The sequence below is a fragment of the Fusarium vanettenii genome, assembly GCF_000151355.1.
Source record: "Fusarium vanettenii 77-13-4 chromosome 4 genomic scaffold NECHAsca_3_chr4_2_0, whole genome shotgun sequence".
NCBI lineage: Eukaryota > Fungi > Ascomycota > Sordariomycetes > Hypocreales > Nectriaceae > Fusarium > Fusarium vanettenii.
The window spans coordinates 68-218,926 of record NW_003315879.1 but is presented as its reverse complement, the minus strand read 5'-3'; the positions used below and the strand labels follow the sequence as shown (position 1 = coordinate 218,926).

Here is a 218,859-nt window from a genome sequence, read left to right as displayed (position 1 = left end):
CGTGGCAGCTAAACAAAAATCAACAGCCTTAGACGGACGCATGGGACAGGCACCTCGTCAGATACGACAGGGCTTCTCGAACCAGCAGAGACGGATGTCGTCTCGGTTCCGGGAGGCGGCCGAGCCTGGTTGGGGGGACTCATACTGATCATTAATCATTGCTGGCTCGCCGGGCAGTCCGACAAGTTTCGGATGCTTGCTTTTTCAGTGTGCTTCGGGGGAGACATGCCTGTGCTGTGCTGTGCTGTGCTGTGCTGGAGACGCACAACATCTCACCTTAGCCAGCAATGGTAGGTGTTGGAGCTGGAATTGTCTGACTTTTTAACCTCCTTGAAGAGTCCGTTTCCCCGAAGAGGACGTTTCCGAGACAAAAATGTTCCGAATTGTGATAAAACCTTTGAATACCAGACAGACAGTTCCCGCTATGGCTGCTGTACGAGGCCGGCCCAGCGTGCCGACAGAGCAACGGCTGATGGTCTCAGGTCAAGTCATGATTGCGTGGTCTGGCATCGAATCCGCCCTCTGTTGTTTCTTTGTTTCCTTTGTTTTTCCCTATCACATGTCTCACTCGTAGATTTTTGTCTCCCTGGCGATCCTTGGGTTGTGACTGGCAGCTAAAGTTCAAGCTGGAGTTCCAGGGCACTCTGGACTCTGGAGGAGGGACAGCAGTCCATTGACCCCGTAATTTTGAAGGGACCAGTTCAGAATGTCTTTTACAATCATTGAATGTGTTGTCCTGATGCCGGCTTTGGACTCATTGCCGCAATTTGCTGCTCAAAGTCTTGACTGTGTACCTATTCGGCGGCCTGCTCGGTACAGTGCGCAAATACAGTTTGCGCCAGGGCTGCCCCATCCGAGCTGCACTGTATTTCCGCCCTTAGGTCCTTCCAAACCTGCACCTGACCAACGGACAGGGCCAGGGCCACGGTCCCGTGAAGCTCCATCTAGCTCGCTTGTCTCTTCTTCTTCAACATCCGCTTATCTCTTCACGACAAGAAGGCTTCTAAACATGTTCCAAAAGTCCTCTATGCGAGGTCCTCCGACACGCCATCCGTCCCAGCAACCACTCAGAGAACCCAGCTAAGCGAGTTATGCCCCGCCCGTCAGGCGGCATGTGAGGAGAAGATCTTGCCCGAAGACCTGGGCTAGCAAACCACAAAGCCACACCCCTTGCCTAGCCCGCTCCCGCGCACCAAATTGCCCTCCAAGGATGTTCTCTCACCTTTGGTCGATCACTCCTCCCGGTTAGATCCGCTGAATGAGATCTGAGAGCCTGCTCCCTCGCCTACTCTCCCAGTCACAGCGTCCATTCCAGGCGAACGGAGACTACGGCGGATGCTACCATGGAACCAGCCAGCCTGGGTTGGTGGACAGACAGATGACCGAGTCGGATCGTTGGTTGTACTCGGCCATCATGACTCCTGCTTCAATATTGACTACTACAAGCGTAGTCAATTACTGACAGCCGCCCCGTTTTCTCAACAAGCTCCTAGTCCAGACGGCCGTTGTCTTCGTATTTTCTTCTAGCGCCGAGCCAATGGAAGGCCCATTGTCATCAAAGGGAATCGGTCCCTTGTGCTAGGTCTGATATGGTCCCCTTTCCTGCATTCTGGGGCTCTCTCCTCTCGGTACTTGGATCCCTTCAATCTCTCCCGCTTTTTCTCACCTTTGGATGTTTGTGTGGATGCACTATCGACTCTGGGTCAAATCAACAAGCCGCATTCTGGAAACGGACCCTTGATTTGGTCCTGATATCTGGGAGTCTCACGACTGCGTTAGCTCCCTCAAACTCAGACCGAAGCCATGGCCCGATAAAAAGCAAGAGGATACCTCCTTTATGGCAGCATCTGAGGAACAGCGCGACGGATCTGGGAGATGAGCAAGAGTCAAGACCGATGCAACATCACGCTGGGTTCTTGACTCTAGTGACTCGAGTTAACGTCTATAGCGGACCAATGACCCAAACAACCGGGTCTGGAACTCAATCGTGGGTTGCGACATGCATCCCGCATCGATCGAAGAGGGAAATTGGCTAGCATTCCTCGGGATGAAAGGAATCACGGCCAGGAACGTGGCTCCACGAGCTGGGCGGTCCAAGGGCACAGCTCGACAGCCTTCGTATCAACCGTCACCCCGGCCTGGGTGGGCGTTTTCCAGGTTTTGAGCAGCAGGCGTTGAAGGGTCCGCGACAACCCACACATGTCTCCCTGCATCGAGCAGCATGGCATGGTATCTGCTCTCCGCCCGCTTTGGACGCGGGAGAACGACTCGACTTGAGAGCCAAAGAGGGTCTGCATCATGTGTCACTGCGCGCCCGTCCTTGAGGGTGCGGCGGTTGGATGAGCGACACTGGAGTGGGTGAAACCAGCCAGACAAAATTGTCTGCTCTCGGGACAAATGTGATGCCGGAAACGATCGGGGTCCAAGCCGAGGGACATGATAGGACAGGACAGAGAGGGCAATTCGACGCACGCGTTACTTGACGGGCACGCCGTGGGCTCCGAGGCTTGGAGCTGAAGACGATGGAAATAGCGGCCTCGCTGTTCTTTTTGCGCAATAACGATCAGCGTGGCACCGAGACCACGACGGTAGCGGATGGATATGCTTCCAGGGCTTCCCATCTCAACAACTGAAAGTCTTCACAAACTAATAATGTCTAAGCAGCTACGGTGGGCAATGGTGGACGCCACCCAGTTGAGTCCGGGGCGATCTTCAGTGCAACCAGCCAACCAGAGACAATGGTCAGCGCGCGATGGACCAAAACTATGGATTTTGGCCCCGTCAAGGCGACACCCCAGCGACGGCCGCCAAACTTGTTCGCGCAATAAGGCTCCATTCCCACAGAGATGCTTGCTCGACGCTAGCCGTCCTCGGAAGGGCCACCTCCGACTCAAGCTTTTCCCTCCTTCGCTGCCGCTCCGCTGGGCGTCCTATGCGCCTCGCCTTGCTCACAGCAAAGGCCCCAGGGGGCCCCCAGCGACCCCTGGTCAAGCCGAAGTGGGAATGGGAAGTGCTAAATCTGCTCTACTCTCGAGGTCTTGCCTGAGCTTGGGCATGGGCTGGCTGGCTCATGCTGGGGCTGCTGAGTGAGTGAGCGAGTGTCCACGAGAGTCACCGTCCACTTGGAAGAGAGGGGGGCTGTACGAAGCACTGTGCCATGTCCACTCGACAGGGCGATGAGATAGGTCACAACGACCCCCCAGCTGCCCAGCCCGGCGCATCCCATCCCATCCCATCCCATCCCATCCCATCCTGGGACAGCCAGCCAAGCTCAGGCTGTTCTGTTCCACTCACGCCTGTGCCCACACGCACGCCCAACTTTGATGCTGCTGAGATACAACTCAGGCCCTGTCCCCGTTCCCCATTCTCCATCCCCATCTCCATCCTCCGTTTCCTGTCCTTGATCCTGCCATTGCGACGGCCTTCCTGCATCGCAGCTTCAACCTCTCGGCGACGAGACCCCCAGCAGGCGCCTCACCTTTGCAGCGCTTTGCCACAGCTTCTCTGCACTGCACTGCCCTGCCCCGTCCTTTCGCCTTCGCAGCCAGCGCGTCGAGACTGTCGATCTTGAACCCCCTCGATCCTCGTCACCAGTCCTTGCTGCGGTCATCACCGCTCGCCCTCTAGCGTGTTCCAATTTATCGCCTTCGCCAACAGACAACCACCGACCTTTCTCGACCTCTTTTCTACTCTCGATTGGATAGCGACGGACGGCGATTCGGCTCTTTGTCAACGGCTCTTTGTCAACGGGTACCTCGACTGGCGACTCGACTCTCAACCGAAGTATCTGGCCAAGAACCACCATCTATATTGAGAGCATAACATCGCGCACGATCATCAACAACCTCATCGCATCGAAACCATGTCCGGCGGAGATGTAACCCCAACCCCTGGGGTTGGTGGCAGCAATGCCAGCGAATTTGTGAGTGAACGGGACTGCGATGGGACTGTTGAACGGCAACTGATACTCCTTTTCTAGGTTCGCAAGCTGTATCGGTATGGCTACAATGACAACGTCCTACTATGAATAATACTGACCAGGTCAAGAATGCTTGAGGACCCAGCACACCAAGATGTTGCTCGATGGGGCAAGGACGGCGATACATTTGTGGTTGTCGAGGTATGCCATGCCGTCCATATATATGCACGCCATCTTGGTGACGAAATGCTAACAGAGTCAGAATGAAAAATTCACTCGTTCCATTCTTCCGAAGCATTTCAAGCACAGCAACATGGCGAGCTTTGTCCGCCAGCTGAACAAGTACGATTTTCACAAAGTCCGGCAGACGAATGACAGCGGATCCGCCTCAAATGGCGCCAACGTGAGTGCTAGCTGTTCGGTGAAGGATTCATCCCTCGCGCTAACCATGCGTGCAGACGCTCGAGTTTAAGCATCCCAACTTTAGAGTCGGCAGCAAAGATGATCTGGATAACATCCGCCGAAAAGCGCCAGCTCCTCGTAGAACCCAGGCCACGGAGGATTTCACAACTAGCCACCACATCAGTGTTATGAATGAGCAGCTCACGGCCACACAGCAACAGGTGCAGCAGCTCCAGGAACTCTTTACCGAGGTCTCCCAGACCAACCGACTGCTTGTAAACGAGGTCTTGACGCTGCAAAAGATGTTGAACGCGCAGAAGCAGTCTCAGTATGAGATGCTCAACTTCCTCTCCACCTCTGGCAATCGCCACCAGCAGCAGTCGATGCACCTCAACGTCGGCACCTCGCCTCTGGATGGCTCAGATGAGTCGGCGCCTGAGCTGCGACGAGCCCGCGAGCTCCTGTCCAGCGTCACACCGGATCAGATTGCTGACCGAGAGCTTGAGCGTCTCCAGGGCGTGTATGGATCTCCGGCTGACTCTGCGGTTGTGATTCCACAGGCGTCGATGCCCATGATGCACGATCCCATGAACGACATCAACCGATATCCCGTGTACCCTGTCGGCCAGACGGTCGGCATTGACCCCTTCCACTCGGACCACATCCACAAGATCCCCTATGCCATCCCCAATGATTCGAGCGGCAATGCCATGCAGGAAGTGCCAGCCCCCCAACCCATCAGCGCTCAGTCCCAAACGAGCTCCAGCTCTTCTAACAACTCTGCCTTGATGTGGGCGTCGAGGAAGCCACGGATTCTCCTCGTCGAGGACGACCCGACCTGCGCCAAGATTGGTATCAAGTTCCTCAAGTCGATGGGATGTGAAGTCGAGCATGCTGTATGTGATTCTGATACTCGATATTGCCTTTTGGTTGAACCCGACTGACTGTTGAAATAGCAAAACGGCGCCGAGGCGTATAGCAGGGTTACGAGTGTTGGCCGCGACCATTTCGACATGATCTTTATGGATATCATCATGCCCAGACTGGATGGTGTGTCGACAACCATGTACATTCGACAGGACTGCCCAGCGATTCCCATCGTGGCTATGACTTCCAACATTCGATCAGACGAAGTCCACTGCTATTTCGAGCACGGTAAGCATAGATCGGAATGGGGCTTTCGGCAGACATGGGCTAATAAGAGTTGCGAACAGGTATGAACGGAGTTTTGGCCAAGCCATTCACCAAGAGTGGGATGCAGAAGATTGTCGAGAATCACTTGAGCTATCTCCTCAAGAATTACGACCCTGCAACCCAACAAGAGTCCGGCTCGGGATACGTGGTTGGTGGTGCAGGATACATGAACCCTCCCAACAACCTGACGACACCCGGTGGAACGACGTTCAAGTTCGAGACAACTCCCACGCCCCCTGCGACCGGCTCGACGTGGTCGCCCGGACAGATGCCTCAAGCCTCGCCCATGACAACAGGAATGGACCAGGGATACGGCATGGTGAACGGAGCCAACTACGGCCTGACACCAGCCAGCGCAACCCGAGCCAACTTTCCTGGAGGCATCTCGCAAGGCGCGCCGAGCCAGGGGCGCATTGATGGCCAAAGTCCACCAGAAAAGCGACAGCGCACCTACGTGTAAGCGTTTGTTTCGGATGGGTTGCGTCGTTTGATCTTTGTCAAAGTGACATGATGAGGAGTATGGCGTTTGAGGCGCGAATGGCATGAACCATGACCGTCGTGGGCCGATGTGTCTGGTCGGGTCTGATCTCTGTGGAGAAGGAGTTTGTCGTAGTTGGCGTGATTCAGAGAAGAGTATCTTGCTTCGTTCGGGTCATGACGATGGCATTTAGCAAAGAGGAGGAATATGAATTTGGGATTATTTGACTGTCAGCAGCGGGTCGGCGAGTCGCCCGTCTGCGAGCAAGTGACGGACGGCGCGTATATGGATCGATTTTCGGGGTATATGCCTGATGACACTTGTTTGATACCTGCGCTTATAATATCATTATACTACCATTGGAGGGGCTGTTTGCCAGCCCTGATGGATTCAAAGATGGATTGACATTGAGATGAGCAAAATATGAGCTGTGAAAGGTGAAGCAAGATTGCCATGAGGCTCTAAATGCCGAATTCCTCGAATAGTCGGGTAGGCCAATACCTAGGTTGCTTGGTTTTGGTTGACGGATATACACAAGAGTTGACAGAACAGGAGGAGGGGGTTGACAAGGAACGGACGGGACGGGACGGTCGCAACGATATATACCTGCCACTCGTCACAGTACGCAGCAACGGTCCCTTTGCCTTTTTTTTTTTCCCCCTCAGGGATTGTCCAGGTGTGGCACAGGGAGGTGCAGGTCCATCGAGTTCTGGACCGTCGCGACGGGTGGGGTTGGCGATGGGATGTTTCGACAATGCGGATTTCCGTGGCACCCGCTTCGCTGTTTGCCAAGAAAGAGGGAATTTTAACTGATTGCGTAGGCAAGTTGCTAACTAAGCGGTTAGCTACTTGTCCTTCTCCACCGGTAGTTTGTAGTTCCGCCGTTGGACGACGGGTGGTATCAACGGCTCTGCTCTCGCTTGGCTGGACCGTTGCATAATGGGTCTTGAACTGTAATCTTTTTCTTCTGGGTCCCCGGTTCTCGGTTGTCGACTTTTGCCCATGCTGACAATTGTATGGATGAACCCTGTTTTTTGATCCATCTCTTTCTCCGTAAAATCCATGTCTTGTTGCTGAACCTCAGAGTGAAATACAGGCTGTCGACACATCCCAGGTGGCTTTTTTGTATCACCCCGAAACCACCCAAGCCAACACAACCAAAGCTCCAAAGAGGAAATATGCATTAAATCAGGTGGTGGCAGTGTAGACAAACAAATCAACAACGCGACCCTCCATCATGTCGATCCCCCTGGATCCTCCTAGGTTGGGGTGTCGTCGAGTCTCGTCTGGTTTCGAAGCTAGAAGTTCTAGACACAGCACTACCCAGAGGCCAGGACGTGCGGAAATGGGGAAATGACGTCGACTGCGTCATCATAATCGTCCGAGGACCCTGCTAGCATGAGCTCTAGATGCTTCCTCCTGCCAGGCTGGGGTCTTTTTTCCTTGTACAACTCTGGCGTCCAGTTGGTGATTCGCAAAGCGGAAAGGGTCGGGTGCTTTTGCTTTGGTGCTACACACACACACGCATAAGCCCAACATGGCGTTTGGTCTAAAGCTAGTCGAGACCCTGGACCTGAGGGTAGCACAAGTGTATCCCCAGGGAGGGGAGGGTGATATGTCACCCCGATCTGAGGATTTGACCGCGACGCCATGGCAGCATGGCCTAGAACAACTGCTCAGTACAGTATGCGCGGCAAGCGTTGCAGGGATGGGCCAATTCCATTCTCCTTTAGGCTTTGTATAACCTCAGCCGGTTTCCAGCTCAGGACCTGACGCTCGTGAACTGCTCTCTCCACAAATGTAAGGGGGTCGGAGCTCATGGTCCTGCAGAAAACGGTCTGGCCCTTTCCTTTGGGATTCTAGAAGAATTGGCCGTTGCCCACACGTCATCAACGCCCAAGATCAGAGACATTTCGATCTGCGGATCGGGATTCAGATATGCCTGGGCTGGTCCAGCCCGGCCGTACCGAGAGTGCCAGACGTCGAATCTCGGCTCCCTCCTTTCGAAAAGCCATCGTGGCTTCGGACAAGTACCAAGACGACATTCAGTTCATCCCTCGTTAGCCCAGCACTTGCAATGGGAGCGCAGCTCGACAAGTCCTTGCTCTTCGTTGCGAGAGGTCAAGTCCAAGTGGAGATTCATCATGCGGCTGAGAAGCTGACAAGCATAAATCACCTTATCCTAGCCCTCTGCACAGCCAAACACTCTCTTCCAGCAACAACACGCAGAAGATCGAAAGACAGCCCACGCCATCAACGAGTCAATGCGGCTGTAGGGCTGAATGCCCCCGGTTGTCAGTGGACGTGCCCAGCTTCCAACTTGACCAGACAAGGGCATGGGACGCTCGAGTTTGCACCAATATATCAACTGCCGGATCCGTCAGCACTTATGAGTTGTCGAATAGGAACCTCGCCATACATTCTGGTCGCAGCACAATGCCTCTTTTGGATGTGTTCCGTTGCTGCAGCTCCTCCAGCTGCTTACTTCGTGCAGGGAAGACGTTGCATCTGCGCGGAGACATCTATCCAGATTAGGTTGCAAGCTGCGCTGGGCTGAAGGATATTTTTAGTTGCAGTGTCATAGGGCTGGTTGTGAGCTGACGTCCTGGTGTTGATTCTTTAAAGGTTTCATGCGTCGGTTCGTGCTTTCTGCAAGTCAATCATTCTCTACCCGCCGTCGAAGCAAGCCACCAACTTGAGCAGCCGTCATCTCCATGGCTGGCCACAGCAATCTCGTCCAGGTCATGGCCTTTCTGGCCCTGGGCCTTTTGATGCTCGTCACCCCAGTCTCTGCCTCGTGGAATAACCCGATGGAGCGCTTCTACTCCACCAACTACAACCGCGGTCTGCAAGCAATCATCCACAACAACTGCTCCGAGACGTACTCCCTATATCTTCACGACCGCGGCAATGCGTCCAACATCAGTCCGGAGCTCCGTATCTTTAACCAGAACGGCGTAACCATGACCAGAGAGATGATTGAGTGCATCTTCGATCACACCCCCGAGTTCATCAAGTCCAAGATGGCTGCCGCTGCCATCGTCCTCGGTCTTTCACCGACAATCATCGCGACTCTCGGCGTCAGGCCGCAGGAGACTGCTGTATTGTCGGTTGTCGGTCGCCGCCATTTGCTTGCCTTTGCCCTCGCCGTCGGCTCGCCAGCCCTCAACGCATACCGATCGTCCGAGTATAATTCCATCATCGACAGTCTCAGGGAGAGATCACGCCAGCGGCCAAACGCCATGCGAAGACTTGACCCGTTCGTCACGGCCATATCCTACTGCCTCGCCGGTGCTTCCATCGCAAATATCGGAGAACTGACTTATCAACTCGGAGCCAGAACCATCTTCATAGTCCTCCCTGATTCTGCATATCTGGCTCTTCTCTGGGCCTTTATCGGCGTCTTCATCCACTTTATGGCTGCCATAGCGCTGCGATGTCGAGTGTCTTCTGAGGTCAAGTCGGTCGATGAGGAGATGACGCAGGGCTCTTGGCCAGTGAGTGTGGCGAAGGGTCAGATCGACCTCATGGCTCGACGTTCCAGGATCATCTTCACCGTTCATCCCGAGTCGCTGAGCTTCTTCTCCATGTCCTTCATCACCACCATATCAACAGCCTGCCACATCATCTTTGGTACCATGGTCTTCTCCAGCATCTTGTTCGTGTCAATCAACGACAGCTTGTCCATTGTGGCACGCCTAATGGCTAGTGCCATCGTGTGCCGCATTATCGTGACATATGAGCTGCTCGTTCTTCGAGAGTCGGTAGAGGAAGCTGCTCCGACAATGACTGCAACAACGAAGCACGTTTTTAGCTTCAAGTAAGGGTGTCCTGGAGTTCTTTGCCCAGTTGTGGTGCAAGATCGAGACCGGGAAAAGATCATGAGAGGAAGCCAGGCGGTGGCCAGTACCTGGAAAAGGGATCACGCAATTATGAATGAAAATGAATTAATGGTGGAGGAGAGAAGTTGGAACGAACTTGACGTTGTCTCCAGGGATTATGTAAGAGGCAGAATCCGGGTGCAGGTGCTGCGCCCCTTCCCTTCCCTATTTGTGTTGATGCGAAATGTAAGGCAGACTTGTATCTACATACCTACCTACCTAGAGGTAGGCACCTAATCTTCTCTACCAACCTCAGGTATATCTCTGTAGCTTTAGAGCCTAAACCTAGTTATGCTTGTCGTATAGATAGTATTGTGTGGTATCAACAAGATACCCATGCAAAGACAACACCTACAATCAATCTATCATGAGATTGAACAATGGCCTCAAGAGCACTCATCTTAAGAAATTGTACTATTCAACATAATCTGTCCCTAATCAAACGCCATGCCATGGTATAGATGCATATATACAACTCATTGTTCCCCCCTCGTCGTTACCTATCCCTTCCCTGGCAGCGCAAGTTACAGTCGAGCAACCAACCCATTGATTTTCAAACTATTTCTGGCCCATACAAATAATCCATTACTTCGTTCGTTTACCTCTTCTCACTCTTCTCTACCTGCAGCGTCGAGAACGAGCAGTACTTGTCCTTGATGGCCACAACCTCGTACGTACCCTCCTGGCTCGCCTTGACCACCTTGCTGTGCTCGTACGAAACATCGTGTCTCGTCTCGAGGACAGAGCTGCGCTGGCCCTTCTTGGCGTTGGTGCTACGCGTGTACGTGAATTCGAAAGGAGGTGTGCCCCAGAACTCGAACAGAATGTCCACCTCATTGCCCTCGTGGATGTCCACGCGAGACTGCTTGCCACGACTGATCTGGACGCTGGGCATAGGGTGAATTGTCTTGGGGATGTTGACGGCGGCGCGGCATTCGCTGGCCTTGTCCGAGATGCTAGTGATCGTAAACTCGCCGGGCTTCTCAGCGATACGGCGGAAGTTGGTTGTCTGGGACTTGGCGTTCCATCTACCGTTGAAGTCGTAGGTGATATCGAAAGGAGGAGTTCCAGAGAGTGTGTAAGCGATACGCTCACCGACACAGTAGTCGCGTCGGGACTCGAGGGGATAGATCGATGGCGCCTCAAAGAGCTGAATCTGAACCGAAGGCCCGCCAATCTCGTACTTGCGTTGGCAGCCACGGGCGTCGCGGACTGTACGAACGCGGACCTGCTGTGTGCCAAGACGGAGGTGCTGTCGGGGAATTCTCATGCCATACGAGTTTGAGTCGATAGAAGGGATGCGGTAGGTTTCGGGAGGAGAACCAGCCTGGTGCTTGATCTCAACTTCGACGTAGAAGGGGGCAACACCGCTGAGGGTGAGGGGAATCTTGTCTTCCTGATCCTGCTCCTCCATGCAGTACTTGAACGACTGCCCGGGCTTCGTGAAGACGGCTGAGGGCTTGGCATTGACCCGCTGCTGGATGATGAGAGGGTGAAAGTTCTTGTCACTGTTGTAGAGATTATCCGCAAGAGCCGAGAACTCGTACGTGTAGTCGCCGGCTTTGAGAGTGTCCATTGAGATGGCTGCCTTTGAGAGGGCAGCATCGAATTCCTTCCTGCTGATGGCGCGGGAACCTTGGAATGACTTGTGCCTGACCTCATATTGCACATGATAGGGAGGCGATCCTGCAATGAGTTAGAAGAATGAGCCACAACATGAACAAAGTATGCTTACCTTTGAGGTTGACCTCGAAACCGTCGATATCTCCTTCGCAGACATCCTGCTTGACAAATAGACCTTCACTGGGGCTGATGCTCGCCGACTCGACGAGGGAAATCTCCGGTCGCGGGAACCAATCCACTTCGAACTTGGATGCAGAGGGCTCAACGGTTCCAGGACACTGGTTATCACGAACCTCAATCAGCTCGTAGGTACCTCGAGTCCTGACGAGCAGGAAGTCGTTGGCACTCTTTGCCTGCTTGGTAATCACCTCGCCCGAGCCGTCGAGGTTCCTGTACTGGATGTTGAAGGGGGGCTCTCCCTGGAGACGCAGAGGCAGGCGCAGCGGTGTGTCTTCGACAGCCATGATCTTTTGCTTGTGATCGACAAAGCCAAAGGCAGCCCTGGGCTGTTGTCGTCGGACGGCGATCTTGACCTGGTCCTGAAGGAAGGTTCGGCAACCACGTGTGTCTTGAACGCTGCTCAAGGCAAGGATGTACTCTCCTCCCTTGCTCAGTGTTGCCGTCTTGATCTTGAACGTGTCCTTCTCAATACCTGTAACTCGTTCCGACTTTCGCTTGCCATCATGGACAATCTCCCATTCCAGGTTGAAGGGGGGGTCACCGTAAAGAACCACGTCAAGCTCAACCTCAGAGTCCAAGCAGGCGCCGATGGTCTTACTAGAGCTAACAATCATGGCCGAGGCTGCGGGCTTGACAACCTGCTCCAAGACCTTGTCATCGCCACTGAGAGGCAGATTTTGATAGATAGCATCGTCGATAGACTTGAAGACATACTTGTGGCGACCCGCCATCTTAGGTACCAGCTCCAGTTGAGATCGAAGGCCCGAGACGCGATGGACCTGTCTGTCAACGTGCCCATCGGTAACGACATCGTACCGGACAACAAAGGGAGGTGTACCAACGAGATCCAGATCCACTCGGAGTCCGATAGAGTTGCCAGCACATTTGTCGGGAATGTCCTCTGAGCGGATAGAGAGAGAGGGCTCCAGGGGGTTCAGAAGGAGGCAGGAAGAGGGCTCATGAACCTCACCCTTGCAAGCTCCGCTGGACACAGACTTTAAAGTGTACAGACCAGGCTCTGAGACCAAGGGCTTATCTTTGCCACCTCTAGCTGAGTAGCTTCCAACAGACACCTCGTCTCCATGCTCTCCGCTGTTAGTGAGGGAATCAATGGGAGAAAATTCCCAAGTTATCTCATACGAGGTGTCATCGTTGGGGCCGGCCATGGAGAAGCTAACAGGAAGCCTGGCGGTGTTTCCTTTAGCAACCTTGATGGGATTGCGCAAGTCACAGTCAATCAGACGGGCCTTAGGACGCTCCTTGACCTTGAACTGACGGGTCAGGACCTTTGACTTGGATTTCTCGCCTTGATCATTAGTCTCGGCATACTTGACCACGTTGTTAAAGGCGTCGTGGACCTCGTCAACCGAATATTCCCAATCGCCCGAGGATGTCATTGATTCGTTGAGGCCGACAGTGACCTTGCGTGGGCTGACCCACGAGATGTCGTCTGGATCCTCTGGAACAAGGCCTGAGGAGGCACCAAGAAGCGGCGAAGAGAAGCCATCAGGTTGGAGATGCTGAAAGTGGAAGCTGTGATCCTTGCCATTGATTGTACGGCTGTACAGAATCTTCAGAGGAGGCGTGCCGTATACGTCTAGTGCGAGGTTGGAAAGGTCCTGTATACAACGCTCGTTGTCCTCAGAAGCTCTAATTCTGGCCTGGGGACAGGGCACGACGTATGTGTCCTTGATGGTCCGCTGAACTTCAAGCTTGTATTCATCCAAAACCTTTCCAAGCCGGTAGACGCCTGGCTTCTTAACCGGGTAGTCCCACTGGAAGCCAGCCGTGGACTGGTCAGCGGTGTGCTCTCGGATTTGCTTGGCCACCTTGCCGACTTCACGATGCGAAATCTTAATCGTCTCTTCCTTGTTTGTCTCGAGGTCGATTCGGATCAGCTCGATTTCGGCAGGGATGGTGGCATTGAAATAAATCGGCAAAGACGCAACGTTCCTGGGTTTGGTAGTCAAGCAGAATGGCTTTCCCTCGGGATTGAGAACAGCGGAACCCTCAGGCAGGATGTTGATGATTTGCTTTCCCATAATGAGGGAGTGATTGTTGAGGATGCTTGACACCTTGACACCGCGCTCGGAGATGGAGATTTCACGGTCGTAGAGGACTTTGACGAAACCGAGGAGCCACGATTGCCATGGGATCTAGACACACGGATTAGCCTTGAGACAATCAGGCCGTGACCTAGGCAACTTACCGGAATATTAAACATGAGCATATAGTTGAGTACAAGATGCACAGAGAAGACGGTGGTGACAACGGGCTGCGAGAGCTCGAGCCATGGTATCCTGAGCTCTGGAACACCGAAAAGAAATGCAAAGTCGATAAAGATCCATTTTAGGAATAGGAACCAAGAAGTATCGCCATCTTCGAGCACCTGAAGCCAGTCGTAGAGCTTCCACGCCCACAGAAGGACGTAAACACCAAAGGCGTAGAGTCGTTGCTGGGGGGCATCGAGAACGGTCAAAGGGATGACAGGCTGGCTCGCTGCGGCGTGCGCTTGAACATTTTCGGGTGCGAGAGGCAGAGTGGGAGACCTCGGTGCCTTTGCAGAAGATGTCGAGCCGGTCGAAGTAGGTGTTTTCTGTTGATCGTGGTATCGTCGAGCGGTGGTAGCTGGGGTAGCTGGAAACCCAGACCGCAGGCGGGGAGTCGATGCGCTCATGGCATTCGCATTCCGGGGAGTAAAAGAAGCAGCGACTAAAAGTAAAGCATGGAAAGGCAAGCAGAGTCGCAGCCTTGGCGATCGGGGCGCAAGAGGACGACGGATTTGTTGCGCGTCGTGGAGGTTGAAGAAGCGCGGGTGCGTCGTTGGCGGTCGATGTTTTGAATGTAGTTTTCACGGGCGGACAATGGAAATTCCTTTGAGAGCCTATGGGACCTCCAGCTAATGCGTCACGTCGAGACGCGCCTAGCTAAGGTACCTCTGAGCTAAGGCACCAGCAGTGCCTGGCAGGGGTACCCAGGTCGAGCTTCAGGACCTGCACCTTATGAGATGGCAGCCAAGGAAACATTATCAAATTAAAAATAATGAGAAATATTTATGGTATAGAGTAGGTCATATTTCAATCTTTCACTATTATTTCTTCTGGATACTGTCTCCGAAGCTCATGGTGAAATCACAGGCACCCATTCCTCACCTTGGGTACCTACCTAGGTACAGTGAAGGTGCTGGCGATCAGATGTACCTACGAATTGACCCTTTAGGCACATGTTACTCCTGGGATAGATAAGATGAAAGCCTCATAAAGAACTCATAAATACTTGCCATTGAAGCCTTTTCAGGTGAGATACCGAGTATCCCGTCGGTAAATCAGGTACCGGCCGTGTTTGCTGCAGCTCTTGTCTCCCAATTGATTGGTCGACCGCCTGCAAGCTCACGCTCGAAACAACAAATATTCTCATGTGATTGGACCAGGACATGGGGGCGTCCACCCTCAGGCCAAGCAAACGGACAAGCTCCCTTCAACGTCCAGGAGGTGCCGCTCATTCTTTTAATCATGATCGCGTGCCACGGCAGAGCTTCAAGTACATGATATCTCCTAACTAACACTGCCGTTTGTATCATCTTTCATGCTGCGACGTCGTTGCAATCTCATTCGCTCCTCGTCCCTATGCAGATCACACATCCTTATCAACGCAAAGGAGCTGAAGCTCAGCTGAGCTATACACGAGCTGGAACTATAAGACCGAGGTCAAACGGAGCCAGACTGAGACTGTCATAAACATAACAATTGTAAGTTCAAATTCCCACTTTCTCATTTCATGATGATTCGAGGTGGATGCCGTCATCATCTGTGTCGTGTGTGACACCTGCCATATCATTGTGAGAGCCTTGCAGGTGTTTGATTGAATGCCTGGGGGTTCGGGCTGCGACTTGACCACCCCAACATGCAAACGAATGGATAACGGCGGGAGCTGCCTCGATATGAATTATTCGAAAAAGTACGGCGTACAAGCATCAAACAATGAACCTGAAGTCGCCCGCGCTGGGTACCAAAGCACCCCCCATGTGCTACTTCACGACGGAGCCAGCTTCCAGTCCGCTACCAACCTCTTCTCATCACTCTTCCAGCGAGCAGCCACTGTGCGAAATGGACATGGATCACGACACACAAACTGACAAGCCGTCGCAGTGCAAAGACGGTCAACCAAGTCCCCCTCCTGTGCGTCGGTCTCGGCGTCTTGCCGCGAAGCCTCTAAAGACTGCCGACGCGCCAGGGACGATGGGCGAGCCAAGGCGAAATCCAAAGCGCAAGGCTAGCGAGGCCGCCAACGAGGCGAATCACGCCGTCAGCAAGGAATCTGGTCAATTACTCCTCAATGAGGCGCTGGCGCCGCTATCTCAGGAGGATATTCAAGAGTGGGAGGGGTGGATAGCCCTCGAGTCGGAGCCGGTACGTGCCTGGTGTCTTTTGAGTACTCAAAATCTGACCTTGTAGGCTTTTTTCAACATTATTCTACGAGATCTCGGTGTCAAGGACGTCAAGGCACAAGAGATTTTCACAATTGATCAAGATTCTCTGGCGCTTCTACCGCAAGTTTTACCCGTCATCGCTACCCTTCCCAACTCTCGCTCATCGTCTGCAGGCAGCCAGTATACGGCTTAATCTTTCTCTTTCAATATGTCCCTGGATACGATCAGGTAAACGAAGAGGAGGATATAAGCGACGTGTGGTTCGCAAACCAAGTAAGTCGATGCCTGTCTCCTGCCTCAGCCGTGGTCTCACACTCGACAGACAACAGACAATGCGTGTGCAACCGTCGCCATGCTAAACATCGTCATGAACGCCGACGGTCTTGACCTCGGCGACAAGCTACAAGATTTCAAGGAATCAACCAGAAACCTGAATACCGCCCTCCGTGGCCGGCAGCTCAGCAAGAATACCTTCATCCGCACCATCCACAACTCGTTTACCCGTCGCATGGATCACCTTAACGCCGATCTATGCTTGGAAAATGAGGTTTCTGAGGCCAAGACCACAAAGACAAGAAAGCGTGCGGCGCCACGGAAAGGGAAGAGAGCGCCCACCAGGAAGAAAAAGGTCAAGTCAGACTATGGGTTCCATTTCATCGCCTATGTCCCTGCGGGCGGATATGTCTGGGAACTTGACGGACTCCAAAGTAAACCGAACAGGCTGAGTAAGTATCTACAAGCCCGATTCATTACAGCAACCATTCGCTTACGATTCTTGCCTAGATCCTGTACCTGAAGACGGTGATTGGACCACTGTCGCAAGGCCCCAAATCGAAGGTCGAATGCTGCAGTACGAAGAGAACCAGCTCTCCTTTAACCTCCTCGCGCTTTGCCGAAGCCCCCTTTCCGCTCACACACAAACCATTGCACGCGCCGCTTCGTCTCTTCACCATCTTCACACCCAAATGCAATCAGATCCTACCTTTTCAGACCTCACCTCTGCCGAGTCAAACCCTCTCGACATCAGGGATGAAAGCCGCCTTGCCGAGTTCAATCTCAAGCCCAAAGACATTACCAACTTGGACATTCCCGAGGACTTGCGGGCGAAGATTAAACAGCCAGACTTTGACACCCGTGCTGCTTATGAACTGCATCAGGAGCTTGTCATAGAAGTCAAGGCCGCGATGGGCGAGTACCGCGCAGAACTGATATCCAAAGCGGATGACGAACAACGCGTCAAGGGCCGCAAGAAGGATTTCGGTCCTGCTCTGCACAAGTGGATGACCAAGCTTGCCGAGAAGGGCGTATTGGAGGACGTCATCAAGGCATCATGAGGTTATTGTATTGGAACTCACTGTATTGGACTCTTTGGAAGAGAATTTTGGCCATGGCTTCGACGGACACGAGATTGTCCAGTAACGAATAAATCCATGTCGAATGGCCTAATCACGTTTCAAGCTTGAAGAAAACATGCCAATTTCAATCATTATATACCATGAAATAAACCCCCCAGCCTCGCTTTTGTGAGTTGAATCAAACGCCAAACCATCCCTTTTTTCCCCAACGCCAGCCAAGCTCCCTCGATGCGTCTAAGTTGAAACCCCCTTGTCGCTAGACACCATACAGACATGCTGAAGAAGAAAAATGAGGAAATGGAACAAGCAAACGGGGACGCGAAAGGGGGAGAACCTGGTCTTCTCAGTCGTCGGGGTACTGCTCCGTGATGTTGGACACGAAGCTGCATGTCTCGGCGTCAAATCTCTTGAAGAACTTGCCAGCCTGCGGGAAGAGGCTCTTGGGGACCTCGCTGGGGTCTCGGATGAGGACAATGTTGTCTTCAGCGACAACATGCCTCTCGGGTCCTGATGTGCGGCTATTGTCAAGTCAGTCAAGCACGCCACAGCAGGAGAACATCAGGGTCATGACTTACACGCACGTGTAAAACGTCCGGTTGCGAGGACGCACCAGGTTCGGTAGTTCTGTATCGCTGTTATCGTCGAGCGTCTCGTCAATGGCCACGGTGTGTGGCATGGGCAGTCTTCGCGTACCCTGGTCGGTCCAACCGTTGACAGCACCGATCCAGCCGTACCGCCGGTGTTTGAAGACTTGCCCAATCTTGTAGAGCACCGGCTGCTTCCTTTCTCCATTCCTGCGCAGGACCGGGGGCGCCAGCTCGTCCAGCTCGTCGATGAGACCAAGCACCTCACGTGGGTTGTCCCATCTGCGGGGATTATTCCTCATAAACCTCTCGCGGAAGGGACCAAAGCGATCGTACCGGGGGAAGATGTACTTCTCAACCAGCCAGGCGTCTTCGCACCAACTCTTGGCGAACCGGTTCAGGAAGGGCTCCAAAGCTTCGTCCCACTCAAAGGCGTCAGCCGGCGTAAGAAGGAGCGACGCCCATAGCGCCGAGTAGAGAGCAGCGTCGATGTTTGTGCTGTCGTTGCCCGTGATGAGTTGTGTGAGCCCTGGATCGGCCTGGTCTCGCGCTTCCATCACCCGGGCAGCCGTAGCTCTGATATTTCGCGCCGTCCGCGTCGCGATGGCAATAGGACTCACGGGAGCCAGGAAGACATCGGTGCTTGTCTGCCATCCCAGCCGAGCAATCATGGCCTGCAGCTCGGCCATTGGAACTTCCTCGCTTGAGCCATAAGGGTCAAGATACATCCTTTCCAGAGGAACATTGGGTTGAGAAATAGGGGCGCCTTCCAGAGTTTTGCCCTGCTCCGCAAAGACTATAGCGTGAACGTGAGTTGGGAACGCGCAGCATTCGGCATGCAGCCCCACCCTTCGAGCAATACAGCAGAAGATGGCGCTGGAGATGATGGGGATGGAGTCATGATCTTCATGGCGCAGTGCCTGACCGATGAGACAGTTTCTCAGGTTTCGATAACGCTCGGGGTGCTCCAAACCTGTGAGGTTGTTGATACGAAGCCACCGGTTCAACGCCAATGCTTTTTGCCGCGTTGTCAGGACATCGATATCTGGCCTACTATTGCGAAATTCGGCGGCCTTTGTGTCAAGCATTCGGCCAATCTGATACATCTCATTAACACAGAAGCTGGAAAAAAGAAAAAGCAACCACATACATCGTCAATATCGCCTGGCTGGTCATGCAATACAAATAAATCAAAGGCACCTAGTACTCGTTCGAGATCGAAGCCCGAAGGATGGGCACCAGGATCTACACTTGCCATTTGTATTTTGTGCCATTCCTCAACAGCGATGCTTCTATGAACGCTATCCAAGAGCGCTCCGCTATAGTATCTGTTATACGAATGTCAGCGTCATGTGGAGCTTCAGTTGTAATCCATCAGGCTCTCACCGTCGCGCCAGATGATCATCGATGGAATCATCCGCGTCACACTGCTCTAGCAGAAAGTCCTTGGCGTCATAGCCAAGTCTGCAGACTTCCTCGAATCTCCTTAGCCGGCCAACTTTGGTGGCGAGGATCTCATCCAAGAGGCGGTCAATCTGAGCATTTCGACACTTGCGAATGATGAACAGCTTCTTCCACGGGGTCGCGGGCGCCCTATCCCTCAGCCGCCGATGGAAGCGATGCTCTGGGTGCCAGAATTTAAAGTTGCTCTGGCAATGATATCTCCATAGTAGAGGTTCATTAGCCAACCGCCTCAGACGACGCGAGACGAGCTGAAAACTGGAGAGGGTGTCTTCTGGAGAAATGTAATAGAGCAGATGCTGTATTATTTCATCCGGGACTTGTGAAAAAGACATGGCGGCGCTGTCGATGAGGCAATCCCCAGGGGGTATATGGAGCGGCAGGCGGTGAAGTGGTAGTGGTGCGATGGAACACGAAAAAAAAAGCAAGACCCTTGTAGGGGAAAGAAGCCTGGGTTCGGGGGCAGGTGAGAGTGAGATTGCTGACTTAGGGGGGACCTCTCTGATATCGAGTCCAAAGAAAACAATGAGCCGGCCTGTCGATCAACAGCACGAATATGTCATTGTGCCTCCCCTGGCCCTCAAAAACGCCCTCTCACCTCATCCGGTTGCACGATGTTATCATTCTTTGTTGGCTCGGGTGGGGCGGAAGCAATATATTTACCGGGGGTATGACGATATCGGAGCCTGCTTCCTCTGTGCGGGGATCTGAGATTCAGCACGACGAAGATGGGGTTGAATGAGCCGGTAAGACAGGATGATTGGCTTGAATGAATTGTAGGTTGTTTACGAATTCAAGCCAATCAAGAGTCGTAGGCACGATTAGAGTGTTCAAGCACCAACTTCAGTCCTGGCTAAGACCTCACTGAACACTCGATGGCTGCTTTCAAGGCTTGGAATGAAAAGCAAGGCCATATGATACTAAATTACTTTTCAAGTAATTTAACCTCATAGCATACCCAGAGGGTAGATCAAGGCAACCCAGTCAAATAAATACAGTTATACACAGTCAAGCCATCATGCCCAATGCATGATACTATATTACAGCCAATGCCAGCAGTCTCTCAGTTAGATTGTCACCGTGCTTGTGTTATTCCATGCCAAAAAGGTCTCGGTGAAACATATTCTTGTCTAAAACTCGTGCTCTTTTTAAAGAAAATGCTATAAAGTTTTACTAAGGACCCAGGAAAGGCTTCATACACTGACAGGCATTACGCAGCAGTGACACAGGAGCAAGACAAGCTAAACTGTATATCCAAGCTTCAGGTATATAATAGCGACCATGTCAATAAGGTTTGCAGTTGCAGAAAACTAAGCCGCGATAGCATCAGCAAAGTCTCTTTAAGATCAACTACCTCTCACAAGAGATGAAAAATAAAATTCTCCTCCAATTGTCAAGTAACTCGAGCTCTTACAACTTCACCGTCCTCAGGCTGGGACGAGAAACAAGACCCACATATCGAACTGTATCCAATCAGACACCAATTAACCTTTCTGCAAACCCCACTCCCGGATTTGTTTTCGTTCTAGTCCGAAAAGGGATACAAAGTAAACAACAACGCGCCTGGTCTAAAGAGGTCGGCTCGAAACCAGCGCGTTCTCCACATCTTCTTTGCTTGCACCAGCCCAGCCCACGAGCGTATCTTGATCCTTCTTTACCACCAACAATAAATCCAGCTGCGAAACGAGGCGAAGCGATACTGTTTACGCTCTAAACAGAGCGACCGCTTATCATCTCTGGCATGATCTGCCTCAATCCTACGCAGCATTTCTAGAGCTCAACCGCAGTCCACAAACTACCGCCATCATGCCCGACTTTGGCGGCGGCGCGCTCGACACCCCACGAACAAACATTGGGGATGCCACCTACCTCAGTCGACAGCCCGACTTTGCCGACATTTCACAAGAGGCGTCTTTCCAGTCACCAGTCAAGGAGGGCAACCTCCTCCAACAACTTCGCAATGGCCGCTCCAACGGCATCAACCTTCGCACCCCACGTCAGAGAGGTCCCTTGGCCGACCGCAGAAATCTTCCTCCCAGTGTCGGAGGCGCCGAGTTTACACCTTTGCTTAAGTCGGCCACGAGAAACAGCGTGCGACGATTCGGAAAAGAGAATGGCAACAACGTGCCGAACACGCCTTCATTAGACAGAATCGATGAGGGCGACCTCACTGCTGTCCCACGCGGGGACACGTCCATGTACACAGGGTCGCGCAATCAGTCCTATATGGAAAACACAATCCCCGAGATCGACACCACCAGCGCTGCCTCAACACCAATGGCGATTCCTCGGAGGAGAGGAGGCGATAAGGGCCCTCTCCAAGACGGCAACCAGCTGTCGCTTCGGGAACAAGAGAATGTCATTGACAGGATCGAGAAGGAAAACTTTGGTCTGAAGCTCAAGATTCACTTCCTCGAGGAGGCGCTACGGAAAGCAGGGCCTGGCTTTAGCGAAGCCGCCCTCAAGGAGAACACCGAACTCAAGGTCGACAAGGTCACGATGCAGAGAGAACTCCACAAGTACAAGAAGCATTTGACGACTGCCGAGAAGGACCTCGAGAGTTACCGCCAGCAGATGCTGGAGCTTCAAGACAAGACCAAACGAAAATACAGCGATCAGAGCCAGCAAGCAGAGATGGACAAGCTACGACAACTAATAGATGATCGTGAAGCAGACATTGAAGATCTTCAGCGTCAGCTTGACCAACAACAAGGAAACAACGACCAGGTCGAGAAGTTGCAGGACGACATCGGAGACCTAGAAGCCGACCTCCAGGAAAAGGACCGATTACTTACCGAAAGAGAGGACGAAGTCGAAGACCTCAAGGAAAAGATAGAGAACCTCAAGGACCAGGTGGATGAAGCGGAGCAAAAGGCCAAGGATACCCAGCGCAAGATGCTTGCACTAGAGGAAAAGTCTCAGCACAGTGACCAGGTCGAAAAGTTGCAGGATGACATCGGTGATTTGGAAGCCGATATCCAGGAGAAGGACCGACTACTTACCGAACGAGAAGATGAAGTGGAGGATCTCAAGGAAAAGATGGAGGGTCTCAGGGATCAGGTGGCCGAAGCAGAGAAGAAGGTCAAGGATACTCAGCGCAAGATGCTAGCGCTAGAGAGCAAGGCTGATCATAGCGATGAGCTGAAGGACGCTCAGCGCAAACTGATGGCGCTAGAGGAAAAGGCTCATGACAACGATCAGCTAAAGGATGAGCTCAAGGACGCCAAGGAGACGATTCAGGGTCTAAAGCAGAGCATGAAAGAAAACCTGGACCGGTCGAATCGGGAGACGCAGCATCTTCAGAGACAACTTGAGGATGTTCAAGAACAGAAGACTACGCTCGAAACAAAGCTGAAGGATTTCAGGAAGCAGGCTGAGGACATGGTGGAGCAACACGAGATGGATCTCGACGAACTACGACACCAGCTTGCAGATGCTGAGAAGCAAAAGTCTATGCTCAAGAAGGTCCTCGAGGAGGCTACCGGCCCAGAGTCTCAGCGTCTTCAGAGGCAACTTGAGGACCTCCAAGAGCAGAAGTCGACGCTCGAAGCAACGATCAGGGAGTCCAAGAAGCAGGCCAAGGATGTGGTGGCGCAACGCGACTTGGAGATCGATGAACTCAGACATCAACTCGCAGATACCGAGGACCAAAAGTTGGAGCTCGAGGCAGCGCTGAAGGAATCGAGGAAGCAAGTCAAGGAGATGGCGGCACAACACGACATGGATCTTGATGAACTGGAACATGAGCTTGCAGAGTACAAGGATCAGAAGTTGGAGCTTGAAGCAGCGTTGTCGGACTCCAGGAAGCGGGTCGATGAGTTGATAACGCAACACGAACTGGATCTTGAAGAACTGAAGCATCAGCTTGCCGGTACCGAGGACCAGATGCTCGAGGCAGCGATGAAGGACTCAAGGAAGCAAACCAAGGAGATGCTAGCGCGACACGAGCTGGAACTCGAGAAACTCAAACATCAGCTCGCAGATGCTGAGGACCAGAAATCGATGCTGGAGAAGTTCCTCGAGGATACCAGGCAGCAGGCCCGAGAGGCTCGAGATACCTCGGCGCAAGACAAGCGAACCCTCCTTGAGTTGAAGCATCAGCTTGCAGATATCGAAGATGAGAAGTTGGAGCTTGAAAGGCTCCTCAAGGATGCTGGGAAGCAGCAGACTCAAGAGATGTCAACACAGCACAAGCGGACTCTCGACCAAGTAAGGCGTCAGCTTGCTGATGCTGAAGAGCAGAAGTCGGAGCTTGAGGAGCAGAAGTTGGAGCTCGAGAAGCTCCTCAGAGACGCTGGGCAACAACGGTCTCAGGAGGCGACAACACAACACAAGCGGGCTCTCGATCAACTAAGGCGTCAACTTGCCGATGCTGAGGAGGAGAAGTTGGAGCTTGAGAGGCTCCTCAAAGACGCTGGGCAACAACGATCTCAAGAGATGACAGTGCAACACAAGCGAGCTCTCGATGATTTGAAGCGCCAGCTTGCAGATAGCGAGGAGCAGAAGCTCGAGCTCGAAGGGCTTCTCAAGGATGCCGGAAAGCAGCAAGCTCAGGAGATAGCGACACAGCACCGACGAACTATGGATGAACTGAAACGCCAGCTTATGGATACCGAGGACCAGAGGTTAGAGCTCGAAAAGCTTCTTGAGAATGCTGGAAAGCAACAAGCTCAAGAGATGGCGACGCAACACAAGCGGGCTCTCGACCTACTAAAACGTCAACTTGCCGATGCCGAGGAGCAGAAGTTGGAACTTGAAAAGCTTCTCAAGGATGCCGGACAACAACAGGCTCAAGAGATCGCGACCCAGCACAAGCGAGCTCTCCTTGAACTAAAGCACCAGCTTGCAGACAGCGAGGAGCAGAAGTCGGAGCTTGAGAAGTTCCTCGAGGACGCTGAGCATCAGGCCCAAGAGGCAGCAACACAACACCGCCGGGCTCTCAATGAGCTAAAACATCAACTTGCGGACACAGTGGCACAACACGAAATAGATCTCGACGAGGCCGGACACCAGGCTCGAGAGATAGCGACGCAACGCGAGCGAGCTCTCAACCAACTGAAACGCCAGCTTTCCGATACGGTGGCACAACACGAACGGGATCTCGAGGAGCTAAAGCTTCAGCTTGCAGATGCTGAGGACCAGAAGATGGTGCTCGAAGAGTTCCTTGAAGATGCTGAGCAGCAAGCTCAAGAAGTGGCAACACAACATGAGAGAGCTCTCCTTGAGCTGAAGCATCAAATCAGCAAGGTGGAGCGAGAACGCAATACCGCGGCGGTACAACAGACGGACACCATGTTGAACAAGCAAGATCGACAGGTACGAAAGATCAAGGCGGAAATGGAGAACCTGGAGCACGACGTCCTCCAACAACAGGAGCTCATCGACAGCCTCAGCGCCTCAGAGGCCTCACTCCGCCGCAAGCTTGAACGAGCGCGCAGCGAACGAGCCGCCTTCCGCATGAGCGCCGAGAAGCTGCAGAAGGACCTCGAGCGCATCAAGGCCACAGCCGTCGCCGCCAAGGCTGAGGCTTCGGAGCGACGACGCTCGGCGGACCTCAAGACTCAGGAGACTATCGACGGGGCAGACCATGCTCTGGAGACGGTGATCCGAGCGGCCGAGAGCGCAGAGGAGCGTCACAAGAAGGAGCTGCGAGGCGTCGTGATGCAGATGGAGTGGATGCAGGCCCGTTTCAAGCGAGAGGCTTCTCTACGAGCTGATGCTGCGTATGCGAAGAAGTTCATCCAATTACAGCTAGACATTGCCAACGCTTGGTACGTTTTTCTTTTACCCTTCCCCTTTAACTCTGTACTTTTGCTAACTCTCTCCCAGCAACAAAGCTCAACTTCGAGAACTCGAGGATATCCGGGTCAACCTCCTCGGCAACAAGAAGGCTCTCTCCCTGCCGAGCCACGCCACTTCTTCTACATCAACCACCAAACCAACTCTCAAAACATTCCTCGTCATGGCACGCTTCATTGCTCGCGCCCGGTTGGCAGCGAAGGATTGGGCCAAGCAGGAGACTGTCCGAAAGAAGCTCGTAGCCGCCAAGGAGGAGCAGCGCAAGGTGAAGCGATCCCGTCAACTCAAGGTTGTCAGGGCCGAGGCGTAAAGACACGATTACATATATCCTGTCATAAAATGGCAGGAGGAAAAGCGAAACTGTATTGCATTGCATGGTTGAGGGTGTTTCAAGGTGGAATAGGAGGGATTCTTGTCTTATTAGTTTGTTTCTTTCTTTCTTTCGAGCGAGTCCTTGATAGGGAATGGAATGGATTTTGGGCGGTTTGGGTACGGGTGTTGTTATGGATACCAACCTGGGACTGTTTGGAGACAAAGCGAGTTAAAGCATCAAGAGACACAGACACAGACACAAGATGAATGAATTATCAATTTTTATTCATTCATTCAAAAAATGTTGGAGTCTTTTTTTCTTTTCATCCATCGCTGTACGAGAACCGAACCATATAAACATGAGCCCACAAGACGACACCCATCTTGAGAAACACATCAAAACAAGTCATCAAAAAAAAAACACAACTAACAAAAAACACCCAAGCTTTACAAACAGCCGCCCATCGTTATAAAAACCCCGCCGGCCTCATATTCCAAGACGTCGCTCAGTCAGCCTTTGTCCAACCAGTCAATCAATCCCCTCCATTGTTAAAAACACCATGCATTGATAAGGATGATGAACCCTTAGGCTCTTTTTAGCCCCTCGGAATTAGGAAAAAAAGAGTCAGGTAAGAGTATATAGGATTCTTATGGCTCATGGTTACTCCTAGCTTAGGGCTGCGATACATTGAGATGCTCCTAGGTAGGGAAACTCCCTACTCATTACATGACGAACAGCAGGTTCGTGTCTGGGTCAAGTTAGCACATGAACTGAGGAGAATTTTGAGTCAGACATACCGAGAGGGTGACTGCAAGACAGCTGAGGCTTCTGAGTGTAGCGTGTTGAGAGCTCGTCGCGGATGCTGTTGAGAAGCTGAACGTAGCTCTGCTGAGGGTTCTTCTTAAGCGCCGTAACAAAGGCCCACGACATGGCTCCGGTGGCCTGAGAAGCGATAGTAGCATCGGCACTGTAAGTATGGTTAGCAATTTGCTGCTGCTGGCATGAAATGAGGGTAAAAAGAAATCCCCAAGATCCTGCCGACCCAACGTAGCCCATCGCCCCAGATGCCAAATTACAGACTCGCAAGGAGGCTGTACTTGACATCTGGGGCGTGCCCGAGAATAAGAATATGAAAATCATTAAAAGCTAAGTACATCAAAGTCCAGTCTGAAAACGCCTTGCGCCATCGCTGACATGAATAACCGGGAAACCTGTCCCAGAAACAACAAGAGTGAAAATAAAACCATCAACATAGGACAGATGATCAAGCCGGGATCATCTGGTAAGTAGGGTATGATTGAGGAAAAGGGAGCACCCACGAAGTCTGATCGTCCTTGCTGCCAGACCACATGACAACGTCTGCCGGAGACGTCTTTGTCCGGAGGGCGCGGTCTCGGGCATCGTCGCCGTTGGCGGCCTTCTTGATGAAGCCAAAAATGTTGCTGGCGACGCCGCCCAAGTCGCCTTGGCTGTACGAGGAGATGACACCCAGGAGGCCCTGACCGGCTTCCTTGGCCAGGTTGGGCTCCTTGAGGATGCCCTGTGTCGAGTAAATGTAGGGAAGGTCGAGGGCGGTACCGGAGTGGCACGAGTCGAAGATGGCTGTCAAGCGAACACCGGACTGGAGGGGACGAACCATGATGCGGTGCATCTCGTCGTCGGTAATGTGGCCCGTCTGTCGGAAGTCGACGGGGTAAATGACCTCATCGTAACCATCGTCTTCGTCGCCGTCGAGATCCTTTGTCTGTCCACCATGACCTGCGATTGACTGTCAGCAAGTGTGGAGGGCCTCAGCCGCCATAGAGAGACATACCTGAGTAGTGGAAGAACAAGGAATCGTTAGGTCGGGCGTCCTTGACTAGCCAGTGCATGGCGCGCAAGATGTTTTGTTTGGTTGGCTGGCTCATGGGGTTCTGCTGATCATCTGTAAGGATCACCATGTCCTCCCGCTTGTAGCCAAAATGCTCGGAAAGGTAAGCAGTCATGTTGCGGACGTCATTGATACAGCCACGCAGCTGGCCGCGCTGGCCAAAGTAGTTGATTCCGATCAACAGGGCTTTTCTCCTGCCGGTGCAGTTGGAATATCTGAAGGCATAGCTGTTGGGGGCGCCGTGGCCGAACTGCTGAGGTGCTGAGGGAGGAGGAGGAGGGCCGCCGCTACCGCCTAAAGACTTGTTAACAATCTAATCGAGTCGTAGTCGGACATTGGGGGAATGAAAGACGTACCAGGTCGTGTTTGGTAGTTGGGCTGAGGTGGGTGCTGCTGATACTGGCCATACTGAGGCTGCTGAGGAGGGGGTTGCTGGTAGTATTGTTGCTGGGGAGGCGGTTGTTGGTGATAGCCGTAGGGCGGCTGGGGAGAAGGCTGGCCTTGAGGATATCCGCCGTAGGATGGTTGCTGTCTATCGAGGAAGCTTAGTTAGCGGGCAATGTTTGCAACAGAGACGGGAAGAAGCATCATGATCGGCAGGTGAGAATGCGGGGGATGGGGGCATTTTTTGGGCAGCGTCAGAGATGGGAAATGGAGAGTCGCACGGGTAATAATTGCCCTGGTATTGAGGCTGCGGCGGGCCGTATCGGCCAGAGTTGTAGCCCGGGTATCCCGACATGTCGGGGCTGTAGATTGCTTAAGCTGGAGGAGAAATGCGATTGAGGGTTAAAGCTGTCGAGGGCGGTTATCACGGCGCGGTTTGTCGGTCGGTCGATTGTCAGGCTCAGACTCGGTCGGGTTCGGGTTTGGTGGAGGTTGAGAAAAGAGTGCCGTGCCGTCGAGGACGAAGGACGGGGTCCTGGCAAGCTCAGCCTACCGTGCTGTACCTAGACAGGACAGGACAGGCGCCAAGAGGACGGGAAACGGCAAAAGGCGTGGTACTTGGCCTGGGACCGGATCTTGGCGTGGTGGTGAGGTACCCTTGGCTGGTTCTGGGCTGGGCTTTGGCTGGGGGGGTGGGCACGCGCGTGGAACCCCGTGAGCAGCGGGTGCGTGCGTGCGTACGTGATGCGACTTGACGCTGCTGATGGATGCTTGCGGGGCAGTTGCAGTTGCAGTTGCAGCAGCCAGAGAAGACGAGCCGAGGCGTGTCAAGAAGGGTCCAAAGACCAAGGGTTCGGCGTAGGTATGGAGACTTTGCTCGAGGCAGCTAGAGCTATCGAAGACACTGGCTGCTAGGTGTGGTGCACGGCCGTCCTTTGAAGCTGAAGGCGGGGGAGACGAGACGGTTTGATGGATGGATGAGAAAAGACGAGGAAGAGATCGAGGAGGGTCCAGAATGTTTAAGAGCAGAAGCAGTGTCCAAAGCCAAGAAGTGAGTTGTAGTAAACAGAGAGTAGAAAAGTGAATAAGCCAGGGGGGATGGGATATGAGGATAGGTGGATGAGTGATGAGGGGAGACGGGGAAGGGGGGGTGTGTGGTTGCAGATTAGGCGTCGACCTGATTATCCGGCCAAAGTCTGACGGGCGTCTAAGAGGTAGGTAAGGTTTATCTCAGGCTGGCCTCGGTTTTGTAAGAGATGCTGTAACTCTGGCAGAAGATATCTTGTGAAAGACTGAGACGAAACAATGTTCAGTTCTTGATGCTGAGAAATGCCGTATCCCGAGAGATGGAACTTTCTGGTGGATTTTTTTGCTGTTTCGGTCTCTTTTTTGGGTGTGTGTGTAATGATGACCAGAGGCGAATTGCTTGATTATGTGAGGAGAGAGACCCTGCAACCAGTGCGTCGAGTCTTGTAAAGTGAAGCTGTGAGAAGCTGCTGAAGAATGACAAGAAAGAAAGAAAAAAGAGAAGGATCTCGATGCCCTTTTTAGATCCAATATATTCCACAATCAAACAACATACATGAAGTCCTCTCTTTCTCTTTCCCTGCCCTGCCCTCCGCCGGGTTTGACAGCTTGGCAATGGAGGCACAGTTCAAGCGCCAGCCGAGACCCAAAGGGGAAATACGGCCGGCTCCCCATCGCTGGGAAGCGCCCCCCTCCCCGCCAGCTGATGGAGCACAGCAGCAGCAGTAAAAAGAACGGTGACGGTGGCGGTGGACAATACCTACAAGCAGCTAAACTACAGCACGTAACTTGGGCGATAAACCTACTCGTTCTCGTCTCGTCTCGTCCCGAGCAACCCCATCTAATCTGGGAAACCGGCACAGCCCTAAACGGTCTCCGTTACGGTTCAGCGCTCGTCTCCAGGCTGTGCAGGGATAGGCCTCCATCTAAAGAGTTCCAACTCTTATTGACGCAAGACCATCCGACCCGACCGACTGGGCCCCGGCCGTGATGCTCAAGTCTGTTCGCTGTCGTCGGCCAAGCGCGGATGAGACGGTTGCGTGACGTGATTCTAGTTCTTGGCCCATGTAATCCAATCCAATCCGTATTCTTCTCTTGCAGACAAGCAAGACTCGTGCACACATTCACTCACTCACATGCACTCGACTCGTGTTCTTTGTCGTGCCTGTTATTGTTGCTTTTTACACGTCAAATTCAGGTACAACGTCAAATCTCGTCTCAATCTGAATGGTTCCTTATTTGGCTGCCGTTATAGACAGGGTCGGTCTCAGCTCTACCGATCTACAACTACGAGATTCCCATTTCAGGACATATACACGCTCCTCCCCCAACGTAGCATCCGTTGAGATGAGATTGCGGCTCTTGCTTGCTTTTTGTTAAACCCAATTGCCGGTGTTGCGACCGTCGTCTCAAACCTCCGTGTCCGTCTGGTACATGGCGCCAAGTTCTCAAAACTCCACACAGCCGAGACCGCCCTAGGGAGAGAAATCTTGATCTCTTGACAGTGGCAGAGACAATGCCCCCCGTAGTGGCTTTGTCCTCGCCGTTGGAACCTCAACACCCCCATTTTCACCGACTCGCAGAGATTTTATTCTGCTGCCTTACTTCAATTGCTCGCGAATGTTGCAGAATGTAATCCCAGCAGCAGCGGACGACATTCCCAATTCATCTACAGCACGGGAGACCCGAACGGCACTGCCAACAGTTGCCATAGAGCTGCATCTGCATCGTGATCCCGGGGGGCAACTCATTCGTATCATGATGCTTCAGGAAGAAGATTTGCATCACCGTCCTATTGCCCTACACCCCCTTCACGACCCGCACACCCACCCGGTACGCCGGTAACTCGAAGGGAAGGGGCCTGGGGGCCTGTCTGGAAATGACCGTCATCTCATGACGACCTATGAAGATGCAGTGCAACATGGAAAAGCCATCTCGGTTGACAGACATCTGCTTCCCCCCCTGTTCACCTGGATAAGACGTCAACTTCACCCATCCCTGCCCCTAGTATGTCGTAGCCCTCAAGCATGCAGATCCAATCCGTAACCGCTGAATTACTACGTAGTATGTCTTCTTCGTGCCTGAGACGGACTCTTTTCTTGTCTTGCGCGTCTACAACATTCAAACCCCTGTCAGGCTGAGTCTGCAAGCTTCCGGCGCCGCTGCCCTAGCCGGCGCAACGGCGATCCCGATGCAGCTTGTGGACCAGGGTAGGTTTTTTTGCTGGAGTAGTGATGCAAGCGTGCTTGATGAGCAACAACACCAGACAGTAAACACGTATGTAGCTAATATCGCATCTTCCTCTGGGGCGCAAGCTTCTGCCAGGACGGAGATGTATTCTAAATTTGCAAATTGCGAATTCCGCAGCAACTCTTGGCTTCTTGACAAGCATTAACACGTGGATAGATCAAGAACGTTCGGTCATCTTGCGCCATCTCCGAAGCCCTCGCTTCTCTAGCCAACGATGACAGACCCGAGGACGGAAGGAAAAAAGTCTGAAGCGAAAAGCACGGCCGGAATTGCGCGCCCAGCAGGGGATACGTATCAAAAACCTCCAGGTCAAGGGTAGCGGCGTTGGCGTTCACGTTTGACTGTTACGACTCTGAAAGATAAAAAAGATGCAGAAGATGGCTGAAATTTTCCGATAGCCTCCCCGCTCACGGCACGAAGATCACCCCGAATAGGTTAGCACGACGGGCAAGCCGAGAGCTGAATAGGGCTCTACGACATGGTCTTCAGCCAATGGGGAGCTCTAGAGTGAGACTCAGCCGCCGGCGAAAAGCGGGGTGGTGGAGGAGCTAGGGCCATGCGTGGGGCTTTCCCGTGGCTTGATCCAGCGGAAGGAAGCTCGGGCCATGTCCCAAAGCAAGTGTGGCTGTGTGGCTTGTGACCGTTTTCGATATTCTGGGGCCGAACTTGGAGGGAGCGCTTTTCCCATTGTTGATGAGGTTGGGTTACTCGGAACCGTGCCCTTGGGACCTTGAGGGCCGAAAATGGATGAAGCAGTCGACTGTCATCCAGGATGCTGGGAACAGAGTTGGACATGTAAGTGCCTTCCCCAGATAATACTGAGCCACGTATACACACACTCACTCACTGTCTCTCTCTATCTAAGTCACATATCCCAAATCTCCACCAACATCTTCACATATCATATCAAACTCAGATACTCACCCTTCATCTCTTACTTCCCCGTCTCATCTCCGGGCTCCCTCAAAGCCAAGACTCTCAAGCACATACCAACGCGTCCTCGAATCTAGCACCAAACTAGAAACCTCCTCCGTACCCAATGCCACGCGGGCCTCCATCCTGAATAAGGTAGCCCTGCACCGGCACCAATGCAGCCACGCGTGCCCACCAACAGAACAACACCAACACCAGCACCAGCCGCAACCACCCCCAGATTCGCGACCTGACCTCAGCTTTGAGGCCATGCACACACCCTATGAGGCGGGCTGTTCTCATGTACATGTAGGTCCTCGACCACCCCCCCTGTGGCCCGCCTTACCCGCCAATCTGGCACGCTGCGGGAGCCAAGTTCTCAACGCATCGTGTCATCCCTGAGGCTCTTTATCTCCTCCACGTCCCCATCTGAGTCAAGATCCGCCCCCGTGGCATGCTGAACCGGACCTGACCGGCATTGCGTCAAATATCTTGTCCTCCTCTCAGCGTCTCCGAGTGTCTCATCTCTCTGCAGTCTCCCTGCAGAATCGTCACATCATGCCATCCAATCCTCGTGGCCAGAGTGGCTGTCCAGTTTGACCGCCAATCCCACGCCTTGCATCGTCTTCTGTTCCCAAGTCCCCGTTTCCCTTAGTTCCCGGCTTCCTGATGACCCGCGGCTGTGGTCCCCGGAACCCGTGCTGCGGTGTCATGTACTTGGACCCAACTTGATCAACACTAAGACACGCATCTAGAAGCACACATGCCCCCTTTTGTCCAAGTGTCTGATGACGTGCCGAACGCTGCAAGGGACACACGGCTCAGTCCCGTCCGGTCTGGGGATGATATGCTACTTCGTCATTATTGGTCCAGTGTGCTGACTCCATCATAACTCGTCTTGTCATCACGATTCTTAGATAGTGTATCAATTCTGACATGGACTTGCTGATCTTGATTCGTATCGATAATAAGTAGTTTCGTACAGGTAGACTAAATATACCCCAAGAGTCTTTTTCGCCGTGCTGTGTTTTCTCGTCTTCTCATGCTGGGCTTCAAGTAGTAAACAGACGCCCTCCAAAATGGTGTAGAACAAATGGCTCACATCCAACTCGAAATGTAGCCTGACAGGTTTCAAGCATTCGTCATACTGACATCCTCATCAGATCCGGTTTCCTTTCTCATCTGATAAGCCATCATCCCCCACACTAGCTTCAGAGCTTCCAGCCGTTGCTTGATATCAAACAGGTCGTACCAAGGGCTCCTCCACGCCTCCACCTTACCCCAGCTGCGCTTGGACGGGTCTAGCTCGCGAGCTCCCTCCAGAGCCTCAAGCAGGCGGTTGGGTACCCTCACTCGAAGGATAGAGACGTGGTGAAACAGTGAGCTGACCACAAAGATGTCGTCGTAGTCTGCGCCCTGTCGTCGACCAATAGCCTCGTACTGGGCCTTCTTATCCCAGGTCGAAGATGGAGGTCGCACCATGCGATAGTTGTCATAGATACTCATGTTCTTGCGGGGCTTCTTGGACACGGGCAAGCCATTCTCATCACTGGGTTTGACGTCTTTGTCACCCTGAACCGAGTCCTTCTCGATCTCACGTCCAATGGGTCCTCCGGGACCACCTCCCCAGCGCTTTTCAGTCGTCCACCATTGTCCATCTCCAAACCGCTTCTCCGTTTTGCCCTCGCGTGCGCGGTGTTGCGCCGTGATGAGCGCCGCCACGATTTCTCGCGCAAGGTCCAGAGACTGTGCGGTTTCGGGGTCCGGCACGGTAAAGTCGGTGGTCCCTCTAGCACTGACACTGGCTACTGGTCCATGAACAACACCTGCACGGGCAGCTTCACGAGTGGTTGGGCTCTGGAACACAAAGAGACAGCCAGAGGGGCAGTAGGTCTTGCGAGAAGGTGTTCCTTCAGGCGAGCTCAGGTGAAGACGTGGCTCGGTGCGCGATGGCGACACATTGCAGCCAAAGTCATAGGCGACAAGCTTGATGAATGCCGTCATAAGGTTGTTGCGGTAGTCAGGGGGCATACTAGAGCCAGAACTGGTCCGGTAATAGGAGGGCCCGGCATCCTCCTTGGGGGTCACTTGTTTCGCATCATCCGAGCTCGCCGCTCCGTCAGTGACTTCTGGGGAGGCTTCAGGAGATGGGGGCAGTGCCGGAGGCTGGGTAGGGTCATCCCAAAAGGAGGTGAAGGCTTCAAGACAGCGGAAGAACTCGTATGCATTTCCTAGGCGAGCCTGCTGCTTTCCCTTGGGTGTAGGTAGTCTTCGCACAGTTCGAAAAGCATCTTCGTTGATGCTCGACAGCTCCTTTTTGCGCTCAAGATAAACCTGACACCCAGGAGAGAGGTTGCCGTTCCTGATGGGCCTGCGAGTAGATGCATTCTTGTCTCGAGCCCCATCGAGAGAGAGTCTATCCCACTCATCAAAATCGGGGATATATGAAGGGTCAGGGACCAGGTCGGCAGGTTTCGCATCGAGGTTCAGGTTAAGACCAATGGCAGAAAAACCATGGGCGCCGAGAGCGGCAGTTGTTCGACTCGTGTTCTGAATCAGGGAAGAGAGAGCCGAGGCGGCATCGATGGGGTCGTCATCGTGGGCGAAGGGCTGGAAGCGAGGAAGAGTGACGGGCGTAGGAGGTGGAACGTCCTTTGGATCTATCTTATTCTTTGACGGGATACCGGCTGACACGAGTTTAGCCAGGGTCTATCAAGGTGGAGGCACAAGGTAAAGAAAGTGTGGGGGAGGGGCAGCCGACAAAACAGGGCGAAGCTTGGTGGAGGTGAAGTGAGGGGGGAATGCGGTGTTTTGGGGGCATGGTGAGTTCAAAAGAATCGTGGCGAGGTGAAAATCGCAAGAATTGGGCAAATGTCAAAGGAGAAAAGGTCAATGAGCAAGAGGAAGCTATTCAATGCTTACCAAAGGAGGCGAAGTTGCCAAACATGGCTGCGGATGGAAGTAGTGGCGCTGCTAACGATGTAAGGTACCGCAGCAGCAGATGCTAAGCAAGCACAATGAACGACGTTGGCGTGAGTGAGGGACGGGGCCACGGCCAAGCCAAGGTACCACGAGACACAGCGAGACACACAGTGGTCGGAGAATACTCGTCAGGAGCTGGAGCTATGGGGAGGGAGGCTTGGACGTGTAGAGGGCCTCAAGGTGCGCCAGACAGAGCTCGTTCGTTGATTGATGCGTGGGAGGGAGAGAGTCAAGCGGGGGAAGAGGTCAGGTTGGAGCACGCCGTGCAGCAGCCCGTGAAGTGATGGGGCAGCGATAAGACGGTGTAGATAGCAGTATTCGACAGGTAAAGATACAGAGACTATGTCTGCAGAAAGGACAAGGGAAACGGCCGTCCAACGACTCCAAACAGACTCAAAGTGATGCCAGAAGCTCAATCGAACAACAGCATTGAGTGGATGGATGAGATGGGAGGGAGGGGGGAGCTCTCAAGTTCGCTCGGTCGTTCTGTGGCGGTCGGTCAAGTCGGTCCACGCGGGAGCAGCCGCGGGGTTGGGTTGGGAGGAGACAGCAAAGGTAAGGCAAGCGAGCAACCAACAGAGTCGCAGCGGAGACGAGCGAGTCAAGGATGGAGCTCTTGATTGATTGATGGTTGATGAGTGGATGGATCGAGGTGATGGAGTGATGGAGTGGAGGCCATGATGTGCAAGGTACCTGAAGCCACGCCGCTTTTAGGTAGCGGACCTCCACTATCACAGACAAGCGTCGCTGTTTGGTGAGTTCTAATTGGGTGAGTCTGTTGCATAAATCCAGGGTTCACAAGTCGACATGGATAGCTTCACGTTTGCAACACCTGTGCCTATGTGCACATCAAGTCTTTTCTGGTTTGCAACTTCAATTGAGCTGTCAATTATAGTCATAGATAGAAGCCGTTTGAAGGTGGCTGCATCTTGGTAGGGGAATATGCGGACACCCGATTGTGTCACGTGAATCTAGCTCAGGTGTTCAATTGAACGGCCTGGCATAGAAATGGAGAGAAGACCAAGACCACACCAGGTTCTCACGTCAAGATTATCTCTTCTCAACTTTACTTCAAGAATCGTTCACCCTCGTCCCAGCATTCTCTCGCCGTCCTGCCCAAAACCTCTCGTCCTCCCACAGGCCTAACCAGAAGCCATGGGTCAACAGTTCTCGGTCCATCGTTACCGCTTTCTCTCCTATGACAAAGGCCCCGTCTCTACTCTTGATGAGAATCTTCCGCCCTTTCCAAGATATACCCGCAGGCGCCGTCCTCCTGAAGCTACGGTCGGCTTGCTGGAGCGCCTTCCAACCGAGCTTATCCATCTGACCCTCACGCATCTCGACATCCGAAGCTTGATCGACTTTAGACTCACCAACAGAAGAGCCACCGAGTTGGTCGACCACCTCCCCCAATTCAGGGCCGTGTCCGCACATGCGCGAAATGCATTGAGAGGCATCCTTGCTATTGGAACTGGCCGCTGGATAACATGCGCGACTCTTTACGAGAAACTCTGCACATCCAAGTGCGACTGCTGTAGTGGCCAGGGCGGCTACCTCTACCTCGTCACTTGCAAGCGAGTCTGTTTCAAGTGCTTGTCGTTGAATAGATTCTATCACCCGCTGCCACTCAACACGGCCGCCTCTACTTTCAACTTGGACATCTCTACACTGCGCACACTTCCCCATATGACGGCTCTTCCAGGCATCTATGCACCATACGAGACGATTACTGAACCCCTCGTACTGGTTGACTTCGACGCTGCCAGAGTTGCCGGCATCCGAGTTCATGGAAGCTACAAAGACATGGTTTATCATGAGTTCCTTCGTTGCCGGAACCGACTCGTGCTATTGGGTCTCGATCGCGGCTTCGTTGCCGAGGGCGCCAGGTCAGCGGCATTTGCGGCTGCCTCTCGAGTTCCGTGGTTCAACAAGAAGACCCGGAGATTCGAAAACCTGTCATTCTGCGACAGTTGCCTGCATCACCCCGAGCGGCCTGACGGGAAAATACGGTCCAGGTGGCGATTACAATACACAGAGGAGTCTCTTGCGGACCATCAGAAGATCTGCAGATTCCAAGGACTCAGGCTTCGATCTGGAACTCTCATACAAAGACGCTAGGTCAAGGACGTAAGTAGGTATCTCAAGAGAGCTGTGAACAGGCGTACTGATGGTCGGAGAAGCGTAGCCGCCTACTTGACTTTAATATGGTCCTTTGGAGTTTGTGATGGTTGGGTTGACATTGCGATATGCGAGAGACATGGGGATGGGTGTTCAAAGCAGGGCGTTAAGGTGGTCTACCTAGGCAGATCTCTCCTGGCCGTAGGGAAAATGGAATTGGTTTCCAACTTGTGGATTTTAAATCGTGCTCCTTTGTTTTCGTGCCTGATTTGAAGTGATTTTGTCCAAGTTTGAACACCTTTGCGAGAATTGCTTCATCGCTGGAGGTATGAATACTTGTACGCTACTAACGAGTAGCAAGTGTCTTACACTCCACCTACAAGTCGTAATAGGGCTATGGGCTATAAAACTTCTAGAACCTTGACTTTTATCCCCGCTCCAGTTACACGTCTAGTCTATAGTCATTTACTTCGCAACATGTTTCGATATGATTCATGATGGCATTGCTCCGAATACACTCGCGCTCGCCTACCCTAAACCTCCTGTGATGCCGTCATGTGCGGTTGTCACCAAGCTCATGGATGGGAACCTGTTGAGTAACAGGGCTAATTAAATGACTAAATAGTTGATTCAATGGCGTATATCGGCGATCAGGTGTTATGGGATTCATCGGCACTACTTGGTTGCTTGATCAGGGGTGGATCACGACTTGCTTCGGATATAGCAAACACCTACTCATGCTCGGCAAAGAAGTGGGTGATGATTTAGAAAAATCGTTGCAATTGTGGCTTAGGAAAACTCATGGAATCATCAAAGTCACAGGTGCCAAAAGCAAGAAATGCCAGATGCTAGAGCTTGAAAGGAGGGAATGGGTAGAGCCTGGGTAGAAGAAAGGGGGAACATCCCAAATAGCCTGCAGGGCAGATAGAGCCCACGCACCTCAAAGGGGCTAGAAACACTCCGACTGAGGCCCACAGAGGAAGAAAGTGTGACACGAGACAAGCGGTGGTGTTGATGCTGCATGCTGCAAAGTTGGGCCAACGCAGCTGGGGAGGAGGAGACGGATGGAACCAGGTGAGAGAAAGCTGGAGAGAGAGACAACGAATGGTCTCTTTTCTCTCGTCGCAATCGGCCGGGCGTAGATGGCAGCTGGAGTTGTCGGCTCGAGTGCTATACTGTACGGGCCGTGGAGAAGGATCTCCCAGTTCCTTGGCTTGATGTTGAGCCTGAGCACAACCCCCGTGATTTCAAGTCTACAAAAATGTTTTACAGATCTGGCCGTGATGTTTAAATGTCTCTACTCTGCGATTAAAGTATGCCTCTAGGTACGGGTTCGGAAACGCGAAGTGTCAGGAGGACATCCTGTTCATTAGATTCCGCGTTGATCTGCATCACAATGGATACAGGGACAGAATAGGGGCACTAGTTGCGTACAGGACGGAAAAATTATGGTGATCAGCGAAGATTCGGTATTCCGAGAATGTGATAGATTGACCAATGCCAGGTTGAACAGCTTCATGTGTGCCCCGTGTATTGCTCACTCAACTTACACTCGGCTCTCAGTCATTACCACACACTTCGGGAAACGGGGCCAAAGTGCTCACCCCAAATGTTAAATCACTCATCTTACGCCATCCTCTATGAGATGGAAACACTGATGACGTACTCAAACAACATGTTTTAGAGAAACTTGTCACAGGTGTTGGATAATTCGTCAACTTGGCTGACATGGGCTTGGCCCACCCTACAACACCAATTGCGTTTGCCAAGTCAGTTTCAGTGCCATCTCGAATTCATGCGCTCCCATGCCTCATCACGTGGAGTTAAGACCGAGGCGAGAAGACCAGAATTTTGTGTTTCGTTAATCGTACGCAGGATGGCCATAGTTAACAAGAGATTTAAGTTTAGCTGGTGAGTTGTGGCGACATGTGGACCGTGATGGCAGGGGGACCAGGCTTGGAACAAGGGTGAAGCCTGAGGGGGACGCTCGAGCGGATGAACTGATGTGAGCCAGGATGCAGGGAGGAGCATGATGGAGAGGGGAGGGGCAGTGGCATAAGGATTCAATGCAAAATGGGCGAAGTCTTGTGAAGGTTAATCAATCTGGCGGGAGTGAGGCAGAAGTGAGGATCTTGATGGCTGTTCATAATAGGCTGAGCCGATATGGTCCAAGAGGAGGATTTCTTGGTACATCAAGATGAATCACGAGTAATTTCGGGCAAGGACGGAAGTAAGTGAATGTCTTGAAAGACGATAAAGAAGCACAACTGTTTATGTTGTTGATGCTAATGCCGGCCAAGGTCCCAAAGAGGAGTGTTTTTCAGGTACGATATGCAGGTACGCGACAAGCGAAATGGAAGACGAGGATTTTTTCCACCTGAACTGAACTGCCCGTCATCCCTCTGTTCTAGTGCCGCGGGAGAAAAGAAGGTACGTGTTTTGTTTCGTGGGATATTTTTCCGTCTGTCGTTCTAGCGGGTCTATCTTTGGTGTTTCTCAGGACCACCAACCATTAAGCCCAAGGGTTAATAAGCCTCCATCCCCAGCCTGGCAGGTACGTACCTCGTTCCTACCGTGAGCGCGCAGCTAGAGCGTGTCAGTCGTCTCAGGTGGCTGACGGCAGCGCCTCCCAAGAAGGAAAAGGCAGGCACAAACAGAGAAGGCACCAATAACGGTTGCCCCACCCTCCAGGTGCCTGCGCTACGGTAGGCGCTGGGTCTCTCCCTCAGGTTCTGGTCGGGTCTTGATTCTCTCTTTTTTCCATCAACAACTTTGGGCGTATAAGGGGCCAACCATCATGACCGTAACCGTTCCCGGTCGCATCACCGAGACCATGCGTACATATTCAGCTGTGGCGCTTAGAAAGAAGAAACGAGAGACAGAGAGATTCGATCCGACAGAGAGCGGACTCTGATATCGTCCACCGTCGCAGATATCGACATGGTCGTCATACATGTTTCCCCTCAGCAGCAGCAGCTACAGCTTCGCCTCGCCTCCTCCGTGACAAACATGACCACGTTCTGGCTTCCCGTCCCAGGAGTCTGGGATCGCTAACCTAGCTCTTCGAGGCATGGCCCCTCGGCTACTAGTCCCAACCAAGCATGGGCGACAACGTGGGGACGGCATCGTGCTTCAGATCTGTCGCAGGACAGGGAACTACCCCTTGCCTCTCACCAAAGCTCCCCTTGCTTGTCGACCCCTGCTCCACGCCACCCGGAGAGCTTTTCTGTGGTAGCTCCCGTCCGGCTTGTCGCCCGATGCCGCCTCTCGTTCTACTTGGAGTCAGGTAAAACGCTGGAATGGCATAGCCCCCCCTTTGGGTTGCGTTGCTCGTTGTTTAGGGTGCCATCCCCCCCTCAAGTCAACCTCAGCGACGTTTCACTCTCTCATTCTCTCTCTTTGTCTGTCTCTCCCTCTGTTTGTGTTTCTTCTCCGTGTCTCTGTCTCTGTCTCTCCTTGTATCTTTGTTTTGCGTTTTCTCTCTACAATTTCTCTTGCTGTCTCTCACTCAACCAAGTCTTTCCTTGTTACGGCTCTTTCACTCTCTCGTCGAGCCGTCATCATACCTATTCTCATTCGCATCGAAACTCGACAGGTGACAGGATCATCCACCTATATGAAGATCTAAAGAGCGAGGTGGCCATCGAGGCCCTATGTCAATTTCTGCTCATCCTGCAACTGTCCAACTTCGTTTCGTGCTAGACTAGGCTTCTGGCACTTTCTCACAATCCGCGACTGGCATCGCGAATATTCTTTCTGGTCGATAATGTTAGGCCTCCGGGCTGGGACTGTGTTGAACTTCATCCTGGGAAGGCAGTATGCCGGCATACCACAACATATCGACGTTACCGAAACCGCTTCACTTGTCGAAAGAGCCCCGGTGGTCATCACTGAGACCGTCATGGAGTCCCTGACCGTTGTTGTCCCAAAGACAACAACCGTACAGGTGACTTACCATGTTCCAATTAATGCATCGACGAGCGCCACGGCCGACCCGAGCGCCACCCTGCCCTTTGCTTCAACAGCGATACTCAACGCCACATCCTCCACTTACGATCCCGCGCAGGATACCCCTCTCTTCGCCATCAACCCATCGTTGATCCTCTCCGAGAGTCAGGAGAGTGTGCCGGTTCCCACTACTGCGGTTGAAGGAGATTTGCCCGGGACGAGTGACGCACACGAGACAGCGGCCCCTATTGAGACCGCAACTACTGAGGAGGCTTCTGCTGAACCCACTGCTGAGCCGACCTCTGAGCCAACTTCTGAACAAGCTTCTGAACCGATCCCTGAAGTGACTTCCGAAGCGGCACCCACCGAGACACCGGAAGAGGCTCGGCTGGTGAGCGGGCAGGACTCTACCTCATCCGAGGTTCTCCTCTTCGACACCGCGTCGTTGACTTTCACTTTCACGGGCCCTCCTGGCCGATCCACAACTCTTCAGACTAGATCGGGGACTACGACTGCCGCCTCTGCTCCCGGATCGACTCAATCTTCTGATGGGGTTACCCCTGATGACAGCGAGACGGGCATCACTGACCCCCGACCATCGTACACTACGGCAACTCTGCCTGGTGGTCTCATTACAACCATTGGACTCGACGCGACGGCTGGCAATGACCAAGCCTCAGAGACCGACGGTGCTGGCATTATCAGCAAGGAGTCCAATGACACTGCTGCGACGCCCGTCGTTGTGGGCAGTGTTGTCGGATCTGTGATGGGATTGTCCATGCTGGTGTTCCTCTTCTGGTTCTTGCGACGACGTACAACGAGGCGCCGCAGGAGCACACTTTTGACTCCCCTCGGCATCCCTCCAGGTGCGCCTGGTGGCATGGGTAGTGAGAAGTACGAGATTGACAACAACTCCTTGGGTCCTACCCCTCGATCCACCAAGCTTGCGGCCGCTGTGACGGCCAACGCAAAGAAGTTTGGACATAAAATCAGACTCTCAGTGAACGGCTCTCCTGGTGTCAACATGAACCGAGGAAACTCGCAGTTCCTCGACTCTAACCCGTCCCACAGCCGAAGCGCATCCGTGGGACCCTACCCCAGCAGCCGAGGAGATTCGTCCCAGGGCCAGCAAGGATGGTGGTCGCGACTTATCCTGGAGTCTAGCGCCGAGAACCTTGAGGCCCAGGAGATCTCAGAGAAGGAGCGTGGGATGACACGAACGCCGAGCCCGAACCCCTTTTCGGATGCCCACACCATGGCTGCCGTGCCTCCAGCCAACCCCTTTGCCTCTACTCGAGACTCTCTGATGCCCTCTCCTTTGGCTCCTGGACGTTCGCCACCTCAACGACCACCTCGCCCGGATGATCCATTCTCGGATTCGAACTCGGTTGCGCCTCTTGCTCCTACCCACCTACCACCGGCCAACTATGTGTCGGATGTGCGGAAATCCAGGGGCCCTTCGATGGCGCGCAACCTTACACCTCCTGGGCCGAATGGATCGCCCAACCTTCAACTTCCCACGGCCCGCGAGGGGCGCGACAACATCCACTCCAACCCCTTCGACTTGGAGCTTGATGGACGACATGTCCCCAGCGTCAGCAACATTCACCCCATGCCGCCGAGGTACACAGCTGCCAGCTCCTTCTACGGCACGCAAAAACGGGCTACAACACACTCTCGTGCCGAGAGCTTTACCTCGCGATATACCAGCGGAGTGAGCATGCTCGACGAGTGGCCCGTTCCGCCTACCGACTCGAGATATAGCGGAGCAGGCTACCCGCCCTACCGACACTCTCGAAGCGAGAGCGACAGCGTCCTGGGCCGTCAAAGCGTGGGCCAGGCAATGTAAGCGTTGGCTGAGCATACCAAATCACACGATGCGGGGCGAGTTTTCATTTCGTTGTTGTCTCGACGTGGGGATAAGCGTGACGGTTCTGGGAGGGTGTCACTCGCCCGCTGCATAGAAAAGAAAAAGTTGAGGAAGATACCTATTTAGATGGATACCAAAACAGGGTTGATATTTGGCATGGCATTGGATGTCAGCGTTTGTGCTTACGATACCACAGAACTATGTTTTCTTTTTTGTATAGACCAAGGCGCATTTACATTTCTTTGTACATGTTGCTATGGAAGGAAGTGACGAAGTCCATTAGAAGAACTTTGTGCATTGCTATGCCCCGTCGAGAATTTAATGATAGAGCGTATTAATGCAGATGTTTTGCCCCGAACTGGGTCTGTGCATACTTTGGTGATTTAAGTGTTTCAAATTGATTGGCTTGGTATTGATCAAGATCTGACAGTGTCGTATTGTTTCCAGGTAAGCTGTTCCAATCATAGGAAGCCAGCTCTTGTATTCATCTATGGATGTTTGTCTAAGTCGTGATTCCATCTCTCACTGGTCGACACATGGACAGGATAGCGAAGACGGGTACGTGGCCTTCTCCTGAGATATGTCCTATCCGGCAATAAACAACCATGGGGAGGGGAAGACAATAACATCAACATGGGTTATCATAATTGCTCCATCTATAGGGATTCTTAACCAAGTGTCTTAAGAATCTAGACCAGTCGAATCCAGGGGTGAGAACCATCAATACCTATAGTCGTTATTGCCAAGTCATAAATGGAGAGTCAAGTTAGAATTGAGAAAGTCTAATCATAAAGTGGACAGGTTTCTTGTCATGGAATGAAGAGGATTCTCGCCAAATGCTTAGACAATGGCAAACAAAGTTGCCAACGGCCCCCAGTTCTTTGACTTTAATTATCCTTGACTCACCTTTACGTCGTCGACTGTCCCTCTGACTCTCACCGGAAGTTTGTTTCTACCCCAGTAGTTGAAACCGTTCGTCATGTCCACCACTCTTGGCTCTCCTTTGCGACGGGTTACCCGTTACTTTCGGTAAGGAGGCATCACACAAAGTAAAACGATCTCTGAGGGGAACTACTGACAATCCATATGAAAATACATCAAGAACTTGCCGATTGACTCATGGCCGAAGAACACTCTGGGAGAAAGGTTAAAACACCACTTCAGCGTGAGAATAGAGTTACGGACAGCCATTGGAGAAGCAACATGTACCGAAGAAGGATGCCTATAATAAGTCCCTTTCTGTTCCATCAGATTTATCACCATCTGTGTCTGCTTCAAAGACTCACCCCCCTATGTTGAGCCTTCAACTACTGATTCTACAAAGGCAAAGAACCAGTGTAAGCCAGGTGCCTGTTTTCTTTCAGCAAAAGAGACTAAAGACCATAGCTCTCCTTGTTCATCATGGGGTCCCAACCACAGCGACCGCCAGTCTACACCTCCAGATACCGAGCCGCGTCTCCTGTTCTCCGCCATCTAGAGTTGGAGTCTGCTCATTACCCCCTACGCGATATCCTCCAAGCTAATAAAGAGTCGTTCATTAACAAAGCCAAACAAGTACTGGAGCACTACGGTATCGTGGAAGGGGACGATACAAAGGTGGACCTCCTGCACCGCCAAATGCGCCCTTATCAGAGGGAACCCATCGCCACGCTGTACATCACTACGCCGTAGAAGAAGGACAGTGCTGAGTTGTAGCCACGTGCCGTCGAGGACATCAAAACTCATGTAGATAGCGTCATTCAAGGCCGTGACGGGATTGACCTGCACGTCGAGATGATAGCACCAGAGCGTTTCCAACTCAAGAACCTAGGCCCCGTCACCGGTGAACCACGGCTAGCTGGAGGAGTGTGGGATTCTGTCAGAAACATGGTCATGGAGAAGCTCAACTCGTGCGAGGTAACCCGCCGCAAGTGGGTAAGCATTGGTCTGTTCAGACTTGGATTTTCAGATAGGATGGAGGAGAACCCCATAACCATCTACATCTTTCTCTCGTACGACTCTGACGAGTCGCGATGGGAGGAAGTCATGGTCATGATTGAGAATGAGCTCCGTGAGAGGAATCTGGACTTTATCGAGGTTCTTCTTGAGCATAATGTTGGATGGGGACTGGGATGGGGCGAGGGGTTTGGTAATGCTTACCTCCAAGACGAGGATTGAGATAGGGACTAACATTGAGCAGACTAATAATTCGCTGGCATAGACGCACAATGCCATTGCCATCATATGGTCTACAAACCGAGGACCTTTGGCCCTAGGAAACTCGCAAAGGCTACGGATTTACCTATACTATACGCGCGTTTGAAGGGACGAAGAAGTGAATTATCTAATGTGGTCTAGGATCAGATGGGAAACCTATGTGCTCAGAAGCACCTAGGCAAGCCGTCATTTTGACATGCATCTATTCATTGTCTACCGGGCATTGCAAATCGGATAGTGTGAGCGCTCCTTGACAGAAATGGCAACTTTATTCAAGTCTCATTACATCTTGTGCTTATCCCACAGCCTACGAGTGATCTAAACCCTTCTCCAACCTTTGTTTGCACCAACCCGATCATTACCTTTCCCACCCCCCATTCTTAGTACAAACATGGGTCTTATTAGAGTGCTCTGGTTCGCTTTGCTATTGGTCACCCTTCTTCTCAGAGGATAGATGTCGACAGGCGGCCCGTAGTGTCGAGTCGGAATGCCTCGTCAGGCTCGGAGCAAGTGAAGATGACCGATAGAACACAGCCTTGCCTCCCAAACTGTATGATCAAGGGAAGACGGCCATATTGCAGCATTTCTGCCTTGCGGGCGGGGTAGTTGCCTCGGCGCTTGATCGGAACGAATCAGGACGAGTATGCCATGACCAAATCAGGCTGTCGGTTTGTTGAGGCAAGAAGGACATGAAGGAAGTCGATATTCAGCTGCGCCCGGATTCAGAGCCTGGCACTGCCACGTAGCTCTGCATCAGTCGGCGCTTATGGTGGCTTGAAATATTCTCATCTCGTACAAATCCAACTCTTTTCCTTCAACCGTCGTTATCGTTTGAACTTCTTTGCATTGGGCAACCTCCACAACACTTTCATGATTGCCACAGTCTCCATCTCACCATCATGCGTCTTTTGAATACAACTTCACTAAAACTTGAATACTTTGTGGAAGACGAAACACCCATGTACGCCATACTATCTCACAGATGGGAAGCCGAGGAGATCCTATTTGAAGATGTCCAGACCAAGGAGTGGCCTCAAAAGAGAGGTGCTAAGAAGGTCAAGAAAGCCTGTCGTCGGGCTAAGAGGGATGGTTTCGGGTACATCTGGATCGACACCTGCTGTATAGACAAAAGCAGCAGCGCTGAACTTTCCGAGGCCATTAACTCCATGTTTAATTGGTACCATGATTCTCAAGTATGTTATGCATACTTGTTTGATGTTCCCAGGAAGGATTTCAACGAAAGTGAATGGTTTACTCGAGGATGGACACTACAAGAACTTATCGCCCCCCAGCAAGTCCATTTCTTTGACCGTCAGTGGGAAAAGATCGGGGACCGCCTATCCCTGCTCGACTCTATCGTCGACATAACAGCGATTGATCGACGAGTCCTTGGGCGAGGACAACACCATCGACATTGCAGAGGCCACGAAGAAGACGAGGTCTACGAAGAGGGGTGTCCATGCGTAAGGGACAACGGTTCCCGGGCGTTTCGTCGGCTACTTTCGTCATTCAACGTGGCCACGCGCATGTCATGGGCAAGCAGACGAGTTACGAAACGTGTGGAAGACCAAGCATATGCCCTCCTGGGGTTATTCAACGTGAATATGCCCCTTCTATACGGCGAGGGAACAAAGGCATTTCGGCGCCTTCAGCAAGAGATTATCCGAAATTCCAACGATCAATCTATCCTCGCTGGCGAACACAAACTTTGCGTCAACTTGGATGATCACATCGGAGAGAAAGACCTGGATAACATGGCCGACGCATTCGGCCATCTGTTTCCATCTCAGCCATGTGCATTCATGTTTGGTGCTGATCTGGAAGGTCCAGGTGCATCAACGAAATACCTGTCCATGACGCTCACGAACCACTGTCTAAACATCGACTTGCATGTGTGTCCTTGCTGGTGTCAATACGAACACAGCGGTCAGGTGCAGCAGTGGCTAGGAATCCTAGGCTGTGTCTATTCGGACGACTACTTGTCCCGGCCCGCGATCCTCCTAAGCAGGCTGAGCTCCACAGAAGACGCCCAGCCAGCCTTCATGAGGGCACTGATGCATGACAAGACTTCGATCAGAATATCTCCGGTCACGCCGCTGGGCGGCAATGAACATGTCGAAATTTCCGAAGGGGGACTGAAAGTATGGTTCAATCCAAACAGCATCAAGATGACGAATATCGATCTGTTTTTACAAGCCCCCTCGCAAGCACAATTAATACGGACACCCGCCATAAAGATCAACCCAACTATAGGAGGACACGACGACATGACATATGCGATCCAGATACGGCTTCCAGACCTGGAACGAACACCAGAAGGCCACATCCAGGACGTGACATTCTTGATCCGCGATCAACGGGACCTACGGGAAGGCATGCGTGGGCTTCTTGCGATTGGTGACGGCTCCAGCCACAGATTCTTCGTCGCATACGGATTTTCAGCCAAGAACACGAGTTCCGAGGCACCTCCCAAGTTTGATCCCTGGTGTCGACTACTGGCGTGGCATCAAGTCATCCCTCATCGAGAGTTTATGCAGGAGGAAAATTACGAGTCGGCCGATATCTTTGAAGACATGGTTCGCTTCAACTCTTCGCATAACCATCCACCAGAACCAATCGACAAGATCTGGATTCGTGACGCTATGGGCTTTCCCGAAAGACCTGGTCTACAAGCCCAGGTAGCGATGACGCCGAGCACGTTCCTAGAACAAACGGTGTATAATATGTATATTTCTGTTTGGAGAATTGACGGATCGTTTGGATCGCGAGACTTAGGTTATGGTGGGAGAGGTTCTCGGAAAGAGTTACCATGGCGTTGACAAATCGGTTCAATATCAAGCAAGAACTGCCAGAATCAAAACTCCAAATTCGTCTATTTCCCAAGGCATCCCTTAGGTCGGCATAAACCTCTACGGCGGTCACAGTGGAGGCCTCAATCAGCTAGATGCCATTCTTTTAGAGATACCTCACTTAGCACCTGATCCTGCCTGAGCAATAAGTCCTCAAGGCATTGGGTTACAACAGATGTGGTCATACCAGCAACCCACATAATCGAGCACCATCTGTGACAAAAGGGTAGGGCGAGGGATACCACTCGATCATGTAGCGCGGGCACCATCTGCGGCCTGTAGTTCCGCTTTGAACCCAAAGGGCTTGAAAGCGTTGCCATTGAACTTTAGAAAACCACCGGATTTTCCAACTTGGTTCCTTGAGTGACCACCTTGCCTTTGTTGTAATTCGTCCAACCATCTAACACGATGCCATCCCCAGAGTGGCCTGACACGACCATGACATCATGCCATTGGCCTACACTCTCCTCAACCTGATTGGACGTTTTAAATGGCCTGCAGGGTCTTCCCGTCCCTCCCTCTGGCGCGAGAAAATCGCGTTCTACGCGCTGGAGCAGCTGCGACCTGCGCGCGTAAATTGCTCGTCGCACGCGCGCATAACCCGTCCCTGACGCGGACTGGTCCCGTCAACTTCATGCGTGGCCCCCTTTCACAGGGTGAGTTCCATTGTGTGATGCGCGTCGTTTCACGAGGTGGTCAATTGCACGAGTATACGTATTACACAGACTGTACTGAAAAAAGTATCAACATGTTCTTCATTTTTGGTCGAATGAAAAAAGTGAACAAGTAATAAAAAGTAGTAGTCACATTGTCCATGAGCCGTCCGAGTTACCATCTAATCTGCCTTGGGCCTTTTTTTACTCTCCCGAACCAACCACAACCAGAACCGAATTTCATCTTTGTGTAGTAAAATTACAGGCTTGAGCCTGTCACGTAGTCCCTCCATCAACATCTCGATCGAGGGTGAAACAAAGAAACCAACCTCTTGGCCTCGAAAATGGGCCGGGGGCCACCTGACCATCTTTCATGCCGTTTGAGTCTATAACGCCGTCGCAGAGGGAAAAGAAAAAGAAATAGTTACAGAACCTTGTACACCTCAACTGCCAGTAGTAAAACAATCCAGACAATAGTTAAAAAAGGAAAAATGTGCGTGCGCGCGTGCTGCTGTAATATGTGCCGTCATGGTATCATGTACGAGAGGGAAATCAGATGTCGATGTCGACGTCCAGACCCTCCAAGCTCTCAAAGGGCAAGACGTCGTCAAAGGGGTTGCCGATTGGTGACTAGTCAAACGTCAATCGCCTTTGGGTCACGCTGACGGGTGTCCTAGTCGCCGTGAGGGTGACGGGCGTCTTCCAGGGCTTTTGTGCTGGACTGGGTGTGATGTTGACAAAGTCGGCAAAGTCAAACGCTTGGCTCGGGGTGGTTGGGAACAGGTTACCCCCACCGGGCGTCATCATCATCGACGAGGGCAGATCCATCTTACTGTTCTTCTGCGGGGGAGTCGAAGGAGGATCCATCCTTGTCCTGGTGGACGTCTTTACGGCTGGTGATGGCGAGGCTGCCAGGTAGAGAAGTAGATCTGCGCCCTCCTCGCCCGTCTTGCCACCGTTGGCGCCTGTCCCGGCGTTGCCGTTGCCCTTGGCCCGTCTGCTGCCGAGGGTTCGGGACCTCATGGGTGGCGTGCGAGGAGGAGAGGACCGGATGCTGGCATGGTTGAACGAGTGAACCGGCAGGAGGTCGTCATCGTCATCGGAGGGGGCAGCAAAGTTGGGTGATGTCAGCTCACGGCTCATGAGACGCTGCTGGAAAAAGGAGACGTCTGGACCAGCCGACGTGGTAAAGTGCTGCTGCCGGCGAGGCTTGATGGGAGAAGAATGGGCCAGCTGGTGCGAGTTCTTCCACGAGGCGTGAGCGCCAAACGACTTGTGAGCGGTTGGAGAGGCCCGGAATCGCTTGCTCGGGCTCGAAGAGACGTCGGCAAAGGTGGCATAGTATGTGCGCTTGCGGTGTCCGGTGCTGCCGTTGCTGGAGCCTACTGCATCCGAAAACAGGGGCGCCTTGAGGGGGGAGCTCATGAGGGCTCGGGAGGGATACGGGAGGTCGGATGCGCTGGAGGATGAGTCGGAGAGAAGGTCACCAGGCTCGGCGAGTCGCTTCCGTCGCATCTCCTCCTCGACTTTGGGCTCGATGGAGTCGAGGGTGAGGTCCTCCCAGCCATGCTTGGTCTTGAACTGGGCGAGGGCGAGTCGGTTCTGGAGTCGGCGTGCGATCTAGAAGTGGGGGAAGAGAGTGTCAGTCCAGCGACTCACTTCATGGCAACAGTATGACTGATTGCGTCTGCGCAAGATGCGAAATGAAAGAAAAAACTCACCTTGCTCACTTCTGCACGCTTGAGCACACAGTCGACAACATCTTCAGGCTGCTTCTTCCAAGGCGACGACATGGCGGACGCTCGCACTGCTCTTTGCACTCTTGCTGCTAGGGGCAACCGCCGTTTGAAATCTGCACTGCACCTCTCTCTGATCCTCCAAAAAATTGCTGGCGTTGTTTCGATTTAAATTCCGATCTTGAGTTATATATAATGAAAAAATTTGTTCTTCTTGCTGGTCAGTTTCCGAGAGTGAATGCGCAGTCGATGTTGGTGGTGAATGAGTGAAGGAAAGTTGAGGCCCAAGTTCTGGTGGTGGTATGGAGCGTTCAAAAGGTTGAGATGGAGATGGAGGGTGCGTGAAAGAATCCAAGTTCAAGGAGACGGCAGGGGAACCTAACCTGAAGGTCGAGTACAGCTGTGCAAGCCCGCTAAAGTGACCAGAGGTGGGCTGCAGCCGTAGGCACCCTGCCCTGTAAGCTCACAATGGATTGGGTGAGAGAGGAAGAGGGGCTCGTGCCGCCGCGGCCGGGTAACCAGTTGCAGGGGGGGATGGACGAGAGGAGACTGTTCGTTTCTTTGTTCGTTCGTTTGCTGTTAGTGAGTTGAGCTGGAATCTTGATCTCGGGAACCGACAGGGACGGGAGAATGCATAGAGCCGAATAAGATATGAGCAGAGATTGGACTCATTGGACAACGTCCACGTGTAAATAAACTTGAGGTGTTGGTTGAGAAAGGGGAACCTCCCTCACTCAACGATGAACTATGGATTTACTCGACAACTGGAAAGAAGAAAAACCCATCACGATAGTATCGATGTCAGTCAGATCCGGCCATTCAACTGGCTACTCTGTGTCTGTCTCCATTCACTCGCTCGTCACTGGGGCACCAAAAAAATTCACGGTATCCATTCCTCATTCCTCTGGAAACGACACTCAACACCGTTGGCCTGCTAGGCGCTGTAGGCTCCCGATCTGCCCTGGGAGACTTTTAATTAAAAGAGGCCCATGCCTAAAAAAAAACAGTACTTATGCACGCACTTTGCACAGCAACCAAATCCAGTCCAATCGCTTAACAGGGCCGCCGCTGCCGGGCCAGCAGCAGCCCCAGCTGGCGTTTTGTCATAGGGCTCTGAGGTTCCCAGGTGCTTCACACTGAGCACATCTCTGCTCGTTTGATAGGTCGTCGTGGGCTGTGGACGAACTGCAGAACCTCCTCCTTTCTTGAGGCCACCTAAACTGTGGCCCGACAGAGCCTTATTCTTGCATCTGAGACTTGGGGGAGAAAAGTGTTGGTGGATGCTTTCAGGGCTTTGACAATGACAATGACAATTGATACCACCTTGGTCAGCGTTGAGTTTGATTGGCCTACAGCTGTTCAAGGGTTGACCAAACTCGGTGCTGACGCTTCAGCTGGCTGGCTGAAGTTGGTAAAAATGCACCATCACTGGTTCATTGTGTAGAGCTGAATAAACTCGTCTCCTTATTGTTCTCCACCAGTTCGCCAAGGGAGATTGATACTTGACAACCATCTCGGCTCCCCTCTCTCTTGGACTCAGGATCGAGCTCAATTGATCCATGAATGCAGAAACAATAGCTTCCCCCGGCAGCTCTCTCGTCAATCAGGGCAGAGTTGCACTATCGCGACGAGCTACCCCAAAAGAGACAAGGTGGCCGTGACCAAGGTCTGGACCTTGTCGTGCCTGTAAATTACCTGGACAATAGCTCTCGGCACTTTATCAGTACTAAATTGCCCAGGATCTGTCTGTTTCATAACTTGTTCTCTGAGTGAGTGAGGCTAGATAATATCGTGATTGCGAACTGCTAAAGGGGAGAGTCGGCGGTGAAGATCCAGACACAATCAATTGCTACAAAGACCCTGAGAGTTTCCAGAGCATCACAAGCCCTGAGCCAAAAAACCTAAAATCACACTTTCACTCATTTCAATTGGAAGATGATTCGCACAATTGAGAAAACAGACTTCAAGGGGGAACCGAAACGTGACTTTCCAACACCACGAGAAACGGATGCGGTAGCTCAACTTGATCGGAGACGGAGTTGACGTCGATGATGGTCAATCCTGGCCTGATTTTAAAAGCACTGCTGAGCTGGCAGTTTAGCTGTCTCCAAAGATGTATGACGTCTCTCAAAGCTACACCCTTGTCGTGGTACTCCGTAGTTGCATCGCCGTTGCTCCTCAGGATGGAGGACAAGATAAGTCTCAAACAACGACTTGGAGTTCACCAAGCAACCAGAGAGTGAGTCTCGGAGTGAGACAAGTCAAATCGTCTTGTTTCAAAACCTGACCCAGGCGTCTGGCAAATCCCAAGACCTTAAACATCCCACGTTATTCCCACCAAACACGAGCCCTGATCGTCGTCAGTCCGTCATCATTTATCCACACCCAAGCCAACATGCTTAACTCGGTAACTATTTACGATACAGCGGACATGCCGCTGGGAAAATCCCCATCTCCCAATGGATGCGGAAGCAAGGTTGGGATGGGCGCTTGCTGTCGCACCTTGACGATCTGCCCCTGGCAAATCGGGATGTGGGTTGGGTCGGGAACGTGTCTGCGTTGTCTGCATGTTGCGCGCGCAAATATAGAAACAAGGAAGTTGTTGATATCTGATTGGTGTCACCATGAATTCCCCCTTCATCTACAAGATGGAGTCTTGATCCATCAAGAACAGGGAAATATGAAACGGGAAAAGACAAGGTGCTTCGAGAAGACATCATCTAACCAACACTCTCGGTAAATCCCATCTCATGGACATGCCGACCGCCATTCTCGGACCTCTCAGATAAAAAAACACGGAATCTTGTTGGATGGACGTCGGCGCCGGCGCGGGCTATTCCCGCCTGGGAGGAGACGGAGGGCGACGTCATGGACCATGGCGGTCGCATACCAGACCAGCTGGCGGCGGGCGACGACTTTCAAGATGCGACAGTAGTAGTCTTTTGGTGGACTCTCCGGGATCACTCTAGACCTTCTTCTCCCGCTGGATGCGTGCGGCCGGGTCGACTATCGAGCTCCACCCGTTGTCCACTGTAGCGCATCGTGTGCCTGGTTCCAGCCTGGCTTGATCGTGATCCCTCCTGTAGGAGTTGCTCCATGAATGTCTGCCCGAGCAAGGATTAGCTATCAGTGCCAGTGTCAGTCGCTGTCGGCGTATCTTGTCAGTGCCGTGCCAGCTGGTGAGTTATTCGAGTAGCCGTGTCCCAGTTCTTGATGATCCGTTTCACCTGTTCCTGACATCTCTTCTCTCTCTCCCTCTATTTATCTCGTACGGACGTAAACATCCAATCCATACCTGTCCCCCTCCACGCGGCCACCACCCCTCCATCCTCCATCCTCCTGCCCCAAGCGGCCTCCACCGAAGAAGCCTCCACAATCTCCAACTTTGCTTGAGCCTCCCCTGCTACTGTTCCATCCATCCACCACCCATCATTGCTCGCAGCGCTGCACCTAACATTAGCAGGCACCGCGGCCCTGCAACCCACCTCTTCCCAGCGGACCCCCCGGGCGAAGCTCCAACGCACTCTCGGCGATTTAGCCTGGTCCCGTCGCCGTGCTGTCGTGTCGTCCGGCCCTTCACCCGCCATCCGTCATCCGTCATCACATTATTTCTCCATATCGATCCAGGATATCCATCCAGGGGGTGGTCGGGGAGACAGGTTAGGTAGGTTGAGTGAGGGTTATCTTTCCAAGGCAGAGCGAAGAGTGGATTTTGTTTAATAAATCTCTTCTCCTCTCGAGTCCCTTTTTAATTCCCCTTCCTCCATCTTTTGGGTCTTTCCTTTTTTATTTTTTTGGTCCCTTTCTTGTCATATCCTAGAATTGGCAGGAGCAACAACCTCCGACCGTCAACATTCGACGACAGCTTCTATCCCACGCACCCCCCGCGAGACCTCACTCCACTTGCGTCTGTGTCAACCACACACCCCCCCGTTCGTTCATCTAAGCCGGACTACAACCTACAATACGAGCTCCTACTTCCGTCCGTCGTCTTCCACCTACCACTAGGTCTCGGTAATACAACCTTCATTCCCTCGTTTCTCCGTCTTTTGTCCTCCCTCGATTACTCGGCTCGACTTGGTTTCATCATCATACCGAATCCTCACCTCGAAGGCCATCGAATTCCTGCCTCGCTGAGGATAGGTCCAAGTCGCCGGCGACCATGGCTCCGTCTTTCCTCAGCAATCTACGCCGCCGCTCAAGGGCCAGTTTCCGCACCGATCGTTCTACGGATACGTCAAGCGATGGCGCTGGGAGCCAGGGAACGTCACCTTCGAGCGGTTCCCTCACGCCGCCCTCTCTAGACCACCAGTCAGATCCCGCTCTGCACCTGCAAGTCAAAGATCAGCAGCAGCAGCAGGTGGTCCAGCGCCGAAAGTCCCAGATCACCCAGAGCCAAAGCATGCAAATTGTCCCACCGCGACCTCCCCTGTCGGCGCATTCGAACCGCGGCAGCGTCTCGGGCATGTCCGGGCTCGGTGCGCCTGTCAACGGAAAACAGAACTTGCCAGTGTCGCCGTATGCTCCGAGGTTGACCAACATTGCTGAAAACGCATGGGTATGTCTTTGACCATCTTTCATTCTCGTCCTCGTGTCCAATTGGCTTCTCCGTGCGCTCAGAGGCGCAAGCCATAGCTTCAGGGGTCCAAGTAGTACAAGGATGATGCTGCCAAGACCTCCAAGAAGCCTCGCTGCAAGTCATTGTTGACAGCTGCTAATTCGACACAGGTTTACCAAAAATGTCTTCTAGTATACGGCACCATTGGCGATCCTGCCCATCATGCGCTCGACGGAACCCTCAATGTCTGCCGTCTCGACGACAATTTCCCCGCCATCAGCTGGCCCGTCTGCAGCTCACATTTCAAGGCTCTGGTCTACCTCCAACCAGGCGCAAACAAACTACGATTCGAGTTCTCAAGCCCCAAGCTCGCAAACAGCAACAGCTCCAACCCGATCCACGCCTCATACGTGACCGTCCACATGCTCCCGACAACTAACTCTCCGCCATTGCAACTTGCCATTGTGCTCGCCAAGGACTCCCCGGGAACCTTTGACGCTTCGCCCGCTCGCGCTGAGAGGGAAGGCAATGGGCTGGAAACGGCTATCAAGAAGTTCAGGATGGCGGCGTATCTGTGGCAGGCATTCACGTCTGAGCAGATGTGGCGGAATAAGCTTGGGCGACGAGCTTTCCGGTTCGATGAAGAGTGGACGACAGGCACCGCCAACTATCGAGACCGGGAGAATGGTGTTATGCGATCCGAGGCGAGAGTTCATGTTATCCGATGCGACAAGACTGTTGCCGAGCTCAGAGATCTCAACAAGGCCCAGCAGAACGAAAAGGCTACCCAGAAGGACGCGCTGTTTGGAATCGCCTCGGAGGCCGTAAAGAAGCACTTCAACCCGCTCCCAGGCCAAAAGCTCTATGTTTCAGCCCTACTTCTGGACGCACACTGGGACAAAGACGCAAAAACCGTGACGGGCCATGCCGCCCTCGGAGGCGGAGATGGCGATCTACAACTGGCAATTTTTGGGTCTCACTGTCTGCAGAGCTATCCCACAAGTTTCGAGGAGGTTGTTCCAGCCTTCACTGACTGCACACCCACCGACACCAACCATGTGGCCAACGACTGCAACGAGGCCGGCAGCTCCTGGGAGGCTGCCAACATTGGAATCGGTGCGCATCTCCATGAGACGGGTCATCTCTTTGGGTGCCCCCACCAAGAGAGTGGTGTCATGTTACGAGATTACGTTGTTCTCAACCGCACCTTTGTTGCCCGCGAAGCCTACTGTACCAGAACCAAGTCCAAGGGGGGCCTGGCAATGCAAGCTGACGAGTGTGGGTGGCACCGCCTCGATTGCCTGCGCTTCCGGGCTCATCCAGCTTTCCGTCTTCCGAACGATGCCCCGATGAACCCCGACGGTAGCGTCCAGGCATTCCCAGTCGAAAATGGCAACGTTCTTGTCATGGCGGCTACCGGAATCTACTTTGTAGAGATCTTTGCTGAAGGCGACGACGTCTGCCACTCCTGGATCGAGTATCCGGCCGACCAAGGAGCACCTTCGCGACAGGTGACACTGAGCGAACAGGAGCTTCGTGCAAGAATGCCCGAGAATAAGAGAAAGGGCCGCTTCAGAATCTCGATCAAATCGTACGGAGGCGGGTCGTTGGATATTGATGACTTTAAGGCGTTTGCGTCAAAAGAATCGTCCGTCAAGCTGTCGAATGGAAAGACTGCATTCCGAAGCAAGAAGCTCGGATCCTCAAAGATGGATGGAAGTCAGCCTACTGAGGCCATCTTCACCAGTGCTGTGAAGCAGGATCGTATCCTTTCGCGGGTGATTGTCTACCACGGAATGGCGCTAGATGGGATGGAGTTTGTCTATGATGATGAGTCGACTCAGGTGTTTGGAAAGAAGGGTGGTAAGAAGGGAGGTGATGTTTTTGAATTCGGTAAGACCCCCTTTTGCATGGCATTATTCGAAACGAACTAACCGTATCCCTTAGATGTCCGCCGTGGCGAGTACATTAGCGGTTTCGTCGTGCGGTCCGGCTTCTGGATTGACGGCATCCAAATTCTGACAAGTCTGGGCCGGAAGTCGCCCGTGTATGGCAATGCAAATGGCGGAGATTCGTAAGTGCCCTGCTGCCATTGGTCTTTCCAGGCTAACACATGATGCAGACACACTTTGATACCCCCTCGAGGATACACCATCTGCGGCGTTTCAGGCTCATGTGGCCAGTGGCTTGATGGTTTCTCGGTTCTTATCACACGATGAACGAAGCATCAAACGCTCTCTTTTGTAAAATCACACACGGAACAACATGGAGAAGAGCCCGAAAGCCGATGGAAAGGCACTAATTGGGCGTTGACTTGAGTAGCATGATGAAGAACTTGGCGGCCATGGCCTTTGGGCTGGTCCATGCTTGGGTGCCGACACACGTATATTCATTTTTCGGCGACTAAAAACACGCCGCAGGCACTAGGGAGGGCATTGGTCTTGACCCGGAGTTTGGAGTACGCATCTTGTCTATTGCCTCTCACGAGGCGGCACACGCCACGGTAGGATATACATAACCAGGTATGGAGGGATGGGCACACATTATACCAGGGAGGTCATCCTGAATTCATACATATGAAATGAATTGTTGTGTTTGCGATTAAAGCAGCTCTATTTTGTTTATATTCCTGTTGTAATGATGGTGAACTTACATGCCGCGATGCTTGTGGAGATGCTATTTGCATCACTGACTTGCTGTAGCCACAACAAGATACTGCAGCAACACATCGACTTTACGGTGAGACCAAACGTCTGTGCGAGTGTGAGCATGAGCTTTACATCTGATCAACTCCCGTTATCAAGTGTCGGTAAGGGCCCTTTAAAGGCCAAAGTTCCCCTCAAAACACCCATGCCAAGATACGCACGCCCCGATGGAGACGCAAATGTGACGCTGAATTGCCGCCTTTGTCGATGCATGTGACGACTGTGGCCGATGACTTGCAGCCGGGGATGACCAGCTCCAAAACGTTGAGCCGTCCAAGCTGCGGAATCACGTGAAAAGGGCATTGGGACACTAAGCAGAACTGGGAGTAGCGCCCACATTGATGACGGCATCCCCACCCAAGCAAGGAAAGAAGTTGGCTGTGCCGAGTAGCAAACCCGCAACGGCAACCGCGACCAGAAGGCCTCCTCAACGTCAACCATCTCCATCCGTTCTCGTATCCCCGTTGGGAAAGCCTCTTTTTTTTTTTTCTTCCCTCTCTCTACCACAGCCTCCCAACGCCACAGAAATTACCAGACTATTGCATTACGCGGCCGTATCCATACCGACATTACTTTCGATTGCTCTGGAAACCTCTTTGCTTTTTTTCTTTTCCCGTTGACACCGCTGCTTTCGAGACAGAGCTTGACCTCAGTTGCGATTGCATTGCCATACTCGACGCCAAGAACTCGACATCTCGACAGTTCTCACCCCGAACCGTCGGTTCTACTCTACTTCTCAAAACCCCGCTCCCATCTACAGCTGTGGCCATAGGTCGCCGCAGAATGTCTAGGCGGAGCAGCACGATGGCGTCGAACTCGAACGGAAACATCCCCAAGGACATCCAGTCCTCCAACCCAGGTGAGTTCCAGTCTGCCATGGTCTCGTGCGAAGGCAAAGGAGTGAATAATGAGCTTCGCGAAGCTGACAATGCCTTAATCTATAGCAATGGACAAGCAAAAGATGCTTCTGTCTGCCGATGTTGGACACTTCTCCCTTGTGCGCGCCATGCACCTTGCCGACTTGATCACCCTTCTGAACGGTATGCGCTCCCTCGATGCTACACGGCACAATTGATATTCCCAGATATTCTGGGCGGGGAAGCATATAGCTAACTGAGCGATTTATAGGTGGCTGCGGTGTCATGTCCATCTTCACGTCGCTACGATACTGCCTCGGTGACCCCAACGTACACGACAGCATCTGGCTTGCGCTCGCCTTCCTTCCGTTCGGCCTGTTCTTTGACTTTCTCGATGGAAAGGTGGCTCGCTGGAGGAAGAAGAGCAGCTTGATGGGCCAGGAGTTGGACTCTCTCGCTGATTTGGTATGTCTGCCTCCTTGTGTGACTCGTGACGTCAAGTTCTGACGCGACGCTCTTGGTTAGATCTCCTTCGGTGTCGCCCCAGCTATGGTGGCCTTTACTCTTGGCTTCCGTACTGTTGCCGACACGGTCGGCCTCACCTTTTTCGTTCTGTGCGGTCTCACCCGTCTTGCGCGCTTCAACGTGACCGTCGCTGTCCTGCCCAAGGACGCCTCGGGCAAGAGCCAATATTTTGAGGGAACCCCCATCCCTACCTCGCTTGGCATGGATGCCATCATGGGGTACTGGCTCTCGCAGGGCTGGATCCATGACAACCTGCCTTTCGGCACCTGGTTCCAGGGCTCTGCTCTTGAGTTCCATCCTGCCGTCATTCTGTTCATGATCCATGGCTGCCTCATGACCAGCAAGACGATCCGCATACCCAAGCCCTAAAGGATGGTCAAAGAGACCGTTCAACACGGGATAACAGCGATGACATCATTACGAGATAGGAATAAGCGGGAAGGGTGGGAATGGGTGGAGCAACGGGGTGAACATTTTCATTTCTGGCTTTGGGAATCCTATCATGACTATGGTCCATGATTAGGGAGAAACAGAGGCAAATCGGATACGGAAAGGATAAAAACAGAAAAGCGGAGGAAACAAGGGGGAACAAACATGATATCTCATGAGACTGAGCGATATACTTGGACAGGGCATGACTAACGCTTCTCATTGAACAAAGGTAGTTAAAGATACCCATACATTCCTTGATCTGTGGCTATCGTCTTGTTCAATGCGACATGTGGCTTTTATTGTTCTGTCTGTGCCAAGATTGCGAAATTACAGCTCTACTGTAGAAACAGGGATATATGTATGTCAGCAAGCTGAAGAGCTGCTGGCGTTGCCAAGCAGACTTGAAGATGACAGCCTCATGCAGGTGAGTCGTCTGGACCCGGAGAAGAAGAATATTGCTGTTCTTGGTCATCTGACAGGAGGCCTTGCTCCAAGTTGCCGGTACCTGGTGATGGTGCAAGATGAGAGATGATGGGAGTCTGAGATCTACGTCTTACGACACACTCATGGCATAACACAGAGTTTGTTGTTTCCTATTTTGTGAGTCTCACCCGGGGAGCTGAGAGAATTAAATATGAGAGCCTGATTGGTTTCCAATATGCAACAAGCCAACAACATCTCTGGCGTGAAGCCTACGTCTGAAACACGCGGCATGAGGTGCAGAGACCATTCGTCAGATCCGTCTTGAATGTGTGCCAGAGCTTGGAGCTAGGGATTTTTTTGACTCCTCCCTTCCGTAATGGTCCTTCCGCAGACCGGGTCATGGGTAGTGACTGATAGAGGATGAGGCTGTGTTGGAGATGGGATGGTGTGCGAGGGTTGGCGTGCGGCTGTGTGAGGGTGGATGTGGGGTTGACAGACTGGGGGGCCTTGAGGAGCGATGCTTACGCTTATTATGAGCGGGAAATGAGGTAGTAATCGTAAATGTCGGCCAATGGAGCCTTTATTGGGGGGAATATCTGAGAAGAGGTGGTGATGCTGTGAATTGTTGTTGTTTGAGGATCGGGAAGGGAGTATCGTCGGACCTTCCTTCCCGTTTGTGGCTGTAGGCGATCTCAACGATTGTTGGTCGCAGCCGCCCGCGCCTTCTTGTCCTCCTCCACCATCACCACACACCTTTTCACTCATCACCAACAAGCCATTGAGGGACGAGCCAACCAGATGCGAGAATTGTGCAGCGGTAGTACCCTCACAACCGCCGGGAGCAGCTGCAGCGCGAGCATGAGCGCGCAGCATGATGGCGCATCTTTGCAGCAGGAAGCAGTAGCAGGAATTCCACACTCGAGATTTCGATGCGCCTCGGGGCTAAGTAAGCCTAGATCCTGGAAGAAGTCCTACAAGCGGGGAGAAATGGAGAAAAAAGAGAGTGACCAACAAGAGAAGTGGAGAGAGTCATGATCCTCCTGCTCGACAAACCCCGGCATTTGGGGTCTGGGTGAACTATTTCTGGCTCGCTCACAGTGAGAGCCCCCATCCTTCATCTCGGTTCATCGCAACTAGGCCCTGGGCCTAGCAGCGGAGGTGAGGAGCCAAGAGTCAGCCCTGGCGGCTCAGACGCGGCGGCGCCTCAGTCCCGGATGGGTGGATGGTCTGGTCTGGGCATTTGATCGTTTTCGCCTTGCAAGCGCAGGATTCTTAATACCCATGGCGTCCGCCGCAGTCCTTGCTTGTCCTTTGACGAGTCGATTCCATCTTCTAGAACCTTTTTCACGCTCGCTCTATGGTCTCTGATTCAGTCATGATGCTTCTGCTGTGGCTTCCCTTCTCTTGTTAATGCACCCTCCTCATTGATCCTCTTTCAGCTCATCCAACCAAAAGCTCACTGACCTGAGGCTATGAATGTCGATCGGTGCTGACGCTCGTCCTTTGTTGCTGACGCTCGTCCTTTGTTGCTGACTGCTGCTCCCCCCTCATTCACCCTCCCTCACGATGGAGCCTCTTAGGAGTCTGGAGAGGCAGGACTCAGAGAAGTCAGAGGCTCGCCGCGAGCACCTCCGCGTCAATGCCGCTGTTCAGAATGTCACTGACACAATGATCGCCGTGACCGAGTCCTTTCGTCACCACTACCAACAGCAGTATGGTGGCTACGCTCCCCCGGCGCCGGCGCCGACTTATACACACTCTCGAAGCTCTTCCAACACCAGCGAATCAACCGAGCGCCTGCTAGATGTAGATCCCATGAGGCACATGAGCGTGTCTGACATGTCCCCGTCTTCGATATCTCCCTATCAAACCAGCCCTGTGCCCAACGTGCTTGCCCCAGGACGTTCACCAGACGCCGAGTCGGATTCTCTCCTCGAGACAGACATGTACACGGAGATGACTGAAACCACAGGGCCAGGTCCCGAAGACTTGATCCGCCTTGCAACACCGAATCTACCTGCTCGACTGGATACACCTCACACTCCTCCTCCTCGCTTCAGTATCCCAGTTAACCTCTCAGAACGTCAACCTCACGTCTCCCCACCTCAGCTTGCAACGGACTTTTCAGTCAACCATGGAGGACTAGTCAACGCTGCTAGACGCTTCGAGGCGTTTAGATCGACTACTCAGCATCATCAGTACATGGCTCTTAGACCCGATATCGGTACCGAAACGCAACCTCTCGGCACAACCACCCTCATTCGCGCAGGCACCGATGTCGAATCTCCAGTATCTAAAGGTGGCGTACGGAGGAAACCCCTGACCCGAGGCGCCAAGCCGATCGAGTTCAACTACGCCACCAACGAAACCCTCTTTGTTGCCGTCATCTGCATGGCCCAGGTGCTGGGGTTTGCTGGTCTTGCTCAGACCTTGGTGCCGGCTCGAAAAATTAGCGAGTCTTTCTCAGAGTCGGAGCGAACGACGGGACACCTCGCGTGGTACTCGGCAGCATATGCCCTTGGCTTTGGGGCAACGACTCTTCTCGGTAATCGACTTGGAAGTGTTTGTGGTCAGAGGCAGACATTTATCCTGGGCTATCTCTGGTTCGCCCTGTGGAGTCTCCTCGCTGGACTGAGTGTATACGTTGAAAGGAACGGCGATTCGGGGACCGTCTACTTTTGTGTCTGCCGTGGTATGCAAGGAATTGGACCTGCATTGATCATTCCCAACGGCCAGGCCATGCTTCAGCGTGCTTATCCGCCTGGTCCTCGAAAGACGCTCGCCATGGGCTTGTTCGACGCTGCTGTACCTTTGGGCTTGGTCCTTGGTTCTGTCATGACAGGACTCTTTGCCGGGTTTGGCTCTTGGTCGTGGGCATTCTACTCACTGGCAGCTGTGTGTTTAGCGCTGGGGGTTTCTAGCGCTCTCCTTATTCCGTCCAAGAGGGTTTTGGTCCACGACTTCGAGGGCAATCTCTGGAAACGACTCGACATTCTAGGTCTGGTGTTTGGCGTTGCTGCTCTGGTTCTTTTCTGCGTCGGCTGGAACCAGGCGCCTATTGTAACCTTTGAAAGCCCGGAGCCATATATCCTTATATTTGCCGGCCTCATCCTCATCCCACTATTCACGTTTTTCGAAACGCAAGCGAGTCATCCTCTGGTTCCCGTCAAATCGATGCATATACCGGCCTGCTTCACTCTTGGTTTTGTGGCGGCGAGCTGGGCAGCCTTTGGAGTCTGGATTTGGTATTTCACCCAGTTCATGGAAGTTTTGGGAGACTGGAAACCTTTGCTTGTTGGAGCAGGGCTGGTTCCCGTGCTTGTTGTCGGTGTCGTTGTTGGGTTCATGTGTTCCCCCTTTGTGGCCCACGACTTGACGGCTCACCTGGCCATGGCGGTGGCGGCAATTTTCTCGTTGATTGGTTCTGCCCTGATGGCTACGGCTTCAGAAAAGCAGTCTTACTGGGTCAATCCCTTTATCAGCACCATCTTTATGGGCGCTGGGATTGTCTTGGTGATTCCGTCCTCTGTTACTGCCCTGACTCGAAGCGTTCCTCAAGGACAACCCGGACTCGCAAGTAGTCTCAGTACGACGTGGGCAGCATTCAGCTTTGCTGTGAGTTTGGGCATGGCGGGTGCTGTAGAGATGGGGAACAGCAATAGAGGTACATATCCTCGGGAAGGGTACAGAGACGCGCAGTATTTTGGGTTGGGGATGAGCGGGTTGAGCCTTGTATTGGCCTTGGGCCTTCTCTGTGCTGCTTGTTTAAGGCGTTGAATTGGATAATTGATTGGCATGTCAATGTACTTGGGAGGAATTGCTGTTAGTTTTTATACCCCGGCGAGCGTCGATAGTTGTAGTCGTCATACACAGCACTTGAAAGGCAACAGACAAGAAACGAGTGAGCGTAAAAGTTGCCCGTCTTTGTTTTCTCTCTCCTCTTCCTTCTTGAATCCTCTGCGTCTGTACAGAATCCCAATGCTGCGCCATGAGCGCGCATTTATAGGATCGGATATAAAGAGCCAGCGGGGGAAAAACCAGAACCAAGCAAAAACGACAACAGTAATTGGAAATAAGACCGTATAACGCCAAAAAAAAGAATACACATTTCCCTTTCTTTCTTCCCCTCCTTTCCAACAACACCTTCGTGGGTCGCGTTTTTGTGTCGGGGCTCGAAACTCTCAAGGAGGTCATGTCGTTTATCGGCCACCTCGGCTGAAACCACCACGTCCTCGACCACCACCGAAGCCGCTGCCACCCCGAGAGAAACCACCGCTGCCACCGCGACCACCTCCTCGGCCACCGAAGCCACCTCGAGAACCACCCCGAGGACCACCACGGCCACCGCCAAAGCCACCACGACCACCTCCACGAGCACCAAAACCACCACGGCCGCCACCACGAGGACCGCCACGACCACCACCAGCACGCTTCACCTTGGGAGCGCCAGGCGGGGGCTTGGGCTTGGGGAGGAACTTGTCGAGGGGCAGGAGCTTCTCGGAGCCGATGTAGAACTTGTCGCCCTCCTTGAAAGAGGTGGCCTGGATGCCCTCGGTGGGCTTGATGGTGAAGAAGACCTGGTTGATGGGGCCGAGGACCTCGTCGACCTTGCCGACGGCCGTCTTGTTCTCGAGAAAGATTTGCGCGTTGAAGTGAGGCACCTTGGGGTTGATGGACTCGCAGACCATTTCGCCTTCGCACGCGTGCATAAACTTGCCCATCTCTGAACATACAGGTCAGTGAATTCGAATACTCAAGAGCAGGAGTAGGGGGTTACACACCGAGGATCTGAGCAGGAGGACCCATGTCTCGCTGTCCGAAACCTCCACGGCCTGAGAACATTACACGTTAGCAACTTGTCATCTCAACTTCAACACCAACTCCTAGACTCCAATTCATTCTCTCAACGTTTTCCCCTCTTGTAACTTCCCTCCCAAGTACCCTCAACCTATCCAACATCTTATAAAAAGGAACAAGGGGACATACCGCCTCCGCGACCGCCAAAGCCGCTACCGCCCCGACCTCGCGAACCGCCTCGGAAAGACATGATGGCGCGTTGTTTTTTTTGTGTATTGGATTGAAAATCCGGGTCGCCAATTGAAGCTGCTTGATTCGCGCACGACTCGATCGTCCTCGCTCGCTTGGTGTTGCTGGAAAAACCTTCGTTAGGAAGTTGGTTTCGCGATGGGGATCGTTTGCTTCCAACTTTTTTTTCCAAGTGTGAAATTTTCAGAAAGGAAAATCGCCTTGTTCCCACCAAAGGTCTGGCGGGAAGCTAGCTTGGAGCACGCCGATTGGTGGGTGGACGCATTTTCGGATTATGAGTTTTACCGGGTGGCTGGTGGAATGAGGTACGTACCTACACCAGCCCCAACTTGATGCTCAAGGTCACTCACTCTCAACACTCACAACTTCATGATAATGTCATCATTTTCACTGATTCATTTCAATTTACGAAACTCGCTAAATAGCTTCCAAACAAACACTCAAAATTCATTGCCTAACGAGGGATATACAAAGCACACGTCTCGTAGCGAACGCCTCCTGACCCTCAACGAGACTACTCGCTCCATCCATGACCATTGTTTTGAAACTGCACCCCTTCCTTGCCATATACACACTCCAACCAAAAGGAAATCGAGTAACGAAATGCCCACACTAAAGAGAAGCCCAGTGGCGCCAGTCCACCTCACGCAAAAGTGCTCTTAGGATAGCCACCAGGAATGTGCAGGTTGGAAATAGTGTTGTGGCTCTCAGTGCGGTTGTTGCCACCAGGTCGCACAGGGGGAATATCATCCTCGTCGTCTGTTCGGAGAAGAACCGAGTCGGGCTCCGTAAACACAGATTCCGGCTTGTTAGTAGAAGGCTGAGACTCGCCAGCAGCGCCGCCATCCAGTCTGGGGAATCCTTCTCCAACTGTCATCATGCGGTAGTTGGTTGCTTTGGCACCACTGTTGGTATGATCATCCCAGCCTGGCTGCTGGCTAGAAGACGCCTCCCGGTCATATGACGCAGAGTCGTTGTAGGATGTCTGGTTGTAAGTTGAGGTCTGAGGACCAAGGACGTATCCGTTGTTGTCTTGCTCCCGCTCTTCATGCGTGTTGCCCTGCATGTCATACGGTGGCTTGTTGTCGCGATCCTCCTTACCCTGAGGAATCACGATGGGAACAAAACGGGTATCGTCTCGGTTCTCCTCGACGTATTCCGACAGCCCAACGGGATACTGTGGATAAGGCGGCTGGGGCTGGGGCTGATGAATCGTCATCTGTTCAACCGGGGCCTGCTGGACGGGCTCGCTCGTGTAAGGGTTGACACCATCATAGTGTGCCTTTTGGCTGGCAATGGCAGCATTCGAGGGCATCTCGTCCAGAGGTGTCTGGTGCACAGCTCCATAGCCCAGACCATTCTCCCGGTTCTGTTTAGAGTTTCCAGCTGCCGATCCAACCAGGGCCCCCGTCACAATCGGCGGCAAGGAGTCCTTGTGGTTGTCCTGGAACCCGGAGCTTACACTAGAAGGCGAATGAGAGGCCTGTAAGCCACGTTGCGCATTGACTTGGATATCAGATGGGAACCGCCCACCTGCTTGAGATCGCCGGGGGGTCGTATCGTGTTGCCTCGGTCCCGGGTTGGTGAAGGATTCGGTGTCGGCCGTGAAGGGCTCCTCGTCTTCCTCGTCGACCAGTCCATCGCTACTAACTGACCGTCGGGATGATCGGCTAAGGCTCCTAGAATGGCTGCGCACAAACTGGCTGCGCTCCTCAGGCGTCTTCTCTGTGAGCACCTTGATATCCTCGTACCAAGCCATCATGGTATCGTGGCTCTCGGCGCGGAAGACCCAGGTGTGTCCACGGTGCATACCACCCGTCTGACGGCCCTTGAGAATAAACTTGTTGGAAGAGCCCTCTCCGTTCGAATGAGATCCTAGTTTCTGTTCTGGAAGGTATAGAGACATGACGGGGGCTTGCGCCTTGTCCGCCGATTTGAACTCGTGGAGGTGAGTCGCAGAAAGTACATACCTGGGATATATTAGCAGAGCCCTCATTCGCAAGACAATAGACTTACCAGCCGGCTGTATAGCTCTTGAGATATTTGCTCTTTCGCTCCAGCAATCCGGCCCGGATCTCCTGCGCCGCCTCGTGGTCCTGTCCGGGATAGTGAATCTGGTCCGCCGTCCTGAGGGGGATTGTCGGGTCGACGAATTTCTCGTCGTGGGTAACAAAGTGCATCCATTCGTGGTCCTTGGGCATGGAAATTGGGCCGTCTCGAAGCTCGCCAATGACGCTGTACGAGTTGTCGGCCTCACGCTTAAGGATGCCAGCGTAGGCATTATAGGCCTTCTGGATCTCTCCAACAACGATCGACTCTAGCTCTCGGCCCGAGTTCTCCAGGTTGAGATATGCCTGGTGCAGATAATTCTCTTCATCAATCTGCCGTTCCACCTGACGGTCGACAGCCAAGCGGAGCAAGTATGGGTCTTGTTTGCCGGTTGTCAACGACTCATCAAGCTCATTCCGCCCCAAGGTATCACCAAGAGTCTTGACTGCCTTGCGAGTGTGGTCCATCTCTTTCTCAACCGAATTCTTGAAGTCACCCGAGAGGTTCTTAATTTCCTTGATCTTCTGCTGAAGATCGCTTCGCAATCCAGTCAGGGCGAGAATCACGTCATCTTCAATCTCCTTAGCCTTGTTGGCTTCGAGAACAGCGTTCTTGTTGTAGACTCGCAGAGATTGAAGCGCATCATCAATACCCGCCGATTGAAGGAAGCCGGGCGGTGCTGAAATGTTGTTGGAAACATTGGCCAGCTTGATGAGAGATTTGGAGCGGTGCTCATAGTGTGTCTGAATCTCACGAAAGTATGCGATGAGATCCTTGAGCACCTTTCGCCAGTTCTGAAACCGGTTTGCGAGCGCATCGGTCGGGTTGCCAGATGTGGGAACCGGGCAGTGGAAAGCACTGTGCGCCTCATCGGGATCGGAGGTAGATTGCAAGGCGAGACTCTTGACGCTGCCAGCCCTCATGCTACGATGGCTGCTGCTACGCTTGAGGCTCCCATTGCGGCGCAGCGAGTTCTTTTTCTTGAGAGTGTTGGAGCGCACAGGGAGCGCTGAGTCGTCGCCAGCATTGAAGCTGTGCACCGAGTTGGCGCGCTGCATGCTTGCGCCGTTGTGAGGATAATCAAGAAGGACAGAAGGTCCACGCTGTGCGGCTCCCCATTCCTCGGTGAAACGACCCTGTTGCTGCGACAGCTGCTGCGGCGCGTGTGTAGAATTCGAGACGTGGTAGTCGTCGTCGTATTGTGGATGAGGTTGCGTATTTGCGTTGGCGGCCGTGTTGAGGGCGGTTGCGCGTTGGTATGAGGCCGAGGAGGATTCAGGAGGAGAATCTTGACCGTAAGAGTATGAATAATAAGGACTCTGAGCGGAGGCCGGATGATGTGGAAGAGATGAAGGTTGACCTTGGGATTGGGAGTGTGGTAGATCCATGGCGGAGGTGGCGCTGTTATCCCTCCTGCTCCCAAGTAGCTAACAGGACAGGACTAGTGATGGTGTAGAAAAAGGACGGACGGGATGGACCACGAGGAGACCGAGATGGAAGGGCGAGGAACCTAGACAGTCAGTATATGCGCGGTGTGGAGGGGAGTACTTTGCACTGCAGCGGAGCATGCAGCTGGGCTTGGCTGGTTGCTGGGCGAAGAGGACGGGATGGACGCAACCAAAATCAGGGTGTAAACTTCCAGGTTACGTTACGGGCGGCAGGATGATGGTGTTGACGCAATGGGCGCACAATGGCCGCTGACGGCGCACGTCGACACCCAGCGAGCTAGCACCAGAAGGGACGTCGCTCGAGTCCAGAAGTGAGACTAGTGGCTCCCGGAAGCCCACCTCACCGTCGTCTGTTCCAGTGTGGAGGGGGCCTGAGACAGCGATGATGATGATGGAGATGCGACGTACAGTATCTTGATTAATTATCTGAGAGCTCAGCCTAAGACGCAGCTCGAGTGGAGACGAGGTATGAGATTCGAGTCAGCGGGTAATGGACTGAAGATCAGGGTCTGTTCGTGAACGTGGAGGACAGGTCGACACAAGATGCAGTGAATCTAGACCTCGGTGTAGGTTTCGAGAGCTGGATGTCTGTTTATGGATCCAGCCGAGGACGATATAACTAGCAGACGCCAAGGATAGGACGGTACAAAAAACGACCGAGCTGAGGAAAGGTACTGGAGGTGTGCCGGTGACAGCTTGGGGCGGCAATGTATGATGTTAGTGATGGTCGTTGCGATGGTTTGTTTAGGGCAGGACAGGACGATGATGCAGATGTTCAGACAAAGCCAGCAAGGGTAAAGGAGCCGGTTCCCTGAGTGAAGTTGCCCGCCAAGAACCCGTCACTTACACCAAATGGGCTCATCTAGCGGCGATACTTGCAAGGTACATCCTCTGACAGCACCCAGACCCCCTAATTCTTGGCACACAGGCAGCAAAAGACCCCTACACGCCTGTCAGGACTAGCACTCCAAAGGTACTTTCTTGTGCCTCTCCCACCCGCAAACACCTGCTGCTTGCAGCCAGTTTCTTCCCTTCCCCCACCTCCACTTCCCACCATGACGTCGCCGACGCCACTCCAAGAACGTTTCCCTCTTTGGTGATGCCCTCGACCTGCAAGAAACCAAACGACGATCGTCATCTTCCCCCAGAGTCTTACGGTCCCCCGGTTTCGACTGTTTCTGCTATTGCTGCTCAGCCACGCGCCGGACGCACACGGCTCCGTCTGGGCCCGCGTCACGTTCCTGCGTTGATGTTCATTATCCCTCGGCATCACCGTCTCCCAGATCTGCAGCTTGTTGTTTCATCGACTCGTTAATCACCTGGATGTCTCCGGCATGTGGGTTCTCCCTGGGCTTAGCGTTCTGTCGTCCTTACAGCACAGCCGGATCCGGCTCGGCACTCTTCTGGGCTGAGTACCCGTATCTTTGAGTTCCTGGGCAAGACGCTGTGCAAACCTTGGGCTAGTTACATCCGAGTGTCTTTGAGCTGTCCATCTGGTATCACGGAGTCGTACAATCCCCTCAATGATGCCTTCGTCACATGTCATTGTGAGACGTGAATTCTTCTGAATTCTTCTGTTAACTCCTTTGTTACCAAGGAGCTTCTTCTCACGGACCTATCCATTCACCAACTCAGTATAGATAGTCTCTACACGCTATAGTAATGAGGCCGCCGGCGTTTATACTTGGCAATCTCCCCGAATAATCCCAAAACGCCATGCCTGATGCTTTGTGCCCAACAAAGTGAAAGCTCCACAACGCCGTCGTCAAACCAACAGTTCCCTAGCGTCATGACCTTGATCGGTGCTCTCCACTATCCACAGATCTTTCCCCAATAGTCTTCTGTAACTCTTGTGTTCCTGGTCATAAGTTGTGTTTGCAAGAACGGGTTCACGCCACCTACTCTGGAACGGCCTCTTTGGCCGGCTCTGCGGGAGGGTTTTCAACCGTCTTCATCTTCCCTCGTCGTCTCGGAGGCGGCGCTTTAGGAGGAGTCTTCTTCTGGCCCCCGTTGACAAACTTTTGTGCAAACGGGACTCCATGTCGATGCTTTGGTACTGCTGGTAGAGGCTTCTTGGGCCTGGATGCCATCGTGACGCCCTCCTCTGAGCCGTCGGCGTCTGCTTCTTCGCCCGCACGGCTCGGCGTCTGCACACCAGGCTTCTCCTTAACTGCTGCCACGTCGCTTACGCTGATACTACTCGCGGTGTCGGAGCGCGACAAGCTGATGCCCAAAAACCTGCGAGCCACCTCTGCCTCACCGGACCCTTGTGTGGGCGATTCCACCTCTTCAATCCATTTGACCTTTGAAACACGATCGACCAGGCGCAATGTAGTCTCGTCAGCTGGCGCAAAATGCACATTATGCGAGCCTCGAAGGATGTTTAACACCCGAAGGATCTCGTCCTGTTTGTAGTGTGGCGGCTGGCTCAGTTGGGTGTGCGCCAACAACGGATACAAGACTCGTAGGTAGGTATGCCTCAAAGACATCTTCTCGTCCGGAAGGTCCATGAGGTTCCGAATGATGACGTCGAGGAGCACCCTCAGGTCGTTTGTGTAAAAGTATTCGTATGTCGCCTTGTTTGTGAACAGGAGATACAGCAGCTTCAAGATAAGCAACTGTAACGAAGTCTCCGTTTCACGGTTTAGAAGCAGGATAATATTCTCTCCAAAAGTCCTGAAAAACGGTCCATGTAGACTCAGGCATTTGACAATTCGGTTGGTCAAGGGTGAGGACGGATCGTTGGCGGCATCGGTCGACGCGAGCATATACTGTTCATTCAAGACAAGCTGTTTTCATGTTAGTCGCCACTGCACGCTAGCATTATGTTCTGCTACTCACCAAAACTCTTATCGTAGGATAGTGGTAGGGGTCATGAACATCGTCAGACACCTCCTCAATCAAGCGGAACAAGTAGTGGACAAAGCTATCGTCGACCACCTGTAAATCATCGACTCGAAGCCGCTCCATACGCGACATCTCGTACATGAGCTGCAGCAAAAGTCGATGCAAACGCGGATCTGCGTCTCGACGGCCATTGATGAGCTCAAGGAGGCGGGGGAAGCAGGACTCGCCCACCATGCGGGGAAACATGGTCTCGTCCTGGCAACCATCGAGCAGGAGGAAACAGGCGATGGCGTGGAGCGGTCCGATCTCGTCCTCCTGGAGGAGGCTGTAGATGATCTGGTTGCGGACGTATTCCTTGTTGGCCTGGAACAGGTCGCTGGCGAGGAGCATCTGGGCACAGGTGATGATTTCATCCTGGGACTCGCAGAAGTGGTCGCGGAGGCGGGTGGTCAGTTCTACCCAGGTGCGCAGGGCATCGTCGATCGTTTCGTGGCTTTCGCACTTGCTCGAGACGCATTTTCCAAGTTCTGCAAACACATGGTGTCAGTCTGCTTCGATGCAGGCCAGTTTTCTCGGCGGCAGACGCGCGCCGCCATCCAAACTCACCAGTCCAGAGCTGTTCTTCATCCTCAGGAGAGAGAGGAGCGTCTTCGAAATCTGCCATAATCCTCGATTTTCTGTGGGCACAACCGCCAATGCATCGGGTCCTGCTGCCGAGGCTGGATCCGCAGTTGCTGCTATCGACGGGACGGGCGAGTTTACGCTGGATAGACGACGAGTCGACGGGCCAACTGACAATGGCTTCTTGGGGCAGTCGCAGGCGCAGGCGCAACGGTCATCTCCTGACACAGATGGGATAGATCGAGCTGCGAAAGGAAGTTCGTGTTCCAGAATCAAGGTGGCGGGGTCGGGATGGATTACTGTGGCCGACTGTCACTACAGCAGCCGTTGTGCCGTGACCTCATCTGGGGCCTGCTGAACGTTGGCTTGGCGGAACCACCTAACATCCATTCAGAGAATGATACACTGTCTGCGTGCGCTGAAATTCTTATTGGTGTGGCTAGTGAAGCTGCCGCACCGCCACACTTCTCTAGGCGCCGAATTCGGCATCACCAACACCACAGTGAATCAATCCAAGGACGATACAAATACTCATGAATCTCCCCGGGCTTCGTCCCCTAATGGTGCATTCAGCGCATGCGAGGGTATCAGACTGTCAATCAAATGTTCTATACCCTTCTTGGTGACCAAGAATACTCCCAAACGCCAAACCAAAAGACCGCACATGGCTACTCTCGTGTAAACCAACATGGTGTCGAGTAGCTCACTCTATGAACCTGGCCCCTTGTCCTTATCCATCTCTTCATCGTCGTCGTAGATCTTGACCTTGGCTGCATACTCGTTGATGTTGCTGATGACATTGTTTGTGATTGTGTCACCCTTCCCACCAGCCACCCGCAGCACCAGCTCGTTCAAGTTGTGTCGCCCCAGAATGTCGACGTGGTCAGCTGTCCGAGGCCCTCCTCGTGGGTTGAAACGTTCTGGTTCGTGAGGCATCTCGACTACCGTGACCTTGACCCCTGCTGGGTTGTAGCGCTTCATGTGCCAACCACGATTGCACATGTAGCCTGCGCTGATGAGATTTACTGTGCCGTCTCCCTCTCCCAAAATCACACCGTGGTCTACTTCACCATCAGTGTAGCCTGTGTCGATTGTGATGTTGAGATTTGTCATCAGAGGCAGGTCGGGGGATCGGTAGTAATACGCTCGCTCGGTGGGTTTGCCAACACCATAGAAGCAGTAGATCTTCAAGCTTGGTGCAAGAGGCAGCCGTGTTTCGAGAGGGTTGATCCATTTCTTGGGGTCCAACTCGTTGGCTTCAACCTCAGCGATGGTGTGAGCGACACCATGTGAATAGCTTCCCTTGATCTGGTCCTGATACCAGTCCTCAGTCGTGTTGAGCAGGTACGATAAGGAATCCTCAACTGTGAAGTTACGGTCAGGGGTTGTCCAGTTTGAGCCAGCCCTGAAGTTCAACAATGATCCATATGAAAAGTTCTGGCCAGGCAAGTCATCGGGCGCCCAGGTCAGGTTGCCCCAGATGGCTTCGCCGCCAAGGGGCAACATAGACGAGAGTCCCGGCATAGCGCGGAAGATCTCGGTTCTCTCCTCCTTGCTGAGGAACTTTTCCAGCCCATACATGGCAAATGGATTCAGCTGGGCTGTGTCTCGCATCTCACCAGAGAGGACGGCAGTCAGATCCTTGACTGCGCCGAGCATGCATCCACTGATGTTGATCCAGGAGTCGACGTGATGCTCAACCCAATCTTGACCACCACGGCCGCCTTGCTCTGACTGCACCCAATGGAAGAAGTAGTAGAGGACCTGACTCCCCATGCTGTGTGATGCGAGCACAACCTTTCTGTTATCAACGGCGACAGCGATTTCAATGTACGACTTGAGTCGGGTAAAGTATCGATCCCGAACTTCGAGATTAGGATAAGATAACCGCCAATCATAAGAGGCTGTGAAAGAGTTTGTTGGATCGTAACCGATAGAAGCAAGATTCTCAAAAATCTTGTTCCAGATCCAGTAACCGGTAATGAAGAAGTCAGTTGCATCAAATCCCTGGGCGGCGCGTAACTTGACCAAGGGTGGATCAAGACCAGTCCTCTTGTCGAGCATAACGTGCTTCTTCCAGACCTCCTTGTCCATGACAAGAGCCTTCATCATGGTCCAGCTGCCCCAGAGTCGCTTCCTGAAGTAGGGCCTCGAGATGTTGGCGGTTCCCCACGACTCGAGTCCAGTAGAAATGACACCCGGGATCATGATCATGGGGTGGTGCGCTTCCAGCCCCTCGGCGCGAGCCTTTGTGCCAACAGAAAAGGACTCATACGTCTCGGCAAACTCGCGCTCGCCTTGGATAAGATCGCGCATGTCCTTGACCAAGCCGGCGGGGAGCGCATCCAGCAGGCTGTCCATGGACAAGTCGGTGAACTCGGGAAACTCGATAAGGTCATTGCTTGAAGCGAAGAAGCCGGCAGCTATGATGCCGAACAAGCTACCAAGCAGGAAAATGAAGGTATTACGGCGCTTGCGGGTCTTCTGGACGACGTGCTCGACGACATGAACGTGGGTGGCTGGGTTAGGTGTAGGGCTATCATCCCTTGAGTTGTCGTCGCTCTCGGTGGCCTTGGTTTCTTGGACATTGCGACGTCGCAAAGTAGTCGCCATGTTGTCGAGTAGGGAGCGGGCCTCTTGAGAGGCACCGTCTGGTTCAATCTCTTGTGGATGAGCGAAATGAAGAGAAGAGAGCCTGGGAGAGCTGGTGTTTTAAGAATCGCACGTAGCTATGACGCCCATGTGGGCGCGTGCTTTAAAACAAAAACCGGGGGCCGCGAGGTCCGAAGGTACAATATTATCAGCAGCAGCTGTAAGGGAGCTTCGGATGAGACGATCGACACCAATAAAATACTCTGAAAGATATGGCCCCTGAATGATAAACGGACAAAGTCAATGGCAACGTGGTAACATTTGCGCCTCGTCGAGATTCGCTCTGGTCTTTCACATGAAAGGTCCGGGCAAAGAGACGAAAGACATGCTAGTCGTGCCTGATAGGCAGGCACCTGACGTCAAAGTCAAGGCATGAGGCAGGAGGCACGAGACTTCAAAGTCTTAAATTACAGGGGTTCCTGACGAGTCAAAGCTCTTCGGAAGCTCCCTTGCTCTGAGATGCGATGCTCCCTCCACCATCCATCACAGCCTGAAGCTTGGACAGCCTCCCTTCGCTTGGGGTTGTACTGCATCCAGAGTCGAGCCCAGACCCGGCCCGGTAGCTGTGGTCTTGGAGCAATCGGCCCTAAACGACCCCCGAAACCTCCGAATCGCCATTGGTTCCAGCGCTTACTGAGCGGATCGCCCACGCCGCCCCCACCCGCCATCCGCGCCGGACTCCGGTGCCATCAGCTGTGCCCGTGGCTTCAGGTCGGGTTGCATTCTGGGCTTGCCCCGCCCCCTCCACACTGTTGAGAGCTGAGAGAGCTCTTTTAGAGGGCCCAAAGAGGAGAAGCTAGGTGTTCTGTCCGCTGCAGAGTCCCCTGCCGTCTGCCAACTGCCCTGCGCGCCTTGCCCTCGTGGTCATGCACCAGAGGAATGCGGCTTGCTGCTGGCCGGCAACGTAGCCCACGCACGATGACATCCATCCACAATTGCCCTGCCTGCTGAGTCTGGGATGTCCACCAATGCCTTGTTTGTAAGAAATCGCCACCTCAGCCTGAACCCCCAAACCCTCAAATCTCGACCACCCTCCCACATGCTGTGACTCTTGCCGGCCTCTCAAGACTCACTCTTATTTACCCCTCCTCCGCAAGCACAGACCGATACCGGCTAAGCTCCATCCTTCTGCCCCTCACTAAAGACTTTGGATCTGGTCTCATTTCGACATCCGAGATCTCAACAACCTCAAGACAAGGACATCAACAAATTCCCGCTGCAGACTCACCGACCAAACAAGCACCGGTCTAATACCTCTTCTCCACCCAGAGACCCTTCTTTCCCATGGACCTTACCCAAATTGACAACCTTCCTGGCGAACTGCGCTACGTCCAATACGAACATGCTCTTGAGGCCCAATATCTACCCGCCATCCGCGCTCTCATCTCCAAGGACTTGAGTGAGCCCTACAGCATCTATGTCTACCGCTATTTTCTGTGCCAATGGGCACACCTCTGCTTCATGGTCAGACCTCTCTCCGCCCACGTTAATGGCTAGCTCTCTAACAATATTCTACAGGCGCTGAACCCCGTTGATTCATCTCTCATCGGCGTCATTATCTGCAAGCTGGAAATTCATGCTTCTCACTCCAACCCTACACGGCGGGGCTACATCGCCATGCTGGCTGTGGCCTCCGACTTCCGCGGCCATGGCATCGCCACGACTCTCGTCAAAAAGGCCATTGACGCCATGACCAAGCGCAACGCTGACGAGATTGTCCTCGAGACCGAGGAGACTAACGTCCCAGCCATGCGTCTGTATGAGCAGCTTGGCTTCCTGCGGTCTAAGAAATTGCACCGCTACTATCTCAACGGAAACAGCGCGTATCGACTTGTCTTGCCGCTCAAGTATATCGATCCTGACGCCAACCCGAATGATCTCGATATTCTCGACATGCACGCGTAGCATTTTACGAACTTATGAGTGCGATCTGTTTGCTTGTATTTGTACCATGCACTTTGTATGGCTCTTTGGCTCTGCTTGACACGGGCTCACACGGAAGCATTGGGGATCAGGTTGGCGCAGAATCAAGGATGGCATATCAGCGAAGCATAGGATCAGCTTCAGCGTCGTGACAGCTGGCGTTTGGTCTTTCTTGTTGGTTTTCACGATATTATGATTTTATGGATGTCTTTACGCAATGTACCCCGATTTTCAGAAAGTCCTGCCCTGGGTTTCATATCTCTGCTCCTCCTTCGCTCCCATATGAACCATCTGCTCAGCTCCTGAATATGTCATTTGAGCTATAGATGGTCGCTTTCAGGCCCCAAATGTTCCCAGAAGATATTCCGATGTAGGTGTACACATCTATGCATATGAGTAAGCTTCAACCTTGCAGCAGGCAACAGTGACTCACCTGGCTTGTAGTAGATTGGTCGCCCTCGAGCCTCTACCAGTCTGAGCTCCCTCAGCTTTTGGAGAACCCGGCCAACATCTGCCTTGTCTGCGAAATCGGTCGTGTACACGCAGATGAGTCGATCCCTGCGAGAATCCTCGTCGACAGGCTTGGGAGCAACCTTTGCGGCAATGCCGAGTTCGTTGTTGGCCGTTGCCTTGGCCACAATGTCCCATACATCGTTGACCTCTGCTGGAGGGCAAAAGAGCATCCACTAGATGTGTTAGAAAGGCCTAGGTGAGTGTTTCCCTGTCGACGTACCTTGCCTGCGCGGACTTTAGCGGCGTGTGCCAGACGCAGTATGTCCTCTGCCGCACTGTTCCTTTCCTTGTTGACCTCTCGCTCCTGTACCGATATGGGTATATTCCTTGGGATGCCTTGTATATACCTGGAGGCAATTTGGAGTCTCTCGTGCCCGCCCTCTATGACAAGGGCTGTTCTGCTTCCTTCTTCCTCGGGGGCCTCGTCCTCATTACCCTTGCTAAGCTGGTTCTGGGCCATGGCCTTTTCCATTCGCGGGATGTAGGGGTTGCAGATGAAGATCCAGGGGGTTTGTTCTGAGAGTTCTGTTGTCTTGGGAGGTAGTCGAACAAGAAACTCATCCACGGTTTCTGTGAGCTGCCATGCGTAGGGAACACCAGCATAAGGGTTGTGAAGATGGGAGGTGTCGCCGATGAGAGTGCTGCGAGGGACAGCCCGCCCGGGATTCTCTTGCTGCTGAAACATCCAGGCGTCGACGTCGAAGTCCTGGACACGTTGTTGGAGATTCATGACTGTTTCCTCGTCACCTAGATCAGGTAAGTTGATGTCTGATGGCTGAGAAGAGATGAGGTTACCATAGAAATCAGAATCATCCGAGATGTCCATCATGTCGGATTTATAGGAGTGGCCGGATAGGCAGACACGATGCTGCCTAAAGACTGCAGGGTCCAATAGCAGGTGAATAAAGATGCCCAGAGGCAGCCTAGTGTTTTCCCCTAGGAAGTGCCGGAAAGTGTGGAGTTGGCTTGAAAGGACCCTGAAAAATAGAGAGCAAAGAGAAGCAAGAGGATATCAGCGCTGAATGATGTTTAATGAGGCTGGCGGTGTTGATTGCGTGTTGACGTAGGTAAAGGAGGAGGCGCCTCTTGACAAGGAAGTCGCAGAAGCAAGTTCGCGTTTACTTATGACGGGGATAGAGACGCTAGGGAACCAGCAGTTGAAGGAGCTGTTTGAGGCTGGCAGCAAAGCACCAGCAAACAAACAAATTTTTGGAAGAAATGATCAATTGATAAGCTTGAGACGATAACAGTTTGATAGAGTCGATTTGAGCTTTACAAACCCCCCATGTCTTCGTACCGCGTCCCTTCAAACGCGAACCGGAGGAGCTTGACCAGCTCCGACCCCGGCAGACGGCAAGCCACCCGTTTGCCCCGCCGCGGATAGACTCCATCCGTTCGCCGTTGATTTGCTTTGCTCTGCTTTGACGAAAAACCTTGTCTCTTTTTTCGACATACCAAAGTACCAGCCTTTCGCTTACTCAAGGGAGGAGGGAATGGGAATAATGGACAACCTGAACCTTGTTTCCTCAAAGGTCTCGCTGACTTTGGACCTCCCACCCAGCTGTATTCAGTTCTGCCCCGCGCATCCAGAGTTCTTTGTCGTGGGCACATATAATCTTCAAAAGGACGATACGCAAGAGGCTCAAGAGGAAGATGATGAGTCTGTAGCTGCAGCCAAGACTCCTCAGAGTCGGAATGGCAGTTTGCTCGTTTTTAAGCTAAATGGTACGGAGCTGTAAGTGCTGCTCTGCCCCTGTCGACAAACAAGCTTACAATGGTCTAGTGACCTAGTTCAAACCGTCTCACAACCATCGGCCATATTGGATCTTCGATTTCACCCTTCTAAAGAATCTGGGAATATCTTAGCCGTGGTATCAAGCACAGGGACACTTGCAGTCTTCAAGTTGGACCCCACTCAGAATGCTTCATTGCCTCTGGAACACATTGCGACCAGCCGATGTGACGACATTGGAGAGGATGTCTTGTTCCTGCAATGCAACTGGCATCCTGTCATACCGAGATTGATAGGAGTCACTACCTCTACTAGTTCTGCGAGATTATTACGTCTGGACGACAAGTTTTGCACCACTGAGCAGTATACCGACCTGAATATCCCCAACTCTCTTGAGGCGTGGTGCATCGCCTTTTCTCCAGGGACAGCCGAGTCGGATCACGAAAAGGCCCAGGTGACGGCATACTGTGGCGGAGATGACTCCATGCTTCGCTATACATCATGCATCTGGGACACAAAGGACCCGGATTCACCTTGCGAGGAGCCTTATCTTCCCATGACGATCAAAGGAACTCATACTGCAGGCGTCACAGCGATCCTACCGCTTCCCCTGTTTGTGAAAGACCATGGAAGAGTGGTTGTGACGGGAAGTTATGACGACCACTTGCGCGTCTCCATCATCCACGATCTTCACGATACCTTTGGAATGAAGAGAGTTGAGCTAGTGCTGGAGGAGAACCTTGGAGGTGGAGTCTGGCGACTTGACTTGGTGAGTATCAAAGAAGGCCCAGGATCTATCAAAGTGCGGATCCTCGCATCATGCATGCACGCCGGTGCCAGATTGATAGATCTGGAGGTCAAAGAAGAGAAGGACTGGACTTGCACTGTGCTTGCAAGATTTCAAGAGCACAAGAGCATGAACTATGGGAGCGACTTTGTGCGGGAGGAGGGCGCTAGTGATGGGCTGCGGTGCGTGTCAACCAGCTTCTATGACAAGTTGCTTTGTCTATGGGAATATGTGCCGCAGTCATGAGGTTTATAAGATTAAGGATTGGCAAAAGCTCGTTCGCATATTCATTGGTGGTTGAGTGAGTGTGATAACAGACTGTTCTGCCACGTGCAAGAACAAGCTGTCAACCAGTCAGGTTTCAGTAGTGCATGAATTACCTCAGAATCAGCATCCTTGCATGCCAACCAATGCAATCACTGATTATCATATCTTGATTGTTCTAGATTCCTTTCAACCGTGTTTCACGGCGATGGATGAAATGCACGCCTAACAACCACAAGCCGGTGGACAAAATCAGTCATATGCGTGACGATCAAAAATGCCCCCTCACGGGGCGACGCGGGGTTGAAAATGGAGCCTGTTGGAGTCCAAGTCCCGTCTTGGATCGGGCTCGTCGTCCCATCGCTCTCAGCCTTGCAGCCTCTGAATCGCCCCCCCTGCAAGACAAACCTGAACCTGGAAACTGCCTGGAAGAAGGGGCGAAGGGGGCCCCAGGGAGCTGGGCCACAGGGACATGCATCTAGAAGCCGGCTGAGGGGCGGAAGAAAAAGACGATCACTCGTTGCTGAGGCTGGATGCACCACGTTGCAGGCAAGGCGGTGATGAGGACGCAAGGGGCGGAGATTAAAGATGAGGCAAACGATTGTGACACAGCTTTAATCTTTCTCTTGCATCCTTCATTCACTTCTCTCCCACTCATTCACGTTTCTTTGTTGCGCTGACCTTTGACCGTCATTCGCTCAGCTGTCCCTTGTATTTTGTCCAACCCCCCCTGCCGTGCCCCGCCGCCATTTTTAGGTCCAGCGCTGGACGGCCTGTCGCTTTCGGCTCTCTCACTCAACCTGAGCTTTTGAATTTTAGCCCAACACTTCTTCCTCTCTCCGGCAAAGCACCATCTATCGTGAAAGACATCTTTGGTCAGCAACTTTGATCACAGCCTCTTTCTCTCTCTTTTTACTACACATCGCCCTCGCTCTACGAGTTTGCTTCGAATCTGCATTGGCTTCTGTCATTTCTTGCGTCATTCACTCTGCTTTTGCTTGATTGCTTGCTTTTAATCATCTTGGTACCCCGTCCGTCTACATCCACTTCACTTCGGTTACCGTCGCAAACAGCCTCGAGCGGCGAGCAGCAAACAGCAAACAATCTCCTTCGACTGCCTCATGATCTCGGCCCGAATCAACCCGTGAATCTCCTTTAAAGGCCCTTTGCGTAGATCGCGCGCGCTCCCTCCTCTGCGCCTCGCTGCTTCCGTGTAGTGCATCGCAACCCGCCCATCCCATCGAGCGATCGACCGCCCGCCCGCGTATCGGCGACAAACGATAACGAGATGGAGGCCAACGGTAGCTCTCTGCCGTCGGCCGGAGCTGGCGGTGACTCTGAGGTTCTCACCAAGATACACCAGGCTCTCGAGGTCGTCCACAGCCCGTACTCGACCAACGATGCCCGTCGCCAGGCCCAGTCCTTCCTCGAGGAGGTCAAGGACATCCCCGAAGCCCCCATGCAAGGCTACAACCTCGCCTCGGACAAATCGCAGTCCCCCGTCGTCCGACACTACGCCCTCTCCCTTCTCGAGCATGCTATAAGATATCGCTGGACATCATACAACCAGGAGCAGGCAGACGCCGTGCGGCAATGGGTCCTGAACCTGGGTCAGGCTGTGTCAAGAGAGGACCCATCATACCTAAGGAACAAGACTGCCCAGCTCTGGGTTGAGATCGCCAAGCGATGCTGGGGCGCCGAGTGGATGGATATGGACGCCATGCTTTACCAGCTGTGGGAGATTCCTGACTCGTCGGTGCACAAAGAGCTCGTCATGTTTGTCCTCGAGAACCTCTCTGACGAGGTCTTTACGGGCGATGACTCAGTAGTTGCTCTCCGAGAAGGAGTACTCAGCAAGGCGTGCGTCGAGATCTTCACCCCCACCGCGGTACTGGTCGAAGCGTTTCCCAATCGACAACCTGGGCCACCCGTGCGACATGGTGATGATGGTTGGCTCACTCGCCTGTCCAGCTTCCTGGACTGGTGCCTCAATGCGGCGCCAAAGGAAAACGATGAAGTCAAGTCGTGCATACTCAAGGGATTTTCCGTGTTCTTGTCCCTGATGCCGTGGGCCATCCCGAAAGCAGTGTCTGCTGCTCGATGCGTTGAGGTTATGTGCGCTGGTCTCGCCTCGAGCCAGGTAGCTATCCAAAAGGTACAACAACACCACATGTTATCTAGAATGATGGGTGCTAACTGAGTCGCAGGCTGCCCTTGAAGCCCTGCACGCATTGTACTGCAGAACAAACTTCTCAGACAGCGAGTTCCGAGACTTGGTTGCCCCCATGTACAGTCGCGCATCCATCGAACTGTGTCAGCGCCTCTTTGAATGGTCGGCTGTAGACCCAGAAGATATTGATGAGGACAAATACCAAACCCTCAAGAAGCTATCCGAGGTATGTAAGATGGATATTAGCCTGGGCGCCCACTAACAGTCATTATAGATGCTCTCCTGCCTTGGAGACTACTTTCACCGAAAGTTCCCGAGCCTCCCCCCTGACGCTGCGAAGCCAGAATTCCTACAGCTCCTCGTCCAGGTGGTACAGCACCAGAGTTTGATGGTCTCGATCCCAGTCCTCGTAACTTGGACACGACTTCTCAGCATGCGCTCAATCGGTCCCAGTGAGCTTGTCTCTCCATTGATCGGACAACTTCTAGAGATCTGCAGCTCAAGACTGGTCCGATATGAGAACTTGCCTGAGGACACCCAAGAGCCGACATTCCTCTTCCTCATGGAGGATACCGATACGATCCCAGAACGACACGCTTTCCTTGGAAACTACCGCAGATACAGTTCCCAGGTCATCGAGGCCATCGTGCAGTTGAAGCTTGTCGACGCCATCTCACATATCCTCGGCCGCACAGAGGAACTGCTACAACATCTCTATGACGGACAGCCTCCTTTAGACAAACAGACGTACTTCAAGCATTCAATGCCGGTTCTGCGAGTTGATTCTCAATTTACGGTTATCGAGGCAACCCTCAAGGGTTATGCCAAGTGGCGCAAGAACCGCCCAGCAGAGCATCAACAACAGGGGCCAGAGCTGGAGGCGAATTTGGAGACCTGGTGCAACAAGCTACTGGAGATGAGCTTTGAGGACCCCATGATCCGGAAACGCACCTTGCAATTGCTCGTCTACTTTTCTACGACTGCGCTGAACAAGAACGCTACTTTTATGCTCAAGGTTTTGGAGCATATCTTGCTTACATGGCCCGCTCTTCAGCCAGAGTACCGTGCTTTCAATGACGCTATCAAAGATTTGCAAGGAGAGAGCATGGTAGAGTTGCAGAGGCTGGCGTCAGAAATGCCAGACCATCTTTTGGTGAGACACTCTCACAATCCTCCAGATGCGTGCTAACCTCTATCCCAGGGTGTTTATGATCAAATTGAGAACAGAGTGAACGAAATGATGTCATCAGGATCACTTGATGAGAAGCGCTCTATAGCGTACAAGAGCTTTCTCTTCATCATCATGTAAGTCGTCATGGAAACTGGGCGACCACTCCATGGCAAGACTGACAATGTTGCAGACACCGAGCCACGAGTGTGGATACTCAGGCCAAGATCCAAAAACTTCGCGAGTTCATTGATCCTGTCAAGGCACAGTGGCAAACCGAAAACGTGCGAACAGCTCTTAAATCGTACAGCAACTTTTGTGAGCTGCTTGGGTTGGACAAGGCTCAGAACTACCTGGCCAGCCGACGTGCCCATGAGATTTCTGACTGGGGTTCACGTGAGCTCGATGCAGAGGGTCTGGCACTTCAGGCCGAGCTTGAGGAGCGTTTGAAGCTTCTCCCACTTCGATCGACCAAGTCTTTCCTCGCATTTTCAGTCGAGCGGCTCGACAAGTCATCAGCCGCCTTCAAGGCGTCTTATGCCCTTTGGCAGGAAGGCTTCTCCAACATCCTGGCAGACCTCCTCGAGTTCCTGAGCTTTGCGCATGCCTCGCACAACCCGGATAACTGGGCAGGCTTGCCTCTCGAGATGCGACCCATGGTCAACCGAGTTCTGAGCGATCGATTTTGGCAGGCTGGCATCTCAGAAGGAAGCAAAGATGACTTTTACGCGCGAGTTATGGACAAGAAGAATACCATCGAGGGTCTTGCCTCGACGATCCGCGGGTCGGTTCGATTCGTCCGAGAAACTGCTTATGCCATCATCTACTGCATGAGCCGGCTGGAGAGGCAGTTCTACGGATTCGAGGGACTCTCGGCACCGCTATCCAAGGCTCTCTTTGCTGATTCGGTCTGGCTGTCTACGCACCAGCAGAGTAATCTTCTGAACCTGGTGCGGTACCTGGTTGACGATTGCCCTGTCGACTACCGGGAGCATTTCCTCCCACAACTCCTGGCGGCGTGCTTCCAGCAGATGGATGCCAAGATCAACGGCGAGTGGGACAAGATGGAGCGCCAGCAGCAGGTGGCTGCAGATGGCGAGGCGGGCTTGAAGGAAGAGATGAAGGCAGAGAGCATCCTACGCCAGGTGACATATACGGCAGTGCTTATGGTGGCTGACTTTTTGGACCCAACCAAGCTCAGTAAGTTGTCGTCTCGATGGGCCGCGGTCAACCAAACTAACTGTTTCTCAGACGGGCCCCTAATGGGATATTCAGAGACGGCAGGCGATGATGCAGAGCCTGAGCCTGAGTCTAACTATCCAACTCTTCGACGATTCTGCCTCACCCGCCAGCAGGTAGTGGAGCCGCTGCTCGTCTTTTGCACTCATGGCATTCGGATGCGAGATACACGCTGCTGCAGTATGATTCTGCGACTGTTCATCTCGCTAGTTCCCGAGTTCCATCTGGTGGATGGCCAAGTGCCCAAGTCGGTGGTGCAGAGCCCCCTTGACGGACAGCTAGCCGGGGATAAGTTCCCCATCCCTCCTTCGATCTCTAACGCTATCCGTGAATACATCTCACTGGATGTGCTCAAGGCGTGCATCACATCATTCCACGAGCCGTACTTTGTCGAGCTTCAGAAGGAGCTTGCCGCGCTGATCGCAGCCATCGTGGTCTTCTACAGCCCTATCACGACAACACCTAGAGATGTGCTACTATCGTTGCCTAATGTCGACCCGGCAGACCTAGATCGACTCTCGGCTTACATGGCCAAGCCTGCATCACACGCACGACAACAACGAGCGTTGGTGCTTGACCTTCTGAAGGACCTCAAGGGGGTTAGTGTTTCGGAGATGGGCAAGCTGCCCAAGAGCAGCGGGTTTGGAGGATCAAGTCGCAAGCGAAGCGGTCGAAGCAAGATGGCACAACAGTTCATGGTTGAGCCGCAGTCGGGGCCCGGGGCGACCAGAGCAGGAATGGAGGTGGCACGTAAGACGACGCCGGATGGACTGGAGGGGGTCTCCAATCTGTTTGAGGGATAGAGCCTGGATGATGAGCAGTAATTGGGGCCCCCAAGAGGACAGGGAGAAGTTACAAGGTGAGGAGGTTCGTAAAGGAGGAGAGAAACAGGGGCAGCCAGGTCGATTGCTTTTCCCGCCAGTCACTGACACTGTACGGCCGCGCGATTGGGAGTACTAACTAGAGGCGTCGAGGAGGACAGAACCATGAATTGGGATGGGTCATTGGGAGTACTTAGAGCGAGCATAGGTTAGGTTAGGGAATAGGACTTGGGGATGTTTCTTGATGAGATGGCGGTCAAACTTGATTCACATTTTCAGAAGTGATTATGACAGCTCAGGTTCATGTCCGGTCGATGAGGGCATCATGGGCTGGTTCATCTCAGCCATGAGTGTGCCGGGCCGGCCGGTGACAGGTACAACATGCCATGACGATCCCTCCTGCAAGACCCGCCGGCAACCTCTGGCCGTTCCGTTTCCGGGATAGCTAGGCAGGGTCCAGGTGCATCCAAGCCAAGCATTTAAGCCCCAAACTACATGTGACGTCGCCGTTCGTGGAGGGTGTCTCCGGGGAAGCAAGCCGGAGTGACCAGGGCCAACAACCTACAGATCAAGGGAGAAGGACTTGCATGCAAGTGGCGATGGGTAATAAAGCCCCGAGAGACAAAAGGAGGCTGTGAAAGGTCTAGCTCGATGGTGGCAACTGACAGAATGCAAGACGCTGGAATCAGGCAATTTTGTCAGGGTCAGGTGTTTTTTTTACTTGTTCTTATGCGAAACGAAAAAACCCGGGGACCGGAGCTTGGTGAGGCCAGCGACCGGGCCGTGAGTGGCACACCGGCACATATATTCCATTCATTCTCCGACCTTCTTTCTCCCGTTTGATCCTCTTTTTTCTCGATTCTGGACATGTAATTCCGGCATTTATACTAGACCGGCACATTGATATTGGTGACTTTTGTCCATTTTGTTCTGTCAGCTGCATACGCATCACTTCCATCATGCAGGGTCGAAATATGACGGCTCATGACCGGCATCCTTCGGCGTCACAGGCAAAGCCGCAGCCAAGAGTCAACAAAAGCCCCAGAAGAGCAACAAGAGCGTATGTACATCATTTAAATACTCTAGATCTACTCAAAACTCACATGTTTAGATGCGACGACTGCCGCCGTCTCAAGGAAAAATGCATCGGCACCGTCCCCTGCGACAGATGCAAGAAATCAGGCCGCTCATGTCAATTCAGCAACAGCTTCAGGAGAACCCGCGTTTCTCGTGCTGCATCCACAAGCAAGACTTGTCCTAGAAACCGCGCTGCTGCTGCTGATTCTTCTGCCTTTTTCGAGATTGAGAGGATTCAGGCGCTTGAGCAGATTGCTCGGTACTATACAGGGTTAGAGCAGTGCAGTTTGGAGAGTTTGAAAGAGGTTATTGGGAACTTTGCCCAAGATGAGGGAGGTTTGGATGTTGAGGTTGATGATGGGAGTAGTGATGGGAGGGAGGATGCTATGGATGCTCTGACACCGACTTCGAGCGGTAAGTGGTCATGATACGACTTTACTCTGGAGCATAAGCTGATATCATGCAAGTACATGCAGAATTCTCACATTCTGACTTTTCTCGGAGAGTACAGCAAAAAGTCAGGGATGAACTCGACGATCCCAACTACGAGGTACGTCCACGCAACTCCACCAAGGAACGAATATTAACATATCGATGATTCAGTGTCCAAGTCCAGAAACCGCAGTAGAAGAATTAAACCCTTCTACCCATCTTCTCTCTAGGGACGCCGTCGTTCTAGAAGCCGTGTCTCTCTTCCCACCTGCGCACTCGGCCCTCATCCTCCTCAACGTGTTTTTTGAATTTGCTCAGACAAACTACTTTTACGTCGACGAAGAAACACTTCGGCAGAGGTTGGATGAGTTTTACTCTTCATCTACACGGGTGGGTATCAATGATGCTCCTTGGGTCTGCACTGCTCTCATGGTGTTTGCCCTCGGGATGCAGTTTGCACACCTGTATCAGCCATCGTCGAGGAGCTCTTGTGGGGGTCTCATGAGGGAGGCTTACAGTGTCTGTCAGACAATGGACGATGCACTCGCGTTGACGTTTTACCGCAAGGCGTCTAACATGATTCCCGACATTCTTGCCATGGCTTCACTTGAAAGTATTCAGGCTTTTCTTCTTTTGGGTATCTATGTACTGCCTGTCGATCCTGCTGGCTTGTCCTGCACATACTTTGGAATCGCTATCAAAGTTGCTACGCAGAGCAATATGCATCATAAGAGCGGTGATGAACTGTCTGCGCGTGAAGCTGAGTTGAGAAAGAGGGTTTGGTGGACAGCATACACGCTGGAAAGGTACGTTATGTGTTGATTTATACTGCGACAGTAACTGATATTCAACAGACGGATCTGTATTCTTCACGGAAAACCAGTCTCGATCTCACGGCTAGACATTGACGCCAACCTACCGACTGATTTGATTGAGCTGCAGCCCAAGGAGAGGGTCAATCCTTTTCAAAACAATCTTGCCATGTTGAAGTTGACGATTTTCATGGAGGATGCGCGAGATGGAATGTGAGTTTCTTTCTTTTGAATATGGGCATTCAGGGACTAATCAACAGCAGACTGGCTTTGAAAAACAGCGACAAGACACAAAGAGTCAAAGCCTTCCAAAACATCATCAAGGTTAAGGAGAGGCTGCAGACCTACTGGCATAGTCTCCCCGACGAAACCTACTGCCGCGACCTCACCTCTGGAAGTCCCCTATTCCGGTCCAACATACACCTCGCCCTATCTTATCACCTCGTCCACATCTCTATCGGCCGGTCCTTTATCTTTGACGAGTCGAATATCAAAACAAAGGACGCAGAGTGGCTTGGGCTGCGCAAGGAGCTGGTCGATGATTGTGTTGCTAGCGCTGTTGCTGTCATTGACCTTTGTCAGATTCTCCAAGACAAGGGAAGTCTATCCAAGTCGTCATACACAGAGTTTAGCTCGTGTTGTGCCGCTGTCCTGGCTCTCGTAGCCAAGGCAGTATCCGACAAGAGCGGCCAGCTACAAGACGTCAGCAAAAGGGGCATGGAACTTCTACGAAACATGTCCACGGGCGTCTTTTCAACAAGTTGCGAGAAACGTGCCGTCGAGGGTCTCGAGGCAGCGTTTAACAGACTGAACCACAAAGAGGACGAGTCTGCCAAGTGCGACGAGGCTGGATACATGCAGTTCCGGAACTGGGTTGCCATGCAACAGATTCTCCCCGGAGAATCACTTCAACTGCCGAAGCAGGATAATCCCATGATGAATTTGTTTGGAGGGTCATCGGTTGGTAGTCAATATTCAGCCAAGACGAATGGATGTGTGTTGCCTGGGTATGCAGAGTTGAGTTCTCTGCCGGATCTTGGGGAATGGTTTGATCATGGGTTTGGGCAGGGCGTTTAATAAAGATGGTATGGGCTTCACGACTTTTATCACGACATTTATATGACGGCAGGCGTATTCTTATTTTTGGGGCGTTTTCTATCATTTAGGGTATCCTTATTATCGTCTCCTGGGTAGACTGTGAATCAGTGTCGCTCCTTCTCTTACTCTTAGCCTCGCGCTCCTCTTCTTCACTCTCGTTCCTCTTCTCTCTTTCATCTACTCTCTCTTTCTTTCATCCTCACCCCTTGCTCTCCCTCTTTCTTCTGCCAACACAGCTCACTTGCCGACACGATGGAGAGGATCCCAACAGAAGTCCTCGGGATGGTGGCTGAGCAGGTCCGAGTACCACAAACATGTCTATGAATGCATCATCTAACCAGGGATCATAGTTGCTCAATGATGACCTCAAGTCGTTTTCGCTAGTTTCCAAGCGTATTCATGCGGTCTCCGTCTGGTATCTACAGAACTTCGTCACCATCCGGTCTCCAGACGAGAACAAGCTCTATGAGGTTGACAGCAGCGAGTTAGTAGACTCGCGCATCCACCGCATATCCGAGCTTCGCTTTGCTGCGCCTTTTCAGATCGTTCAATACTTCCGGTGTCCAGATCGCGTTGGCGAAAATGAGAAAGAGATCGATTTTGCCAACGATAATGACGAATCAGAAGACAACTCTGCTGACGAAAATACGGAAGAGAACGGTTTTGACAACACCAATGAAGAACAAGAAGACGACTCTGCCGGCGAAATGCAAGGGCATGACTTGACAGGACCACTCGCCTTCGAACGTCTTAGCCAACGGGCAAGTTCCTACATGGGCAAGTTTGAACAGGACAGACTACAAAGTTTTCGGTGATGCCTCATACACCCCGAATCCTTTAGACAACTAGCTGACTATGAAAGTAGTTGGGATATGGGATGCTGTGTCCCTGAAACGATCCTTGGAAGAAATGGACTTCTCCCACGCATGCACCCGTCGCTCAAGTCTCTCAGGCTTATCACCGACCCTAACTGCGATTGCCATCAACCAGACCTTTCCACCTTCCGGAACCTCAAGAGTATCTGCTGGAAAGGGCCACAGAACAAGAGCCATCGCCTATTGGAGAAGGTCATCAAAAACAACGCCCATCATCTCGACAGCCTGGAGCTAGAGTTGCCGCAGGTGTGGAAGAAGCATCCTCCTTCATCTGTCTACGTTCGAAGACCACCAGGTGATGGCAACTCAGGCTACTTTGGTAACACTCTGAAGCTGCATCAACACATCACCCAGCCAGTATTTCAACAACTCACCTCACTTGTGCTCGTGCATGCACCTCTCGGGCCAGCTATGGTGGACATGATCAACTTTGAAGTCCTCCGATCACTAACTCTCAGACTGTGCCCGGGTTGGGAACCCTTCACCCAACGCATCGTGAAGATGGGATTCCCGGTAAAGTTGAAGACATTCGAGCTGCACCATGACTCCTCCGCCTCATTTGAATATAGACAGATTGAAGTTGACGAGCAGAATCCCAATATCAGCCGCATCACCGGCGAACCTAAACCTGGGCAATCTGAAGTGGAAGAGTTCATTGATGCTTGCCAAGGGCTTGAGGGGCTTTTTCTGAATCTCCCGAAGCCGGATCACGCCCGGTCACTCTGGGAACACATTGCTCGTCATGAAGCATCACTGAAACGCCTTGTGCTTCACCACAGGACACGCTATTTCAACCGGTCGGTTGATTACTGGAAGAAGGTTGACCTGCCGAGTCTAGGGCTGACCGAACACGGGAATGAGAACAGACAGTATCACCCACCCCCACAAAATCCCCTTGGGGAGCTCAAGCTCGAGTGTCTCAGCCTGTGTTGTTTTCCAGAGCTAGCAGTAAGAGGAATCCAGCACTTCAGTGAGTCAAACACTAATATGTTTAATAGAAATTCATGCTGGAAAGTTCGTTGAGCCTCCCTGCACTGAGTCTCCCTTCATTGAGCCTCTCTTCGTTGAAGCTCATCCACATCCGACAGACAGGCACCGACCTCCAGGTATTTGGCAGCATGGCTGTTGAGCTTGGCTTTCGCCTCGACACGTACGAATCGAACAACCGGGGCGAAGACTATGAGTATGACTTTGACATTCCCAACGTCAGAGACCTTACCAGGATCGAGGAGGCTCCCGATCCTAGAGATCTGCAGGATACCTTTCAGTCACTTGTGAAGTGGGCATTCGGACCAAGGGGACCTCCGATGCTCGAGGCGGTTGCCTATGGAGACTTTGCTCATGAGGGTCGAGCCAATCCGGAGAATCTTATCGTCTGCTCCAGCCCAGGAGGGTTTCGAGTAGTACCCAGAGACGGCTACGAGTGGATGAGCGTAGTTGAAAAGTACCGTAATGTGCTGGAGGCTTGTCCATCGAAGCCGCTGCTCAGGCCAGGCTACGAGTGGATGTGGGACGACGATGAGTGATGGGTTATGTTCTCAGTTGATTTTCTACTCGGGAGACCTATGGCTCAACAACTAACCGGTGGTTGTCATCAGGGGTTTCATCACAGAGATCTACAAGAGATCTACGCGCAGCGGCTCGAGGAGAGCGATTCACATGGAGGTCACGACCCCGCTTGTGCCGGTGTCATTGGGAGGGCGTCGGAGGTGAAGGACCGGCACAAAGTCACCGGCAACGCTAGTTGACCGGCATCGTCAACTCGGAAATGGAATTTGGACTTTATTTGGAAGTATATTTGCTGAATTCATTGCTGAAATTGGAATTGATTCAACGTTTTGACTTGTGGTGCTTGAGTGACTGACAATGGAACCCCAACAAGCTGATCACCTCCCAACTCTCAGACCCCTTGGTGAGCAACTCACAGCCTTGCGGCACACCATACCATCATCTAACATGAATCTGGGATTTAGGGCTTGCAGAGCAGTACTCGACTGCGCGTAGCCATCTTGGCATCTACGCCAACGTCTGCGTGACGGTGACCTATTCTAACCGCCATGGGAAAAACCTACAAGATGCGCTTTATCGCAGTGTGGCTGCTATCATAGCGAAGCATCCCATCCTGTCTGCGGTGCCTGTAGACACGACGACTATACCACGATTCGTCCGTTTACCTCTTCTCAATCTCAAGGAAGTTGTTACATTCATCGAGAAGCCGGGTTATACACCTGGCGCAACTTCAGATCTTACCCTAGACGAATTGGTCCAAAACCAACACAACCACCCTTTCCGGCAGGACAACTTGTCGGTTCCTTTCTGGAGAATCACTATTCTCAGAAATCCTGACGATTCTTCTTGGTTCTCACTGTGTTTCTGCTTTCATCATTCGTTGCTGGATACACAGAGCGCAGTCATCATCCACCAAGACCTCGAGTTCGCTCTAGCCTCCAATGACAAGGGCGCGACTACAGAGACGGTAGAAGGACCTCGGCAGATATTGCTCCCTCCTGTGGAGTCAATGATTGATCTTCCAACTTCTCCTGACTTTGTCCATGCCCAGCAAAGCCTCGGCGAGCCACCCAAGGATTGGTGGAGCGGAAAACCGCAAACTCTCCCTGTCCAAACGAGATTCTCTTCCGTTTGGATCCCCTCAGCTTCATTTACTTCTCTTAGACGAAAATGCAAGGAGCAAGGCGTCACGTTGACAGCAGCCCTCATGTCGCTGATCGCCGGCGCCTTCTTCCGCATCCTCCCACCAGAATACAGCATTGTCCAAGGAGACTGTGCCGTCTCGCTCCGGCGCTTTTTACCGGATTACATAGACCAACGCTCGGCTGGATGCTACGTCGGGTCCCTGAGCGAGGTCTATAGCAGAGAATCCCAGTCTATATGGAAGGACGCCAAGCGCACGAAGAAGACCATCGACGAAACCCTGCAATTAAGAGGCGCCGATATGCCGGTAGGATACCTAAAGCATATACCGGATATATTTGGGTGGCTATCTGGCAAGATTGGGAAGAGACGATGGGCTGCGTGGGAGTTGAGCAACGTTGGAGGGTTTGACGATGCGCCTGGCTTGAAGGTTGAGGATCGTCAGATTCAGAGCGTCATGTTTAGTCAGAGTGCGAGTGCCTGCTCAGGAGCTGTTAAAGTCAGTGCGGCATCGGGGAGGGATGGGAAACTTGGGTTGGGGTTTACGTGGCAGGAGGGGATTGTGGGCGATGAAGTGGTGAAGGGGCTGATTGAGAGCCTCGTTGATCTAATCCAGGAGATTACTTCTTAAAGCCACTGTTAATAGGTAGAAATGGACGGTGTGGCTAGTAGGTTACTGAGTATCAAGTAGCAAAGAGGAAATTGAAGTAATAGAATGAACTTGACTAGAGTATCATCAATGAGGCCCAGATACACAAAGAGTGGCGTGAAAGGAGGGGAATGCGAGCGATAAATGTGAGCTCTGGGCTACGTAAAGAAGGATATGGCTATAAGATGAGATATAGAACACTATGTCTACGCATCTTAGGTCAATAGCCTGTCAATAGCAGAGTTATCGGGCAATGTTATCAAAGTCTCAGTCACGCGCGTTACCAAGGGCAGTATACAGTCAACATGTATGAATTGATCCCTTATCATCTATTTACCAGCAAGCTCCTTGTCTAGCGCATCTGCCATATCCCCAAGCGTATCAAACCTCCAGTTATACACAGGATTCTCTCGGTTACCCATGACGGCCCCAGGTCTCTCAATCCAGCTCGACTTGATGTCCATCTTCTTGGCTGGTTGGTGGTCGTGGAACTGGCTCTGCGCCGTCTGCAGCACCTGTGCCTTGGGAATGCCGAACTTGGCCTCGGCCTCGCGCAGCATGTACTCAAAGTTGCGCAGATCGGGCTTGTAGCTGCCCACATCCTGCGCCGTGATGATCAGGTCAAAGGGGACGCCTTGGAGGGGACCCGAGTTGCTGCCCGAGAAGGACTCGCGGTCGACGTTGGACAACACCACGAGCTTATAGTGCTTCCCGAGTCGTCGAAGCGCCTCGACCGTGTCCGGGAACGCGGGCCAGGTACCGATAGAGTCGCCAAAGGCCTTGTCCTGCTCAGCGCTGGGCTTGGGGAGGCTGAGACGCTCGGCGATCTGCGGGTGAATCGTGGTGAGAAGCTCCGAGTACTTCATGTCGGGCGTCTTCACCTGCTGGGCGACCTCCAGCTCGTGGTGGATGGTGAGGAGGTGCTCCCGCGAAAAGGAGGCATTGTTGGCTTCGAGCAGAGGCTTGAGACCATTGAGAACACCGGTCTCCCAGTCGATGAGGGTGCCATAGACATCAAAGGAGAGAAGGCGGAAGTCTGATAGACGGCTCATTGTGACGACTTTGCGGGGTCGATTGGAGTGTGCAATTAAGTGATAATGAGATGATTTGAGATCAAGTTATGGTCCGACAAAAGCAATCTATGTAGATGCAATATATACTGAGAGCACGCCCTGCAGTTGACAAGAGTCCGGAGAGGAGAAGTTCACGTGCAGAGCCCGGAGGTGAGACATTCCGGTGCCGGTCGACATGTCCGAATGGGGAACCGGCCGGCACGCACCGAATGTGGGGTAACAGGTGCCGGGATCAGATACGGGGAGCCGGTTGGTGATGCCGGCAGCGTCAAATTCAACACCACCGGAACACGATCTGGATATTAGATTTTGATTCTGGTATATTCCATGGTCTGGGAATACTCCGAGGGGCTGTCTTTGGAGCTGGCAGTAGACGGCCAGAAAATAAGTTGGCTATAGTCTTGCACCCTCAGTGTCGAGCCGGCTGTGCTTCAAGTTGTATCAATCTTCGATATGGAACCATCTCAACACAGAGATTGGGTACCGATACCACGAGAATTAGTGAGTGTGTTTAGGGAAAAATGAAACAGTCGTTAGGCTTGGGACACTTCTCTACGCCAAAGGGTCAGGACGGAACACACCAACTTACATGCTTTATCAATTTCCAACTGTTACTTCAACAGGGGTGGAAATCTGCTTATCTCCTCACATGAGATTCTCGTCGCTCTGCCGTCATGTCCTAGCTGCCTCCTCCATAGCTTCAAGATTTAGCAACTGGAGCAAGCAACAGCTAGATCCTCGATACGATAGCGAATACCACTGTGTACGAGCTTGCGGTTGGTATACGCGGTTGTGAGCAGCGCCATCGCAGGCAGAGCAAAGGTCTATTCGTTTCTCAAACGCGACGCGGTCTGGAGAGAAATCTGGGAAACGCTGCAGCCCAACTCGACAGGGCATTGTCGAGCCCGACTGGTGAGCTCGAAAGGGGCTGAGTATTTGAGAAGCTCTCAGGAGGTATCATTTCGTCTGTTGCTACCTCAGCGTGGAGGCTACTGTATTACCTGGCCAGCGCCAGCCCCGTACGGAAACCTCAAGAGATCGAGATCATCTTAGGTAGCTCCACAAGGGTGCTCAACCAGGAGATGCAACTCCTGACGGCAGTTTAGCTCGTAGGAAATATCGTAAATATCCGTTACCGTGATGTTACCTGAGGCAACCTTCAAGTGCAAAATGCTCTGAATGAAGGATGCATAAGGAGGGTGACAGTGCAGACCAGGAGCTGAGATGACCATCCCCTGCGAGGCCAACCATTTCCCACTCGGCACGAATAGACCTCACCTTGATCGCGTCAGCACCCTCAACAAAAGACTGCTCGCGCTCGGCATCGATAGCACTGCCGAGTAGATAGCCCCCCACGGCCCTGGCACCGAGGGATCCGAGGACGGAGCCACAGACGCCGTTGCCGCCATCGAGCAGCCTCTTGTGTCGAATAGGACCCTGGCCGAGTCGATCATCAGGTGATTTTGGCGTCCGGGTACGAGTAACCCAAAAGAGGCCATCCACGATCTGCAAGGTCTCTGGACTTCTGCATCTCGACGCTTCCTCCTGACTTGATAAGCATAAAGAACCAGATATTGTCAGGGTTCCTATGACTCGTAACAGCCTTAGCACCGTCACAAAGGTGCAGAAAGAGTCTCGTAAAGGTGGGTACAGAATTAGGAAGCCCCCTTGGGGCGGTAGCTTGGAAGCCAAGATCAAGAGCTCGGCCCTTTGGCGTTGTATTGTAAACACGCCGTCTTGTCGGAACGGGCCTCGAGGCATTAGCAGCTCAGTCAGATCCATCTGTGACCAAAGCAACATGTCTGTGATATATCATCAAGATCCATTGCTTGTCAGTTGTGACATTGGTTCCGTCAAACTGGCTGGCTGGGTCCGGATTTACGGATAAGTGACGCTGGGGGATCTTCAAGCAGCGCCTCATCAAAGGCAGTGAGTGCATGGATTAGCTTGGAATTGCAAGGTGGTGTTGGGATGTCAGCGAAGAGTGTCACCGTTGAGACCCAGTGAACAAAGCTCTGCTGGTCGACAAATCGGCTCGTGCCCATTTCAACGGCGCAGACCCAATCTGTCGCTTGTGGGTTTGGTTATCAAATCACAAAACCTTTGCCGTTTGCTCAAAGGCTCGGTGGTTGGGGAGCAATTTTCAATGCCAAGGGCTGAGGCATGACCAGCAAGTACTAGCACTTGGAAGCATTGACTTGCCCACTGATAACCACCAATCCTTCTACTGGAACCAGTTGCTTCTTGTTGCTGCCTCTAGTTGACGATTATCACGAGGCGCACGAGTTTGGCGGGTGAGAAATGCGTCGTCTCGATATTGAAGCAAAATATCGATAGTGCCCTCCCTCAGCCAGTGACCTGCAAGCGGGCGGTCACACACCGGGCCAGCCTGTCAGCGGCCTAACTCCGCGCCATTGGGCCTCGGCAGGGAATACTGTGCGGTTGAGATTGCTCGACTCATGCGACTGAGCATGACAAGAGCAGCAGGGTTCAGAGGGAAGTCATGACAGAGCCAGGATCTTTACAGAAACGCCAGAGCTGCATCAGCTGGCGTCAAATCTTGACCCAGAACAGTTGAGCAACGCGCAACTCGGAGAATATGCGGGGATGCTAATTTCCCTTCCGGCGGATCCTGTGGAGACCAGAGAGGCGCTCGAAACGAGGGCGGCGATCATCAGGCACAAATGTTTCTAAAATAGTGCGCCTTCTGGTTGTCCATGTCCGTGGGAAGCATGTTGGCGGAAGATGCCGTGGATGGAGGCTTACAAACCTTCCAAGCCTGCGTTTCTGGAGTGCAGATGGGAATCGCGGGCGCGGGAATGCCAGGGGCAACAAGCAGTTGGACGCATGTCTTGAACTGAGACGCCAGACTGCCTGGGGAGACACGCTTTGAATATGGACGCACGCCACCGCCCCAGCTATGTGCTTGCGAGCGCATGCGGGCGTGGCGGAAACCAGGCATTTGTATGGCTGGCCCGGCTGTTGTTGGTTTGCATAGTCCATCGTCCGGTGTTGAAGGAATGTGGGCTTGGGGTTTGTTGGTCTGAGATAGATGGGACATGGGAAAGCTTGTGCCCTCTGCGCTGATTTACAGATGAGGAGCAGAGGGGAAGCCTGGAAAGGTGTCATAGGGTCGGCAGATGGACCTCTCGAGCCCTGAAAGGTTTAGAGGGTCGATAAATGTCTAAGACTGAGAAACGGAACAGAGCGGATCGATGATGTGAAACCTTCAACGGCGACGAGGCGTCGACGACCGAGACAGTTGGACCCCTGGATATCTCAACTCAGTTAGCCGCAATTACCAAAACAAGCAGCCATCAGGCGACTTTGGCAGACCCTAACAAAGAGGCGTCGCGTACTAGGCCAGATGGATGCTCGCTCGGATGCTGCGTTCGGGATGTCCTCACGTCAAGGAGGGAACAAAGAAAGCCCCCGGTCCACCATCCGAGAGACCCCGGAAAGCGGGCCAGCCCTATCGGTCCTGAGTTATTCGTCTGGTGCCTTTTGTTTCCTGTCAGGTCTGCCTGGCTACCGGGTTCAGGGACGACTGCCGGAGATCAATCAATCTTTTTTGTCGATGCAGCATGTACCGTACCGTACACACCGTAGTCATGCGGATTCGGGACCGCAGCCGCGAAAGGCACGTTCCCCGGGAGTCTCTCGTCCCTTGTTCCTTGGAGGATGGGGATAAGGGTCGCAGAATAGAGAAGTCTGGCCGAGGGAAGCGCCTCGCACTGTGTCGATACGGTGGCCTATCGGTGTTTGAAAAAGGTAGGAGACCTGGTCGGCCAAGCTAATGCAAAGGAAGCTTGATAGAGGAGTCCCGTGACCTGGAGTATGATACCCATCCGTATCTTGGGAAGGTGCGTATCATCAGTCGGAAGTCATAGAGGCCGAGTTATGAATTGTGCAAAAAGCACTGATCTTTTGTGAGGCTGCCGTACTTCCTATTTGGGACTCTGGGTCGACAGGGAAGTCGACTAGTGCAGTTGTCTCTTACGACTAACTTTCTCCTGTCAACAACCCAACACTTGACTCCGATATAGCAACTGCAGATGCCAATGCGAGCAATCACTTGCATCTCGTCCGAGCTGTTTTAGCCTCACGTTTCAAGGCGTCGTCACCCGACATGCAGCCGAGCCGTCCGTCTTCGGCCGGCAGTCTCTCGCCTCCTTTCAAGTCCGTCCATCCATCGTCTCCATCATCCCCAGAGCTCAAGCTTCTGTCGTCTATCCTTGTCATGGACCCAAACAATCCTGGCGGCCCATCAGTGGCCCATGCGCCTGGCCATACCTACATCAGTCGTGCCAAGGTCTCATCGCCGAGGCCGCGACGACTCAGGCACAGGCTAAACACGGTGCACTAGACCCTTGGCATACCGTGTCGAGACCGGGACAGGACCTCCTCGGAACTAGCAGCTGGGCACTAGACCTCGATGCTGGACGGACATGGTTCCAAGCTTCCCTCCACCAGGGGACCCCCGGGCACCCAAAACGGTCTGCCAGGCCCTGTAACGCCCCTGCAAGCCCGCCCAAGCCCCAGCCTCCCATGGATGGAGCCCGGGCCAGGCCAGGATGGGCAAGACGAGACACCTTCGACAGCGGACGCCTCGTGGCTTGCTCGTTGCATCACGACGACGGGGACGGTTTCCCGCGTCCCGCTTCCCGTTCTCTCGCTTCAACCACGAACCAACTCTCTGCTTCTCCTGCTGCTCACCAAGACCTACATCTATTACTTCTCGTCGCCCCCCCTCTGTCGGAGAGTTGGTTCATCCTGGAAACCGCTGACATCCATCCATCCATCGTCGACCGTTGAGAGCGGGGCCTCACCTAGCTGCATCGCATCGCATATCCTTCGCCTCGCCTAGCATCCTTCAAGACGTGACAAGAAGGAAAAAGCAATTCTTGATCCTCTCGGTCACTCGCTCTCGGCATTCGCTCGCACACCACACGGCACAGCACGACACAGAGAGGCACACGACGACTGCCATTGACGGATCAGCAAACTCAACTTTCACAAGCTTGGCCTGTCTCATCACTGTCATCACCTCCGCCCCCTTGTCCTCCCCTCCATCTCCCACTCTAGGTTCCACCACGAACCCGCTGTCGTCTGTCTAGCCCCCAGTCCGTGTAAGGCGAAGCAAACATATCCATCATCGTCACTCCTCTTGTGTTAAAGTGCCTGGACATCTCTGCTTCCCATCTTCCCCTTCCTCTTCTCTACTCTCGTTATCAGGGCCGCTCTCCCACTTATATACTGAGACAACTCTTTGATACCATCGCAACAAACTCCCCTCTGGGCTTCTGAAGCCACTTGCGAGTCAGCGCTTGTGTCAAGTTGTTATCCTTCGTCTCTGATAGCCGAAGCTCCCGCTCTTTTCCTAGACTGATTCGACTTCTTCCTCAGCCTCTTTGGCGCTGACGACGACGACGATCAGTCGGCTCGTGCTTCAACTATCGGCCGCCATCGCAGTATCAATCAATCTCGCTACTTGAACCAACTCACGGCTGGCCGTCTTTCCTGTTAGGGACCTCGCTCTCTCTGACCCCGTATGCAACCTCGCGTCTTCGTGCGCCCATCCCCGTGGTTCTCGTCTACTCTGTCCTCCCAGGAGGCCGTTGGACAGCCAGTCCTTTCACAGTAACCGACTTCAATCCCGCCCCTTCTCTGTCGCCAGCTTTGCACCTTTCAGCACCTCTGCCAACTGTGCCGTGATCTCTTTTTGAACCACGCCTTGGTCCTCATCACCAACTCTTGCCATGGTTTATTGTGGCAAGCCCTCGAGGGGCTGCCAGATGTGCAGGGCCCGCAGAATCAAGGTATGTTTGGTCCTTGCCGTTTCTCTGCAGACAATGTTTGCTTGAGCCAACCCTCGCCATCCTCCTGGAGGCTCTTCTGATGCACCGACTCACCCCTCACAGTGCGATGAGACGAAACCGACCTGCAACCAATGCGCCAAATCGAGGAGACAATGCCCGGGCTACAAAGATGAGTTCGATCTCGTCTTCCGCAACGAGACCCAAGCCACCGAGAGGCGGGCTCGAAAGGCCAACAAGAAGGCCATGGCTCAGAAGCAGGGCAAGGCCACTAGTTCTCGGGATGCCCCCAAAACCTCGACCACCACCAAGCCGAGTCCTGACCAGTCCATCATAACCACACTCCAGCTCCCCGTGGACCAGCAGGCTACGTGTCACTTCTTGTCCAACTTTGTTCTTCTCCCTTCCCACGACAGCACCCGAGGATGGATGGAGTTTGTCGTCCCGCTACTCAAGTCCGAGAAGCCCGCTCCTCATTTCAAACTAGCATTTGACGCCTGCGCCGTCGCCTCTCTCGGAAACCGCGTGGGACCTGGGAGCAATTTCGAGAGCGAAGCTCTCGGTTATTACACTAAAGCCCTCGCCGCTACATTCACCGCCCTGAAGGACCCCGAGGCACGCAAGGAGGATTCTACACTGGCTGCCGTTCTCTTGCTGGGGTTGTTTGAGAATATTACCGCGAAGCAGTTGGGCATGCTGGCATGGGGCTCTCACATCGAAGGAGCCATTCAGCTGGTCAAGGCCAGAGACAAGAAGCAGTCCCGAACCAAGACAGGGTTGGCACTTTTTGTAGCCACAAGGACGCAAATGGTAACTTGGATGCTTATCGCCCCCTCTTTGAAAGGTTGTTAACCAGCCCCTTAGATTATCCACACGTTGAGCACAGGCAAGGCTCCTATCATGGGCGTCGAGTGGTGGATCACAGACGGCATCAAGAACCGATACGGAGCCGAGTGTCAGCGACTCAACATCCGGACAGCAGAGCTCAGGGCTGAGGTCAACCGCTTGATGACAACCCTGTCTCGGAGCCCCGAGAACGTGGAGCTGCTGCTGGACATGATCCGGCGCTGCCAGACTCTGGATCAGCACCATGTCACCTGGATCAACGAACTTCCCGAGTACTTCAGATTCAAGGCTGTTGCTTGGGAGGATCATGTCCCTAATGGCAACTATGCCCTGGCGGAGGTGTTCCCGGGACGAGTGGACGCATACCAAGACCTGTGGGTCGTCAGCGTTTGGAATCTTATGCGATGCTCCCGGATCATCCTGGCATCGCTGATCGTGCGCTGTGCCGCGTGGGTATGCGCGCCCGTGGATTATCGAACGACGCCCGAGTACGCGACAGCGGCCAGGGCCTGTGTCGACATGATCACGGACATCATCGCTTCGGTCCCCTACCAGCTCGGTTGGTTCTCCAAGCGCAAGGAGCTCCTCGAGCGGGCCAACCTGTCTGCGTTTGGCTGCGGAGAGGAGGATGCCCTCAAGGGACTGCCGGGATACTTCCTTACATGGCCCCTGACATGCGTCCAGGGTCAGGACTACACGACCGACGCTCAGAGGGCATGGGTCAAGGGTCGACTACAGTTCATTGGCAACCAGCTCGGGGTGAGATATGCCAATATTCTCAATCAGGTAAGAGACCCTCGTCGATCCTTTTTTAACCTCAGAACTTTGTTTTTTCCTTTCCATATTTCTTCTTTCCGCCCTATCTTCGGCGTATTTTCTTTTTTGTCTTTACTTTTTTGTTTGAACTTCAGGCTGACAAGTTCGGCAACTCTCTAGCTCAACCTCCGAGTCCCATCCATGCTCATCCGCCGGGATGGTCTCATGGCTAACCCCTACCCGATGGCGCATAACTTTGAGAAGCTGCTATCGGCGAGGTCGGCCCCGCCCTCGGCTGGGTATTCCATGAACCCCATCCAGCAGCGGGAGGCGATGCACAAGGAGCAGGTGGAGCGGGAGAAGACTGAGCTGCTTACAAAGGCCATGGGGAGCTTGGATAAGCTCGACGAGACGGTGGCTGACGGGTTCCTGCATCTGAAGAGTGGTGCAGCACTGAAGGGTGGTTCATCCGCGCCGCGTAAACAGTAATCTGGGTTCTGCTGGCTGGTCCTGGCTCTTCCACAACAGTATCATGTGGCCCATATCATATTAGGCCTTCTAGTTGCTGTTGCTGATTATTCACGATCTTAGCAGTCATGTACAGTTATTGGCATTTGGTCTCAAGACACGACTTTGAAGGAAGCTTTGGGCTGGAGCCAGCAAGGACTTGGTGGGGAAAGTAAGGGAGTTTTCGCACGGCATTCTGGCCATGTTGCGTTTGGGTATTGGCGTTCAAAAATGACCCCCCTTCTTCATACCGATCTGTCTTGCACATTGATGCTGTGATACCCCATGACCGTTAGAGAGGCATGACGTAGGTAGCTCGAGACACTCGGCTGGGGTGTGTAAATCGTGCACATGAATCGTCAAATTGGTCGTCAAATGTACTGTTGTCGATTCTCGGCCGGCCATGATTGTACATGTGAAAAAAGCATATCGAACAAAAACCCGCGGGACGAAGCCCAGCCCAGCACCCGATGTGTTGAAAAGCATTTGCAGTTATTCCCAAACGACTCCACCGTCCGTCGTATTAGTCCCGTACTCGGATATCTGACAGATTAGATTGCCGGAACTGTTCCTTGACATCCATTGAATCCCCGTCGTTACTGTGTTGGATCGAGATGCCGTGATTTTCGTATGGAATATTCGCATCGTGGGTGGAAATGGTATAAGTGGTATAAAACGATCGATCCTCACTTTTGCTTCTTACTGTTCATGATGTCAGCCAAAAACTCAAAAAAGTAGACCACCCTCCGCATGCGGACAGGTCTCGGTCCCAGCAGCCCGGTTCGGCGCACCTCTGATCGTCTTTGCCCCCGGTGGTGCCCAGGTTCCAGGCCTTGACGACCCAGCTCTGGGTGGCGTCGACGTAGTTCTCCGTCTTGATCTGCTTGACTCCGACCTTGACGCCGTCCTTTGTGAAGACGACGTTCTTCTTGCCCATGCGCTCCGACGCGGCGTCCTGTATCTTGGTGACGCTGATGTAGACCTGGTAGCCGACCCAACCACCGACGCCTAGAAGGGCGAAGACAATGAGGAGAGGGAGGACCTGGCTGCGAAATGGGGTCAGCGCGATCGCGACTGGGAAGACAGTAGGACAGAGTGGCGTACCTGAGGGTTGAAGGTTGCTTGGCCATGATTGCGAATTCTTTGGGTGGAGAGTGTAGCTTTCTTTTTTTCGCGCTTCGTGATCGTTGCAAAGTCTAAGCTTCGTCAAGGAGAGAAATCGAAACCGTGCGATTAAAAGCCGTCGAGAGGGGGGGAGAGGAAGAAGAGTAGTCGTCGCAGCGATCAACGCGGTGAAGAGACGAGGTTTATTGTTTGCAAGAAGAAAAGAGGCCGCCGAAAGGGGTCGCGCAGAAGATGGGGGGGAGGAGAAGAAAAAAGAGGGCTTGAGGGGAGGGGAGCTGAAGGGGAAGGGATGGAGAAGCATGTGGTAGCTGTATGTACAGCCACTGCCTCCCTTGGCCGTTCGTGATGAAAAAAGGGTCCAGTTCTGGCCAAGTCCTGCAGAGGACAAGGGGCGGCTCCAGCTCTTGTGGAGGGGGGCTACCCACCTGTAACCTTAGTGGGCGATGCGCTAGAACGTAGGGGGTTAATGGCCCTGTTGATGTTACGATCCGTCGGATGGAACCTTGGAATTTGAGATGATTGACAGAATACTCGAGGACTGGGAGAAGCCATCATGAGATCAGAAATAGGTGAATAGATAGTGCAATTGAGCCCGTTCAAAGACGAGACATGATTCTTAATCACAATGTGAAGCTCCATGTTAAGTGGCTTCATGTCACCGTCGATGTTCATTAAACCACCTGCAGATTTAATGCGAAACCGCGGTGTAAGGTGTTTTCCTTCAGCCCTCCTGGATGGATTTGCCGGCTGAGCCACTCGGCCCGCAGCGACGGGTGCCGTGCGATCCATCCATGGATGGAGGGGGGCTGTGCCTCGCCTAGAAAGATGGGATGGAAATTCGTCTGGACGGATACGGAAATGGATGTCTTGTCTTTGCTTACCTCTCTCGCTTGTCATCCAACCTCGTGGCACCCTGGGGAGAAGCATCACGGGGAACTTAAAGAGATTTGGTGGCTGTTGACTCTTTCAGCCAAAGTTTCACCATGGCCGAGATCTCGAACACTCGCTGTTCGCTTTGGTTGGTGTACAGGTGGCTGTGCTGTGCTGCGTTGCGCTTGTGCAGCTTGCATGTTATGCAGCTGTCGGTCATGGGCCTGGAGTGTTTAGCTCATGTCTGTCATGTTCAACATGGATACTTTTCAATTGAACACATGACATATTGAACTCGGGTTGAGAGGAGACAAGGTTCGTTTCCACACTCAACACGGCTCAGCTTGAGCTGAGGCAGTACTGAGTATAGGCTCTATCGTCTAGATATCAACCTCGAATAGGGTGAGTTGAGTCTGGTTAGCACTACGGCATGTCTCAACGTAGGGATCCTCTCTACAGTCCGATACAGTATTGCGAATGCCCTCATATGGGTGTCTCTAGGAATTCTCGACTCGGGACTCTTTCACCTGCTTCGCTTTTTGTTGAGAGCCTTCCTCGATAAAGTGTCGTCTGCATGAGACGCGTGATCACTCTTCTGCAGTAGGAAGAAAGGCTATATTCATCTCCCGAATGGAATTACGTATTTATTTGAGGCTCTTCCCCTTCTTGATCACTATGCTGTCTCTACCGCATTGCTCTAACCTTCAGACTGAGCCGCCTTACCTCTACCAATCCACTCGTATATCTACATCTCCAATCTGCCCAGGTATGAAGAGCCTATCTAAGCTATGATTCGATCAATCATTTATTCTTTCAAGGTTGGCCATTATCACAGAACTCTTAACGAAATCTACGCTCCGATCAGGAACAAGACGTCAGATGGGCAACCGTTCCTCCAAGCCCCGAAAGTCCAAGAGTAGGCTCCCTGGAGTCAAAAAGAGGCACTGGAGTCTTTTAGATCTCTCAGACGATGTGCTCCTCAGGATCTACAATTTCCTCGGACCGGCCGATGGCGTATCCTTTGCACTTTCATCCCGCCGTCTATATGCAACTCTGTCAAAGCCAGGGGAGAGATTCATGGTGCAGGGAACCGATCGACTCAAACTCCTGCAGCGCCTTGAACGAGACGCCGTCTCCCCCATGAGTATTCTCTGCGCGGTTTGCGAGAGCTTCCACCGCCCTCGACTGACCAACGAGTGGAATGCAAAAGAGGCGACCCGGGCTTGTGTTCAGTCTGGAGACGGTGAGGTGTATGGAAAGACTACGCTCAATCTGTTTCCCACATATGTACACTTTGACCTCGTCACCGCCATCACTCGCAGCCGGCGGCACCATCTGGCGTCTTACAGCCCACAGCTTCTCGAGTCAACTATCAAATTCACACATGTAAGTGCTCAGATCATTTGCAAGATACATGCAAAAGTCATCGACGGCTGCTTGATTGTCAAGATTGAAAAGATCCTCTACACTGGATATCGGCGCAATGCATGCCAAGGCCTCCCAAACCTCGTCGAGCTACTGACGAGAGAGGATGACCTGGGGAGTTGTTGTCCTTACATCCGATGGGCCGAGCTTCATCCAGTCGTGTTTAGGCCAAATGAGGAAGACCGTGCAGAGCGAGAAAAGTGCGCCTGCTTGTGGGAACACCCAGGAAGTTGCTGGAGAAACCAGAAACTCAAACCCCAACCTACGAAATGCCGCGGAGAGGTGACGCCAGAATTGTCCAAGATCTGGGGCTACCACTACTGCCACACTGATATGACCATAAGCTACCGCTATTTTGATGAGCCTAGCGACGTCAAGATGGTCACTCTCACGGCATGGAAAGATCTCGGCCGCGGGATAAGCATCGACGATCCTACTTGGAAGACCCATAGTGTCAACCCTGGAGTTCCGAGCCGCCATCGCGATGTGGGGAGTTTATACCATCTATTCGAAGGAAAAGAGGGGAGCAAGGCTTCGATCCCATATATGCCCGAGTTCAAGGAAAAATTGTTTGAGGAGTCATATGGGTCACACGAGCAGCTTCCCGCCAGCTTCACAACTTGATTGTCATAACGAAGGACAGTCTGGTGAGACTCCCCATCAAGCTATCTAGAGCTTTCACAGTTTTTGAGGACACGATTGAAACAAGAAGCCGGCCTTTCCACGAAGACACGGCCTAGAATGGAACAGAAATTGATCCAGTAAATTGAATACTAGAACATCAAGGCCTTGTCACCCTGCCATCTATGCATAGCTCTGTTGAGTTTGACCAATGTTCCCCCAGAATAGTATTTAATTTTGCGTCTCAAAGTCAGGCGGTTAAGGAATGCGAAACCCACATTATCCCATCCGGATAGCATCTCAAAGCCAACCTCAGATCCATTGCCACGTACTGCCCGAGACCCAAGCTCCCTGTGCACGTAGGCGTTGCAGCCAGAGCAGACCCCACCAAGAAGAACTCCCATGAGATGAGAAAGTCTTTTCCGTTCCTGTCATAGGTATAGAAGGACACAAAACTTATAGGTAGCTCTTCTAATGACGGAGACATATCCGGAAGTTAGGTATAGCAAGTACAATGATTACCCAAGTATGGAGATCAGGTCTTGATATATGAGAGACCTCTCTTAGATGAACCTGAAGCTACTGCAACATAACCAAACCATCATCTCAGGCCGTCATGTCTGCCTCCGGCCTGGTCGATCCCCGCCTCCGCCGTCGTAACCGCGCCGACCCAATTCCGCGTAGGAGTCTAATAGTTGTAAGACAAACACCGATACTCAATGTAAATGATGGCTCGAGTGCCCGAGAATCGGATGGGAAAGGGCCATGTTATGCAGATGGCCGATTGACCCTGAGTCGTGTTCGAAATGAAAAGATGATGACCCAGCGAGAGCACTGGAGTTAAAAATGATCGCTCATCAGATGGCGGAGCATCAGCATGCGTGATGCCGTGCTTCTGCTACACATCAGGCTGGAATAACTCTCATCCATTATATCTCGCTCTCCTCTTCCATCTTTTCCTGGTTCGAGTTCAGTCCCACGACTTTCTCTTGTCGTGCTCTCATGTCGGCTCCCGACACCTACTATAGGACCCGTTGAAAGATGTCTTCCTCATCACCTTCTTCAATTTACAATCTCTATGAATTTTTTGCGCTCTCATAAGCGAAGGGAAACAGTAGTTATATATCACTGTCGTTTAAACACCCTCCGATCTGTGGGGGTGTTTATGAGACCAAGAGTCGAGATTCGGGTTGCCATCTGAAAATAAGCAAGATAAGATGCCCTCACTACCTCGCCCAAGTAAGCTGAGTTTTGTATAGGTACCGAGCCAGGTGCATGATAAACCCGTCCATGGCCAGTTTTCCCCAGCTCGCTGGTGGTGTAGGAGTGAGCTGGGACTGGGTGTGAAGTGTTCACACATATATGCCTTGACTTTGATGTACACGATGAAACCAAGGTCGAGATTAAAACACGCCTCGAGACTCTGGTACTCCATGCTACACACCATCTAATCGTGAAAACTACGCCAACAAGGACAGGCCCCATTGTCATCCCGATCCAGGTACTTGAGGCAATAGGCAAGTGGAGGGCACTAGCATTTGATCAGCTAAATGAATTACAGCTGCAGACAAAACATACTAAGAATTTAGAATAATGAATCAATCCTGTCACCAGTTAGTGATGTTTAACATTATCAGATCATGTTTGCTTCGCGAATGCATCAAATGTTGACTCGAGAACAATGCACCCCACACGGCTGGCAGATGATTACGACAAATTAGATAAGGAACTAGTAAGAAGCTGAAGAATTAAACTCAAATCTTCATAAAATATAGTCATAAGTTTGGCAAAATTGAGGTCAAGCTTAGACTATGTTTTGATAAATGATTGAAGGTGCAAGTACAATGTAGACAGAAGTTGGTGTTTTTCCTGTGTCCTCGAACTCGTCCAAGTCCCGCTTGGGTTCACTGTTTTGTGGCTGGTACCTCTCAAAGCTGGGACCCAGCCACACCACCGCTCAATAGCCTCTCCAAGCTTCAATCAAATAGCTCCATGATCAGGACAGACGTGTATAGATCTCATATGCTGCTGCCTGCAATAATGACTCCAAAGATCTAGATACTAAAATGTCTTTAAAAATGAGTCACTTCGTCACATGGAATCTGTCCTTTTGGCCTCGTCTTCTGTGGCATCTGATAGCGTGGCTCAGGCACCAACCGCAAACCGCCCCTCCTCTTGGCAGGTTCCTTGGCGTTCTGTGGCGGTGTCCAATCCGCACCTGGAAGAGGCCAGACTATCCCAGCTCTGAGCTCATCAACCGTCTTCATCTCCATCCTTCCCAGTCCAACATCACCCTCGACTGGGACATTTGGCTCTGGAGTCCTATCGCCTTGATCTCCCATCCTCGTATTTATATCTGCTGCAGAGTCCACAGCAGCTCCTTCCCAACCGACCTCGCACCGATTGACCGATCCCTTCATACCTCGGGTGCGCCGCAGCTCCCTTCGCCGCTCAATCATGTCGATGCCTCCTCCTGGCGATGGCTTCGGCGGCTACACAGGCCAGCAGTATGGCCAATACGCCGCCGAAGACCAGCAGCCTCAACAGGGCTATGAAGATCAAGCCGCCGCCCAGCAGCCGCAGCAGCACGAAGCCGCCCACCACAAGAAGAAGAAGCGAGGATATGCGGCCCAGGCATTCGAGGTTGGCACTGGCGCCAACGCCGTCGCCGGTAGCCAGACTCAGGGCGCTCCTCAACAATACGGCGCTCCTGCTGCTCAGGCCGCTCCTGGTTATGGAGGTTACCAAGCCGAGCCTCAAGCTGCTGCTCCCCAGGGCTACCCAAGCTATGGAGCACAGCAACCCGCCGCACAGGCTCCTCAGTACGGTTATCAAGCTCCCGATCAAGGCTATCCAGCACCCGGCGCTGGTCAGCCTGCGCCTGGTATCGGTGGTATCACCCAGGGTATGGCCAACATGAACGTTGGAGGACAGCCTCAACAACAACAGTCCGCTCAGCAGGCTCGCCCTGCTGTTCTCAACCAGCTCTACCCTACCGATCTCCTCAGCCAGCCCTTCAATGTCTCGGAGCTCGACCTTCCTCCGCCCCCGATCGTTCTCCCCCCTAACGTAAGTGGGCAAACTATTGCGGCGGGATAATGAACCTAGCGGCTAACCTACGTGCACTAGACGAGCGTGACCCCATCTCCAAACGCCAACTGCTCCCCGCGATACTTCCGATCTACGCTCAACGCTGTTCCCACCACCCACTCTCTCCTCAAGAAGTCTAAGCTGCCCCTCGCTCTCGTTATCCAGCCTTATGGGTCTCTTCATGACGACGAGGACCCCGTACCCATTGTTCAGGACCAGGTCATCTCGCGCTGCCGACGATGCAGAACATACATCAATCCTTATGTCACCTTTTTGGACCAAGGTCACCGCTGGAGGTGCAACATGTGTAACCTCACCAACGACGTCCCCCAGGCTTTCGATTGGGATGCTGCTGCCCAGCAGGCCGTTGACCGATGGCAGCGACCCGAACTGAACCACGCTGTTGTTGAGTTCGTTGCGCCTCAGGAGTACATGGTTCGGCCACCCCAGCCTCTCATCTACCTGTTCTGCTTTGATGTCAGCTACGCTGCCGTTTCAACCGGCCTCCTGGCCACTGCGGCTCGAACCATCTTGGACAGCCTCAACAGGATACCAAATGCCGATCGCCGCACGCGCCTGGGTTTCTTGGCTGTCGATTCTAGCCTCCACTACTTCTCGGTTCCCAAGGACTCTGACGAGAATGCCGAGCCCAGCATGCTGGTCGTCAGCGACCTCGATGAGCCCTTCCTCCCTATCCCCACCGACCTCCTGGTTCCTCTGACAGAGAGCCGCCAAAGCGTTGAGAAGTTCCTGCAGAAGTTGCCCGATATGTTCCAGAACAACCAGAGCAACGGCTCTTGCATGGGATCCGCTCTCCGCGCCGCTCACAAGCTCATCTCGACCCTTGGTGGTAAGATTGTCGTTCTGAGCGCATCTCTGCCCAACATGGGCGTCGGCAAGCTTGAGATGCGAGAGGACAAGAAGTTGCTTGGTACATCCAAGGAGGGCGGTCTCTTGCAGACTGCTAACAGTTTCTACAAGAGCTTTGCTGTGGAGTGTTCGAAGAGCCAGGTGTCCATCGACATGTTCCTCTTCTCCTCCCAGTACCAGGATGTTGCTTCACTGAGCAACCTTCCCCGATACACTGGTGGTCAGACCTGGTTCTACCCTGGCTGGCACGGCTCACGACCTGAGGATGCTCTCAAGTTTGCCTCAGAGTTCAGTGACTACCTGTCATCCGAGATTGGTCTGGAGGCTGTTCTCCGAGTCCGTGCTACCAGCGGTCTGCGGATGAACACCTTCTACGGCAACTTTTTCAACCGAAGCTCTGATCTCTGCGCTTTCCCTGCCTTCCCTCGTGACCAGTGCTACGTGGTTGAGGTGGCGATTGATGAGAACCTCACTAAGAACGTCATCTGTCTCCAAGCTGCCGTCCTGCATACGACATGCAATGGCGAGCGCCGCATTCGTGTCATGACTCTGGCTCTCCCTACAACAACAAACCTCTCGGACATGTATGCCTCTGCTGATCAGTGTGCCATCACCACCTACTTCAGCCATAAGGCGGTTGAGCGAGCACTCTCGAGTGGTCTTGATGCTGCCCGAGATGCTCTGCAGAGCAAGGTCACAGAGCTTCTGCAAACGTTCAAGAAGGAGCTCGCAGGAGGCAGCATGGGCGGCGGTCTGCAGTTCCCTGCTAACCTGCGTGGCCTTCCTCTTCTGTTCCTTGGTCTGATCAAGAACGTGGGTCTTCGCAAGTCATCTCAGATCCCCTCTGACATCAGGTCGGCTGCCCTCTGCCTCCTGTCAACACTTCCTGTGCCTCTTCTGATGCGAAGCATTTACCCTCGGCTGTATTCTCTACACGACATGCCAGAGAATGCAGGAACACCTGACGAACAGACTGGCCAGATTGCGCTGCCCCCTGCGCAGAATCTGTCGTCAGAACGACTTGTTCCTTACGGTCTGTATCTGATCGACGATGGGCAGACCCAGTTCCTGTGGGTGGGCCGAGACGCGGTGCCACAGCTGGTTCAGGATGTGTTTGGAGTGGAAGATCGAAGCCAGCTCCAGGTCGGCAAGGGTCGCGTGCCAGAGCTGGACAGCGATTTCAACGAGCGCGTGCGGGCTGTGATCCAGAAGAGCCGGGATCACAAGTCACTGGGTGTCGGCAGCATCATCCTGCCCCACCTCTACATTGTGCGGGAGGATGGAGAACCCAGTCTGAAGATATGGGCCCAGACGCTGCTTGTGGAGGACCGAGCCGACCAGGGCGTGAGCGCAGCGCAGTGGCTGGGCATGTTGAGAGAAAAGGTGAGTTGGTGACAACAACTACGAGATGGGCAGACCGATAGCTAACCATGATGCGTGCAGGTTGTTCAGTAAATCAACCGGGTCAAAGTCATACCCCTGTAGACGGACAGATGGATTGGAGCAGTCCTTGTAATACCGAGATGAGGAGGGATTCATGTTGGGAAGTTGGGAGTCGGGATGGCAGGCTGCTTGAGCAACGGAGAGAAGGGGGAATGAATGATGGAGGTCTATTAGAGAATGGATTCTTTTGTGCGCAACGTATGCGATGACTGTGAATTACTGGAGATGAAGTTGAAGCTAGTTGCAGAGTCATGTCATGAAACTGGCGTATGATGATGGAGCGTGGCAGTTGGTTCAGAGATGGAATACGACGACATGGGACAGCAACAATCAAGCTCACCCAGTCAATGCACGTGTGCCAGACTACCTAACCTTGTACGGGCAAGCCAAGAAAGCCCAGAGCCATTCAAGGCTTGAAGCTGGAATGCGCGATTGATGCAGAGTATTTTTAGAAGCCCAGCATTCCAAGAAAGAAAGACAGACTGAGAGGCCAGAGGGCCACCCGGATTCTTGGGGCAAACCATGGCCAGGGAGATGGCGGCCCGCAGATGGGCAGCTCCCGTGAATTCTGATACAGGCACCAGACACCACCACGCCTGTCGCATGCAGGCAGTGGGAAAGGGTACAGCAAGATACAAGGGGCTCGCGATCCAATGATGAAACGCGGCAGCGGTGGTGGGTGTGAAACACACGCGGCTGGCAGCTGAGGCAGCCAATAGGGGGAAGGATTAGGCGCCGGGGCTTCTGAGAGGTTATTTTAGGACGAGTTGAGAGGTGGTAGCAATCTTGCGAGTGTCTTGTGCCTTGATGGTCGAACCACTCGAGGTTATCATGAGCGTCGTTGATGGGTGAATGGGCAGAGTAAGGTTCGGAAACGGCTCAAAACAGCCGCGAGAGAGGCTGGATATTGACCGTGACTGGAGGGCCTCGATACCCTTGTGGCATGTTTCGCTTCCCAGTCAGATGGTGAAACGCATGAAGAATAGCTGTCGGCGTATGTGTAGGTATGTGGTAACCAGGGACTCTTTGTGCGACCAGGATTGCTTACCGTCGGCGCTCCACCGAAAACCGGGCAGTGCAAAAAAGGAACCAGGAATGGATTCTGGATGCCCCATATCAAGCCAAGATTAGGTGCTTTGGCAATGTTTCGACGTCCATGTTGCTATAGCTCAACCCCAGGAAGAGAGAAAAAGGCCAGCCGGCCAGCCATGCGCAAGGGCCCGGCGGCCGCCCTTGCTCGCAGTTTTGACAGGAGTCTTGGCGTCAATGGGAAAGTGGAATTTGATGTCATCTTGCATGCCTTGTCGGGTGTCGTCTCAGAAGAGACGTGGTGGTGTTGATGCTATCTTTGTTTCCGGGCAGCTGGGGGGGCTTCCATCCATCCTTCGGTAGGGCAGTCAGAGGACCAGTTTGAAACGGTGAGCGGACGCCACACCTTTTAGCTACAACCAACTTGAGCCCCCCTGGAGGTGAGTGAATGGGTACAGTGGTGTACATGATAGTTAGCCTCTACCTACATTCTACCTGGGTCAATGCACCACTGCGGGCGAGCTGCAAGTATAGAAAAGTACCTGCAGCCCACACCTGTCTTGCTGTCCGTCCCGCCCGCTGCCGTCGGGAGCTTCAAAGTCCATCCATCCACCCATTCTATCCCCCCCTCTCTTCCCCTTCCTCCTCCCTACATCCACTTAAAGCTTGCAAAGGGCCGCCGCATTTACCATTGTTCGCTTCTGGCCCTGCAATATCCGACGCTGACGCCGACGATAGCATCTTGTTCTGTTTTTACCACATTCCTTTTCCTGTGCTGTCCTGTCCTGTCTTGTCTTGCCTTTATCGTTCCAGGTTGGAACTGCTTCGCTTCATCCCGGCGGGGCTCTAAAGAGGTGCGTGCCTGTTTCTTATTACCCCTCCTGACGATCATTACACCCAGTCAGTAAGGTATCCGGCGGCCGGTCTAGGCGGCCAGAGGCAGGAACCAAGATGGCGACCCCAGCAAGCTTCTCCAAGCCAGAGAGAGGGTTCGTTTCGTCTTGAGATCCGAGCTCTCCTTGTCTCAACCTCTTGGCGTCCGCATTCCTCTCTCCAGGGCAGAGCCATCTAGAGCGGCGCAAGACGGCCTCTTACTTTCCCTCAGGTGTTGCCTCTGTCGAAGCCACCGCGCGATCGGCTTGGGATGGCCATCTGCGACTGACCCCGCTGTGAGCGAGCATGTGGTGCTCAATTCCTAGCCGCCCAGCGCGGACTTCATCACATCTGGCAGGCAATCAATCACTCATTGTATCGTTCAGTCAGCAGCCTGACAGGACGTCCACTGGAAAGTGGACAGATCAGATGACGGGAAGCCCCGTTTACTACCTTAATTGTCCTGGCCTCTTCCTCTTCTGCCGCAGGCTTGTTCCGCCTTTTCAACTCCTTGCCCCGTCACGTCTTGATTCAGTCTGACTCGTCTCGACTCGTCTCGTTCTGCCCTTGGAATATCACTAGTCGCTTACATTGACTTTCCTTGCCTACCCGACTCTGAACTTGCCGAAATACCTTGTCCGTTCCTTGACACTGACATTTCTGGGCGCCCGCTCACAGACCATCTCTGGCGACCAGATTCGGAGCCATTCTCCGTAGCAACTAAAGCCCGTGTCGCGATCCCCCCTACCTATACTCACCGTTCGCGACGGCGAGCCGACTGAAACCTGGGCCATCGCCACGACGCTAGCTGTCTACGGTCCTCGACCGCCCCCGTTTGTGCCCCGCGCCGCCGCGGCCTATTTGAAGAAGCACGGCCCGAGCGGAGCTGAATCCCACGTTTGCTACCTCGCTTGACTAGAGCGCCGTTGCGACCCTACTGCGAACGAGAACATCTTGGACCCTTTTTCTCTTCTTCATCCGCCTTTCCCCTCACCACGCCAGCGAGATATAAACCGACAACTTCCAGCCCAACAGATTCGTGCGTCGGACGTTTCTCATCAATCAACAAGCTTGCGAGTGTACTGGGTGGATCTCAGTGCCCAACCCCTCAATCCTCCTCATTGACCAGAGCGCGAACAAAGGAGACTTGGCTGGTCCCTTTCTTTGGCCTTCGCAGTACCTAATATCTCGACACCTCCGACGACCGCGCAACTCCAACGCGACGTCCTCTACAAAGACTCTTCATTCCTCACTTTCTCTTCCACAACATCCAACGCAACCATGTCCCGATCGAACCCCCCTAACCCCACGGGGTCACGCAAGATCTCTTTCAACGTCAGTGAGCAGTACGACATCCAGGATGTGGTAGGCGAGGGTGCATATGGTGTGGTTTGGTATGTTTCTTCCGGCTCTTGCGCCAAATATTGCCGGGCATGTTGCTAACGACTCAACCAGCTCCGCCATTCACAAGCCTTCCGGCCAAAAGGTCGCTATCAAGAAGATCACCCCCTTCGATCACTCCATGTTCTGTCTAAGAACCCTGCGCGAGATGAAGCTGCTGCGATACTTCAACCATGAGAACATCATCTCCATCCTCGATATCCAGAAGCCCCGAAATTACGAGTCATTTAACGAAGTCTACCTCATCCAGGTACGAATACCCGCACTTTGTCGCAAAAGGAGTGGAAACGGCTAACAAAGCAATACAGGAGCTCATGGAGACGGATATGCATAGAGTGATCCGCACCCAGGACCTGTCGGACGACCACTGCCAGTACTTCATCTACCAGACGCTCCGCGCGCTCAAGGCCATGCACTCGGCCAACGTGCTGCACCGTGATCTCAAGCCCTCGAACCTGCTGCTCAACGCCAACTGCGATTTGAAGGTGTGCGATTTCGGTCTTGCGCGATCTGCGGCTTCGCAAGAGGACAACTCGGGATTCATGACCGAATATGTCGCGACTCGATGGTACCGCGCACCCGAGATTATGTTGACTTTCAAGGAGTACACCAAGGCCATTGACGTGTGGTCCGTTGGCTGCATTCTGGCTGAGATGCTCAGCGGCAAGCCTCTTTTCCCTGGCAAGGACTGTAAGTGATTCTTGGAAGTGAATCTTTTGGAGTGTCATCTAACCCTTTGCCAGATCACCACCAGTTGACGCTGATCCTGGACGTGCTGGGCACGCCCACGATGGAGGACTACTACGGAATCAAGTCGCGCCGTGCTCGAGAATACATTCGATCTCTGCCTTTCAAGAAGAAGGTGCCTTTCCGAACGCTATTCCCCAAGACTTCGGACCTCGCTCTCGACCTGCTCGAGAAGCTCCTCGCATTCAACCCGGTTAAGCGCATCACAGTGGAGGAGGCTCTGAAGCACCCATACCTCGAGCCCTACCATGACCCCGAGGACGAGCCCACAGCGCCCCCGATCCCCGAGGAGTTCTTTGACTTTGACAAGCACAAGGACAACCTCAGCAAGGAGCAGCTGAAGCAGCTCATCTACCAGGAGATTATGAGGTAAATGTACCTACCTATGGCGAGGATATGTTTGCGTAGCTGGGATCTGGGATCCAACTGGCCTCGAAGGGAGGAACTTGATATCATGGCTGTTGGGCAGACATTGTGGCAATCATGACACTGCAGTGACTGGGACATATGGATGAATAGCATGGCGGCAGGTTTGGAGATGGTAGATAGACATACCCAAACACAGGTGCGCACACAATGACCTCTCTGGTATTATCCTGCATGGCATGGGCTTGGCGTGTGCCGGCTGAGGCGCTGGTGGTGGCAACATGGAGGGAGGATAGAGAGAGGGACGGAGGCGAGAAGGGCTGGAGAAGTTTATGATAAAGTGCATACTGAAACAGTTTTCCTTTTATTAGTCATGTTTAGTTATATCCAAAACAAGAAGTTCCATCATGACGATTGATAATGAGTTGAGGGGAGTACAGCACGTGTCGCATGCTGGGCTGTGAAGGGGCAACGGTCTAGACCACGGTTGTGGCACGCTTGAATAGGCGTTGATGCAGGGCGGATTACTGATGATGATGGCAACCAGCGCCATTGGCCAAATGAAGCTAGCACGTTAGGTAATGAGGCTCCCATGTTCATGACCATCAGCATGTTTGGCCTTGCCAACGTGTACAAGGACGAGGCGTCAGCTGGTGGCCAAGGCGATGTGAGAGTCGAGACTTGAAGATTTGGTGTTGATGGCATCAAGAATTCCTACCCAGCTAAAGAAAAGGAGGTATTCAGTGTCTACGTCAGACGCATAAACAGACTGTCAGGCGGTCTTCGTCCTTCTTGTTGGTCTTGTTTGGCGCCTGGGGCTGACCCCGCTATATCAAGCTCCACTAGCTCCCCCAAAGTAGGTGCGTCACGGCCACCTAACTTATCGTCCATACCTTCTGTCTAGGTATCGTTGACTCTTGGATCTTTCTTCTCGAGCCCGCCAGTTCCCTCGAATGTCTCAGATCCAAACAGATCCATTCTGTTCATCAGCCAACTCTTCCCGTCGACCCTCGACATCCAACCTTTTTCTGCTTTATTCAATGTTTCGACCAACTCTTCAAACCTTGATCTAGGTTCACTCTTTCTCCACACATTATCTATACCTACCCACCCACCTTACCTTTGTCCTGCTTCTACCCCAAACATCATGAGCTCTTCGGACCGCAACGACTCCCCCGAGACTCCCGACTCTTCTGGCGCAGGCACACCCTCCAACTCGAACCGAGCATCTGCCTCGTACATCTCCAACATGTGGACCGGCCTCATCCGTCGTTTCTCCAGCGAGGGCTCTTATTTTCCCAGCCAGGCCGACACCGCCTACGATGAGGACCCCAAGCACCAACAGAACGGCAAGGACGGCATCAACGGTGTCTTTGCCCCCGTGCGCCGCACCGCTAGTCCTCTGCGCCCACCACCCCTCGACCCTCTGATTCTCCACGGCTACCGCGAGAGCACGCCCGTCTCGGCCAAGCTGCTGACGGGTGCTGTCGCTGAGGAGATCCGCACCATGATCCCCGAACGGCTGCGCATCGTCGACGACTGGCACCTCATCTACAGTCTCGAGCAGGACGGCGCGAGCCTGGCGACGCTGTACCAGCGGTGCCGGCAGTACGAGGGCAAGCGAGCGGGCTTTGTCCTGGTTGTCAAGGATCTTGAAGGCGGGGTGAGTATACTTGAAACCAAACAATGGCATGACATGACGTTGTTCTTCTAAACACGGTGCAGATCTTTGGCGCATACCTATCCGAATATCCTCACCCGGCGCACTCGTACTTTGGGAACGGCGAGTGCTTCCTCTGGCGCGCCTCAACTCTTGCGCCTCTCCCTCTCCCTCCATCGGCCGACACGACAGACGTCAACACGCGGAACACTACGCTCGCCCCGCCATCTTCGTCAGAGGGTGCCACGCCCACGGGCTCACGCGCGCCGTCTCCCGCGCCGAGTGAGGCAGTTCGGTTCAAGGCGTTCCCCTATAGCGGGTTAAACGACTTTTGCATGAACTGCGAGACGGGCTTCCTGAGTGTCGGGTCCGGCGGTGGACACTACGGGCTCTGGTTGGACAACGGGCTCGACGTTGGACACAGCTCCCGGTGCGAGACGTTTGGCAACGAGCCGCTGAGCGATGAAGGGACCAAGTTTGGCGTCATTGGCGTCGAGCTCTGGGTCATGGGCATGTAAGTGCATGATCCCATGCTGTTTTTTCTTACTGGTTTGCACGGCGCTTGGTGTTGTTTTTCCTGGGTGATGAATGGATGGATGGTTGTCTCTCCTTAAAAGAAAAAGATGGATGTGTTGCACAACAGGTGGGAAATATCGAGGCTTGGGAGCCGCGCAACGACTTGTTGGGTATATACGGAGGGAGGCTTGGGCAACAAACAAAAAAGACACGGGGTGGATGAGTAGACTTAATGATACCCGGAGCTGACACTCCCGACCCTTTCTGCTGATCTTGCTGTTGTCATGATGTGACGTGACTTGTTGAGTTTCTCACGGGTACTCAAGGCATGAGGAGGAGGGTTTATGCTTTGATATTTGCCCAGTATCAACTTTGATTCCTAGTCATAAACTCTTGGATCCCGTCTAATACGCCCTGCGGCGTCGGTGACTCGGCACACACGTCGGGCTCAAAGCCAAACGACTTGAGGTGATCTCTTGTTGTAGGCCCAATCGTCGCGACATACGTCTTGCCATCCCGCACGCTCCCCTCACGCACCTTGCCCGTCTCCGGGTCCAGCACGCCCATAACTTGGAGTAGGCTATCGCACCCCGTCGGCGAGAATACTACCACCCAACGTGCAGGCGCATCCTGTGTCTCAGAAAGCACGCGATCCAGGTCGATGGGGAAGCTCTCCATGACGCCCGTTCCGTAAACGACCGTCTCGTCAACTGCGATGCGCTCGCCGTCCGGCAGCCCAGGGTCCTGCAACGTCTTGGGAATAATGTCCCGTCGAGTCTCGCCAACGAGAAACAGCACGGGAGGCAACGACGGCCGGCCGGCGTGCCATTCGCGGTAGTGAGAGAGGATATAAGGGGCGAGGGTCGCGCCGTTGCCCGTGTGGCTACCGAAGACGCTCAGGGGAGGATCCTGCGGGACGGCGGCGAGGGCGCGGGTCGTCGCGGGGCCGACGCTGTAGACGGGAATGTGCTGGAGGTGAGGCCACGACGTCGGGGGGTCATTTTTGATGCTGTCATTCTCTGAATATCAATCAGCTTGTGCGATTTACTCGGTGAAAGTCAATTGACTTGTTCTCAAGACTCACCATCCTTGCCGTCCTGCACCAACTTCACAAACGCCTCAACCGCGCGCTGTGAAGTAAAGATCAAGCCGCCATACTCATGATGCTCCTTGTTTCCAATCCGTCCCTCGCGGAGCACCTCTGCAACCTTTTTCATGCCCTCATCTTGGAATTGGTGCAACAGCACGGGAACAAACTGCGGCGCAAAGGAAGCTCCAGCGGCGCTCGTCTCGGAGAAAAGGTCCTCGTATGAATCACCGGGACTCGACCTCGTCTTGAGCAGGAGGACCGGCACCTTGCTGGAAGATGTCATGGTGATGTAGGTAACCAGAGGAGGGAGTGTCAATGGCAAGGCTGAGGGATCATGAATCGGAACTCGGCGATCAGCAACTTTTTGGAGGGACGGGGGAGGAGGGGCACAATGGAAGGGGAAAAGGTGGGCATGGCGTCACTGGCGGGCATTTTTGATAGTGGATGCCGGGAGTGAGGACGGGCGCTAGTGATGAATTAGGGCTAGTGTCTTGCTGCTTCAACCGTTGTTGTGCAGACATGGGATGAACAGATGAAAGCAAGTTTAAACCACTTGACAGTATTATGAGGATGTTTCTATTTCTTTATGAGATTTTGCTGCAATTTCAGAGCTACATCGTTCATAGCAGTTAGTCCCCTGGCAGTGTAAAGGGTGGCCTCGGTAAGAAACAAATAATGCTATCACCAAAGTCAAACATCTGTCCCGCAAGGCAGCACGGGGAGTGGACATTCAATACCAGCTGGGTGATTCAACCAACGCTTGTGATTAATGTCTGCACAAGAAAAATACAAGAACCCAGGTGACTCTTTAGAAGATGCTTGCTAAACTCTTAGGATAAAGATTTGATTAGCTTAGAAGAGACTCTATAAGAACTCTCCTTAGCTTTAGATCGCTTTTTACCTCTTTATGATTGCTGTTATAGAAAAGGGGGGAAATAAACTGATGAGCATCTACTAAGAATATTCAGGTACTTGCATTTAGTGGTACACCAATTAGTCAAGTTGGTATGTCAAACATCCGCTCTCATCGACATCCTCCAATCCGGTCACAAAGTAAGGTCGCCCGGCATACTTCCAAACGCCCCAAAGAGAGATGGATCCAAAGCCATGTCCTCAAAGGGGTCGAGATAACTCGGTGCGATCACCCCTGGCATCTGTTTGAAAAGGTCTGCCCAAGCATTAGCATGCTGATCAGATATCAAGAAGGGCAACAGACTTACCATCCAACGATGCTGTGGTGGGAGACTCTCCATGCTTCAGCACGACTGAGATGGTCTTGACCGCTCTTTGAGCCTCCGTAGATTGGCCAGCGTTCATCTCCCAGAGACCCCTCGCAGTAGCCAAAGCTTCCATAATATCATCTCGCCGAGGCATGAAGTTGGTAGAGCTGGGTTCTGCGTCCTCGTCGGACCTGCTCAGAGCAAAGCATAGCATCATAGTAGCCTGCAGAAATTCGTGATTGAGCGACGTGGCCACCTTCCAACGAATGGCATACATGAGGCCCCCAGGCTGAGTCTCCTCGCTCATCCTTCGCTGGTGGTCTAGTATTGCCAGGGCAGCATCGATACACGCCTTGCTAGATTTGGCATTTTCTTCTCCAGAAGAGCCTTTTACAAAAGCTCGACGGTGCAGGAGATAGACAGCCTTGTGAATCAGAATGTCCAAGAACATACGATACAGTATCGTTACGGGGTTGTCGGCAATCGATGCCTCGAGCGGTTTGTGCTTTAGCCATGCCGGTATAGATTGGACAGTTTCTTCAAGCTTGGTACTTAGTGCAGAAATCGTGGCGGCTAAGGGCGGTCCTCCTTCTGTTGCATCGTATATCTCGGCCGCCAGTGTGATGATGCGGTGCCTTTGGATGATGTACAGCAGAGAGCTGGGTTCAGTAAGTGGTCGCTCGACTGGAGTTTCGTCATGCTCGAGGCTTATATCTCCATCAACCAAGTGTGCAGGAGGTTGTGTATCACACTGGGAGTCCTTGATGATGCGTGGTAGTCCAACTTGTGTACTCGTGAAGAAGTCCATATCGTAGAGGGTCATCCATATTCGCCGTCTGAGCTCTGCTTGTAATGGTCGAATAGTTGGCCAGTGAGCTGGATCTCGGTGTAGTCCCATGCGCATGGCAACTCGGATGACGACGCCCATCAATACCCAAGTGCCGGCATGTGTATCGACGTTAACATTCTGGTCAAGGGCGAAGTGCAAGGTCAGTGTTTCTATCGTGTATCTGCCCGATCGTAGATAATCCCCAGCAACCAAGCAGTGGATGGTGAGGGTTCGGTAAGTGTCCAACGTATCCTGCGATTCGGTCGCGGACAAGCCAGATGCTCCGATATCTTGTTGCTGTAGGAGTATTGAGATGCTCATGATGCTAAATAAGAGGCCTATCCACATGATCGGCGCAGTTGAGAGATTGGCCCAAAATTTTGTGTACTGAACAAGGTAAGTGAGTATACTTCAGGGAATGGCACTTGGACTTCACCTCAGCGAGGAATGTGTTTCGATGCAGAAGGACTGATGGCGCTGGTTAATCAATGAGCACATAGATGTATATAGAAACTCACCTGGGGCAAAGTCGAACGCGTTGAAGAAGTGGGAAACGTGTCTATCGACCACCTTACGGGGTGGCATCATGGCTAGAATATCCTCTTTCGGGAGACAGGCGACACTCGTCAGGAGGGACATTCTCGTGGTCGGCAGTCCCATATTGGCACCTTGCAAAGTCGATTCCGGGCTCGTTGCACTGTCCGAAAAGTCGTCAGATAGTTCGTCTTTGAGCTGTCGGATCTGCCAACCATCAGTACCAGGCTCGTCAACTCTACTTCGCCGCAACTGCACACACATCGTCTAAAATCGTAGCCCAATGAGAACTACCGGTGTACACGGCATTCCCCTCTTCAAGGCTCAATTTCCCTATGTTTTCTGCTGCATGACTATCAGAAAACGCTCCTCGCGTCTCAATGTCATCATTGAGAGCCTCGCTTGGTGACGCTACGGGCTGATGTGAGCTCTGTGCCATCTCAGTAACGAGGCTCTCGATGCGGGCAACCCTCTGACGAGCATTTCGGCTCCGTTTGTGAGGTCTATAATCAATGGCATCTTTTCGTTCTTGCTCTGAAGAGCTGTAAATGCACTCCGCGCCGTGGCGAAGGCATGCGCTGCAGGGAGACTGCCTATTGCATCGAAGTCTAGGTTACGTCGTCAGTCGTCCGTCAGTTACTAGTTGACGGGCTTGTCATCTTTCAGCTTACTTGCGGCCGCGGCAGAAATTGCAGCTCAGTATAGGCTTATCCCGTCTCCTGCCTAGATGTGCCGATTGGGAAATCATCGCTGTGATGGTGCTTGTAGACGGATGGATGCGGGGAGTGATGGAACCAAGGGTGATCACTGTGCCAGGTATGGAAATCAGGTGCTTCGCACGGTGGGATGCAAGAATTTGGAATGACGGGCATGGTCGAATACACATCTTAGCTAAGAATTCAGCAAGAATTGGATGAACCCTTAGAACATATTATATCAGAACTCTATTTTGGCTTAGATCATTTCCTCTTACTTTAAGGTTATCAGTGATTCAAGATATGAGGAGGTAGTGATGAGGATGTATTAAGGATAGATAGCCATTTGAAGAGGATCATCAACAACGTAGGATTGTCTCCTTGGAGAACTCGCTGAGGATGACCGCCACCGAGACATTCTCCGTGCTCAATATGTAAAGGCCCGTGACAAAGTCCAGTGTGATGATGTGGTCCGGATGGGTCAGCCCCGGAGAGACGGAGAGTGAGTGGGTCCAATCGCCGGAGCGTCACGGCGGAGCGTCCGAGACGGACGGTCGGACAGTCATCGTGTAAGCTCATTGGTCAATGTTGTTGCAATCAAATCATTGCGACGACTGTCCGCGATGGAATCATGACTTTAATGCCCGCCCATGAACATTTATAAACCAAGTCGGTAAACCCATAGACACATTATGCTCACCAATCTAAGATTACTTTCATCCTTTGCTTTAGTGCCCAAAATGATGCCAACAGAGAAAGTCGATGTGGTCTACCCTTCGGGTATCAGGCTTGGGCTACTCATGACATCCGTCTTTATTGGCATGTTTCTAGTAGCACTAGTACGTCAAACATAACGGAGCTCGTTTACATTGGCGTCTATCCACTAACCTCACTTGCTTGCAGGACAAACTTATCATCTCGACTGCCATCCCCGCCATCACCGACGAGTTCCATTCGGCCAACGATATTGGCTGGTATGGAACAGCCTATCTTCTCACCAACTGCGCCTTCTTGCTTGTGTTTGGCAAGATGTATGTAGTTCTGGACGTCAAGACCACATTCATGGTAGCCGCCGTGCTGTTCGAGGTGGGCTCCGCCATCTGTGGCGCGGCACCCAACTCGATCGCCTTCATCATCGGTAGGGCGATTGCGGGCCTAGGTGCCGGGGGTATACAGTCCGGGGTTGTAAGTCTTCACCCTTCTCGCTTATCATGCTTACTTACTCACATATCATTAACTAGCTCGTCATAATCGTCTATGCCGTCCCACTCCAGAAACGGCCCATGTATCAAGGTCTCTTTGGAGCCGTGTATGGGATCTCCTCCATAATCGGCCCACTGGTCGGCGGTGCCTTCGCCACAAACGTTACTTGGAGATGGTGTTTCTATCTCAATCTTCCCTTGGGGGCTGTGGTGCTAGTGTGTGTCTTCTTTCTGCTTCACATCCCTGAGCGTTCCACCACGGTGAACACCTTGCGCCAAAAGCTACAACAGCTCAACATCGAGGGACTATTGGCTCTTCTTCCTGGTGTTATTTGTCTCTGCCTAGCACTCCAATGGGGAGGGTTCACCTTAAGTGTAAGTCCAAGTCCCAGGCAAAGCCAACCGAGCTGACTATTGATACCAGTGGAGCAACAGCAAGATCATCGCGTTGCTTATCGTTTCTTTTGCCTTGTTGATCACATTTGTCTTGATCCAAATATGGAAACCAGCACAGGGAACGGTGCCACCACACATATTCACCCAGCGAAGCATCGCTGGTGGGTTCTGGGTGAGCTGCTGCGTCGGAGCACACCAGACACTGCTCATTTATTTCCTACCCATCTGGTTCCAGGCAATCAAAGGTGATTCAGCCGTCGAAAGCGGCATCCACCTCTTGCCCATGGTGCTCTCGCTTGTCGTTGCGTCGATCCTCACGGGAGTGCTAACGACTCGTGTCGGGTATTACATGCCATTCTTGATCCTGGGCATCTGCATCGCAGCGATTGGTGCCGGAGTCCTTACTTGCCTTCACGTCGACGCATCTGCGGGTCAATGGATCGGATACCAGGTTTTGTACGGCTTCGGTCTGGGCGCTTGTTTCCAGGCGCCTAACATGGCTGCGCAAACGGTGCTACCTCGGGATGAGGTCTCCATCGGGGCTTCACTCATGCTGTTTGCCCAGACGCTCTTTGGCGCCATCTTTGTGTCTGTCGGTCAGAACGTGCTCAATAGCGAGCTAGCTAACCGCCTTGCCAAGTTCTCGAGCATCGCTCCTCAGCAGATCGAATCTGCTGGGGTGACTGGTCTCTTTAAGATGATCCCGGACAAGTATCATGGGGCAGCTCTGCAGGCCTACAATAGCTCGTTGATTGTCTGTTTCCGAGTCGCGCTCATTATGGCCTGTCTTGCCATTCTTGGTGGTGTTGTTATGGAATGGCGTAGCGTCAAGAAAGAAGTGAGGGAAGAGATTGGTGATGGCGTCGAAATGAGGACTGTTGAAGCATAAACTGCCGGGTAGATGAGATATCTCGGATGGGTTTTGGATGTAAATATAAAGGAGGAACTTGATGGTTGTTATTTCATACATACGAGAATATTAGTGTATTATTAGACAATTTTAGGCAGAGCATGTAAAAACTAGTAGACCATCATTCCAATATTTACCCTTTTCTTCAAAGAAGCATCCATTGAGGTGAAATTCATCAACACACAAAGGTCGTCAAGGAGTGAAACAATCGACATCTTCCAATACATAATTTTATGCTAATGCATATCCACATGTCACCCCACGTTCAAAAGCAACAGGCGGGAGCACCCTATTTCTTATCGATAAGGTCTTGGCGATGGAGCCATGGCGATTGACGTCTTCCGATGGCCTATTTTGGTTCCTGGACCGGCTTCTCGGGAGGGCTGACAAATTGGCGTCACACCACGACAAGGCCAGGACCCGCGGCCTTTAAGCTCTTTTGCTTTAAAGTCCCTCTTTTTCTCTTTCCTCCTGTGGTTTATCTGTTTTACCTGTGCGAGCGGCTATCGATACGTCCCCTCGCTCTGATTGCACCGAAGCTCCGGCCTTTTTCGGTCCCTTTAATCTTGGTCCTTGGTTGCACCACTCGCCACACCCGGCCACATTCTCGCGACAGGAACTCCGTGGCGCCATGGCAGAGGAGCCTAGAGATACTCGGGACGACAAGTCCTCGGCGGTTACGTCCGCTGCCCCTGGCGCGCTGGCCCCTGCGCAGGGAGGAGGCTCTGCTGAGCCGCCCAAGAGGATCCCCAGGGGAGTGGTCCTGGGCCCGGATGGCAAACCGTGAGTCAACGACGCCCGCTATATCCCCGGCACCAGGACTCCCCTCTCGTGTCATATCTTTGTGTCTCTGGAATCGATCTATTCGCTAACCGTGCTATCTCTCTCACCCCATGTAGATGTCGGAATTGCACGTCTTTCGCCGCGTGGGCCGCCCAGACAAAGGACACTCTCAAGCACGAATCTGCACGGACACCAACGGCGACACAAGGGCCTCCGGCCGACTGCCCTCCGGACGTCGAGACACTTGGCCGGAGCACGTGGACTCTGCTGCACTCGATCGCGGCTCAGTACCCGGAGCAGCCGTCCAGGGGCCAGCAGTCGGACCTCCTCAGCTTCGTGGGCCTGTTCTCCAAGCTGTATCCGTGCTGGGTGTGCGCCGAGGATTTTCAGGGCTATCTACATCGCGATGCGCCCAAGGTTGGTAGCAGGGACGAGTTTGGCAAGTGGCTGTGCGGTGCACACAATGAGGTGAACCGCAAGCTTGGCAAGGCCGAGTTTGACTGCTCCAAGTGGGAAGAGAGATGGCGGACTGGCTGGAAGGATGGCCGCTGCGATTGAGCTGAGGCTACGAAACTTCGGAGCTCGACCCGAGAGAAGCTCGGACAGTGTGAGCTGAGGCTACGAGGCTGGATCGCCGGCCGGGCCGGTGGATTCAGGGTCCAGGACAGTGATGTGATTTTTTGAGGAGCCTCGGTGTGCGGTGTACGATATTGGTCTGAGATCAAGGGAAGGGTGGCCCTTCGGGAATGCACACCGGGTGGTTTACTTTGTATGATGACTCTTCGGGGAAGACGTGGCCGAGGGTGGATACAGCCAATGCCTTGAGAAAAAGAGTGGGATATTCTAGAGAGGAGGATAAAAGAGGCCAGCATCGGGAATCAGGACATGGCAAGGACATGCATGGCCGATGTTGGCATTGACGACATGAAGGGACAAGATGGTTGCGCAGCAGGGGCGTCGAATGGATAGAATCTCTTCTCACGATATGTATGATATCAGATACAAACAGCTCCCTTGTATAATACACAATGTACATTGCCGATGGACGTACCTATAGAAAGGGATCCTGGACAGAACTTCTAGAAGGGAACTAGAACAGGGTCTATATCTAAGCATGTATCGAGGTCCTGTCTTGTAGACCGTAGCAGCACGTCTCCCTCGTTCGCCGCACCTAAAAGGAACCGTATCAAATCTCCGTGCTGTTCGGCTCGCAGCTCCGGTGGAAGCATTGACGAGAAATACCCAGCCCTGCCAGACCGTAGCGAAGAACCCAGAAAGAAACGTCTAAAGAACCGTGTGTGCCTGCCCCCTCTCACGTGTGTGTCTATCCCTGCTCCATTCGGTGTTCCCCCTTTGGCTGGTGACGAGGCCACACCGCGATAAGGATGATCTGACAAGGCCTTGTGTAAACACACACGGTACCCGTCTACTGAACTACCGGGCCGCCTTACTGCTGGCCCCCCCCCTGGTGTAACGAGCGGGCGCTGCAGCTTTCAATCTCTGGTTACCTTACCCTGCAAACCGGTCCCCCATCTCGCAGCGCATGCCCGTCAGTGTCTTCTTGTCTCGGGACCCCCCCATCCCTGCGATGACGGGTTCCTGTAACGCGATGTCTAGTCGACCCTCGTAACCTCATACCGACGGCAAGAAGCGGCAAGGAGAGGAAAGAAGAGGTTTTGAGAGTTGGGAGGTTGACCTTGTTTTTTTTAATTGCTTTCGCTGTTCAATGTCCGTTTTCTCGAGACACAATATGTCACCACCAAAGGGCCTTTTACGGATACGATATCCCTGCCTCAGCCCGCAAGTCCCCTCTCTTTTTGCTACGCAGCTGCGAATAGGTGCTCTTTTTGCTCTTTTTTGTTACATACAGTAAGTAGTATGCGTTGTTGTTGTCGTCTCTTGTCCCATCAATGGTCGGGACGATATGCCGCCACCATCTGTTGAGTCAATGCTCACGGGAAGGGTGAATGCTACGCTCCCATGCAAGATGTGCCCTGCTGCTCACTGCCGGAGAGCCATCGGCCGCGCGCATCGTATTCTGCCATAAACCAACTGGACCGCAGATGACGGTCTCGCCATGGTCGTCATAGCCGTTGGCAAAGAGCGCACTTGGACCCCCGTTCCCCAATTGCCGCATCTTGCTTTGGTTGTTTGGGCCTCGACTGGCTTCTAGGCTGCTGCTGCATCTCGTTCGTTCGCTGTTCTGTTCCGTACCGGCAAAAACAACGCCATGGGTTCGTAAATATCCATCCAGTGAGACCCATCGCCGTCCCGTCGGATATAATCATTTATGGCATGGTCCCGGCCCGCGCTCGGCCACACAGAGAACGTGGTCCGGCCTAGCCGAGAAAAGAGTCGACAGCATCGTCAGGGATCTCACATCACATCGGAGCTGGCCCTGTATACCGCAAGATGGGATCGTGGCTGGTTTGCCTCTTGTTTGCTTCGACTCTAGGCCCTTGTTCCTTGCCCTGCCCTGTCCGGCATCCCACCTCTCATGGATGGAATGGATGCTGCCACATCTATCCGTATACTCGAGAGCACAACTTGCGACACCTACAAACGTGCCATGGCATTTCTGGTTTAGAGTACCTGCATCGAGAAAGAAAAAGAAAGAAAAAAAAAGATATGGAGACCTGAGCTGTCTCGATCCCCTACAGCATGGCCCTAGTCTAGTCTGCCCGATTGAGGGACCCGTCAAAGGGAAAGCTTGCATCATATGATTATTGTCACTGTAGAGAGGGAGAAAAAAAATGTGAGAGGCGTCGGTCGCATTACATCACCATGGCTGAAACGCTCACCACTGGCTCGAGGGGGTTCACCTCGCTCTTTCGGGGGCCCGCGCCTGCGCCCGGGAGCGAGCGATGGATCGATCACTCGAGAACAGCGGTAAATGTCATGTCGGACCTGGACCTGATCCCTATCCTATCCTATCCTATCCCTCATTCATGCCCGTTGATGCGTCCCCTGCTGGGTCGGGTCCGATTGCGCTCATATCATGATGGTCTTATTTTTGGCAGCCAAATCAGATTCAAGGATCGATTGCGTATACGCCCGCTCTTTCGAGGTGTGGACGGATTGGATGGATTGGATGGGATGTCCTCACTCAACCTTCTAGAGTAGTTGGCTGCTGCTTTCATCCGTCAGAGTATAAACATCTCACCTCCCCTCCTCCCGGATCCAGCTTCTTTCCCATCTCCATTCTTATCAACCTGCATTCCATCCATCACAATTGTCTTGGTTTCAATCACCCAGACACCCACATCTTCCCTATAAAGCTTGGCTAGCTTCACTTACCTACCCCTCCAAGCTTATCAGCTATCGCCTCCATCATCAATTCCTCTAGATCTTCAACAACCACCATCCAATCTACCCCATCATGAGTACAAGTCAGGGCCAGGGCCTCCAGCAGCCCATCGACGTCGCCGAGTACCTCTTCAAGCGACTCCACGAAGTCGGTGTCCGCTCCGTCCACGGTGTTCCAGGCGATTACAACCTGGTTGCCCTCGATTATCTTCCCGATTGTGGTCTCAAGTGGGTCGGCAGCGTCAACGAGCTCAATGCTGGTGAGTCCTCATCATGACTTCATCCCAACCTCCCCTCAATCACTAACATCTCTTTCCAGCCTATGCCGCCGATGGCTACGCCCGAGTCTCCAAGATTGCTGCTCTCATCACCACCTTTGGTGTTGGTGAGCTTTCTGCCATCAATGGCCTCGCCGGTTCCTTCTCCGAGCATATCCCCGTCGTCCACATCGTTGGCTGCCCCTCCACCATCTCCCAGCGCGACCAGATGCTTCTCCACCACACTCTCGGCAATGGCGATTTCGATGTCTTCGCCAACATGAGCTCTCAGATCTCCTGCAACATGGCCAAGCTCAACAAGCCTTCCGAGATTGCTGAGCAGATTGATAACGCCCTCCGCGCTTGCTGGCTCCAGTCCCGCCCCGTCTACATCATGCTCCCCACCGACATGGTTCAGGAAAAGGTCGAGGGTGCTCGCCTCGAGACCCCCATCGACATGTCAGAGCCTGAGAACGATCCCGAGAGCGAGGACTTTGTCGTCGAGGAGGTCCTCAAGGCCATGTACGCCGCTACCCGCCCTGTCATCCTGATTGATGCTTGTGCCATCCGTCATCGTGTCGTCGACGAGGTGCATGAGCTCATCGACAAGCTCGAGCTCCCCGTCTTTGTCACCCCCATGGGCAAGGGCGCTGTGAACGAAGACCACCCCAACTATGGTGGTGTCTTTGCTGGTGAGGGATCTCATCCTCCCCGAGTCAAGCAGATCATCGAGGATTCGGATCTGCTCATCACCGTTGGCGCTATGAAGAGTGATTTCAACACTGCCGGTTTCTCCTACAGAACCTCCCAGCTCAACTCTGTCGACTTCCACAGCACTTACTGCAAGATCCGATATTCCACCTATCCAGGTGTTGCCATGAGGGGCGTCCTGCGCAAGGTCATCGACAAGGTTGACCCTGCTTCCATGCCTGCGCCTTCCATCCCCGAGGTTGTCAACGAGGTCGAGGAGAACTTTGACAGCTCCGAGACCATCACCCAGGCTTGGTTCTGGCCTCGCATTGGCGAGTTCCTCATCCCCAAGGATATCATCGTGACCGAGACCGGAACTTCCAACTTTGGTATCTGGGATACCAGATTCCCTCCCAACGTCACTGCTCTCAGCCAGGTTCTCTGGGGCAGCATCGGCTGGTCCGTTGGTGCTTGCCAGGGTGCTGCACTTGCAGCCAAGGATCTTGGAAACGGCCGACGAACAATTCTCTTTGTCGGTGATGGATCCTTCCAGCTGACTGCTCAGGAACTGAGCACCATGATCCGACATGGCCTCAAGCCCACAATGTAAGTTGACATTCACATCCTCTCATAAGTATTGAAACCTGACGCTAACTCTTCCAATAGCTTCGTCATCTGCAACGATGGTTTCACGATTGAGCGTTTCATCCACGGCATGAATGCCGAGTACAACGACATCAACGAGTGGAAGTACAAGGAGTTGGTCAGAGTGTTTGGCGGTGAGAAGACCTGCAAGACATTCACCATCAAGACCAAGGACGAGCTCAACGACCTCCTGGTCGATGAGGAGTTCAAGGCCGCCAACTGCCTCCAGTTCGTCGAGCTCTACATGCCCCGAGAGGATGCTCCTCGTGCCCTGATCATGACGGCAGAGGCCAGCGCCAAGAACAACGCCAAGAAATAAATGTGACGGATAGAATGGTTTTTGGAAAATGTTCCTGGTGAACAGAACCAATGGGTTGGAGGAAGATAGACAGTGCCCGGTCACTTGGTCAGGCCCTGGTCTGGGTTAATGGTAATGGCTGATTGGTGCGGGTGCGCATTATAGAATGGCGGTTTGATGAACAGGTCTTTGCCTGAAATTGTAAAAGCGAATATTATTATGAGAATTGATCCACTTTCATTTTTTGAGTGTTTATGATCAAGTTGTGAGTTGAGCTGAAAGATCGTGTGATGAGCAGAGCTGAGGTAGGACGCGGATACACGTGATACGCTGGCACGTCGCGTTGAAAATCTCCATGTATCCACGTACCTTTCAACTTACCAACACCAAAGCTTGCTTCAACATCCTCGTTCCAACACAACTTGATAAGTTTCAAGGCCAATTGCTTTACTGTTATCAAATCCATTTCACAGCATTATGAGTGACGGGGCAAACAAGCGGAAGCAAGGTCCTGGGGGGAGTGGTCAAGCCAACAAGAAGAGCAAGGTAGGCCAGATGAACCGATCCATCCCACATCAAAACCCCTTTCTCCCACTTCTAGGATCCAAATCCCGTTTAGATTACGAATCATTTGTCAGAGAACGAGTGCTGATCATCTTGATAGGGAGGCAGCGCTGGCAAGTGGCAGACGCCACACCAAAAGGCCAAACAGACTGAAAAGGTGGAGTTGGGAAGAACTTTGGAGATCAACGATGCCGGGATCTGGGTCACCTACGCCAGGGGCATGAAGGGCAAAGCTGTGCGGGAATTCAGGGCCCTTTGTGACGAGGTATGTGACTCGTGCTCGTGCATGTTCCATACTGCAATCTCTATTAGAGCTCGGCACATTCAACTGACTTGGGTTAATGCAGTATGGCGAGTCACTGTTTGGGATAAAGCCTCCGGCTGAAGATGGTGAGGGCGAGGATGAAGACGAGGAGCCCAAGGACATTGAAGCTTCTATCCAGCAGGAATTGGCCGACATGAGTGCCAAGAAGCCCAAGACGAAGCAGTTCTTTACACCCATATCAACTAACCTCGACTGCGTCTTCTTCATGAAGCTCCAGAAGCCCGCTGAGCCTCTCGAGATGGTCAAGCGGATTTGCCAGGATGCCAAAGATTGCCCGGACCCAAGACAGCGCAAGGTCAAGTACATCAACCGCCTCACACCCGTCTTTGATACAGACAGGGCAACCGACAAAGGCATCGAGCGCGTGGCGCGGACGGTCATGGCTCCATTCTTTGAGCTCAAGAGCGAGTCAGGAGAGGATACAGCCGAGAAGGCGGCCGCTTCGCAGGATGATGGTGAGGGGCCTGCATCCTGCACGGTAAGGAACAGCCATGATTCGCGGGAATGCTTTGCGTGAAGCTGATCAGGTTCTGCCTCCAGTACGCCATCAGACATACCATCCGGAACCACACCGCTTTCAAGTCGAGCGTCGTCATCAAGATGATTGCGGATATGGTGAGCCCCAAGCACAAGGTCAACCTGACCAGCCCGGACAAGGTGGTATTGGTCGAGATTTTCCAGGTAAGCGGCCCTCGCGTATTGGACCTATGGCGGCATCAAGAAAGCTGACTAGCGTTGAGACGTTCTGCGGAGTCTCGGTTGTCGATGGTAAGCAGTGGGAGGACCTCAGACGTTACAATATAAACGAACTGTACAAGTTGGTCCCTCAGAAGGAGGAAGAGCCCGCAGGAGCCGAAGGAGCCGCCCCCGCCGAGTCGACGTAGGCTCCAGATGGGTCTCGTTGGCAGGCATGTAACTCTGCGAGCCGAGTGCGAGCGATCAACGTGCAAGATGAGTAGAACCCTTTAATTACGGCAACACAACAAGAACCGACCGGGCGTAGCGGTCAGACGGGGTTAGTTGAAAGCCAGCATGGCATTGGCCCATCAAATATTCCATGGCTGTCCACAATGGCATCCCAAAAAGCCATGCTGGCCCGGCCGCGCTTCTGCAGGAGTGTTCTGTTCGTTGGGGTTCACGGCAGCCTCCAGCAGGGAACACCGGTGCCCCCGACGACAGGGTTCCGTTCCCGAGGGAAATAAAGGTCATACGCTGTCACACAAAGGATCGATACCGGTTGGCCCCTCTGGGGCGGGAACGGACATTGGTGAATAGATTGGCAGGCTATTGCCGCCAGAGTTTGTCAAAGACAAAGACACGACAGAAAAGACAATGTGTTTTTCAGCACTCAATATCAACGCCGACCAATCTGCAGAATATGAGGTTCATGGGGACACGCCCCTAGCTACCAAGCTTCGTGCGGCTCGGGTAAAGGCTTGACCGAGATGCAGCTCTAAGAGTATCCCTAGGAGCTTGGCCAGATTGACTTTTCGAAGACTCCCGACTCGGCTACTGAGGAGTGGGACACGGGACGTGTCACTGACGGAACCAAAGATGTGAGATTACTCTGGTTGAAATGAATGAGGGAGGGGATGGTTTGAATGCATCCAACAGAGGCATCGGATCTAGAAAGGCTGTTATACGTGCATTGCATCCAACACCAACACCAACACACGACGCCTTCCAACGAGAAACATGTGAGACTCGGCAGCTAAAACCCGGAGCAATTCCGTGCGGCCCGCATACGGGACGGGTGGTGTTGTTCGGGCCCGAAGACACGGGGGCTTGAAGGCTTTTGACTGGGATGATTTGCTCCGTTGGTCTTGGGGAGGATGCCATTCAGAGACCTTTTGATCAAGCTTGACTTGAAGCGGTAGCCATATCCGCCGTGGCTGGGGCGCCACGACTACTACGTAGTAGAGACCAGGGGGTGACTCCACGTCTGACTGCGAGAAAGAAACCTGCGGTGACGAAAGAGGCGACGTTTCGAAATCGTTCCAGGGTTGAAAGACGGACGGGGTCTCGAGGAGAAAGAGAAGGCGAAAGAAGAAGAAGAAGAAGAAAAGCCACACGAGCAAGAGAGGTTGGCTGGGATGCAGGGTTTCGCGGAATGCGCGCTCAAGTCAGCTTCGCTTGCGGCAGCCAATCATAAATTTCCCGACTCGCTTCTCGATGCACGCCAGAGGCCATCCGTCCCCCATTGTGGGATGGTCAAGGTCCATCAGGCATCCAGCTCTTGTTCTCCAGTTGCAGGGGGCAAGGAAGCAGATCAGGAAGCGTTTTGGTTGTGGCGCATGAGACGATGTGACGCTTCTCGAATGCTCTTCCTCTTCCCCCGTTTCTTCCAAGATGGAAAGATTTGTTTGATGAGAAGGGATTCTCAATTGACGTCGGGCTGAGCCAGACCAGAATGGGAATTGGCCTTTATGAGCGGAGCCGGATCAGTTCCCGGTCCGTGACCCTGCCGTCGATCACGCCTAAAGAGACTACGCTACGTAACGTAACCATGGAAGTTGGTTCGATTGTTGTTGGTTGACCAAGCGAAAGCGAAGCGATAGGTTCTAGTTCTGCAACAGAAGACGGATACAGCACAGAGCCGCTCGGTTGGGTTCAAGGCTGAAGGGGAGGGGGGGCGTGAGGCCAGGTCCCGTCTTCTATCCTGTTAGATCAGGCCAGGCCATGGCCTTGACCACAAGCATCCGCATCTGCATCTGCATTTGCAGTTCGCCCGTTGTATGCTGTGCCCTTTTCTCTTCGGCCGTGTTCCGCTTCCTCCTCTCCGACCCCCATGGAGAGAGGCGTTCCTGGGGGCCTCTTTTTTCCCCAATATTTTTTCAATAACAGCAACTCTCGCTAGCCCGGTTCAGGTTCTAGCCCGCTCCCCCCTTGAGTCGACGACCCTTTGTAAACGCCTCTTCTCGCCTCGGCTTGACTGTTCCGAGGATAGCAGGCGATTCGTCGTGTCCTGTCTGTCTGTCTTTCTCTGACCCCCGGGCCCCTACAGGTCATTCATCATCTCTCGTGCGCCTCTGCAAACGAGACTACCCGCCGCTATATCGTCGTCTATTGACGCCCCCCCTTGGAGACAGCCAGCGACCGGTGAGCTCAGCCATGCATTCTGGGCCCCAGATTTTTCTTAATGGATGGGATGCTTTTACTACACTACTCTCCGTTCCTGAACAGGCACGCCGTCACGTTCTACTGTAGTTGGCGCTTTCGCCTATATCGACCATTTGCATGTCCCGTTGCGCCCCCCCCCCGCCAGCTCAGCCCAGTCTTCGGTTCTCCATTCCGCCCTTCTTCTTGATCGGTCTGTCTGTCTGCTGGCCTGGACTGGACCAACCCAACACAAGCCAACCAGCCCAGCCAGCCCTGTCATAGTCTCGAGGGCTCATGCGTCGTCTCGCTTCTGTCTCGCCCGTCATGGGCGAGTTTCCTTTCTCTTACCGGCGGTGACATTTGCCCCCCCCCCCCCTGTCCCCGTGATAACTTTACTTTGCCTTCCCTCTCCCCGTATAGCAAATCCTCATTTCGCTGTTGGTTCCAAACATCAAACCCATCTACTATATACCCACCCGTCTACTGACAGTACACCCACCCGATATGCGTCTTGCCCCATCTCGACAACTCCTCCTCGTCTAGTCTATACCTCCCTACGCACGAGGCGTTCCCAAGAACCGAAGCGAACTTGCATCGCGGGAGCTAACACGTCGTTCAATCGACCCACCGCCTCGCATCTTGGAGTGTGTGGGCGGCATTGTCGTCATATCCCTTTCCGCGTCCCTGTTGTATCCATCCCATCCCATTCTCGCTCACTCTCGGGTTCCCATGGGTGACTAGTACTTATCTCTCTATTTATCATCACTGTTTTCCTCGGTCTCCTTCCTCTTGGGTCGTAATCGAATACTTGGCGCAGCAAGAAGACAAGGGCTCTTCTCTTCCAAGCGTTCGAGGCCCCCAACACCACGACGGCCGCTTCTCTCGACCAGAACACCTCTTTTTTGTCTCATCCCAGTGTTGCAAGCCAATCCTTGTCAGGCATGCACCGAAGACATAGTCCATCCTCGAATCTCCCCACACCAGACTGTTGAATCGGTCAAGGGGTCAAGCATCCATTCCCCCAGGACAACCCCATCTCTCTCTTGCTGCTGCAGCTGGCGTTTGAGTAGCTCTCAGCCATTCCCCATTAATATCACTAATCATACCCAAACCATCTCGTTCTTATATATCCTCTTCCCCATGACTCGACCGTCGTACCAATGCACCGTTCGGGACGACGGCAGTCTGACCCCCTCGTCCCAGTACGTCGCGCAAACCTGCAACCTTGTGCGCGACAATATCCCCCGTTCGGCCCGAGACTTCTTTTCTGTTGATTCCTCTACCGCTTCTTCCTCTGCTCCGAAATCCATGGCGGCTGCTCCGCCCGAGAGGTCAGTCCTCTCACTCCTCAACGGCATCAGCCCTCGCCTGTCGGTCCAGGAGCTGGAGGTTGTTCCCTCAGCTCGACTACAACGCTTGTACAATGTCAAGGTCACCGAGGGACCTAGCCTCTTGCTGGCTCTACCTCCCCCTACTGTCATGCGACTACTGCGTTCAGAAAAGTCATCTATCGGTTCGGAGGCTGCCGTGTTAAAGTGGCTTTCTGCTGTCGCCAGGGAGAAGAGGACAAGTCCAGCATCAGGCTCTAAGGAGACACTAGGCAGGACCACGGGGGACTCATCAACCAGTGAACGGACGACCCATTCTCTCTCAGGATATCTACCCATATTAGTCCGGCACGAATCAACAGGTGGCGGTCTAGCAACCGAGTACAACCTCAGTCGACCATCACGGGGTGTAGCAGTGTCTGCCCTCTCAAGACCCCTAACTCACCGCGAACGGAGGATTGTGGACTTTCAAGTTGGTCAACTACTCCGTCGGATATCAACACAGGTCTCACCAACGAGGAGATTTGGCATCGCCGCCGATGTGCTGTCGGTACCGCCTTCGGTCGTTCACAACCCAGCGAGACGCCTTGAGGGCGGGTTACACGAGTCGAGGGGTGCTGAATCCTGGAGGGTGGCATTTCACAACCTGATGGAGGCCATCCTACGAGACGGGGAGGACTTGACTATTATGCTCAATTATAGTACTATCCGACGACACTTTTACCGTTTCGAACACCTACTTGACGCAGTGACGGAGCCGAGGCTGGTTGTCTTGGATGCTGGAGAGGACTCGAATACGCTGGTGATACGGCCAGGTGATGGGATCAACAGGAGCCAAGCAAAACTAATATCGGTACGGAAAACCTCAGGAAGTCCGGAACGGGTGGGGATACGATCGGAAGACGAAAGGGCAGTCGAGTCGGATGATGAAGACGAAGGGGAGGAGGAGTATACAATCAGCAAGGGGCAGATCGAGGTAACAGGCTTACGACAATGGAGCAATTGTATATTTGGAGACCCTCTTCTCGCCTCAGTCTTTAGCAAACGGCCACGACCTTCGCAGGACTTTTGGCGTGGATTCGACAAACCAATCCCAGGAGATGAGAGAGAGCCAACCCTCATCGAGGACACCCCCAACGCCCACATCCGTCTCCTACTATACGAGTGCTACCACGCCGTCGTCTCGCTCGTGGGCGAGTTCTACCGTCCTCAAAACGACGGCGGGAAGCGCGAGCTGGCTGCGCGGAAGCACCTCGGCGGAGTGTTGGCCCGGCTGGAGGAGCTGGACGATTCAGGGGGTCAGCGACGCAGGCGCATGAGCGGCGAGATGTCGCCCGCCAAGAGGCCGCGGTCTGGAGAGGATGAAGATGATAGTGATGACTAACGCTAGTGGTTTTGGGACATTGGAAATATTGAGGCGTTTGTGGTGGGTGGGAAATACATATACGACAGATTCCGGTTCATGATACAGCGATTCCAGGTAGAACTCTCGCCTCAGAGCGGAGGGGCCAGTATAGAAGACTAAATGAGTTAAATTCACTTTTTAATACCTTATCCTCACGCCTTTCCCTTTCCTTTTACGGTTCGGCTACCAGCATCTTTATCCACATCTTGACCATTCTCATCATCTTCATCTCGTGGAAGCTGGAATCCCATCATGCCCAGGAGATTGCCCGTCGGACCAGCCATGCCTGCCTGGCTCTTGAAGCTCTCGAGTAGGTTCTTTGCCAGGTTGTAATCGATGTCGACGTCTTGCTCGCTATCCTCGTCCTCCTCAGCCACGTCTGGCAAGGGGGTCGATTGACTGCTTTCACCAGCCTTTGGGCTCTTGTCCTTCAGCCGAGGGCGCTTCTCCTTGGCTGGGTCGAGTTTCAGGGCGCCGTGTGAGTTGAGCTCGGCTTCAAACTCAGTGGTGAGTTTTCGAATCTCTTCGTCTTCTACTTCGTCGTCGCCAGAGCTCTTGGGTGCGGGCTTGGGAGATTCCTTCTTGCCTGGGGTTGGGGTTGAAGATGGCAACCCCATCATTTCCCTCATCATCCGGGCAAATTCCTCCTCATCGAAGCTGACCTCTTTATCCTCTGCATCACTGTCTTCATCCGAAAATTCATCGTCTTCATCGTCGTCAAAGTCCATCTCGTCGAGTTCCGCTCCTTCCACCCCCGCCGAGTCATCATTGAGGAATGCTTCGAAGCGAGAGACGATCTTGCGTAGGTCAGACTGTGTGTTCGCGTCACCAAAGCCCGATTTTTCGCCCTCTTTGGGTGCTCCTCGCTTTCCATCAAGTTCCTTTTCAAAATCTTCGTAGTTGATGTCCATCCAGGCTTCGCTGTCATCACGAGTGGCGTCTCCCCAGGACTTGATATCCTGATCCGTAGGAAGAACATCGTCACCGTCCTCTTCGAGGTCTTCAAGAACGATTGCCAGTTCTCTCACGACCCTACTCTTGCTCTTTTCCGCTTTGGCAGCCAGCATTTCGAATCCACATGTGAGCTTCATTCCGATATCGAGTCTGGCTGTGATTTTATCCGCCTCTCCTGAAGGGGCCTCCTTCTGGGCTTTTTGAATGATATCTTGCCATGTCGGTGGCGCATCAAAGCGCTGGGAACGCAGTTGCGCGAAGAGCACTTTACTAAATCGCACCGAGACTGTTATGATATCCTGAAGCGGGAACACTGGTGGTTCAGTAGGTGAGATGATACGCTTGAGTGCGATGGGATCTCGGAGGTAAAAGGCCTCCACGGCAGGGGCCACGGATTTTGGAAGTGAGTGTAGAACGTATGCCAGCTTCCTGGGTATTGTGACGAGGGAGTGATGAATCGATTCTGTGATATGTGCTGGGTACTTCTCCAGCCTGTAGAAAGCCTCAGCCTCGACGAATGCCGAGTGAACGAGAGCATCTGGTTTCGTCTTGAGAGCCTCAACCGCGTCAGACAGCGTGAGGTTTCGGGGCTTGAGGTTTGCTTCATCCTTGACTGGGATGATCAACAACTTTCCGTCGTGAATCCATGTTCGATTGTTGTCGATTTCTGGGTTGAGCCACCTGGGCAGCACATTGGCTGCTTCGACGAGGAGGAACTCGCCGTCTGTGTCAAATACTCTAATCCAGAGTTTCGGATGAGATTTGGTGAGTTCTCTCAAGATGTAGACAATGAGCCACTCGTCTTCGACAGCGTCACCGTAGTCTGTGATGCCATGAAGATACACCAACCCTAGCAAGGATTAGCTAGTCTATCCAGTGACTTCAGGTGCGGCGCATGCCCTTGCCTTGTTCGTTCTTGAGGGTGAGGTTAAATTCGTCCTTTTGCCAGATGTAATTCCCTGTGAGTGAGGTGGCGAGGTCTATGGCCGACTTTCTCACAGCCTCGATTTGTGAGAGTTGTCTTCGAGCCTCTAGTTGAGGGTCCAACACGAAGAGGAGATACTCTACACAGTTGTCGGGAAGTTGATTAATGGGACCTCCCTGATCTGCCTCCTTGGAGGTAGTCCCTCCCTCAAAGACCGCAGTTTTCGAAGACATATCGAGTCAAACTTGAATTGTCAAGATTACGCCCACCTTCAGCTGTTGACTACAGGGTAAGGTATGCTTCTCGAGAGCTTGGTGTGTCACTCAGCTCAAAGTACGCTAGTCCAAATCAGGAACAAAGAAAAGAAAGCCCCCCACCTTCACGACACGTCCAGGCTCAACGCGTAGAGTGTAACTTCGCTCCCCAGATTCTGGAAGGTACCTCCTGCTTTGCTCATTCACCTCTGGGAAGTGGACAACGACTCCCCTCCTTAATAGTTAATCAAGGTCGCGCATGCACACAAACGATATTTTTCCCACAACAAATTTCTTCAGCTAGCGATCAATCCAATTCATCAATCTCCCGGTGCCCCGGGAATCGCAAGGCCGTGCGCATCGCATCGCATCGCATCGCATCGCATCGCAGCTATGGCACCCACCAAACGACCGCGGCCCCTTGCTGAGCAGGATGAGGACGATATCGTCGACGTTCGGCAGGCGCGCTCACATCTCCGACCAGAGGAAGCCGTAAGATTTTATCCCAAACATCTAGTACATCCGTCTGACCAGGACTACCGCACAGAGGAAGCGCGCACGAGTTTCCATCGACGACCGAAGAAGAACGGAACCGACGCCCCAGCTCGACGATGTATCGAGCTCCGAAAGCGACGAGGAAGAGGCCCGAGGACTTCCAGACTCCCCACCACAGACTCAGTATGAACTCATGCGAGATGCCGGCTTCAGGCATCTACAGCACACCGATTGGGATGATCAGCAGGCGACACAGAAACTGGCAAAGAGAGGCACCACACTCGGCAACAATATGGTATCCGAGAGCGGCATCGTCGAGAGCATCACTTGTTACAACTTCATGTGCCACGAGAGACTGCATGTCGAGCTTGGGCCGCTTATCAACTTCATCGTCGGCGAAAACGGCAGCGGCAAGAGTGCCGTCCTTACTGCTCTGACGCTGTGCCTCGGTGGCAAGGCCAGTGATACCAACCGAGGAGGCAGCCTAAAGTCATTCGTGAAGGAGGGCCGTGAACAAGGTAGCTTGGTTGTCAAGATCAAGAACGCGGGATCGGACGCCTACCAACCTGACATCTATGGCGAGAGCATCATCATCGAGCGTCATTTTTCGAAAGCCGGTAGTAGTGGATTCAAGATCAAGAGCGCCACTGGCCGAATCATCTCCACCAAGAAGCAAGAAGTCGAGGAGATCTCCGAATGGTACGCACTACAGATTGGCAACCCTTTGACGGTCCTATCCCAAGACAACGCACGGCAGTTCCTCAACGCAGCATCTCCTGCCCAAAAATACAAGTATTTCGTCTCCGGCGTTCAGCTAGAACAGCTCGATAACGACTACAAGATGTCACAGGATACCCTCGACAAGACTTTGATTCTCAGAGAGGACTTGACTTCTAAGATTGAGTATGTCAAGAAAGAGATGGAGGAGGCTGAGCGACTTGCCGAAACAGCTCGAAAGAACGAAAGCCTACGCGAGAAAGGACGACACTACAGAAACCAGCTCGTTTGGTCCCAAGTTGTGGAGCAGGAGAGACTGCTTGAGCAGCGTGAAGCCGAGATTGTGAAACGAGATGAACAAATCGAGGAGGCAAAAAATTACTGTGAAGAGATGACTGCGGCCCTCGAAACAGTAGACGAGAAACTCGAGCGAGTCAAGCAGGCTAAGGAGGTGCTTGAGCAAGACCGAGACACCTTTGAAGGACGAATCACTAGAGCTGAGGCTGCATTCCAACAAGCCTCGAAGGACGAGTCCGAGTTGCTTCGAGAGGAGCGCGATGCTCATCAACGCCTCAAAACAGTCAACGAAGACATCAAGGCCGTCAACCGAAAAATAGTGGAGGAGGAACGTCGTCTGGGTCAGTCAACAGGGACTGCTCGTGCACAGAAGGATGCCGAGCTTGCGGAGAAGACAAAGAAGGAGAAGCTTGTCAAAGAACAGTTGGAGGAGGCTCATGAAAAAGTGCCTTTCCTCCAAAACAGGCTCAACGAAATCGAAAGCAGCTTGAAGAAGCTGGCACACACCAAAGATCTGAAGCGAAAAGAGATCGTTTCAGTTGAGCACCAGGTCCGAGAACTCCAAACAACATCCGGTGGGCGGTATAGTGGCTTCGATAGGGACATCACCAACCTCGTGAAATCGATTGCGAATGACAGTGGCTTCGAGCAGAAACCTATTGGGCCTATTGGTGCCCATATCCGATTGTCCAAGCCTGAATGGTCTGGCATTCTTGAGAGAACTCTGGGAGATGGCCTCAATGCATTTGTTGTGAGGAGCAAACCCGACCAGACGAGACTCTCTGGCATCATGCGCCAACTCAAAATGAGGAAGCAACCCCCAATCTGGATTGCATATGGAGGCAGGATTGACACAGGCAGTCAAGAGCCAGACCCCCAGTTTGATACCATCCTGAGAGTGCTCCAGTTTGAGGATGACATTATTAGATCGCAACTCATCATCAACAACCAGATCGAGAAGATTATCCTTGTCCGAGAGCGCGTGGAGGCCGAAAGGGTTATGGTTGAAAATACCCCTCCGCGTAATGTGGCAGCTTGTATCTGCTTCCACGACGGAAAGGGCAAGCGAGGATGGGGATTGAGAATGACGAACCGAAACGGCTCTATCGGCACGAGCCCAGTCCAGCCAAGTAACATGCGTCCCAGGATGCAGTCAGACTCGGCTCAACAGGTCGAAATGCAACAAGAGAATCTGAAGCAGCTGGGCTTGGAACTTGCCGAGATTGGTCGCGATGATCGCCAAACCCAACAGGCGGCTCAGCGATGTAAGACCGACCTCCAAACTCAACGGAGTGAGATCCGGAAGCTGGAGAACGATCTCCGCTACGCACAGGCTGCCATTGAACGCATCTCTATGGAACTCGACGCGTTTGAGGGTGTCGATGATCGACTAAACGTCCTCCGTGAGGAGCTTGATAAGAAAACCACGGAAAAGGACGAAATCGGAAACCAGTATGGCACCATGAGACTGGCAAGAAGTGATCTGAACGCGAAGAAAGAGAAGGCCAGATTGAAGCTCGAAGAGGAGAAGAATGAACAAGACGACTTCCAGAGCCGGGTCAACAAAGCGCAAGAGAAGATCAACTCGGCCGAGGGCATGAGGCGTGTAGCCGTTGCGAACAAGAATGATGCCTTTGAGCGAGTCGACATTGCAAAGAACGAGCGACGGCGTGCCGAGGAGAGGCGAGACGCCAAGGCCGAAGAAGTTGCAGACTTTACTCGACAGGCTTCCGCGATAGCAGAGCGTGTGCACATCCCCGATGGCGAGACACATAACAGTATCGAGATCAAGTATAAGAAGGTTCGTGAGCAGCTCAAGGAGCGTGAGAAGCGTCTCGGAGCCTCAGACGCTGAGATCTACGAGCGTGCTGCGGAAGCTCGCACGCGATATGAAGATGTCATGAGACAGACCCGGGACGTGGACGACACCATCTCATCCCTCAAGCGAGCCATCGAGCACCGACTCCATCTCTGGCGCCAGTTCCAGCGCCAGATCAGTGCTCGCATTCGCATTCAGTTCAACTATCTCCTCAGCGAGCGAGGCTTCCGTGGTAAGATTGATCTGGATCACCGCGCCCGCAAGGTCCTTATCCAGGTTGAGCCCGACGAGACACGAAAGAGCTCCGCTGGAAGAAACACCAAGACTTTGTCCGGCGGTGAAAAGTCCTTTTCATCCATCTGCATGCTTCTCTCAGTGTGGGAGGCCATTGGTTCCCCTATTCGCTGCTTGGATGAGTTTGACGTCTTCATGGATAATGTGAACCGTGCCATTAGCACAAACATGCTGGTAAGTGTACATGTGCAGAGAGAACGCATAAAGAAGACTGGTAGCTAATCTGATTGTTATTCAGGTGGATGCCGCTCGTCGTTCAGTCTCACGACAGTATATCCTCATTACGCCCAATGCCATTGAGGGCCGGGCTCGCCTGGACAAGGACGTCAAGATCATTCGGTATGCAGTCTATCTCTATAGACAAGACATCTGCTAACAATATCCCTCCTATAGACTGACAGATCCTCGCCAACGAACACTTGACGAGTATGCATAGAATATCTAACGAGGGGTGCTTTTGGGAGTTAGGGGTCATTTCGAGGCGCTTAGAAAGGGCATTAAAAAGGACGGCTCAGGCAATGGGGTGCTTTATAGTGATACCAGACGCAGGCGGGATGGGTATTTCACGGATTGGACTTGAAGGCATAGCGGGCTCTCGTCAAGACGTCAATGTTTGATGATGAATGCGGTTGTACATGGCTCATACACTATCATACAGGCGATTTTACGGTTTCTCTCTTTTTACACAATGGACCAATATTGATCCTAGATGCGGACTCCCTTGCTCCTTAGCACGTTGACGCCCGCATTGAATGTGAAGCCAGCCCATTGACCAAAGGACCCGACGACGCTACCGAGTGACTTGACCTCGCCTAGCCTTCGCTGGAGGAATTGCCTCGTCTCGATGAAGTCGGGGGATCGGTCGTTGGTCATGAATAGCTCGCTCGTGCTGTAAATCATGGAGAGGCTCGCGCGCTTCGAGTACCAGGAGGGGTCGACGGCCTTGTCTCCAGACAGGAACCAGATCTCGTCCGAGAGCTTAGCAAGCTCCTTGAGGGAGGCGGGGACGTAGCTTGGCTGAGCCATGATGGCCAGGGCCTGCGAGACAGTTGTAAGTATACGTCATGTACAATTGCATGGTGTATATTTCCAGATCGACCTACCTCTTGCCAACGATCCAAAACCTCCTTGTTACCCATGAGTCGCTCCCATGTCAATGCTTCCACCTTTGTCGCAATTCCAGATTGATCATTCTCTGGGAAAAGCTCCTTGCTGCGGGCTGCCAGAGCCTCGCGCTGTGTAGCAAGGTGATATCGGATCAGGCCAAAGGCACCGTCGGGAATGACACTGGCACTGATGTCGAGATAGCCCGCGTCTCGAGCGCCGAGGCCGAGCGTCTTTTGGGAGAAGCCATGTTCGGGAATGTGCTTGTACGCAGCGGAGAGAATTGCCTTTTCAGCATCACCAAAAGTACCGGGAGGCGGCGGGTGGTCGTATGAGTGGAAGGGTCGCTGGGCGAGGCGCTGAGGCAGTCTCGAGGCCCGCAGGACCGAGGCCCTGGGGACGATTCGAGCGGACGCCGACATGGTGGTTACGGCCAGAGTCGACTACGGACACGGATCAATGGCTCCGGGGGAGCAATGGCGGCGCGGGCGAGAGATCGGGCGAGGTTCGGCGAGGCTGTGGATCGTCCGTTTTGGAGATTCTGCGAGTTTGATGCTGCCATTGTCTCGATGCGGTTTTCTCCAATGGCAGCGGCGGAAGGCTCGGGGTGGGGCGAGGCCGAGGAGCTCGGGCCAGACCCGGCTCTGCGGTGCTTCCATTCTCGGGGTCCGCATTTACTTCCCGGACTCCGTAGATACCTGGCAAATGTACCTCCCACTTCAGACCCGGCGGCCGATTCCAGGCACCGCATACAGTGCGCGTCTCGCTCCATGTAACCTAGCTAGCACATGGTCTGTTGAGCGATGGATGGATGAAAAAGCCCCTCTGCTCAACATTTGCATGATCCAGGCCTGCTTGCTCCAGGAATCGCATGATGAGTCGAGGACCAGGAAAAACGTCGCGCTAACAGATAACTCCCCGAGGACTGCTGACGTTCTCTCGCTCAACAAAGCCCGTGGCCCACGGATTGCGCTCTAAAATCGACGGCGCCCGCAGGCGTCATGGTGATGGCGGGGTCCATGTTGGTGTCGTGCTTACGGGCAAACTGTTGCGTTTCCATTCCCGCATTCCCAATGGTCGAGGAACCGTATGTACGGAGCCGGCTCTGTCTGGTCTGGTCTGGTCTGGTCTGGTCTGATATTCTTGTACGCGGAACACCATCGAGGCCCTCGTGTCCTCGGGCCGTATCTTGCTGATATGCGAAGGTGCATGTACCAGGGCCGTGGTCGATGAACCATGCCAGGTCCGCAACAGTCACGCCCACGGACCTGCGAAACTCTCTGACCTGCCCATCCTGCTCCTCCAGACGAAGGTCGCGGCATGACTATAAGTAGTTGCTCCACATCAACTGCTGCCAGAGGTCTGAGCGTCGTTAGACGCATCGTCCAGGATCCGCCGGCAACCTTGATGATCGGATTTGATTGAAGCGGGAGATGCGAAAATCACTGTGCTATCACAGCAGTTGACAGAAATACTGACGCGGTCTCATTGCAAGAAACCCGATAAGCTGGGCTAGCGTTTATATTGCCTAGTCTTGGTGAGTAGTTTATATCTGCAATTCTCAAGGTCTGGTGCCATTTGTTAGTGGGATTTCGTGGTGCCAAGACCCAATATCGAGAACCTTGATTGCCAAACGATATCTCGAGTCCGGACATTGATCCGTGGTCCGGCCCAGTACGGAGCAGGCTTGGAATCAGCGTTTATCCCCCCCGGCAGGGCAAGTTTCTGGCGTGCTAGCTGCAGTACCTGGCAATTCCGGTGCGCTCTGTTCCGGTAATGGAGGTCACATCGACGTGCATACGTACTGTGAGGTGCCCTGGCGTAGCCAGCAGAATTTGCCTTGCAAGGAGCAGCCTGTCTTGAAACCTGTCAATCCTCTTCCCCTCAACCTGCAGTGGCTTGAGCGTAGTCTATCTGCCCCTCAATATCAAATCTTGTACAGGAACATGTTGACAGGTTCTCATCCGCCATGCCATGTTTCCTACCTGCACCCCGTCCATACCTGGCTTAGAGCCTGTGATGAGACATGGGAACCTGTTCCGTGATCCGTTAAAGAGGGGTTAGACATGACCAAGCGGCGGGCCATTGGTTGGCTTCTTCCGCAGTGTCGAGCGATGGCTGTCGTGTAACGGCGAGGTTTTTGTAACGGAATCAAGGTGAAGGGAACACAGGCCAATCATGCTTCTTGAACGGGAGCCCTTTCAGCTGTGCAGGCCGTGTCCAATTCGAGGCAAACGCAGACACAGTTTGAAAGTGCCTGGTGGACTGTCCGGCCAGGCTCTTCCCTGGCCATGGTCTCTTCTCCCCTGCAGTGTTCCAGTGCGGGCTTGATGCCAGTGATACCGAGGAAGCATGGGACATGGGACGCATGGGGGTGAGTGCCTGGCAGGGATCCACTAGGTTAGCTGCCACCGCGGTAAAGTCGGGTCGGGGAGATGGATGGCAGAGGCTGAGTGCTAAAGAGACGATCTTTACTTGGTAATGTCGTCTGCAACGCGCCCGGTAAACGCATGGCTGGATTGACAATGCCATGCGAGCAGCTGGGCGATCCAAAAGTGCCGTCTTGTGTGTGCGTGTGCGAGTGTGTGTACACGGACCTGCTATGGGATGCAGAGGGTGGGTTGCAAAGGAAGCATGCCAATGTATGAGGTGCGGGATGTGGATTCGAGCTGCAGATCCGGAGAGAATCAGAGTCGTCCAAGTTGAGGCGCCTCGACTCTTTGTTCCTGGCGCTTGTCAAAGCTGATCCGTGTTGGGTTGTCACCGTTGCAGGACATGAGCCGCTGCCACAGAGTTAATCGCCATCTAATAGCCATCTAAGGCAAAGGCTTGCCGAATGATGAAACTCAGATGTTGTGTCAACCACAGATACTGAACTCGATGCGTTCAATGGCTTTGACTCTGGTACGTAGCACAAACATGTGTGTGAACCCTGAGCAGATGCGGACAAGGGGGTTTGGCTGCACTAATATCTGCCCGCTTTGAGCGCCTTGCAGTCATGGTCCACCGGGAAAGCCAAGGACCATTCCCTGGCTTGCGCAGTTGGTGTTGACGGTGTCCCGCGATCCAAGAGACAACCAACTGCCGTGTTCGTTCGGACGACATAGACTTGTATTGCCTGAAGTAGATGCTGAAGTAAATGAATGGGTGTCAGTGGGAGAACATGTTCATGCCAAAGTGACATGTCCCGAGAAGGAAATAGAGGTCTTCCTTGACTGGGGGAAGTGAGCTGGTTACCCGTCCAGCTTATTGTGTAAGCGGCGTGAGAGGACTATTTAGTCGCCAGCCTCACCTCATCATGAAAGCGGGCTTGCCAGGAATCATCACGGCTGGTCCATGTCGTTTGAGGTCGAGCCCGAGCGAAGAATTGTGCAGTGTGATATTCAATGGATGGATGATGGGGATGGGATACGAAAGCAGGGCTGTTGGATGAGACTCAAGAAGGAAGCCAGCAGCTCTAGTGCAAGGCAAGTAACCAGGGTATGTACCTTCCTTGCTGTCAAGTGGAAGTCACAGTCTGATGGGACTCAGCCTGAGGCCTAAACTTTATTGTAACGGGACTGTCAACCTTGATATTGGACATCCGAGTGAGATCTGTCAGTAAGAGCATGTGGCAATGGTGTTTCTACGTTGATGACCGCAGTCTCACGATCCAATGCCGGCCGTGGTGGTACATCCGAGATACATGGATACCTCCTGCTCTATGATATGAGTGTCTGAGTGCTAATAATGTCCGGCTATCATGCTTCCTGCCCGGTAAGCTCACAGTGGATCCCATCGCGTCCTTTCCCCCTGGCTCTATCCCTGCGCCGCCTTCCCATTCGTCGCCTGGTTTCTTCCCATCTCATCAACGCGTTCTTTTCTTTTTTACGACCGCAGAGCCTGGGAAGTCAGCACCAAGCACACGGCCACCAGAGCCACGTTCGCCATCCCTCCACCGTCCTCGCCGTCCGTCTTACCGTTCCTCTCCCATCCATCCATCGCTCGGTTTAGCTGTCTGGATCTCGCCGACCCCCAAAAGGACGCTGTACCAACACCCCAGAGGTTGCGGGAGCCCGACAAAAAAAAACCAACCCCATACCATCCATCCATCCCAGCGAGCGACCCGCGTGTTGCACGCCCAGCCCAGGTTTTTCAGCCAGCCAGCCTGGTCCCAAGCAAGCCAACGCGTGCCGTGAATCACTCAGTGCTGCAGGCTGCTGCTTGCGTTTTATGCGACTGCTGCTGCTGCTGCTGCCATCCTTTGGTTGACCGTGGACCCGTGGCTTGTTTTTGGTCTCGCCCGAGTTTTCTGCTGCCCCCATAGCTACCTAACCTGCCCGTCCGTCCCTCGCTGTCCTTACCACGACGTGGACACTGTCGACCCTCCGTCTCCGCTTACCTCCACCGCAACCTACCTCTCTCAGAACCGGTCGCGCCCGTCGTTCGTCACCCGAACTCGCACCCGTCACTCACCCATAACGCGACAAGGAGACCACCCACCCCCAACCAAGTAGGAGGTTTCTGTTCTGTACGTCTGGACGTACACACACGCACGCACGCACGCAATAGAACACACAGTCACAATGGGTATGTTCGTTGGCTTTTCTTGATCCCCCCCTTCTGCGCCTGCCTTGTCTGCCTTTCCATCCATCCCGGCTCGCGACGCTGCTGCCACAAACGCGCGTCTGTCTGCGCCTGTCTAGCAACGTGTGTCGTCGTCGACGGCTTGATGCGCATCTGCACTTCTCCTCGGCCACGGCCTCTCGAGGCTGGGCGGCTTGAGCCTGCTGCGGTCGCCTTGCCTCAGCCTATCTCCCGAGCCTGAATTGAGCCCAATTCACCCCATGCCTGAGCTTCCTTACTCCCAAGCCTGAACACGACAGAGCTTACGCCTGACTTCGGGCCTGGCTGGACTGGTTGCTGTTGTGCTGTGTCTGTCTTGCTGCTTGCTGTATCTGCGCCTGCACCCGCACTCCTCGGAGTGTCTTCATCAATCAATGTGATACCACCTCTTGCTTGATGCAGCCTCGGAGCGTCCCCATTCCACTCCGACAAGCTCTTCGTGCCGCCTCTTCTTTTTCGCGTCGCCTTTCCTCATCCACTGCATTATCAAACCCCCCTTACGTGCATCAATCCGCCAAGGTCCACACCACGCTGCCACCACCCCTCCACTACAGCCCGAGTGCTCTGCCTTCTTCGACCAAGCTACCCTCACTCCCTGTTATTTCAACCATTCTCTCCTCTTCCTCGCCCTTTTCGCCGTTTGCGCGTCTTTCACAGAGGTTCTATCCTTTCTTCGGATTCTTCAATTCTAACGCTCACCTTTCAACAGCTGACACAGGAGATACCTACCGGCCCGTGAGTAAACCTACTATTCCTTAAGCTCCCCTTCTGCTACCTTATCTTCCCGCTTTGCACCTGTCTCTTCCCGCTGAAGCTGCGCGCAAACGCCGTCTTCCCGTTGCCGAGCAAGTGCGGTCCCCCGCGCGATTGCACCACGGCCTCTCGCTGCTTCTGGTCTGGGGCTGCCTGGGCTGGGCTCCCCGCTTCGCACGGGAACCCAGATCGCTGCTCTTGATAGCTGAGGCAAGCTCTCGGTCGGCTCCGCTCATCCGAGATCGGCCTTCGCGCGACGCGCTTCTCTTGTGCTGTCATTATTGCGTGCGCAAATCATCTCGTCTCCAAGAGTTCTGCTGCCGCTGTTGCTCTTTCCCCCCGCGTTCGCAGACGGTGATTCACAGGCGTTTTGCGCGCGCAGCCTTGTTTTACCCGAGACAACCATACCCCTCTTCTTTCAATGTTCCAATACAGCCAACCTGCCTCAACGCAATCCAGCTTTGGCATGGAATCGCCTCATTTTGTTCCTGCTCCTACTGACACTCATCAGCGCGAGAGGTCACGATCTCCTCGCAGACGTTCCAGAAGCCCCGAACGGACACACCGACGCCGGTCCTACTCCCCCCGCAGCCGATCAGCCAGCCGGGACGATTATCGACGAAACCGTGATCGCTCGCCCATGACTAGCACAGGCGCCCCAGGCGGAGGACCAAGTGCAGGATACAGTGGACAGGCTCCCCATCGATCTTACGAGGAACGAGCCGCAGCTCGAGAACAAATGATGAACAACATTCGCGAATCCTCCCAGCAGGACCGCCGAGTCTACGTCGGCAACCTTTCGTACGATGTCAAGTGGCACCATCTGAAGGACTTCATGAGACAGGGTGAGGCTTTCAATGCCGCGGATCGCCGGTGGAAAACGTGGGACTGACGAGATGGTAATCTAGCTGGAGAGGTGCTCTTTGCCGACGTGCTATTGCTTCCAAACGGAATGTCGAAGGTGGGCTTCATCGCGTAGTCTTTTTTTTTGGTTGGCTTTCCTTTGTGGTTTTCTCCCTCTTAGCCTTTGTGGATGGTTGGGTTGACGGGTTGGGACGCTGTCCTGGGTTGATTGTAGGGATGCGGGTAAGTCTCATCGTTCCCCGGCGGCTCCGGACTGTGCTAACAATTGGCAGAATTGTGGAATATGCTACACGGGAGCAAGCCCAACAGGCTGTTGCCCAACTGAGCAACCAGAACCTCATGGGTCGCCTAGTCTACGTGCGTGAAGTAAGTGTCGACAGTCTAGATGCGAGGATGATAGGAAGCTGACGATGAGACTCTAGGACCGTGAGGCTGAGCCTCGGTTTATCGGAGCAACTGGCGGCAACCGCGGCGGCTTCGGCGGCGGCATGCCTGGCGGTGGTGGCGGCGGCGGCGGATTCAACCCCGGATACGGCGGCGGTGCGCCTGGCGGCGGCGGTCGTCAGATCTACGTGGCCAACGTTTGTTCCTCCCCAACTCTAGCGCGGCTCGTGAATGATTGTTGACTCCCTATAGCTTCCCTTCAATGTAGGCTGGCAAGATCTCAAGGACCTCTTCCGACAAGCTGGTATGTGTCCCGTTGCTCCCACTTTTGAGTCCATTACGTGCTGGGCTCGTCTAACCTTTGTCTAGCCCGAAATGGTGCCGTGATTCGCGCCGACGTCCACATTGGACCCGACGGCCGTCCCAAGGGATCCGGCATTGTTGTTTTCGAGAGCCCCGATGATGCTCGCAACGCTATTCAGCAATTCAACGGCTACGACTGGCAGGGCCGAGTCCTTGAGGTTCGCGAGGACCGATATGCCGGCAGTGGTCCTGGCATGGGCTTCGGCGGCCGCGGCGGCTATGGCGGAATGCGAGGTGGATTCGGCGGAGGCTTTGGTGGTCGTGGAGGATTTGGCGGAGGCCGTGGAGGCTTCGGCGGCGGCTTCGGTGGCCGAGGTGGCTTCGGTGGTGGCGGCGCAGGCGGTCCCGGCTTTGAGCCCCCTGCCAGCTCCGTCCCTCCTAACCCCTTCACTGACTTCGCTACTACTGGCACTGAGCGCAGCGAGACCATCTATGTCCGCAACGTAAGGCTGACATCTGATCATCACCTGGTTTGGTCACATGGCTAACTTGGCATAGCTACCCTGGTCGACCAGCAACGACGATTTGGTTGAGCTCTTCACCACCATCGGCAAGGTGGAGCAGGCCGAGATCCAGTATGAGCCCAGTGGCCGTTCCCGCGGCACTGGTGTTGTCCGCTTCGACTCTGCCGAGACGGCCGAGACAGCCATCGCCAAGTTCCAGGGCTACCAGTATGGTGGTCGTCCCCTGAACCTCAGCTTCGTCAAGTACCTGAACCAGGGCGGTAACGATGTCATGGACACGGACCCGCATGGAGGCTTGACCCAGGATCAGATCATGTAAGAGGGCGGTGGTGCATGTCCACCGGAACTGGGCGTCTGGCGGCTTTGACGCTCCCAAGCGATGACGGTTGAACATTTCTTTTCCGGCAGAGGTGACAGTCGTCTCCCTTTGCTTCGTTGCTTCTCTACTGGAATCGTTCTTTCTTTTGGTCTCATTTCTTTTTTCACGCTGGCAACAAAAGTTGGAGGTTCTCGACGCCAGGGTCTTTGCGTATGGATACGCGGTCGAACTCTACCTCGAGGATGGATCGACGCTTTTAATATGTTGAGGGACAACTGGCGAGGAGGTTTAAGGGATTCACTCACTGAACAGCACGACCGATTTGACCCCTCCTCGAAACGTTGACGACGGCGCCAGCGGCATCCAGGAAGCCGGGGTTGTTCTGTCGGCTGAGTGAATCGAAGGGGCGACACCTCGGGGCGCAGCCCTCACAGATGGTCCTACCCTACCTAGAATGTAACTCGAGTAACTATCTGATGGTATTCAAGAATGATGGCAGGTGGTTTTGGTGAAAGGGGAGAGCGTAGGATATGTGCGGACGTGCGTAGCATCTCGGGGCGCATGGCAGTTTGTCGGGCCGGGTGAGCGATTCTAGTGAAGGTTGTGCATGTCCATCATGACTGGACGATGATTGCCGGCGTTGAGGAGTAATCTGGCCTTGTCTTATGCACTATAAGTAACGAGGACAAGGAAGGTGACTGGTGAAGGTCATGGCCTCGGCGTTGATAGTAATGACGACGTTGAACATTTTCATCTTTTGAATGAAAGGTTGATGCTCCATGCAGCGTGCCATGAAGTGCTTTTGGGGGCATGTGCAAAAAGGTAGATGCATTCAGTATGTCGCAGCCAGTTCCTTTCATGAGGCGCTGTCTGTAGGCTTGCGCAAGTGCGCCTTTCTGCACCTGGTGACTTTGTGAAGGTTGATGATATCTAGTCGAATAGGAGGAGGATGCTATAGAAGCTTACTTGTTCTCAGAACCAAACTCAATTCCGCCAAATGGCTGTCAAGCATATGCCAGTGAAAGTTGATATCTTGATGACATGGCTGTTAGAACTGCATCTGAGATGCGAGGTGGTCACTCGTCGGGCATCAACGAGCAGAACATCTGGGAGCCATGAGAACTCCCATCATCAGACAGGACGCTTTGGGAAACGGGGTCTCGAGATCGACAAGTGAATCAGCCAAGATGGGCGGGAAGGAACATGACCACTAAGGCCAACAGTTCAGAGGAGGCCGAAGAGGTTCGGAGCAGTGATCAAGCTCAACGACCATGTATGAACGCTTGGTAAGCGGTAATGAGTGTTTGTTTCGCACGGCAACTCTGTCTGGCATATCTACCGTGCAGAGCCCCTCGAGTACCAAGCCGGATGCAAGAGTTGCCGTCCCCCTCATGGCCGTCGATCGACATCTGCCAAGAACGATGGCTTGCCCGATTTCATTCCTCCACTTGGACGACAAGACACTAATAAGGTAATCCCACACGTCCTTGTTTGACAAGCGGGCCACGCGGCACCAAGGTAAAACGTCCAATGGCAAACTGCCGTGGTCTCGATCAAGACCCCCCAATTAAGCTTCGAAATAAGCTTGTCTTGAGGTGGCTGTCCCGCCTCGGGACCTCGCACATCCGCTGCATCTCCCCCTACCGACGCCAAGACAAAGATCGACTTGCAAAAATGTTTTAGTGCTTTCCTTTGACCTCGTACCCAAGAGCCAGTCTTGCGGAAGTATGCGCCGCCGTGCAAGGGCGTTGGCTGGGCTGACGGAGGTGGTTGATGCCAAGGTTAGCCTTGTCTTGTCCTACGTCGGGGAGCTGTGTCCTTCTCGGCATCAACATTCTTCCTCTTTCGTGGGCAGTCTTGAGGAGAAATTAAGCAAGATCCTCGGGATATGGACGCTAGCGGTGGCTGTGAGCATCTGTTAGCTCCAATACCAAGGCGCTTGCGAAAGTCAGAGAGGTGCCCGTGATGGTGTTTTTTGGTGAGAGTGTCTCTTTTCTGCAAAGGGGCGGTACAGCAAATACTGTTTCCGACGATGCATAGAAATGAATGCCTACGTGAGAGAGACGATGATAGTAGCGCGGGCTTGCGCAGGTGGATTATCGGTCTTGGCGTTGCTCGCAGTTCGGAATCTCTTCCTCTGGCTCTGTATGGTTGGAGATGTGGATTGAAGGCTTGCTTTTGGTGGTTCAGTATAGTCCTGGACTAAGATTGCGATGACGTTTGTTGAACGGTTGCTTTGATGCCGTTCGTATACTTCAGAGGTGTTGTTCATATCTATATAAGAGGTGTGAACTAGCTTCCATTGCTCTCTCATCCTCATCAAGCATCAGCTCTCAGCCTAAGATCACTACAACAACACAACCTTTTACTCAAGCCAAACACTCCTCCAAGACAAGATGAAGTTCTGCCTCCTCACCGTCGCCCTCGCCACTCTGGCAACTGCTTCGCCCATGCCAGAGAATGAGCAGCACGAGAAGCGAATCCTCGGCCTCTTCAAGCCCAAGCCCGCTGTCCCATTCACCTTCACCTCTACGTGGGAGGTCAAGGCCACTCCTGGCGAGGTCGTCGACAGCGAGAACAAGTTCACCGGCGGCCTGGCCAACAGCTGGGGTCTCTTCAAGTTCGGCATCAACTCTCAGGAGGACGTCATCTGCTACAACATCACCCTCTATGGATTCCGCGGAGAGTACCAGTCTCCTGCCAACACGGCCACTCACATCCACGAGGCCGCCAGGGGCAAGTCCGGCCCTCCTCGGTAAGTCTACATGGCACCCTTCACAGCACCGAGAGAAACTAACATGGTGTGCGTTCTAGCATTGCCTTCCCCAACCCCGTTGGCGACGGCCCCTCCCGCACCTCGATCGGCTGCCTCAAGGGCCCGTTCCGCACTGGAGTCATCCAGAACGGCAAGGACACTGGTGAGGGATTCACCCTCAAGCAGATTGAGAAGAACCCTGCCATGTTCTTTGCCGACACGCACTCTAGCCTTGCTGTTCCTGGAGCTTTCCGAGGACAGCTCGACACTGGCCGTTGCTCCTAGAGCTCTACTCTCTGGCATACACTTGTAATTTCTAATGAGGGAATGGGGTCACAGACGATTTGTTCTGTTGTGCTGCTGTAGCCTTTACCTGTTACATTATCTTAATCCGTTTCAACCTTATGCATACATCCACTTCCAATGTGCGCTATCTCGTAGTCGTGAATAACTGTTGAGAGATGGTAACTAGATGTTACCATGGTGATTGTTCCAAGTCAGGGTTCCCAGCCTAAGGGGAAATATGAGGAATTTTGTCTCTAGTAGCGGGAAAGGCGAGCGATCTTGGTAGAGCATCTATTGGCAAAGTAATTGAGTGCACTCCTATTATGCCTGCTCCGTGATGCATGCTTAGGCAAGCCTTCCGCGCGCTAACAGTGCTGCCATACCCCTAGAGGGCTGCCCTTGCCTTCCAGTGAGGTTAATTCACTCAAGCATTGTAGACTGCATATGAAGTGATTTGGTGGTTGAGGGGGTATCGCACATGATTTCATTAGTCCATGGCATATCATTTAACCCTTCTTCTCTTGATCCCATGATTTCTCCTTCAAAAACCCTCATTTTTAAGCAGCAGCCTTCTTCTTCTTTGCCTTTGCCTTCTTCTTGCTGCGGTCCCTGGGTTTCAGGGCTGTCATGCCTGCCTTGCACACGTCGGCGTACCGCACGTAAAATGCCTCCAGGTCCTCGGGGTTCACGACAGTCGTGAGCTTGATCTTCTTGGCGCGTTCCTTCTTCCCCTTGGCGTTGGTTGCCCGGATGATGAGAGGGAGAGGCTTGCCGGGGTGCAGGTCTGGTGAGGGCTCCTCCTCCGAGGGAGCGGGGATGTCTTGACCGTAGGTCACTGGCCAAATGTTCAGCAGGCATCTCTGGAGTTCGTCTTTGAAAGTCACTTACGGCGTTTCTGGCTCAGGACGACGGTGCCATGATCGCTCCCCTTGCGGTGATCAAAGAGCTCAGCCAACTTGGCGAAGAACTGTCATGTGTTGTCAGAACCAAGTCCTCACTAGAGCGCTGCGCAGCTAGCCTGAGCGAGTCTGCGACTATGGAAAAGAATTTCATACCTCATCATGGCTAATACGAGGGTCGGCCATGGTAAAGAAAAGTGAGCCGTGGCCAACAAATGATAGTGAAGGGTGAACGTTGAACGACGTTGATGAGTTTCGGCCTTTGCCCCACCATACACTCACCACGCATCTGAGGTTGTGTGGTGCACTGTGTCAAACATGGAAAATACGCACCGCAGTCGCCACCAAACATGGTCCCAAGACCCACTGATTCCCTCTTCTCGGTACCACTTCGGCAAAGTCCTAATGCTCCTCCTCATAGATGTCTCTCACACGATGTTATTGTGCTACTGAAGTTTGGAATTGAGTCTTGGCTACCTAACTTACCGCTGTGTTGTTACTATTCTCCTACTCCGAAGACTCTCATTGTAGAGCCTTTTGACGAAGCACCCTTGAGAAAAGAAGGACTCATGAACTTAACTGTGCGGGGAGGACAAGACCGAGAATAGACAATCTTTGTACGTAAAATAATGTTCTTACTATAGAACATACTACATTATTCTGCGATTTTGATGTAAAACGTCTGATCATACAACAATATCTAACGAGAGGTAGACATACTGCGCTATTCTGATATCTATTCTATTCCTTGACCCGGCTGCCAATATTGGTGTTGAAGTTGGTCCTGCGTCGCGCGCCCCACCTCATGCATTGAGTGGGGGGCAGCTTCTGAGCTCCGTCAGTGCTTCTCGACTTTATTTTTTTTTACAGAGAAAAAGTTGCGCCTCTCTTTGCATCATGACTACTTTCTCTATGCTCCCACCTTCTCTCAACATCACCATAAAAATTTCCTTTAGCCTCCTCCTTGTATTGGCTCATAATAATCACCACCGTTTCTTCGACCTCCTCTCATTCTTCCCTTAGCATCATCATAACAACTACCTTCCTCACCTGAATCGCCGTCTTCACCATCGGTCATCACCTCGCCGTTGACGGAACACACCATGGAGCGCCTTTCAAAGTCCGCCCGTGAGCGGCTCGCCCAAGATGACGCCGAGATCAAGATGTATGAGCGGAAACTGGGCATCAAGGGGCGCAAATCCTCTCGCAAGGATGATGACGGTCTCGAGGGGTTGCTGGGCGAGGAGGGCATGGATATGGACCAGAGTGACGAAGACTCAAAACGGAAGAGGGACGAATACGATACGTGGCTGGCGTCAAAGAGAAGAAAGTCAACACATCAATCTGGTAAGCTGAAGGGAGTTACGACGTGCAGAGACAGACGCTGACTGGGAGCAGCCTACGCGGACGACGATCTTGACCTGGTGGATGAGGACGATGATGATGACGAGGACGACGAAGATGGCGAAGACGATGAGGGCGACGAGGACGAAGATGGTGCGGACTTTGACAATGATTCTTTCGGGGGGTTCAGTGACGATGAAGGCGATGAAGGCGATGAGGGAGACGAAGACGACGAAGACGATGAAGACGAGACCCCAGCTCAACCGCGCCAACGCGAAAACCCCTACGTCGCACCGACGACCGGAGTCACAGTCGCAAAATACGTTCCCCCTTCGCTTCGGAGGGCTGCGGGCTCCGAAGAAGAGAACAGAAACCGACTACGAAAACAGGTTCAAGGTTTGATTAACCGACTGACAGACGACAACATCCTCTCTATCGTGCAGTCTGTCGAGGATCTGTACCAAAAGAATGCCCGCGGCGACGTGACCGACATTATCACCGACGTTGTCATGTCGCAAATCTGTAATCCGCAGAGCTTGACAGACCAGTTTTTGGTCACCACAGGTGGATTTTTGGCCGCTGTTTATCGGATCATTGGATCAAGCTTTGGTGGACATCTGGTACGTCGGATGGTGGTTGACTTTAACGCCCATTACGAACAGGCCAGCAAGGACGTCAACCCCGAGTCACCGATCCAGAAGGAACCTTCGAATATCCTATCCCTCCTCGCTCAGCTATACTTTTTCGAGGTGGTCAGCTGCAAAATCATGTTCGACTTCATGGAGAGACTTCTGGGTGACCTCACAGAAATCAACGTCGAGTTGCTTCTGCGCATTTGTCGTATGGCGGGCCAACTTCTGAGGCGAGACGATCCGCAAGCGCTTAAGCACGTCTCTGCCGTCCTCAACCAGTCTATTTCCAAGTCGGGCTACGACAATGTGTCGGTTCGCACAAAGATCATGGCTGATACTATCAGCGATCTGAACAAGCACAAAAAGAAAGCACGAGGCTTGGACTCCTCTGTCGTCTCGGAACGCGTGCAGCGTGTAAAGAAACGCTTGGGTGAGCTCAAGTCTCAATCCCGAAGACTTGATGGCCTTGCGCCCATGGGTATGGGCCTCGTGGATATCGAGGGTGCAGATACAAGGGGTGAATGGTGGCTGGTTGGAGCCAGTGTTCCTGAAACCCTCCTCGATAAGAGCCGGAAGGGATCTGCAGCAGCAGATGCCGACTACGAATCGAGTGATTCCGAGGACATGGATATTGTCCTTCCAGACTTTCCCAAAAAGGCTCGGGAACAGGGTCTCAGGGGCAATGCGCAAATTGCCATCTTCACAGCTCTCATGACGGCATCAAACTTTGAGCATGGCTACAAGCAGTTCGTCAACCTACGACTTAAGAAGAACGACCAACTAGAGATTGCAAAGGTGCTGGTGCAATGCGTCGGCAGCGAGATGGAGTACAACCCTTACTATGCGCTTGTGGGAAGGCAAGCATGTTCAAGCAACAGCCGAATTAGATTCGCGATCCAGGACCGTCTTTGGAAGATATTCAGAAGCCTCGGCGAGTCCCTTTTCGGAGAGGGCGCAGAAGAAGACGAGACGGCGGATGGTGAGCAGATGAAGGACGAGAGACGCCTTGGCAACATTGCGAATTTCTACGCGTCCCTCGTTGATGATGGAGTGTTGAGCATTGCTATCCTCAAACCTGTGGAGTTGCCTGAGGCGAACCACTGGACCTCAGTGTTTGCGCAATTATTCATGATTGCGCTCCTCAAGACATGTCGAAGTCGAGGCAACAGCGCCAAGGAGGATGCCAAGGTGGAAAAGATCTTTGGCAGTGCCCGAGAGCTGCCGGGCTTAGCAGCCGGAATCCATTGGATGCTACGGAAGAAGGTCCGGAAGACGAAGTTGGTCAGCGCCAAGGAGTTGAAGAAGCTGGAGGGCGTTCGAGAGAAGGCGCAGGTTATTGTGCAAGCTGTAACAGTAGAGGGATGATTTGTCGAACAACCAAGGCTGTTGTGTCGACCTCAACGGATAGATATGATACCATTGCCTCGATATCGGACTGGCTGTCCAATTGCGATAAGGACGTTTCACTACTCGGCAGAGCCCCCGGTACCAAGCGGCTCCATCCTCCGTAAACCGTCTATCGACGACGGCGGTGACGTCGATATCCCGAGGGCAATCAACCTCCGAAACCGGGTAGTAACGGGATACGCCGGGTTGTCGGTGATCGAAGGTTGTCCTTCTATGATGGCGGGCCAGTCGTTGGGGGGGCAATTAACAAGTTTTGGGGGGGCGTTTCGGGGTTCGTTGGGACGAAATGCCCGAAATCCCAGGCATTGATTAGCCGACTTGATAACTCCAGAGTTTGAAGGCGCACGGGACGTGCTGAGACGCTACAATCAGCAATGAACGGTCTCTCGGCCGGAGATACATGTCCAGGGGGCGGTGTTTTTTTTTTACAGAGCACGCGCAGCAGGTGAAGGGTACTGTAAGTGGCCCCCTCACCGAGAAGCCAGCCAGTAAAGTGTACGTACCTGGCCACCCTCTCGGCTGGTCTGGGAAAAAAATTACCTGATGGGCGGGCTTCCCTTTGCCGAAGCTCCCTGTGTCTGTCCAGTGTCTGTGCCTGTGCGCCCGGCCGCCAAACTTGGACAGCGGGCGAGCTTTGTTGCGGCAACGATCCTCTCCCTCAACCTCAACTTCGCCCTCGCCTCTTGTCGACTTTTTCCTCCTCCTCCTCCACAACCTATCCCCCCATTGTCTCTCCACACAACCTCCTCCAAGATGCTTTCCAGTCGCTTAATATCACGAGCCGTTGCTCGTCCTGCCTTCCAAAAGTCTACGTGAGTTTGCTGCGTCTTCTGGTGTCCTTGTAGAAGCTTCCTAAAAACTGGCTTCTGTTGGGTCACCGACGAGGGAAAAAATGGCTCGTTGACTAACACTCGCTCTTCTTGCCTGACAGCCTCCCCGCCGTCGTCTCCTCGTCCTCCCTGTCGCGATGGAGCCGTGGATATGCCTCTGCATCTGGTGTGTTACCTCCGAGCTCGTCGGAGCTGGACCCGAATAGCGGTCGCTAACTGGAATTTCGCAGAGGAGAAGGATCTCGTCATCATCGGTGGCGGCGTGGCCGGCTACGTCGCTGCTATCAAGGCTGGCCAAGAGGGCATGAAGGTCGGTCGATTATCCTAGACCCGAACTCCCAGCTCGGTACTCGGGCGAATGGGCAAGCGAAAGGAACGGAATGGGCTGACAAGATCTCTTCCCCCCGGTGTAGGTGACATGCATTGAGAAGCGCGGCACCCTTGGCGGTACCTGCTTGAACGTCGGCTGCATCCCCTCAAAATCACTCCTCAACAACTCGCACCTCTACCACCAGATCCTCCACGACACCAAGAACCGCGGTATCGAGGTCGGCGATGTTAAGCTTAACTTGGCCAACTTCATGAAGGCCAAGGAGACCTCCGTCAACGGCCTCACCAAGGGTATCGAGTTCCTCTTCAAGAAGAACGGCGTCGAGTACATCAAGGGCACCGGCTCTTTCGTCACCGAGAACGAGATCAAGGTCGACCTCAATGAGGGCGGCGAGACCAGCGTTCGCGGCAAGAACATCCTCATCGCCACCGGTTCCGAGGCTACCCCCTTCCCCGGCCTAGAGATTGACGAGAAGCGCGTCATCACCAGCACCGGTGCCATCGCCCTCGAGGAGATCCCCAAGACCATGACCGTCATTGGTGGTGGTATCATTGGTCTTGAGATGGCCTCCGTCTGGTCGCGACTTGGCACCAAGGTCACCATTGTCGAGTTCCTCGGCCAGATCGGTGGCCCCGGCATGGACACTGAGATCGCCAAGGCCGCCCAGAAGCTTCTCAAGAAGCAGGGCATGGAGTTCAAGCTCAACACCAAGGTCGTCAGCGGTGACAAGTCTGGTGAGCTGGTGAAGCTCGAGGTTGATGCCGCCAAGGGTGGCAAGCCCGAGACTGTACGTATCAATAATACCCCTGACATAGGTCTGATACTAACAAGTTGATAGATTGAGTCTGATGTCGTCCTCGTTGCTATCGGCCGACGACCTTACGTTGGTGGCCTCGGCCTCGAGAACATTGGCCTTGACACCGATGAGCGCGGCCGTGTCATCATCGACTCCGAGTACCGAACCAAGATCCCCCACATCCGATGTGTCGGTGATGTCACCTTCGGCCCCATGCTTGCCCACAAGGCCGAGGAGGAGGCTGTTGCCGTCGTCGAGTACATCAAGAAGGGCTACGGCCACGTTAACTACGGTGCCATCCCCTCCGTCATGTACACCCACCCCGAGGTCGCCTGGGTCGGCCAGAGCGAGCAGGACCTTAAGAGCCAGAACATCCCCTACCGAGTCGGCACCTTCCCCTTCTCCGCCAACTCCCGAGCCAAGACCAACCTCGACACTGACGGCCTGGTCAAGATGCTTGCTGACCCCGAGACTGACCGTCTCCTCGGTGTTCACATCATCGGCCCCAACGCCGGTGAGATGATTGCTGAGGGTACCCTGGCTCTGGAGTACGGCGCGTCCACTGAGGACATTGCCCGAACCTGCCACGCCCACCCCACGCTCGCCGAGGCTTTCAAGGAGGCCGCCATGAACACTCACTCCCAGGCTATCCACTTCTAAACTCGGGCATGATGGATGGGGGTTGGTCGTATAGGTAGCTGACTGCCAATGGCAGCATCAGCAGGTCTCCTTCGCGTCCCTTGCGGCGGGAGACGGACACTCTTGAAATGCATAGACAGCATAGGGCGTCTGTAGTCGCCGATAGCATGAACAAAAAATAACAAAGGGCCAAAGAGGCGGGACTGCGTGAGCGGGATAGAGCCGAGGCGTCTCGGACTCTGGATTGTGTAAACTAGTAATATTTTCGCTTTATCCAAGCATGATGAATGGAAACCACGAGACAGAACCAGTGGGCTGTGCTTAGAGAACCTGACCCTCGACTGCAAGTTGGAAAATATCTGTGCAATGTGAAGGGAGCAAGCTTTCACTCCTACAACGCGTCTGATAGGCAACCAGGGGCTGCCGTTCTGAAGGAACAGCTTTGATCGCATTCCACTCCCGAGGTTCCCTCACAAGGTTCCTCAAATGTAGTGTTGATATCGAATCAAAGACAGTTGGTTTACCGCCAGTTCCTCATCGTATGTTACAAGCAGACTTATAAACCCGGAATACAACCTCGACGGCAATCAACCTCTGTATTTGATACTCTGTCCCGAACCAGGGAGTCTTCTCTTTAACAGATTGCACCGGATCCAAGAGATTCCGGAGGGGCTCATGTCGGCCCGCATATCAGCCAGATCAGCCCATCTCGAGGGTAAAGCCGTGGGTTTGACTGGCAGCACCCCACAGAACGGCAGATCCAGCAGTTGGGTTGGCCAATTGGAGCAATGTGAGTTGAAGTTTCATCAGAGGATGGAAACATTGCTACCAGCTGAATTGGCCAGGTATGCAATTGTCGACTGCATGCTTCTCCATATCACTCTCACAACCTCCAATTGATTCTCAGAAGTTCTGTATATGCGTACTTCCATATCCGTAACGGACTTTTAGACGGAGTCCGAGGCGCTTACCTGCCCGCTCCGCGGCACTCACCGGGGAAGCTTGGGTTGCGTTCCAATCCAATTGGGACAACGATTTGCTTTTGCATCTCGTCAGGGTTCAGCTCAAGAAAACAGCAGCCTGGCGGTGATTGCGCGTCTCAATCAAACATCGACTTCCCTGAAACAGCTGCCCATCCAATTGACATGGAACGAATCTGGGTGCCTGGCCTGGGAGATTGGAGATGTGTGTAAGATGGAGGCTCGTGTTCGTAGTTTAAGGGCGCTGTCACATGGATCCAAACGGGAGAGGCTCTTTCAGGGACCCGGAACTTTAGTGCCCCACGCGCTGTGGCGGGGTGTGTGTGCCCCCTGCGCCCCGCCGTTGCAGGTGCCAGCTTGCCGTGCTTGCCCAGTTTTCCAGCATTTCGTAGGGGAAGGAGCGAGGGGGATCGGGCCATCCTGCGCCACCCGCCCCTCTCCACCACTGCCGGCGCTGGAACTCGACACGCAGCTCAACGAAAATGGGAAAGATGCGGTGAATTGAGTTGCTGCTGATTTGCAGTGGCCTCGATTTTCCATCTACCCCGGGAGCCCCCCCTTCTTTTTAAACTTGCGATCTCCTCCCACCTCTCCCTTCTTTAGACGGTCGTTAGTCTTGGATAGGCTATAAATTTTTTTGGACTGGGAACCAATTGTTGGAATCAATTCCTTCTTGCGTGCTTCTCTGCTTTTTGTCCTTTTGTTGTTAGCTATCTGGCTTCCTCTCTGTTGCTTTCATCCATCTTATCGCGATGGCTCCCAGCACCATCGTTACGGGCCTGCCCCCGCCGGCTGGCAAGGGACCCAGCAGGGAGCTGAAGCTTATGAGTCGAGACGAGATCGAAGCCTTGATCGCAGAAGATCGCAAGATCGTCATCTTTCACCAGCAGGTTCTCAAGGTTGATCCATGGCTGCCGTATCATCCTGGTGGTGATAAGTCCATGCTTCACATGGTTGGAAGGGATGCTTCCGATGAGATGGATTCGTACGTCGACCTCCCCATCGCTAATTGATGATTGGTTCACAGTATTGATCCTGAGACTGACTGCCTTGTGTCCTGTAGCCTTCACTCCTTTGAAGCCCGTCAGCAGATGTTGCGCTACCGCATCGGTCGCATTGAAGGTCCCTGGACCAACTTTGTGCCCCCCATCCAGGGCGGCGTCTTCCGCACGCGCGAAGAGATTCAGCAAGCCGCCGAGAACCACGAAGCTCACAAGGATACTTCATCAAGCGCACCCTCTTCCCGAGTACCCTCCCCGGTCTTCGATGACGACGACACTCAAGGTCTCCGACAGCGACCCAGTAGCAAGGAGAAGAAGGGGGCTAGGGCGCCCTCGGTATCGTCAGCTTCAACAGTGGACGAAACGGAGATGGATGGCATGTCGTACCTGGATACCATCACTCGGGAGCACATCTCCCTCGACCTCGACAAGTACCCGAACCCCGACGAGGAAACTCAGGCTCATATCAACGTCAAGTATCGCGAACTTCACCAACGGATCTACGATGAGGGGCTTTATGATTGCAACTATTGGGCATACGGAAGGGAATGTTGTCGCTATGTTGGCTTGTTCACTGGGTCAATGCTTTGCATTCACTATGGATGGTACACTCTCAGCGCCTTCATGATGGGCGCCATGTGGCATCAGCTCGTGTTTACGGCCCACGACGCTGGCCACATGGGCATCACTCACAACTTTCACGTCGATACCTGCATTGGTATCATGATTGCCGACTTTATCGGAGGTCTGTCTATGGGTTGGTGGAAGCGCAACCACAACGTCCACCACATCGTCACCAACGCCCCTGAGCACGACCCTGATATCGAGCATATGCCTCTCTTTGCTGTCTCTCACCGTTTCCTCGGAAGCTTGACATCTACCTACTATGAGCGAGTCATGAGCTACGATGCTGTGGCAAAGGTCCTCCTGCGAATCCAGTCCTGGACTTACTATCCCTTCCTTGCATTTGGTCGCTTCAACCTCTACCGTCTGTCTTGGGACTTTCTCATCATGCGCCGCGGCCCAACCAAGGGTCCCGCGTGGTGGCATTGGTGGCTCGAGGTTGCTGGCCAGATCTTCTTCTGGATCTGGTTCGGCTACGGCCTTATCTACAAATCGCTGCCCGACAACTGGACTCGCTTTGTCTATATCATGGTCAGTCACATTACGCAGTCGCCGCTCCACCTTCAGATCGTGCTGTCTCACTTTGCCATGAGCACCGCCGATCTGGGACCTCAGGAGTCGTTTGCCCAGAAGATGCTGCGAACAACCATGGATGTTGACTGCCCTGAGTGGCTCGACTTCTTCCATGGTGGTCTTCAGTTCCAGGTCATCCACCATCTCTTCCCCCGTGTGCCTCGACACAACCTGCGTGCCACGCAGAAGCTGGTGCAGGAGTTCTGCAACGAGGTCAATATCCCGTATGCGCTGTACGGATTCGCCAACAGCAACAAGCAGGTCATTGGAAGGCTGTCTGAGGTGTCGAGGCAGGCTGCGATCCTGGCAAAGTGCCAACAGACCATCACTCGCAGCGGTGACTTTTCCGGTCATGGACATGGACATGGCCATCACCACTAAGTGAATCAAGACATAGACTGGACTTTGGCTGTATATATTATCCAGTCTATGCTTCCTTGTGAAAGGCTTTGACCAAAAGTTTAGATTTCTAGCCCAACTACCTTGTCGATGTTGGACTTTGCTAGATAGATGAATTGATGAGGATATGATGAGATAAATCGACAGTGACCTACTGTGAAGACAATCGTGATAAACCAGCTGTTAATCGACTTGATCGACATTGTACCACAATTTCAAAGCCTAGGTCGGAAGTAACCCTCCTTTTGTGCGATTCAAAGGCGGCCACCGGTTCCTTGGAGTAGTTCTTAAGAGTGAGACAAGACCGGACTTTAAGACGTTCTGGACTTGCTTGTGCAATCAACAGTAAGACTCATCTGAACGACGACGTCGGTGATTGCATCGGCATCGGCATATGCATAAAGGAAGCACTATGATTAGCACCATCGGGATGGACGCCGCATCGATGGTCGACTGTCAGATAGCCGGCCCTCCATGAACCCCCCTTGATGATCCCCGTGACGGCTCCCGCGCCTTTTCGTTCGTCGGGTGGTGGGCTGGCTGCGGGAGATGGGCGATTTTGAGGCTCCAACGGTCCGCGCATGAGACCGGGCTTGCCGCCCATCACATGGGCGCGTCGTGGTAGCCCGAGTGACGTCGATGTGTCGCACGCAAGGCGATGGGGGGTGGGCTCGGAGGTCGTGTGTGGGTGGACGCATGCGGGTTTTCGGGTGCGGCATGTGGTTTCTTTCACTGTGTTTTCTCGTAGTTGTATTTGTATTTGTTGCTGCCCTGGGCATCATGGATGGGAGACAGGCCGGAAGCGGGAGGTCTTGAATCTGGACTTTGAGTAGAGAAGAGGGGTTGTGATGGATGATGAAAGAGGTTGGTGTCATCAGAAACGGGTCTATAGATGGAGCTGTCTGTTTGAGTTACCAAGTAAATTTTCGCTTGCTTACAACTACAGCTGTCTACATATTCTAATATCAAGCTTCATCATCCAGTTCTGACGTCGTGCAACTGAAGCCCGGAAGTTGGAAGCGTTCGTGCGTCACAGGCACAAGTCTAGAGGTGGGCACCTAAAGTCGAGAGTGCCCGTGGCTCGTGGGGCATCAGTGGGGTTTGGACTCCCTGACGGCTCCTGCCTTACAGTGCGTGTCGCCCCAAGCGGTGGCTCACCTACTCTCATCCGAAACGAACCAACCAACCTGGAACCTAATCTTTTCGACTACAGCCCTCTCTTTCAACTTGAACCATCTATCCTTCAGCCGCTGCCCGTCCTCCAAACGCTCTTTCATCGGAAGGTCACGTACGGGCACGTTCTCTTAGACCCCAGGTCGCAGGTCACCGTCGTCGCGTTTGAGCAGACGATGTGAAAGAGCTGCAGCTATGGATGCCAACATACAGCGGGCCCTGAATGATAAGCTCTACGACAAGCGCAAGATTGGCGCCCTCGAGTATGTGCCGCCCCCTTTGAACCCCGGTTCTCACCCCGAGCTTTGGATATCTCGTGGTTCAGTTTGGCCAGCTTGTCTTGTCAAGCTCCGCTTCTCTTTTCCTGTGGGAGAATACACCATAGCCCAACTCGCTACCTACCCCCTGTCATAGTACTTGACCGTTGACCACTGCCTTACAGCCTTGAGCGCGTCATCCGGGAGCTTGTGAGCGTAAAAGACTATCAGCGCGTTCACGATATTCTGGAGCAGCTCTGCAATGACTACGCCTACGCGGTACACCAGCCGCATGCGAGGAACGGTGGTTTGATCGGCTTGGCAGCCGCTGCCATTGCACTAGGTCCAGTATGTTTCAAACCCCCGCGATGCTCACCACTATATACCTGCCGTCCATTTTGGCAGGCTTAAAAGAATATTCATCACTCTGTCTTATTTATTTTCGTCCGTCTAACCTCAACTCCAGGAGCTTCCTCGGTATCTGGCCAAGATCGTCCCCCCTGTGTTAGCTTGCTTCACCGACCAGGATGCTAGGGTGCGGTACTATGCCTGTGAGGCTATGTATAATATCGCCAAGGTTGCAAAGGGTGAGATCCTGGTGTATTTTAATAGCATCTTTGATCAGCTCTGCAAGGTACGCGCCCTCTTTGCAAAGTGGTCAATAGGTTCACGACAAGCTTACATGATTCCTCTCTCTTCTAGCTCGGCGCGGATTCAGAGTTGTCTGTCAAGAATGGTGCAGAGTTGCTGGACCGCCTCATTAAAGACATTGTATCCGAGTCTGCTTCTTCCTATGTGTCGATTTTAGAGGCACCCCCCAGCTTTGACGGCGATGACAAGGTGTCATTGACCGACGACACTCACTTACCAACAGCCTTCTCCCTCAAACGGTTTATTCCTCTACTCAAAGAACGAATTTGGGTCCTCAACCCCTTCACCCGCCAATTCCTTGTCGGCTGGATCACTCTGCTTGATTCGATTCCTGATCTCGAGCTCGTCACATTTTTGCCCGACTTTCTTGGAGGCCTCCTCAAGTTCTTGTCAGACCAAAACGGAGATGTGCGGGCTGCCACACAGACTTGTCTGGATAAGTTCCTCAATGAGATCAAGCGCATCTCTCGCATCAAGAAGGGAATTCTGGAGAGCAAGAGGTCCAAGGAAGGTGCCAAGCGGAAAAGGCAGGATTCCTTCGACAGCGAGTCTATCAACCCAGAGCTCGAGGAAGGGGATGAGATTGACTCGGAAGCTGCCAATGATGACGACGAAGACAGCAGCGGGGAGGACTGGATCCCGGGCCAAGACGTCGAGATCAATTATAAGGAAATCCTAGAGATCCTGACAGCTACACTGGATTCCCCCTTAGGTTGGTTGATTCTTCTCTTCTTGTGTACCAGAATGTCCCTTTTCGTCATTGCTAACACCCCAACAGAAGAGGATTGTCTCCTAGAATCCCTGCGATGGGTTGTGCAGTTTCTCGACATCTGTCCCGAGGAGGTTCTACCTTTCACTCCCAAGATCCTTGCCCATATGCTTCCGGCGATGGCCAGTACCAAAGAAACAATCCATCAAGCAGCGACAAGAGTCAACACCTGCTTGATGGACTATGTTGTCTCACTCTCAGACGACTCTGAGTTGAGTCGCCCGAACCCGGCCCAGGTTCATCACTTCTCAACCTCAAGACTCCCTATTCCCGGAGAGAAGGTCGATGGAAGCAATAGCAACCGAGTGTCCCTGTCGAGCTCCCGAGATCTTGACCTTCGAAGCCCAACTCCAGGCCAAGGCCGCTCAATATCAACTCCAGCCAACATCAACGCGACCCAGACGCAAGCTGACCTAGATTACGCCGCGGCCGTCAACTCGCTGACCCTCCTTTTCCTCAACGATCATGAAGCAACTCGAGTGGCTGCCCTGACATGGCTTATCATGCTACACAGGAAAGCTCCCAGAAAGGTCTTAGCCTTCAACGATGGCACGTTTCCTGCGTTGCTCAAGACACTGTCTGATCCTTCGGATGCCGTAGTCACCAAGGACTTGCAACTCCTGTCACAGATCTCCCGGAATACAGAAGACGACTACTTTGCCAATTTCATGGTCAATCTTCTGCAGCTCTTCTCCACGGACCGCAAGCTTCTCGAGACCAGGGGCAACCTCATTATTCGTCAACTATGTTTAAGCCTGAGCCCAGAGAGGATATACAGGACTCTGGCAGACTGCATTGAGAAGGAGGAAGATGTCGAGTTTGCAAGCATAATGGTGCAGAACCTCAACAACAATCTCATCACAGCTCCTCAATTGGCCGATGTTCGAAAGAGACTACGGAATTTGGAGACAAAGGTGCGTGAATATTGTAGATGATGTTACTGGTAACAAGACTAACAAAGTTCTTAGGACGGCCAGACACTTTTCGTGGCATTATTCAGATCATGGTGTTACAACGCTGTAGCTACCTTTTCTCTATGCTTGCTAGCCCAGGCATACGAACAAGCATACAATTTGCTACAGATTTTGTGCGTCAAAGGCCGTTGTCCCGAAAATCTGGATGATACTAACGACTCGTCTACAGTGGTGAATTGGATATGACTGTCAATATGCTTATTCAGGTTGACAAGCTAGTCCAGTTGATCGAGTCACCAGTCTTTACATGTAAGTTTGCACATTGTGCATATGGTAATCGACAACTAACTAGTTATCTAGATCTTCGCCTGCAGTTGTTAGAGCCAGAGAAGTTTCCGTACTTGTACAAGTGCATGTACGGCATCTTGATGCTTCTTCCGCAATCCTCGGCTTTTGCCGCTCTGAAGAACCGTCTCAACAGCGTCAGCTCTATTGGCTATCTACACGTGGCGCCTCGAACGTGAGTTACATGTTGATTTCCTCTACCTTACTGGTGGATGCCAATGTCATGGCATCCGCGAGTCCCCTATCTTACCCCAACTATCTCCTCTATTGTACTAACCAGTATCTAGATCGACAAGTTCGAGTACGTCTAATTTCGACAGGGCGAACCGGCTCAAGAGCAGGGAAGATGGCAACATCCGATGGGTTGAACTATTGGAAAAGTTCCGTAGCGTCCAGGAACGAGCTAGGCGCGCGCAGAGGCAAAACATGGACGGAGAAGAGATACCATCCATGGGGGTGAGTGAACTTCGCATCGGTGACGGCTCAATGGACCCTAAAGGCAAGGAGGCGCGCGCCGCGGCACCTCAGAAGGAGCCGACGCCTGCTCCACCGGTGCCAGTCAAGAGGACGACGTTGGGTAGACAGTTTGGGCGACTGGGCGGCGCGGTGGCAGGGAAAGGCCGACGAAACCAATAGCGGCCGGTTTGATTTTGGAGGCGTAGCGCATCTGCTTGGGTTTTCATCATGTCGGGACCAGAACGATCCACCGCGCGGCGTTTCGAGGCTCGTTAATGTATAGTATCTAAGGAGCAATGGCAACAAACTTCAGCGTCGTCTCTTTACAGGACTCTCGCGTTCCACCAGGCCCTCAAAGACAGCATCACGTTGGGATGTGATGGAACGAAGCTGGCCTCGAAGGTCTTCAAGCTCGGATCTTGCCATGTCAGGGTTGCTGGGTAGGCCCTGGAAGGAAGCCAATTGTAGATCAAGCTCCTTCTTACGAGCTAGCACAGCAAGATATTCTTGCTCGTCACGGGCAAGGTCAGCGATGGTTGGATGGGAAGAATCAGTGTTGGCGGCAAGGGCAGCGACACGATCCTGCAGCTCAGGTAGCTTGGTAGACAACGCCTTGACCTTGCGCTGGATTTCTAGGTTCTGCTTGGCCAGTTGGATTGGGGGTTGATAGTCGTCGTTTTGAAGTTCGCGCAAGAGGTCATTTATAAGGGCCGCCTCGGCATCAATGTGTTGATGGAGAATCTCGACACGAGCCTTCATCTGCTCCGTGTCATATATGGTCGACTGCAGCTCGCACATGCGACGGCCCAACGTCTCTGGCTCTGGAAAGGCGACGCCGAGTTGAAGGGCCATATGTGCCATGGCGTCAAGGGCGGTATGTCCGTCGGGTGGTAGGTTGTGCTGCACGGCGTCGAGCAAGCCTTCTCTCAGGGGTCGCGTGCCATTGCTGACTTTGGATTCGGATTCTTTAAGCTCCTGCAAAGCAGCAGCTTCAGATTTGGCAAGCAGGTTACGCTCCTCGTCGGCGGCTTCGTTGGTAGATGCGAGGGCTAGAAGAGCCTTGAGTGTGTCGTTGTTGCGCTCGAAGGGCGGCACGGGACGCGGATGAAACTTGGAGGAGAGCCAGGCGTCGACATAGGACCAGTCGCGGGCGGTGGAGGCGGCGATACGAGCGACGGAGGGAGAGAAGATGGCTGAATCCTGACCGAGGAGGTGATGGTGGGCCATCGTTTCGGTGACCTTTCGGAAGGCAGGGCAAGGTGGTTTCTTTGTTTGAATTTAGAATTGTTGCGCGTTGACGAGAGGGGCTGTTGCGGTGTATCGTATCACCAAGTTTGTTAATCGGGCAACCCTTTGGTGTTGAGATGAAAGAGCGGCTGCAGTTGCAGTGCAGGTGCAGAGAGTGTAACGCCACAAGCGACCTCGCTGCAGGCGCTGACTGGCCTGTCAGTCAGCGACAACCCTTGCACCTGGCGGCCCCTAAACGCAGGCAAAGGACACGGTCCCTGGGGCCCTGTCTCGGCCCCGCCAAATGGGTAGCGCCCGCCGCTAATTCCAGCAGGAAACTCGGAGGCTGCGCCGCATTCCCATGTTGAGCCTGCTAGGGTGGTACTTGTGGCCACGTGTAGGTGTCGGTGGGTGGCCGGGTATCTGATTGACAGAGGAACCCCGGAATGCCAAAAAGGACAGCGTGGGCCCTTTCAGCCTCGAACGTCGCCCATGCCCGGCCGGGCTGATGCAGTTTCTATTTACTTGGCCTTGTTGGTGAGTCGACCAACTTGTCCTCTTTCTTTCTTTGTCTTTTTGTCGTTGGCGTCGTCTGCCTCACCTCTTTTATATCCTTTAGAGAAGCTCGCCTACCCGCAGCCTACGCAATCGTTGCCGTCGTATTAATTTATCGCCGGCCACTGCCTCAACTACTTAGATGCACCACCATCGCTAACATCATCGTCTCGATTTGCCCCTCGATTCCTGCACCTACACTTCGCCTCGACAACAGCAACCGACATGTATCTCAATCTCGCGGTAGTGGCCTTGGCCGCTACGACTCTGCTCGCTCCCGCAGCCGCTCTCTCGCCTCAGGATGTCCCGGCCGATGTCCCTGTTTCGCATCTGCTCTCCTCGGCCCAGGAGCATCTGTCCCGTGGCGAGACGAGCGAGGCTCTGATCTACTACGACGCCGCCATCGCTCGCGACCCCACAAACTACCTGACCGTCTTCAAGAGGGCCACGGCCTACCTCTCCATTGGCAGGACCACGCAGGCGACCGACGACTTCAACAAGGTGCTGGCCCTCAAGCCTGGATTTGAGGGCGCCCATCTGCAGCTTGCCCGGCTCCGGGGAAGGTCTGGGGATTGGGATCTCGCAAAGAACGAGTACCGCTCTGCAGGCCTGGCACCCGACTCCGCGGAGGTGAAGGAGCTCGAGGAGGCGAAGCTGGCTGCCGCATTGGCGACCATGGCTGAGAAAGCCCAGAAGTGGGAAGAGTGTGTCAAAGCCTCTAGTAATGCCATTACGGTTGCCAGTCGCTCCGCTCACCTTCGTGAGCTCCGAGCCCACTGCCGCTTCGAGCACGGCGATGTTGAGGAGGGTCTGAGCGATCTGCGACATGTGCTGCACCTGAGGCCCGGAGACATCTCTCCCCATGTCGTCATCTCGGCGACCTCGTTTTACGGCCTGGGCGATATGGAGAGTGGTATCGGACAGATCAAGAAGTGTCTCCAGTCCGACCCAGACTCCAAGGTCTGCAAGAAGCTGCACAAGCAAGAGAAGAAGGTTGAGAAGGCGTACAAGAAGATTCAGGGTCAACTGAGCCGGGGACAGCCTACTACGGCAGGAAGATCGCTGGTCGGCACCGCTGACGAGCCCGGCCTGCTTCCTGAAGTCCGCAAGCAGATGGAGGCGCTGGTTGAGAATAAGAGCATCCCCAAGACGGCTCGATCACCACTAGTGGAGGAGTTGGTAGAACTGACTTGTCAAGCGTATACCGAGGTGAGCACCTAACCCCCCTCTATCTGTTAACGTTGCTAACCAGCCATTTCAGTCGGGTCACAGAGATGCCGCTAAGTACTGCGAGGAATCACTCAAACTGAATGCCGACTCCTTCTGGGGTATGCTTCACCACGCCAAGGTCCAGCTCAAGAAGGAACTGTACGAGGCTGCCATCGAGACCCTCCAGAAGGCCTCCGAGCTACGCCCCGATCGTCGAGACAAAGTCAACCCCATCCTCGAAAAGGCACAGATTGCCCTCAAGCGCAGCAAGTCCAAGGACTACTACAAGGTCCTCGGCGTGGCCAACGACGCCGACGAGCGCCAGATCAAGTCGGCCTACCGCAAGCAGTCCAAGATCTTCCACCCGGACAAGGCGGCCAAGCAGGGCATTCCCAAGGAGGAGGCCGAGAAGAAGATGGCGAGCATCAACGAGGCGTACGAGGTGCTCAGCGACCCGGAGCTGCGCGCGCGCTTCGACCGGGGCGACGACCCCAACTCGCAGGAGAGGCCTGGGGGTTTTGGACAAGGCAACCCCTTTGGAAACGGCCACCAGTTCATGTTCCAGCAGGGTGGAGGTCCCAACATCAAGTTCCAGTACGGAGGTTTTGGTTTTTAGAGCAACTGCACATGTCCAGTAGGACGGGCGTTTTCACCAAGGAGAAAAAGATGCGAGCCAAGACGGGGGAGAATCGAATCGACGGGATGAATTCTTACGCAGGTTCGCTCTGCCCAAGATCAAGAGTGGGAGACGCTCTGCTGGCGCATCTGGTGTTTATGGTGTCGGAGTTTTTTTCCTTCTTCTTTTTCATCGTTCATAGGACTGCAGATACAGGGCCATACAGAGCTATACGCAACAGCGGAATCAATCCCAAAAAGTTGACAAATCTTGCCTCTTACCATCCACCCGGAGATCTGTGAATCGGACATCAACGGCCTAGCGTTGAATCCTGGGATAGTGGCGTTTTGCCTCCCGGACGTAGGTACCACCGAAGTCGGCGCCGAAGCGACATCGCTGCCGATGATCGCTACATGTGACGACGGTGTATTCCAAATTGAATCACAATGCTGGACAACATTCATTCACTGAACCAGAAAGATTTGAGGGCATATTCAAAAAGGCCAGTGCCGACCAAAGCGCCTTGCAAGGCGAGTGCGCACTGCTGTATCTTGACATCAAATATTACCAGTAACATATCATGACACTCCCTCCACCATCTCTCATCTAGCCTCCAAGAGCAAAGACATGCCTCTTTTCCTTCCCTCCCATGCCCCTCCTTTTCCGTAATGCCGTCAATGCCCCTGTTTGTCGTGTAAGATTTGGAGATTTTTTTTTATATACACGTCCGACGCTGATGACCAGATGTGCCCTTGGCAGCTTCTCTGAGAAGGGCTTCTGGTGGTCCGTCTGCGCTGATGCTCATAAGATGGCAGAGCATTGCCCAGTTTTGGCAGGCGTCGGATAGAAAACAATGTGTGTGTCCAAGGGTATATCGGGTTGTTGTCGTTGCCGTCTCCGTCTCCGTGGTTCGTCGGCCGTTTTTTTCTTTCACTCTATTCCCCCGGCAATGGATGTGATAGCCGTGAGGCTTCGGCTCCGATTCGACTTCCGCACGCCGCCTTGTTCCGGTCGCTCCCCGGTTGACTTTTATATGTTGAGAGGGGAAAGGACTTCTCAAGAAGCATCGTTTCGCTTGATGAAGTAGGCCCTGTTGCCAAGATGATTAGTATATATCCAAAGCATATCCAGGTCGTTGCAACTCACTTGGAAAACTCGTATGCCGACCAACAGATAGCAGTACTGGGCATAGTGGTAACGATACGCGGCCGCACACCCTTGAAGAAACCCAGGAAACCCGCCCGCTTATACAATAATCGGCAACCACCCACGAAACTGTTTACACTCCTCACTTCGGGATCGACAGAGGTACCACGGGTCTGAAGCATGGTCTTGATAACGTCCATAGGAGTCGTAAGACCAGCAGCGAAACCACCAGCAACGGCACCAGCCAAGCAGTGGGTCAAGGGATCGTATGTCTTTTCGGGGTTCATGGCGGTAGAAATAGACTCGTAGGCGAGGAATTGGAGGGCGGTGAAGGGCACGGTCATGGACAGGGTGGTCGGGTAGGAGATGTAGAAGGCGCCCAAGCCCTCAGTCTTGTAGACGTACTTGGCGCAGTCGACCATGGATCGGTACATCTTGCTCGAGTTCTGAATCTGCATACGCTGCTTGATGACTGCAAGAAACGTTAATCATTGAACGGGGGGTTCTACAGCAATATAGCATACCATCAAAAGGGTTCATGAAGGCATCGCTAGCAATTGTAGCGGCAGCACCGCTAGTGGCTGCGGGGAACTGGAGTCAGAAATGGACACATCTAATCAATCGGGCATGAGAGCAACTTACCGGCAGCAAGAGGATGGTGAACACCAGCTTGGTTTCCGCCCATAGCATGCTTAACGGCCTCGTATGTTGCAAAGTAAACGGCGTGTGCGGGACCTGGAAGTTTTTAGCCATTGCCGGCTACGAAAGTATGTGTCGGATATAGACTCACCAGCGCCGACTATAACACTGGACATGCCGCGCCATAGGCTGAAGAAACCCTCGGTCCGGGCAATTTGGAAGGTATTGCGAATGACGCCCGAGTAGGCCGGTGTGGTGCTAGGGTTGAGGATTTGCATTCGTGTCTGTGGGTGGTCGTGTCAGGATAATGATCTGCAGGGTCGGCAGCTTGTAAGAACGTACCTTGATCGCATCAATGGGGTACATGACAGTGTGCTCCTGAACAAAGCATCGTTAGCTCGGTCGTGGATGTTCTACTCGGCCAAGGGAGGACATACGGCTATGCCGGCGAAGGCACCTGCTGCCATGTTCTGCAGCAGGGAGAAATTGGGCGGAAGGGATTCATAGCTGTGCGGAGGAGGGACGGTCAGCTTCAGGGATCTCGGAATGACCTCAGCGAAGCATTGGGAGCTCACTCGTAATCCTCGACTGGCTCTGCACTTGGCTGGGCCATGGCGGCCACAGCTTCCGATGCTCCGCCGAAGGGCTTGGTCTCGAGGGCCGCCAGGTTGGCGACTGGGAGGGGTATCGGGGCAATTGCGCTTGGGGAGAGGCCGCGATCAGGTCTTGCCGGAGGGTGAGCCGGCAACGAGACGCTGGAGAGGACGGCAGCAAAATTCGAGGTCGCGCTGCGGGCGGTCGCGGTAGTAGTCGACGGCGATGACGAAGTCTACCTAGATAAGGCGCAGGGGCAAAAATGCGGCTCCAACTCGCTTGGACCGACGGGGCCGAGGGAAGACGACGTCGTTATATCTCGGTCTTTTCGCGGAAAAGGGATCTCGTATCAATCGTCGAAAAGTCACTTCGAAGTGACGGTCGTATGCCAGAAAGAAGCAAACCAAAGCCAAGCGGAGGCGATGGAGTAAAAGAATCGGCAGAGGATGGTCTGGTCTGTGGTCCGGGCTGAACGACGGGAGGCGGGAAAAAAAGTCCAAGTTAGTGACAGCAACGTCCTCTAAAGCTGTTATCTAGAAAAATTTCCTGGGGGTGGGCGGCTCCGTTTACGGCCTCGGAGTCCGGGCAGGAGCTATGTACGCAGTACCTACCTTGGCACAACTGGGCGGCGGCGGCAGGTGCTACTGGACCTGTGGTGTCCTTGCCCGTCCTTTGTGTGGATGTGGAGGCGGGCTACAGAGGTACCTACCTAGGCAGGCAGCTAAGGCAGCTCGGCGGGCCGGGTCAGATGCGACGGGGGCACGGGGGTAGGGGAGGTACCCTCCCGCCAGCATTGTATGGCAAGATACTTTAGGTGCTCGTTTCTCCGTGAGATCTCCATGGACTCAACTGGCTGGTGGCCCCGCGGAAGTGCTCCGTACATGCAGTAGAGTCATTCTCTCAAAGATACCCTGCGTCGAGAGAAGGGTTTGAGTTTCGCACCAGCGCCGAGGCACATTTCACCGTTGAGATCTATCTCAAATACCTATGTTAGGTATTCGCTTCCTCTTCAACTGGCCACGAGGCGTCACCGGATGCTAGAGTCCGTTTGCTTCATCGTCCCAACGACAAGGATCAACAACACCCACGTTATCCACCCGCCTTCTTCATCAGGTGCCAACCCAGCCTCCCGGAGACCCTGCCAGTTTAGCAGGCCCTATATCGATCCTAGCTGCAGTGGCCTTCTCAGGGCTCTTCTAGCTGGAGCTCTACCCTCTCAGCGCGCGCACGCGCGCCTTGGCCGCACAATGGCCACACTAGACAGACCTGTAGCCACTCAAAGACCTGTCTTGGGCATCTCGGTACTCATGGCTGTACGTAAACTCGGTCAATTTGCTTGTTCGATGTGGGCCAGACGGCCGACAGTCTCATATCTTGAGGCGGGTTGCCAGCCGCCTGCCGTCCGTCCGGTGGGCATTGATATCTCGAGACAAAGAGAGGGCTTGACAAAACAAGCAGATGTCGATCAGTTTCTTAAATCCAAGCACAATCATAAATAATACGAAGAAGAAGCTTGAGACTATGGACAACGGCGGCCGCCCCCACAACCCTGCCTTTTTCACTTGTGGCCCAAGTAACTCCACCAACAAACAAGAATGATATCGCGATGTTCCTGGATTGGAGAAACACGAGACAATGCAGGCCATGTGCAGGCAACCTCTTCTAACACGTCGACAATCATGCTTTGCTGAAAAAACAGCTTAGCCATCCAGGAAGTAACTCGTACTCGAGGCCTAAAAAATAGGTCCCTGAATGTCCAAAAACATGCCCATCGTAACCATCAGTTGTCTCTTTGACCGTCTCCGCCCTACAGACGAGGCGACCTCTCACAGGCCAAAAACCGAGACGCAAAAAAAGTTCAAAGAAAAAAAAAACGAAAACTCGCGCAAACATCAAGGTGTCGGTCCCCATCCGAAGCCACATGTAGCCCCGGAGAGCTGAAAGCCTCCCCTCACAAGGATTGGACAGTGAGGGGGGAAATGCACAGCCCGGCTGCCAAGGGCGGAGGCCATCTGAACAGGGGTCGTGCTCCGTGAAATTAGGTTATCAATCAGTACGGGATCACAATCAATCTCTCTCCATCCCACCCAAGCAAGGGAATAATCCAACCACTGACTGCCATCCCCGAGGGGCCGGCTACTTATCTGCCGCACGCCACACACGGGTATTCATCAGTGACTGAGCGCATGGGTCTGGTCTGGAATCTTTGTTCTTTTTTCCACGTCGATTCCACGAAATCCAAGCTTTTCCTTCCCTTGCGCGGTTTGACCCGACATGCTGGTTCCGTTCTCATGATCAAACCTACAGAAAGTAGCGTCGTGTCCGTCAGATCTGCCCCCTTTCTCATCTGACCTAAGTTTCCACCACACCATCGCTTTGTTTTTACCCTTTCAATCGACGGTTCTGCTCTACGTAATCCTCACTTGATTTCCACCGTCTCGGCCTCGGCGTTGCAACATTCAAGTCGCCGACCTCGGTCTCAAAAGGCCGAGCTCCTTCGCTTCGCCGCTCAAGGCCGGGCTCTGTTGTTGCCCACACCTCAATGACACTCCCGGATTTGCGACTCGGAGCCGAACCCGCAGTCTGGATTATTCTCGGTGTATGTATGTATGTAGGTACTTGGGCGGATTTGTCACATATGCGCGTGGACATCTTCAACCCTGCTTCGAGACTCCTTGGTCAGACAAGCCAACCATCAGATGATATAATCTTCATCACCAATGCAGACTCAATTCAACGTGTACCTTACCAGTCTTCCTCGCCCATTGGATATCATATTCCTGTCTCCAGAAAAACGCCATCTGCAACCCCAGTAAGCCAGTGTAGCCCTGGCCAGAGTGGAAACATTATCAAGGTCCCACGGCCCCATGTAAGAAGCAAGTATGCAATCAAAAAAGCGCATCTAGGCAAAAAGGAAAAGAAAGAATCGACAGCGACTTGCATACCCTTCTCCTCAAGAAGCAGGATACTTGGGAGAGGAGATCTTTCAGCAAGTGACTTGATACGCCGGCCCGTCCCACATCAAGAATAACAGTAATATGACTCCCTAACCAAACATTATCGACTGAATGTTGACACCCAGATTCAAACCATGCCGCCTCCTCTGCGAGGCCTCTGTGGTTGGTGTAGTTGATAGATCAGACCCAGAACTCCGGCCTCAGCCTCGTCTGTGTTGGCTGCGCTGTTCTCCCGGCTCACCCCTTTCGCTGGGGACGTCTCCCATGTTGACTCGCCCAACATACCACCTGGCTCGTACAATTCGTCATCTTCTCCAGGACGTCTCATACTGCTGCCTTCTGTTTCCTCGAGAATCTGGCTCTCCCCGCGGTATCCGCCCCGTGGATGCCTTGACCAGTACAAGCTACGCGCAGCGGTGTTGGCCCCCCCAGGCTGGTGATGCTGATCTAGGAGCACGGACGCCATCGGCGAGGGTTGAGGCATCGCGGGCCCAGCTCGTGGTCCTCGCCCGGCAGGAGCCCGACTTCGAGCCCGTCCCGTTTCCGCCCGACCCATGTGCGAGCCCTGCATATCTGCCGCCAGCGTCGGAGAATTGAGCCCTGGGAACGCTGGAGGAGGATGGAATGGTGGCCGAGAACCAGGTGGCAGGTGTCCTGGAATTCCCGTCTTGGGGTTTATGACGTAGTTGTCGATGAAACCGTAGTATGATGCGGCCATCTTGCCGTGCTTCGTGGAGTAATAGTCCTCGCGGACGTCCTGATGAGCTGCTTGTTGTCCAGTATTGCCAGGGCCTTTCTGAAAATCGAACACCGCAAACGAGCACACATAGCCCAATCCATCGACATGAATGGTAAACTCGCGGAAGAAATCGACAATCTGGTCGCTGCACTTGGGCAACGAGAAGAGGAGCAGCATGGGTGTTGTAATGATACCCATCACTTCTTCCAGGAAGATGACCACTTTCATCTTGTAGAGTTCCGAAAACTCTTGCTTCACCTCGAAGCTGTGAAGTCTCCCCTGCCAGTGGTCTGGCATGTAATGTGTGTACTCAATGACATTTCGCAGAGCATACTCAGGATTAAAGACCAAGGTTTCCTCAGATACCATACCGCGCGTTATCGCCCAAACCGCTGCAAATACACCCAAGTAGAAGAGCACGGGTCGGTCCTTGGTAATCTCAAAGTTAAGGAAAAGCTCGGAATCCAGAATAGATCCAAGTGCTAGAATGGCGGTAATTGCTCCTGACATGAAAGCTATGCTTCTGGCGATATCTTCCGTCATCCGCTTGGGGAACTGGTCGATGTATCGAGTCGCGAAGGGATACGACATGTGCAATCTCTCGTAGAAGATGTGTGGAAGCTCGTTGAACTCGCGAAACTTCCACTCTGCGAGAGATGTGTACTTGCGCGCGGCCGCTTGCTTGGGGTCCTTTTGATATTCCTGCAAATGGGGTTAGCTCTGCCGAGATGCGATTCCGAAGAGGCAACTTACATAGTAATAAGTGAAGAAGTAGACAACCATGACATAGGCCAAGACAACTGGCGCAAACACAAGGTTAAGAACACCAGCAAAAAGAAGCCGCTGCTTCAGTTTCTGGCTCAGCAAACGCCTTCGGTCTGAACGTAAAAAGTCTTGCTGGACTTGGCCCAGCTCGTTAAAGGCCATGTCGAGGATGCAGTAATGCAGGTACCACTCCATTGTCTTGGAAAACATTTGCCGACCGCGAAGGAATGGAACTGGCAAGGACAAATTCAGTATGTCCTTGTTGATCATGGCGATGAGATAGTTTTCCTTTCGCATCAGACGGTTGGCAATGTCGTGCGCGTCCAACCTCTCCTTGGACTGGCTGCCAATAAACTGCTGTAATCTTGCAGGGACATTCCTCGCCGTCTTCGGGTTCTGGTCGCGCAAAGCCATTATCCGAGCGACAACATCTTGCCAGGATACTGTCTGCATATCCTGCTCCGGAATCTCCAGTAGGTGAAGATAGAACTCCCTGATGTGGATGAGACGGGGTATCTCTGCGCAGTACTGCACACACTTCCAGATAAAGAAGAAGGCATAGAGCCAAATCCCAAAACTCCAGAGTCCAGATATTTTCCGTGTACATTGCGGAACGACAACCTCACCCAACGATTTACTCTTGGGGATCTTAGAATAGTCGACACACTGGCCCAGAAATGTCAGCAACACCGCAACGAACAGTGTCTCCCTGTACCACCTCGTCAGCCTCAGCATTTTCATCAGTGCGAGACAATTGACTTACAGAATCCACAACGCGTTACCACACAATATGCACCACAGCCCGCCTCCTTCGTAGTAGTCATAAACGTCCCGCATAAAGCTGTCCAGATTTGAGGTGTTAACCCATCGCCAGAGTGCCTTCTCTTTTGGGTTATTCATTATCGTTCCTCTGGCCACGGGGAGTGGCTGCGGCCCCGTGGGTGTTCCATAACGGTCGTCGGGGTGTAGGGGCTGCTGCGCGGTTGCCGCCTCCCACTGAGCTCTTGACCTTGCTGACGACGGCCCTGCCGTTGATGGGATCCGATTATTGGCTGGCCGACCTGAACGCCTTGGTGTTGTTGGTGGTATGTTGTCGGTTTCGTTCGGCTCTACCAAGAGGGACGCAGGAACGTCATTGTCGACTTCATCGTCATTCAAATGCCATCTCGGAGTCGGCCCGCTGGGACTTCGCATAGGTTGAGATACAGCTCTGCCTTTGCCCTTCGGGTCCACGGCCGTGCTTTCCACTGTCATGCGACTATCGCTAATACCAAGCTCTTCGGCCGGGAAGCCATCAAACCGGTGTCCGAGATTCTCTTCATCAAGACCAGGGTCGTATTCGTCATCGTCTCGGGAACGCAGCTGTTCGTAAAATGATCGGCTCTCCCTCGTAGGGGACTTAAGACGGGAGAACATATTGGAAGTCATGGTGGCCCTAGGGGCAATAAATCACCGATGATATTCGGTGGGCATGTCGCCCTAGTATCGTGATAGAGGTCGGCACAAGGCAAGTCGAGGCACGATTTCAATGAAATCAGAGGTGGGAAGGAAGAAGTTATCAGGGTCGATAATCTCGGCGGTGATGCGTAAACAGAGTCGAAGATAAAGCAGTTTCGAAGGTAAAAAGCTAGATTTCTCGCCCTGAAAACCGTCAGCGTTGTTATCGAAACGAATGGTCACGAGCCAGGTGACCCGGATAAGCGTGACCGGGAGCACATGCCTATACCGAACACCAGACGAAACAGAGAATCCTGTAAAAGCAGGCTCAGAGCAGACCTGACAAAGTATTAACTGTGAGATCTTGAAACAAAATACCAGGCGACCGCTCCTCACGCAGTCTAATGAATGAATTGGGACTTCGAACACCTCCAGGCATCACAGTCGCAGGTATGACGCTACAAAGCGGTGAGGGGGTTCTGCCGGACAATCACCGATAAGACCCCACAGCTTGCGCCACACCGCCTGCCCATTCCAGGCCTCACTCACACTCACGACACCGTTGCACTCAGGATGTCTCTTACATGCGAAGCCCATGTTATTCATTTGTTCTCCATCCCTAACGGGTCCGGGTCACTATCCTTGACGTTAATTTGTTTTCAGTGAAATCATTTGGTTCGTCCTAATCAAGGCCCCGAAATGAGGTAGCATCTGTCGAACATTCACTCGTTCAGCTCAGGTGACTAGAAGGATCCCGAACACCATCTGGCAGGATGTCGTCAGATCGCCCCTTGTCTCTAAAGACTCTTCCTTTAAGGGACGCCTCTAGTGCAGGACTTCTCTCTCTAGACAGTTATCCCCAAACTCCATCAACCCCAAAAAGTTTAACTCCTCTTGCATCGAAAGTTACAAGTGTCTTATCGACGACACACTCCGATACTGAGTTCAGGGACGCTCTCTCTCTTCTTGACCAACGAGGAATCCAAAATGACGCCGAGACTCGCCGACGAGTGCGGCTGGACCTGCAAAAAGAAGTTATTGACAGCAACGGAGAAGTCATCGCTGAATTTGGTCGTGTCGCTGAGGTGGGTTTATTCCATCCCTAGGAAGATTAATACTAACCTATTTATAGCAACTCCGGCGCATCAAGACAACTATCGACAAACTAAACAGCGGTTATGAGGACATGAAGAGTCATGTTGTTGCAGCTCATGAGCAAACGACACCAGCGCTCTCCGAAGCATCATCGCTTCTAGAGCAAAGGAGACAGATCGAAGTCAAGCAAGACCTTCTAGGCGCTTTCAGGAAGCACTTCATCATGTCTGAGAGTGAGATCGCGGCCTTGACCATGACCGCCGAACCGGTCGATGACCGTTTCTTTGAAGCATTGGGTAAAGCGAAGAAGATCAGCAAGGACTGCGAGATCTTGCTTGGCTTCGAAAAACAAACCTTGGGGTTGGAATTGATGGAGCAAACGTCAAAGAACATCAACCTTGGCTTCCAGAAACTCTACAAGTGGATACAGCGAGAGTTCAAGACGCTGAACCTTGAGAATCCACAAATGAACTCGTCAATTCGACGGGCCCTCAGAGTGCTTGCTGAAAGGCCTTCCCTATTCCAGAACTGCTTAGATTTCTTTTCTGAAGCACGAGAACGAATCCTTTCAGACTCATTCTATGTCGCCCTGACAGGAAGCTCCCCGTCAGGGACTGAGGATCCTTCAGTCAAGCCCATCGACATGACTGCGCATGACCCTCTGCGGTACGTGGGTGACATGCTGGCCTGGATCCATTCAGCAACAGTCAGTGAACGTGAGGCACTGGAGGTTCTGTTCGTCGCCGAGGGTGAGGAGCTTGCAAAGGGCTTGAAATCCGGTCGAGATGCTGAGATTTGGCGCCTTATCGCGGAAGATGATGAGGTTGAGGCCGACTTCAACGCTTTAAAGGCATTGAACGATTTGGTGGACCGCGATATTTCTGGCGCAGCTCGTGTGCTTCGCCAACGGATGGAACAAGTCATCCAGTCGAACGAAGAGACAATCCCAGCCTACAAGCTCGCAAACCTCATCAACTTTTACCGCATCACATTCCAGAAGACTCTTGGTCCAAACACCAACTTGGTGGAGCTGGTCGAGGGTCTTGAGACGGAGGCTCTTCGCCAGTTCCGGGCATTGGTTAGGGATCACATTGCCACTCTGCAAGGAGAATTTCAGCATGCTCCTTCAGACCTTGGACCCCCTGCTTTCCTGCAAGACTCATTGAAGCAACTCAAGTCTATCAGCAAGACATATGACTCCTCTCTATCTGCTTCGGAGGACCGTGAGAGCGAGTTTGAGAATGTGTTGGCAGAAGCGTTTGAGCCTTTTATGGCAGGGTGTGAGAATATGGCCAAGGTTATGAAGGATCAAAAAGGTGCAATCTTTCTCATCAACTGCATCTCATCTGCAACAGCATGTTTAGAGCCGTTCGACTTCACCCAACGAAGGACCCAACAGCTTCAAGGTAAATCAGAGGAGGAGGCCAAAAAGCTAGTCGTCAGCCAGTACAACTTCTTCCGGAAAGGGTCGGGTCTTGACCCCATCTTCTCATTTCTTGAAGAGAACAAGGACAAAGATGCTGGACCGCTGGACGAGAAACTGCTTGGCCAGGCGAGCCAAACCCTGGATGACTTCCTACCATCCGCGCTCATGGATGCTATGGAGAACTTGAAGCATCTTCAGGACTCGAAACTGGCTCGACAAGTCACTGAAGAAGCTGCGGAACAATTCTGTAATGACTTTGAGGAGCTTGAAGAGGTGATTCTGGAAGAAGACGAGGACTCTGCAGATTCGGATGACGAGGAAGAAGAGGGGCGGCTTCGATCCGTATTTCCAAGAACCACAGCCGAGATACGTGTATTATTGTCATAAACCGGCAGCATATGGGTGGCATGTAATTATCTAAAAGGCCTAGATTTCCATCACTCTCTTACACAAATGCCCCCATAATAATGGTACGGTCAAGCCGCCTGTTGGCATTCGGACGATTAGCTGCATCTCTTGTAGGCGAGCAGGGCTCCATAAAGGTTTCCAAATTTGGCTGCCACGCAAGCAGTAACGGTCAATTTCTATGCGTGATATTCTCTGAAACATTTCAGCACTTGCAGCATGGGACGTCGAGAACAGAAATTAGTAGAACTTTGTCATTTCCGGATGAGGCTGGCAATGAGCAATAAGTACCCCGCCACGACAGATTGCGACGGGGGTGGGCAGTGCGAGCGAGACTACGTCACCGCCTGCCCGACTTACTTGCTCTGCCATGTACGAAGTACAACGACCAACTCCATCACGTTTCAACCATCACGGACACGAGAAGGCTCCTGATCGCCAGTCTCAACCACACCTAGCCCTTGGAAACACCCCGACCCGGTCACGAAGCGCGATTTTCCCAGCCCAACTCATTGGGCTGACAAAGCTCGGGATTTCCGTCAAGCGCGTATCCACCGTTCGGCATCTGTCCCAGAGCCTGTTTTTGACAACGACAAACATCAAAAACAGTCGGCGGACTGAGCGCAACGAGGGCTACGCTCTGGGCTACTATGGTATTGCCCTGCCGCTGGAGCCATGTTACGGAACAAGGCCCTGGCTGTGCTGCAGAAAACCTACGATGATAGCTACCTGAGTTGTTCGACTGCCGTCTACTATGAAAGCCAGGTACGACCGAAAGTTTGGTGTTTTTGACTTTTCGGCATTTTTGACTTTACTCTAACAATGGCTGGCGAATTCAGGGAAGTGAGGGCGAGGCCATGCGGCACTGGAGGAGTGCCCTCGACCAGATCTACGATTATCATGCGAACCGAGCACCTCCATCATATAGCGTGCGCACCGATACCGAGAAGGCGCTGCAGGACGCCCTGAGAGAGTTGGAACTGCAATGCAAGGAGCGGATCGATCTTCTTGAGGCGCTGCGTGTATCGCGGCAAGAAGAGACGCTATCACCACCTCCGCCCAGTGGCAAGTTGATCAAACGACCCAGCCTTCCGGACAACGACAGAGGCCGGGGATCCATAGGACAAGGCACGATACCCGCTGTACAATACTCTGAATTATCGCGGCCGTCACTTCCACATCGTCCATCGCAACCCCGGCGCACTTCATCAGAGCAGGCTATCGTGGATGGACCCAGCGCATATCTTGACCCAAACGCATCTTCATCATCGCTGCCGAGATCATCGTCGCCCAACACCCCGAATCTACCCCCGAATCTACCCCCAAGGCCAAATAAGACATTGCGGTCACCAAGTCCCGAAAAGCATACCATGAGAACCACCCTGCGTTCAGGAAGGCCAGGCGACAGGCCCATCAAATCTCGCAAAACCCCAAGGCCTGCGGCTGAAGGGCCAAGCAAGGCTGCGACTTTGGCATGGAGCGCCCTCGGTTCCAAGGACAGACTTCTGAGAAGTAGTCAGCCTGAGGCGGGTCCGGCGACCCCAAGCCCAAGCTCTCGCGCTTCCTTGGAACAGGTTCGCAGACCAGGCCCAGTGCAATGGGACAGTCATTCAAGAAGGCTGGTGGTACCCAGGGAGAATGATTTCAATGGGGAGTCTTCGAGCTCCACGCGTCATTCTGACGAGTACTGCTATGCACGCCCTTCCATGTTGTCCGTTACTGCGGCATCAAGTGCTCTCAATTCACTATCCTATCAGGATTTGCCCTCCCCAGACAACTACACAAGTCGGTCCGAACGGTTTACGAGCAGCCGAGACAATATTGGGGTGTCGTCATCACCCCGTAAAGTGTCTAGACACGAGGTGGCAAACGGCGCTGAGACCCCTGACGATTCCGGAGAGACATCGGAGAGAAGAAGTGTCTCGGACGCATATCCGAGCAGAAGTCCAGCACCAAAGAGATCCGGGAGGGCTTTGAAACCGCCAAAACCAACTCCGGAGAAAAGGGAACGATCACGTCGACGTGAACGAAAAACGCGGCATGTCTCGACCTCGAGCGCGTCGGCGGATGACACAGGTCGATCCGTCTCAAGGTCAAGACGAGCAAAGGCAAAAGAGACAGCCACTGAGACGGATACCCAAGAAGGCTCCTCAGATGGGTCTCAATCTGGAAAGAACTCCGACGAGATGATGGAGTGGAAAAAGAAGAAGGCAAAGATTTTGAAGAATCTGCCTCCTGGCGTTGACGAGGATGCAGCCAAACAAATCCTCAACGACATCGTTGTGCAGGGGGATGAAGTCCATTGGAGTGATGTGGCCGGTCTGGAGATAGCGAAAAACGCTCTTCGCGAGACAGTTGTATACCCGTTCTTGAGACCAGACCTTTTCATGGGGCTTCGAGAACCGGCAAGGGGCATGTTGCTATTCGGGCCACCAGGAACTGGAAAGACGATGCTTGCCAGGGCTGTTGCGACTGAGTCCAAGTCGACATTCTTCTCGATTTCTGCTAGCAGTTTGACGAGCAAATATCTGGGAGAGTCTGAAAAGCTTGTACGAGCTCTCTTCGGGCTCGCTCGAACCTTAGCGCCCAGCATCATCTTCGTCGACGAGATTGACTCGCTTTTATCTCAACGGACAGGGTCCGGAGAGCATGAGGCCACTACGAGAATCAAGACCGAGTTTCTCATCCAGTGGAGCGACCTACAGCGAGCAGCTGCGGGTAGAGAGACTAGCGACAAGGAAAAGGAAAAGGGTGATGCCAACCGAGTTTTGGTGCTAGCTGCAACCAACCTGCCGTGGGCTATTGACGAAGCAGCTCGAAGAAGATTTGTTAGACGCCAGTACATCCCCCTCCCCGAGCCAACAACTCGAGAGACGCAGCTCCGAACGCTCTTGGGCGAACAAAAACACGACTTGTCGAATGAGGATATCCTCAAACTGGTAGACCTAACAGATGGTGAGTAGAACTTTCTTGACACAGTTGGACGCCAGCTAACACTCTGTGACTTCCAGGCTTCTCGGGCTCGGACATCACCGCACTAGCCAAGGACGCGGCCATGGGACCTCTACGATCTCTGGGAGAGGCCTTGTTGCACATGACGATGGATGAGATCCGTCCAATACAGCTCATCGATTTTGAGGCGAGTCTGTCGACAATCCGCCCCAGCGTTAGTAAGACTGGATTAAAAGAATATGAAGATTGGGCAAGAGAGTTTGGAGAACGGGGTGGTTAAACTGCTTTCCGGCCTTGTATACAACATGTATCTTAGACGTGTGGGTAGACCACGCTCGCATGGGAATGGCGCAGTCGCGGGCAACGTTGGATTCCACGATGCGCACGTCACGGCCGAAGGATATGGGCGTTAGTGTTCTGATCAGGCTGAATGTCTACTATGTCATTTTATATGGTACACTTGTTTTAGCAACGACTCTCCGTCGCATGACCACTCCTCATCCAATGTCATTTATCGTACAGGGCGTGATTTTTTCGCCCGCTACTCCCATCCTGGCTCTGATCTCATACCCACAGCCATGCCTGAGTTGTACATTTCTCTCATCAGGCCGAATTCCGATATCCCACCGTGACTCGCAACACCAACATTTCGGCCGTTTAGTCGACATCGCTCGCTGAAGTCTGGGGTTTGCGTTGTTGCTGGGCCTCCTCCCAAGCCTTACGCTTAGCCTCCTTCTTCTCAAGTTCCAATCTCTTCTCCTCTTGTCGCTTGTCCTCCTCGGCTTGTCTCCGGGCTGCCCTCCGCTCGTCCTTGGCGGCCTTCTTAGCTTCACGCTCTGCTATCCTTTCCTCCAAACTTGGCACGGGTGGGCGCTCCTCAATGGGGGTGCCGTAGGGAGCGATAATGTGCTTAATGACGTGTCGCTTATGTTGGGAGGTCGGCCAGCCGGGGACAATGGCGACAACATCGCCGGCTCGGAGAGAGGAGTTGGGGTCGTGGACGAGGTAGTGCTTGGGGTCGGCAAACCACTAAGGAAGATGGTCAGCAAAACATCACTCAGACGCACAGAGGCTATTCATAGTATGCAGCAAAGCTCACCTTGTTGACAATCTTGTTCCACTTCTGACCTCCAACTCGGACCTTGACAGTCTTTTCCATGAGACCAGCCGAAACGACGACGCCGTGAAGCTCGTGCGTCACGCGGCGCGCGGCCTTGGCGACTTGAGAAGACATGGCTTGAAGGACTCGTATATCGAATAAATGTCGAGTCAATCCTTTCGAGGGCCAGAGGCGTAGCCAATCCCTCAATTGCTGGTCTCCAGAGCGAGATGTCGTTTTGGATAGCTCGCACCAGGAATGGAAGGCTGTTCTAAAATTTGGCAGCCAATAAGCTTCGAGGCTGTGCGGATGATAGCGCTTATGTAACCGAAAATCGCAACAGCGAGGGCGCAGATGTGATTGGACAAGGCTCTCACGAGACCTCAGCAGCTCACACGTGCTACGAACACGGAAGCGAATTGTCCCAAGGATATTACGACCGCACACACAATTTTAACTCTGGCTCTTCGCAGTCAGCCCTTTTCAACTATATTTCCATAATAACAACAAACCGAGCATTCCAAAACCCTCAATTCGTTATTCCTCTCATCTTCTAAGCCCATGGTCAGACTTAAGGCACGTGCCCCCCACCATTCGGAGAGTAAACCGCCGACAGCCGGCGATCCGAAGGCTTGGAGCGTGAACTCTAGGCTCAATTAGTGTGGGGTCCCTCTTCCTCTTAGCTGGTAAGATTTTGTCAAGGGTTCAACAAAATCGATTCATAGGTACTCTCCCGCCTCCTCCCTCTGCGTTGATTTTCCTTCTTTCCTCTCTTGCATACTTGCTCCAACTATATATTTGCTCTCCATCGCCACCTCGTCGTCTTGTCTCAGGCACTCCCGCTAACACTTCTTGAGTCATCATCGGGCAAACCATTATCCATCTTACCTCCCAATTCACCTTCATACCTCAACCAACATGTCTTCTCCCGAGCGTCGAACTGGAGTGAAGCGGCCTAGTAAGTACTCAACACACCGCTGGGTTGAAAGACCACTACTAACATGTCCCTATCAGGAACGCAATCTCTTCCTCCACCTGCGCTCCCCCAACTGGTCGCGGAACAGAACACACCTATCCCGCCCACCGACAAGGACTCCCAGCGTCTCATCGTCGTCCTGTCCAATGCCAGTCTGGAGACGTACAAGGCGTCGCACGGCGGCACCGGCCGCAATGGCATGCACCGCGAGGACAAGTACTCGTTGCTCAACAGCGACGAGCACATTGGTGTCATGCGCAAGATGAATCGGGATATCAGTGATGCCCGACCCGATATCACCCACCAGGTTTCAACTCTGGCTCCCTGAGTCGGCATTCAACATGCTGACCATTTCTTAGTGTTTGCTGACCCTGCTCGACTCGCCCATCAACAAGGCTGGAAAGCTCCAGATCTACATCCACACCGCCAAGGGCGTGCTGATCGAGGTTTCGCCCTCAGTCCGTATCCCCCGAACCTTCAAGCGATTCGCCGGTCTCATGGTGCAGCTTCTTCACCGGCTGTCTATCCGCTCCACCAACTCCAACGAGAAGCTGCTGCGTGTGATCCAGAACCCAATCACCGATCACCTCCCCCCCAACTGCCGCAAGGTGACACTGAGCTTCGACTCGGAGCTCGTGCGAGTCCGTGAGTATGTCGAGAGTGTTGGCCCCAAGGAGAGCATCTGCGTGTTTGTGGGTGCTATGGCCAAGGGTGAGGACAACTTTGCCGACTCGCTCGTGGACGAGAAGATCTCCATCAGCAACTACTCTCTGTCAGCCAGTGTGGCCTGCAGCAAGTTCTGCCACGCGGCTGAGGATGTCTGGGACATCATGTAAGAGCGAGCTGCGAATGAGACGGCCTGGGGGCCGGATGCTGCGATAGACGCCAAATGTCGGCTCGCCCTGCGGCGATACAACATCGTCGCTGGGGCGGGACGGCAGGGCGCTGACTTGGAATGCCTGGGGTGTTCGCTGTCGCTTGTTTTTGCAACCAAAACATGGGGCGTTCAACAACGGGTCCAAGACGTGAATGTCGTCTTGATGGGTCATTTCAACCTGGCCCATTCCTTCCTCTTGTCCTTTTTGCACTGTTTCTTTGCATGTCTGCCCTGTTTTTTCCTCCCCTTCTGCATGATGCTTGTTTTGTCTGGATGAAGATCTGAGCTGCTAGACCTGGGTACTTGCACGATCTAACCACATAGCATTTCAATGGACGAAGCACCTGGAAGTCTACATCGCCTATCTAGACTTTCAGATGCGGGGACGGGCTTGCGTTGAGAGCTGGGGTTATAGCGGATGGCAGTGGTTTAACACGTGAGGCGCGTTCATGATTCGGCCTGATTTACAGTCATGGCTGATTGGTACTCCGTGAGCCCGTGACGGAAGGGCAGACAAGATGCAAGACAGTTGAAGGGCAAAAGTCATCTGATGGAGGAGGCAATATACCATCTTAAGGTACTACTCAAGTAGTAATGAAGTGCACACTTCCATGTTACACAAACGTACATGATATTATGAACCAAAGTCGAGGCTATGAGGCCAGCCAAGTGAAGTCCGCTCCAGCCGCGAATACGCGGCAGGCCCAAAACGGCTGGTGTAGCACCAAGATGCCCCGCACAATGGTCGCGTGGGCGCGCCGACCTTTGGGGTGAGAGTGTGGGAGGGGATGAAGTGATGGACGCATGAGACATGGATACAGGGCTTCGAGCTCAAGGGTTATGCCGTGATACTGACGATGCCGAGGTCTGGTCTGCCTTGTTTGTAGCCAAAAGAAGAAAGAAAAGTCGTAATACTCCTGCCACGACAGGCTTGCTTAGGGCCTTGGGCTCTCTCGTCCAGTCTGTCGATGGTGGATCTTGGGATTCAACGCTTACTGGGTCTCGCGAGGTTCGCATATCCAACTCTTACAGGATGGTCATCGAATAAAACACCCCCACGCGAGCGTGAGGTGTGAAGGACAGTGAATTCGATCCTCATTCGATGAAGGGAAGAAGGGGCTAGTGAATGAAGCGACCAGAGGAGGCTGGTGAGGCGGCGTCTGTTGCGCGATGGCATTCCCTGAGGTGGCTCTTGTCCTATTGTCGAGAAAGCCAGTCTAATGGCCCAGGTCAAGCACAGAGAGGCCTTATCCTATCCAATGTGAGGGTTGATAAGGTAGCCGAGGGCCCGGGGTTGGCCGGTACAGGCCGGGGGTGGAGGCGCCGGTGGATGTCCGGTGGAGCGAGCCCGGCGGCCGTGAGTCCAGCCGTTGTGCTCGACGTGGTCACGCATCAACGACCGAGAGTCATTGGATCAGTTCGCACGAGCTATTCTCCGATGATCGTACATAGTACACCATCTTGTGTTGTTGTCGAGTACGTACTGCGTGTAGCATATCATATCCTCCCAATGCAACAGGGCTGGACATTAGGTAGGGAGGTGGTTAGTGCTGGCTTGATCTGGCCGCGGGCATGCGGTCCTCCTCATCATGATCGGAATGTGAGCAAAAGGAGGGGCAGAAAGAGGGGTATGAGGGGGGAACGGTATCAGAGCCATGACTCTGGAGTAGTCTGGCTGCATGGTCACGAGAAGAGACAAGGCAGAGTTGTATCGCGGAGGCGGTTTTATCAGATGTGAGGGAATTCCAGGCCATGGCAGGTTTAGAGGGTTTTGGAGCTCTGGATCATCCGAATCCGTCTGTCCATCCACCGTCCATCCATCCATCCCATCGTCTGGTCCAATGCCTTTCGCCGCCCACCCAACCACCCTCTCATGGCACGATGCCCCCCTCTAGCTGCAGGTACCGAGTCGGGACAAGTCGCTCCTGGACGCTGTACATAAGATTTCATCTATTTTTGCAGTGTATCATGATTGATACACAGTCATCTGCTTCTCTGGCATCGAAGGGAGCAATCAGGAAGTAACTCGAGGGGCAAACAGGGAAGCAAATACTTGCCAGGATACAAGACTTGGAGGGTTCAGGGGTGATCATGGGCGGGTGCTGCCGGATGGCGCGGGGCTAGCGAGCGGGCTGTTAACTCAAGGTACATACCCACACACACTGAGCCCAAGGCCCTCAGGTACCAGTCAAGATTGCACAAGTGCACAATTCCAGAGGGTTTCGGTGCGTGTTTGCAGCGCACAATGCCCTATTTCCTGGTTCTTGCACAGCACTAGCCACGCACTTGTCTCCAGGTACCTACCCTCCAGCGTGATGTGATGCGATGTGATGCAAGGCCCACGCTCACGCCAGGGGGCTATACCGGATACCTCTTTCTGGCCCCTCTATGGATGGATCCGGTAGAGCGCGAGAGGGTCAGATGTCAACGAGTCACAGAGCCACAGTCACAAGAGATGCAGAATGGGGACGTTATGAGACGCGGCGGGAGGGCTGGCTGAGACACGCACGCATTGGATCGCATCAGCTCCAGCTCCAACACCGTCTGGCAGCGGCAGTTACAGCGACCTAGCATTAGCTGGGTACATCAGCAGCAGCTCACCTCAGTGATCAGTGGGAGTGGCCAACAGCACGTAGCCCGCCATCCATGGTCCCGTCCTCACGACACCCTCTGTCTCTCGGTTCTTCTCTCACTCATCCCCCAACCTTTCTCCCTCTCCCGTCTCCCCCGACTCTTCTCTCCTCTTCACGGAGTCTCTAGAGTCTCTAGCCCACAGCTCCCCTGGGCAATTGCTCCGTCAATTGCTCCTATCATCTCGCAGCGACAAACATTCAAACATCGTCACTCACAAACTACCTAACGCAGAGACAAACCCTCGGACTTGGATACCCAGGCATATCCATCCTAACATCTGGACCTACCTACACTAGGGCATCTAACATACAATCACTCGCAACCTGGCGCATACACCAGGCACATAAGGCCCTTTGCACTTCTCTCCTACATATACACCCGGGACGACGTGAATCTCTGGACAACCTCTGGTACTGGTCGATCGATACTGCGGACCCTCGTCTCCCTTTTCAGCGTCTTGCACCCTTGATCAATCCAACCTCAGTCAGGTTGGGTGTCAAAGGAGTCATAACAATTGCCCGACAGGCAAGCGAACGACGGACAGCTCAGCATTCGCCCAAGGCAAGCTCCGAATTACGGATCCATCATTATTTTTGGTTCCCTTCACGGCCTACCGCGTCAGTTGCCAAGTCATTCACCTCGGGGCACCGATTGGGGACAGCTTGATTCTCGCATCTCGCCTCTCAATCCCTACCTCTCATTCTCGACCGCCTTCTCTCGCCTACTCCGCCACTTCGCCCGACCACTCGCTTCTCCTGACTCTCCGGTCTACTTAGCACCTCTTTGCCTCATTCTTATTACGGATATTTCCTTGTACTTTGCCAGTTTCTAATCTGCCTTTTTTTTTTCGACTCTCCGGTCCTCGGTTTCTTCTCTTTTGTTGTTTGTTACTCATCCTCCTTCAGCCCTGCCTTGACCGATATTCTGTCTCCCCACCAGGCCCCCCTCCCTGTTCAGCCAGTCAAGCAGGAGCAGTCCATCATTTTTTTCCTTCGACTTTCAAGCCTTTCAAGGTTCCATCAAATCCAATCCGGCCAAGGCACCCGAGCGGATACCTGAAAGCAGGCAACCGATCGAGTCCTGGCTGTTTTTACGGACTCTATAAGAGATCATGACACTACCTTTTGTTGAGGTGTCGCACCTGGCATCGTCATCGTCCTTCTACTCGGCCATCCTCGCAACCCTTGGTCTTCGCTTCCTGGCTGCCGACCGCGAACAGACTTCGTCGATTGGAACCATCACCTATGGAATCCCGGGCGGAAGTGCCAAGTCAAGCAAACAACGCAAAGCCCTAACCGACGGACGTGGTGACGAACAACAGGGCGGCCAGCCAGTGCTGCAGATCCGCGAGGTTACCCATCCTTTTGAGCCTGTCAAGCTCTCGATATTGGTCCTCGCCGCCCCGTCCCCGGCTGCAGTAGTCGAATTCCACGACGCTGCTCTCACCGCAGAACCGTGGCTGTACATCGAAAATAACGATGACCGAGCCTATCCCGGCGGTCACAGCCTGAAGCCTCGCTTGGGCCTCGACGGCGGTGAGACCCCAACGCGAGCAACTGTTCGCGACCTTGACGGCAACACCATCCAGGTCGTCTACATGCAACCCATGTCCCATCGCGACCACTTTGGCCGTGTTCTCGAATGGACCTACAACGGATCCACACATTACTCTCATTCGCAAAGCACCTATACTCATACGAAAAGTACCTATACTCGAACTCGCTCCAAGTCCCATTCCCATGCCATCACGGAGGCCCGTTCTTCCTCGTCTTCTATCTCTAACAATCAATCCCCCTTTCAGCCTCGCCAGTCACCCTCCAAACACGGCCCCAACACTGTTACCGCTGCCGAGATGACTCAACGAGCTGCTGACCGTGACGAGACGGACCCTGTGTCGGTTTCCCCTCGTCAAAGCTCCAACAACAACGGCCTTAGCACCACTACTGTTGTCGGTGCCCTCCTGGGCGTTGCTGCGGGTGCAGCCCTTACTTACGGCTTTGTGAGCAACGCGGCTAAGGAACGAGAACGCAAACCCCGACAGGATTTTGAGCCCCCCAATCTGCCACGCCGTTCTACCTTTCCCGAAAAGGCACAATCGGTTCACAACATGCATCCAGGAGAGCGCCGACCGGTATACGGCGATTATCCTCCAAGGACGTCTCTTCGTGGCGGCGAGTACCCTCAAAAGGCCCTCCCATCCCGGGCAGCCAGCGCCTACGAGGGTATGCCATACCCAGACGGATACCCTTTCCGGCAACCCATGTATAAAGAGGACTATGCACCTCGAAAGATGTCTCATCCGGATGATTATCCACCAAGGAGGCTTGGTTACATCGAAGACGAGAGCAGCGAGGAGTCTGAAGAAGAGCGGCCTCCCGTGCAGTATCTGACAGAATATCCTCATGAAGAAAACCCCTGGACCGAGCCTTCTCGCGCCAGGAGCAGGAGCAGAGCCCGAAGTGTCGCTAAAAGTACCGCCAAGAGCACCGCCAGGAGTATCGCCGCAAAAAGCACTGCGGCGAAGAGCACTACCGCAAAGAGCACTGCCAGGAGTGTTGCTCACTCTCGGGCCCGGTCCCCAAGCCGGGCTCCAGATGAGGAGGAATACGAGACGCGCAGCCGACACCCATCGAGGCGTCCCTCAGTTGAAGAGGTTGACGAGGTTTATGAGAGTCGCACTCGCCGTTCATCCAGAGCTCCCCATGACGATGGATTTGATAGACGGAGCCGACGTGCGTCACGACCTCCCCCCGATGATGGTTTTGACACTCGAAGCCGACGTGCGTCACGACCTCCCCCCGACGATGGATTTGAGCCACGAACTCGTCGGTCCTCGAGACCCCCTGTGACAGAAAAGGCGCGGAGTGTTCGCAGCCGCAGCGAAGCGCCTACCAGCCGCAAGTCGGTCGTGCTGGCTGATGATCACCGCAGTCATGCGGGATCTCGTCACAGCGGTGCGCCCAAGTCGTCGCACTCACGCTCCCGTCGAGCGACCTACGACGACGAGCGCAGCTATGTCTCTGCCCGGTCACGCCCATCCTCACGAGCGCCTCGACGAAGCCATCGACCCGAGGTCGAGACGGAGATTCCCGAGGCACCCGAAGTGCCTGAGGCGCCTGAAGTGCCACGACCTTTCGACCGGCCCATGCCACGAGCTCCCGACTACACGACCACTAGAGCTCCCGACCCTTACCAAGCACCACGAGGTCGTATTATTCATGAACATTCACGATATCCTCTCACTGAGGAGGCACCACGAGCTCACAAGGTTTACGAAGTTCCTGAAGTTCCTGAAGTTCCTGAGGTCCCTGAAGTCCCCGAGATACCTGATATTCCTGATATCGCAGATATCATGCCGAGGAGTCGGGCTGCCAGCAAATACGGTGTGCCTCGGATGGCCACGGGGCGCGATTACCCTAATACGGGCTATTCAAGCAAGGCCCAGAGCTATATGGCCGCCAAGGACATTGCTCTCCCCATGAGCGGCGCGGGCAGCAGCCATGCAGCATGGGAAGATGACGTTGTCAGCGTTGCTCCGAGTGACAGCATCAGCTGTATCGGAACCAAGATGAGCCGACGCCGCAAAGTACGATAAATGGAAGATTGACGATGACGAGCATTAGACATGAGAAATGGTTAGACGACAGACATTATGAGTTTGAAAGATGGATAGAGTGTGAACCATGACTGACATGTGACGAGGTTGGTTCAACAGCACGAGATGGGTCGAGACTGATAGCATTTTGGTTATGATGCCGGCATGAGAATTGTAATGGCTTTCACAACGAAGGAGGCTTGGATTCCATCTCTTACGCAATTTTTTTCTTGAGTTCTCTGGGAGGCGTTTGGGAACTCCATCATCATCTACGGCGTCATGGCATTCATTGCGGTATTCTATTTGTTGGTTAGATGCAGGGAGGATATGTGGTTGGCTATTCTGTCGTTTCTAGACCAGGATGATTTGAACGAGGAGCTGCAGCTTTGAGAAGATTGGATACAACAAAGACGCACGCACACGCTCAAGGGAGATCTATCAGATCAGCAGATACATATCAGAAACACCACGCTCAGCAGCAGCATCAGCAGCATGATGATATACAGAAGAGACACGCACAGAGTGCCAGTCCGGCGGCCTATTGCCGTGTCAGCAACCGTCCCCCTTTCGCATGCCTGTCCTGTCCCGCATTCTGCAAGATGCAACCCACTCCGTGACACTCGACACTGCCCGGATCCAACATCGTTGGTGTTGGATGTGGGGGTCAATGTGGACGGCGTCGCATAGTACATGCTAATTAGTCGATAGCATCTCATAAGTCCACGTACCCAAGGAGATCCCACCCCTCCTCCACAAATTGGTCACCGATGTAGCGGATTTTTCCAACAGTTAAATCCCTCGATGAACGGGGAGAGCGTCAGGAGCAAAGAGGCAAAAGGGACGAGCAGGGCCAGAATTACTAAACCAAGGCATCTCCGCTTCTCTACAAGAGTGCTTGTCCCGCCTGGAAGCTAAAGTGGATGGCTCGCCCACAAACAAGCCTTTTGCCGTAGCCTCTTTTGTCACTACCACCTCGATACTACTGCAAGACTCACGCACACACTCCGATTCTCGGCCACTTTTTTCACATCCCTACCACAACGGCGCCTCAAATCGTGAGAAGCAAAAAAAGTCGATTCGCTGCATTCAACTCACACTCTATCCCAACGAACAGTGTAACACTTTCTACAGCACAAGTCTCGAGTGAGATATATCGATATTTCAGACCTTGGGCGACTTTTTGTGTAAAAAATCTTCGCCATGCCTATAATTGAACTCGGCGAGTCTATTCCTCCCGACACGGCGCATGTGAGTTCAGCAAGACGTGCTCAACGTGCATATTTCATTATAGATGGGCTGACTCGATGCGTTTAGGCCGTCAGCGTCTCCCTACCTACTTGGAAGGCCAACGTCGGATATGAGGAAGGTGAAGAATGGGTTGTTGGCCGCATGACAACAGGCTACCCTCGGTGAGCCTATCTCCTGACTCACCTCAAGTTGACCTCTGGCCATTGACTTACACCATTGTTCAATATAGCTTCTTTGTCCATAGGGGTATTCAAGCCTTTGCAAAGGACATCGTCACTCGCCATGGCCGACCCGGCCAGCAGGCCATGCTCTTCCCCACGCCTAGAGTTGCAAAGCGCTGTCTCGAGTTCATCCGCCAGCGTGCCTCTCCTGAGATTGCGCGCCAGGTTGACACCATTGACTTTACTCTGGACAAATCCAAAGAGCTTTCTCCCCAGCTGAAGAAGCTATCTTCCACCATCTCAGCCGTCCTCTACCCTGAGGAGGCGTTTCCTATTGCCAAGCAGTACTGGCAGCACACTGGTGATGGCACCTCTAGCAGACGTGCCGAGTTCTGTCACAGGCTTTTCCAGGATGAACTCTTGATCCCAGTTGCGGCTGCGCAAACTCCTCCCGAGACTGCCAGTAGGCCTTTCCGCGGTCCCAAGCGCTATCAGCGCCCCGGCTCTGTCGACGGTGTCGTGTCGCATATCCCCAAGCCGCCCTCTCCTCCGGCTCCCGTCGAGTCTCTGGAGAGCTCGCGCTTCCTTGAGGAGCGCTTCGGCAGGAACCTCGAGCTCTCCATGGTTGAGCGCGCCAAGTCGGCCATCCGCAGGCGTATCGCCGGTGCCATGGCTCACGACGTTGACCTCCACAACGGCCCCCTCCCTGCCATGACGGACAACACCCGCGGCATCAAGACTCTCGAGGAGGCCGATGTCTATCTGTACCCCGCCGGCATGAACGCCATCTTTAACGCCCACCGCGCCCTGCTCAAGGCTAGAGAGCCGGCCAAGAGCATCAACTTTGGCTTCCCCTATGTCGATACCCTCAAGATCTTGCAAAAGTTCGGCCCCGGCTGTCTCTTTTACGGGCACGCTTCTGGTGCAGACCTGGACGATCTCGAGACCAGGCTGAAGAACGGAGAGCGCTTCCTCGGCCTCTTCTGCGAGTTCCCAGGAAACCCCCTCCTTACATGTCCGGACCTTGCGCGAATCCGAAAGCTCGCCGACGACTACGACTTTGCTGTCGTGATCGACGAGACGATAGGCACGTTTGCAAACATCAACGTCTTGCCCGTCGCCGATATCGTCGTCAGCAGTCTTACAAAGATCTTTTCTGGAGACTCCAACGTCATGGGTGGAAGTGCCATCCTCAACCCCGAGAGCAAGTACTACCGCGTTCTCAAGACGGCCATGGAGCAAGACTATGAGGACACATACTGGCCCGAGGACGTCATCTTCATGGAGAGGAACAGCCGAGACTTTGAGTCGCGCGTAGTGCGCACCAATGCCAATTCAGAAGCTATTTGCGAGGTGCTACGAACGCATCCCGTTGTGAAGAGCATCTATTACCCCAAGTATAACGACTCCAAACCTCACTACGAGGCCGTACGTCTTCCCAACGGGGGTTACGGCGGTTTACTCTCCGTCGTATTCCACCACAAGGCCCAGGCGCAAGCCTTCTTTGACGCCCTACCCCTTGCCAAGGGACCCAGCCTGGGAACCAACTTTACGCTGTGCTCGCCGTACGCGCTGCTCGCTCATTACCAAGAGCTGGACTGGGCTGCGCAGTTTGGTGTCGATCCCGATCTTGTCCGTGTCAGCGTCGGTCTAGAGGAGCCGGCAGAACTCGAGAGTATTTTCCTGGGTGCCCTGAAAGCGGCTGAGGCTGTCCCAGTGTCGAGCTCATGATGGAATAAGACCGTTATGGATGATGGTTCTGCTCTCCTCCCATGACGCCTTCTGTCTATATCACCCAGATTACCCAATTATGGATTATCGTCCAATCTAAGTTGTCTATGCCGGGATCTAGGTTCATGTCAGTCCGATGTTGGCAACTGGGAGATTGTGATAAAAAGTAAAAAGATCAATGACTTACGTATATATTTTGTGCTACCATGATTAGTCTGACACTTGTCAATCGAATTAATTCCAACCGCTAAACGCTATCATGAAATGTGACAATCATAGTGTCATGGGGCGAGTCGTGCTGCACCCCCTAGCACCTCACATTATGGTGCATTCCTGGTGAACGTAACCAGGCCCGTAGTCCTCAATTCCACGCTCAATCTCGTTGGCTCGCTGCTTCTCCTTGACTTCCTTCGCAAAGTACTTCTTCATGTACTTTTGAAGCTCAAAATCAAGGTGGTCAGCAGAGGCTTTCAGGACGACATCGGCTCTGCACAGTGGGCAGTGCCTTTCCTTTCGACGCTGGATCTTGATGATGCAGCGAATACAAAAAACGTGTTGGCAATCAAGGCGAATAGGCATGTATGCTACTGAAAAGCACACCGGGCAGAGGTAGTCGTTCAACTGAGGGACCACAGAGACGAGCTCTTGAGACATCTTTGCGCAGACATCCTTGGAAATGCTGCCTGCCAGAAGCTTGTCGGAGTGTACTACAGTGGGGAACTTCCTCGATACGCCCAGTGCCGTACGCTTATCAAACTCTGAAACAAGGTCAGTATTGTGTATGTTATTAGAGGGAGAGGGTCCAACTCACTCTTGAGAATCTTGGCCACGGCAGTCTTGTTGAGCTCCTGGAATTGCAAATTCTTGAGGAGCGAAGCGTTCAGGTTGATGAAACGTGTATAGGCCGCTTGACTCTCTGCGAGTTTGAAACCTTTGGCAATTCCCTCCTTTTCAACTTGATTCTGGAACCACTGCAGCTGCTTCAGGGCCACCTGGCTGGTTCGGGAACCGTGGTCCTGCTCGTGGGTGGCGAAGAAGATCTCTGCATCCAGGTAGAGCTCGAAGATTTGACGCCATCGTGCGAGGTCAGTCTTGGAGAACCGTTTGGGCTTTGCGACCTGCTCAACTTCCTTGCCGAGGGCGACGATCTCGGATGTCATATTCTTCTCTTCCTCGGCTTGAAGGGCGTCGAGATTCGTCACATCACTCTGCAGCATATCAAAAAACTCGGCATCGAAAACAAGAGGGACCTCAATGATTTCGTAGGTTCCATCATCCTTCTCGGTCGGGGGAGTGGTTGAGTCCGATGCCGGAGCTTGGACCTGTGCGCCGGTCGAGATTTCGGTCGTCGGTTCAACAGAGGATTCCAGAGCGGTCTTGGTGGTGGGCTTCTTTGCGGTCTCATCGACAGGTTTGTCGGCGGGGGAGATGACAAGTCTCTCGATTGTATCGTCGGCGAGCTTATCGACAGTCTCTGCAACAAACGGGGGACTGGCCTCGACCAGCGTATCAGAATTTTCGGATTTAGGTAGGCTCGTCACGGACTCAGTGTCGGATTTCGTCTCTGATTCGGCGGGTGGCCGAGCGCCCTTGGGGAGATTTGCGGCGATCTTATTGAGGAACTCCCGCGAGTTTGGTGCTAGCGAGGCATCAACTGGCACGCCATCTTGAAGATGGAGCTGGACGGTGAGCTTGGGGCGGAGATGAGAGTCGGAGCCGCCTATGCGCAATCAGTTTCCGATGCACGACCGTTGCACCTGCTGGAGGCACGAAATGCATAAGGTTGCGGGAATAGGCCTACCGTTGAGCTTATAGTTCAGGGCCACGGGAGATGTTGTGTCGGGCTTGAGAAGTTCGCGCAGTGTCTCTGGATCAAGACCCAGTTCATGCAGCTCTCGCGCGACCTTTTTGAGACATTTCTTGAGCTGGCTGTATGGGATGGCATTGTCGACCCAATGAGGTGGAAAATCTGCATCAGATCAGTCAGTTTGGAGATGTCGCACAAGTGTGAATGTCGCTTGAGTTGTGCGCTGAAAAAGCAGGGACAAAGAGCCAAGAACTGGATATTGTCAAAGAGTTAAGCCAAATAGTGAAACATACCCTGAGTCCGCAGGATCTGCTTAAAGTCGTGAGCAAACTTCATCGTGTTGACGCTGCTGGTAGGGCCAAAATGTTAGGGTGCTTGCATGAGGAGCACGCGACCAGTTGCGATATTGGGGAGTTGGTGGCAAAAAGAACAAGAATAGAAGAAGGGGACGTGACGCTAGAAGCAAGACTTAAAGGACAGTGAATGGCAAAAGGCAAAAGTGATATATCACTCAGAAGGGGGGCACGAAAAGAAAAAGAAGAGGAACAGTGACGAAAATGCGCCGTGTGAATGGGTTTGTTGCAAGAGTGGTCTCGTGGATGGAAAATATCGATGTCGACGAGGGTCTTGGCTGGATTCAGACATGCCCAGACAAAGGTTGGTACCGATTTTAGCGAATGACCTCTTTCTCGCGGTGGGAACGGCGAGGAACGGGTAGGGATTAATGGGAGGCTAGCAGCCTGAGTGGGCTCTCGGCAATCTCGTGCCGGCGACGGTAGAGGCGTCAACCGGACATGAATCAGATGGTTCGACCGTTCGAGAAGGTTGCCGACCATTTTCGTTGACCGAGGCCAAAGGCGACGCCGAGACCCAGGTCGTTCGATGGGGTCTTTGGGCAGTTTGCCTTGGTTCGAGACCTAGTGATTGGCTCGACACGGTTCTGGGATACCTCCCGTCCATGGTTCATCAGCCAGATGAGGTCAAGGGGGAAGGGGAGAGGACCGAGTTCATCAAAATGATGATGCCAGAGACAGAGCAGACTATCATTGAGAGCTCTGAATAGTCCGTGCTCTCTCTAGCTCGTCGATCAACCTTGCAGCTCCTTCCGTTCCTCTCAACCCCGTGTACGCAATGCGTCCCTTAATTGGCAGGGTCCATGTAACGCTAGAGCTTTGACGGGTACTGGGTCACCGAGCATCTTACATGGAACACAAGAACACGATAATGTGCAAATATCCAAGTGTAGATATATGTTGTGAATCCGTTGTGTTAGTCCAGACCTATGTGGCGCGGATGCTTCGAGTGGGAATGCCTGCAACCGTGGTTAGTCATATCCGATGAGTCGATATGAGTAACTAAAAGCAGGCTTGAATCATCCGGCAAAAGTCCACTCAGTCCAACGAATAAGCTTACTGATCTGTCAGTTAATTAACTTGTCCTTCTAGAAACATGTGTCGCCAAGCAAGGGCGGAGTTTGATCCTGCGGGGAACAACCGTAGCCTGCACAACAATCTCTTCAATAAAAATCTCCAGATTCTGCCCCGCGATGCCCCTCCTTCGTCACACAGCTTGAGAGACCTCTACTAAGGAATAAACTACCGCGAGACCCCATTAGATTCACATCTGGCTTCTTGGGAAATTTCGCATATACTCGCCTGTACTTTACAAACAGAGCCATGGGGGCCCAGCAGTCCTCGGAGCACTCTGACGCTTCAGGCGCCGCTCCAGTTGCAAAGACATGTTACTACGATCTGCTTGGCGTTGAACGTTCAGCAACCGACGATGAGTACTTCTCCCCATCTGGTCTCCTAGTTTTTTTATAAGCTGGCAAGGCCGGCCTTGACTAACATATTTCTCCAGGATCAAGCGAGCTTACCGTCGAAAGGCTCTCGAGCTTCACCCCGATCGCAACTTCAACGACGTCGAGGAGGCCACCCGTCGCTTCGCCGAGGTCCAGTCCGCATATGAAATCCTATCCGACCCCCAGGAGAGGGCATGGTACGACTCGCACCGCGATGCCATTCTGAGCGGTCAGGACGACAACGACGCAGATGGCAATCCAGCAACGTTCCGCAATGTGCGACTTACCTCGGCCGAGGAGATTATGAGCTTGATCCGCAAGTTCAATGCCGCAGTACCTTTCGATGACGAACCCACGGGATTCTATGGAATCTGCAGGGAGACTTTTGAACACCTGGCTCTTGAGGAGGAGGTGGCGGCCGAAAACGAAGACGTCGACATCCGAGAATACCCAACATTCGGCTCGTCTGATGACGACTACGAGACAGTCGTAAAGCCCTTTTACAATGCTTGGTCTGGCTTCTCCACTGCCAAATCTTTCTCTTGGAAGGACAAGTATCGCCTGTCTGATGCCCCCGACCGCCGTGTTCGCCGCCTGATGGAAAAGGAAAACAAGAAAATGCGCGACGATGCCATTCGCGAGTTCAACGATGCTGTAAACTTTCTCGTGAGCTTCGTGCGGAAGCGCGATCCTCGGTATCTGCCCAACTCGCAATCCCACGCCGAACGCCAAGCTTCCCTACGAAATGCCGCCGCCGCACAAGCCGCGAGGTCGCGTGCTGCAAATCAAGAGCGTATGGCTGAGTACGAAGTCCCCGAGTGGGCTAAGTCTCGGTCGTCCGACAACGGTGTCGCAGAGGGGAGTTTCTCTGAGTCTGAAGAGGAGGAGATTGTGGAGATTCTTGAGTGCGTCGTGTGTAACAAGTCGTTCAAGAGCGAGAAACAGATGGAGGCGCATGAAAGGAGCAAGAAACACATTAAGGCTGTCCAACAGATCAAGCGACAAATGAAGCGCGAAGGCGTTGAATTGCAACTTGATGAGGTTGATGCCACGCCTGCGCCGGAGGCAGCCGAAGGGGGCAAGCATGATCCCATTCCGGAAGAAAAGGTGAAAGAGGACTCGGACAATTCAGAGACATTAGCCGGGAAGAGGTCACCCCCCTCCAAGGGCAAACACCAAGATCCGAGCCCAGCGGAGTCTGCCGATGTGTCTGATGATGGCGACTATGCGCCCCGAAATGTGGTCGAAGAGAGGCTTACGCCCTCCAAGGCGACGCAGGAGGCAGCGAATAACTCTGATGAGGAGCTCTCTGCTGCTGCCAAGGACCTTTCCGTTGATGAGCCCTCGCAAGGCAAGAAGATAGGAAAGGCCAAGGCCAAACGCGCCAAGAAAGCTGCGGCCGCCCAAACCCAGCAGCAGGATGAAGGGGTATGAACATCACCCCGGTCTAGATTGACACTGGCTAACAACTTGTCACAGCAAAAATGCGGAGTCTGCGGGGAGACATTCTCTTCCAGGACCAAGCTCTTTACACACATCCGCGACGAAGGTCATGCCTCGTTGAAACCAGCAACCGGAGGCGGCCAGAGGAAAAAACGCTGAACATCTCTTGGCAACAAATACACTCAAATGTGTTCTCACGTCTACGGCCAAGCGCGACCAAAACGATGACTACGTCCCGGATGACTACTGCCGTACACAAGACAGAGACTGGGATCTGGGAATGGTATAAGCTGGTTCGTTCGAATTCGTATTCATCTATCCCTAGTATAACTCCCAAGCCCACCGCCTATTCAATGGCAAAGCAGCAAACACAACCAAGACGCCAACCAACCCAACCAAACTAGGCCTCATGAATGGTGTCCGCATCATCATCATCACTCAGCGTCTCCACTTCATCAATCGCACTCTCCCGACCCTCACTGGAGCCTCCAAGGAGCGCGCTTCGATCCGCTACGTGGATAATCGACTTGCCCTGGACGTGCTTTACGCATCGCTTCCAATTCTGCCAGTCGTCCTCGCTTCGGATCAAAAATCCTATCAACATGCTCGGATCCATCTCACGAACGTGGATGCGACGTAGTCGGGAAGTGTGACAAGATGCGATCTCCTCCTCGGTATAGTCGTCTGGGTTCTCGTGGTAGGGGAGTGCGGGTCTGGTATGGTGGGGGTCGAGGTAGAACAAGAACGAACCTTGTGCCCCAACAAAGTAGTGTGATGAGGATGGGCGGCCGCTAGATACGGGTTATCGGCAAGTTCATATCATGGGGATTCACGTGGCTTACCCTGCAATTCCTACAGACTGGGGCATTTGTAGGGATGCGATGAGGGCCTCCCAGTAGACAGGCGTTATCTTGTCGATTCCCAGACGAGTTCCAACAAGAATGAGCGTGGGATGAAATGCTTCCCCCTCTGGCTTCGCAATCTTCATAAACTCGTCCTCGTAAACGTCGGGGCCGTCGCCTGTTGAGTATACTCGAAGTGATGATTCGTGCGAGTTCGCAAGCGCTCTGGTGGAACGTCGATTAGTGAACTGCGGGAGAGCTTGGGCTTGTTCTGTTGACTTACTGGATGCACCGGGCAGTTGCTGACGGTCCGAACCACTCGCCTGGGTACTTGCCACACGCGCTGGCACCATGACGGACGAAGCTATGGAGGGAGTAGGGGGCGTTAGGGTGGTCGGCAAACAATTTAATGATTTCCCGCTCTTCATGTGGTGATTGTCCTCGGCGCCAGTCTAATGATAAGTGAGCTGGGTGTTGGCACTGTACGACTAACATGACTTCTTACCTCTGCCCAGACGGATCATGCCTATGGTATTTGCAAGCAGGCTCTGGCCTGATCGAATCATGCAACCCCATCCACTGTCGGAAGAGAAAGGGCTCTGATCACCCAGCTGGCTCTTCAACCTCATCGATAGCGAGAGGGAGGAAGTGGCTTGTGGGTTGGTTGATCGAGGGATGGCCTCGAATTCAGACCTATACGTCATCCAGATCCTCGACTCGAAATCGGCCATGAATTGTGGCGGCCAGCCGTTGTCTTTTGTTGGTTCATCATATGCTAGCGATGACGAGAAGCTGCTCGATATCGATTCCGGTGGGGTTTCGGGTGCGTTGACTGGTGGGACGGGCGGTCGACTGGTGTCTTGAGCCTCTGCGTCTGGCTTCGGCGCTGGGGGCGGTGTCTGGGGACTGCGGTTGTCGTTCTTGGTGCTTTTGCTGTCACTGAGCTTGTATGAGTGTCCGAGGCACCACACGGGTTGGTCGTGGGCGACATCGTTGGTCGGCTCGGGATCCCAGAACATCTGCACTATTCGCCGATAGCGCCCAAGGTCGACGTTGGCCATGGCGGCTTCCATAGCGGCTGTAACCTGTGCGACTGTGTCAAGCTGGCATCTGCAAGTGTCGGTGTCGATACTGGAGTGGGCTGTGATCCGATCGGGAGCCTAGTATGAAGAGTGTTGTGTAATGAAGGGAGACGATGGCGACTTGAGATGGATAACGAAGCTGCTGGCGAAGGCAGCAAATGGGTCTTGGGTCTGGCTGTGTGGGGAGTCAGCTGGGGCCGGCGGCGGCGGGGGAAGCGGCGGCTTGTGACTCCCTCCTCAAGGCCGCCTGAGGTGGTGGTTCCGGATGAGGTGGAGCCCCACAGGCAACAGGTGCAAAGGAATCCTGCGCACGGACCACTCGACGCGATGTGAGAAATCGAGAGCGATGGGGATGATGATGGTCGATCTAGGGCATGGTTGATGTCAATATGCCTTTTTTATGTGTTCTTCGTATTTGTTTCACTACTTGACGCGAAATTTGACACGTGTTTGCTGTCCTTTGTCCGTGTTTCTGATTATGTCTGCATTCACAAAGATTATGTTGAAGCTCATGCAAATAATGTTAGAGAGTTCAAGTGATTTCATCGTCAAAGCTGGCAAATAAGACGAAAACACCACACGATCCGATCAAGACGGAGAAAAATTTGGAGAAGCACGTAAAACAGTCAAGTAACTCATCTATCAAATATGAAAGGCTATTGAACTCCCAACTACCCAAGAATCAGGCGCATAAACCCGAGCTGGAGGCTCCCAACAATTACCCTACACCTGAGCGATGCACGCACTCATTGAAGTGACGCACCATAGCTGCGGTCTCCACCTGCTGATCCCCGCTTGGCCGCAAGCACCGGCCCCACCAAGCACCCCTGCTGCACACAACGTTTCCATGACTCTCATCGTCTGGGACAACTCCACAGTCTTTTGAAAAAGCCAATCAAAAAGCGTCACAGGCCGAGATACCCACCGCGGGGTGACTCTTTTTGTTGTCAACAACATAGCTTTTGCTAGCATCCACTGCGTGAGACTTTTTACACAAACGCTCTGTGCTGGAGGCTCATACATCTACGGCCAAACCGCCACCCGCTCCATCGACTGTGAGGAGCCTTCACAATGCCGGCGATCGATTCATAGTTCGCCATGCCGAGAAACAAGAAGGGAGCCTCTACGCCTCGTGGCGCAAAGAACGCCCGAGGTGGACGAGGAGGTCGCGGAGGCCGAGGAGCCTTTCGTGGACGCGGCAACTATTCGCCTGCACCAGCCCGAGTAAACTTCATCAGAGAAGAGACCACCGGTAACCAGCCCAATACACTACTGGGTAGACACCCGGAGCCCGAGGATGTGCTATGGCCGGCTTACTGACAGCACCACAGCTGGGTTTACACTCGCAGACGAAGCTCGACAGACTTCCCAGCATGACCCTTCCAGATGGAATAACTTGCGCATGCGACCCGTCAAGTTTGTCAGCGCTGGGCCAACTGAACCATTGAAGCTACTAGACGTGCTGCTTGACGAAGAAAATGACGAAGCTGAAGAACCAACCACCACGGCGTCGCCTGAAATCAGTACCCAACGAGACATGCAAGTCGATACACAAGATGAGTCCGACAACGAGATTGACAACCACGGCGAGAGAGGCGGGCACGAGGCGGACGTGGAGGAGGACTCAGACGAAGATGATCATTTTATCGGACCTGACGAACTCGAAGAAGCTATCCAAGCCCAAGTCGAGCCCGACAATGAAACCTCGGAGGAACCATCATTTTTCTTTGACCTGAAAGGAGACCAGTCACAGCCCAAGCTTCAGCAGGGCTCAGTCGAGATCCCAGAGCGACCGTCTTCAAGAAGCAGCAGCTCGAGCGAGGAGGTTATCCTGTTCAAGGGTCGCGCAGCCCCACGAAAGCCTCCGCAGACGGAAGAGATCAACATGGCTCAAATGCAGACCGAGATACGGGTCGTCGAGCAAACAATCATCACTGAGTCGGCACCAGCACCACCGTCACCCGCACCCGAATTGAGCGTCGAGCCACGGAATCGCAAGAAGCTATCTAAGAAGGAGAAGAAGGAGAAACAGCGCGAAAAGAGAAACGCGCGAAGAGAACTACAGGAGGAGGAAGATGCCATCCTCGCAGACTACATCGCCAACATGAAGGAAAATAGCGATGATGAGTATTTCCGACAACTCATCGACGGTGGAAGCGAATCGGACGATGCTGAAGAGGATGCGTCTGACTCACATGTCGCAACATCCAAACAGCAACGCGCCTCCTCCAAGAAAAAGGACCCGGAGACAAGTGATTCAGAGGAAGACCAAGAGGAGGATTTGTCTGAGGAGGAGGGCGAGGACGAGGACGACGAAATGCCTAGCGAAATCGACGACGAGACACTGGCAAGACTCATTGCAGGCCAAGAATTGAGCCAGGACCTGGGCATGGACGACGTCAATTTCGGCGATTCATCGAGTGATTCGGATTCCTCTAGCGACAAGAAGGCCAAGAAGCGATATCCGGGAGTTGACGACGAGGTTGACCTGATGGATTGGGAACGACCCAGCTTGCGGCGGCGCAAGGGCAAGGGCGCAAAGGCGCAGATCACGTTCAACCTATCCGACTCGGAATTGGAGGCGCAACTCCAAGCCGCCTGGAAAACTGACCGACAAAAGAAGTCTGAACGTAAGAAGCAGCGAGAGGAGTTGCGCGCGCTTGGGATGCTCGGAAAGAAGGCCAACCCTGACGATCTTCGTGTCAAATACCCGGATGGCATGAATATGGATCAGGTTGCAGAAGAGCTACGAGCGTTCCTCGTGAGCTCTGATGAGCAGTGAGTCCATCCTCCACATTCCGCCAGTCGTTTGCTGACCACTTCCTAGACTTACGCTACCACCCATGGACAACAATGCGCGAAAGATGATCCATGAGCTGGCCAATAAGTTCAAAATCAAGTCCAAGTCGACGGGCAAGGGAGACCAGCGAAGACCAACTCTCTATCGTACAGCTCGCACGCTTCCCTACGTAGCAGTGACTTTCGATCAAGCCATTAATCGCGTCAACCGACGATACTTCCCTCGACTCGACATGAAAGGTAAAAAGTCGAATCGGCTTCCACCTGTCCGTGGCGGCGCAAGTATTGCGGCTGCGACCTACCAAGATGGTGAGATCGTGGGCGGCTCAGCGCCAGAGCTTGGTGTTGAGAATCGCGGTCGCGCCATGCTGGAAAAGATGGGGTGGAGTTCTGGTACGGCGCTGGGTGCCATGAACAACAAGGGAATTCTGCAACCTGTCACGCACGCAATGAAGCGGTCAAAGGCCGGACTCGGCTAGATATTGATTCGATACGCGAACATCAGGAAGGACTGGAGCTGTGAGCTGAGAACCGGACAACACCTGTAACACTATGCAAATAGAAGGGGGCTTTCAAGTGCACGAATTCATGTTATCGAGACCCTATTTCTCGATGTTTATTGTACAACCGCGAACCCCGTTGCCCGTGTGTGAAGACATTGCCCCCAGTGAAAAACAAAACCATCCGTAACGCATTATGAGGCTCCTAAAAACAGGGCCAGATGCCCATGAAACCTCGGAGTCATGACACCCTGATGCCACGCGAGAAAAACCAATTGACCAAAACAAACCAGCAAGTCAAGCCACTTATTTCGTCGAGGAGGAGTACTTGGTGACGGCCTTGGTACCCTCAGAGACAGCGTGCTTGGCAAGCTCACCGGGGAGGATCAGGCGGACAGAGGTCTGGATCTCTCGGGAAGAGATGGTGGACTTCTTGTTGTAGGCAGCCAGCTTGGAAGCCTCAGAAGCAACGCGCTCGAAGATATCTGAGTCAAAGTTAGGATAATGGACTTGGAGACGACAGATGAACCAAAACATACCGTTGACGAAAGAGTTCAGGATGGACATGGCACGGTTGGAGATACCAGTGTCGGGGTGGACCTGCTTGAGGACTGGAGATGCAAGTTAGTTTGACGCGTTTGGAAAAAGCGTGACGCGAAAAGGCGCGAATGGGATTGGAACTCACCCTTGTAGATGTAAGAAGAGTAAGTCTCCTTGCGGGTCTTGGAGCGCTTCTTCTTGTCACCAGAAGCAGCGGTCTTCTTGCCGGCATCCTTCTTCTCGGGAGCCTTGGAGGCAGTGGCGGGGGCCTTGGAGGCGGGCTTCTTGTCGGCGGCCTTGGGAGGCATTTTGAAAGATGTGAGATCGGTGAAAAAAGACTGAAAAGTCGAAGAGTGTGGTTGAGTTGGATGTGCGAGAACGCGAGCGTGTGTTGCGGCGAAGAGAGCTGGTGGTGATGGAAAGTGATGGCGAGACAGGAAGATCGGGGGGTGGGTAGGCTTTTTGTAGCTGGGCGCGCGTCGGTGCAAGCGGGTTACTGATTGCACTTGGGGGGCGTGCGCACGCGTGCCTGCTAGCGGGAGAGGTTGGCAGGGTGGAGGTGATCTGGGCGTTGCTGGTCGCGCCTGCGTGGCCCTCTTTTTCTTTTCATTCCCCTTGGACTGCTGGGAAAATAAAAAATGGCGAGTGTCCTATTTTTTGATTGGCCGGATTTGCGCGACAGCCAACATGCTGCTGGTTCTCTTTTTTGATGCGAGAGAGAGACGCAGTCGCCCCACTGGCTTCTCTTTTCGTCATCCTGAGGAGTGCACCGCTTCTGGTCTGCCTTCCGTGATCTCGCGCGCAGCTGGCCTCTTCCATTGCTAAATCAACCTAGCCCAGCCACTATCTCCGTCTTCGTCTTCATCATCCTTCCTCGGCTTGCCGACTGGGTCAATCTTCTCCCACTCTTTTACTTCTTTCCTTCTACACATCACACATTCTTGACCTCTACTACCATAGCATGCCTTCTTCACTTAGAGTCATCTTCATGTTGTGTAGAACCCGTGTTGCAACGCCATGCTGTCCCGAAAACTCGCGTAGATATCGTCACTTTTGCATCGTGAATGAGCATCGTAGAACCTTCAGCATCTAAGCTCGTACTTCCACTGGCGTCTCCCCATCCCTGCTCGAGGCCGACGCGCCCCGGGGACGCGCCCGTTCCTTCTCAGATGCTCCCGCACATGTCCCGTCACGGCCGTGACAGATGACCGCTCGTCCTCCGGTGTTGACGCTCTGCTGGCCAGTCTCCGTCCCGTCTCTCGCTCTCCACATTCCCCAGAGTCTGGAGCTCCGAGTCCGAGTCTCTCACAGGGCTGCCGGCTCCGTTGACTGCCGGAATGGAGAGATCTCCTAGAGATCCGATCCGGAGCATTGGGGCTCAATTGTGGACCATATGCACATGGTTTCTACGTCACGATGCCCTGAAATGGGGTTGTTTAAGTCAAATGAGGTCCTATATACGTCCAAGATGGAACATTAAAGCAAAATATGACTCTACAAAGCTTGAACAAGTGTCAAACTTCATAGATCATGACCCAAAAAGATGAAGATATCCTACGAACACCAAAGTAAATGGAAGTGAAAGAGCTTCAAGCCCAAACAACAACAACAAAGGTTCAAAATCAGACAAAAGGTTTGACTTGACCCAGAGACCCAACTCAATCAAACCAAGTGGACAAGCCCAAATGCCCTCGATATCTCCTACCAAAGAAATCACGCAAAACGAGTCGACCGAGCAACAAACCTGGCTCAGACAAACGAGAAGAGATGAACCAGAAAAAAGTGCAAGACTCGGGGTGTCCAAGGGTACTGGAAAACAATGCTGATTTCAGACGTCCGACCTCCCTCCAATGAACAAATGCTCCTGAGCAGAAATTTCAGCACGCGGCCGGAAAATGAGGAACAAAGGTGAAAAATCGTGCGAGGTGGACGGTCGGGGGTGAAGGAGGATACCCAGAAAGACGCGGGTGGGTGATTTTGGGCCTTGGTGGCACGCGCGTTGGGGGGGAGGTCGGTTTTATTATTTCGCCGTGCCAGGGAGACAGGCGTGGCAGGTGTGCCTGTTTTTTATTTATTTTATTCGGTACGCCCATTTTCGCCTGATCGGGCTAGCGCCAAATCGCGCGCGCTCGTCCCGTGGGTGATCTGGGATCAGAGCTCTGACGCGCGAAAAGTACTTAACCTCTACCTCCCCCGCCAACTTCGACTCTCTCATCAACTTCTCGCAATTGTCATCACCACGACGCTCTCCGACTCATCCATTCGTCGCAAAGTCTCACCAGACTCACTCACTTCTTTTTTCACCCAAACCACCCCAACCAACCCACTTTCAAAATGACTGGCGGCGGCAAGTCTGGCGGCAAGGCCTCTGGTTCCAAGAACGCGCAATCGTGAGTCTCCCCCGTTTTCCCAGATTGCCACGCCAACCTGGTCGCGTTTTGATGCTATTCATGACGCGCCTTCCACTTTTCTCTTTGACCTTGATGCTTACACATGTTTTCCACAGGCGTTCTTCCAAGGCTGGTCTCGCGTTCCCTGTTGGTCGTGTCCACCGTCTTCTCCGAAAGGGCAACTACGCTCAGCGTGTCGGTGCCGGTGCCCCTGTGTACCTCGCTGCCGTCCTTGAGTATCTTGCTGCCGAAATCCTCGAGTTGGCTGGCAACGCTGCCCGTGACAACAAGAAGACCCGTATCATCCCCCGTCATCTCCAGCTCGCCATCCGAAACGATGAGGAGTTGAACAAGCTTCTGGGTCACGTCACCATCGCCCAGGGTGGTGTCCTACCCAACATCCACCAGAGTACGTTACCTACTTTACTCTTGCATTCCATTACTGACTTGTTTCTTTCAGATCTTCTGCCCAAGAAGACTGTCAAGGGTGGCAAGAACGCGAGCCAGGAGCTGTAAGCGGGTCGTTGGTTTGTGTTTTCTTGCGATGGTGGGTTGTTTGGGTCGTCATGACAAAGGGGTCACGGTTCAGGGTTCACACGGTTGCTTTTATCACTTTATTCGCGCGTTAGGGTTGTACAATAATCCCCCACGGCATGGTCATGAATAAGAAGACTTCAAAGATCAACCCTGTTTCCCCTGTGGCATCTTGATACTGATAGCGAACTGTACTGCATTTGTAATTCTTCCATCTTAGCGACATGCGATTTGCAACAATGTTTCCGACAACTCATCGGTCTTTCCGGACTCTTCACAACTCTTCGCGTTTCCAGTCTGTTGTAGGGAGGAATGGCCTTTACTCGTTGATATTATTTCGTCTCGGTGTTGCTGGATTGAGCTAGGTTTGGGTATTGGAAATGAACCTTGGTTAGATGTGGCGAAAAGCAAGACCGGCTCTGGTAGAAAATCGATCGATCGTAGATGTCTGCTGAGCTCGGAAATGCGTTTCGGTATCGCGGCAACCGCACGAAGAACTCAAGTGACCAAAACTTTCTTTGATTCATGCTACAATTGGTTCGGCTGTCCCGTCCATGCCCTCTATATACAAATATATTCTCATACAACCCAGGTAGTCCGGCCGTGGTTTTAATGTCGGTTGACGGGGTGGGGGGGAGCTGTCGGTTGATCAGTATCAATATGATTCCTCCATGGGGGGCAGGGGTTAGCGGCTCACGGTCGAGGATAGGCGATGGCAGGTTTCGCTCGAACTTTGAGCCTGTGAGTCGTTGTTAGCAGCTTGCATAGGGTCGTCGTTGGCCAATGGACAAGCATACCTCCGGGAGCAGTCGGGGGCGTGTAGGGATCGGGGTGCTTCCAGCTCTCCAGTAGCTTCTCTGTCTCCGTCAACAGAGCCTGTATTCCATTGTCAGCCCGCATTCGTCCTCCGGCAGCCAATTGTCCTCTCACTCTTTGGTGTCTCGGATCAGTCACATTGCGGTTGGCCTCGAAGAGTGAGCGAATATAAAGAGCCTGGCCACGCCACAAGTGTCGGTGGACGGCCCAATCCAGCGCCAGCTTCAATGAGCGGCGGTAGAGGGATCTAGAGTCCAAAAAGGTCAGCATGTATAGCTCGAGGGGCTCGACAGTCGTGTGCTCGGCCGTTCGGATGGGTTTGTGGTTACTGACAGAGCAGCTCGTCGCGTCGACATGGTGGATGAGGTGCTGAGGGTGCGCGAGGCCGGGCCCAGTCGAGAAAGACTCCTCGCTAGGGTGCAATTGATCGAGTTTCGTGAGGTATCTCGCCGACTGGCGCTCGCACAATGGAATCCGGTGTTGACCTGTTGTCTTGGGTGAGGTTGTGTTGCGACGAAGAATGCCGACAATGACGGCAGACTGATTGGTGCCTTGTGGCCTCGTTCCGGAGAATTGCCGACCATATTGAGCCTACCCTATACATCTCATGGAAACAGAAACAGGGACTTCTTGGGCTTATTTCTTCTTTTATTGCCCTAATAATCTAGAATCTATGTTTCTGGGGTGACGCGAATCGATTGAGTGTAGTATTGATATATGGGTGTGATATTTTTCGTTTTCTGCTGACTTCTTCAAATGTCCCGTCTCGATGCATGATTCAGGGAGACTGTCTTCTGGCTCGGAGTTTGGAATCCAGCACAATTCATCACATGAGCCCCTACAACTCTAATTTTTACCCACAAAGACCTCATGTGCTGACTGTATCTTACAACCGAAGGATTTTTGCACCAGTTCCACGAGATAATTGACAAATGAACGTTGAAGAGCTCGAATTGAGCCTCGGAGCTGTCAAAAACCCCACGTTGGATTGATTCCCGAAAGCTCCGTCCCCTGGGTTGGAATTAGTTTTTGGCTACTTCTGAGTGGTCGAGTTGTTTGACCCATAATTTGCACCAGCCCCGCCCATTCCATTACCAGCCACTCCCGTATCTCTCGGCAAGCCACACCAGCCACGGTCACTCTACACTTACGCACAGACACCAGTCCTTATCGCGAGCTGAGCAGATTAGATTGCGACATCTCGCGATAAGCACATGGTCAGATGTGAGAAGGAACAGACTCAACAAGGAGACTTGTGATGGTTGAATAAGCTCTCTTTCCATCAAGAGCGACATGAGAAAAGGAACCTTCTCACGGTTCTCCGCGTTGTCGGCGTATCGGGCCATGGCTGGCACATTAAGTGGAGCAGACACAACCAGACAATACCGAGAGTCATGTTAAGGGGCATTGTCTAACACAAGCACGACTGAGGAACAACGAACTGATTAATATTTAGTGGGTTGAAGTATGTCCGTGATACGCATGTGAGTCTAGAAGATCCAACCCAACTTGATGCCCCCCTCCCGCAGGTTAAGCCCGATCGAAATAGGCACAGCATACTGCATGGTAAGCAATGCGCTGTCATCGTATAGCTTACTAGATGCAATGCTACAATGAGTTGCCATTCTGCATGCAATTGAGGTCGGGTTAACAAAGCTAGTCGGGTTCTTCCATATGCAAAGGATAATAGCTAAATAAGAGTAATCTATAACTTGTAATACTTAATAATCAGAGGGTATTCTATATTAACGCGACTTACCCCCTTAATTAATTAAGCCTTAAGAAATATATTAAAATAGCTTAAATTAAATTCTAAAAGTATATAAAGCCTATTAAGCTATAAGGAAATAATTATAAAATAAAATAATTAAAATTTAACTTATATTAGCTAAGAAAGGGCTAATTAAATATATATATATATATTTATTACTATTAAACTTATTATTAAACTTATTATTATTTATATATTTATATAAGCTAATATTTATATATTATATATTTAATTAAATAGGTTTAATTAATTAAACCTATAGACTTTTATTTATTACTAAGTTTTAGTTTAATATTAAGCCCTTATACTAATACTTTTTAAGTTTATAAAACTTTATTATTAACTCTAAGAATTAATCCCTCTAAATAAACCTATAATATTAATAACCTTAATAAGCTTTATTTCTTAATATAATTATACCTATAGCTATATAGCTAGATCTTAGCTAATTATAATAAGACTTTTTTAATATTTATTTAATAATATAAAAAGTCTTAATATTTATTATAAATATTATAAGTTATATCTTATATTAATTATTTTTTATATTTATAAAAAAGCTTTTTTTTTATTTTTATTTTTATTTTTATTTTAAGAGCTTTTAATAAAAAAAGCTTTTTTTTAATAAAATTAATCTTTATATAAATATAAGAATTAAATATATAAAAAAAAAAAAAAAAAGGTTATAATTAAAAATTATAAGCTTAATTAATATTAAATTACTAAGTAGCGCGCTTAAATTAATACTTTAAATAGCTTTATATAAGATTATTTCTAATAGTTTATTATAAGTATTTTTTATGCCTTTATAAAGCTTATTTATTATTAAAATTATTATTAAAATTATTATTATTTATATATTTATATAAGCTAATATTTATATATTATATATTTAACTAGATAGGTTTAATTAATTAAACCTATAGATTTCTATTTACCGCTAAGTCTAGCGCCGAGCCTTAGCGCTAATACTTTTTAAGTTTATAAAACTCTGCCGCCGACGCTAAGAACTAATCCCTCCGAGGTATTAAACCTATAATACTAATAACCTTAATAACCTCTATTTCCTAATATTACGCTTATAGCTATATAGTTAGATCCTAGCTAGCTAATTTCTTTAATCTTTATTTAATAGTATAAAAAGTCTTAATACTTATTATAAGTATTATAAGCTATATTTTATATTAATTATTATTTATATCCTTAAGGAAGTTTCTTTTTTTATTAATAAGATTTTTATTTTTTTTTATTTTTATCTTAAGAGCTTTAAGTAAAAAAAGCTCTTTTTTAATAAAATTAATCCTTATATAGGTATAAGAATTAAATATAAAGAGGCTAAGTAAAAAAAGAAGAAAATTATAACTAAAGATCGCGAGCTTAATTAATATTAAATCGCTAAGTAATATACTTAAATTAATACTCTAAATAGCTTTATATAAGATTATCTCTTATAGCCTATTATAAGTGCTTTTTATATCTTTATAAAGCTTATAAACCTCTTTAATAAGATTATCTTAATTATATAAGAAGGCCTATTAATAGGTATTAGTCGCATTATTATAATTATTTAGTTAGAGGTCTCTTTAAAAAGCTATTATAATCTTCTTTTATATTATTAATTAATTAGCTAATTATTAATTAATTAATTAATTAATTAATTATAGTTATTAATTATAATTATTAATTATTAATTAAATTTCCTTTTATAAGGATAATAAAAGTATAATCCCTTAAGATTTATATCTCTTTAAGTAATTAAGAATCCTAAGGATAATTAGAAGGTTAATAATAAAAGGGAGAATTATTATAGGAAGAGGTTAGATATTAACCTCTTTAACTAATTAAGATATAATTTATTTATTATAAATAGAGCTATTATTAAAGGTATTAATAATTATATAAATAAACTTTATTAATTTAAGCCTATTAAGACCTTAGGCTTTAGGTATAGAGCCTTTATTATTAAATTTACTAAGATTTTAATTAAGATACTTTAATCCCCTTTTTAGGTAGAATAAAGTTAAATAATAATAATAAAGCTTATAGACCTTTTTAATAAGGTTATCTTAATTATATAAGAAGGCTTATTAATAGGTATTAGCTATGCTATTATAATTTTTTAATTAAAGGTCTCTATAAAAGGCTATTATAATCTTTTTTTATATTATTAATTAATTAGCTAATTATTAATTAATTAATTATAATTATGAATTATAATTATTAGCTATAATTAAACCTTCTTTTATAAGGATACTAAAAGTAATTTATACCTCTTTAAGTAATTAAGAATTATAAGGATAATTAGAAAGTTAATAATAAAGAGGAGAGCTATTATAAGAATTTAATTAATAATTTTAATTACTAACTAAAAAATTAATATTAG

General features: G+C 52.8%; 64 protein-coding genes across 64 annotated transcripts; 39 read left to right on the top strand and 25 right to left on the bottom strand.

Moving 5' to 3' along the window:
* Positions 1-3,862: 3,862 nt before the first annotated feature.
* Positions 3,863-5,985, top strand: NECHADRAFT_103979 (uncharacterized protein; the record flags this gene model as incomplete). The annotated part of the gene is made up of 7 exons (XM_003051915.1): positions 3,863-3,922; positions 3,980-3,996; positions 4,042-4,120; positions 4,182-4,322; positions 4,378-5,217; positions 5,278-5,476; positions 5,536-5,985. 7 exons carry the CDS (start codon positions 3,863-3,865, stop codon positions 5,973-5,975), a joined length of 1,776 nt encoding a protein of 591 aa, XP_003051961.1. The 3' UTR covers positions 5,976-5,985.
* A 2,983-nt stretch (positions 5,986-8,968) lies between these two features.
* NECHADRAFT_5957 (uncharacterized protein) lies at positions 8,969-9,754 on the top strand (the record flags this gene model as incomplete). Its single annotated transcript, XM_003051914.1, has 1 exon — positions 8,969-9,754. A coding segment is annotated over one exon (786 nt), but the record flags the coding sequence as incomplete, so codon positions are not given.
* Positions 9,755-10,270: 516 nt separating this feature from the next.
* On the bottom strand, positions 10,271-14,354 carry NECHADRAFT_68022 (uncharacterized protein; the record flags this gene model as incomplete). The annotated part of the gene is made up of 3 exons (XM_003051461.1): positions 10,271-11,560; positions 11,610-13,833; positions 13,860-14,354. 3 exons carry the CDS (start codon positions 14,352-14,354, stop codon positions 10,473-10,475), a joined length of 3,807 nt encoding a protein of 1,268 aa, XP_003051507.1. The 3' UTR covers positions 10,271-10,472.
* Positions 14,355-15,789: 1,435 nt separating this feature from the next.
* Positions 15,790-17,440, top strand: NECHADRAFT_37933 (uncharacterized protein; the record flags this gene model as incomplete). Its single annotated transcript, XM_003051913.1, has 5 exons — positions 15,790-16,086; positions 16,132-16,230; positions 16,284-16,379; positions 16,429-16,831; positions 16,890-17,440. 5 exons carry the CDS (start codon positions 15,790-15,792, stop codon positions 17,438-17,440), a joined length of 1,446 nt encoding a protein of 481 aa, XP_003051959.1.
* A 364-nt stretch (positions 17,441-17,804) lies between these two features.
* On the bottom strand, positions 17,805-19,841 carry NECHADRAFT_92438 (uncharacterized protein; the record flags this gene model as incomplete). Its single annotated transcript, XM_003051460.1, has 4 exons — positions 17,805-17,979; positions 18,037-19,151; positions 19,196-19,373; positions 19,432-19,841. The coding sequence occupies 4 exons, from the start codon at positions 19,839-19,841 to the stop codon at positions 17,805-17,807; spliced, it is 1,878 nt and encodes a 625-aa protein (XP_003051506.1).
* Positions 19,842-25,908: 6,067 nt separating this feature from the next.
* On the bottom strand, positions 25,909-28,345 carry NECHADRAFT_103977 (uncharacterized protein). The gene is made up of 6 exons (XM_003051459.1): positions 28,154-28,345; positions 27,845-28,020; positions 27,432-27,782; positions 26,938-27,376; positions 26,416-26,585; positions 25,909-26,366 (listed from the first exon to the last, which is right to left on the bottom strand). The coding sequence occupies exons 1-6, from the start codon at positions 28,225-28,227 to the stop codon at positions 26,341-26,343; spliced, it is 1,236 nt and encodes a 411-aa protein (XP_003051505.1). The 5' UTR covers positions 28,228-28,345; the 3' UTR covers positions 25,909-26,340.
* Positions 28,346-33,191: 4,846 nt separating this feature from the next.
* NECHADRAFT_92436 (uncharacterized protein) lies at positions 33,192-35,007 on the bottom strand (the record flags this gene model as incomplete). Its single annotated transcript, XM_003051458.1, has 2 exons — positions 33,192-34,747; positions 34,983-35,007. 2 exons carry the CDS (start codon positions 35,005-35,007, stop codon positions 33,192-33,194), a joined length of 1,581 nt encoding a protein of 526 aa, XP_003051504.1.
* A 5,919-nt stretch (positions 35,008-40,926) lies between these two features.
* NECHADRAFT_78651 (uncharacterized protein) lies at positions 40,927-43,663 on the top strand (the record flags this gene model as incomplete). The annotated part of the gene is made up of 3 exons (XM_003051912.1): positions 40,927-42,953; positions 43,400-43,425; positions 43,641-43,663. 3 exons carry the CDS (start codon positions 40,927-40,929, stop codon positions 43,661-43,663), a joined length of 2,076 nt encoding a protein of 691 aa, XP_003051958.1.
* A 716-nt stretch (positions 43,664-44,379) lies between these two features.
* On the top strand, positions 44,380-45,135 carry NECHADRAFT_78650 (uncharacterized protein; the record flags this gene model as incomplete). The annotated part of the gene is made up of 2 exons (XM_003051911.1): positions 44,380-44,645; positions 44,712-45,135. The coding sequence occupies 2 exons, from the start codon at positions 44,380-44,382 to the stop codon at positions 45,133-45,135; spliced, it is 690 nt and encodes a 229-aa protein (XP_003051957.1).
* A 938-nt stretch (positions 45,136-46,073) lies between these two features.
* Positions 46,074-46,868, top strand: NECHADRAFT_18070 (uncharacterized protein; the record flags this gene model as incomplete). The annotated part of the gene is made up of 1 exon (XM_003051910.1): positions 46,074-46,868. A coding segment is annotated over one exon (795 nt), but the record flags the coding sequence as incomplete, so codon positions are not given.
* A 2,438-nt stretch (positions 46,869-49,306) lies between these two features.
* NECHADRAFT_38036 (uncharacterized protein) lies at positions 49,307-50,469 on the bottom strand (the record flags this gene model as incomplete). The annotated part of the gene is made up of 2 exons (XM_003051457.1): positions 49,307-50,296; positions 50,398-50,469. The coding sequence occupies 2 exons, from the start codon at positions 50,467-50,469 to the stop codon at positions 49,307-49,309; spliced, it is 1,062 nt and encodes a 353-aa protein (XP_003051503.1).
* Positions 50,470-54,574: 4,105 nt separating this feature from the next.
* NECHADRAFT_103976 (uncharacterized protein) lies at positions 54,575-57,549 on the top strand (the record flags this gene model as incomplete). The annotated part of the gene is made up of 4 exons (XM_003051909.1): positions 54,575-54,970; positions 55,141-56,863; positions 56,918-57,044; positions 57,093-57,549. The coding sequence occupies 4 exons, from the start codon at positions 54,575-54,577 to the stop codon at positions 57,187-57,189; spliced, it is 2,343 nt and encodes a 780-aa protein (XP_003051955.1). The 3' UTR covers positions 57,190-57,549.
* A 552-nt stretch (positions 57,550-58,101) lies between these two features.
* NECHADRAFT_59766 (uncharacterized protein) lies at positions 58,102-59,751 on the top strand. The gene is made up of 4 exons (XM_003051908.1): positions 58,102-58,534; positions 58,620-58,715; positions 58,804-58,997; positions 59,058-59,751. The coding sequence occupies exons 1-4, from the start codon at positions 58,459-58,461 to the stop codon at positions 59,424-59,426; spliced, it is 735 nt and encodes a 244-aa protein (XP_003051954.1). The 5' UTR covers positions 58,102-58,458; the 3' UTR covers positions 59,427-59,751.
* A 1,727-nt stretch (positions 59,752-61,478) lies between these two features.
* Positions 61,479-63,689, top strand: NECHADRAFT_38238 (uncharacterized protein; the record flags this gene model as incomplete). The annotated part of the gene is made up of 1 exon (XM_003051907.1): positions 61,479-63,689. One exon carries the CDS (start codon positions 61,479-61,481, stop codon positions 63,687-63,689), a length of 2,211 nt encoding a protein of 736 aa, XP_003051953.1.
* A 422-nt stretch (positions 63,690-64,111) lies between these two features.
* NECHADRAFT_92430 (uncharacterized protein) lies at positions 64,112-64,959 on the bottom strand (the record flags this gene model as incomplete). The annotated part of the gene is made up of 3 exons (XM_003051456.1): positions 64,112-64,635; positions 64,694-64,744; positions 64,899-64,959. The coding sequence occupies 3 exons, from the start codon at positions 64,957-64,959 to the stop codon at positions 64,112-64,114; spliced, it is 636 nt and encodes a 211-aa protein (XP_003051502.1).
* A 387-nt stretch (positions 64,960-65,346) lies between these two features.
* On the bottom strand, positions 65,347-68,395 carry NECHADRAFT_68009 (uncharacterized protein; the record flags this gene model as incomplete). Its single annotated transcript, XM_003051455.1, has 3 exons — positions 65,347-66,000; positions 66,202-66,928; positions 66,975-68,395. 3 exons carry the CDS (start codon positions 68,393-68,395, stop codon positions 65,602-65,604), a joined length of 2,547 nt encoding a protein of 848 aa, XP_003051501.1. The 3' UTR covers positions 65,347-65,601.
* Positions 68,396-70,353: 1,958 nt separating this feature from the next.
* NECHADRAFT_92428 (uncharacterized protein) lies at positions 70,354-71,966 on the bottom strand (the record flags this gene model as incomplete). Its single annotated transcript, XM_003051454.1, has 3 exons — positions 70,354-71,226; positions 71,297-71,829; positions 71,909-71,966. 3 exons carry the CDS (start codon positions 71,964-71,966, stop codon positions 70,354-70,356), a joined length of 1,464 nt encoding a protein of 487 aa, XP_003051500.1.
* Positions 71,967-72,452: 486 nt separating this feature from the next.
* Positions 72,453-74,536, bottom strand: NECHADRAFT_59755 (uncharacterized protein; the record flags this gene model as incomplete). Its single annotated transcript, XM_003051453.1, has 1 exon — positions 72,453-74,536. One exon carries the CDS (start codon positions 74,534-74,536, stop codon positions 72,632-72,634), a length of 1,905 nt encoding a protein of 634 aa, XP_003051499.1. The 3' UTR covers positions 72,453-72,631.
* A 1,320-nt stretch (positions 74,537-75,856) lies between these two features.
* Positions 75,857-76,578, top strand: NECHADRAFT_68001 (uncharacterized protein). Its single transcript, XM_003051906.1, has 2 exons — positions 75,857-76,039; positions 76,094-76,578. The coding sequence occupies exons 1-2, from the start codon at positions 75,860-75,862 to the stop codon at positions 76,478-76,480; spliced, it is 567 nt and encodes a 188-aa protein (XP_003051952.1). The 5' UTR covers positions 75,857-75,859; the 3' UTR covers positions 76,481-76,578.
* A 19-nt stretch (positions 76,579-76,597) lies between these two features.
* NECHADRAFT_67998 (uncharacterized protein) lies at positions 76,598-77,837 on the bottom strand (the record flags this gene model as incomplete). Its single annotated transcript, XM_003051452.1, has 4 exons — positions 76,598-76,882; positions 76,932-77,184; positions 77,232-77,758; positions 77,807-77,837. 4 exons carry the CDS (start codon positions 77,835-77,837, stop codon positions 76,794-76,796), a joined length of 900 nt encoding a protein of 299 aa, XP_003051498.1. The 3' UTR covers positions 76,598-76,793.
* A 667-nt stretch (positions 77,838-78,504) lies between these two features.
* Positions 78,505-79,776, top strand: NECHADRAFT_92424 (uncharacterized protein; the record flags this gene model as incomplete). Its single annotated transcript, XM_003051905.1, has 3 exons — positions 78,505-78,612; positions 78,652-78,746; positions 78,795-79,776. The coding sequence occupies 3 exons, from the start codon at positions 78,505-78,507 to the stop codon at positions 79,774-79,776; spliced, it is 1,185 nt and encodes a 394-aa protein (XP_003051951.1).
* Positions 79,777-81,082: 1,306 nt separating this feature from the next.
* On the top strand, positions 81,083-85,439 carry NECHADRAFT_67997 (uncharacterized protein; the record flags this gene model as incomplete). Its single annotated transcript, XM_003051904.1, has 6 exons — positions 81,083-81,949; positions 82,002-82,190; positions 82,239-83,117; positions 83,166-83,269; positions 83,326-84,332; positions 84,384-85,439. 6 exons carry the CDS (start codon positions 81,083-81,085, stop codon positions 85,172-85,174), a joined length of 3,837 nt encoding a protein of 1,278 aa, XP_003051950.1. The 3' UTR covers positions 85,175-85,439.
* An 856-nt stretch (positions 85,440-86,295) lies between these two features.
* Positions 86,296-88,741, top strand: NECHADRAFT_67993 (uncharacterized protein; the record flags this gene model as incomplete). The annotated part of the gene is made up of 5 exons (XM_003051903.1): positions 86,296-86,632; positions 86,844-87,516; positions 87,556-87,726; positions 87,810-87,837; positions 87,997-88,741. The coding sequence occupies 5 exons, from the start codon at positions 86,296-86,298 to the stop codon at positions 88,588-88,590; spliced, it is 1,803 nt and encodes a 600-aa protein (XP_003051949.1). The 3' UTR covers positions 88,591-88,741.
* Positions 88,742-91,476: 2,735 nt separating this feature from the next.
* On the top strand, positions 91,477-92,769 carry NECHADRAFT_38341 (uncharacterized protein; the record flags this gene model as incomplete). Its single annotated transcript, XM_003051902.1, has 2 exons — positions 91,477-91,874; positions 92,052-92,769. Coding segments are annotated over 2 exons (1,116 nt in total), but the record flags the coding sequence as incomplete, so codon positions are not given.
* A 347-nt stretch (positions 92,770-93,116) lies between these two features.
* Positions 93,117-93,839, bottom strand: NECHADRAFT_38525 (uncharacterized protein; the record flags this gene model as incomplete). The annotated part of the gene is made up of 1 exon (XM_003051451.1): positions 93,117-93,839. One exon carries the CDS (start codon positions 93,837-93,839, stop codon positions 93,117-93,119), a length of 723 nt encoding a protein of 240 aa, XP_003051497.1.
* Positions 93,840-99,619: 5,780 nt separating this feature from the next.
* NECHADRAFT_92421 (uncharacterized protein) lies at positions 99,620-101,760 on the top strand (the record flags this gene model as incomplete). Its single annotated transcript, XM_003051901.1, has 5 exons — positions 99,620-99,679; positions 99,782-100,486; positions 100,541-101,308; positions 101,459-101,692; positions 101,722-101,760. The coding sequence occupies 5 exons, from the start codon at positions 99,620-99,622 to the stop codon at positions 101,758-101,760; spliced, it is 1,806 nt and encodes a 601-aa protein (XP_003051947.1).
* Positions 101,761-102,125: 365 nt separating this feature from the next.
* Positions 102,126-103,007, bottom strand: NECHADRAFT_73556 (uncharacterized protein). The gene is made up of 3 exons (XM_003051450.1): positions 102,890-103,007; positions 102,577-102,831; positions 102,126-102,487 (listed from the first exon to the last, which is right to left on the bottom strand). Exons 1-3 carry the CDS (start codon positions 102,913-102,915, stop codon positions 102,472-102,474), a joined length of 297 nt encoding a protein of 98 aa, XP_003051496.1. The 5' UTR covers positions 102,916-103,007; the 3' UTR covers positions 102,126-102,471.
* A 5,276-nt stretch (positions 103,008-108,283) lies between these two features.
* On the top strand, positions 108,284-111,577 carry NECHADRAFT_99888 (uncharacterized protein; the record flags this gene model as incomplete). Its single annotated transcript, XM_003051900.1, has 3 exons — positions 108,284-108,895; positions 108,956-111,169; positions 111,230-111,577. The coding sequence occupies 3 exons, from the start codon at positions 108,284-108,286 to the stop codon at positions 111,239-111,241; spliced, it is 2,838 nt and encodes a 945-aa protein (XP_003051946.1). The 3' UTR covers positions 111,242-111,577.
* A 2,835-nt stretch (positions 111,578-114,412) lies between these two features.
* Positions 114,413-116,052, top strand: FUS3 (uncharacterized protein; the record flags this gene model as incomplete). The annotated part of the gene is made up of 4 exons (XM_003051899.1): positions 114,413-114,525; positions 114,587-114,782; positions 114,841-115,222; positions 115,276-116,052. The coding sequence occupies 4 exons, from the start codon at positions 114,413-114,415 to the stop codon at positions 115,650-115,652; spliced, it is 1,068 nt and encodes a 355-aa protein (XP_003051945.1). The 3' UTR covers positions 115,653-116,052.
* A 740-nt stretch (positions 116,053-116,792) lies between these two features.
* NECHADRAFT_99886 (uncharacterized protein) lies at positions 116,793-117,823 on the top strand (the record flags this gene model as incomplete). Its single annotated transcript, XM_003051898.1, has 2 exons — positions 116,793-117,308; positions 117,371-117,823. The coding sequence occupies 2 exons, from the start codon at positions 116,793-116,795 to the stop codon at positions 117,821-117,823; spliced, it is 969 nt and encodes a 322-aa protein (XP_003051944.1).
* Positions 117,824-118,187: 364 nt separating this feature from the next.
* NECHADRAFT_37766 (uncharacterized protein) lies at positions 118,188-119,194 on the bottom strand (the record flags this gene model as incomplete). Its single annotated transcript, XM_003051449.1, has 2 exons — positions 118,188-118,840; positions 118,906-119,194. The coding sequence occupies 2 exons, from the start codon at positions 119,192-119,194 to the stop codon at positions 118,188-118,190; spliced, it is 942 nt and encodes a 313-aa protein (XP_003051495.1).
* Positions 119,195-119,957: 763 nt separating this feature from the next.
* On the bottom strand, positions 119,958-121,620 carry NECHADRAFT_78631 (uncharacterized protein; the record flags this gene model as incomplete). The annotated part of the gene is made up of 3 exons (XM_003051448.1): positions 119,958-120,079; positions 120,132-121,250; positions 121,479-121,620. The coding sequence occupies 3 exons, from the start codon at positions 121,618-121,620 to the stop codon at positions 119,958-119,960; spliced, it is 1,383 nt and encodes a 460-aa protein (XP_003051494.1).
* Positions 121,621-122,929: 1,309 nt separating this feature from the next.
* NECHADRAFT_78630 (uncharacterized protein) lies at positions 122,930-124,676 on the top strand (the record flags this gene model as incomplete). The annotated part of the gene is made up of 4 exons (XM_003051897.1): positions 122,930-123,028; positions 123,093-123,374; positions 123,431-123,766; positions 123,816-124,676. 4 exons carry the CDS (start codon positions 122,930-122,932, stop codon positions 124,674-124,676), a joined length of 1,578 nt encoding a protein of 525 aa, XP_003051943.1.
* Positions 124,677-125,328: 652 nt separating this feature from the next.
* NECHADRAFT_92415 (uncharacterized protein) lies at positions 125,329-126,038 on the top strand (the record flags this gene model as incomplete). The annotated part of the gene is made up of 3 exons (XM_003051896.1): positions 125,329-125,373; positions 125,413-125,480; positions 125,597-126,038. 3 exons carry the CDS (start codon positions 125,329-125,331, stop codon positions 126,036-126,038), a joined length of 555 nt encoding a protein of 184 aa, XP_003051942.1.
* A 2,647-nt stretch (positions 126,039-128,685) lies between these two features.
* NECHADRAFT_99885 (uncharacterized protein) lies at positions 128,686-130,925 on the top strand. The gene is made up of 3 exons (XM_003051895.1): positions 128,686-129,046; positions 129,106-130,339; positions 130,400-130,925. Exons 1-3 carry the CDS (start codon positions 128,860-128,862, stop codon positions 130,695-130,697), a joined length of 1,719 nt encoding a protein of 572 aa, XP_003051941.1. The 5' UTR covers positions 128,686-128,859; the 3' UTR covers positions 130,698-130,925.
* Positions 130,926-131,153: 228 nt separating this feature from the next.
* On the top strand, positions 131,154-132,449 carry NECHADRAFT_78627 (uncharacterized protein; the record flags this gene model as incomplete). Its single annotated transcript, XM_003051894.1, has 5 exons — positions 131,154-131,222; positions 131,341-131,505; positions 131,588-132,043; positions 132,106-132,246; positions 132,384-132,449. 5 exons carry the CDS (start codon positions 131,154-131,156, stop codon positions 132,447-132,449), a joined length of 897 nt encoding a protein of 298 aa, XP_003051940.1.
* Positions 132,450-135,972: 3,523 nt separating this feature from the next.
* NECHADRAFT_92412 (uncharacterized protein) lies at positions 135,973-137,376 on the top strand (the record flags this gene model as incomplete). The annotated part of the gene is made up of 1 exon (XM_003051893.1): positions 135,973-137,376. The coding sequence occupies one exon, from the start codon at positions 135,973-135,975 to the stop codon at positions 137,374-137,376; it is 1,404 nt and encodes a 467-aa protein (XP_003051939.1).
* A 173-nt stretch (positions 137,377-137,549) lies between these two features.
* Positions 137,550-139,509, bottom strand: NECHADRAFT_78625 (uncharacterized protein; the record flags this gene model as incomplete). Its single annotated transcript, XM_003051447.1, has 2 exons — positions 137,550-139,174; positions 139,449-139,509. 2 exons carry the CDS (start codon positions 139,507-139,509, stop codon positions 137,550-137,552), a joined length of 1,686 nt encoding a protein of 561 aa, XP_003051493.1.
* A 414-nt stretch (positions 139,510-139,923) lies between these two features.
* Positions 139,924-143,588, top strand: NECHADRAFT_92410 (uncharacterized protein; the record flags this gene model as incomplete). Its single annotated transcript, XM_003051892.1, has 4 exons — positions 139,924-140,022; positions 140,078-143,326; positions 143,391-143,491; positions 143,546-143,588. The coding sequence occupies 4 exons, from the start codon at positions 139,924-139,926 to the stop codon at positions 143,586-143,588; spliced, it is 3,492 nt and encodes a 1,163-aa protein (XP_003051938.1).
* Positions 143,589-143,857: 269 nt separating this feature from the next.
* On the bottom strand, positions 143,858-144,678 carry NECHADRAFT_39119 (uncharacterized protein; the record flags this gene model as incomplete). Its single annotated transcript, XM_003051446.1, has 2 exons — positions 143,858-144,190; positions 144,256-144,678. The coding sequence occupies 2 exons, from the start codon at positions 144,676-144,678 to the stop codon at positions 143,858-143,860; spliced, it is 756 nt and encodes a 251-aa protein (XP_003051492.1).
* Positions 144,679-150,086: 5,408 nt separating this feature from the next.
* NECHADRAFT_59730 (uncharacterized protein) lies at positions 150,087-152,770 on the top strand. The gene is made up of 8 exons (XM_003051891.1): positions 150,087-150,459; positions 150,523-150,575; positions 150,693-150,700; positions 150,751-150,850; positions 150,901-151,059; positions 151,115-151,166; positions 151,232-151,668; positions 151,724-152,770. Exons 1-8 carry the CDS (start codon positions 150,255-150,257, stop codon positions 152,006-152,008), a joined length of 1,299 nt encoding a protein of 432 aa, XP_003051937.1. The 5' UTR covers positions 150,087-150,254; the 3' UTR covers positions 152,009-152,770.
* A 1,634-nt stretch (positions 152,771-154,404) lies between these two features.
* On the top strand, positions 154,405-155,048 carry NECHADRAFT_37801 (uncharacterized protein; the record flags this gene model as incomplete). The annotated part of the gene is made up of 2 exons (XM_003051890.1): positions 154,405-154,763; positions 154,823-155,048. 2 exons carry the CDS (start codon positions 154,405-154,407, stop codon positions 155,046-155,048), a joined length of 585 nt encoding a protein of 194 aa, XP_003051936.1.
* A 557-nt stretch (positions 155,049-155,605) lies between these two features.
* On the bottom strand, positions 155,606-156,133 carry NECHADRAFT_78620 (uncharacterized protein; the record flags this gene model as incomplete). The annotated part of the gene is made up of 3 exons (XM_003051445.1): positions 155,606-155,883; positions 155,937-156,015; positions 156,104-156,133. The coding sequence occupies 3 exons, from the start codon at positions 156,131-156,133 to the stop codon at positions 155,606-155,608; spliced, it is 387 nt and encodes a 128-aa protein (XP_003051491.1).
* A 917-nt stretch (positions 156,134-157,050) lies between these two features.
* Positions 157,051-159,288, top strand: NECHADRAFT_37623 (uncharacterized protein; the record flags this gene model as incomplete). The annotated part of the gene is made up of 2 exons (XM_003051889.1): positions 157,051-157,308; positions 157,381-159,288. The coding sequence occupies 2 exons, from the start codon at positions 157,051-157,053 to the stop codon at positions 159,286-159,288; spliced, it is 2,166 nt and encodes a 721-aa protein (XP_003051935.1).
* A 1,023-nt stretch (positions 159,289-160,311) lies between these two features.
* On the top strand, positions 160,312-161,947 carry NECHADRAFT_92405 (uncharacterized protein; the record flags this gene model as incomplete). Its single annotated transcript, XM_003051888.1, has 4 exons — positions 160,312-160,345; positions 160,391-160,470; positions 160,574-161,278; positions 161,330-161,947. 4 exons carry the CDS (start codon positions 160,312-160,314, stop codon positions 161,945-161,947), a joined length of 1,437 nt encoding a protein of 478 aa, XP_003051934.1.
* Positions 161,948-163,524: 1,577 nt separating this feature from the next.
* On the top strand, positions 163,525-165,640 carry NECHADRAFT_103962 (uncharacterized protein). Its single transcript, XM_003051887.1, has 2 exons — positions 163,525-163,891; positions 163,970-165,640. Exons 1-2 carry the CDS (start codon positions 163,659-163,661, stop codon positions 165,483-165,485), a joined length of 1,749 nt encoding a protein of 582 aa, XP_003051933.1. The 5' UTR covers positions 163,525-163,658; the 3' UTR covers positions 165,486-165,640.
* Positions 165,641-166,871: 1,231 nt separating this feature from the next.
* Positions 166,872-170,393, top strand: NECHADRAFT_67966 (uncharacterized protein; the record flags this gene model as incomplete). Its single annotated transcript, XM_003051886.1, has 9 exons — positions 166,872-166,939; positions 167,119-167,281; positions 167,400-167,567; positions 167,636-168,296; positions 168,363-169,267; positions 169,322-169,440; positions 169,497-169,576; positions 169,628-169,787; positions 169,900-170,393. The coding sequence occupies 9 exons, from the start codon at positions 166,872-166,874 to the stop codon at positions 170,246-170,248; spliced, it is 2,673 nt and encodes an 890-aa protein (XP_003051932.1). The 3' UTR covers positions 170,249-170,393.
* On the bottom strand, positions 170,378-171,295 carry NECHADRAFT_38507 (uncharacterized protein; the record flags this gene model as incomplete). The annotated part of the gene is made up of 1 exon (XM_003051444.1): positions 170,378-171,295. The coding sequence occupies one exon, from the start codon at positions 171,293-171,295 to the stop codon at positions 170,378-170,380; it is 918 nt and encodes a 305-aa protein (XP_003051490.1).
* Positions 171,296-172,075: 780 nt separating this feature from the next.
* Positions 172,076-173,675, top strand: NECHADRAFT_78614 (uncharacterized protein; the record flags this gene model as incomplete). Its single annotated transcript, XM_003051885.1, has 2 exons — positions 172,076-173,059; positions 173,112-173,675. 2 exons carry the CDS (start codon positions 172,076-172,078, stop codon positions 173,673-173,675), a joined length of 1,548 nt encoding a protein of 515 aa, XP_003051931.1.
* Positions 173,676-174,731: 1,056 nt separating this feature from the next.
* On the bottom strand, positions 174,732-176,073 carry NECHADRAFT_103960 (uncharacterized protein; the record flags this gene model as incomplete). Its single annotated transcript, XM_003051443.1, has 8 exons — positions 174,732-174,765; positions 174,822-175,293; positions 175,346-175,402; positions 175,464-175,556; positions 175,612-175,744; positions 175,803-175,838; positions 175,898-175,967; positions 176,036-176,073. The coding sequence occupies 8 exons, from the start codon at positions 176,071-176,073 to the stop codon at positions 174,732-174,734; spliced, it is 933 nt and encodes a 310-aa protein (XP_003051489.1).
* Positions 176,074-179,138: 3,065 nt separating this feature from the next.
* NECHADRAFT_37808 (uncharacterized protein) lies at positions 179,139-181,943 on the bottom strand (the record flags this gene model as incomplete). Its single annotated transcript, XM_003051442.1, has 3 exons — positions 179,139-180,452; positions 180,504-181,224; positions 181,279-181,943. The coding sequence occupies 3 exons, from the start codon at positions 181,941-181,943 to the stop codon at positions 179,139-179,141; spliced, it is 2,700 nt and encodes an 899-aa protein (XP_003051488.1).
* Positions 181,944-182,529: 586 nt separating this feature from the next.
* On the top strand, positions 182,530-184,963 carry NECHADRAFT_67962 (uncharacterized protein). The gene is made up of 2 exons (XM_003051884.1): positions 182,530-183,037; positions 183,085-184,963. The coding sequence occupies exons 1-2, from the start codon at positions 182,726-182,728 to the stop codon at positions 184,858-184,860; spliced, it is 2,088 nt and encodes a 695-aa protein (XP_003051930.1). The 5' UTR covers positions 182,530-182,725; the 3' UTR covers positions 184,861-184,963.
* A 590-nt stretch (positions 184,964-185,553) lies between these two features.
* Positions 185,554-188,280, top strand: NECHADRAFT_67958 (uncharacterized protein; the record flags this gene model as incomplete). The annotated part of the gene is made up of 3 exons (XM_003051883.1): positions 185,554-185,643; positions 185,718-187,833; positions 187,890-188,280. 3 exons carry the CDS (start codon positions 185,554-185,556, stop codon positions 188,108-188,110), a joined length of 2,427 nt encoding a protein of 808 aa, XP_003051929.1. The 3' UTR covers positions 188,111-188,280.
* Positions 188,281-188,487: 207 nt separating this feature from the next.
* Positions 188,488-189,064, bottom strand: NECHADRAFT_92396 (uncharacterized protein; the record flags this gene model as incomplete). The annotated part of the gene is made up of 2 exons (XM_003051441.1): positions 188,488-188,859; positions 188,930-189,064. The coding sequence occupies 2 exons, from the start codon at positions 189,062-189,064 to the stop codon at positions 188,488-188,490; spliced, it is 507 nt and encodes a 168-aa protein (XP_003051487.1).
* Positions 189,065-189,927: 863 nt separating this feature from the next.
* Positions 189,928-191,397, top strand: NECHADRAFT_59709 (uncharacterized protein). The gene is made up of 2 exons (XM_003051882.1): positions 189,928-190,212; positions 190,265-191,397. The coding sequence occupies exons 1-2, from the start codon at positions 189,931-189,933 to the stop codon at positions 190,739-190,741; spliced, it is 759 nt and encodes a 252-aa protein (XP_003051928.1). The 5' UTR covers positions 189,928-189,930; the 3' UTR covers positions 190,742-191,397.
* Positions 191,398-194,527: 3,130 nt separating this feature from the next.
* NECHADRAFT_67950 (uncharacterized protein) lies at positions 194,528-197,562 on the top strand (the record flags this gene model as incomplete). Its single annotated transcript, XM_003051881.1, has 2 exons — positions 194,528-196,519; positions 196,685-197,562. 2 exons carry the CDS (start codon positions 194,528-194,530, stop codon positions 197,009-197,011), a joined length of 2,319 nt encoding a protein of 772 aa, XP_003051927.1. The 3' UTR covers positions 197,012-197,562.
* A 649-nt stretch (positions 197,563-198,211) lies between these two features.
* On the top strand, positions 198,212-200,151 carry NECHADRAFT_37948 (uncharacterized protein; the record flags this gene model as incomplete). The annotated part of the gene is made up of 3 exons (XM_003051880.1): positions 198,212-198,259; positions 198,326-198,420; positions 198,489-200,151. The coding sequence occupies 3 exons, from the start codon at positions 198,212-198,214 to the stop codon at positions 200,149-200,151; spliced, it is 1,806 nt and encodes a 601-aa protein (XP_003051926.1).
* Positions 200,152-200,466: 315 nt separating this feature from the next.
* Positions 200,467-202,294, bottom strand: NECHADRAFT_38033 (uncharacterized protein; the record flags this gene model as incomplete). The annotated part of the gene is made up of 4 exons (XM_003051440.1): positions 200,467-200,909; positions 200,963-201,871; positions 201,953-202,120; positions 202,252-202,294. The coding sequence occupies 4 exons, from the start codon at positions 202,292-202,294 to the stop codon at positions 200,467-200,469; spliced, it is 1,563 nt and encodes a 520-aa protein (XP_003051486.1).
* Positions 202,295-203,634: 1,340 nt separating this feature from the next.
* NECHADRAFT_92391 (uncharacterized protein) lies at positions 203,635-205,361 on the top strand (the record flags this gene model as incomplete). Its single annotated transcript, XM_003051879.1, has 3 exons — positions 203,635-203,744; positions 203,819-205,187; positions 205,239-205,361. The coding sequence occupies 3 exons, from the start codon at positions 203,635-203,637 to the stop codon at positions 205,359-205,361; spliced, it is 1,602 nt and encodes a 533-aa protein (XP_003051925.1).
* Positions 205,362-205,602: 241 nt separating this feature from the next.
* Positions 205,603-207,117, bottom strand: NECHADRAFT_103954 (uncharacterized protein; the record flags this gene model as incomplete). The annotated part of the gene is made up of 5 exons (XM_003051439.1): positions 205,603-205,776; positions 206,059-206,269; positions 206,328-206,496; positions 206,550-206,570; positions 206,625-207,117. The coding sequence occupies 5 exons, from the start codon at positions 207,115-207,117 to the stop codon at positions 205,603-205,605; spliced, it is 1,068 nt and encodes a 355-aa protein (XP_003051485.1).
* Positions 207,118-209,851: 2,734 nt separating this feature from the next.
* Positions 209,852-210,404, top strand: NECHADRAFT_37955 (uncharacterized protein; the record flags this gene model as incomplete). The annotated part of the gene is made up of 2 exons (XM_003051878.1): positions 209,852-209,904; positions 209,954-210,404. The coding sequence occupies 2 exons, from the start codon at positions 209,852-209,854 to the stop codon at positions 210,402-210,404; spliced, it is 504 nt and encodes a 167-aa protein (XP_003051924.1).
* Positions 210,398-211,380, bottom strand: HTB2101 (histone 2B). The gene is made up of 3 exons (XM_003051438.1): positions 211,111-211,380; positions 210,965-211,036; positions 210,398-210,910 (listed from the first exon to the last, which is right to left on the bottom strand). Exons 1-3 carry the CDS (start codon positions 211,271-211,273, stop codon positions 210,732-210,734), a joined length of 414 nt encoding a protein of 137 aa, XP_003051484.1. The 5' UTR covers positions 211,274-211,380; the 3' UTR covers positions 210,398-210,731.
* A 1,810-nt stretch (positions 211,381-213,190) lies between these two features.
* Positions 213,191-214,057, top strand: HTA2101 (histone 2A). The gene is made up of 3 exons (XM_003051877.1): positions 213,191-213,355; positions 213,472-213,764; positions 213,816-214,057. Exons 1-3 carry the CDS (start codon positions 213,300-213,302, stop codon positions 213,869-213,871), a joined length of 405 nt encoding a protein of 134 aa, XP_003051923.1. The 5' UTR covers positions 213,191-213,299; the 3' UTR covers positions 213,872-214,057.
* A 521-nt stretch (positions 214,058-214,578) lies between these two features.
* On the bottom strand, positions 214,579-214,891 carry NECHADRAFT_9923 (uncharacterized protein; the record flags this gene model as incomplete). Its single annotated transcript, XM_003051437.1, has 3 exons — positions 214,579-214,628; positions 214,687-214,765; positions 214,820-214,891. Coding segments are annotated over 3 exons (201 nt in total), but the record flags the coding sequence as incomplete, so codon positions are not given.
* Positions 214,892-218,859: the final 3,968 nt, after the last annotated feature.

Coding starts and splice junctions, on each gene's coding strand:
- NECHADRAFT_103977 (XM_003051459.1), bottom strand. CDS start 28,227: ATGTCGGGATACCCGGGCTACAACTCTGGCCGATACGGCCCGCCGCAG. Junction 27,783..27,844: donor CAACTACCAAACACGACCTG/GTACGTCTTTCA, acceptor ACAAGTCTTTAG/GCGGTAGCGGCGGCCCTCCT. Junction 26,586..26,937: donor AGCAAGGACGATCAGACTTC/GTGGGTGCTCCC, acceptor CCATACTTACAG/TGCCGATGCTACTATCGCTT.
- NECHADRAFT_59766 (XM_003051908.1), top strand. CDS start 58,459: ATGTCTAGGCGGAGCAGCACGATGGCGTCGAACTCGAACGGAAACATC. Junction 58,535..58,619: donor CATCCAGTCCTCCAACCCAG/GTGAGTTCCAGT, acceptor CTTAATCTATAG/CAATGGACAAGCAAAAGATG. Junction 58,998..59,057: donor TGGACTCTCTCGCTGATTTG/GTATGTCTGCCT, acceptor GCTCTTGGTTAG/ATCTCCTTCGGTGTCGCCCC.
- NECHADRAFT_68001 (XM_003051906.1), top strand. CDS start 75,860: ATGGACCTTACCCAAATTGACAACCTTCCTGGCGAACTGCGCTACGTC. Junction 76,040..76,093: donor GGGCACACCTCTGCTTCATG/GTCAGACCTCTC, acceptor AATATTCTACAG/GCGCTGAACCCCGTTGATTC.
- NECHADRAFT_73556 (XM_003051450.1), bottom strand. CDS start 102,915: ATGGCCAAGCAACCTTCAACCCTCAG. Junction 102,832..102,889: donor AAGCAACCTTCAACCCTCAG/GTACGCCACTCT, acceptor CCCATTTCGCAG/CCAGGTCCTCCCTCTCCTCA.
- NECHADRAFT_99885 (XM_003051895.1), top strand. CDS start 128,860: ATGAGTACAAGTCAGGGCCAGGGCCTCCAGCAGCCCATCGACGTCGCC. Junction 129,047..129,105: donor CGTCAACGAGCTCAATGCTG/GTGAGTCCTCAT, acceptor ATCTCTTTCCAG/CCTATGCCGCCGATGGCTAC. Junction 130,340..130,399: donor CATGGCCTCAAGCCCACAAT/GTAAGTTGACAT, acceptor CTCTTCCAATAG/CTTCGTCATCTGCAACGATG.
- NECHADRAFT_59730 (XM_003051891.1), top strand. CDS start 150,255: ATGACTAGCACAGGCGCCCCAGGCGGAGGACCAAGTGCAGGATACAGT. Junction 150,460..150,522: donor GAAGGACTTCATGAGACAGG/GTGAGGCTTTCA, acceptor ATGGTAATCTAG/CTGGAGAGGTGCTCTTTGCC. Junction 151,167..151,231: donor GGACCTCTTCCGACAAGCTG/GTATGTGTCCCG, acceptor ACCTTTGTCTAG/CCCGAAATGGTGCCGTGATT.
- NECHADRAFT_103962 (XM_003051887.1), top strand. CDS start 163,659: ATGGCTCCCAGCACCATCGTTACGGGCCTGCCCCCGCCGGCTGGCAAG. Junction 163,892..163,969: donor GCTTCCGATGAGATGGATTC/GTACGTCGACCT, acceptor TGTGTCCTGTAG/CCTTCACTCCTTTGAAGCCC.
- NECHADRAFT_67962 (XM_003051884.1), top strand. CDS start 182,726: ATGTCGTCAGATCGCCCCTTGTCTCTAAAGACTCTTCCTTTAAGGGAC. Junction 183,038..183,084: donor AATTTGGTCGTGTCGCTGAG/GTGGGTTTATTC, acceptor ACCTATTTATAG/CAACTCCGGCGCATCAAGAC.
- NECHADRAFT_59709 (XM_003051882.1), top strand. CDS start 189,931: ATGTCCCTATCAGGAACGCAATCTCTTCCTCCACCTGCGCTCCCCCAA. Junction 190,213..190,264: donor GACCCGATATCACCCACCAG/GTTTCAACTCTG, acceptor ACCATTTCTTAG/TGTTTGCTGACCCTGCTCGA.
- HTB2101 (XM_003051438.1), bottom strand. CDS start 211,273: ATGCCTCCCAAGGCCGCCGACAAGAAGCCCGCCTCCAAGGCCCCCGCC. Junction 211,037..211,110: donor CTCTTCTTACATCTACAAGG/GTGAGTTCCAAT, acceptor TTGCATCTCCAG/TCCTCAAGCAGGTCCACCCC. Junction 210,911..210,964: donor CCTGAACTCTTTCGTCAACG/GTATGTTTTGGT, acceptor ACTTTGACTCAG/ATATCTTCGAGCGCGTTGCT.
- HTA2101 (XM_003051877.1), top strand. CDS start 213,300: ATGACTGGCGGCGGCAAGTCTGGCGGCAAGGCCTCTGGTTCCAAGAAC. Junction 213,356..213,471: donor GGTTCCAAGAACGCGCAATC/GTGAGTCTCCCC, acceptor TGTTTTCCACAG/GCGTTCTTCCAAGGCTGGTC. Junction 213,765..213,815: donor CCTACCCAACATCCACCAGA/GTACGTTACCTA, acceptor TGTTTCTTTCAG/ATCTTCTGCCCAAGAAGACT.